This window comes from Dreissena polymorpha, chromosome 16 (genome assembly GCF_020536995.1).
Source record: "Dreissena polymorpha isolate Duluth1 chromosome 16, UMN_Dpol_1.0, whole genome shotgun sequence".
NCBI lineage: Eukaryota > Metazoa > Mollusca > Bivalvia > Myida > Dreissenidae > Dreissena > Dreissena polymorpha.
Window position 1 is genome coordinate 41,366,598 of NC_068370.1, and position 288,358 is coordinate 41,654,955.

Below are 288,358 nucleotides of genomic sequence, written 5' to 3' on the forward strand. Positions count from 1 at the left end.
AACATTGTGGACTTTAAATAGTGCTGACATACATGGGTGATCACAGCTATGCCAAGGGTACTGATACTGATTCAACACGGAAATTTGATTCCTTTCTTTTCCTGAGACGTACCTTGACCATCCCAGCACTAAGTTGATGCTACTATATTCATGTCTACTAGATAAAGCAGTGGCGACAACAAGCTTCACAAGCATTCAGACTTGCCTAAGACAAAAGAAAATTCAATCTGAATTAGTTTCAAATATTCAATGGATAAAATTTAACTGTTGCATTTTTTCATAAATGAACACATTCCAACAGTGAATATCTCTGCTAAACTCAAGCGTGACTGTTAGATCTTTGATCATGTTAATCAAAATTCTGTTTCCAGAACTCATTATAAATATAACTTGTTCAAACTTGTTAAAACAAGATAATTTGGTATTTAATTTTAATAAGCTTTTGTGTATTGCTGTAGGCTTTGAATAAATCTTCTGCATCACCATGTCAGGAGGAACTTCAGTCTTTTGTTGTTTAAATAATAAATAGAAAATTGTAAGCCTTATTATTAAGTTCTATTTCACATTGCAAATAGTTACTTGTGCAAAATCTTTTTCAAACATGTGATTTTTTCACATGCTATTTTAAAATATTTTCTCTAACTGAATGCTCATTACACTTAGTAACATGAATGTATTGTTACACATACTCTTAAAATGAAATAATACCAAGATTACCTTTCATGCATGTACTAATGTGTATGTTTCAGTGATAACTGATTTATACTGAGAAATAAAACATAAACGACTTTTATGAATTGCCTTGCCTTCAAATTCTGCTGATTTTTATTCAATACTTGAACACGAAATCACGAAAAGACTTTCAGTACTACTATGGATATCATGTTCAAAAGGAGTCCAACAGAATAATATAATGGCATGCGAACCTTCACTGTCTCGGATGATAAAGAACAAATATACATTTTAAATTGTACGCAATTGACAGGCGTTGATAATGTTGATATTTTTCACACAGCTGAGTAACATTTTTAATTAATTAAAAGACCGGTCTTAGCTATAAGCACATATGTGCGATATACAATGGCAATTGAAACCCTGAGAAACAATTGGTATTGTTACTCGTCAACGCATCCGGTAATTGGGTTCCGTGTGACATACTGCGTGTTAATATTACTATTTTTTATTTACAAGACACACAAGGCAAAATTGAACAAAAATGTATTTGTTTATTAAACAACATAAGTCAAATATTGCGAAACAACTATCACCGTACATGAGCGGATCGCTCGCAATCGAATGAATCGATCTGCTTTCCTTCAACTACATGAAGGTCAGTTTAGCTGCACAGGTTCTGAGCGACTCTGTTGATAAATATTAAAATGACATGCGAAACTTTCGGAGGTTAAAAGAACAATTAGAAATTTTGAGTTGTTTGCTCTTAACATGTCTTAATAATGTTGCTATTTTAAACAAAACATGGTCACATTTTAATTATATTAAAAGACCGGTCTTTTGTACATGCACAAATGTGCGATAAACAACGACAATTTTACCCTGGCGAAACAACCGGCAATTAATATTCATCAAAGGGTCCGATAATTGGGTCCCCGTTCGACATACTGCGTAATAATTAGACTAATTAATGATTGATTTTGAGATCAACAACGCAACACTTGAACGAATAGGTACTTGTTTATTTAACATAATATAATTTAAATCCGAAAAAAATCGTAACCCGCAATAAGGAAATCCCTCGCGATCGATATCGTGTAGCCGCATTATCGCTACATAGAGACCAATCGATCGAGATTATCAAATCTCGCGCACCGGTTTATTTCGCGTGCTGTAACGGGATATCGCGAGGTTGCTAATCCATTTGTTTGTATAGGTCCCTGAAATGGGTTAACGGAATATACATTTCGGATGATTATCATCCATAAACGAAGCGGTTTTTTTCAGTATTTTTTAGAATTGCTATTTCGATCCCTGATTTATTGTGGTCTTCTATGTTGTTGAATCCATAACAAAAATATGGAACAGTGACATTTTGACAATATGAGAGCAAGTACTTTTAAACCACATCAATGTTCCACGTGTTTAATATTATTTTGCCAAGGTCAGCTAATGTAAGGTTGCGAAACACGGTAAATTATCACTTAATTTTATTTGTTTTTCCCTTTGTGTGTGACCTAGTCTCGATTTCATCTTTGGCATGCTGACTGTTACCGAGAAGCTTGATTTGTCGTCGTCAAGATTGGCAGACCGCACATGAAGCGTTCGAAAAACATGGCTTTTGCCGATGTCTCGTCTGCTTTGCGAATCTCTCAACATGCAATTTTTACAGACATTCCAGCTAACGCCCGAAAATATCTGCAAGTGTGAAGTTTGTATTGGAGGATCTGCTTCCAGTTGTCTGCGGAGACTGACCAGGTCACGTTACGGTCACCATAGCAGCGGTCTTGATTGATCCTATTAAGAAATTACTCTAATATCGGCGCGTATCGTTGAAGCACATCAGCGGACGTTACAGACGCATTTTATAAACGTGACTCTGCATGATATTTCTGGTCTGCATGACAGATCAATTTCTGATACAGAACTCTCCTTTCATGTGACCCTTAAAGGTCACGTGATTAAATCTAAGGTCAATGCTTGTACTTTTATTTGTCATCAACTTTATTACACATGCATGTTGTACATTGTTCTTGATAAGCCAATGATTGGCTTATCAAGAACAATCTGCCAATGTCATTGTTTTCGATGTGCAAAGTTCGTCTTTAACTCTTTCAGTGCGGGAACCGAATTTTGAAGGCCTTTGCAAACAGTTTGGATCCAGATGAGACGCCACCAAACTGTTTGCTATTCTGATAGTATTCTTTGAAAAAAAATCGAAGAAAATGCTAATTTTAGAAATTCAGCAGACGACATTGTAGCAGACGACAAATTTCCCAGCATGCAAACTTTGGTTAACACATATCAATGTAACCAATGAGCAAGGTTAGTTGTCAGAAGAGCTTATTCTACAGTGTACATTGTTCGTGGTAAGCCAATATCATTGTCAACAATGCCCATATTTTATGGTAGGCCGATGTCATAGTCAACACTGTACATAGTTCGTGGTAAGCCGATGTTATTGTTAACAATTCACATAGTTTGTGGTAAGCCAATGGCACTGTCAACAATGCCCACAGTTTATGGTAAGCCGATATCATAGTCAACAATGTTCATAGTTCGTGGTAAGCCTATGTAAATGTCAACAATGTACATAGTTCGTGTTAAGCCTATGTCATTGTCAACAATGTACATAGTTCGTGTTAAGCCTATGTCATTGTCAACAATTTACATAGAACTTTCGTGGTAAGCGAATGTTATTGTCAAAAATGTTCATAAATTGTAGGTCGTGGTTAGTAGACATCATTGTCAACAATCTACATAGAAAGTCCAACGCTTATAATATACATAGTTTTCGAGATGGCGGTATCATTGTCAACAATTTATATAATTAGTTGTAAGCCAATTTGATTGTCAACAACGTCGTGGTTAGCCAACAATATTGTCAACACAGTCGATCCAAAGGATTCGGTGTTACTGACAAACCGAACATTGCGACACTTATATAAATCCTGAATTATATTTCTATCTGACTGAATAGAATGACTATGTAGAATATGACTTGGACGGCATACACCAACTGTGGTTCATATTTGAAAGGAAAGGCTTTTTTTATTAAAGATCTATTGGTGAAACATTGCCCGATATTAGTTCATATACGGTCAAAGGGGGTAATGTTATAAAGAATATTAACGTTCGTTAATACAAGTACATGTATCTGAAATATATAAATAAGCAAATAAGTCGGTCGTTTTATTTGTATGTTGTCGCTGATTTCATCTTCCCTTGATTTTAATAATTTCTACTCTATTTTCTTAGTTATAAATGACACTGGGGATAAGTTCATATGGCTAAAATTCCTTCCATTTCTGGCTTGTCACTTGACTCATTTTAAGAAGCACCATTCGTCAGTTTAAATAATCGTTTTGAACACATGCAGAAGACTCTTGCTTCCGGCTAAGTCGAGAATAAATCACGGACGATTATGAAAATAATTACAGTTCTTTTCTGTTCCAAATGTCTTTAAGGAATATAAGATCTTTAAACGGGAGAAGTCCTGTCGTTTTAAGCGGGTTTGGGAGAAGTTTGTATTCAGTATGGCTCATTAGTGTTTGTATTTTAAATCCCTGATCCCGCATAACGCGAAATGTGATACACGTGACGGCCGCCATTTTTATTGACGCTCATGGACGGCACGTGACCACAGCGCGTGCGAAGATGCAATTTTGACACGAGCTTTTTAAAATTTATGATTCTGACCCAAGCTATGCGAGCGAGGAAGCGTCTTTATTAAGGAAAATGATAAGGAAGCCTGCAGAGCGGAAGAGGTCGCCGTGCAGCCTCAATTAAGACTTATTGCCTGCCAGCTGCATCACCTCGGTATATTTGGTCATGCGTTCAATGGTAAAGTCATGGTTTGGGACATAAACATTTTAAACGTTAGTTCTTCTTGAATGCTCTGAGCTTTTATCAGGACATTTGTACAGCTCAGAGAGTTTTCCCTTATAAAACCAAATTCTATATAAAATGAATGAGTCTCAATTTTGTCTATATAATAGAATTCAATCAACCTAAAACATTGTATCTATCACAAAACCTATTCACAACGACATCAATGAGCGTGTTTTTTGTTGATAATTGCTCAAAACACAAAATTGAAAAAAAAAAAACGAAAACGGAAGTTTTGAATCGACGATTCAATCGTTCTTACAGAGGTTCCGGAGATAGTCGGTGCAGCACGATTTGTTGATTAGATATTATCTTGCCGAGGATTCCGGAGATTTATACATTAGCATGTGTTCAAATTCTGATATCTCGGCGTTTTCTTTTGCAAACACTTTTACAGTTTCGAGAACCGTTGACGGGTTTGAAATTGCATAAATATCATTATTCTGCGAGCACACAGCATCAAGTAAGTTGTTTTACTTTTAGCATTACGGATAAATTTGTTATCTGTTTGTGTTTATTGATGCCAGAAAATAGTTTATGTTGCTCATTTTACTAATTAAAGTTTCGCCTAGAATTCGGGTGGCAGCGTTTCCATGAAAACTCTTGTTACCAGTTTCAACTCCCAGCGACCCGGAGGATCAATAGCTGCGAGTTGGATTATTGCAACTACATGTACATATATTTTTAACGTATACATTTTGCAGATCGCAAGACATGACTGTACATAAAAGTCTGTCACAAAAATAAAACAAAAATACATGCAAAATACCTAATAAGCAAATCTGGCTATTTAGAGATATTATAGGTAATACAATACTAGTATTTAACGTAAAACATCAAACTTAAGTAAAATAAATATTAGGTAAACTGCGTACATAAAAGCATGGTCTGATAGCAGTCCACAAATAAGCGTCGCTCCCCTGATCTCTTTCATACAAAAACTTGACTTTAATCAATTGGGATGTACATGCAGTTTAATAATCGGGTTGTTATTTAATAATCATATTCATGTGGAAACTGCCTCATTCACACGCAATACGCAGCTGCTGTCTATATGTTTAATGCCACATTCCATAATGACTGAATATCTTTACTTTCAAAACATGAAAATGAATTAAATGAAATGAAAATAAACGAAATAATGTAATTAAATTTAGATGAAAAATATTTGATTATATTTTATTTAAATATGGTTTGGTAAATTATTTACTGGTAGAACAATTCTTGTTGATAACAGTAAATTCGTGATAATAAGTATGTTGTTTTTTATTTTTTGTCTCGCACATAAAGTGACAGGTACACTCATATATTTAGCGTTAAGCTTATGATGTGGGTCTCCATCATAAACCTAAATTTTTGCTACTAGTATTTTCTCCTTAGCACCAACCTAGTAATGTTCAATCTGTGTATGCCATAAGCGATAGTTTGTACCAACTGTTAATTCCTGAGGATTCAGAAAAATACAATAAGTTTACCACATTTCATGACATAAGCTCTAACAGTGCGGAAGATATGCAAAGAGTATTGTGTCCAAAGCCAAAGGTGATATCTCTGGTCTGTGTAATTTTGCGCAGTGAATGAGGACAATGCACTTCTTTCAAGATAGACGCAAACACTCCCGCAAGCATTGTGGCATTTATATATTTATTATCATTTATTAAGTACAAAAAGTTTTTCATTTACATATGCAGGGGATACATTTACGATGTCGATGATTTAGACATGGGACCAAAATAATGAAGTACGGCACCTTTCTTTTTTATGCTTAAGTTAAATAAAATTGTTTGAGAAATAATCTCACCCTGAAACATAAATGGCATCCCTGCATATGGAAAACATCAATAAAACACAGTTTCGCGAGATTTTTTTTTTAAATTCTAACATTGTTTTGAAAAATGGAAACAAAAAATGATATACATGTTTAAGAGTTTGAAAACAGTACAAGGGGTTACTATACAAAAAGCATAGCTTCATAAACTTGTTTAAGATTTAAACAAATTATATTTTATTGCTTTGCTAAATTACATATTGTTTTGTAAAGAAATTGAATGTTTTGTTGCATGATAATGTGCAGACATATATTACCCGTGTTATTTTTATCAAACATCAAATAAGCTTTTGCCCGTAAATAAGGTAGCACCTATTATCATATTAATGAAATACATTCTACATCGCAGGATTCCACCGTTTTAATAGAACGCGGTCAATCTCGTGGGATATATTCCCTGAAAGTCAGACAAGGCTATCGACAGGTATAGCAAGCAATTACAATCAAGAAACTATATCAGAGGAGAAAATCCTGTTGTTATCAACTTCTTTTATAAAAAAATAAAATATACGTAATGAGGTGTAAATATGTGCCTTAATTTTGTCCTTATGAGATAACTTACAAACCCTATATTTCAATCAAGAGTCAGAGCAATGTGTAATACATACTACTTCATGCGAGGAAACTTGGCATGATCTGATTTAGTATCATTCATATCTACCTACGACAGTATGAAGTTTTAACACACAATCATGTTCATGTATTAATGGATATTTCTTGTTCATTGGATATGTTATATTTACTGGGTAGTGATTTATTAAGTGTATAAACACGCAGTTGCAATTGTGTACACACATATGCAATACACTACATAAGGAATAATTAGTGTGTTGGATAAAGGAATATTCGTTTTCAATTTATTTATTAAGAAATGTATACTTTCAGCCTTTAATTCAAATTCAAGATGTGTGCCAAATTTCCTTTTTTAAAGATATTTCGTTTTTGTAGATAATAACATGCGTTCAGTGTGAATTTGTAATTTGCAACTCAGCATTGTTATACTTAACAAATCTCATCGTGCCATCGCAGGCAACGTACACGCTCGCGAGATCTCAGATTCGACCCCTAAGTTCTAACGTTTCTGATAAATGGTTTTCCGTGTTCAGGGGCTCATTAAACACGGATTAAAAGTCTGGAAAGAAATGGCAGCCATTAAACAGCGATGTCTCTGACAGACGGATTACTTCGGTCATTTTCGCTGGAACTTTGGTCGGGTTCAAATGTCACTCTGGCCAAAGGGTAGATTATTATGGTTCGGGAATCAAAGGCTGTGATAATGGTCAATAAATTATGGCCGTGCATGAATCTGACAAAATTAATCATCGTGTCTTGTGGATTGGCCGGCGTCTATTTACGGTTTTGCTCAAGGGTAAGATCTCGCGAGTTCCCGACGGGATTTAAGCGGGTCTGGAAAATGTTGCTGTACATGGATTCGAATGTTCGGGGTCACTTATCACACATTGATAATTGCATGACCATGAAGCAAGTCATCATGTTAAACTGTAAATGTTTTTTGAAGTCTGACAATTCATCGCCGAAGAAAATATTGATAAGCAATGTATTTTAATATGTTTTACTTCGTTAATCAATGTTACTAGTATTTCAAAAACACAATCGACGCAACTATCCGCCTTTGCGGATAAAAATGCCTATTTGATTACTTTGAATGGGTTGTGTCATAGAAATGCAACAATAAACAAAACACGACACGACACAAGAAACATAAACAAACCGAACAGAGTGGACGGCACAAGGGAACATAAAGAAAACGTGTCAATTCGTACGACATAACGTAGACCCTAGCGCACTTCTGAACAACCACAAATATTCACTTCTTGCTATATTGCACCCGCGTGCCATTTTAAGCCTCACTTCCGCTGTATTAGCGTGATATTGAATCAATATTGGATTAGCAAATTAAACTCTTTTTACCTTACGTACTTACAGACACCTGTGGCCGAAACGTTAAATAACCACGATTGATTTAATTCATTCATAAGTACGACTTCGTACTTAATTCAATTTTATTTCGCAAATGAAAAGGACCAAAGTGGCGCAATCCAATAAGCGTGTGGCAGTTAGATTAAATTTGAATATTAAATTATATTTCATAAGAGTTCACTGGGAGCAACGACAGTTATGGGTGGCCTGTTGGTTGCCTCTTGCATACAAATTATGCATGGCGGACATGGAGTGCGACTTGAGGTTTGCAACTTCTACGTATTTGCACGAATATTTATTTCTGTGCAATAACTTCAATATTTTTAATGAAAACTCTTTACATACTTGATTGTGTAGGTCAGGCCTCAGTTAGCAAATTTAAATTATAGACAAGAAAGGTTTCCGTCAGACGCAATGATGTGATTGCTTCCTACTTTTATCTGATTTCTTCCTTTTCAATTACAACATTGCTTAACACTTAGATCTGTAATTAATGTAAAAGTTTAAACGTGAAGAAAGGTGTTGTTGAACTTATTTAAGAGGATGGGGTAGGTTGTATTAATCCCCTGGGGTATTCTCAAAATCACATCACGGAAGAAGAGAGCGATCGGGAGGCTAGATCTTCTTATCTTTCTTTTAGTTCTGATAATAATAGTTATTTTAAATGGCATTGTTGTTAGTGATGGTGCTGTTGTTGTTGAAGATGATAATGATATTAAATTGATTGCGGAGAAAATTATAAAGTTTCTATAAATATTCATTTTTTTTCTGATGATTTCCGCGCTGCTGATAATGTTGTATTTGCTGATGGCGATACTGGAGTTTCACCACATGCATAACGAAGATGATCATTAGTGATTATAATGAATGTCGCATGACAATCATGAATACCGGAAATGTGAGTAATGGACTTTTAGTGATACGTGGAAAATCTGCAACATGGTTTACGTGGACACAGATTTTAAATAAATATTAAAAATCAATTTATAAGTGTCCATCGAATTTTTAAAACATGGCCCCAGTGCGCACGTGTCAGTAATGATGCAAGTCATCTGGCCTTAATGGTCAGCAATTTCTCTGACGTTAATTGCTGCTGGTTTCGCAGAAACATGTAGAGGGCGTGACCCCTGGTAATTAGGGATCAATACGTCGTCACGACATAATCTGGAAATGCTAGAGTCGTCATTAACAACTTTTAATTTGTAAAAGATACTTAGCGGTTGTCAAATCCAGACGAGAAAAAGCGTCCAATATTTATATTATTTTCAACGAGTTGAACTTAAGTTCATCAAATAATTTTACTTCTCTGACTGGATCGAAATCGATAAACTTTCAAAAATTGTAAGCTTATTGAAGTATAGAAAAATAATAGCAAATGTAGGATTCCATGATACATTCTTAACCCATGTATGCATAGCGTCTAGCAAAAAGGCTTTGGCAAACAACGTAGACCCAGATGAGACCACTCATGCGGCGTCTCATCAGGGTCTGCGCTGTTTGCTTAAAGGAATTTCTGTAAGAAATATTCTAAATATAGAAATAAATATTCTAGAAATCCCTAATTTTTGAAATAAATTGATCCAATTTAGAAGGATGGGAGATTCCACTAGGCTTAAATGGGTTAGGCCCATTGAAAGACGCCACGAGAACTCATAGCTATATATACACTATATGCAATAGGAGTTTAAAATGTCATATATTGCTGCTTCTATCAGGTGATCTGCCCTACTAAACAAAAGTACAATTATCGGTATCTCGCACATGTTTTGTTAGTTCGAATTTCAAGCACTGGAAACCGGTCTATTTTTCCACGTCGAGGGATCAGCTGCGTTCCACGATGATGAATAGAGCGTTCCGAAACTTGAGACTAGTTCTGAAGATGTCAGTTTCAGACGAACGCGTAAAATCATGGTCTTTCAAGTGTTTGCAGATCTCTTATACAATTATTCCTTTTGATTACTGTGACTGTAATTACTTTTGATTTAAACATGGGCGGAATGACGGACCCCGACTGTGCGCCGGAATCGTCAAAATCATTCGTGTTCCCGAAAACGAGTTATCAAACGCATGCCAGATATGCTTGGCTCTTCAAAACACAAGTTTTATGACATAACATGCAATAACATCTTGAATATATTCGAAGACATTAAAACTGAAGACAGGATGTTGTATATTGTTGGTTGCATTTTCAAACGCGAAGGAAAATAATTATTTATAACGCTTGTTTAACGTTTCATCTCTTGCCCAGTGCTTAGATCAGCGTGTTATATTTTGCACGTGCGGCGTAATCGTGTTCGGATTTGACAAGCCACGTAGATATGAATTAAGCACAAAAAGGGCCATTAAAACTAGCTTTGCTTACACCATTTAAAGGCGACGGAAATTGTCTAGCTTATTGAAAAGCGTCTGCTTGATTGATGTTCGCAGAGCTTTTACAACCAATGATAAATACAAATACTCATCAACAACAGCATCTACATTATAATATTACTATTCTTTGATCGTTAGCAGCCGACGCAACTGAAACATCATCATCATGATCCCAATTATCAAATGAAAACCTCATCGTCAACGCCATCGCCGCCGCGACCACCAGCACCACCAGCACCAGCACCACCACCACCACATCCACCACCACCACCACCATCACCATCACCAACACCACCACTACCACCACCACTTCCACCACCACCACCACTACCATCATCACCACCACCACCACTTCCACCACCATCACCACCATCACCACCACCACCACCACCACCACCACCACCACCACCACCACCACCACCACCACCACCACCACCACCACCACCACCACCACCACCACCACCACCACCACCACCACCACCACCACCACCACCACCACCACCACCACCACCACCACCACCACCACCACCACCACCACCACCATCACCACCGCCATAGTAATCGTCATTGTCAGCCTTATAACCATTAAATTCATCTTCGCTGTTAAAACTATGATCGATTATGACCGTCAGTTGTATTATGGTAAGCTATTTTAATAGTGGGAAGAGTATGCGAGTATTCTTTATCGTAACTCAGATCTCTTCCATGATCGGTTGCATGTTTCTGAAAACTCGTATCGCAGGCTCGTTGATACACAATATTATTTTTCTTTCAGGCAAGGTCAAGCCAGCTGTAAAAGCAAACCACAATAAAACATGTTCCTCTGCGTGCAGGCTATACTATAATATTTATCAACATCAAAGGAAACAGGAACAACTGGCGATATGTTTGGCTGAGCGTGTGCCCATGTTTTATTTTAGAACTCCGTTTTCATTTGCAGCGCGCTTTGCAAGAAACTGGTGGGTATTAAAAGTCCATTATGTATTAATTAAACTCCTGTATATTAATTATGCTATTTATGTTTGAACACACACTGTAAAAAATAAAGTATTGCAGAAACAAATGAAGTTTGTAAAACAACCATTTATTCTGCTGCTATAGACACATACTCACCATGAAATAATTCTATAAGAAACTTCCTTAGATCGTAAACTTGATGTCCTGAAACAAAGATGAGATGCTTTTTCAAAAGGTCATGGCCTTATCTGTCCAACCATGTATGATGAAATGTTAGAAAGTAGATTGGCTATGTTGCAAATTGTCATCAAACATAGAAAATTGTACATACATGTAGAGCAAAAAAGGATTTTACAGTCGAAACGCGATGGCTCGAACTCGCCGGGACCGACAACACGAGTTCGAGCCATCCGGAAATTGAGGCATCCGATGTATATTATAGATACTTATATTAACTAAAATTAAGTTGCATTATATTTACATTACATCTCCGGTTGAAGAGTATTCATACTGCACAAGCTCCGCAATGCTTTTTGCTATTGAATTAAGAAGAACCAAATATACTTAATATTTTCATTAAAAAATATGTTTTTAATGTTACATATACAATCAAGCAAATACCATATAATAAATGTATAATAATATATAAGAGCGTAGCACATTAACGGGTACATGTACGAAACAGCAATAAAAATTAAAACATGCATAAGTACTATCTACACATCGCTGACATATTAATCAGCATTACATGAATGTATGTGCTTGTTTGTTTTGTTTTCAACCCATTTATGCCTAGTTGACTCTGCCATCCTTCTAAATTGGATCAATTTATTTCCAAAATTAGGGATGTCAAGTATACTTATTTCTATATTTAGAATATTTCATAAAGAAATTCTTTTTAAGCAAACAGCGCAGACCCAGATGAGACGCCGCATTATGCGGCGTCTCATCTGGGTCTACGCTGTTTGCAATGTCCTTTTTTTCAGGACGCTAGGCATAAATGGGTAAAAGATTGTCATGATGCCAGTCTGTGTTTTGTTCGTGAGTTGTCGTATGGATACACAGTTACAAAATATTCTATTCCACCAAGTTGACATTATACATGTTGTGATGCAGCAGTTCGAGCCACAATATATTAATAATTCTAAATCTACAAAAACGCCAGATTTGCGCAGCAATCATACCATGTAAACTAAACACCTCTCCAGTGTCAGAAATTTGCTTTCATATATGCGTTCTCACGAAGGCCTCAGACGAAATGATAGTGATGTTCAATATATTGAAGAGGATTCTGTAAAAATATTAGCAAAAAAAGCATCGTGGGATCAAGATGGGTCTGGAATTAAGATAGTACTCGATAGCGAGCGCACAACTAACTGACGCTGATATAGATCGCTTAATGTGTGTCTGAAAACCGTACTCGGTCAAACACAGCACATATCACAATGTTTGCAGAGCAAGCCGTACTCGGTAAAACACAGCGCATATCACAATGTTTGCAGAGCACGCCGTACTTGGTTAAACACAGCACATATCACAATGTTTGCAGAGCACAGAGTGCAGAAATGGGCAGTGTCTAACATATAGCACACGCTTTAGCCGTACTTGGTCAAACACAGCTCATATCACAACGTTTGCAGAGCACAGAGTGCAGAAATGGACAGTGCCTTAAATATAGCACGCGCTTCAGCCGTACTTGGTCAAGCTCAGCTCATATCACAATGTTTGCAGAGCACAGAATGCAGAAATGGCCAGTGCCTAAAATATTGCACGCGCTTTAGCCGTACTTGGTCAAACACAGCTCATATAGAAATGTTTGCAGAGCACAGAATGTAGAAATGGGCAGTGCCAAAAATATCGCACGTGCTAGAAAACTACCACACTGTTCAATAAAAGCATAACACTCAGTGCAGAACTACATGTATATATATATAGCACATTTTCAAATTCCCTTCAGGCACCTTCATACATCTGCACATATAAATATAGTATCCCCAAAAACCAACACTACAATCCCCACCCTTCAAAGGAATAGATAATATCTAAAGTAAAGGTAGACATGAAAACAACCATACTATCTATATAAGATGGCACATGACACCTCTGTCACAATGGCGTAACCATTATAGTTATACAAAAAAGTTGGAAGCTCCAATATAATCACGAATTACTTTGCAGTTTAGAAATCAAACCAAAGGACGGAAATAATCAAAATCTTTCAAACTATGTCTAGTACAGCGTGTGCTTGCCAAATACAGTTCAAGTTGATCGTGCACGTAGTTCGGTAACATGACACACCTTGAGTGACCTTGACCCATTTATTTGCACTCCACCTTCTTGCGGTTTTCCAAGTGGATGTTAACCGCAGGATGAATCATCCGTGTCAGTTCACCGATTGTTGATGTAAGCAAATAACCATCAGAATGTCTGTATCGAAGCATTAGTCATGTTAAAGCCTGTGAAAAATGTACGGAAGTATGGTAGATTATGTTCAGTAAGTAAAATATTGCACTGAAAACACTTTGCATACAATAGCGACTTGTGCAAACCGCTTTCAGTACTGTTTGTTTTATATTTCAAGTCGAAACTTATCTGGCGCCCCATATGTGTCTAATATTTTGTATGTTATGTTATACACGAACAATTGCTCAAACAATACAACTTTCATAGGAAACTGCATTAAAACGCTGTTTTTTATTTCTTCAACTCTCGTGAAAGAGATACCGGTAAACGAAACTTACAGATGCAACACATTTTCTCATTTTCCTTTAGTTGTTGCTGCAAAGATATGATAATGTGCATCTCACATTTATCTCTAAAATAAGTAGCCCCTGTCTCATTTTAACATTATTAATGCAATGTCACAGTGTTGATAAGTGAAAATAAAAAAGCATTTGCCGAGAAAGCGCAGGCATTTCGTAGTTGGGCATATGCACATCTGTCGGACCGTATTTGGTACAAAAACGAATATGGTACATTTGTACCATATTCGGCCGAATATGGTACAAATGTACCATACTCGGACCGAAGATGGTACAATTTTCGACCGAATATGGTACAAACATTGTACCATATTCGGTTGGAATAAGTTTTTCTATGCTCGCCAAAACGTATTTGGTACATACCAAAAAAACTCATAAAAATGAAAATGGCCTATGTATATGGTACATAAATTATGTATTTCTTAATAAATGAAATAGTCTGCCGATGTGTAAACTTTTTTTCAAACTCAAATACATTGTATTAACCTAATATTGGAAGTGACAAAAGTATCATCATCATCATCATCATCATCATCGTCGTCGTCGTCGTCGTCGTCGTCGTCGTAACTAGCAGTAACAGAAACAGCTAACCTAACCACACTTTACATGGATTTTGCTGGTTGTATAACTGTTTCGCCGGCTAGCTCAGTCGGTTGCGCGTCAGATTGGCACGCAGGCGGCCTGGGTTCGATTCCCGGGCGGGCTAGATACTTTCGTGGAGATCATTAGTAGCAATTTTCAAATTTTTAAAACTTTTTTTTTCGAAAGTGTATTTTCACCAAAATCCGATTTAAGAGATTTTGAGCTCTTTTAAATGAATATATCTCTCCAAAAATAAGGATGTTTGACTGGCTGCTTTAGACAGGTGTGACTGTATTCCTAAACATTACTTTGTAAAGTTGATTTGTCGTTCCGACGTCATATTGCTGAGAAGCCGACAAAGCTTTGAAGTTTCCGATTTTTTCTTTGATAACGTGCCGCTTTAAAAAGGCGGGAATTTTGCACACGAGTCTTACTCAGAAGTCAGTAACCATATTTGACTTGGCGGTCGGCAAGAAAAGTTGTGATTTTCGACTAGAAAGAATTGAAATCCAAACTTTCTTCAAACTTCAAAAGAATTCTTGACAGTAAGTACTGTACATAATTTTAATTTTCAGTTGTCTTAATATGCATTGATGTTTTAACATGCATTGATTTTTATGTTTTATGCCCCCCCCCGTCAGAGTGCATTTGCAGTTGTCCGTCCGTCTATCCAATTGTCCGTGGCATTCCTTCCGGGTGCGTAACTCCTAAACTGCTAAAATATTTAAGCTACAGTCATTTTTTCGAAAGTGTATTTTCCACCAAAATCAGATCGAGCTCCTGTAATCTGTAGATTTGAACATTTAAAATTTTATGGAGTTTATAGGTCTTTGACCTTCGAACCCTGCCTAGTCGTGACTTCTGGTGAGCGACCTAGGCCCCCAGGGCCCCTTCTTTATATCCCTTCCATCCACGTAGCATTGGTTTCTACAGACCGTTTGTCCGTTGACCGCCATAAGTTTGCCCGCTATTTTTCCCCTGAATTTGAATTCGGTTGGATTTCAATGAAACTTTACATGAAGTACTTGCTACTTTCATTGCGCATATTGCCCGGAAGTTCGGATTGTAAATTTTAGCGGAGCTATCAGACGAGTGATTTTAGCTCAGCTCATGTCGTGAGACATTCGTTTTCGACACGCGGTGTTCAATACAAGCTCTATTAACTAATGAAGTATAAATGTATAATAACTTATTATATTATTTCAGATGAAGGAAGCAATTAGGAGAAAAAGGAAGCAATTAGGGTGCTTGCCCAGGTCGAAGTACGACATTATTGTCAGATGTTTAAACGGATCGTTCGATGTCCCTGTGAAGAAACGGACACCTGAAGAGAATAATTGTTTGGCCATGATTAGAAAACGTAAGGACTTCGAGCTTGGTGACCGGGGTTCTTTATTGTGTGGCGGAAAGCAAGTCCTTGTGAAAGAAGATCTTCCTAGATTTGTTGAGAAGATGTTCATGGAAAACAAAGGATGTGGAGCAAGGGTTATTTACAACAAACTGAAAGTAAATTACACGGGGTTCTCGGAACAAGCTATCCTTGAAATACTGTACAATAGCAAGTATTACCATGAGAAGTATCCGAGATTTACAAACAAGCCAAAGCCAAAGACAATTACAGAAGAGGAACCAGGCAAAAGATGGCAGATTGACATAATTAACATGAAAAATCAAAGTGTTAGCTACAAGGGGTCCACATACAGTTATATTCTACAAGTCGTGGACGTTTATTCTAGGTACGTTATGCCAAAACCCCTGAAAACGAAGAGTTCGCGTGAAGTTGCAAAGGCATTAGAGGACGTGTTGATGGTTAACCTTGCCCCTGACATCATCCAATGTGACAACGGACTGGAATTTAAAGGCCCTAGTATGAAACTTTTGTTGAACAAGTACAACATCAAAATGATCAATAGTAGGCCGTATCATCCTCAATCACAGGGCAAGTGTGAAAGGTCAAACAGTGTTATAAAGGCCAAGATTCTATTTGCAACAAAAAGTAAACGTGGATTTAACTGGGTCGAAGGGCTTTAAGATTTAGCCTATGCCATAAACACAAGTTTCAAACGAGTTCTTGGGGGTCTCACGCCCTTTGAAGCCTACTACGGAAGAAGTCATGTTTTTACCAAAGAACGTCATAGTTCTCGTGAAATAAAGAAAACCATACGGCGAGCAAATAAAAAGGCTTACAGGTCGCTGTTGAAAAACGCAACTTCCCCAAGCAAGTACAAAGTAGGAGAGACAGTATTAATTCGCTATCCCTTTCGAAAATCCAGGGTGCCAACCAAAAGATATGTTATCGAAGGCAAGGTAGAAAAAGTAAAACGAAATGGTGTTTATATCGTGTCATTTCAAGTACCGAACAAACCCGAACTTGGATTCGTAAGCAAATCGGTTGGGGTCGAAAACATGACTAGCCTAACTGTTGCGTTAGAGAAACAACGAAAAATTAAAAAACATTCATTAAAACAGAACCGCTCAGAGAAACAAAATCACAGAACTAAGTACTATCATGTTTTAACACACCATGAAAATCTGCAGTTGTTGGATGGGGTGAATATTGCCATGGACCCAAATCCGGATGGAAATTGTCAATTTGCTGCTATATCGCATCAACTTGGTAAAATTGGTATATACAAAGACGTAGATGCTTTACGTAAGGAAGCAGTCCATCACATTGTAGAAAACAGATATTTCTATGAAACTTTTGTCTATGATGAAACATTTGATGAATACGTTAAGAATATGTCTAAGAATGGGACATACGGCGACAACCTCACGCTCATTGCACTTATGAGAGAATATAATTTGCAGTGCCTGGTAGTTTCTACCCGAGGACTAGAACACTCATCAATTGTGTCAGCAGATGGAAAGTTCGATGGTGATGTTGGAACAATTGCATTGGGGTATTTCCCAGAAGGATTTGGCATGCATTACGTTAGTATCCGTATCAATCAACGCGTGTACAAGGACATAATATCACGCTTAGAACAGTCGTATGACAACGGTGACTCTGGCGACAGCGCTGCGTCTGGCGACAACGCTGCGTCAGGCGACAACGCTGCGTCTGGCGACAACGGTGACTCTGGCGACAACGGTGACTCCGGCGACACCGCTGCGTCTGGCGACAACACTGCATCTGGCGACAACGCTGCGTCTGGCGACAACGGTGACTCTTGCGACAACGGTGACTCCGGCGACAACGGTGACTCCAGCGACAACGGTGACTCCGGCGACAACGGTGACTCCGGCGACAACGCTGCGTCTGGCGACAACGGTGACTCCGGCGACAACGCTGCGTCTGGCGACAACACTGCATCTGGCGACAACGCTGCGTCTGGCGACAACGGTGACTTGCGACAACGGTGACTCCGGCGACAACGGTGACTCCAGCGACAACGGTGACTCCGGCGACAACGGTGACTCCGGCGACAACGCTGCGTCTGGCGACAACGGTGACTCCGGCGACAACGGTGACTCTGGCGACAACGGTGACGTCTCTGTGTGTTCAGCCCTGAAAGAGCTTCAAGATATGATAATCAATAGGAGGGCACAGAAGCGAACGACTTTTCCATTTCTGATGTTACCACTTCACATTCAAGTTGAAATTTTTAAGTTCTGCATACAATCAAACCCGTCAATCCAGTTTGTGTTGGCGAAGGTCGGCAAACCCTTTAGAGATTTAATAAGGTCAATGAGTTTGCAAACACCTAGAATTTACATTCGGCCGGATATTGGACTAGATACTAGTAACAGAAATCCTGTTAGCGTTCGTTTCCTATTAACAAGAGCGGGCAGAAACAGCGGTCTTATTTCGGCAATAAAAGAAATCATCAAGGGGCCAAAATGGGCAAACGCATGGCTGCGTTTGCGTGTTAGTGGAATCGGTTGGTATGATATCATAGATGTCATGTACAGACATTACAGGTGAAATATACATGTATATCGGTGTTTGGAAACCTGTTATGTTATTTTTGTGATTGATGATTATGTTCTTCTACCGGAAATTTGTTGTCATTTGCTCATTTACTGGTAACTTTTTACGAAGCACATTTGGGATATTTTGGCTGCTACTAAAATGAATGTATATATGTATATTATGTCTTGTCAAAATGCTACAGTTGGATTAAAATTTAAATGCTGTTCTATGTTCTTCAATATTACTTTGAAAAATCCTGTCAGTATACCAATAAATGAAAAAAGTACAAGTTTGTTGAATCTCTTGAATGAAACAAATTATAAAATACAAAATGTAAAATGAATATGTGATGATGATGATGACAAAACATTTGTGATGATGATGATGGTAAAAAAATTGTGATGATGATGGTGGTGGTGATGATGATGACAGTGGTTATGATGATTGGGGTTTGATGATTGTGGTGATGATGATGATGATGATGATAATGATGATGATGATGATGATAACAAACGTTTTGGGATGATGATGACAGCGATGTTTATCGGACGATGATGATGGTTATAATGATGATGATAAGTTTTTAGATGATGATGACGGCGATGTTTATCGGCCGACGATGATGATAATGATGATGATGATAACAAAATATTTGTGATGATGATGATGGCGATGTTTATTGGCCGATGATGATGATGATATTCTCATCGTCGTCATCATCATCACAACATCCTCATTATCGACCGAAAACATCGCTGTCATTATCATCACACAAAAAACTTTTGTGATCACCATTACGATCATGATAATGGATATGATGATGTTGGTTTTGATGGTGATGATGATGGTGGTGTTGGTAAAGATAACAACGATGATGATCATTGGGGTGTTGATAATTGATGTGATGATGATGATGATGATGATGATGATGATGATGATGATGATGATGATGAGATAACGATGATGATGATGATGATGATGAGATAACGATGATGATGATGATGATGATTACGATGATGAGTGTGTATCATATTCGGAACGAATGTGGTACATTTTTCATCCGAATATGGTACAAGTTTGTACCATATTCGGTCAGGCATTTTACCCCAAAACTGCAGATACGTATATGGTACAATTAGACAGTTGTACCATATTCGGCCGAATATGGTACAAACTTGTACCATATTCGTTTTTGTACCAAATACGGTCCGACACACGTCCGTAGGGAGCGTGCAATAAAAATGCTGATGTGAAATTCTATCAAATCAAGGGGACAATTTACAAAAGGCATCACTATTTCTCAAGAAAGTGGAAGAGGTGCTGCCTTAGGTCTCAATGGAACTCGAGTGCCGTTAATTTAAACGCAGCGGAGTGATTTTAATCACCCGAGAGCCATCCGTGACACGTAGAATCGAAACGCGGCGAGAAAAAATCAAGCGGGCCTATTTCCTTAATTCTTTGATATTTGGTCTGAGAAATGATAACTCATGAAGTGACAGACGACAATTTTGAGAATCATAAATTGGATCTCGGCAGGGAGAAAAACACTTTCTTCTACGGACCTCTCCTAATGTGTTTATCAATATAATTATTTCCTGGAATCTATCATTCCATTTGCTAATGAAAGGTTTTCGCTAGCGCATTAATTCAAAATAGACGTGACCAACGCCGAACTTTAAAATGAATCAACAATCGATATAAACATAAACCAGTGGCAAATGTTTACGACCTGAACTTCCAGATCAGCTATAACACCGGTAGTTTTGCAGATTCGTAGTTTTAATATTGCATTCCATATTACAACAGATAAACAGATTTCCTCACCGTCTGTTTGAAAAACCCAGGTGAAGCTCCGTACTATATTTTCAGGATTACAGCTTCCGGTGAGAAAACACGATCTACAATTATATTTTATCTCAGAAATATACTTTCTTTCCTCATGAAGTACGTTATTGCCGTCAGGCTGGATTTGCTTATCAGGGAAGTGGGTGTATGCCAAAAATACACATGTCAGCGAAGCCATTTTTTCGCGGTTTGTTTAGAAAGATGGGGGAGTCGGTCAGTCACGTTAGTCTATTTTTAGAAAACCGTGTAAATCTGTGTGCACCACAAACCCGAGGACATCATTAAAACGGTCATAAAGCCAGATAATAGGAAATCGCATAACAATAAAGTAAACAATGACGGTTCATACAAAATATCATAAGCATACATGATTTCATACAGTTATAAAAATCGGAATATAAAATCTCACGTAAAACGTATGATGTACAAACAGAACAGCCGGTGGACTGTTGTTGATTCATGCCATAAATGGATAATTGTATTGGCACATATAACTAAGGTTACCTTACTATAACTGCTATACCATTTATTTGTATTGAAACTCCGATTACAGCCATAAACATCCTCCACCACGAGCATAAAACAGTCACCATAGTAATCACTAGAAATGAGAGGCTAATTGCATTTATTGGTCGAGTTGGTAGTCTCATTTATAAAACGCGCAAAGTATTTAGATATACTTTTTATATGGGCTAAATTCGCTCCAAATTTTACAAATATAAAAAGTTGCTTAATATTTGAGAGCGTCAACAAGTTGGACTAGTCGAGTTGGGTGATCAAACCTGCAGCCTTTACGAATACTAGTATACGACTCGGAGCATATCGACGATGATTTTTTAAAAACAAAATGCGTTTAACAATATTTGACCATTTCGACAACCGTTTTTTTCTTTCTAAATTCCGCCAGATGTTATATACAGCTTACAAAAGGATAATACATATGCACCTTCATCTCACGACAGATAGTAAATTTTAATATTTTTGTGGCAAACAGTTCTTCTGACAGCAATAAACGGCTCAAGTGCATTGATCAAAATTTACCCATTTCTGGTCGCCAATGTCTCGCATTCAGTATATGTAAAAGGCAAATGACCACAATAGTACGTGATAAATCCTTAAAAGTTCATTTCTCGGCGCCAATTCATTAGTTGCTTAAAACTCCATATACATTGTAGAATGAAGAAAGCTTGATTTACATCGTTTTTTTCCAACACCGCAGGGTCGATGATCGAATGTATTTATTTGTGTTGTCATTCTATAACGCAAATACAGGCCTTTCACCGTCGAGAAATCGTAGAAATTGTAAGTAAAGCCAAATGAGCGAGTGCAATAAGATCGAGGAAGTATTAAGGTATCAATTAGTGTGGTAATGATTTTCAAGCTGAAATGAAGGGCTATGAACTGTATGAAGGAGGTCCGTTTATCTAGATAATACGGTCACGACAATTATAGTGACAAAAGTGGACTGCAAAGTAAACGGAAAACAGGTGAGGTATAAGAACCAGAAATCGTAATTATCACGAGTTAACACTCAAAGGTGCAAACTCTGTGCTTCATAATATTTATATATATATAATTATATTTCATGTATATTAAAAAATCTTTCACGCGGATTATTTAGTTGGGCGCTTAAAATAATGGTAACTTTCACTGATCCAAAGGTGTTAAAATTAATGTTTTCATTATTGTATATAGTAGGACGTTACACATGTAAATGCCATAAGAACTGAACGCTCCTACGTTGGAGGGCCTTTTGAATTTTCATATATCCTATCCCACATTAATATTACATATGGTATCAAGTGTTTACATAATAATTGAATGATATAATACAAAACCAAATTAATGTGTTTGCACAAAATGAGTTTTTCTCTTCCTTGCATGTCAAGATTATCTAAATTATATAATTTTGTCTAGGGCGATGTTTTACAGTTAAACGCGCCCGATATGGCCTAGATTGCGTTTGAATGCAATACGCATGAAGTGGGTGATCCATATACTTTTATTACATACGAAAATAAAACCTTTTTTGCTTTAATAGAATTGTTGAATAGCGAAAACATATCTTGTTCGTAACATACGCACATTACTCTTTATAGCACAAATTATGTAATGTGATTCCGTCTGGAAATAATTTAGCGGAATTAAATTTATTTCACACAAAAGGCGTCTATACAAATGTTCAAATGCAAACCTCGTGGATTCTCGTCGGGTCAGGGTTTTGGATTGCATTAACGAGGTGATTCGCGTGACTTTCGGGTAATACTATATCCCATCTTATTGAATGACGAACAAAGCCACCACCCAGATTCAATATAAAGGCCTTCTCAGTGAAAGTCGTGTGCGTGTATCGAAATATATATATCATTTTACCATGTTGTGTTATGTCATCGACCTTTGGATTGGATTTGCTAAAGTATTTTCATTATTAATTGTTTATCAAACGCCAAAAGCGGTTACCATGACGCTATCTGTTACCAATGTTACGAAACTAGGTCAGGTGTTATGACCTCTTGATAATAATAACTGGTGTTCACACCCAACAAGTGTGGGAATTAGACGTGAGACAATAGTCTGGGCCACTTTCATAAATTCCTCACTGAAACTGGAATACTCTGTAATAGTTTTGAATTTTACTTTCATCAGTATTATTTTTGTATGAAACTTGTAGATCACGATATGATATTCCCGCTATTATATTCGATACGCTTCGTCGTGACTGAAGTTGTTGAAAGTTGGTTATTTCATTTAAGCCTCGTTTTTTGGAAAACTTGGCTTAACCCATTTATGCCCAGTGGACTCTCCCATCCTTCTAAATTGGATCAATTTATTTCCAAAATTAGGTGTGTCAAGTATATTTATTTCTATATTTAGAATATTTCATAAAGAAATTCATTTAAGCAAACAGCGCAGACCCAGATGAGACGCCGCATTATGCGGCGTCTCATCTGGGTCTACGCTGTTTGTAATGTCCTTTTTTCAGGACGCTAGGCATAAATGGGTTAATGGATGAGCGTTAAGTGTCGTCCCAGAATGGCAGTTGGAGTCTTCACAGACTAATCAGAGACAAAACTTTCCGCTTTAATTGAATTTTTTGTTTTAATGACGTCTCTTCTAAACGAAAACAGTTTAGGCAGAAACTGTCGTCCCTGATAAGCCCGTGCGGACTTAACATGTTAATCTGTGATGAAACTTTACGAACATGCATAAAGCTAACTTTGGCCAGAACTAGGCTCACTTTCTCTGTCAATATCATAACCTTTTCATTGCATTTCTTCCGTGTATAACCGGCCTCACTTTTTTCGTTGTTCTCCTCGTCACTAGCATCATCATGACCAGTTTATCATTGCCGACATAACCCCATCATTTTCATCATAGAACTATAAGCAATGTAATATTTGCAGAATTATTGACTATTGTCATCTGTTGTATCATAACTGTTTGTATAATGGAAACAAAAAAAAACAATATTTGTAAAATGGTATCAATTGAGTCGCGTTCTGAGAAAACTGGACATAATGCACGTGCGTAAAGTGTCGTCCCAGATTAGCCTGTGCAGTCCGCACAGGCTAATCTGGGACGACACTTACCGCTTTTATTACATTTTTCGTTTAAATGAAGTATCTTTTTAGCAAAAATCTTATTTATGCGGAAAGTGTCGTCCCTGATAAGCACATGCATTATGCCCAGTTTTCTCAGAACGCGACTCAATTGTTCACTAGCAGTGTTCAACGTCATAGACAGCAGCAAACACGGCCACGTCAATTCCCTCATTATAAGTGTAAGCGTGCGTTAATGGTCATAACAATTGTCTATTAGTCCTATTCATTAGTTGAGTTCAAAAACCTTTATATTCCTTTTTACATTGTAATCATGAAAGTAATTTAATAAACGTCATGTGAAAAAAATCTACGACTGAGGAAAACACAGAATTATTATGAGCTGCATGTATAATAAACTAGATAAGATGTACTTGTAATAATTATGTCATGCACTATTAAACGCAATCGAATACGTATAAAGACACAACATCAGTATGAAAACATAAATAATTAATAAGTACATTATAGTCTAGATACATAGACAACAGCACGCTCTATTAACCTAACGACTGAATGAGTGACAGATGGCTACGACGTCACTGTCTGTGGCAGGGAAATGTTGGACGTAAAGGCTGCGGTCAATGACATTTTACGCATTTCCTCTATCCACTCCATCATTCTATTGCGTTCAAACGCGAGGAAAACGCCTCGTCTGATTAGATCTGTTTTACATAAACATATCACATCTTTCCTGACAATCTATATTTACGATTCTCGATAAGAATACATTCTTGCCACGATTTAATTCAGCATTGGAACGTAACAGCTTCGATTTCGCCTCTGCGGGCGTACGCAGTTGGTTTCCATTTCTACGTCACGCACTGAGCAGACGGCCTTCAGGATATAGGCCAATGTCCAGCGAAATCGAACAGATATATTCGGTCATCTATCATTCGAAGATGCGGATGTCATAAAGTACAAATGAGTCGCGTTCTGAGAAAACTGGGCATAATGCATGTGCGTAAAGTGTCGTTCAAGATTAGCCTGTGCAGTCCGCAAAAGCTAATCACCCGAACAGGTTAATCAGGGACGACACTTTCCGCTTGTATGGTGTTTTTCGTTTAAATGAAGTATTTTCTTAGCAAAAATCCAATTTAGCGGAAAGTGTAGTCCTTGATTAGCCTGTGCGGACTGCACAGGCTAATCTGGGATGACACTTTACTCACATGCATTACACCCAGTTTTCTCAGAACGCGACACATTTGTCCTAACGTGTTATACCATTTGTGTACTGACATGATTTATCCAGACGGCCAACAAAAACCGGTACATTGTTTTCATTCAGCCAGGAAAAAATGTCGACTGTAATAATCTTGCTAATAAAAAACTTAATCTAGAGAAACAGGAATAACCTTTATAGTATATAATTTTAAGAAATATCAGTAATAAATATATATTTGGATCTGAAATTATGTTGTGTACTTAAATTTTGATGTGTTTTTCCCACACCCAATAAGCACACATCAATGTCGCTTCAATCTCGGCAGAAGTGGTACTAACTTTTTTTTCAAAAGTGGCTGTTTTCATATGATTTTTTATTAATACACATTTTATTAACATAGTGAAATGGTATAATGTATGGCATTTAAAATTGCATCAGTTGACGCTATTAGCATATTCTCTTTAAAATTGGTGCTAGCATTTTTTTTCAAACCAGAAGAAAGGAGATGCATGTTTAACATACATTCAAATACAGTAAAAATGACCCGCGCCATGCGTTTTGATTTGCGCCATATTCGGCCAGCGTTGCTACAGACCGATCTGCGAAGGAGGTACTCTGTCCTGTAATGAGACAACGAAACACTGCGTTCTATAATGAGACAACGAAACACTGCGTTCTATAATGAGACAACGAAACAATGCGTTCTATAATGAGACAACGAAACACTGCGTGACTTTATAACGGTCTGGGCTCCCGACTAGACTACGCAAATACGCAGGCTGATGTGTATATAAGCTGACCGAATATGACAGAAGACCCATTTTCGCATGACGTGGTCAAATAATGTTATTAAATGTATTCTTCATTGTAGTAATCTTTATGATGAAACAAGAGGAGAGTAGAACTATTACTCTTGACAACACTCAGCGAGATTAAATGTCTTTTTGACAGGTATCTCTAAACTACGTATCAATTAATACCAATTATACAGCCGCTTTAAAACATTCCTCCCACTTTGTTTGCTGACGACACACGCTAAATTACTTATCTAAGCTGATATCACGCCTTTCCAATTGCACGTCTTTACATATCAACCTACATAAAGGTCAATGAAACGAGGCCAATACACTCTTCACGGCGAGGGATCGTCCGCACTTGATGGCGAGGAAATAGTCCGTCTCGTACTGTTCCGTCAGCTAATATTGGTAAAACTGTCAGCATGTATACGAAACATCGTCATGTCGAAAGGCTCGCTACTATATAACTTTTAAATCACTTTTAAAGTACAAGTAAATGGATTTGTACTAATTGTAGCAGTCCTTTATTGATAAACAATTTTATTAAATAACGTTTTCGTAAGTGCACATTCATATACATGTACGACGAATGTAACCATTTGATTTGGCAACCAGAGAACGGAGAGGATCACATTTTTTTATTGTTTTCCTGCACTGGGTATATATTGAAATTCTTACGTCATGTTTACAATTCATTACACATGCAATGCCTAGTTTAAATTTAAATTAATAATTATCATTGTACGGGATGTTAAGCCCATAAAATGCCTTATCACATTTTGCATTATTTTCAAGTAAATGCTTATGTCTAAGTAAGGTCAAACAGTAATGTAAGTGTTCACTTCTCAATATATGTAAATATCTCAGTTGATATGCATTTTCGCCATACGACCAAATCAAGGTGCCTCTAAAGTACGCTATACAAGAAACCCATGCCATTGAACGGGGTTGGTGTGGGTCAAATGCTGGAGGATAAAACCATATTAATGCATAGAAGTAATAATAGGCTTAGAACCCTGTCAGAAAACGCAGACATCCGAAAAAGCGCCACATTGTCCTCACTCGTCCTACGTTTAAATCCATTGAACTTTGACGTTTTTGTTTTTCTCGCAATTGTTGTGTGTATTTTTAATACCACAAGTCATGCATCATGATTTTTATAATTTCATCAGATTTATCGCGAAATTATTTGAGTTTGCAACTGCGACCATTAACTGTAAGAATGTTGTTTGTTAATCACCCCACGAGAGAACTAGTTAAAGTAGGCCAGCGACCCATTGACACATATTCCTTCTAAACAACGTTAAACCAATAACTTACCAATAACGTCATTTATACTAAAATAAGAACATCAATCATGTCATTATAGATAGCGACTGACATATTGATAAGAGATATTTTGCATGTAAAATATACAATCATTCCCCGCCTAGCAAACCAGGGTCGATGACCATCTCAATTGTTGGCCGTCATGACTGAGCGGCCGATCAACTCGCACGAGGTGTCAACGGGCATGTCAACTGAGTGAATCAGAGTGACATAGTAAGGAAAACTGATCACCAGTTTGTGTATTTAACGCAGTTCAATCATTTTCTTGCACGGCCTCATAATTATAGGGGTTGTTCACATAATGGTGATCACGGTATGGGGTGGAGATGATGTTGGTGGATTTATTGTGTTTTTTCCACGATATATTATTTTCTCGGATTGAAAATAACAGCCCTATTTCACCGGCATACGACCAAATGAATTGGTCGCTAAATCCACTTACTATATTCATGTATTTTGTATTACTATTTTGTTTTACACTAGAAACTGTATGATAAAATTATGTTCTGCTAACCAAACGGAGACCCTGTTTGTCACCTGTATATTTTCCCAATACGACTACCCTCCATCCATAAACGGATCTGAAGTAATATGACCAAAAATTCAAGCAAACGTATCAACAGTTCATTGCCGAAGGAAGTTGTCATGCCAAGGCAGTCATCTTACGATATGAAGTATAGAACTGTATTTAATGTTAATAATATTAATAATAATATGTCATAAAAGCGGAAAGTGTCGTCCCTGATTAGCCTGTGTGGACTGCACAGGCTAATCTTGGACGACACTTTACGCACGTGCATTATGCCCAGTTTTCTCAGAACTCGACTCATATTGTCACTACCATACACACTATATTGTAATGACTAGTTGACTCTCTACAATGTATACAGTTTAAAGACAGTATAGATTCATTGTTGCTTATCTAGTACCCGGTAACTCGTTTTTTGACGCTCGTGACCTTTCTACTAACAGCCGCCTTTCGATGTAATTCAATATCACCATTCGTTCTTGTTTTACAACCGGTTATAGTGTGACCTTAGATTACATGTTGACAAATATGACAGGTTTCATAAATATGTCCATGCTACTGACCTGCTATCAGTTACAAAACACATTTACAACGATAACACGTGTGTTTATGGACGCTTTTACTCTTTCAGTGCTGGAACCGAATTTTGAAGTCCCTTGCAAACAGTTTGGATCCATATGAGACGCCACAGAACCATAGGCGCTCGATGCCAATGCCAATGTTTGTTTGTTTTTTTTAATTTCGTTTTTAGTTACCCATTGTTTATTATAATGCATACACATACTAAATTAATAAAAATCTTCCGACAAAACGTCTTCTTAAAAAAAGATAGTTCGACTATGTACATAGATATTGACAAGGTAAATCACTCGCCATTTTCTAAAGCAACGGAAGTGCGTCAGTATGCATAATTAAATCGCTGTCACCCCGCTCGCTTATTGAAATGCGCGCGTATGATTATATACGAGTTGAAAGTCAAGCAAATATGAAAAGTGACACGTACAGGTTTGCTGACCCTTACCAATCAGCATTACAGTATACATTTCCTTAAAATTATTGATCGACCGCTACTGGACTCTCTCTCATTCGTCAATCGCCAACAGGGCACGTGTTAGTTTGGGAACGGGAGATGCGAAATACAGACCGCCCGTTTTTGAGACGTCCATGGATCTTATAGTGCCCGATTTGAAGCCCATTGCACATCGGTTTAACTTCTCTTGCTAGAGGCGATTAATGAGTTAGGTGTGACGGGTAGTCGACGTGTGATCCCTTGTGGAGCAAGTGCCTCTAGATCCCTGATACGCTAGGGTTCTGGTTTAGATGATCAATGCTAACTTCCATATTTTAAAAGAACCAACTACATGTCTTGTTTTGATGATGTTAAAAGTTGTATGGCTTGGATATTTATGGAAAATATATAATTTAACATGCCTTTAATAATTGTAAATAAAAATATTTATAAATATATTTACTTATCATACTAGTACTTTGAACTAGATACATATTCTACATACATTTTGGTATGTGCAATTGCAAAAGAAACCAATGCTTGGCCAGTTTAACTGATCGTATTGTTACTTATAACCTATCATTAAGTACTGGTTCTAGGCCAAGGAAAAGGAATCGAGAGCGTTTAAAATAAGTACTACGTTTTTTCAATGCAATCGAGCTAAACTAAATACGTTTAAAAGTACTTATAAATGACAGTTTGATATGTGAAATGTAAACATCCATAAACAAAACCTTTTCAAATCTCAATCTATCAAGAATGTATACGTACTATCGCAGAGGAACAGCAATATCAGGGCTAAATAACAATAATCTTTCCGTCACAAGAAGGGGTAATAATATTCAACATAATAACAACAGGCAAATTCGTTGAATTGATATCCCCCGCCAATATGCTTCTGGACACAATAGTGTTATATTTGACACCCAAAAAAACATTTTTTAAAGATACAAAGGGCCATAACTCCGTTATTACAAGATGGTATACAACGCCATTTGGCGTGCATCATCCTCTTATCCATATATATACTCATACCAAGTTTCAATGAAATCCGCCGAAGCACTTCCAAGATATGGCTCCGGACGGACGGACGGAAAGACGGACGGACAAAGCCAAAACAATATCCCTCCGCCGATGGCGGGGGATAATAACTGTTAAATTTCTACACAAGGACGCACGTTCCCGTTGCAAAAATGGCGTATGCTGTTCAATATAATACTTATAACTGTTAATGTTGTACAGTAGGACATCATACTGCAGATTTCAGATCCAGCGGCAGAGTTAAAATTATCACCTTGAATAATCTTGTTAAGGTGATAACTCTTGTGATATTGTTGTGGTACAAAGTCACTAAACAAACAAAACACCGCGCAGAGGGTCCAACCAAAGCCGACATGAACCAGTCTTGTCACCACCTCCTCGAAGTCATGGCGTTGTCAGGAAGGAGCAACAACGACGACCGGACACTTGTCCACACCACTACATTGTGGAAACCTTTTTTCTGTAATTAATGGCATAAATGTAGTATGTGAATGGATTAGGTGAAGTTTATTTTGTTTTACAAACCAAATATTTGTTTTGCACGGCTCAAAATAGTTTTACAAGGAAAATGAAAAACCATTCGGATAAGGCGGACACATCGTGGACCATACAGACCTGTCTGTGTGTACATTAGAGGGGGGGGGGGGGGGCATCTGCGCGTGGCTGGATGAAAATGGTGACAAAACTAACTAAATGTAAATCATCAATGTGTATTCCTTTAACATATGTTGTGTTGAAAATGAAATAAATTGTCTCGATTCTCACATGACTGCTTAGATCAGCTTAGGACACACATTGATTAAATAATGTTGTATATATAAAAATGTTGTGACAAACCCCGTATTCATACATAACCACCATCTTCACATACATACAAGAAACAATTAAACGGTCGTCATCCTTTTACTAACAATACCACAAAAGGATTCAGTATCCTTTTAATGACGATTGCAAATCAACAGAATGAAAGGAATATCTAGTTATTTCGCAGTACAAAAACGTCAAAACTAACGAATTCGTAATGGTTGCCAATAAATTACCAAAGCCATTTGCGACCAAGGGTCGTTCAACTTTTTCTCCTGATTTCTTATCGTAACAACTCGATCTTGCTTGTCTTTTGCCAATTACTTTCATTAAATTGTTTCGACCTATATTCTACACCAATTACCGCAGTATTGGCATCGAGTACATTTGTATCACAATAACAACCAGTTTATGTTTATAGACAAGACCTTCGTGTGCTATATAAATATAGATTCACATTTTTTTCTCCTTGAAATATTAATATTACTAATCACCTCGTTCTGTGCAGAAAGGCACGTATACATATACATCTAAAACCACAGATAATTCGTTCTATTGAAGGAAAACAATTTTGACGTAACAGTATTTAACCCATTTATGCCTATTGCACTCTCCCATCCTTCTTAATTGGATCAATTTATTTCCAAAATTAAGGATGTTTAGTATACTTATTTCTATATTTAAAATATTTCTTACAGTAACTCCTTTAAGCAAACAGCGCAGACCCTGATGAGACGCCGCATCTCGCCTAGATGCTGGGCATAAATGGGTGAAATATGTTAAATATTCTGAGCACACTGCATTTTCAAACATGCTTTTATCATTTAATACTTACATGTATTATCTTTATGCGTCATCATAACACTAACGTCATACGTAGAACATAATAAGCTAAGTTCTTATCAATGTCCTTACATACTTACATGGATTTAATCGTGATATTTGCTATAACTCAATTATTCATGAAAGCAAAAAAGCAATGGCTAAATTAAAATAACCATTCATATCAAACCGTTCGAAATGCATGACATACGCACGTACACATATTATATACCGGTTATACAATGGAACCTCTCATAAAAAGGCTACTGTTCAATCCAACGATGGCATAATAATTTCCTCTGTAAGCACAGTTTTTCAGGTAATATTAATCGAAACAAACGTACGAAATAAGACATGAAATACGATATCATCTCGCAAATATAGTTAAGAACAAACAGAACAGGTTAGTTTGGTAATAATAACACAAGAATCCCCTAAACAAACCCAAGATTTTGTAATTGTACTGTCCGCACAGCCTATCACGGGGCGACACTTTTCACCTAAACTGGCTTTTCAGAAGATACTTAGTTTAAAAGAAACATACCACACAAGCGGAAAGTGCAGTCCCTGGTTAGACCATTCGGGTTGCACAATTTACTAGGACTGCACTCCAAGCAAGTGCATTATGCCCACTTTCCCCAGAACGAACCACAAATAGAATAATAACCAAACTACAACCTTAGCAAATTTATAACCACTTCTTAATTTAGAATGAACAAACAATGGCTAAAGCAAATCAGAAAGTAACAATCAGGTGCGTATAATAACAACTCGTCTATTTTCAGGACTCTATCTATGCCGGTCCTTGCCAAATAGGCTATCAAGCGAATTATCTAATGACGGAGGTCGATAAAACCCAGCTCTAATTGGCAGGTACCTACCGCTTGAAGTAAATAGCCCAAAGATGTGAGGTTGTAACAGCTCATTTTCATTTCATTAATGGATAATAGTTGATGTAATTTGCCTATATTATTTAGAAATAAATGTATGCTGTTGGAATGCGTGGAGGTCATTGGCCCAATACTATGCAGGGGATGCCTCCTGTATAATTATTATGTAGAGTGTTACAAGTGTCCTGATTTGATGAAGAGCTGGGCTAACTAAATGAGCCGCGCTATGGGAAAACGGGGCTTAACTTATGTGTGTAGTGTCTTCCCAGTTTAGCCTGTGCAGGTTGACTGCAATAAGCCCCGTTTTCTCAGTTTAGCCTGTGCAGGTTGACTGCAATAAGCCCCGTTTTCTCAGAAAGATGTTCAAATGTGGTTGGGCAAAACTAACAATTTTCTTTTGTCCAATAATTTTACCTCTGTGATTCACAGAACCACTCGAGTTGTGGGTGCTGAGATCTTTTAGAACACCATCAGTGACGATCATGAAATGTTAGTCCGCACAGTACTGTACACAACCGTAAATAATGTAGAGTGTAGGTTAAATCGTCGCCAGAGGCACACAACATGAAATAATAACGCTCCACGTTAAATACAGAAATACAAGTTAGAACATTATCTCGCACGAGTACATTGACTTTACTTTCTAATCCCCAAACCGGATGACTCTTAGAGCGGTTATTACGCATTCCAATGAGATGACCGATATTGAGGTCCAATAATTGTTTTGGGAATATGAAAAAGAATAACATAATCGAAAACAACAAAAATATGTGGATCTTATTTACATTATTATTACTGTTTACTATATAACATCGACCGTATAAACAAACAAAAAACTTATTATAATGTTAGGTCTCGCATTCTGCATAATCGGACGAAGACATTTTAATTCCAGAATAACCATTACATAATTTAAGATGCGATCCATCACCGCATGAAACTAAGGCTAGAAGCGCTGATTAATCGGACAGTGACACGAGGAAACGCGCGAGAAACCTCCCGCGTGTATTGGTAGCATTTTTGTTCGACGTCTAAAATGCCACACAATCTGCGCATTTTTAATCCTTTCATTTTGAATAAAAAGCGTTTAGTCACATGAATTGTTACTCACATCATGTGCGTAATAACTTCTGATAGGAAATAACAATATTAACGAACACCCCGACACCGTAAAATATGGACGTCGTATTATTACTGTAATTTAGATTATGTTACAGAATTTCTCAGTTGAAACAAGATCTTAGTCACAGACAAACAGCAGTGTCTTACCGGGTAAATATTGCTGGATTTACAAAAGGATCTCAAAATGTTTCATCAGACAGGCTTAGTATTGTTTGATTATGGCAGGATCCATACTTAAATTTTTAACTTATTATTATTTCTGTAACGATAGAAAGCACAATTTCGGTCTAAACAAGATACTTTGATGACAAGTAAGCGCTCATGTTTCATCACATTTGACCAGGTGGCCAAGTGTTTCCACCCAAGTTACCTTGATTCGAACTTAATATTGTAAAGATAAACATTATGTCAACGTTTCATCTAAATTGGATAAAAAAGCTAGACATAGGGTGACCGTAAAATGAGCACATCTTGCACAGATGTGCTTTTCATCGACAGACCATGCTTGTATATTCTTCATATGGCCCTCTATGCACATTCTCGGTTTCATCAACCTTGCTTAGGTACCTTCTGAAGTAACGCAGGATCAAGATCTTAGTTTCCAATTATTTCTGTAGCCACTGCAAACGCATTTTTTTCGAAAGAAGAAAAATAGATTAACAAGCATATTGCTCATATGCCCTTCTACCCACATACCGAGTTATATCAACATAACATAAGTACTTTTTGAGTTATCGCAATATCAAGAGTTGTATTTATCTTACGTCTGTAACCATAGCAACCAGAATTTGAGCATGACGAAAAAGAAATAAAGTATAATGTACATATTGACCATGTGTCTCTCTATCCACATACTGATTTTCATTAACATAGCTTAAGTGCATTTGAGTTATCGCGGGATCAAGATATATCTAACAATGTTCACTTAGGTATGTAACCATTGCGACCACAATTTTTGTCTGACTAAAAAACTGAAATAATGTGCATGTTCTCTATATGTCCAAAAGGTACCCAAACCGAGTTGTATTAATCTCGTTTCAGTAAATGCTGAGTTATTGAAATATTCGTATAGACAGAAGGACGGGCGAATGGATCCGGAGCAAGCATTCCATATCCTACGAATCAACCGGGTTGAGACTTAACGCGTGCTAAACTTTCAAAAATACAACGTGTGTAATCATTCCAGGGGTGTCTGGCCATACACACGAATCAGTGTATTTAACTTTAATGGCCTGCTTTGCGCGTTGCTTCATAACGTCACTGGAACATGTTGTTAAAAGTCCAATGTTCGAGTCTCCAATGTCTCGTCCGCTCCATTTCTGCAAAACCCCGTGCCCCATTTTCGTTACATGTTGCTCAACTGATTTGGACATAAACACGAGCTGAAGAGGTATAAGGTCATTAAAGTCAGCTAGAGCTAATAGTCATACCTCAAGGTAAAAATTATACTACATGTACTCAAAAAATTTGCTAAGGATCACTTCTTATTTTCACATTATCTTCAATTAAATTTAAATTGTTTTTTTTGCAGGTTTTGATATTAGAATGTGTGTTTTTGATTTTATTTTTATGTATTGATTTATCATTGATGCGTGACGCTGCCTGAATCTAGCTAGGGGTGAACTTCAAATTACGCATACTATAAAAAGTTATCCTTAGCAAATTGTGAGTAGTTTAAGTGTGTCTGTGCTTTCGTGTCCACGTAAGATATCCTGTATTATTTGAAGAAGTTTCATCAAACTCGACCATTGCGTTTTGCTCAAGGGCATATTGAACACAGGCAAAAGACATAAGCCAGTCATGCCTTGTTTGAGTCTGCTCTTCATGTCCGTTCTATAACAACCGTGTCAATTAATGGATTCTCATATTTATCACATTGAGGAATTAACGGCATCTTAAAGTGATATTATGGGCATCTAACAGTTTATAGGTGTCTATCGCAACAGTTGTTTATTTTTGGTGTTTTCACTTCATTTACACTTATATTTGTTAATGCAGCATCAACATACTAAAACAATATCCCGGAAAAAGAAAAAATAGGCATTTGAATATCAACCGTACGTTCGTTAGACAACTGATCATGCATGTACGACGTGAACCTAAATTTAGTTTTAGTGCAAATTCGTTCATACGACACAAAGACACAATTTTGTTTTACGGATCAGTTCGGCTTAGAGGACTGGGTGAGTCACGTAAGAATATTGAATATAAAATATATTTTTTATAAACAACTGGTAGCAAGTTGAGTTGCAGATAATGGGTCAGTAACCACATTTTAATTAACTCTTTTGACCTGTTAATTCTTTTCAGCTCAATTCAAAAGTGAAAAATGGTCTCACTTTAAGTTCACGGTTACTAGTTAAAGTTCAAAATGACCACGGTTGATAATACATATGTTTACCAATCAGTTCGACTGCTGTATTTAGTTTACCTTACTGGCTTACTGATTTCGGGCCATTTTACCATTTCTCGAAATTGTGGAACTAAAAAGAAAATAATATCTGTGCAAAATTTGTTCCCTTGTGTGTTGTTTGTTGAGCACTGAAATTTGCACAAGTCGATTTTTTTTTATGTACAAAAATGTATTGATATTGCAAATGCATAAAGCATACATTATTTTAACGCCACATTGACTTTTCAAGACCATTACAGTAAGAATCGGATTGGCTGAAAGTTTGTTAAAATTTGACATTGCACTGGTTGTCCCTACACGGAATGCGTTACAAGTTCTTTGATTTTTTTTAAATTATATTAATATATTATTGCATTCAAATTGGTGTCGTTTCGTATTGTATGACATTATTGCAATCAAATTGGTGTCTCGTATTTTATAACATTATTGTAATTAAATTGGTGTTTAGTATTTAGGATATTATTGTTATAATGTCAGGACATGATCGCATTTAAATTTGTGTCTTTTCGCAATTAAAGAGCTCATTGAAATAACATTTATTTTTTATTTATTAAATAATTGCAGTCGATCGGTGTCTTTTCGTTTACATGAAGTTATTGTAATCAAATTGGTGTCTATTCGTATGATATAAAATTGTTGCTGTCAAATTGGTTCTTCTATTTAGGAAATTAGTTTAGTTAAATTGGTGTCTTGTCGTTTAGAAGGAAATAACTGCAATTAAAGATTTGTCTTTTGTATTTCGGGAAATTATTGCAATTTTACTGTATTGTAACTTAATTGATGTCTTTTTCGTTTTTAAGGATATTATTGCAATCATATTGGTGCGTATTGGTATTGAGCCGTTGAAAAATGTTTGATTAAACATTGTCACTCATAGCAGAAAAAATGGATTCATCTTAAGAATAACTCTCAATATTTCAGCACTCTATAACATACATAATATATAATAATTATTAATCAAAGGGTGTTCTTTTTCATTCCAAAGTTGCATCACACAATATAAATGACAAAGGATATAACAAGACTTAATTTAATAAAACGTTGACATCACTCATAAAAAGTTAAATGATAAAAGTATTTAAACATTAATACATTATTTACAAGTGTTAATTCATTCTCAATCAAAGACTTCAGCGACCATATGACTATAACAGGTGAAATTATCATCTAACACTTACAGTATTATAGGCGGCAGCCCTGTATAAGCATACACGCTTTGATAACGACTGTATGACAAGAAAGGATGGAGCTGTTTTAATCCAGACATAGATTTGAATGGCGTGTGATCAAACAAAACGTTAAGACAAGTTGCTTGTTGTTGTATGTTACCGTTATGTCTATTTTACGCTGACACTACAGAGGAAATACATGGTCATCATGCGGGCACCACTTCTAAGTGCAGAGTGGCATCTTGCTATTAGTTTTCCACGTGTACGACAGGGCAGGGCGTTTATAAGATGCTGCAAATCGTGCTCAAATGCTGCAGTTTATATGATGTAAACAATGAAGAAATTATAAACAAGCCCCGTGGCCTTGATGTTAAAAACGTAGTTATCAAGCGAAACATATGCTGTTAGTTTTGACCTTATTGCTGACATTATTATTTATAGAAACACGAACATAAATTTAATTCGTTTGCAAATACAACTTTAAACTATAAAAACATGCACATTCATTGGTTTGGGTCAAAAGATACTTTAGTCATGTCTAAAAGTGTAAATCTATTGACGAGGCCAAAGTGGATCAATCATTGCTATGCTACTACGATGGATGTTTATGTCATATACAAGGTTCGCGGTTTTATGTTGCTGACTAATTCACAAGGACAACTGGTATGTTTAAAACATAAAAATAATCATTTCACTCACTCCTCCCAATTGTTAATTAAAGCGACCCTTTTCACGTTTTGGTAAATTGACAAAATTAAAAAAAAATGTTTCAGATTCTCACATTTTTCTTGTAGTAAAGATATTTGTGAGAAAACAGTAATACTGAACATTTGCCATGTGTAAAACATCTGTTGTATGCATCTTTTGACGATTTAAAACCCAAAAAGTTGTAAGTTCATTCTCAATCAAAAACTTCAGCAACCATATGAATATAACAGGTGCAATTATCATCTTAAACTATTATTGGCGTCAGCCCTGCATAAGCATACACGCTTTGATAACGACTGTATGACAAGAAAGGATTGAGCTGTTTTAATCCAGACATTTGAATGGCGTGTGATCAAACAAAACGTTAAGACAAGTTGCTTGTTGTTTTATGTTGCTATAATATGTATTTTACGATGACACTACAGAGGAAATACATGGTCATCATGCGGGCACCACTTCTAAGTGCAGAGCGGCATCTTGCTATATGTTTTCCATGTGTACGATAGGGCGGTGCTTTTATAAGATGCTGCATATCGTGTTCAATTGCTGCAGTTTATATGATGTAAGCAATTATGAAATGATGAACCAAGCCCTATCAAGCGAAACATATGCTGTTATTTGTTGACCTCATTGCTGACATAATTGTTTAAGGAAACACGAACATAAATTTAATTCGTTTGCAAATAAAACAGCCACCTATAAAAACGTGCAATTTCATTGGCTTGGGTCAAAAGATGCTTAAGTCATGTCTTATAATTGTATTTATTGACGAGGCTTAAGTGAATGCTCAAGTGAATCAATAATTGCTATGGTACTAAAATCAGTTATTGCTATGGTACCACAACTGATACTTACGTCATATACAAGGTTTGTGGTTGTTTCATTGCTGTTGCTGATTAATTCACATTAGGAATACTGGTATTTTTAAAACATAAAAGTTATTACTTCACTCACTCCTTCCAATTGAGAATGAATCATTTCAATGTGCTTACCATTTGAAACATTTAAAGCGAACATATAATTAAAATAGATGAACACTATATATACATAAGTTATACTTTTAGTTTTTCAGGGCTTTTATGCAAGGATTCTTTCACTTCTGGTAGTGATTGATTATTTATTATCATTTAATCAAGCTGCAATTCATGGTCAAATGTTTGTAACATGTACAAAATATATAATGCCACCATTATTATATACCTTTCACACCAACACTACATAATTTCATATATATTATTGCAAGTATTTACATGTGCAACTATTCAACCACTTAAGCTTTCCAAAAGATGTTTAACATATACATAAACATATAAATATACTTTTAAGAGTAATAATACATTAAATTATGGTAAAAATCCCTTTCAAAATATGGATAAATCAATAAAACTCTTCAGAATTTCTATTCTGAGCACCTCTCAATATTGGAATAAACAATAAATCCTCTGAACTATAAGCAACATGTAAAGAAGGCACTTAAGTAATGTCACTCATGTCCTGTTAAGGTTCAATACTTTTATCAATTAAGTGAAACCCTACACCTTTCAGACATAAATCTCTTCAGATCTATAGATTTGCAATTTTGAAGACAGATTGTGTCTGGATGGGAAATTCTAGGTCAATAGACATGACACAGCAATAATATCTGCGTTAGTTCATTAACTACATGTACATAAATCTAATACATTTATGTATTTCAATTTGGAATTTTGCTAACTAGATGACCAATGTTGAATGCTTTTGACTATTAGCAAAACAGGCAAATGTAGATGACCAATAGTGTGCCATGCAAAATATACCACCTTATTATTGATACTCTGATGTAATAGACTCAATAAATACATAATTTTCATTACATTTGCTATCATCTAATGATTGAAACTTCAGACTAAGCCTTTATAATTAAAGAGTCTGCAAACACGCCTTTTTCAAGTAGGATACAACAAATCATGCAAGAGGGCATCGCCAGAAAAGCCAATAATCAAATTATGCCTACAATAAAAGACACATGCTCATGTTCAGGTCTGAACCTACTGAACTGGCCTCTTAAACTGCAATCAACAAAGCCTAATACTCTTAAAGGCTGTTGCATCACTTATCTTGACAACTATCCGTGCTTACATCACGCACCTCGCCTTTACTGTCTCCAGAAATTTGATAGTTATAAGTAGCACTTTGCTAGTCCTTGAGAGCCATAATTACTGTCCCTTACTAAAAAGATAGCAGAAAGTTTTACAGTGGCCTGTCAAAATCTGCAGAGTGCAGCTTTAGTAGTCCATTCAGCAGAAAATTAAAAAATTTATTTACCCATTAATTACAGAGAGACTTGTCTGAACAAGCTTTTGATCTGTTATCTCTTGAATTAGCTTGAAGAGCATGAAAACTGACACCAGTCTGTACATCTGTATAGCAGTTGCAGGCAGGAGGGCTGAGGAGGAGTATGTCTGTAATAGAATTGGGATTTAATGTAGGTCATATACTGCTTGCAGTGATTTAAGGAAAGTGCATGTACCAGTTTTATTTCACTTTCAAATGCAACATTTCCAATTCATTTAAATGTAACTATGAACATTAACATTGTTTTAACCTTGACCCATTTATGCCTTGTGGACTCTCCCATCCTTTTAAATTGGATCAATTTATTTCCAAAACAAGGGACAAAATCGTCACAAAACCAGGTTTTCAGTTGAAAAAAAGTCTGATAAAGTGAGACAATTCAAAATGTGTATTGTTAACCCCCTTGTGTAAAATTGACTTTGATTTCAATTAGAAAACAAGGGCTGTTTGTAAAACATGCATGCCCCCCATATGGGCTGTCAGTTGTAGGGAAATCCATTGTGTGAATACGTTTTTTGTCACTGTGACCTTGACCTTTGACCTAGTGACCTGAAAATCAATAGGGGTCATCTGCCAGTCATGATCAATGTACCTATGAAGTTTTATGATCCTAGGCCTAATTATTCTTTAGTTATCATCTGGCAACCATTTTACTGTTTCGAGTCACTGTGACCTTGACGTTTGACCTAGTGACCTGAAAATCAAAAGGGTCATCTGCCAGTCATGATCAATGTACCTATGAAGTTTCATGATCCTAGGCAAGGCAATCTTGAGTTATCATCCGGAAACCATTTTACTGTTTCGAGTCACTGTGACCTTGACCTTTGACCTAGTGACCTGAAAATCGATAGGGGTCATCTGCCAGTCATGATCAAAGTTCCTATGAAGTTTCATGATCCTAGGCGTAAGCATTCAAGAGTTATCATCCGGAAACTATTTCACTGTTTCGAGTCACTGTGACCTTGACCTTTGACCTAGTGACCTGAAAATCAAAAGGGTCATCTGCCAGTCATGATCAATGTTCCTATGAAGTTTCATGATCCTAGGTGTAAGCATTCTTGAGTTATCAACCGGAATCCATTTCACTGTTTCGAGTCACTGTGACCTTGACCTTTGACCTAGTGACCTGAAAATCAATAGGGGTCATCTGCCAGTCATGATCAATGTACCTATAAAGTTTCATGATCCTAGGCGTAATCATTCTTGAGTTATCATCTGGAAACCATTTTACTATTTCAAGTCACTGTGACCTTGACCTTTGACCTAGTGACCTGAAAATCAATAGGGCTCATCTGCCAGTCATGATCAATGCACCTATGAAGTTTCATGATCCTAAGCCTTAGCGTTCTTGAGTTATCATCCGGAAACCATTTTACTATTTCAAGTCACTATGACCTTGACCTTTGACCTAGTGACCTGAAAATCAATAAGGGTCATCTGCCAGTCATGATCAATGTACCTATGAAGTTTCATGATCCTAGGCCTAAGTGTCTTGAGTTATCATCCTTTCATAGTTACATAGTTGTTTCAAAATCAATCTATTTTAAGTTGTGGTGACCTTGACCTTGGAGATATTGACGTAATTCTTTCGCACGACACACCGTCCAATAATGGTGAACAAATGTGCCAAATGATTTTAAAATGTCACAATGAATGGCATAGTTATGGCCCAGACAAGCTCATTTATGGCCATTTTTGACCTTCAAACTCAAATTGTGACCTTGACCTTGGAGATATCGACGTAATTCTTTCGCGCAACACACCGTCTAATGATGGTGAACAAATTTGCCAAATGATTTTAAAATATGACGATGAACAACAAAGTTATGGCCCGGACAAGCTCATTTATGGCCATTTTTGACCTTCAAACTCAAATTGTGACCTTGACCTTGGAGATATTGACGTAATTCTTTCGCGCGACACACCGTCTTATGATGGTAAACAAATGTGCCAAATGATTTTAAAATCTGACAATGAACGACAGAGTTAAGGCCCGGACAAGCTTGTTCCACCCGCCCACCAGCCGACATTCGCCAATCTAATATCCAGTTTTTTTCTTGGAAAAACTGGTTAATTAGGGATGTCTACTATATTTATTTCTATATTTGAAATATTTCTTACAGAAATTCCTTTAAGCAAACAGCGCAGACCCTGATGAGATGCCGCATCATGCGGTGTCTCATCTGGGTCTACAATGTTTGCCAAGGCCTTTTTTCTAGACGCTCGGCATAAATGTGTTAACAAGACTTTGATGTTATGAAATTTTGAAGAAAATCTCTCTTAAAGCAAATTCAGTGTAGTTGTAAAGTGCTGTCATAGATTAGCAGACAGCACATGCATTGTTTTCCCATCAACCAGCTCATATATGACAAAGATGCTTGTCCTGCCTTAAAGCGAGATTATACGATTTTTTTATATGTGTCAAATTGTAATAAATTGATAAAATATGTTACAGTATTACAAAATTGGCAAAAAAAATTATACATTGAAGGCGAATTAAATAAAATGCAGCAAAGACAAATTGAAATAAGCGCCCTGAGCCGATTGTGACGAAGATATTTCGTACATATTTTCCTACAATAACCGAAGCATTCGTCTTTTCAGTTAGTGTTCTTGTGTCGTAGGAATAGAAATTGTTGCAGGACTTTAAAATGAACCGTTAAACTAAATTTAGATTCACATCGTACATGCATGATTTACATGCTGGCGAATTCGACTGTACAGACATTTTCGATTTCAGAATTAAATATCTGGCTTATTTCACAGTTTTCGACACATGTTCTTCTTAACTTTTATTTTAATTTATATTGAAATATATGTTTAATAAGTTTTAAACACATTTTATATAAATTAATAAATATTTGACAAAATCGTATAATCTCGCTTTAACGGCCAACTATAAATTGTCTTGATTATTTCATGCAATGCCAGTATTAACCAGAAAACTGTAACAAGCTCACAACAACATCAAAGTGCAAACAATACACAGATATGCAAAATTTAAAGCAAAATCACAATAGTTTAGTGTGAACTCAAGAACTTAAACCTGCAAAACGTTTTAGAACTGTTCTAAAAATTTCTAGAATTGTACTGGAACAAATGACTAGAAGTGTTCTAGAATCATCCTTAAAATAGTCTAGAACGATTCAAGAACAGTTGTTGAACGTTAAATGAGAATAATTTGTAGAACAAATAGTTCTTAAACAGTTCTGAAGGTTTGTTCTAGAACAATTCTTGAACCATTGTTCTAGAACCATTCCAGAATTGTTCTTGTATATATTTCCAGAACTGTTTTAGAACAATTGTTCTAGAAATTATTCTCATTTAACGTTCAACGACTGTTCTTGAATCGTTCTAGACCATTTTAAGGATGATTCCAGAACACTTCTAGTCATTTGTTCCAGTACAATTCTAGAAATTTTATAGAACTGTTCCTTAATAATTCTAGAACATTTTCAGTATGATTACAGAACAGTTCTAGTCGGTGTGTTCCAGTACAATTCTAGAAATGTTTTAGAACAGTTTCGAAGGGTTGCTTCAAATAAGTCTGGAACAAATGTTCTAAAACAGTTCTGAAAATGTCCTTGAACAGTTCTTTTCAATCTCTTTGGAGGCATCTGATGGGATCAGGCTCTTCTGTGTACAAGCAACTTGTCACGAGGCTCTGTAGGTGTTTGATCACTTTGCTCTGAAATCATTTAGATAACAAATGTAGTCACAACTTAAACTAAACAAGAAGTCTAAATGATCCAGCTGGACAGTATTACAAATATAGACATAGTGTTGGCTATTAATTTGGTCTGATACTGTCATAATCTTTTTTATTTAGTCAGTATTGAGTGAACTTATTATCAAAGTATTCAAACAAGTTAATACACATTTGATCACAACATTAGTATTTTCAAATTGAGAATGCTTCAATACAGCAAACCTTGTAAGTATACTGGTGGTGGATAACACAATTTGACATTTAGCACCAACTCAAATACGAACGCAATATATTCAAGACACTGTTGCAGTTTTTTATGATTTGAACGCATTAAACACTGGATTTTATAAGTTTCTCTGGGATTAAAAAAAATAATGTATTAGACAACCAACATACTATAGAGATTCTGCTTTGCAGCATTGTTCGTCAGGTCAATCTCTTCGGAGGCATCTGATGGGATCATGCTCCTCTTTACAGGCAACTTATCACGAGGCTCTGTTGGTGTTTGATCACTGAACTCTAAAATAATTTATAAAATGTGGTGAAAACTAAACTTGAGCATTGTGTCATGCGATCATAACCACTTTGGTTTAGTCCATCAAATTTCACATTTGGAAAGTCTGGCTAGTCTGAGTAGTTACTCATACAAACAATTAGCTAATGTTATCACACGTTTGTTCACCAGATTTTTTTTCAAATAAATTCACTCATCCCTGGCTAGTGAGTGAGTGTGAAATTGGATAACTGTGAACAATGTGTCCATGTTTCATTTATAATAGGGAAAAAAATGCATATATTTATAGGCAGTGTTGATACATCAAAAATGTGATTTTTTTCTAGGCAGCATCATTTTTGATTCACCTCTAAATTCTTGCAAATCCTCTGTTCAATTCCAACTGATAAAAAAATGCTAAAAATAACACTAATTCAATGGAGGCAAATGGAATTTCTTGATTTCATTCAAGTGTCCAACTCACATTCATTAATATTAAAGCTTGTAATTTTGGACTGCCTGCCTGTCACTGAACATGCCTTGAAAATAATACCTACCTTGAGATTTTTTGCTATCTTAAGTTGCCTCGAAAGCATGCTTAGGCGGTAACTTTGCTTGCTTTAAGAGAAACCTCCTGTCATCTGTAACCAACAGTATATAAAAAATTAAATATAATTATTATGATAATATATTTATTTACAAGATTTTTTTTCGTTATCCAAAAATATGATTGTCCGAACCTGTACTATTTACAACAGATTGTTTAACAATGATCAGGAAGACCCTTTAAGTTTAATATTGATTTATTTCAATAATTTGTGTTTTTTTATCAATACACAGCCGTCCATACAATCACCGAAAAGCACCGAATAGCACTGAAAAGCACTCAATTTCTCTCTCTATATATGCATTATATTGTTTCTAGTGTGTGTTAACGGGTTTAATTAGTTATTAATGGTTATATGATTGTATGTCTATACTACATTTTGCCCAAAATGGTAAATATCGGCAATATACCGACCGAAAAGCACTTCAGGTGAAAACCGAAAAGCACTCAATTTCTCGCTATATACATGAAAAATTGCGTTTCTATTGTGTGTAAACGGATTAAATTAGTTATAAATGGTTATATTTCATGCATATTTATACTACCTTTTGTTTATTATGAGGTATTAATGCCCAAAATTGGATAAATATCGGCAATATACCGACCAAAAAGCACTTCATGTGAAGACCGAAAAGCACTCAATGTCTCGCTATATATATGAAAAATTGAGTTTCTATTGTGTGTAAACGGATTAAATTAGATATAAATGGTTATATTTCATGCATATTTATACTACCTTTTGTTTATTATGAGGTATTAATGCCCAAAATTGAATAAATACCGGCAATATACCGACCGAAAAGCACTTCATGTGAAGACCGAAAAGCACTCAATTTCTCGCTATATATATGAAAAATTGAGCTTCTATTGTGTGTAAACGGATTAAATTAGTTATAAATGGTTATATTTCATGCATATTTATACTACCTTTTGTTTACTATGAGGTATTAATGTCCAAAATTGGATAAATACAGACAATATACTGACCGAAAAGCACTTCATGTGAAGACCGAAAAGCACTAAATTTCTCGCTATATATATATATATATATATATATATATATATATATATATATATATATATATATATATATATATATATATATATATATATGAAAAATTGCGTTTCTATTGTGTGTAAACGGATTAAATCAGTTATAAATGGTTATATTTCATGCATATTTATACTACCTTTTGTTTACTATGAGGTATTAATGCCCAAAACTGGATAAATATCGGCAATATACCTCCCTAAAAGCACTTCATGTGAAGACCGAAAAGCACTAAATTTCTCGCTATATATATGAAAAATTGAGTTTCTATTGTGTGTAAACGGATTAAATTAGTTATAAATGGTTATATTGCATGCATATTTATACTACCTTTTGTTTATTATGAGGTATTAATGCCCAAAATTGGATAAATATCGGCAATATACCGACCGAAAAGCACTTCATGTGAAGACCGAAAAGCACTCAATGTCTTGCTATATATATGAAAAATTGAGTTTCTATTGTGTGTAAACGGATTAAATTAGATATAAATGGTTATATTTCATGCATATTTATACTACCTTTTGTTTATTATGAGGTATTAATGCCCAAAATTGGATAAATACCGGCAATATACCGACCGAGAAGCACTTCATGTGAAGACCGAAAAGCACTCAATTTCTCGCTATATATATGAAAAATTGAGTTTCTATTGTGTGTAAACGGATTAAATTAGTTATAAATGGTTATATTTCATGCATATTTATACTACCTTTTGTTTACTATGAGGTATTAATGCCCAAAATTGGATAAATACAGACAATATACCGACCGAAAAGCACTTCATGTGAAGACCGAAAAGCACTTAATTTCTCGCTATATATATATATATATATATATATATATATATATATATATATATATATATATATATATATATATGAAAAATTGCGTTTCTATTGTGTGTAAACGGATTAAATTAGTTATAAATGGTTATATTTCATGCATATTTATACTACCTTTTGTTTACTATGAGGTATTAATGCCCAAAACTGGATAAATATCGGCAATATACCGACCTAAAAGCACTTCATGTGAAGACCGAAAAGCACTAAATTTCTCGCTATATATATGAAAAATTGAGTTTCTATTGTGTGCAAACGGATTAAATTAGTTATAAATGGTTATATTGCATGCATATTTATACTACCTTTTATTTATTATGAGGTATTAATGCCCAAAATTGGATAAATACCGGCAATATACCGACCGAAAAGCACTTCATGTGAAGACCAAAAAGCACTCAATTTCTCGCTATATATATGAAAAATTGAGTTTCGATTGTGTGTAAACGGATTAAATTAGTTATAAATGGTTATATTTCATGCATATTTATACTACCTTTTGTTTATAATGAGGTATTAATGCCCAAAATTGGATAAATATCGGCAATATACCGACCGAAAAGCACTTCACTTCTACAAATGTTCTAGAATTATTCTAGAAAACTGTTCTGGAACAATTCCAGAACATAAGGTCTAGAATGTGAATATGGGATGTTCTAGAACTGTTCTTGATGTTCTAGAACAGTTCCAGAACCGTTCTGATTTCTAGAACAAATTTTCGCAGGGGCCGAGACATACCCACACATGAAATCCAGAAAAACAGATACAGTAACAGGACTCTTAGGATTAAATTCATTGGGCAGTTTAAATACTGCACTGTGGAAAGTGAAATCAGAAATTAAATGCAGTTTAATTTCTGCAGATAATGAAAAAAGGAAAGCAATCTCCAACATTTGCTGAGTTTTAAAGACAAAACTGACGTTATCAGGGTCACTTTTAGCCATAACATCCCCCAAAAATCAATAAACAATCTGATGCACTGAAATAGATACCAACTAGGCATGTGTCAGCCTATCATGTGACCAATTACTTGAAATGCCACCCTGCAAAAAGCATGCGGCCATCGGGTGGTTTATGACAAGATACTCCTGGCATTGACATGCTTTGACATCACAATACTATACCTTTCAAGCCAATGATTTTGCCTCCTGTGGCCAGTGTCAAGGCAGGTTAAAAAAAATATGCACTCAATTATTGGACATGCACAACTACGACTATTGGACTTGATGGGTTTTGAGTGTTACTTATGAAAATGTATTGGGTGATGGCAATTTGGGAGAATATACCGTTGGACCTGATACTTATGTTCAACATGCAAACTTTTATTTTCATTTAAACAAAAATAACAAACATCAAATTTGATTTTTCCTGCTCAACACTGTACCTTCAGTCTGCATCTTACAACATTATTTACCCATTTATGCCTTGTCGACTCTCCCATCCTTATAAATTGGATCAATTTATTTCCAAAGTTAGGGATGTCTAGTATATTTATTTCTATATTTAGAATATTTCTTACAGAAATTCCTTTAAGCAAACAGCGCAGACCCTGATTAGACGCAGCATCATGCGGCGTCTCATCTGTGTCAAGGCTGTTTGCCAAGGCCTTTTTTCTAGACGCTTGGCATGAATGGGTTAAGAATGTAAAACTTCTAAGACAAAACTTCATATCATTAGTCGGCAATAATTTAACATACTTTGGTTCATTCTGAACAGTGGAAGTAACACAGGCTCTTAAATATAGTTTATCTTGATATGCGAATCTTCATGTTAACCAGTACATTGTAGTTACTTACATTTAAAGCTATTTTAACCATTTTGACAATTAACACATTTTATTGCTATTAAATCAGGATGAGCAACATAAATTTGCAAAATCTGCATTCATTATACTATCTTATTTCCATAGAGACATGCTCCCTAAATTGTGTGTCCCTGGCTTTCTTTATCTACCAAGCATTAAAGCAGTCAATTAATTGAAACTTGACAATAGCTAACCAAACTATTTACATCGCATTCATGGGGGTTTATCTCAAGTCTTTTGTTAAACGTAAATTATTCATAAATACCATTATCCATGGTATTCTAGAGAGCCACGTGCCATTGAGCAGGTGAAACCCGCCACTGTTATGACGATAATTAAATCCCAACTGCAGCTGCGAGCAGTCACAATACACGCGTCAGAGGTTATTACAAGTTGGGTTATCATTTTTAATAAAAGCTGCAAAACTGTGATATGTAAGTACTATAAACCATGCTAGACTTAATTCAGCCAAAGTGTTTGATGGCAATAATATGGTATCAAACATTAAATACTCCCATATAATCAGTATTCAGCCTCCTATAGCAGTAGATTAATCAAAGCAATTTATTTGATCGGTCAACATGACAATCAATTGTCATAAAGGTTTTGGTGTTTTTGGCTACAAATAATATAACAAAATAATTTCATATATGTTGGATATTAGTGTTTCCTCAATTTCTTAATCTTAAACAAATGTAAACAGTAGTATTAAAATGTTCGGACCAAAAGGAAAGGGACAAACATGATTTGAATTAAAAAGTCATTATAAAAGGCATCTGGTCATTTAGAAATATTACTGGTACATTACCATATGTCAATAAACATTTAACCATTAAAAATGAACTAATTTTCATTTGTAAATTACAACTACTGTTTTTAAACAAGTGAAACTATTTAATTTTATTAATTCAATTAAAACCATTAACGCATCAATCTTTTAGGTGCTTTTGTTGTTTATGATACAAAAATTAAACTCTTGAAAATAGTGAACAGTCATACAAAAAAAGATAACATAGCTTTACTTAGCTACCAGTACATAGATTGATGTATTAAAACTGTTAAACAGTTATGTAAAAGTTAACAAAATGCCAGAACAGTGCAAACAAGTGAGAATTAACAACATGGACATTATTATTACTAAGAAATCTTGTGAATTTGATATACTTATTTTAATTACCATAATTTGAAAATTTATCCAAGGGCAACAACTCAATACCAAAATAAAGTTATGCCATGCATGTACATGTACTCTGCATTTTCTTTCAACACACTTATTTTCAAAATCATTTGAGTCGTGTTCTGAGAAAACTGTGCACAATGCATGTGGGTAAAGTGTCTTGCTAGATTAGCATGTGCAATCCGCACAGGCTAATCAGGGAAGACACTTTCCGCTTTTATGACATTTTTCGTTTAAATGAAGTCTCTCTTAGCAAAAATCCAATTTAGGTGGAAAGTGTTGTCCCTGATTAGCCTGTGCGGACTGCAAAGCCAAATCTGGGACGATACTTTACCCACATGCATTATGCCCAGTTTTCTCAGACCACAGCTCATTTGAATTCCTTCAATACTTATTGAGTTCTACTCTGCCAGCAAGAAGCGGGTCAGCGGGTCTGCAGACAGTCCGAAGGATGAACAGACGGATGATGTGTCATTATCATGATTTTACCTGTGGACTTCATTATCTCTTTCAGTGCTGGAACCAAATTTTGAAGGCCTTTACAAACAGTTTGGATCCAGATGAGACGCCACAGAACATGGCGTCTCATCAGGATCAAAACTGTTTGGTATTCTGATAGTATTTTTTGAAAAAAAAAAAATCGAAAAAAATGCTAATTTTAGAAATTCAGCAGACAACATTTTAGCAGACAACAAATTTCCCAGCATGCAAAGGGTTATGGAGCATACAAATTGACTGGTAGTGCTTGACTTATTTCATGGAAAGACATACGTTCACAAAAATTGTGACAAGTAGATTTTCCTTTGATAGACACGTTTTTGTTCACTAGAATACGTTGACAATTGTATAATCATAACATATGAATCGCTTTAGCAATATATCACACTTCAAAAGATTTGTCAGTGACAGTTCTAATTGAAACAACAATAAAAACAACATTTTGTACTGGTAATATCATTTAGAGGAAGGTAAAATTTAATCGTCATGACCAATGCAAAAGCCACATGGTATTTTTTCCTATGTTAAGGTAATAAAAACTTATAGGGCATTTAATCGACCTATTCAGATGACAAATTATTTTCGTGTGGCTAAATAAGCAGACACATTTTTTTCTTGCAAAAAGAATGATACATAAAAATCAAATAACTTACACCTGTTCTTTTATGACAATGTTTTTACAATGACTCATCCCACAGAATTATCACATTAAGAATAGCTTATACAATTTGAACATCATTAAATTGATTTTCTATTGATGCTTGTTTCGCACTCAATTCTATAGCATGGATGAAAAATGTGCATGTTCTATTTCTGTTATTTCTGTTCAAATGTAATAGTCACAATACAACATCATAACTTATATACAGGTATGTAATATTTAAGTTAATTTATTTACAAACATTATCATTTAAAAAGAAAAATTATTAGATTGATCAGATTTTAATTTAATAATGTAGACATCTGAAAATAGTGACATAGTGATCGTTTAGATTTATGTTCTACTTTGTATTCTAACCATTTTTTGAACAGTAACATTATGTTCAATGCAATACACTTACATCAAGTGCATGCAAATAATGTTTTGAGTTTTGTTTGATATGTTTATAGATCAAAACATCTATTGAACAATCTCAATACAATATAAAACATTTAAGTCATTAATGTGTTTTTTATGAGAAAAAATCACATATATTAAATTTAAGTATTTGCTTTTGTAACTTGTTTAAGTACGTAAAATATGTTGAAATATAAACACAAGAAATACCATACACTGAAATGATAACATATATTATTTAAGTAAAAGATTTATTTCAAATCAAAAGTACATTTATTGTTCACAGCTACATGAACTTTACAAATATGACAGTAAACAAATTGAATTGTCACAGATATAGATGCCCTATTAATTAAACAAAGAGCACCTTGCCGGCACTTAATGGCCAAACACAAAATGTGGTTTCATAAATTACTTTCAAAGATGATAAATTGTATTGGTGACATATTTTATGCAAGTTGGTGAAATGATGAAATAATGATCATATATGTTTTTGCTGTTGTTATTTTTTTTATCATAATTATCTTTCTTTGCATTTGTAAAAGTAAATGACAAAATGCATGTAATTATTGGTTGTCTGTATATTTAATTTAAATAACATGTTACCACACTGTTTTTGATGAATTATTTTCGGAGCATGTGGTGACAGATTTCAGCAGATGTTCTTAAATTTATGTGATATGTGATTGTTTACTTTTCATCACTCAAACAATGCCAGGCTAAGATGTATAAATCATCTTACTTATGCAGAAAAATTGTAAATTACAATAAAATATAAAAGCAACATGATAAGTCATGTCTTGTTCTGATAAAACTGATCATAATGCAAATATGTGGCGTCCCAGGTAAGCCTAAGCAGTCTGCATAGGCTAATCAGGGACGGCACTTTCCACTTAAATGGTATTTTTCGTTTAAAGGAAGTCCATTTTTACCGAAAATCTACTTTAAGCGGAAATGTCGTCCCTGATTAGCCTGTGCAGACTGTCCTTGATTAGCCTGTGCAAACTTCACAGGCTAATCTGGGACGACACTTTACACACATGCATTATGCCCAGTTTTATCAGAACAAGACACAATAGTTTACATCTAGCACTCAGAACTCAAGTTTCATAAATAACCAATTCTATGTCGCTATCTGAGCAAGCAGTTCATAACAAGGTAGAAAGCTCTGTATGTTGTTCATGTTATGATGTGCAGAGTATCTCAATATGTTGCTCTTTCTTTCCTGCATATCCGATATCATACATCTAGTTTGATCTCTTTAAAAAAGTTTTCCAATTCTGATGTGAACAAGATGTGTTTGTGAAACACAATGTCCCCCTATATGACGTTTGACCTTGAAGGATGACCTTGACCTTGACCCTTCACCACTCAAAATGTGCAGCTCCATGAGATACACATGCATTTCAAATATAAAATTGCTAGCTTCAATATTGCAGAAGTGACATTACATGAGCAATTTTGACCCATATATTTGACCTTGAAGGATGACCTTGACCTTTCACCACTCAAAATGTGCAGCTCCATGAGATACACATGCATGCCAAATATCAAGTTGCTATCTTCAATATTGCAAAAGTATTCATAAAATAAGCGATTTGGGCCACATATATTTGACCTCTGACCTTGAAGGATGACCTCGACCTTGACCTTTCACCACTCAAAATGTGCAGCTTCATGAGATACACATGCATGCCAAATATCAAGTTGCTATCTTCAATATTGCAAAATTATTCATAACATAAGCGATTTGGGCCACATATATTTGACCTCTGACCTTGAAGGATGACCTTGACCTTGACCTTTCACCACTCAAAATGTGCAGCTCCATGAGATACACATGCATGCCAAATATCAAGTTGCTATCTTCAATATTGCAAAAGTTTTCATAAAATGAGCGATTTTGGCCACATATATTTGACCTCTGACCTTGAAGGATGACCTTGACCTTTCACCACTCAAAATGTGCAGCTCCATGAGATACACATGCATGCCAAATATGAAGTTGCTATCTTCAATATAGCAAAAGTTATTGCAAAATGTTAAAGTTGGCGCAAACCAACCAACAGACCAACCAACAGACAGGGCAAAAACAATATGTCCCCCACTACTATAGTGGGGGACATAAAAAAAGTGCAGAAAAGTGTCTACAGGCTAATCTGAGACAATATTTTCCGTGTATAGTGGATCTTGCGCAATGTGCAAACAGCATAAAATCAGAACAGACTGCGAGTAACTCGCAGTCTGTTCAGGTTTTATGTTGTTTGCTTCTCATCAGTATCTAAGGTTTGGAAATGAAGCCTTTAAAACTTGAATTTAGTAAGAAAGGCATTTATTTCAATGTAACTTTCTGAGGAACTACAAATGCGTAAAAATACGTATCTAAGTGGTAAAGGGTCAAAAGAGACTTCCTCTAAACGGAAAATTCCATAAAAGCGAATTGCACAAGCTAATCTGGCATGATAACGGTACTTTACCTACATGCATAAAGGCTGGTGCTGGTTTTCTTTGAGCACTGCTCGTACATGTTTTAACCAATATATCTGAACTAAGTTATGTTGAAAGCATCACATGAACATTTTGATAGTAAATGTCATGTCTGCTCCCATGGCAGAACCATTTCATGTTGCATCTATAAGAAATTTAACAGAAACAATGATTGAACTCAATATTAATGTACATCCCTGTTGCAATACTGTGAGACACCAAATTCATCATATTATTAGTTAATAAACTTAAAAAAAGATATTTTACAACCAGAAATTGTGTATGAATTGTGTTTCAAGAGTAATCCATACTTTTTGATTTCTATACACAAACCCTTGAAGTACTGCCAACGTTGCCAATGTGAGTCAATTTTTGACTTCTTTGGGGCTATTTGCATCTTTGTGTTCATTGATCACTAAGACATTTCTTAAATTGTCATGCACTTTTAGAAGTTTAACCATGAAAGTGCAAATCATAAAGAATGCAAATTAAATTATATGATACATATCAACTATCTTAACCCATTTATGCCTAGTGGACTCTCCCATCCTTCTAAATTGGATCAATTTATTTCTGAAATTAGGGATGTCTGGTATATTTGTTTCTAAATTTAGAATATTCCTTAAAGAAAGTCCTTTAAGCAAACAGCGCAGACCCAGATGAGACGCCGCATTATGCGGCGTCTCATCTGGGTCTACGCTGTTTGCAATGTCCTTTTATCAGGACGCTAGGCATGAATGGGTTAAAGGACAAAGATTTTTCCAGGAAGACATGACTGATTTCTAAGACTCTGATTTCCATTCACATCTTTATCATGCGCTCCAATCATTAACCGATATCGTATATTTTCAAACACTTTCATGTCAATGCCTGGAATTGACACATACTTGGTAAGTCAACAACCTCTGAACAACACAAACATCCAGAGGCTTCAATCAACGTAATTTCCTTAATATTCTTAGAGCATGATGAACGCTGAGCAATGCCAATGATAACGTCACAACTACGCCATGGTCAGTGAACTCCCAGCGCTTATCCGATGACAATTTCTTGTATCGATAATGCTTCAGATAAGATTTCTCCCACTACTCTCGTAAATATTTGGAGCATTATATCCAGATAATTGTGTCAGTTTCTTTCTTATGTTTTCTAGGAAAGTATAACAACGTACTTATTAATGTTGATTTATTTATATTTTTCCTGTAAGAAACTACACTGAAGTGAGATTAGATTAAATAAGTTTATTTACGTAGAAATCAACAACCAAACACACCAAAGATGTAAATAATTTGAACACCTGTGGCAAGAAAATAATACAAACTTCAGTATTAATTTTCTTTGTATCACTTTCGGTCATTTTCTTAATAATCATAAGGTGGATATTATTTAACATTTGAAAAATTATTTGCCCCAAAATTAAGTGTTCTGCCAAAGGGCAATAACTCTGGGGCAGAAGCTTTTGATTTGGACTTAAGGGCTGCATTTAATTGTTTACAAGTTATGTTCCTAAAACAGAACTTGTTGTCCTTTATATGGGCCTTTCACAGATTTTTTAATGTATTGAAGTTTGTCATTAAATGCTTTATCACGGTGCCTATACCATGTGACTTTTCGGATCGGTGTTGGGAGAATAAAGCGCGTTCCAGTTAACATTTTTAAAGATCTCTTTTGAAATATTTCACCATTTTTAATGGGATAAAGTGGAGAGCCCGCTCATTTGTAAGAGTTTTCTATAGGTATAATGATCTTTTTAAACAAATTAGTATTTTAATAGAAAAGTGCAACCGCACGTTTTAACGGTTAGAAAAATGTCGGATCAGTGTGTGGACTTCATATTACAAAGGCGGGGTTGCACTTTACTGATACTTATTTGTTTAAAAAGATCATGATACCTATAGCATTAAATGCGCATTTTACAAACTTTTTTGGGAAGGAATGGTTCTGTAATATCTGTTGTCCTGAAAACAATCAATGATAGTGAGCCAGTATGAAAATTCAGTGAAAATATTTTGACAAGAAGGTATTGAACTTGAGTGATAAGTGAGAAGCCAGTTCTAGCTTTCTCAAAGGGAAACCACTTTTACATTTATTAATTAATTTTTTATACATTTTGTAACAAAATGTGATAGAATGATGTTTATGATAGTCAATATCAAGATTCACTATGATACCAAAACTATCTGACAGTCTCTATATAATACTTATACCAAAATTTGATTTCTTGTTCACATTCCACAAATACTCTAAAAAAAATGTAAGATGAACAACCATAATCTGGTTTTTGCAATCACCATAACAGATGTTTACCATTCAGAATTCTTTATTTATTTGTGGAGCAGGGAAGCACATGAAATGTCTGTAGGTGACAAATTACATGCAGAGTTGAATCAAGTGTATATGTGTTTTTCCCAGATGGGATACATTTGCATTTCCTTGCAATTTTTCTGGATACTCGTTTGTGCTTAGTGCAGCAACATTTTTATCCAGTTTGGAGTTAATGACAGAATGATTCCAACAGATGAAGTAAATACATAAACCAATTGTGGACATTATTTGAGTCGCGTTCTGACAAAACTGGGCATAATGCATGTGCGTAAAGTGTCACCCGAGATTAGCCTGTGCAGTCAGCACAGGCTAATCAGGGAAGACACAAATTTCCCCTTTTATGACATTGTTCGTTTAAATGAAGTCTCTTCTTTAGTGCAGACTGCACAGGCTATTCTGGTACAACACTTTACACACATAATTATATTTAAGTCTCAGTTTTCCCAGAGCTAGGATCATTTTTATTAATAAATAAACCCATTTATGCCCAGTGGACTCTCCCATCCTTCTAAATTATATCAATGTATTTATAAAATTAGGGATGTCTAGTATACTTATTTCTATATTTAGAATATTTCTTACAGAAATTCCTTTAAGCAAACAGCGCAGACCCAGATGAGACGCCTCATTATGCGGCGTCTCATCTGGGTCTACGCTGTTTGCAATGTCCTTTTTTCAGGATGCTAGGCATAAATAGGTTAATAAAACACTATCAATTCTTGCAAAATGTGATACTATACTGACTGAACGATCAAATCAGAAACTTATCTTCAACACTCATGCATGTGTTATATTTTGTTTAATAATTAACAATGCATGCATTATAGGTTGTTCATTTATTATTGACAATGATGAACATTTACCAAGAAAATAGTACATACAAATAACCCCCACACAAAAATACACTTACAGGAGCGAAATGAAAAATGCATGTATTGCTAATTTGCATTATGTGGCATTGTTACAATTGCTGACACATCACTAATTAATTTTACAATTAGTGCCATAACCCTGCTTTGGTCAATGCAGAGCTATTACAACATACAGGTGGTCACTACACCAACTGTTTTGCAATTGACTCAAGTGACATGGGTCAAGACATACTCATATGACATAAATGCAGGGTTAAAAGTTAAAGAGGCTGGAAATAGGACATTCCAATAATTGCATTTTTTTCAAAACATAATAATGAATTTGTGCCATATCTTTATTACATTTAAAGTCCCAGTTCCCGGAGAAAATCGTTGTTTTGCATATAGATTGTATAGCAAGAAATAAACTTTACATAAATTCATTGAAATATATTTTTATTGAGGTTGACATCGAAAACCTGTTCACAATCCGTTTTAAATCAATAAAATAATATATAAATGATCATAAATACATGCAATAGGGGAAAATTATTGCAGCGTCGCGAGTTATGCAAATCATATCTATATTAAGTTTTCGCTAAACATTATTAGCATATAGAAGATAAATAAATAGATTTTGCAAAAATGTAGCGTTGCAACTCAGTATCCGTCTGTAACAGATGTATTTGCATTTGTTCTTACCTACTCTGCTTAACTCGCCCGTATCCGCAATTTTGTTTGTTTAGGTTTGAATTAACGTGTCGAATAAAAAAATCACTATATTGTTTGTTTTCAACCGGATTTTCAGTGATATCCTCAATAAAAACACTTTTCTTACGATTCTGTCATATATATAGCTATGACCAGGGACTTTAAGTTGAAATTAAAAATGGTCATGTAGCGAACTTTTTGCAACATCATAGAATACACATACAGAACTAAATGGTTGAAGATAATCATTGATAAGAAAGATTTTATTGTTATTTATTCCATAGATGGTTGTAGCATTCCTAAAACATCAGTTGTATAGTTGAGCTGTTACAATAGACTACTGGTTAAACCACACCACCAACTAATCTTTTTAAACACTATCACATTGTTCAAAATGTCTCTACATTAACACAGCTACCAACTGTCCATTGGGATCATCATATCAGAAGGGTTTGTGACCTTACAATGTGTCCACATTAACACAGCTGTCAATTTTCCACTGGGATCATCATATCAGAAGGGATGGTGACCAAACAATGTGTCTACATTAACAAAGCCATAAACTGTCAACTGGGATCATTTTATCAGATGGGATTGTGTCCTTGCAATGTGTCTACATTAACAAAGCCATAAACTGTCAACTGGGATCATTATATCAGATGGGATTGTGTCCTTGCAATGTGTCTACATTAACACAGCCATAAACTGTCAACTGGGATCATCATACCAAAAGGGATTGTGTCCTAACAAAGTGTCCACATTAACACAGCCATCAACTGTCCACTCGGATCATCATATCAAAAGGGATTGTGTCCTAACAATGTTCCGACATTAAAACAGCCATCAACTGTCAACTGGGATCATCACATCAAAAGGGATTGTGTCCTTACAATGTGACTACATTAACACAGCCATCAACTGTCAACTGGGATCATCATATCAAAAGGGATTGTGTCCTAACAATGTGTCCACATTAACACAGCCATCAACTGTCCACTGGGATCATCACATCAAAAGGGATTGTGTCCGAAAATGTGTCCACATTAACACAGCCATAAACATTCCACTGGGATCATCATATCAGAAGGGATTGTGTCCTAACAATGTGTCTACATTAACACAGCCATCAACTGTCAACTGGGATCATCATATCAAAAGGGATTGTGTCCTAACAATGTGTCTACATTAACACACCCATCAACTGTCAATTGGGATCATCATATCAGAAGGGATTGTGTCCTTACAAAGTGTGCACATTAATACAGCTATCAACTGTAAACTGGGATCATCATATCAGAAGGGATTTTGTACTAACAATTTTTTCAACATTAACAACGCCATCAACAGTCCACTGGGATCATCATATCAGAAGGGTTTGTGTCCTAACAAAGTGACCACATTAATACAGCCATCAACTGTCCACTGGGATCTTCATATCAGAAGGGTTTGTGCCCTAACAAAGGGTCCACATTAACACAGCCATCATGAGTCCATTGGCATCAAAATATCAGAAGGGATTGTGTCCTAACAAAGTGTCTACATTAAATCAGCTATCAATTGTTCATTGGGATCATCAAATCAGAAAGGAGTGTCCTAACAAAGTGTCCACATTATCCAAGCCATCAACTGTCCATCGGGATCATCATACCAGAAGGGCTTGTGTCCTAACAATGTGTCCACATTAACACAGCCATATTTAGCTGTCAACTGGGATCATCATATCAGAAGGGATTGTGTCAAAACAGGGCTAAGTGCATGTCAAATAAGATTAGCCTGTGCACACTGATTAGCCTGTGCAATGTGCACAAGCTAATCAAGACACTTTCTGATTTTATGGTGTTTTTCTTTTAAAGAGAGTCTCTGGTACTGGGATGACAATTAATGCATATGCATTAAGCCTTGTTTTCCCAAAATGAAGCTTAAATTATCTTTTTTATTAATGATTTGAAAAAAATAGAGATAAAAGTGATAATAACTTCAAAGTAACCTTGACTTGTGCTTTAAGACACACTCTTTATAAATTTGAATGGGTTGTGTTCATTTCAAACTAGCAATATGAAAAGCTATAACATAATTTTGAAAACTGAGTTGCGTCTAAGATTATGCAAAAGCAAACAACTTCAGTGCCTTCAGAGCTTTGATTACATTTGTGACTGTAGGACAGCATCAGATTCCACAAAATATCAACAGACTGAAAATATACAAATTGATTAAGCTAAACATGCTGAAGGATATCAATGAGTACACAGTAACTGTAATTGTGATGTCATAACAGTCTGTATCAATGAGTACACAGTAACTGTAATTGTGATGTCATAACAGTCTGTGTCAATGAGTACACAGTCACTGTAATTGTGATGTCATAACAGTCTGTATCAATGAGTACACAGTAACTGTAATTGTGATGTCATAACAGTCTGTATCAATGAGTACACAGTAACTGTAATTGTGATGTCATAACAGTCTGTATCAATGAGTACACAGTAACTGTAATTGTGATGTCATAACAGTCTGTATCAATGAGTACACAGTAACTGTAATTGTGATGTCAAAACAGTCTGTATCAATGAGTACACAGTCACTGTAATTGTGATGTCATAACAGTCTGTATCAATGAGTACACAGTAACTGTAATTGTGATGTCATAACAGTCTGTATCAATGAGTACACAGTAACTGTAATTGTGATGTCATAACAGTCTGTATCAATGAGTACACAGTAACTGTAATTGCGATGTCATAACAGTCTGTATCAATGAGTACACGGTAACTGTAATTGCGATGTCATAACAGTCTGTATCAATGAGTACACGGTAACTGTAATTGCGATGTCATAACAGTCTGTATCAATGAGTACACGGTAACTGTAATTGTGATGTCATAACAGTCTGTATCAATGAGTACACGGTAACTGTAATTGTGATGTCATAACAGTCTGTATCAATGAGTACACAGTAACTGTAATTGTGATGTCATAACAGTCTGTATCAATGAGTACACAGTAACTGTATTTGTGATGTCATAACAGTCTGTATCAATGAGTACACAGTAACTGTAATTGTGATGTCATAACAGTCTGTATCAATTAGTACACAGTAACTGTAATTGTGATGTCATAACAGTCTGTATCAATGAGTACACAGTAACTGTAATTGTGATGTCATAACAGTCTGTATCAATGAGTACACAGTAACTGTAATTGTGATGTCATAACAGTCTGTATCAATGAGTACACAGTAACTGTAATTGTGATGTCATAACAGTCTGTATCAATGAGTACACGGTAACTGTAATTGTGATGTCATAACAGTCTGTATCAATGAGTACACGGTAACTGTAATTGTGATGTCATAACAGTCTGTATCAATGAGTACACGGTAACTGTAATTGTGATGTCATAACAGTCTGTATCAATGAGTACACAGTAACTGTAATTGTGATGTCATAACAGTCTGTATCAATGAGTACACAGTAACTGTATTTGTGATGTCATAACAGTCTGTATCAATGAGTACACAGTAACTGTAATTGTGATGTCATAACAGTCTGTATCAATTAGTACACAGTAACTGTAATTGTGATGTCATAACAGTCTGTATCAATGAGTACACAGTAACTGTAATTGTGATGTCATAACAGTCTGTATCAATGAGTACACAGTAACTGTAATTGTGATGTCATAACAGTCTGTATCAATGAGTACACAGTAACTGTAATTGTGATGTCATAACAGTCTGTATCAATGAGTACACGGTAACTGTAATTGTGATGTCATAACAGTCTGTATCAATGAGTACACAGTAACTGTAATTGTGATGTCATAACAGTCTGTATCAATGAGTACACAGTCACTGTAATTGTGATGTCATAACAGTCTGTATCAATGAGTACACAGTCACTGTAATTGTGATGTCATAACAGTCTGTATCAATGAGTACACAGTCACTGTAATTGTGATGTCATAACAGTCTGTATCAATGAGTACACAGTCACTGTAATTGTGATGTCATAACAGTCTGTATCAATGAGTACACAGTCACTGTAATTGTGATGTCATAACAGTCTGTAACAATGAGTACACAGTAACTGTAATTGTGATGTCATAACAGTCTGTATCAATGAGTACACAGTAACTGTAATTGCGATGTCATAACAGTCTGTATCAATGAGTACACAGTAACTGTAATTGCGATGTCATAACAGTCTGTATCAATGAGTACACAGTAACTGTAATTGCGATGTCATAACAGTCTGTATCAATGAGTACACAGTAACTGTAATTGCGATGTCATAACAGTCTGTATCAATGAGTACACAGTAACTGTAATTGCGATGTCATAACAGTCTGTATCAATGAGTACACAGTAACTGTAATTGTGATGTCATAACAGTCTGTATCAATAAGTACACGGTAACTGTAATTGTGATGTCATAACAGTCTGTATCAATGAGTACACAGTAACTGTAATTGTGATGTCATAACAGTCTGTATCAATGAGTACACAGTAACTGTAATTGTGATGTCATAACAGTCTGTATCAATGAGTACACAGTAACTGTAATTGTGATGTCATAACAGTCTGTATCAATGAGTACACAGTAACTGTAATTGTGATGTCATAACAGTCTGTATCAATGAGTACACAGTAACTGTAATGGTGATGTCATAACAGTCTGTATCAATGAGTACACGGTAACTGTAATTGTGATGTCATAACAGTCTGTATCAATGAGTACACAGTAACTGTAATTGTGATGTCATAACAGTCTGTATCAATGAGTACACGGTAACTGTAAATGTGATGTCATAACAGTCTGTATCAATGAGTACACAGTAACTGTAATTGTGATGTCATAACAGTCTGTATCAATGAGTACACGGTAACTGTAATTGTGATGTCATAACAGTCTGTATCAATGAGTACACAGTAACTGTAATTGTGATGTCATAACAGTCTGTATCAATGAGTACACGGTAACTGTAATTGTGATGTCATAACAGTCTGTATCAATGAGTACACAGTAACTGTAATTGTGATGTCATAACAGTCTGTATCAATGAGTACACGGTAACTGTAATTGTGATGTCATAACAGTCTGTATCAATGAGTACACGGTTACTGTAATTGTGATGTCATAACAGTCTGTATCAATGAGTACACGGTAACTGTAATTGTGATGTCATAACAGTCTGTATCAATGAGTACACGGTAACTGTAATTGTGATGTCATAACAGTCTGTATCAATGAGTACACGGTAACTGTAATTGTGATGTCATAACAGTCTGTATCAATGAGTACACGGTAACTGTAATTGTGATGTCATAACAGTCTGTATCAATGAGTACACGGTAACTGTAATTGTGATGTCATAACAGTCTGTATCAATGAGTACACGGTAACTGTAATTGTGATGTCATAACAGTCTGTATCAATGAGTACACAGTAACTGTAATTGTGATGTCATAACAGTCTGTATCAATGAGTACACAGTAACTGTAATTGTGATGTCATAACAGTCTGTATCAATGAGTACACAGTAACTGTAATTGTGATGTCATAACAGTCTGTATCAATGAGTACACAGTAACTGTAATTGTGATGTCATAACAGTCTGTATCAATGAGTACACAGTAACTGTAATTGTGATGTCATAACAGTCTGTATCAATGAGTACACAGTAACTGTAATTGTGATGTCATAACAGTCTGTATCAATGAGTACACAGTAACTGTAATTGTGATGTCATAATAGTCTGTATTAATGAGTACACAGTAACTGTAATTGTGATGTCATAACAGTCTGTATCAATGAGTACACGGTAACTGTAATTGTGATGTCATAACAGTCTGTATCAATGAGTACACAATAACTGTAATTGTGATGTCATAACAGTCAGAAAGCTAATTATACCACACTGATGAGTATGTTGTATAATATTTTTCAAAGAATCAAAACTTGAAGTCCGAGCTAGAGTCAGATTTTAACTCTTTCAGTGCTGGAACCCAATTTTGAAGGTCTTTGCAAACAGTTTGGATCCAGATGAGACTCCACAGAACGTGGCGTCTCATCAGGATCCAAACTGTTTGCTCTTTGATAGTATTCTTTGAAGAAAAAAAAAGCGAAGAGAATGCTAATTTTAGAAATTTGGCAGATGACATTTTAGCAGACGACAATTTTCCCAGCATGCAAAGGGTTAACCTGTCAACATGCAAACACATCTGCATGCAATAAAGGAAGGACAGGTAGCCTGTAGATGAACTGGTGTCATGACGCGACCACTGTGTGACAAGGCAGCATGTACTAGTACATCACAAGACATTTCTTGTGTAGACAGCAAATTAAATGGCCATAATATATGTCCTTCAGTGTTGTCAACAGATATGTAGTATCAACAGACATATGTTAACAGACTTGTTCAATTGTCAGCTATATTCTTTTGCATGTAACAAGTTTCAAGCCATTTTCTCTATATGTTTATTGTAATCCAGTTGCATAAGGGATGCACAAAATGATGACCAAAAGATTGTAAAAATTAACAAAGATCTATGAGGCTAAAAGTTCTGTCCTGAACACAAAGTTCAATAAAACAAACCTGAGTCAGCATTATTATTAATCAGGCAATATGCCCTCTTTCGCAAATGGTAGACATAACCAGAAGCAACAGGGTCCTGAATAATTGTTAAGAAATTTTGAAGAGGGTCACTAAAAAAAACATATTTTTTTTTATTATTTAAAATCATAGCATCGCTTTCTCAAAAGACTTCCAAATTGTTGTATGAGGAAAACTTCCACCACCTGGCAGCCATGTTTAATGTAACCATCCTTGATTATCTTAAGGAAATTGATAGAGGGACACCCAAGAAAACATTTCTGTGAAATTGTTTTAAAATAGGATTATCTGTTTCTTACAAGATGATTTCCAAAATTTGCTAGATTTTTAAAGCTATTGGTTGCTACCTTATTTTCAAATACATTCCAATGAATTGAAAGTAGCTGGTTAACAGGCACCCAAGGTACATTCCTGCCATGTTTGGTCAAAAACCACCCGCAAATTTCGGAGATAATTTTCAAGAAAACTATTGTTGTGGAACACTCACAGTATTATAAACAGAAACACAGTAATTTTTCTTGAAGTGCTCAAGGGAGGCATAACAGAAAACAACTTCTGAGATTTTGTTTCAATAAGAATTGATAAATCTGAAATGGACAGGAATTGTCTATAATGTATGTGCATTGAACTTTTTCATGGAACTCTCTTAGACCAAAATAAATATAAATTATTGGCATCGCACTGAAGTGCGGCGACTCGTATGTAATACGTTTTTTTTCGCTTATGGGAGGAGAAGTTATTTTACGGATCAATGTTTATATTTTTGTTGTCAGAATATCTTGCATAGTGGTGATTTTTTGTGTAAATTAGTGTAAATAAGTACTCCATTTGTGCCTATTACATTTACTACAACATTTATTGCCAATAATGCAAAGCTAATTCTTTTAATTAATAACTGATCACAGGGACTGGGCAATAATAAACGATCACAGGGACTGGGCAAATACGCGAACCGGTGAAACTTTCTGGTTTTGTATTAAAACAAAACATAATCAAAATATATTAATTTTGTGTTTTTTCTAACAATAGCGCAGACTTGTGCTGTTCGAGTTTTGGTTAACGCGTATTTTCTTCAATTTTACAAGACGACAGCGATAACACGGTTTATTGCTTTATTAATAACCGTAACACTACAGTCACTTATTAATATCTTAGTTAGAGGGTCATTTTTTAAGCGGTTCCAAAGTGTAGTGGTTACACGATCGCTTCACATGTGAGAGGCCCAAGGTTCGAGCCCCAGTAGAATCAAATTATTTTATTTGTGTTCTTTTTTAACTTTTTGTTTTGATGTAGACATTTTAGTTTAAATAAATATGCTGTTTTATTGTAACCATTTTTTGTTTTTATTATGTCCATGAAATATATGTGTAAGAGGGTGGGGGGTTTGTAAACACATTAAAACTTTTACAGTGTTTTCATATCAATGAGTACTCAACCCCTATCGTAAATGAGCAACGTAAGAATAAGTTCAGAATCATCTCCCCTTGAAGTTGAGAAAAATATTAAATTACGCTTACAAGATGAAGCAGATTTTTTAAAACCTACACAGTTCTGTTCCATTAATGAAAACTGCACACGGATGCCAGTAAAAAAAAAGGAAACCAATGTAAATAAAATGAACTATGAAATATCTGGGGGTTACAACACAAAATCATAGATAATGGTTATTTGGGGGTTATAACAAAGCATCATAGATAATGGTTATTTGGGGGTTATAACACAAAATCATAGATAATGGTTATACAAGTATCTTTTTCTATTTTGTTTAAAATAATCGGCCAATATATTAATATTTACAGTAGAAAAAATATCGTTCCATGTAACTTCATTTAGTGCCTTTTACACTGAAATTCCCGATGCCCTTTGATGCTTTGCATCAATACTTACCTTGTTCTTGTCTGTTTTACATGATAAAGAGCCTTATCCACGGGCGTCCCAGGAATCATCCTAGGGGGGGTCAAGGCAAAGAAAAATATTGAGAATAAGGCCAGATCACGGTGCATCATGAAGTATATCTGGAAGGTACCGCATTAGGATTTGGAATGGATAAATTGACTGTATTAGAGTTGGTTATTCCTAGTTTTCTCTCCTTTGATCATTTCGAATCTAAATGCAGTTTCTGACGTACCTAATACAATAGGAACTGTGAAAGCAATCATTAAGTATTTCAGAGAGAGCCCTAAGAGAAGGCGGCTAGTTTCAAACACACCATTGTAAAGCGAAACAAGGTGGACTGCAAAGTAAAAAAGCATACGAATCTTCACTAACTATTTCATCGAAATACGCCGTCAGAATATTTAGCGCAAAACGAACAGAATACGAAAGGACGACAGACCACACATCAGCTCCACATAATAGCCAAAAATTCGTCCATTTTAGAGCCCATCACGCAAGCACTTAAGGCTGTTCAATTAGACATGATCAGTGTCAAAAAACACGTCCATAATCTGACATTGATGTCCACCGATCATCTAGAAAATGCGGATTCAATTTTCGTGGAGGGTATATTAGGTCCGGCATGAAAAACAGCGGAAGATATTGATGTTACAATGACAATACCTTGGCAATGTGGCTGTCAAGTACACCGAGCAAATGTTGATGGAACCATTGAAGAATACTATCGACGCAAGATTTATATTCCGTACATGGACTCACTGATCCAGTCTCTAGCAAGCCAATTTTCAGAATCTAATATGCCTGCGTTCATGTTATATCAACTCCATCCGAACCACATCAAAAATTTCTATGGATCAGACTATAAAGATACAGTCCAAACCATCGATGAATTTGATCAAATCCATAATTTAGAACAAGAGGCAATGTCATGGTACGACATGAACAAGAAGAAATTCATCAAACAGAAAGAGTAGGATTTTGTTGACTTGGTAATATACGGATTTGTTTCCGGCCGTGCGTGAGGCGATGATCATATTACTAACCCTGCCTGCCACCACTTGTACGGTGGAACGATCATTTAGAACGCTGAGACGAGTCAAGACAAGACATGGCTGAGATCCACAATGTCCGACAACAGACTCTCGGTATTATGCATGATGAGTGTTCACAGGGATCGGATCAACACCGACAAGAATATGTTTATTAAAAAAATAATCGAGAAATTCGGCCAACGTCGCCTTCACTCGCTATTCAGGAACTGAATAAATGTTGATTGATTGACTTCTTCCCTCGATTTCCCACGAATGAATCATGTTTAAAACAATGTTTCGAGAGTAAATAAATTGTGCAATAACCGCATCCATGACTTGTTTACATGTCAATGGGAGTTGATGTTCACGTGAAACTAACAAGGGGTCATTCTGACCCAAATTGTTCAATTCAGGAATCATAATTGTACACGTTTTAATTTTTCTATATTAAACTTTCTTTTTCGCTCACCGATTTTCCAGGGGGGTTGAGCTGACCCCATTTGCCCCTATGTGCGGACGCCCATGGCCTTATCTAAAAGGATTTATAACACATCAATAATTTACGCCACCACCAAAACATGTTCCACTTTAGCATGTCATCATTTTTATACAAGAAACATGATCTGCCAACCAAGATCACTAGATAAAAGATAACAGAAATTTGAATATATATATATATAAAACTCTGTAATCTTATGCCCAGTATACAATGTTAAAATAAACAACGCTCATCTATACGCACACCTGTATAATAGGGCAATGACCTAGAAAGTAACAGCTGATCAGCTGGCAGCCTGCATATCTGGGTCATTTATATAGGTACACAGGTCCGATAACAGGGGGGGGGGGGGGGGGGATAAACTTACCTGGGAAATCCCCCATGTGATACACTGATGTCTGTTGGTGACATGACTGTATACATTCATCACGTGAACATAAGGTTTAATGAACAGTGAAATTAATAGAAAGATGCACAGGTGTTGGGCGCGTGGCCATTGCACTGAAACAGTATCAATACGTCATAAAACAACTTTTTTGATCACTTGACTAAAAACAAATTTTCTGATATAATATACATGAATATAAATATTTTTTGGTCAAAGTGATGAAAAATGTTTGAAGGCGTGTTTAAAGTACCGATGTACCCGTTATTATGTTCTTTGTACACTAATATTTTTTTCTATTTGCATAAAAAATATATGACACAAACCTTTTTTACCAGGTTATTGGGGGGTGAAAAAAAGGCCATAACAAGGGCTGTTTGTAAAACATGCATGCATGCCCCCCATATGGGCTGTTAGTTGTAGTGGCAGCCATTGTGTGAATACGTTTTTTGTCACTGTGACCTTGACCTTTGACCTAGTGACCTGAAAATCAATAGGGGTCATCTGCCAGTCAAGATCAATGCACCTATGAAGTTTCATGATCCTAGGCGCAAGCATTCTTGAGTTATCATATGAAAACCATTTTACTATTTCGAGTCACTGTGACCTTTGACCTAGTAACCTGAAAATCAATAGGGGTCATCTGCCAGTCATGATCAATGTCCCTATGAAGTTATATGATCCTAGGCGTAAGCATTCTTGAGTTATCATCCGGAAACCATTTTAATATTTAGAGTCACTGTGACCTTGACCTTTGACCTAGTGACCCGAAAAACAATAGGGGTCATCTGCCAGTCATGATCAATGTACCTATGAAGTTTCATGAACCTAGGCGTAAGTATTCTTGAGTAATCATCCGGAAACCGTTTTACTGTTTCAAGTCACTGTGTCCTTGACCTTTGACCTAGTGACCTGAAAATCTGTAGGGGTCACCTGCCATTCATGATCAATGCACCTATGAAGTTTCATTATCCTAGGCCTAGGCGTTCTTGAGTTATCATCCGGAAACCATCTGGTGGAAGGACCGACCGACGGACCGACATGTGCAAAACAATATACCCCCTCTTCTTAGAAGGGGGGCATAACAGGTTTATAGTACATGTATATATAATTATTTCCAAACCAGTTTTCGCGCACCGAAAAAAACAAACTGGTTGGCTCAAAGAAATTTTGGGACAGCACTAGCCCTGGTAGATAGACCCCACGACACCAGTACATAATATAATCTGCAAATGTAGTCCTTTGAAAGCATAAACTGCATCCAAGAACAAGTCACGGTGACCTTGACCTTTGACCTAGTGACCTCAAAATCAATAGGGGTCATCTGCCAGTCATGATCAATGTACCTATGAAGTTTTATGATACTAGGCGTAAGCGTTCTTGAGTTATCAGGAAACCATTTGGCGGATGGACGGAAGGACCGACCTACCGACATGTGCAAACCTATATACCCCCTCTTGAAGGGGGGCATAAAAATCACCCGGAATATCGCGTAATCTATAGGCAATCTATAGGCAAAGCAGCCACTTTGATGTTAGCTTGTCTAGGTTTTCTAACTGCTAAGCCACGTGACTAAGTGGGCTGAGCAATCATTGTCCAGGCAAGATGTCAATTATTGTGATAGTTATAATGTTGCTCATGACCATGATAAGAGGTATAAACAAATAGAGGTGTGTTTGCTATGCTGCTGCTTCTGATGATGATCATGCCATTAACAGCACTGAAAATACTGAAAAATTAAATTATTATAATTCATGGGGCATTAATATTCTTGATTTTGTGGGTTGACCCATCAACTACTTTAAAGGGGCCTTTTCACAGATATGTATGTATTGAAGTTTGTCATTAAATGTTTTAAATTAATAAATGCAAACAATGGATCTGAAAAGCTCCAGTAAAATACAAGAATTAAATTAAAGAAAGAAAAAAAGTAACCCTCGAATGGGCTCGAACCACTTGGCCATCCATGCTCATGCAGTGAGTGATGTATTTTATACTTTATATACTTGTAAGCTATCCTCCTAGTTTCACAAAATATAACGACAACAACAGAACTCTCCAAATTATTCACTCGTTTGGCGTTGCAACGCTTTATAATTTTCATTTGATTAATCGTTAAAAAATGCATATAATGGATATTTTAGAGCATGGTAAATGTTCAGTATTTGACTGTCACCTCACAAATATCATAACTTAAACGAAAATTTGCGAATCTGAAACAATTTATTTATATTTTGTCAATGTACCAAAACGTGAAAAGGTCCCTTTAACACAAACACATCTGGAAATGGCCGACGCTTATTCCTTTCTTTTTTTGCAAAAATCAGAAATCCATGAATGTTCATGTCCCAAAAGACCCATTTTTGAAGCATCAAAATTTCAACTTAACAAATATAAATGGTTTCACAGTAATAAGGATGATTACACTAATACTAGGTCTTCTAGAAGATGACACTTTGATCTATTGTATTTGTATATATACTATAACGAATACATTGACCAATAACAGAATCTTACTATTATGATGGACACAATCTTAGAATTTAAAACCGTTATTTTTATTGCACAGCCAGAGAATGATGAAATCTGTGGAAAAAATTGTGAATTGTTTGACATCTTCTGTTCAAGCTTTTTAGTCCAGGTAACACTGATAACACTCTTTTTCATTTTTTTTTTAATAATGTAATAACAATCTTGACATGGCTGCCATTGAGACCTCACAGAGTACAGGTGTACATACATCATTTTGCTCTCACCGATTGCGCTATATAAACAACACTCATGGGGGGTATACTTGAGCTACTGTGAGAGAATTGGGCTGATTATTTTAAATATTTCCCGATAAAGGCCTATATGCAGGGTATGATGCCCCTCTTTCTATACGGAATTCTAATAATTTGATTCCTATTCTGAGGGCTACATCATGACATCAGCGTCAGTTTTTCATCCAAAATTATATAAGAAAATATTCCTTGTTTCATAGTCATTACAGCCAACAGAAAACTGGAGCGTTAACAAAAAACTGACACAAAATAACACTGCAACGCTTAGACACAGGATAAAAAGCCATACACATGGCTAACTCAAGGGCACAGAACTCGATGTTTTGACAAATTTGTGAAAGAGAATGTTGTTAAGTCTAAATGTGACAGTTACATATACTTTGCTCCACTAACTTAGAACAATTTACATGTCAATGGCACAAAACCATGCATAATGTAAGTACATGTGCATGAAAATTATGTCTTGAACATCAACACTAATTGGTGATGATCTATTACAAGTTTTAATTAAATTGCTTGAAAAATGTATAAGTAGTTTGACAAGTATAATTGGAGTGGTACATTCTTGAGATATACACAATCGTTGGATTGGAAAATTCTTGAGATATACACAATCACTGGAGTGGAACATTCTTGAGATATACAATTATTGGAGAGGAACAGTCTTGAGATATAGAGACAATTATTGGAGTGGAACATTCTTGAGATATACACAATTATTGGAGATGAACATTCTTGAGATATACACACTCAATGGAGTGGAACATTCTTAAGATATACAGAATCTTGGAGTGGAACATTCTTGAGATATACACAATTATTGGAGATGAACATTCTTGAGATATACACACTCATTGGAGTGGAACATTCTTAAGATATACAGAATCTTGGAGTGGAACATTCTTGAGATATACACAATTATTGGAAAGGATCATTCTAGAGATATACAGAATCATTGGAGTGGAACATTTTTTAGATAAACACAATCTTGGATTGAAATATTCTTGAGATATACACTATTATTGGAGTGGAAAATTCTTGAGAAATACACAATTATTGGAGTGAGACATTCTTGAGATATGCACAATTATTGTCACCTAGTTTTTGCCCTGCCATGACCCATGTTCGAACTTGGCCTACACATCATCTAGATACAACTTCTGACCAAGTTTGGTGAAGCTCTGATGAAAACTACTTGAATTAGAGAGCGGACACCATGCTCAATGTTTAAAACACACTGAGTGACCCCGTGACCTAGTTTTTGACCAGGCATGACCCATATTCGAACTTGACTTAGACATCATCTAGACACAACATCTGACCAAGTTTGGTGAAGATCGGATGAAAACAACTTGAATTAGTGAGCAGACACTTAATACGGACCAACAGACCGACAGACAGACAAGCTCACTCCTAAATACCCCCCTAAACTTTGTTTGTGGGGATATAACAATGGGCAGACAAAGCAGCTACATAAGATATGCTCCTGCAAAAAAATGTTCTCCAGATAAAACAAAATGGTCATAAAACGGATCTAGTCTGTTTCATTTACAAGTTTCATTTCTCAAGCAAGATTACAAGATTCATTTCTCAAGCTTTCAAATTGTTTCAACCTAAAAAATCTGAGTATAAAATATGATTGACATACAAATGTAGACATTAGTGAAAAAAAATGCACAATATAAATTTATACACACAATTACAGACAACATTGATGATATCTTTTAAGTCTCAGATTCTCAGCAAATTGTTTAACCTAAGTGATGAAGTTCAAATACAACTGAGCAAAAAACACACACAGGGAATTCTGAACCATGTCTAATTATCAAGCATGGAGGCATTTTTGTTTTCTCAAAGATCAAATGTGATGAAATTGAACAAAAACAGAGACTTTGTTAATCTCACTTCGGCCCATTTCCCAGAAAGACATGATCAAACATGCAGTTCTGACAGTACCAGACAGGTGTGCAAAAAAATAATTTGTTATAATATTCAGATACCAATAAACCTGTATAACAACTATGAGAATGCACATTTTCACATGAGATTGTGTTGTTGTTTTGCCATATTTTTTATGCATGTTCGGACTACAAGCTACACTAAACTATCTATTCTAAAAACTAAATCATAAAGCAGTGAAATATACAAATTGGTTTCAAAAATGAATCCAATAAGCCTTAGTTACATTTTTATGTTTTGCCATATCAATACGAATATGAATATTGTAGCAAGATAATGGTATTTTTGTTTTTTGTTGCAACAGACTTTATTTTGTTGTAATAAATTATTAAAATAGCTGATGACATAGATAACTTTTAAGCACTTAAAGCCAATTTTATTTCGATGTTATTACATAAAAAGGACCCCAACTGTTGCAGATATTTGAAAGCAGAAACAGTTTGAACAGCTTTCCCTGACAAAAAAATGAACACTAATGTGGTTTCGTCTTTTGATTCACCAGCTGTGAACATTTCTGAATGTTAAATGAAATTGTGTGCAATATTTGTGTAACTGCATTATAGAATAAATAATATTCCAAAAAAATTAATCTCAGCATATCATTTCTACTAATTAATGGTACATTACTTGTTTATTTTCATAACCAACAGTACTGGATTTTTTACTTTTATTTTGCATGGTAATGGTGGTAACAATTGTCTATCAGGGCTTGAATCAGTTGGTTACGAAGTCTACTTTGTTACCAAAAAAACATCTATTTAAACCTTCATGATCACAGGTGTGTTTGATGCAAACCCAGTCAACAACTATGTCTTCAATTGTCATAATCTGGTGAGAATCCATCATGGTTTGATGCTGTAGACGTGTAACTTTTTAAATGGCAACAAAATAGTTCCTTGTTAATGAAAATGCAAAAGGTTTTAAAAAATGACATCAATAGATGTGAAAGCCACATATTTCCCAGCAAGAGCATTGACTGAGAAAATTTCTAAGTCTATTAAGTAAGTCTTAAGTTTTGCAAGTATGTAAGGACGGAGCTTTTCTAAATCAGTAAGGCAAACAAGTTTTATTGTTTGTTTCATGGGGCCTTTATTTAAAAAAAATGAGTATGGAGGGTAAATACAAATAAAATTAACAATAATAAACAACAACAAGAGCAACGCATAACGCCAACGCTCGGCTGCAGGTGCAGTTTTGAATAAATGAAAGCTTGTTCGATTTTTAATTATTTTTTTTAGAGGTCACAGTGACCTTGACCTTTGATGACCTAGTGACCCCAAAATGGTTATGGCGTGTAGAACTCATCAAGGTTCATCTACATATGAAGTTTCAAAGTTGTAGGTGGAAGCACTTTGATTTTAGAGCCAATGTAAAGGTTAAAGCACGACGCGGACGGCATTCGTCAGACGGCGGACGACGAGCTGGCTATTACAATACCTCGGGTAAAACAGCCGAGCTAAAAATCATTGCATTTTAAAAGACACCATATTTTTCCAAAAAGATTATATTTTTAACAGTCAAGGCTATTAAATAAGCTCATTTAAAAGACAGACTATTTTTTATTTTATAATAACTTTGTTTGAAACTCTATATAAATATTCAAACAGATACATTTAATAATTATTTTATCAATTATATTATATTACAAGCCATTTTATGTCCTATTATATAATGAAGTTAGCCAGAATGTTATAAATCATATTTGTGATTTTTGTTTTGGAAAAAAAATTGGATAAGGATTCCCCATACATGCCAGACATCCCAAACTTGATGGGACAGTCCTGCTTTTGGGGTGTTTGTCCTAGCATCCCAATATGAGAAAATTTGTCCCGACGTTAAAAAAGACTGTAACATTCTATAAGTTAACAATAAAATAAGCTATTCAAACTCTGCATGGCTTAAATTTACCATCGCTTATCCCTTTATTCCCCCTTATTAAGAAACCATTTCTACTTTTCCAGTGAAGCACTGTTGTTTTTGACACCTTATCAGCGATTATATCTGCAAATTATTGAATTTATCCACATTCACAGCATGGTTTTTAGTTGTGAGCGTTTGCTCACAGATCAATTTACAGAGCATGTTATGCAAATCAGTATAGGCTTAAAAGCCTTAGCTACGCTAAGAACCGTAACTCACTATGCTAGGAACGATGACCGCTGCCTGTCTGCACTACAGATGACGAATGCTTAGGAGCGTCTGCATCTACTACTGCAGTGAGTGTATTTACCAGCTTGTAAGACGACATTGGCCAGTCTAGTGTTCATCATTGAAATCTGTACATATTGGCTGCTTTCAGAGAAAACGGGGCTTAATGCATGTCAAATAAGATGAGCCTGTGCACACTGATTAGCCTGTGCACACTGATTAGCCTGTGTTATGTGCACAAGCTAATTAAGGACGACAGCAGCGAACAACTTGAGTACCTTCAGCGCTTTGATTACGATAGCGATCACTACTTGCTCTTGATGGATGCTTTGAAGTGATTTAAAAGACAACTTCTTTTGCATTTCATGGCCCAATCAAGTCCAAAGATACTATTATGCGATACTTTTATACTATTATCTGTGTATTATACCACCTGAGGCTAAAAAAACTGTAAAAACACCAATTTTGTATATCTAACAAATGGAATGTTGACCCAAACACAATGCCATAAAGTTACTTTCGTTTTCGACTGATTTTCAGAAAATGGATTGTACTTCTTGCATTATATCATTATTTAGAATTAATTTATGATTGGTTGAATAAAAACAGTGCTCAATGTGCGCACATCATGTAGCACGATTTTAACATGTTCGATTGGATGTAAAGGCATGCCCCACATTTCACTTTATGGAGTCATCTGCATCATGCACATGTGTGTTTACTACCGGAATATGGAGAACACATTTTTCGTCAATATTTGCCTGTTTTTATAAGTTATATACAAATAACTGACTAAAGTAAAGTTGGTATGATTGATTGTTTTTGGTGTCCCGCTTTTTGGTCAAATGTCTTGACATGTTTTCTGGATTGCATCGCTTTGGACCTAAAATATTCTGGCATGTATCTGATTCCCTTAAAGAAACAGATAAGAAAATATGTTGGCCTAACTCATAAGTTGTTTACAAATAACATTCAAGTGTCTTACATGCTAATTTAGAAGTCTAAAGTTACTTTTTGGCTTGAAATGTGTTTAACTACTACTACTACTATTTTGTACTCTCTATCAGTCCAGACCAGGTTATCTCTGTGGTTGTTTATTGCAGACGTAATGTGATCTATTTAAGTGGGTCACTTGTTATACACTCATGTCCACTTGGACCAAAATTGTGACTTCTACACATGTTTGTACTTCAAGAGTGGCACATACCAAAATAGTAACTTCTACAAATGTTTGTACTACAACAGTGGCTTGGACCGAAATTGTGATTTCTACAAATGCTCGTACTAAAGTCAGCAACATACAACTCAGTATATTATTCTTTAAACAAGCAAATTCGTTGAATTGATATTCCACGCCAAAATGCTTCTGGACACAAAAGTGTTGTATTTGACACTCAAAAAAGTATTTTTCAAGATACAAAGGGCCATAACTCTGTTATTTACAGATGGTGTACAATGCCATTTGGCGTGCATCATCCTCTTATTCATATAATAATTATATACTCATACAAAGTTTAAATGAAATCCGCCAAAGCTCTTCCAAGATATGGCTCCGGACGGACGGAAAGACAGACGGAAAGATGGAAGGACGGATGGACGGACGGACAGACAGACAGACAACGCCAAAACAATATCCCTCCGCCTATGGCGGGGGATAATAATCACCACCAATATGATCATTATGCTTATCATCATCACATAAATCAAGAACCATTATCACTACCATGATGATAATTATTGTGATCAAGATAATCATTAAGATCATGATCATCATCATCACAATCAGCGTCTCACTTTTACATAGACAGTAACCTTAAATTAGCACCATTACATCTTTGTCCATCAATGTATCAATTTCTTCAATCAATAGGTTTGAATGGATGAAAATGCAGGAAGACAAATGCATGCAACGAAGTGATCAACAACAATTACTATTAGATACATATTTATCCCTACTGTTTTTCCAAAGCGTGATCACGCTAAAAACCCACTTACATTAGGATCAAGAGAGGTTAAAAGAACCCTTGATAGCACACAATTGCATCCCCATTGTCAACATGGGCAAAAAATGTATCCAAAAAACAACAATATTTTGACCACTAAGTTCCATCTTAAGTGCACTGTAGACAACGATTGTTATTAAAGTTCCTATTGTTGAAGTAGCAATTAACTTTAGTAAGACCCATGCGTCTTATTTATCGTTCTTTACATAATTGCTATTATGAAACAGTATACGAGCAATTGAATTATTCGCTTTAATTGCCCCTTTCTCGTAAGCGAATAAACAAGAGCGATGATGCACATGTTAAGGGTCCTCAAGAATGAGCTACAGTGTCAAAAAAGATTAGATATGATTAGAAGGTACTATCCAAACGGAATAATGAATCCGCACTTATAGACGCAGCTGCTATTAAAGCGTTTGTCTTTGTTTTTCGTTATCTGTACATCGCACACTTATGCAAAACAAATTGTTCATCTTGTATAGACAAATGTAGTCGTGTTTTTAAGGGCGTACGTTTATTTGTTATATAAGGACTTACTATAAGTGGCAAATTAAATTGTGAAAGTTCTTGAAAGGTTAACAATTAACAGGCTAACTACTTGACATAATAACTAGATAAAACGCTGTTGAACATGTCTATTTAAAATAAAGCAATTAATGGCCTTATATAATCTTTTAAACAGATCTTGGTTAGCAAAAAAATAAATTATTCTTTATCAATCAAACAAAATTCAAAGGTTATTTTTTGAACCTAGCTGTTTATTGAAACATTGGATATCATAATACGTAATAAAACACACAGGAGCTTTAACACTTGAGGTGATGAATGACCCCCCACCCATAGGATTTGGAATACATGTAGGGCTTCATTGTGAAACATGTAGTTAACCTTAGAAGAATACACTTGACCTTACATGTGCCCTTGACCATAAATTATACCTTCGACTTTAAAGCATGATATTTACTTTAGTTTGTGACCTTGACATTAAAGACAACTGTCGCTATAATAACTAAAGCTTTGCCACATAAGTGACTATGACACCCAAGCACCGTTTTGTTGGCTATGTTCAAGGGCAAACAACTGAGGAATGTGTGGATCACTTTACAAAATCTAAAATTTAATAATAGTTATCCTTCTATGTATACAACTATAGATAAAACGTAAGCAAGGATCCATTATTTCATGACGTTTTTATGGATACAAAGATTTCTGGGAAATCAAAGAGAGAGCATCAAAATGCAAAGTAACAAATTGTTTATTTCTTTCTCTAACACAAGTGAAGAAACTTTATCCACCATTTTCCATATTTTTTACGCATTGAAATAAATGTAAGTATCATTTTGTGATGCTTTCTATGTAATGTATCATTTGACATGAGTATTTTTGCAATCATGAATGAAGTAAGCATTAAACCAGTCATCATCAATGTACCTATGAAGTTTCATGATCCTAGGCGTAAGCATTCTTGACTTATCATCCGGAAACCATTTTACTATTTCGAGTCACTGTGACCTTGACCTTTGACCTAGTGACCTGAAAATCAATAGGGGTCATCTGCCAGTCATGATCAATGTACCTATGAAGTTTCATGATCCTAGGCCTGAGCATTCTTGAGTTATCATCCGGAAACCATTTAACTTTTTCGAGTCACTGTGACCTTGACCTTTGACCTAGTGACCTGAAAATCAATGGGGGTCATCTGCCAGTCATGATAAATGCACTTATGAAGTTTCATGATCCTAGGCCTAAGCGTTCTTGAGTCATCATCCGGAAACCATCTGGTGGACGGACGGACCGACCGACGGACCGACCGACATGTGCAAAACAATATACCCCCTCTTCTTTGAAGGGGGGCATAAAAATAAAAGTATTGTGCTTTTACTCCCTATAACCATAATGCAGTAAATAGAAATGAAGGAAAAAATGGAAAGTAAACAAGAAATGCTTCATTAATGGCATATCATTTATTACTCTTTAAGTCTATTATAAAACAGTTGCACCACTGTATTGAAATTTCTGTGATCTATTTACAATACAGCTTGTAGATTGACCCATAAGTGGGTGTGTTTGTGTGTATGTATTTCAAAGTTCATGAGATCCATTAGTGCCACATGGTGCATTATGTGAGGACATCAAGGGTGTCCCAACACCAATCCTTCCTAATATACTAACTAAACCCAAAAATTCATGGGCAAAATTTGAATAATAGCTGCAATTTCCAGCTATTTATTACTTAGTTAAATATATTCCCGTTAATGTGGTAATTGCTGCAGTGGGAAACTTGATAACAGAATGAACTCCACCTGTCTGGTATTGTGACCACCAACTTGAGTCACATGCGCCTGGAGCAGGGATTGAACCTGGCACGCCAAGGTTAGAATAAAAGTTTTAATCCATTTATGCCTAGTGGACTCTCCCATCCTTCTAAATTGGATAAATTTATTTCCAAAATAAGGATGTCCAGTATCTTTATTTCTATATTTAGAATATTTCGTACAGATATTCCTTTAAGCAAACGGCGCAGACCCTGATGAGAAGCCGCATCATGCGGCGTCTCATCTGGGTCTACGCTGTTTGCCAAGGCCTATTTTCTAGACGCTAGGCATAAATGAGTTAAATATTAGTGAGATAAAAAATATTATTTGCATGACAACTTTGAACACAACAGTTTTAATTTGTCACCAGTAACACACAGACCAATAATCCTTACTGCTGCATGGAGCTAATTCACATCAGTGTGTGGGCTACACTGCACTAATTTACTTCAGGATAGGTTGCCAATAACTGTTATGCACCAAATTATGGTGCATTAAAACCACAAACTTTCGGAGATTTGTAATTAAAGAACTTTACATCATTTTCTTATTTATATAACAGCAACAAACATATGCTTTTTCTCACTACTACTAAGAAGGACAGGATTACAGGGGTTGTTTAGGAAACAGAAGAAGACTTACAATTCCCACGCTTACTGCCTCTGGTATGAAATGTGTCTTCAAAAAAATACTTCACCAGTATAAAATCTATCAAGATGTGGAAGATTACATAAGCTGTCTGATCTGGTTTCGTTTCTACGGGTTCTGCAACCGATTCTTAATATTAATGTAAGATATGTCTAGGTAATAGAAACAGACTGATCTTGGCTGATGTTTCGACTTTCCTCTGATTAACATTAATCAGGACTATGTTCAATTTTGAAATGCAGCAATTTACCTTCACAAATTGTGCCAGGTTTATACCTAATTTATTGCCACGGGAGACGCCTAACTGTATATGAATGAGAAATAATAGAAATACTAGAGATTGTAAATACTCAATAATGCTCTGTCAGTTTAGGAGCTTGGAATGTGTGGTCATGAAAAGTAAATTTAATATACTTCATGGAAATTACATTGTTTACTTTTCAACATAATCAATTGCCGGATGATTAAGTATTTCATTCCATAAACTTTGGTAGATAGACCGAGCAGCAATGGACAGACTGACTTACATGGTGACTCCAATATACCCACTCCATGGTATGGGCAGATTAAAAATGAAAAACATTGTTTCCATCACTATGGTTACTATAATGCTGTTAGGTGTCTACACATCAACAGTACTGCTTTCTTCAGAAAAAAAATTCCCATAACAAAAAATATTGAAGTTAAATGATTATACAGTCAGTATCTTTGATAGGGTAATACATGATGTTAATGTTTGGGTTACAGTTAAATCTTGGGAATTTTGTAAAGCTCCCAAGAGGATCAAAGAATTATTGCTTCTGACGGCATTTTTGACACAATCAATTAGTTGTACTCCACTCAGGTTATTAGAAAAATATTAACTGAACAAATTAAATTATTATTTACACAAATGTTTGATGTAATTTTGACCCTAGCTGTTTTTATATAAATCTGCACTTAATGCTTGTTTGATTCTAATTTTTTATATTATTTTTTCTCATTTTCCAACTGTACTCCAGTCATCCAGGGGCGAAGCCAGCCCTCCAAGGATGTGCAGGCACATTTTAGGCCCCCCCCCCCTGGGTATAAAGGCCAGTAGTTGGGGCCAACGCGATTTTTCTAATTATGGATTTTAACAAGAGCATCGCATAACGGGTGCCATTATGCTCGGGTGGAGTTTTGAATAAATGAAAGCTTGTCAGAAGAATTTTTTTTTTAAGAGAACACAGTAACCTTGACCTTTGACAAAGTGACCCAAAAATGAGTGTGGCGTGTAGAAATCATCAAGGTGCAGCTACATATGAAGTTTCAAAGTTGTAGGTGGAAGCACTTTGATTTTTGAGCCAATGTTAAGGTTTTAGCACCACGCCTACGGCGGACAACACGACGAGCTGGCTATGATAATACCTTGGGTTTACTCTAAAAACAGCCGAGCTAAAAATAAACTATTCGTTTTGTTGAAAACATATTTATATTTTTGGCAACAGATGGCAATTCACTTTCATAGTTGAAGTTTGGTTAGAGGAACTGCATGTTCCCACTCTTGGTAGAGGCAAAAGCGTTGATAATTTTTTCAATGTCCACTACACTTTCCCCGTTTATATGGAGCATTGCAAGTGTGTAAGGCGATCCACTTCTATGGTAGAGCGAATGTAATATGCTTCGTAGAGCTGAAGGACCACTTGCAGGATGTTGCAGGCATGGTGAGCAATTCTTTATCAGCTGAAAAAGTGGGTAAGCGTTTCAAACTCTCCAAAAGCGTTCAGTGCATCAAGCAGGGTTTTGGGCCCTTTGCCTGCATCCATAAGACTCCATCGATTTTTATGTGCAAGAACGTGCCTACACTGCCTAAATACAGCTACGCGCATGTAATCATTACTTCAAGCAGAAGTATGCATTTGAGGGTTGGGATAGCAGTTGAATTAATTTCATGACCTACGAAGGTAGCTCGCTTGCCTTGCACAGTATGAAGACATGGTGAACTTGAAGGATTTTGGGGGAGGGGGGAGGGGGTTAAAGCTTGGTACCCATACTCCCCTTACCAAAGGCCAACAGCCACTTGGAACTTGGAACCCCAGCCTCAACCTCACCTGCTCTGGCCCTTTTACAGACAGTTATGCTTTAAAACAAGAGCTATGCATAACGGATGCCACGCTCGGCTGCGGGTGCATGTTTGAAGAAATGAAAGCTTCATGACAGAATTAAAAAAATTTTTTTAAAGGTCACAGTAACCTTGTACTTTGACCTTATGACCCAAATATGGGTGTGGCGTGTAGAACTCATCAAGGTGCAGCTACATATGAAGTTTCAAAGTTGTAGGTGGAAGCACTTTGATTTTAGAGCCAATGTTCAAAACCTTGACAGAATGTTAAGGTTTTAGCACGATGCGGACGGCGGACACGACGACGGACACAACACAACAAGCTGGCTATGACAATACCTAGGGTTTTCTCCAAAAACAGCCGAGCTAAAAACAACATGAAGGGACTGTCAAAGGAAGGACTTACTATAGCAGTACACAGGCACAACGATTTCCTTAAATTAGTGTAGTAATGACAATCCTTAGCCAAATGCTTCTTAAAAGGTGCTGGTTTGAACTTGAAGAATTAAATTCAAGTAAAACTGAGAATATTGGTCTGACTGTATGTGTGTACAAAATTTAATTTGGGATATATAATGCCCATGATATAACAGGAATCCATAAACAATATCATAGAAGCTTAATTTCTAGGTTACATCCCAGTAAAGAGTGTTATCTAAAGAACACTGATTTCCACAATCTTTGAATTCTTGCGAATTTACCACATTTCTGTTTCAATTCCTCAGACATTGTTTCTGGATGGAAGAAAATTGAGCCTCAGTCAACTGTTGTTTCTTGGGAATCAAAGACGCAGATATGCAGAAATCAATTGGAATAGGTGTTACCAGACAATGCTAGGGAAACAAAATGTTTAATTGGACATTATATTCAAATAAAAAAACAAAAATTTTATTACATTAAATAGTTTGATTCTGAGTTTGCTTGTTTGTTGTGCATAAAACATTGGCATTGGCAAAATAAGAACATGAGGAATAATTATTAAGGCCTCATTATTGAAATAACTCATTTATATGGCTGTGACACTAATGATTCATATATATTTAAATACATAAGTGCAAAAAAAAAATTAAAAAAATCTTAAACAACTTGCTTAAATAATTTTAGAATTTAACATCAGAATATTGGAAACATGAAAAAAGAAATCACCAGACTTATTATTATTGATGATTTGTTATGAATATATTAATATGACCAAGTATGTGCTTAACGTCCAAAGATTTAATAATTTTGACTTTTGAATAAGCACAAAATGTTTATTATTGACAAATACTGCCGCATAATTTGAAAATATAAAAACTCAACTATTTGCGTAAGTTTGTGTCACTAAAATAACTTGTGTCAGAAAGGAATCATGTTTGCTGATTATTAAATCAAAGCATATTTCCATTTCCTTTGATGCTACCACATTAAAAAGCCAGCTATCAAATAAATGTTTAATGTCATTGACTCCTGAGAATATAAAGCTTATCTTTTCCCAAACACAAAACAACTGTAACATAAATATACAAGTCATAAAGTGAACTTAATTAGAAAGCTGTGGGTTAACTGCCAATGAAGGTAGGGCACAATATTTACCAGGAGCACCACCCTACTGTGTGACACCTGTCCAGGTCTATTAGCTGGCTACCAGATACAAACACCAGGGCCTTCTGACATGCTCCAAAAAGCTGGCGAAATGGTGAGAAATTACCTGAAGAAGTCTCAAATTTTCACTACTGTTATCATGATATTCACATCAATGTAAATATGGGGAAACTCTCATCATGATTCTATATAATGATTCTGTTACACATGGGAAAAACATTTCCTTTTCACAAGTTCTTTTTTCTCCCTTTGCTTTAATATGCTTTCATCAGGCTAATTGTTTTCACCTGCTACAGCAATGCCAGGATTAGAGAGGGTTTCTAGGGCGTTAGGCTCAGTTTTACACTATAAAAGTGCAATTAATTAATTTGTTTATTTTACAGGGTTGATTGAAAATTCTTCAGCAAATACCAACTTTGAGTCCTGTGTATTACTCTTGAGTACAAACAAACCGGCATATGTTTAGAATTTTCTCAGTAACTTATTTCAATTGACTTTGCTGAGGGCAGTATCTTAGCAAAGAGAGAAGAAAGGCAGAAAAATGGCAAACAATTCCATAAAACCTTTTTGTTTGAAAAATTATTATCCCCACGCTTTTCGGAGAAAGCGTGGGGATTATGTGGTTATCTCAATAGTCTGTCCGTCCTGGCCACTAGCCCATCCTACACTATTAGCACTAGAATCTTGAAACTTACACACATGGTAGCTATGAGCATATTTGCAACAGTGCACTATTTGGAATTTTGCTCTGACCCCTGGGTCAAAAGTTATGGGGGTTGGGGAAGGGGCGGGTCAGAGATTTTCACTAATTTTTTTAGGTTATTTTACATTGACTTCATCATTTCTACACAGATTAACTTCAAATTGATACTGAACATCTCTTATGACAATACGGTCACTCTCAACTATGCATGGCCTCATTACAAACCCTGGGGCGCCCCTGGGTCAAACATGCGGCGTGGGGATATGCGTCGGCCTCTGCCGCCCCATTTCTAGTTTTAAATGTGACCTTGTTGGGGATTTTCTTACAGGGTTTTAACAAAATTATGGTACTTTATCATGTATAACACACAACCATGTATAGCATCCACCTGATTTTTGTATATAAAAATGGAGGTAATAAAGTTTCCTAATAATGAACTATTGTGCTATCCCTCGATCATGTAATTGAAACAATAATCAGAGTCACAATATGGATAACTGTTACTTTTATTCAAAATATTAAGCGCTTTTATGATCTGGGCACAGGTTAGATGGTAAAATAATTTTAACAAAGATTTGGGGGTAAAAAAATAAGTATTTTACATGGCACAAGTACATGGATTAACCCCTTCCCAGGTCAGGCCTGTAATGATTCTGTCTTTCTCTTTCAAGCTCACATAAAGGCTTTAGAGCAATTTATGTCTCAAACAGACACTTATTATTATGGCCCCATAAAAATGTTTTTAATATTTACATATTTTCCACATTTTTACATCAAAAGCAACATGCCTCTTCAGTAAGTTCTCCATTCATTAATATCATCCTTTTAATCAGTGACATTTTAATATCTTAGCAACCATTATGAAATTTGTCACCTGTTTATTGTTAATGGCCATACCATGTTGCCGACACCAAGGGTTTCAAATAACCAGTGCTCAATGTCATTAAAATGCACTTTTGTGTCATACGGAATACATTAGTAGCGCGTGCTGGTGATATATTTGTCAATATCACACCTTCTGAATTCTTATTCAGTCCCATTATCAATCGTCCTATAAGAGCATGTTTCCGATAGTTTCTTGTGGTGAAAAATGATAAATCAAAATATCAAATCAAGCAGGATAAATTAGTTACATTCAAAAGGTCTTCATCTCTTTACAAAGTTTTATATTACTGAACCATAATTCAAACTTTTGAAGAACTTTAAGCTGACGAGGATGCTCAGGTTAAAACTATCAATTTAAAACCTATTGCATCAAAAGCCAAAAGCTTAAAGGGGCCTTTTCACAGATTTTGGCATTTTTTAACTTATTCATTAAATGCTTTATATTGATAATTGTAAACATTGGATCGTAAAAGCTCCAGTAAAAAATCAAGAATAAAATTAAAAAAAGGAAAAGAACATTGCCCGGAGCAGGTTTCGAACCAGTGATCCGTGGAGTCCTGCCAGAGTCCTGAAGTAAAAACGCTTTAGCCTACTGAGCTATTCCGCCGAGTACACATACCTGACGTATTTTATACCTTATATAAGCAATCTTCTTAGTTTCACAAAATCTAACGACAAAAACAGAACTCACCAAATTATTCAATCGTTTCGCGTTGCAACGCTTTATAATTTTTAGGTTTTAAAATCGTCAAAAGATGCATATAATGGCTATATTAGACCATGGTAAATGTTCAGTATTACTGTTTCCTCACAAATATCATAACTAAAACGAAAATTTGCGAATCTGAAACAACTTTTTTCAATTTTGTCAATTTACTAAAGCGTGAAAAGATCCCTTTAATATAACAAGAGATGTGTTTGTCAGAAACACAATGCCCCCTAATGCGCCGCTTTTTGTTCTTGTTGACCTTCGACCTCGAAGGATGACCTTGACCTTTCACCACTTAAAATGTGCAGCTCCATGAGATACACATGCATGCCAAATATCAAGTTGCTATGTTCAATATTTCAAAAGTTATTGCAAAACTTTAATGTAAGGTTAAAGTTTTGGGACAGAATGACCAAATGACAGACAGAAAGAAAGACAGACAGACCAAAAACAATATACCCCCATTCATTCGATCCGGGGGCATAAAAAAAGAAATGTATATAGTTCTATTATTAAAGTAGTGGATAAGAACAATAATTTGTCACCTGAAGTAGTTTTGGAATTGAAGCATGTAAGAAATTTGTTTAATAATGTGTTCATACAAAAATAAAGACACTTCAATAGAATTTTTGTTTTCTGTTAACCCTTTCCCCCATAAGAAGCAATGCACCAACAGAACTGCTGCACAAATAGAATCATCAATTTGTCTTACTCTAGAAACTATGAAGTTCTGAGTTCTGAGCTCGAAAGTTTATATAGCTTCAATACAGGTTATGCATAAAGCAACACTTCTAAATTTTTTGCATAACATTAAACTTTGCTGATAATGTTTATATTTGACTTCTTACTATCTCAAAATTCAAACAAATACATTGATATATGTTAGATAATTCCCATCTGTTACTTATTAGTCTTATAGTTTCTGTCCACAAGTCAGCTGGTGATGCTGCTTGACTATAAATCAAGTCAGCATAGTCTTTTCGTATCACATGTTGTTGTGTATTTCCAGTCACACCAAGTATTTTTTGGCTTAGTTGTCTAACCCAGCTTTTCATCTTAGCTGACCTTTGTAAGCGACCAATCAATTTAAATATATTCAAATTCCAAGATACTTTTATGTAGTACTCAAGCCAACAATGACCAATCAAGGGCAAGTGCACACAGTCCACGTAGCAAATCTTTTTCTACCTTTTGTGAAATTATTCATACTGTTGATGTCTTTTTAGATTTTAAAATTATTTTATAGGAGGACTCACTAAGGAAATAACCAAAACCAACAACAACAAAAAACTATTAGGCTTTACTATATATAAGTACCAACTTCCCCTTAACCTTTTACCACTTAGTTACGCATTTTCACGCATTTGCAGTCCCTTACGTTATATTTAATCAAAAACCTTTTTTACTAGATATTTCAAGTTTTTAAGGCTTCTTATCCAACCCTTAAATACTGTTGAGCAGCAAACAGCATAAAACCTGAACAGACCGAGAGTTACTTGCAGGCTGTTCTGGTTTTATGCTGTTAATGCACATAGCCCTTTTCACTTTGCTTTTGAGTGGGAAAGGGTTAAGTACTTATAGCAATACCAAGAAGTAACATCTTGTATCTAAATCAGTTTCCTGAAAATAAGATAGCTGTGATCTATAGATAGCTTGTGAATGGGAGAGATGGGGAAATGAATAGTTATTATCTCATGAAGCCAATTAACAATAGCTTGTTATGAGCTAACAGGAGGATAAATTGGGTAATCACTTGGCAGAAATGGAATTGGGAGAATACCTCCAATTTGGAGAAATAGGCAAATTATCATTCTGTTAGAAATGGCTTATTATCATTCTGTTAATCAATAGGAGGTTCTCTGATTGATGTGTAACCTAATTAGACAACCCTGTTAGAGACCGGTTGGAGTGGTAATAATGCTATTAGTCAGGTGTAACTTGCATGTTTTCCTCAGAATCATTCATCACTCTTATCAAAGGTACAATTACCCAATTGTCACTCAGGTAATGGGTGTTGGTAGGGTACAATATGGTTTGCACAAAAAAACAACATAAAACTAACTAAAAATGTTCTATCTTGTTTCAACTTGATTTCCCTTTTAAAAGTATAATTTAAGTTGCTAGAACTATTAACCCTTTTATGCCTAGCGTCTAGAAAAAAGACCTTGGCAAACAGCGTAGACCCAGATGAGACGCCACATGATGCGGCGTCTCATCAGAGTCTGTGCTGTTTGCTTAAAGGAATTTCTCTAAGAAATATTCTAAATATAGAAAAAAATATATTAGACATCCCTAATTTTGGAAATAAATTGATCCAATTTAAAAGGATGGGCGAGTCCACTAGGCATAAATGGGTTAAACAAGCTTAATAATATCATGGTGGATACTGCTCAACAATCTGAAGGTCAAGGGTTAAATCCACACATTGGAAAGATCATCTCTATGTGAACCACCCTCAAAGAAAAAGGAAATTAAGGCATTTGCATAAGGTGTCATCCCAGATTAGCTTGTGCAGTCTGCAAAGGCTAATCAGGGACAACACTTTCCCCATAACTGGCTTATTGCAAAGAAGAGACTTACTGTGAAACCATTTATTTTCGTCAGCACGAAATTTCGTCCTTTTTCAAAAAATGACTATTTCGTCAGCACTTAAATTCGTCCATTTCTGGTTTTGAAAAAAAAGCGTCCGATTTGTTTGTAATGTTTGTAATAAATTTTACGGTTGCGAAAAAAACGTGCTGGGGAAAGAGGGGTGACACTTGGTAGTCACTTGCAGGAGGTGGGCCTTGTTTGGCATATGCCAATTTACAAGTCTGTTATTTCAGGTGATAGTAACTTTCCGGTATTATTTTATGTTATTGACACGTTCTTTGTTATGATTAGCGGATAAGTGGGACAGAATAACCGTTAACGAGTGTTTTAAACAATGAAGGCAATTGCCAATTAGTCTTTTTCCATTACAATCACGGACAACCAAACACAAATCAATATGTTCTTTATTAATTCGTAATAAAAGCGCAGAATATATTTCAGTCAGGTGTTGATCACACATCGTCATATTTTAATTGCGTTTAATAGTATTGTCTTTAATCCGGATTCGCCGCGTGTTGGCTGTATAATCTGCAACACCCCTGAAAAACACAATACACACAATGGGTAAAAAAGTTGTTAACAATTAGCGCTCATCAACACTATTAACACTATTAGCGCTAATCAACTACTAAACGAAGTTGACGCATTCGATACAGCCTTATTGCATTCGCGTTTTACAGGAAATGTCAGGTATCAGTACACTGTATAATGTACACCCCTTTGTGTCAAAACCGGATTTAACTTGAGAGTGTGAATAGTCGACTGTTTCATGTTCTTTGTATCAATACCATCCGGGTATCTATACTATAAGTATACCAGTCTACAAACAAGGTGCGCGCTTCCGCATATGGGTATTCGGACGTTCAAAAAATTGACCTACGGTTTAGCGTTCAGGCCATCGAACGCATTTAGCAATATAACTTTAACTATTTTTTTCACTATTTCTTTACTTGCAAAAAATACTAGTGGCTTATAACTTACCTTGCAATCTTTTTTTCTCGCATTTTGCGAGTATGCGAGTGTTAATTTCGAGCCCTGTGTATATGCGTGGATTATGCTGGATTTAAATGCCTCATGCCTACGGTAATTCAGTCTTATTTGTTTCAAATATGGGACATGATTGTTCGTTAGGATATTGAATTCGTATATCTGTCGAAGGACGAAAAAGACGAAAATTAATGTCTGACGAATGATAATGGTTTCACAGTACTTCAAATGAAAACAATATAAGGGTAAAGTGTTGTCCCTGATTAGCCTTTGTGGACTGTGCACAGGATAATCTTGGACAACACTTTACAAACATGAGTTAAGCCCAGATTTCATAGAATGTGTCTCATTTATACCACTTGCTAATCCTCTTATCCTACCAAGGATTAAGAATTCTTGAAAAATAAAGCAAACAATGAAACTCAAGAAACTGTCAATAGAGAAATTCGTGTTCTTATCCAATGCTTTACTAACAAAACACCAAATATAAATATTTTTTATTTCGTTTATGAGCTTTTGGCTTTCGATGCAATTGAGTTTAAATAAAGAATTATAAGCCAAGCTTCCTTATCAAGTTTCTTAATACCGTAAGTTACCGAGTATAGTGCGCCCCCACGTAAAACGCGCATGCAATTTTTAAAAGCCAAAATGGAGAAAAAAAGAATTCAAGACCAAAAAAACCTGAAAATTGGATCGAACATGGCTGCCATTTTTAATATTGCGCAATCCATTAATCGGGGTAATTGGAAAGTTTAATTATGCACTCTTCAACGAAGAAGCGTTTATATGATCAGGAGCATGGGTTGCATAGCACTATATTTGACAATTTTGAAAAGGGCCATTGTTGTCTTTATGGTTCTTTTGCCGTCGTCTAGAGTGGTCTTCTGTCAATGTCTGATGTGTTGATGCGTTGTTCAGACGATTGCAAACGAATGTTGAAAACATTACTGTTGAACGTTCAATATTTATACACGCAAAATGCAATTGCATATTTTCAAGTTCTCATGTGTCAATTAGTGTCTCAAATGTCAATTAGCGTCTCAACAAGTCGTGGCACAAATTACTCAATAAAAGCTGCTGATCAATTACGCAGTGCACAAAGACTCCCTTTTACATCTACTGTAACCTGCAAAAAGACATTGTTCACAACTTCACACCTACCTTTGCCTGCTATCCGCAATGTTGACAACAGTCCCCATCGGAATTCATCAATGCAGAAGTTTAAAATCACAAAGAAATGTCCGCAAATTTATTCAAACAAATGTATTTTTTACCAAAACCTTCTAACCTGTTCATATCTACTAGTACCGACTTCTTGTTGTTTCGACAATGTCCCCTCAGTCTGTCAAATTATTGGGTGGTAGTTTTTTGGAGAAAAAAAAGGCCGCCATTTTAATTATTTACGATAACAAAACACATTTTTTGCAATTTAGCAGCCAGTATAGCGTTGTATCATTTTAATTATTTACGATAACAAAACAAATTTTTGCAATTTAGCAGCCAGTATAGCAATGTATCAACGTATAACGCGCTCAAGCTTTTTAATTTGAATTTTGGAGGTAGAACACTGCGCTTACAGTACAGCCAAAGCGGCACAAACATAATCCGCGGCTACGCCACGGCCAGATTATTAGTCCGCGGCGGCCGAATCGTGTGTTCACGCGGCGTATCGCCGTGGCACTCGGCATCGATCCGCGCAACGACGCCGAGTCTGTATTAACCTCGCGTACTTTCGCGGAGTAAATCCGCCGCATACGTACGCGGCGGATCGAGTGAAAAGATATCCACCTACATGTACATACATGTATGTGTAGCGTAGAATTAATTACGCGCAACTGTTTATGTTTCGTTCGATTATCATTATTATATTTGTAAACCGAAACACACTTCAGAATTTTAATGCTAACGCGTCCTTTGGCAAATTCTAGCGTCAAATAAACAGTGCTAAAATATCCTTTGTTTCATAAAAAGCGCGCGAAAATTATGCAGACATGTAGAACGTCGTTTGGAAAGTTTGGGTGTATTTTGTGTTGTATAAATACATGAACATCACGTCAGGCGTAAATCGCGTGTTCAGTGGAGAAAAAAAAACGCCCCGATTAGACGTTATTTCATCATCTCTATAAATAGTAACAAATGCCCAAATGTATTTGATACTTAAGGAAATATCGAGAATGTTTGTGTATCGTAAATATTTACCAGCATTTGCTTTAAAACTTGAATATACAGGATTATCGGGTAATTAGTAGCGATATTAACTGTATAATATGAACAAAATAAAACGTGTTTATATACGCATATTCAAACAATAGTTGTAATAAGCTGATAATTAACAAAACTACAAATACGTCGTCACCGTCTTGATTATTGATGTGGCTTCAAACTGCTTATTTTCTCAGCTAAAATATAATAGCGGAATCAAAATGCAATTAATTTATAAATCCACCATATGCTGGAGCCTTGACCACTTGTATGTGCGAAAACATAATTACGTGACCTTGTTTATGTGTGAAATACATACGCTACGGGCGGGAAACAAACTTAATAATTGGCCAGACACATTAACTATGCTTACATGTATATGCTAATACAATCCGCGCACAATAAATTTATTATGATTTTAATTATTATTATAATTGTTCTTTCAAAATTTGTTAACTACATATAACTTATAATTAAAAAAAAAATATTTCATGATCGCATCGACTCGGAATCATGTCGCGGACCGCGGCATGCCTGGGCGGACAGATGTGAAGTTTCGCGGTGAAATGCGACTTGCCGCCGCATACTGACGCGGCTTCAACGACTGACGAGGCATCGACTCGTTTCGCCTTGCCGCCGCAGATCGCGAAATACGTTTGTTCCGCTTTGGCTGTACTGTATACGTGGTAACTTACAGTTATGAAAAAAAAAACCTGCTGAAACGCTGATCTTACACTGGGATTAGATTGAAGAAAAGTGTACTGAGAGTGAACATTTAGATAGCACATGTTTAAGACTTCCTACATAAGACAAATGTATTTAAAGTACAACTAGTGTATTATTTGAGTATCCCCATGTCCTAGGCTTCTCCTGCTGCTCTTATGTTTGTCGCAAAATCAATATACAATATAATTGACTAACATAAGCCCCATATACATCTCACATACACAAAATGTAGTTTTTTCATGGGCGTTTTGTTAGTAGGCATTTTTTTAAATTAATTTATGTACAGGTACACATAGTCAGGATCAATTAGTATTATATACTAACATATACAAATGCATCAAATCATGCTTATGACATAATGCTTATGTCAACCTAATAACAAGCTTTCTTTTTTATTTTATTAAAATAACTTTGTTTTTCAACATAATTTCAATACGCTATTATAACCATAGAATGGGGTTACAAATTCTAATAACCAATTTTAAGACTAGTGGTATACATTTAATTAATAAATATAAAGGTCTCTATGGAAAACCTGACTTCATGCATGTGGGTAAAATAATTGACATAGATCAGACTGTACAGTTTGCGCAGGTTAACCCTTTGCATGCTGGGAAATTTGTCGTCTGCTAAAATGTCGTCTGCTGAATTTCTCAAATTAGCATTTTCTTCGATTTTTTTTCAAAAAGTACTATCAGAATAGCAAACAGTTTGGATCCTGATGAGACGCCACGTTCTGTGGCGTCTCATCTGGATCCAAACTGTTTGCAAAGGCCTTAAAAATTCGGTTCCCGCATTGTAAGGGTTAATTTGGAACAACACTTTCGACCTATACAAAATGTTCATTTAGAAAAAACATCCTTTTGATGAAAAAATCCATAAAATCGGAAAGTGTCATCCTTGATTAATATAAGCAGACAGGACAGGCTAATGTGGAACAACAATTTACCACATGCATTTAGTCTGCTTATCAATTTAGTAACATTTGTTTCACATGTAATACAATACTCTTACTAAAGGCAGAAGGGTCAACCATAGACCCCTAACCCCTTAAATCCCTTGAAATTCCTTTGATGCCCACTTTTGTATCTATCTGTTCAATGACTGTTAATAAATTAATTACATCCATTTGTGATCAAGTAATCCTATACCACAATAATCTACAGAACTGTCAATACTACTGATATCTCTGTCAACAAAATAATCAGGCCCTGATTAGATGCAAGATACTGATGGTTTGAACCATGATAAGAAAATCATAAAATTATTTACAAATACATGTGTGAAGATATGATTCAGTGCATCCTATCAGATTGCAAGTAAGATTATGCATTGCATTCACTAAATGTTCACATCTTTTAATATTCATTTGAGCCTTGAACTGGGAAAATGGGGCTAAATGCACTTTCGTAAACTGTCGTCCCAGATTAGCCTGTGCAGTCAATGCAGGCAAAGCAGACACCACACATTCTGCCTCTGGAGTGGATTTTCCATAACAAGAGACTTCCTTTCAACACAAAATACCATATAAACCGGAAGTTATGTCTCTGATAAGCCTGTGCTGGCTAATTAATCCTTTGCATGCTGGGAAATTTGTCGTCTGCTAAAATGTCGTCTGTTGAATTTCTAAAATTAGCATTTTCTTCGAATTTTTTTCAAAGAATACTATCAGAATAGCAAACAGTTTGGATCCAGATGAGACGCCACGTTCTGTGGCGTCTCATCTGGATCCAAACTGTTTGCAAAGGCCTTCAAATTTCGGTTCCCGCACTGAAAGAGTTAACATGCTAATCTGAAGCAGCGCTTTACGCACATATATTAAGCCCTATTTTTCCAAAGCACAGCTTATTGATTTCTGACAAAAATATTTTTATTGGTGTACATAATATGTTCAAAATGACTATGAACATGAGATATTAATTTCTGTGTTCACAAATGCTAGGCACATGATTTTTTACCCTTTGCATGCTGGGAAATTTGTCGTCTGCTAAAATGTTGTCTGCTAAATTTCTAAAATAAGCATTTTCTTCGATTTTTTTCAAAGAATACTATCAGAATAGCAAACAGTTTGAATCCTGATGAGACACCACCTTCTGTGGCGTCTCATCTGGATCCAAACTGTTTGCACAGGCCTTCAAAATTCGGTTCCAGCACAGAAAGAGTTAATTCAACAAGAACTGCAACTCCATGTCTTGATGACATTTCACATGCTTGAAAAGGGCTACAGACAAACTGGCATTAACTCCATAAAACAATGCTGCTATTGCACAGCACTCTTCCTTAAAACAAGTTGAACATGATGATGTATGAAGTTTGAAGTTGGCACCTAAAATAATTTCTTAATTATGCCCCAGACTAAAGTAAACAAGACACACAAACGGACAGACAGAGAGACCAGTTGATTGAAGAATATCCATAATATGTGTGTTGCATGGTAACTGGTATTCACCCTTTGCATGCTGGGAAATTTGTCGTCTGCTAAAATGTCGTCAGCAGAATTTCTAAAATTAGCATTTTCTTCTATTTTTTTCAAAGAATACTTTCAGAATAGCAAACAGTTTGGATCCTGAACTCATGTGGATCCAAACTGTTTGCATAGGCCTTTAAAATTCCGTTCCCGCACTGAAAGGGTTAACATACAAAACTTGCATATTACATAAAACCATCCATGGCCTAATAAAGGTGGACAATTAACAATATGGCAAACAAACAGTTTTTTTTAACACATAATAACATTACTTTAAAATGAAAACCACAGCAATGCCAAATTTTCAGGCAGACGCATTTCCTTAGTTGAATTTTGTTTGGAAAATATCAAGCTACTGTACACAAGGTGCAAATTAAAACAATATGTATATCATTTTGAATAATTCAAAGACACACATAACTGCAACAGTTAACTAATAGATTCTTGTTGCAGTCAGTTCTGTTTGAAATGTTTTTACTAAACCTATTGAGTTTCCTGTAAGAAGCTCTCTGGTGTGCTTTATTAATTTTTCTCCTGCACTAATCACTGTAAAGAACTATTAAATAAAATGCAACTATCAAAAAGAACAAAAAAAAATTGAAGAAACAAACAAACATAATGCTTTTGATACAACAGTAAACCTTAAAAAAAAACAACAATATTAGTTCAGTCAGGAGAACAGTTACAAAAAACATCCATCATACTTATGCAAAACAACAAACCAACCATTCTAATAAAATTTGTGTTCTAATCTGAAGCCCTAGAATATTAGCGTCCCCATCTGTTGTTAATAATTCCTGTTCCATCATCAGTAACAGCACAGGGGCCATACAAGTCCTCATTTCAATTTGCTCCAAGCTGATTATCAGTGAATTTAATTTACCACAAGTGGGCCAGACAAAATGACATGCCTCTAGGCACAAGGAGCGAGAAGAAGCCATCAAAGGCACCCAGAACACATTATCTACAACCTTCTTGCACTGAGCTGGGTAAAAGCCCTAGTGCTGAGCCCTAATAATTGAAAATTTACATCTGACACAGGAAGTTTATGAAGAGGAAGATAATGCACTTTCCATGTCAAAAGATCCTACTGATAAGCCCATACTGGCTGGGTATCTCATTAATTCACCAGCTGTTTATTTAAACTTTGCATGGATATACATGGTTCTAGCTATTAAACCTGGCTCTGGGAAAACCGGGCTAAATGCTTGCCAATGAAGATGCGTCCCTAATTAGCCCGTGCAGTCCACATTAAAGCGGAAAAGATTCTCCCACATTAGCCTGTGCAGACTTCACAGGCTTATCTGGTACAATACTGTACCCAAATGCATTTAGCCCCTTTTTCCACAGAGCGCAGCTTAATTCTGTGCTACAAACTATGTCGGGCTTCATTGTGCACATGATTTTTTTTTGTTTTGCACAATTTTGCTGATTATTATATTATGTTACTTCTTAAAAAGTTCTTTTGGTTTTGATTTTTACATAAAGCTGTTATATGTTAAATATGGTCAATTAATGTAAAAGAATACTGTGATACTTATGTTCATAGATCTTTGTCATTAATTTATCTTTTTGATCATCAAATGAAGTTGAATTATGCTTGTATATGCAATGATTAAACAGAAAATGTTTATTGCACATACATTATAATCTTCTCAGTATGACCGTCTCCATTTTGGTTGTAGTTAACAATTGATCAGAGAGCATGACTTCCCTTGAAAACAATATCCAACTTTTTATATTTAACATGGTCTAGAGATGATACAAGATCATTTAGCATGAAAACTTAGCAATATTTCATTTTCAGAGAGAATTAACATCATTGATAAAGACTAAAGAGAAGCCAGCTTTTGTAGTCTGCTCTAATTCTTTAATGTGGTTGCTGGGTGATTTCACACTAATAAGATTTTAATTGCCATGGTGATAAGCAAATAGATAAAATATAGGTCACATGCTAAATAGTCATGCCTCAGTTTTCATAATGTCCGCACCCCTTTGATCTCTTGTTCTGTAAGATATATCTGTTGTAGGAGGGGTTTAATTTTCTTTCAAACTGTTCTATAATTTTTGAATTAAAAAGTAAAAAGACTAGCTTACCAGCCTTAATATGAATGAGTTAATAACATGTAATTATATTTTATCCAATTCCTTTTATAGTATGTGGTAAAAATGTCATTAAAGCTCAGCCTATGCTTAGGTTTGCATCCCCACATCTAGGGGATTAACAAGTTAATAAATAAATTATTACTTCAAACATGATGTGTTGGATATAAAAACTCTTTGATGTCAGTTTGAAAAAAGATAGAGGTTTTCATCTGTAACAATATATTTTGGCTACTTAAAAAATGGGTACAGATATAACAAGAGCTGTCACCATAGGATGACATATGCACCCTATAAACGCTTTGATAGAAGTTCTAGCATTTTTCGAAACCTAAATGCAGATTTCGAAACCTAATTGCGGACCCTTTTAGTTCAAGGTCAAGGGGGTCAATATATTTGTGCACATGGAAAGGCCTTGTCCATATACACATGCATACCAAATATGAAGGTTACCGGGTATATCTCAAGGGACATAGAAGTTATGAGCATTTTTCGAAACCTAAATGCAGATTTCGAAACCTAAATGCGGACCCTTTTAGTTCAAATTCAAGGGGGTCAAAATTTGTGTGCACATGGAAAGGCCTAGTCCATATACACATGCATACCAAATATGAAGGTTATATCTCAAGGGACATAGAAGTTATGAGCATTTTTCGAAACCTAAATGCAGATTTCCAAACCTAAATGCGGACCCTAAGTTCAATGTCAAGGTCACAGGGGTCAAAATTTGTGTGTGCATGGAAAGGCCTTGTCCATATACACATGCATACCTAATATGAAGGTTATATCTCAAGGGACATAGAAGTTATGAGCATTTTTCGAAACCTAAATGCAGATTTCCAAACCTAAATGCGGACCCTAAGTTGAAGGTCAAGGTCACAGGGGTCAAAATTTTTGTGTGTATGGAAAGGCCCTGTCCATAAACACATGCATACCAAATATGAAGGTAATATCTCAAGGGACATAGAAGTTATGAAAATTGTTCGAAACCTAAATGCAGATTTCAAAACCCAAATGCGGACCCTAAGTTCAAGGTCAAGGGGGTCAAAAATTGTGTGCGCATGGAAACGCCTTGTCCATATACACATGCATACCAAATATGAAGGTTATATCTCAAGGGACATAGAAGTTATGAGCATTTTTCGAAACCTAAATGCAGATTTCGAAACCTCAATGCGGACCCTAAGTTCAAGGTCAAGGTCAAAGGGGTCAAACTTGTTGTGCGCATGGAAAGGCCTTGTCCATATACACATGCATATCAAATATTAAGATTATAATCTCAAGGGATTTAGAAGCAATGAGCATTTTCGAAACCTAAATGCAAAGTGGGACGGAAAGACAGAAAGACGGACGGTCCGATCACTATATGCCCTCCTTCTGGGGCATACAAATGATTTCAGGTTGAACAATCCTTCCATATGAGCCTTGCTCTTAGGGGCTTAGTACATTAAAGTGTCTTCCCAGAAGCAAAGGCTAAACAGGCCCGACACTTTTCACCTGAACTGGATTTTCATTCAGAAGAGACTTCCTTCAAACAAAAATTTCAATAAAAGTGGAAAGTATTGTCCCTGAATATCCTGTGCATACTGGGACGTGGAAAGTATTGTCCCTGAATATCCTGTGCATACTGGGACGTGGAAAGTATTGTCCCTGAATATCCTGTGCATACTGGGACGTGGAAAGTATTGTCCCTGAATATCCTGTGCATACTGGGACGCATATTTTACCTATATGCGTACAAGCCCATTTTCTCAGAGTGAGGCACATAAAGTATTCCAGCTGCCATGCTTTGCTATTGTTCTAACAAACACATGAATAAATATTCGTTTCTTTTCTGCATCTTACTAAGACGTTACGATATCATGATCAAAGATAATAAAGATAATTATGGACTAACATAAGTTTTTTTAAATAAAAAACATACACATGTTACTTTTATGTTAATGAATAATTACACACAATGCATAACTTGACCAAACAACTCAAACAAGCAAAATAATTGTTTATATTTCATCATGACATTTATTTTCTCACATAACATTATTTGCAAAAACACGATCTTCAATAAAAACTAAAATAGATATACTGCCCTTAGAACTAAGTTTTGTGAGGAAAGTTTCATGTTGTGAGGTTTTTCTCATCAAGTTTCCAAATTTACCTTGTTGATCAGTACTTTTTGTATGGTCAATTAATCTTGTTTTAATCAGACAGAACAGTAATCTGATAGTGCAACCCACATGCATTCCATTTATGGTCAATTAAAACTGTAAACCTGGGCTAAATGATATAACGAGGGCACCTTGGCTAGGTGAGTACAGTTAACCTGCAAGCATGCTGTAGTTCTGCTAATAATAACACCCAGCAGTATTACCAAATCAAAGCGCTGTAGGCACTGAATTTGTTCGATGTTGTATAATCTTAGACGCAACTCAGTTTTCAAAATTATGTTATAGATTTTTATATCGCAAGTTTGAAATGACCACAACTCATTCAAATTTATAAAGAGTGTGTCTTAAAACACAGGTCGAGATGTGTTTTTTTTTTAAATCATTGATACAGCTAATCAGTTTGCACAGGCTAATCTTATTTGACATACATTAAGCCCTGTTTTCCCTAAAAGCAGCCAATATGTACAGATTTCAATGATAAACACTATATAATACTGGCCAACGCTGTCTTACAAGCTGTTAAATACACACTATATACTGTACCAGTGAGAACAGGCAGATGTGGTGGTTAGAGTAGACGCTTTTAGCATTCTGTCGTCTGCTAAATTTTACTGGAGTTATCCACACAGGCAGTCACGGGTAACGGTTCCTAGCGTAGCTAAGGCATACTGATTTGCAAAATTCGGTCTGCATTATTTGTGAGCTAACGCTCACAAATAAAAATCTATGAGCCTCACTCCAGGAAAGCAGGGCTTAATGCATTTGTGCAAAGAGTCGTCCCAGATTTTCAGAGCATTGGCTTAAGGGACGTCACTATCAACTTTTAGGGACTTTTTTGTTCAAAGGAAGTCTCTTCAAAACAAAAATCCAGTATAGGCAGAAAGTGTTGTCCCTGATTAGCCTGTGCTGACTGTACAGGCTAATCTGGAACATTACTTTACGCACATGCATTAGCCCTGTTTTTCCACAGCAAGCATTTGGGTCCTGTCCGTAGATATCATTAAAACAAATGTTCTGACCAAGTTTTATGAAGATTGGACAATAAATGTGACAATGAGAGTTTTTACAAATTTTTACTTTAGCCATATAAGGAAAAATGCCCTGCTCCCTGGAAGCCATGTTTTTTCAACCTAACCAAACCATTTTCGAACTCCTCCAAGATATCATTGGGACAAATCTTCTGAGCATTAGACTAAGTTTCATTAAGTAAGATCAGACAATAAATTAGGCCTCTAGAGTGTTAACAATAATTAACTGTAGTAATATATATAAGACTAAGTTTCATCAAGTAAGATCAGACAATAAATGTGGCCTCTAGAGTGTTAACAAGGTTTTACTGTAGTTATATACAGCCATATAAGGAAAAATGCCCCACCCCATTGCGGCAATGTTTCTCAAGCAACAGGAACCATTTTCCAAATCGTTCAAGATTTCATTAGAACAAATATTCTGACCAAGTTTCATGAAGATTAGACAATAAATGTGACTTTTAGAGGGTGTTAACAAGATTTTACTATGGCCATGTTTTTCAACCAACCGCAACCATTTTCGAACTTGTCCAAGATATCATTGGGATAAATTTTCTGGACAATAAATGTGGCCTCTAGAGTGTTAACAAGGTTTTAGTAAAGCCATTTAAAGGGATCTTTTCACGGTTTGGTAAATTGACAAAATTGAAAAAAGTTGTTTCAGATTCGCAAATTTTAGTTTTAGTTATGATATTTGTGAGGAAACAGTATTACTGAACATTTATCATAGTCCAATATAGCCCTTATATGCATCTTTTGACAATTAAAAATCCCGAAAATTATAAAGCGTTGCAACGCAAAACGAATTAATAATTTGGAGAGTTCTGTTGTTGTCTTTATGTTTTGGGAATCTACGAGGATAGCTTATATAAAGAATAAAATACACCTAGTATTCTATGCGGAAGGATGGTCGAGTGGTCTAAGTCGCAGGCTTTTTTACTCCATGACTCCAGGGGTCAGTGGTTCGAGTCCCGCTGAGGGTTACCGTGTGAATCCTAATAAATGCGCCTGGGTGCGATGCAAATCACAAAGGAGGCGCGTTTATTTCACCCCCTTTAGGTATAATATGAGCCAACACCTTAAATGTGCTTACCGGTATTTGCGAAAAGTTCCAAGTTCATTGAGCAATAGTAAACATATCACAATTAGTTTTACCCGAATACTACACCCAATTATCATGCGAGATGAAAGGGCCGTTGTTGATATGACCGTAGTGAGAACTGTAACAGTACGCATGGCCGAGATAGTATAAAATGTAAGCCCTATGCTTTGGCCCAGCGTACCGCATATTGAACAACCTGGGTAGATCAATATTTTAAAATCGCCTGCATGTTGGAGTTTAATCCTAACATCAATATGTTCCAAATATATATGTTATTATTATTATTATTAAAGTTTTATTTCTATAAGGTTCTTGCCAATAACCTTGTTGATAAAAAAAGAATTTTCCGTCAATAAAATGCAATAACTTTACCTCTTAGCAGCAGAGAAATGGGGGCGCTATTATTTTGTTCACTCCTTTATTTTATTATACCATAGGGGCGTGTTTATTAGGGCGGGAGCATTTATTAGGATAAAGACGGTACCTTTTCTTTCTTTTTTTTTAAATTTTATTCCTGATATTTTACTGGAGCTTTTTATATCCAATGTTTATATTTATCAATATAAAGTATTTAATGACAAACTTCAAAACATGCCAAAATCTGTGAAAAGACCTCTTTAACTATAGCTAAATATAGCCATATAAGGTAAAATGACCTGCCCTTTGGCACCCATGTTTTTCAAGCATCCTTGACCATTTTCGAACTCGTCCATTTAGACATCATTGAGACTAATCTTCTGAAGATCGGACAATAAATGTGGCCTCTAGATTGTTAACAAGGCAAATCAAGGGACAACAGACAACACACGACGGACAGTGGGCAATCACAAAAGCTAACCATGCAAATGTCGTGCTCAAGTCGGCAAAACAAAGTTTTATGACTATCTAATTTAGCATAACTGTTAAACTCATCTAAACAAGGGATGTGGTTGTCAGAAACAAAATGCCCCCTATTGCGCCCCTTTGAAGCCATAAGTTTGACCTTTGACCTTGACCTTTAGCCACTCTAAATGTGCAGCTCCATGAGATACACATGCATGCCAAATATCAAGTTGCTATTTTCAATATTCAAAAAGTAATGACCAAACTTTAAAGAAAGTTAAAGTTTTAGGAACAAATAATACAAGGATATTTGACCTTTGACCTTGAAGGATGACCTTGACCTTGACTTTTCACCACTCAAAATGTGGAACTCCATGAGATACACATGCATGCCAAATATGAAGTTGCTATCTTCAATATTGCAAAAGTTATAAAAGTTTAACAAAGGTTTAAGTTTTGTGACACACACATACAATGACTAACACAATGATAGACAGACAGACAGGCCAAAAACAATATACCCCCGATCTTTCAATCCGGGGGCATAAAAATTGAGAAACAAGAGCTGTGTTTGTGAAACACAATGCCCCCTACTGCGCCGCTTTGAAGCCATATATTTCACCTTGAAGGATGACCTTGACCTTTCACCACTCAAAATGTGCAGCTCCATGAGATACACATACATGCCAAATATAAAGTTGCTATCATCAATATTGCAAAAGTTATGACCAAGGTTAAAGTCTTGGGACAGACACACACATAATGACAGACACATACAATGAAAGACACATTCAATGACAGACAGACAGGCCAAAAACAATATACCTATGATCATTCGATTTGGGGGCATACAAATCAAAGTTGAGGCAAAATATTGACTACAGTCTATTCGTGATGCTAACCATGATGCTAACGCCAAATACCCAGTGCATACTTGAGCTTGACTTTCTTCCTGCTGCTTAATCTTTCAGAGGGAAGAAACTTGACCTTGCATGGAGTGTACTATTAGGGGATATACAGTAACATCAGGGTGCTATCAATTTTTTTTATTTGCCGAGGTCTAGTGCATTTTAATGGCTCATAAAACTTAAATATGCTCATGCAGAAGGCTTAAGCCAATCTAGTAACCAGACCCATTTTTTCGGCGTTAGCTGAATAAGCCAGCTTTTCACCCTGACTTGACCTTTGTAAGTGTCCAATAATACTCAAATAAAATTTCCCGCGGCTAGGTACGAATGAATACACTTCATTTATTCCATTGGCTGATTTGAGTATAACACCATAACATTGGAAACATATCCGCGTCTTTGTAACACTGTTTTACTGCATGAAACAATTTTATCTCTAATGAAAAGGCTCAATAGATAGAACAGTTTTACAATCAATTTTCGACATAAATACAGTTTGTGCGTTCACCTTTTATTTTCAGAGAATTACCAGCGCAAAAGCGTTTATACTAGTAGCTATGTTGTCATATTTAGTACTTACTTGCATTGCATTTCAACCCGCGAGGTTTCGGGTCAACTCCCGGCCATTTGTGAAAGTCAGAGTTTATATACAGTTCATCACCGGAGTTCGCAGAAGGGGTTGCGATCATTGTGTTACACCGGTCTTACTGACAATAACGTACTGACTGTAATGCATTGCATTCCAATCCGCAAGGTATCAAGGTCAGTTTGCGGTCAGTTGCAGAAATCTTTATATAAACGCCGTCTCGTAAACTTTGTGCACTTGAAGTCTGTTTTGATCAGAAAGATACTAAATAAAGATATTCGGCGATATTATTGTGGTATGTCAATCATCGATTTTTAATATGGTTTTAACATTTGCATGATAAGGACCAATTTTGATAAAAATAATTAGAAATATTTATCCATTTAGACCAGTTTATTAAGCATGAGCACAATAATTCACTATACTATAATTATGCAATTAAATAAGATTCGAGTATTGCCGGCTGACCTATATGCAATCGTTTATTTTCATGTTTCTTGTGTTTTTCTATTCTTTAAATATAGATATCTGAGTAATAATATCACTCATAAACATAAACATCGACCACAATCAACGCCGTATATCTTTTTAAAAGATATTTCTTGTTTATATTAATGACCTGTCATTAAAATTACACAACAAAACATGGTGCGTGTTTTCGTTTGCATTCATCTGCATGCAAAATAATACAGAGAGTAAATTTTTAGGAATAAGCATTTTTATAATGTAGCTTTAATGCCTTGAATTCTAAAATGTTAAGTTTATAATCAATTACAATCATGAGATAGAAAAAAGCTTGAAGACTTCATTTTAAGTAAAACAAGAAACCGTCGGGGAGGGGTGATGCTCCCCAAAGTTTTTTGGTCGCAATATTGCTCTCTATATTCAGATAAAAGGAAACGTCTTGAGGGGCATAACTTTGGACAAAATAATATGATGGATGGTTTAGCAACTCAAAAATTTCAAAGGGCCATAACTCTCTAAATAAATCATCTAACCAGAACCCACTAATAACATGCGCATCTCCTCAAGGTAGTTAAGCTTCCCATAAAGCTTCATTGTATTCCTGTCAGTAGTTGGGGAGAAATAGCCCGGACAAGAATTGCACTATATGTACTGTTTATAGAAAATTTCAAAGGGCCATAACTCTGTGAAAAATCATCCGACCATAACCAGCTGATAATATGCACATCTCCTGTTGGTAGTGAAGCTTCCCATAAAGTTTCATTGAATTCCCGTAATAAGTTGCTTAGAAATAGCTCGGACAAGAATTGCACTATATGTACAATGGAAAATTTCAAAGGGCCATAACTCTGTGCAAAATCATGCGACCAGAACCGGCTGATAATATGCATATCTCCTCTTGGTAGTGAAGCTTCCCATAAAGTTTCATTGAATTCCAGTCATTAGTTGCTGAGAAATAGCCCGGACAAGAATTGCACTATATGTACAGTTAATGGAAAATTTCAAACCGCCATAACTCTGTGAAAAATCATCCAACCAGAACCGGCTGATAATATGCATATCTCCTGTTGGTAGTGAAGCTTCCCATAAAGTTTAATTGAATTCCGTTCATTAACTGCTGAGAAATAGCCCGGACAATAATTGCACTATATGTACAGTTAATGGAAAATTTCAAAGGGCCATAACTCTGTGAAAAATCATCCGACCAGAACCCGCTGATGATATGCACATCTCCTCTTGGTAATGAAGCTACCCATAAAGTTTCATTGAATTCCGGTCAGTAGTTGCTGAGAAATAGCCCGGACAAAAATTGTCATGGACGGACACACGGACGGACGGACGAAGCGGCGACTATATGCTCCCCCAATTTTTTTTGGGGGGAGCAAAATAAAGCTCGATTGGTCATTGTCGGCTCGGGTACTACTTACATGTACCCCGGGTACTCTTAAGTATACTTACATGTACCCCGGGTACGGTAAATATACTTACACGTACCCGGGAAATTTTCATGCTAAATCGGTCGTTGTTGGCTATTTTTAAAAAATTAATTATGTTCTCAAATTTTTTTTAAAGGGAAGTTTGTTAAATATACAAAATATCGTTTTACAGTAATCAGTAGCGCGTTTTACGACATCGGATTTTGGGCGGGAATACAACTCTGGTACAATTAACTATCGACCGGGTACGTGTAAGTATATTTATCGTACCCGGGGTACATGTAAGTATACTTTAAAGCACCCGGGGTACATGTAAGTAGTACCCGAACCGACAATGACCAATCGAGCCAAAATAAACCAATACCAAATGCCAATACTTAATTCTGACCACTTAGTTTTGGAAACATGTGCATTGATTAGAACTTTACCTTCAACTAATACTAATTAAACTGTTTCTTGTGTGAGGTATTGTTTCTTGCCAACTTTGATAGCATTATGCTGCTCGAGTAACAAACAACAAAATAACATCAATCAGTTCTTACCTACAATGTCAGTTGTTTCGCTTTCATAACATTGTGGTGAACTTTAAAGGTGAGAGAAACATCAACATAATACCTGGTATTTTCATGGACAATTCATTTTCTGTCAGGAATTCTTACATACCATATGAATTACACTCTAACAATAATGGAACCAGGCTATTCAAAATGTTTCCTATGGTTTACAAGGAAAACATGGTATGGGTTTGCCAAAAATCTTAATGAGCTCTGTCAAATACTTAGGGTTCCACAATGTTTGTACATCTTTTATGCTTGAGTGTTCTTCATTCAAATTATCTGCTTTACAAGGGTAAAATGACAGATCAAAGTTTAAAACTATTTGTAATTTTGTTCTTAGGCCCTAATGCAATATTTTTCGGCGTAAGCTGCATAAGCCAGCTTTTCACCTTAGCCTGACCTTTGTAAGTGTCCAATAAAATTCCAATAAAATTTCCCGCGGCTAGGTACGAATGAATACACTTCATTTATTCCATTGGCTGATTTGAGTATACCACCAGAACATTGGAAACATATCCGCGTCTTTGTAACACTGTTTTACTGTATGAAACAATTTTATCTCGAATGAAAAGGCTTAATAGATAGAACAGTTTTACACTCAATTCTCGACATCAATACAGTTTGTGCGTACACCTTTTATTTTCAGAGTATTACCAGCGCAAGTGCGTTTATACTTAAAAGGCTATGTTCTCATATTTAGTACTTACTTCCTTATTCCTGTCAACATGTTAACATGTAAAAGTATAAAGAGCAATGGAAGCGAGGCCTCACTTTAAAGCATTGCATTTCAACCCGCGAGGTATATCGGGTCAATTCGCGGACATTCAGAGTTTATATACAGGTCATCACCGGAGTTGGCGGCCAGTAAAATAATCGTTATATAATAAAGACGCTATCCGTGAACTAGGTGACCTGGAATTTTCTTTAGATCAGAAATATGTTAAATGAAGATATTCAGCAATATAATTATGGTATGTAAATAATAGATTCTTAATGTGTTTTCAACAATACAATGATAAATATTATTGTTGATAAATTTAAAAATAATTATTCGTCCATATTGCCTAATGTACTAAAGTGATATTATGAGCATGTAACAGTTTATAGGTGTCTATCGCAACCGTTGATTATTTTTGATGTTTCTACTTCATATACACTTATATTAATTAATGCAGCATCATCATACTAAAACAATATACCAGAAAGAGAAAAATAATGCATTTGAATATCAACCGTACTTTCGTTTGACAACTGATCATGCGTTTACGAGTTGAACCTAAATTTAGTTTTAGTGCAGATTTGTTCATACGACACAAAGACACGAAATTGTTTTACGGATCATTTCAGCTTACAGGACTGGGTGGGTCACGTAAGAATATCGAATATAAAATATATTTTTATAAACAACTGGTAGCAAGGTGTGTTGCAGATAATTGATCAGTAACCACATTTTAACTAACTATTTTGACCTGTTAATTCTTTTCAGCTCAATTCAACAGTGCAAAATGCCCATAATATTACTTTAAGCATTAGCACGATGATAATTGATACTGTTAATAATCGAATCAAATAGCAATGCCCGACAAACCACTAAAACAGGTTTGTTCGAAGAACGCGCCTATAAATACGGATACTTCTCGTGTGGCCGGTTGACTCATATGTTTAAATTTCACTTCCATTCTTCTTTTGGTTTTCTGTTTTGTATCTATAGGTTTATGACCAGCAATATGTTATAATGTAAAATAAGCCGCGAAAACTCCCCGTAACATCCCGTACTGCGTGTGATGCAGCTAAGAACTGCACAGAAAAAGACATTCGCTATCCTTGATCTCATTCATTAAACTATTTACGCCGTATATCTTTGTTAAAGATATTTCTTGTTTAAAGTACTTTATGTGTTACGTACATGTTAATATACGAGTGCACATACAATACCAGTTTTTGGGCGTTACAAAATTTACAGCTCTGTATTTGTCAGTTTCAATTAACAATGTAATTATGTCCCATTATATTTGTTTTATTTATCACACAAAAATATGTATTTGAATATGCAACTGTCTATTTCCGACACTTGCAAATAAGCCTCACTTTACGAAATTTTTGTTTTATGCACATGCCTAAAGTGTTGTCCCAGATTAGCCTGTGCAGTCCGCATCTGCTAATCAGAGATGCAACTGGAATTACGCTTGAGATTTTCTTAAAACAAAAAATTCCTTTAAAGCAGAAAGAGTCATCCCAGATTATCCTTTGCAGATTGCACCAGCTCATCTGGGTTGAAACTTTAACTCTTTCAGTGCTGGAACTGAATTTTGAAGGCCTTTGCAAACAGTTTGGATCCAGATGAGACGTGGCGTCTCATCTGGATCCAAACTGTTTGCTATTCTTATAGTATTCTTTGACAAAAAATCGAAGAAAATGCTAATTTTAGAAATTCAGCAGACAACATTTTAGCAGACGACAAATTACCCGGCATGCAAAGGGTTAAACACATGCATTTTTCCAGAGCACGGCTCAAATGCTTTGGATTAACTCTTACTGCTTCCTGCGGAGATATTGCTGCTGGGAACATCTTAATTAGATTGCAAATTAATATCTCACGGCACATCATCGTAAACAAGATAAATGCAACCTGCAAAAAAAATATGACATTTGATAGAATGGTAAGTACAATAGCTCCGATTTCTCCAGGTGTAGTGAAAAAAGTCTAGTATTTGTGTTAATAGGGTGATTCATACCCCACCAGGTGATATTGCTTCACGAGATATGATATATCTTCAAGCTGCAGATATGATACAGATTGATGTAGGAACAAGGTCACATCTCTTGTACCAGATACCTAGGTTTGTTTTGATTCTGGATTTGTCATCATAATATGAGGTATTAATGTTTTGGGAGAAATGAATGCACGTAAATTGTTGTCCAAGATTAGCCTGTGCAGTCTGTTCAGGCTTATGAGGGACAACACTTTTCACTTTAAAGGACTTTTCTTTAACCCTTTGCATGCTGGGAAATTTGTCGTCTGCTAAAATGTTGTCTGCTGAATTTCTAAAATTAGCATTTTCTTCAAAGAAAACTATCAGAATAGCAAACAGTTTGGATCCTGATGAGACGCCATGTTGTTAGGCGTCTCATCTGGATCCAAACTGTTTGCAAAGGCCTACAAAATTCGGTTCCAGCACTGGAAGAGTTAAAGAAATCTTTTACGTTTTGCTAAATTGAAAATAAAATTAACAAATAGATTCTATTATTTCAAATTTGCAAATTTTCGTTTAGTTATGATATTTGTGAGGAAACAGTAAAACTGCACATTTACCTGATGCTCTTAAATATCCATCATATGCATCTTTTGACGATTTAAAAACCTGAAAATTATCAAGCGTTGCAACGCGAAACTATTAAATAATTTGGAGTTTTGTTGTTGTCGTTAAATTATGCGACACTACGAGGATTACTTATATTAAGTAAAAAATACAACAATCATAGTATGAGCACGGATGGCCTAGCGGTCAACCCAATAGACTTTTACTCCAGGGGTCAGTGGCTCGACCCAAGTTGATGGTTAATTTTGTTCTTTCATTAATTGTAATCTTGTTTTATACTAGAGCTTTTCAGATCCAATGTTTACATTTATCAATATAAAGAATTTAATGATAAACTTCAATACATGCCAAAATCTGGGAAAAGGCCCCTTTAAAGGTATAGTCTCTTCTTATTACAAATTAAGCAGAATCATCATCATCACCAACAGCATTTTATTTAAGTTATTAAACACTGATTAAGACCAAATATGGGATTTAGACATGTTGTATTTAACTGGTTTAGAGATTTACTATGACTCCCCCCCCCCACCCCCCCTGGCACACACACACACACACACACACACACACACACAATTTGCCGACTAAATTACTAATGTTTCAATAATGCACTAGGGCTCACACGGGTCAAAAATATTCTTCAGGTTGGGTCGGCGGGTAACAATTAAAATAACCGAGAAAATTCGGGTCGAGTTGGGTCAGACAATACATAAGTTAATTAAAATAAAACTACATTAATTGTCATAGCATGTTTAGCGTTCTTAAATATTCAACTGTGTGTCAAGTATATTGTTTAGAATATTATACTTTTTATTGTTTTGATTTATTTAATTATGAATTAAATACTGAGCTGCATAAAACTATTAATTAAGTTTACGCAACATTGTTGAACTTGATTAGCATATGTTAGTATTACTAGGAATAGCGATCAAAAGTGAATGTACAGCAAAAACAACCTGTCAAGCAAAAATAAAGTTTGTCTTATTTTGAGGAGAGAAGCCAAAATAACTTTCACTGTAAGCTCTAACTGCATTTTCTACGTTGAAGTCAATATATTTTATAATACAAGCTTCGTTTTTTAAAGTCACCATTTTGGGATCTGAATAACAAATTTAAGGAGCTGTTAACCAGATTGCCGAAGAAAAGAAAAGTTCTAAAATACCGTATTTTTTATAATTCTTAGTTAATATTGATTAAAATATCACGACTGATATATTACATTACTTGAAAAAGTTTTGAAGTTTTCATATGTTCAGTATATTCGGTAATAAAATGTAACTGCATGTGTATGTGCACCCGGTAACTACCAGTTGTTAACTATAAATAACGCAAGTAGATTGATCATCATCGTCACGTGGTAAACCCAGGAATGCAAATGGCGCATTCGTAGTGAATTGCATATATTTTATATATAAAATGATCAATCTACTTTCGTCATTTATAGCGTATATATCGTTATGTAACCTATTTTTGCGATGTACTTTCGATTTCACAACGTTAAATTGTATTACCGAATATACTGAAAATATGAAAACTTAACAACTTTTTTCAAGTAATGTAATATACGAGTCGTAATATTTTAATCAATATAAACTAATAATTGTAAAAAAATACGGTATTTTAGAACTTTTCTTTTCTTTGTCAATCTGGTTGACAGCTCCTTTAAACTCGACATTCATGCTTTTGGTGCCTCACTTCTATTCATTTATGACAATTTGTAATAACATCACTGCTTAACCTGATAAAGGATGTGATTTTACTTCACTCGTTTAAAAGAGATGAATTGACTTCACGTTTAACATATAATCTTGTACTTCGTAGCTTGCGACCCGAACCGGTATCGTTCGCAGAAACTTTGACCCGGATCCACGGGTATTTTTTTGACCCGCGGATCCGGGTTTTTTCGGCTACCCGTTTGAGCACTATAATGCACCATGTCCATATACAACAAAAACCTCAAATTATGTACTGCACATCCAATAGGGTGTTTGCAGTACATCCAATTTCTGCTGATAAGGTTTTTCAGTTTAAGAACTTCCCTCTATGATTTTCAACATAAAATTGCTGTACGCTTTATTATAACACAAAATTATTTTATTTATTAATAGTTTGTTAACATTGTATTAGGAAGCAACATTCTGCTAAAGATCTTGTTGGATGTGTTTTGGCATTTTTACTGATATTTATTACAAATTCCCAATAATCAAGTAGATATGCACCTGTAATGTGTATTTTCAATTTTATGATGTCCTGCGCTTGAGGTTGATTTATGCGAGGACCTGGAGTGCGTCCCAGAATGCCTACCTAATTTGCTTACTAGACTTACATAATTTGGGACGAAATTTGAATTATAGCTGAAATTTCAAGCTATTTAGTTGTTCCCAAAAGACATGCCCCTGTGATGTCTGATTCCAATATAATTTCAGCCCCTGCTGTGACCTGGCACAGGGCATGTCAGAACTTATCTGAGTTATGAAACCCAAGAGCATGTGCATTAAAGCACTTGGAATATAGGAGATAGGTGGGAGATAATGCAAGGCTATAAATTACTGAATATGTATAAAAAATATTTTAAAATGCAATTTTTCAATAATAACGCAGACAGGCTTATTAATAAATCATTCTAGATACATTTTTTAACAATTAATCTCATCCACTTCGCCTGTGGTCTCAAATGGCGTTTTTGTAGCTAGTGGGTTTATCACAGGGTGGCTTGCCCTATGCCCAACCCTCCCTCTTTTTTTAGATGGGGTAAGGGCCGTCATTGACTTTTTTATGACTGGGAAAACAAAATGAACGTGGCGTCTCATCAGGATCCAAACTGTTAGCTATTCTGATAGTATTCTTTGAAAAAAAATCAAAGAAAATGCTAATTTAAGAAATTTAGCAGACGACATTTTAGTAGACGACAAATTTCCCAGCATGCAACATGATTGTGTGTGTAGTGTCTTCAAGATTAGAATGTACATTCCGCGAAGGCTAATCAGGGACAACACTTTCGGCTTTAATGGATTTTTTTTTTAAAGGAACTCTAGTCTGAACAAAAGTCCAGTCTAGGCGGTACTTTACAATGCATTAAGCCTGGTTTTCCAAGAGAGTGGCTCAAACCAGTTATCAGAATATTAAGTCATGAGAGTAAGGCATGACTCAATGTCTGGAGAGTAACTGGCCATGTGGACACAGTCTCATGGCATATATCAGGGGTGGTGAATTTCTGAGGTAGCACATGTCCAACTGCAACAAAGATAAGCCAGCTGACATCCACTGAATCACATGCTGTTTTTTTTTTCTTTTTTTTTTTTGACAGATTACTCAAACTGCGCAGCTAGAAGCATCACTTTTGTGAAGACTTTGAAAGACAATAAACTATGAAAGATAACAAATGACCATTTACAACTTTCAGGCAGCCAGTAAAACAATGGAATAAAACATTTATCAACTTCCTATCTCTTGTGTTACTATATATATGATTTCTCCAACTCACTATCTTTTACCACAAGATATGTTGGCACTGTCAATTTCTATATAAAAACAGGACCACCACACCTGAGCACCAAACATCTGTTTGGCTGTCCCATGCATTTTTTTTAACATTTGAACCTCGCTCTGTGAAAACAAAGTTAAATGCAAGTGCCTAAAGAGTCATTCCAGATTAGCTTGTGCAGTCTACACAGGCTAATCAGGGACTCAACTTTCCACCCAAGCTGGATTTTCTTTTAGAGACTTCCTTTACGCTATTTTTCAAGAAAGCGAAAGTGTTGTCCCTGATAAGCCTGTGCAGACTACACAGGCTTATCCTGGACAACACTTTACCCTCATGCCTTAAGACCCATTTTCACAGAGGGAGGCTCACATAACAAGAGTTCCGCAGTCAGAGACATATGCCCCCCCCCCCACCCCCAAACAGGGCTTTAAACTAGTGACCCTAATTTCAATAGGGGTCATCTACTGTCCAAGGCGAATGCACATGTGAATCAGTCAATTTGTTGATGAGTTATTGATTGGAAACGATTTTCCCACTTATTGTGACAGTGACCTTGACCTTTGACCTAGTGACCCAAATTTAAAAGGGGTCATCTACTTTCCAAGGCCAATTGGCATGGGAAGACAAGTATCAAGCCAATCGATCAATTGGTTGACGAGTTATTGATCAGACACAATTTTGACACTTATTGTGACCTTTGACCTAGTGTCCCCAATTTCTGTAGGGGTCATATACAGTCCAAGGCCAATACACATGTGAAGTATCAAGCCAATCATTCAATTTGTTGACAAGTTATTGATCAGAAACCATTATACACATTGTGACAGCGACCTTGACCTTTAAGCTATTGACTCCAACTTCAATAGCGGTCATCTACTGTCCAATGCCAATGCTCATGGGAAGTATCAAGCCAATCGGTCAATCGGTTGACGAGTTATTGATCAGAAATGATTTTCATGCTTATTGAGACAAGGACCTTAACCTTTGACCAAGTGACCCCAAATTCTAAAGGGGCCATCTACTGTCCAAGCCTATGCACATGTGAAGTACCAAGCCAATCAGTCCATTTGTTGACGAGTTAATGATCGGAAATGATTTGCACTCTTATTGCGACAGTGACCTTGACCTTTGACCTAGTGACCCCAATTTGTGTAGGGGTCATCTACTGTCCAACGCCAATGCACATGTAAAGTATCAAGCCGATCGGTAAATTTGTTGACGAGTTATTGATCGGAAATGATTTTCACACTTATTGTGACAGTGAGCATGACCTTTGACCCCAATTTCGATAGAGGTCATTTACTGTCCAAGACCAATGCACATGTGAAGTTTCAAGCCAATCAGTCAACCAATTGACAGTTATTGATCGGAAACGAACTGGTCTACGGACAGACCAATGGACATCCAGCAAAACAATATACCCCCTCTTCTTCGAAGGGGGGCATAAAAACAAGCACCTGAGCACCAACCATCTGTTTGGCTGGCCCAGGCAGTTCACACCATTGCTTGCTGCACAAGCAAGCCACCAGTTGCATCCAGTGTGGTTCACACTGACACCATTTCCATGGGAGAATGACTCCAACAGGAACAGTTGCAGCCAGTGCCTATACCATTAGTTCACAGACCAACTGGCAACAGGTAGACTGCATGCTGGATTATCATAATCCTGGAAAACCAGAACACTTTGTTATTTATACCAGCAATTAGGCTGGGACAGAGAGGTGCAATGTTCAACTGTTACAGCACATTTATTTCTCCAGATAGTGCAAGCAATGCTTCCTGCTAACCTGTATTATGGTCTCTCTAGACAGAATAGACATGCTCCAAATACAACACACCTGGGCTACCTTTGAGCACTTCTTAAAAATCACAAGTATGATCCTAAAAATAATGGTTTAACTCATTTCAGCCTATTAGACTCTCCCATCCTTCTAAATTGGATCAATTTATTTCCAAACTTAGGGATGTTTATTATATTTATTTCTTTATTTAGAATATTTCTTACATAAATTCCTTTAAGCTAACAGCGCAGACCCAGATGAGATGCGGCATCATGCGTCGTCTCATCTGGGTTTACACTGTTTGCCAAGGCCTTTTTTCTAGACGCTAGGCATAAATATGGCAGATTAGAAAAAAATAGTGTGTACATATTTGTTCATTATTTTTATCCAACACCTTCAGCTTAGTTAATACTGCCATTTTGTACTATTAACATAAAGAGTCCAAGCTGTAAAATATGCAGGGTTAACCTAAAGGAATAGATACAAAAACTCGTTTCTTCTAAAGGGACTTCTTGACAGGTTTTGATGTGTTTTGAAGTTTGTCATAAAATGTTTTAAATTGATAAATGTAAAGATCGGAATCAAAGATCTCCAGTATAAAACAAGAAAAAAAATTAAAAGAAAAAAAGTTATCCTCACTAGGGCCCATTAACCTCTGACCCTTGGAGTAACAGGCTAGCACCCAAACCACTCAGCCATCCCTGCTTCTACTTCAAATTTAGTATTTTATACTTTATATAAGCAATCATTGTACTGTCACAAAATATAACAAATGCAACAGAACTTTATAAATTATTCAATGTTTTTGTGTTTTTATTGCTATAAAATAATTTTATCAATTTCTAACAATGATTATTTGTAAACAAAGATGAATTTTCAGTTTGAGTATCACTGTAGCCGTCATTAGTTAAAGTTTGCTCACAGGTGTAAATTCGTCTTTTACTTTTTGAATCTGTTAGAAAAAGTAAGAAAATTCTTATTTTAAAAAACTGCCAACAAGTCCATTTAAAATTAGATTGGGGTTTGGGTGGGAACGGACGATGCAGTGTTTTTTTCATATTTCATATTGTAGGAGAAGTAATATCGGACCATTAGCTTATCCATTTGGTGCTGCCTCATGTCATTCTTTTTTAGGTGACACAAAAAATCAAATAGCATTAGATAAGACAAATTCTAAAGCCACCCAAGGGAGCAAAATTAAATATTTTTCTATTTTGAAACACTGTTCCAGAATCAGAGACATCAAAGATTTATGAGGCATCATAAGTGTTATAGGGATCACAGTGCATCAGTTTCATTAATTTATATTGGGAGACAATGTCTGATCAGGCACTAGGAACCACTTGATACAGGCTAACCAAGATAGCTGACATTCCCAGACTAGACCCATTTCTTGAATTTATAAAATATGCCATCAGTGCCAAAAAATGCAGACTATCTCACAAAATTTATTCTCAAAACACTTGTTCAGCATAATTTTATACGAAAATGCCATTGGTTTTGATATTCCTCTAAAATACCTTGGACAAAAATTGCCTTTGCCAAAGTTTCATGTTTGGAACTCTACCTTGTGAATTTCATTTTATTGGCATCTTACAAGCAATGTTGGGCAATAAAATATCATAAGACTGCTGTTAAATGGTTGTCTGGTTTGAAGTAAATTGTAATTTAACAAGTTAACCCAGTGGAATTGATGTCCTTTATTTGAAATAATTAGAGTGTTTGTAAAACATATAAGCTAGGCTCTGGGAGAGTTGTGCTTAATGCCTGTGAGTAGTCATCCCAGGTTAGCCTGTGGTGGTCTGCGCAGGCTAATCATGGACTTCATTTAGAATGTTCATGTGAAGGAAGTCCCTTCCAAATAACAAGAGCATCGCATAGTGACCGTGCCGACGCTCGGCTGCAGGTGCAGTTTGAATAAATGAAAGCTCGTCAGAAGAATTTTTTTTAATATTAGAGGTCACAGTGACCTTGACCTTTGACCTAGTGACCAAAATGGGTGTGGCGTGTAGAACTCATCAAGGTGCAGCGACATATGAAGTTTCAAAGTTGTAGGTGAAAGCACTTGATTTTAGAGCCAATGTTAAGGTTTTAGCATGATGTGGACGGCGGAGTCCAAGCTGGCAATGACAATACCTAGGGTTTTCTCCGAAAACAGCCGAGTTAAAAATCAAGTCCTGAGCAGGAGCACTGATATAATTAAGCGCAAGTAAGTCATCAGCAGTATTCTAGTTAACCAATAATACTGCAATTGAAACATAACAAGATAATAGAGATATTTTATTTTTTTTTTTAACAAGTTAACATATAAAATCCTCACAATACAATATTACTGATTTCATTTTATACACATATAATTACATACTTACATGCATATTAAAATGTTAAATAAATATGTAATGCATAAATGTCCGTTTAGTAAATAGAATGCCATTTGTATCAATCCCAATGTATTACTACTAAGAGTTGATATAAATAGTGTACATTTGATGCCAACATTATGTGTGCACAGCGTGAGCAATTATTAACATTTAGTGCTCTCAATTTATTTATATTGAATACTTAAGGCATGTAATGAAATATCTTTTATGTCTGACCTTTGCAAACTTTACAAAACACCTATTATATAATAACACCCATGATTTTTAACTTCTGCTCACTTATGTATTAAGAGAATTACTGCATTAAATTTCAAACACCTGGCTTTGTTATGAAAAGAGAAGCAAACAAGCGTATTAATTTCATTTTAATATATCCTGTGGGATTTACCGGTATATATATATATAAAACTAAAACATTATCCTTTTTTTATATGCACATTGCATTCCTAAATCTTATTTCATTAATGTACCTAGCTGTATAGCAAGTGAAATATTGTTACATTGATTCAGACAAAATGCAGGCACTATGGATAGCAATAATATTTTTTTTTAGAGCTTAACATAAACAAAATATATCTTTATACAAGAGCACCGCCTTGCGGGTGCAGACCGCTCATCTATTTTCTTTTTAAAGGTGAAGGGACTCTCATTTTCAATCACAAAGGAGGGAGGGGTGGAGTGAAGAGCGGTGCATTGTGTGGGGGTGTGGACATTTATTACATTTTCTTCCAAAATGCGAAAAAAGGAAAAAAAAAATCGGGGGGGGGGGGGGGGGGGGGTGGGGGGGGGGGGGGGTTGGGGGGGGGGTGGGGGGGGGGGTTGGGGGGGGGGTGGGGGGGGGGGGATTCTTGGGTGCGATGGTTGGACGGTATTTCAAACATAAAATAATAAAAATAAATATTTGTGTTTTTTAACCGTTTCATAAAAAAAATGGGGGGGGGGGGGCGAGGTGGGGGGGGTATAGTGTGAGGGTGTGGTGGTAATTTGTGAGATGATCTTAAAAAAAAAAAAAAAAAAAATAGGGGGGGGGGGGGGGGGGGGGGATTCGGGTGGGGGGAGGGGGGGGTTGGGGGGGATTCTTGGGTGCGATGGTTGGACGGTATTTCAAACATAAAATAATCAAAATAAATAGTTTTGTTTTTTAACCGTTTAAAAAAAAAATTGGGGAGGGGGTGGGGTGGGGGGGGGGGTATAGTGTGAGGGTGTGGTGGTCATTTGTGAGATGATCTTAAAAAAAAAAAAAAAAAAAAAAAAAAAAAAATAGGGGGGGGGGGTTGTGGGGGGGGGGGGGCACGGGCGATGGTTTGGGTGGAGTCTATTGTGGTATGTCAGGTAAGAGTAGTTTTGTCAAAGTATCAATCAAATCTAATCATAAATAAAGAAGTTATGGCAATTTTAGAGAAATTTAATAATTTGACCTTGAGAGTCAAGGTCATTCAAAGGTCAAGGTAAAATTCAACTTGCCAGGTACAGTAACCTCATGATAGCATGAAAGTATTTGAAGTTTGAAAGCAATAGCCTTGATACTTAAGAAGTAAAGTGGATCGAAACACAAAATTTAACCATATATTCAAAGTTACTAAGTCAAAAAAGGGCCTTAATTCCGTAAAAATGACATCCAGAGTTATGCAACTTGTCCTTTTACTGTACCCTTATGATAGTTTGCGAGTGTTCCAAGAATGATATCAATATCTATGATACTTTAGGGGTAAAGTGGACCAAAACACAAAACTTAACCAAACTTTCAATTTTCTAAGTATAAAGGGCCCATAATTCCGTCCAAATGCCAGTCAGAGTTACATAACTTTGCCTGCACAGTCCCCTTACGGTAGTTAGTAAGTGTTGCAAGTATGAAAGCAATAGCTTTGATACTTAAGGAATAAAATGGACCTTAACACAAAACTTAACCAAAATTTTCAATTTTCTAAGTATAAAAAGGGCACATAATTCTGTCAAAATGAAAGCCAGAGTTATCTAACTTTGCGTGCCCAGTCCCCTCATGATAGTAAGTAAGTGTACCAAGTTTGAATGCAATAGCATTGATACTTTCTGAAAAAAGTGGACCTAAACGCAAAACTTAACCAAAATTTTCAATTTTCTAAGTATAAAAAGGGCACATAATTCAGTCAAAATGCACGCCAGAGTTATCTAACTTTGCCTGCCCAGTCCCCTCATGATAGTAAGTAAGTGTACCAAGTTTGAATGCAATAGCATTGATACTTTCTGAGAAAAGTGGACCTAAACGCAAAACTTAACCGGACGCCGACGCCGACGCCGACGCAGACGCCGACGCCGACGCCGACGCCAAGGTGATGACAATAGCTCATAATTTTTTTTCAAAAAATAGATGAGCTAACAAGAGTGTGAAATGTTCTGGAGAGCTCACCTTTTTTAAACAAATGTTTGCAATTTAAGTCTTCATCGGCCAGTGTCAATAAATACAATTTAATGAGTAGTTAGCATATAACGTCAATCTTGGAATAATCTTTTTTCAATGCTGTAAATGCCGTAAATGAAGTTTTACCAGTTGTATTAATTATATTTACAACAAGATGCGTTTGTGAAACACAATGTCCCCCTATATTACGTTTGACCTTGAAGGATGACCTTGACCTTGACCCTTCACCACTCAAAATGTGCAGCTCCATGAGATACACATGCATTTCAAATATAAAATTGCTAGCTTCAATATTGCAGAAGTGACATTACATGAGCAATTTTGACCCATATATTTGACCTTGAAGGATGACCTTGACCTTTCACCACTCAAAATTTGCAGCTCCACGAGATACACATGCATGCCAAATACCAAGTTGCTATCTTTAATATTGCAAAAGAATTCATAAAATAAGCGATTTGGGCCACATACATTTGACCTCTGACCTTGAAGGATGACCTTGACCTTTCACCACTCAAAATGTGCAGCTCCATGAGATACGCATGCATGCCAAATATCAAGTTTCTATCTTCAATATTGCAAAAGTATTCATAAAATGAGCGCTTTTGACCACATATATTTGACCTGTGACCTTGAAGGGTGACCTTGACCTTTCACCTATCAAAATGTGCAGCTCCATGAGATACACATGCATGCCAAATATCAAGTTGCTATATTCAACATAGCAAAAGTTATTGCAAAATGTTAAAGTTAAATGTTAAATGTTAAACCAACCAACCAACAGACAAACCAACAGACAGGGCAAAAACAATATGTCGCCCACTACTTTAGTGGGGGACATAAAAACTATGAAGTAAAATATATGGCTCCATATATAATTGCATCCTTTAAATTGATTTTACAAAAAACTGTATCAATCGATTTTAAGCAATATCTGCTGGAATAAAAATGTTTCCATACACGAACACAGTTTAAAAATAGTGTTAAGATAATTTAAATCACAACTAGAAATGGCGTGGCAGAGGCCGACACGTATCCTGTTTGACCCAGGAGCGCCCCAGGGTTGGTAATGGGGCCATGCATAGTTGAGATTGACTGTATTGTCATAAGAGATGTTCAGTATCAATTTGAAGTTAATCAGTGTAAAATTGAAGAAGTAAATGTAAAATAACATTAAAAAAATAAGCGAAAATCTCTGCCCCTGCCCCACCCCAACCCCCATAACTTTTGACCTAGAGGCAAGATCAAAATTCCAAATAGTGCACTGTCGCACATATGCTCATAGTTACCATGTGTGTAAGTTTCAAGGTTCTAGTGCTAATAGTGTAGGAGGAGATCGTGGCAAGGACAGACGGACAGACAGACGGCGGAGATAACCACATAATAGATTTCAAAATCTATACGCGGATCCTAAGTTCTAGTTAAAGGTCACAGGGGTAAAAAACTTATGCTCATGGAGAGGTCTTGTCCAGATACACATATGTACCAAATATGAAAGCAATATCTGAAGGGACACAGATGTTATGAGCTTTTAATTTTAATCGCGGTTGCAGATATCGAAACCTTAACGCGAACCCCAAGTTAAAAAATTTCATGTGCATGGAAAGGTGTTGTCCAGATACACATGCGTACTGAATATGAAAGCAATATCTGAAGGGACACAGTAGGTATGAGCCTTTTTTAGATTGTGGTCACAGTTTTCGAAACCTGAACACTGACCTCAAGTTCAAGGTCAAGGTCACAGGGGTCAAAATTTTATGCGCATGGAAAGGTGTTGTCCAGATACACATTGATACCAAATATGAAAGCATTATCTGAAGGGACACAGTAGTTATGAGCCTTTTTCAAATCGTGGTCGCAGATTTCGAAACCTGAACGCTGACCTCAAGTTCAAGGTCACAGGGGTACAAAATTGTAAGCGCATGGAAAGGTGTTGTTTAGATACACAAGCATACCAAATATGAAAGCAATATCTGAAGGGTAACAGTTGTTATAGGCCTTTTCCGAATCGCGGTCGCAGGTAAATCTTTCACCCAGCCCCACCCCAAACCCCATAACTTTGACCCAGGGGTAAAATCAAAATTCCAAATAGTGCACCGTCGCATATATGCCCATAGCTACCATGTGTGTAAGTTTCAAGATTCTAGTGCTAATAGTGTAGGAGGAGATAGTGGCCACCACAGACGGACAGACGGCGGAGATAACCACATAATTCTGCGAAAAGTCAGGGGATAATAACTATTAATGACAAAGTTATGTAAGGGCTTCTATTACTAAAAGTTCAATTGACAGACCAAATAAAGACCCTCTGATCTACCAACTGACATAACGACACCCACCCATCAATGGGCAGACCAAATAAAGACCCACTGATCTACAAACTGACATCATCCACCCATCAATGGACAGACCAAATAAAGACCCACTCATCTACCAACTGAAAGGCAACCTCCCATCAATGGACAGACCAAATAAAGACCCCCCATCAATGGACAGACCAAATAAAGACCCACTGATCTACCAATTGACAGGCAACCACCCATCAATGGGCAGACCAAATAAAGACCCACTGATCTACCAACTGACATCATCCACCCATCAATGGACAGACCAAATAAAGACCCACTAATCTACCAATTGACAGGCAACCACCCATCAATTGACAGACCAAATAAAGACCCAATTCTCTACCAACTGTCATCATCCATCCATCAATGGACAGACCATGTAAAGACCCACTGATCTACTAACTGACATCAACCACCCATCAATGGAGAGACCATGTAAAGACCCACTAATCAACAAACTGACATCAACCACCCATCAATGGACAGACCAAATAAAGACCAACTAATCTACAAACTGACATCTAAAACCCATCAATGGACAGACAAAATAAATACCCACTAATCTACAAACTGACATCAACCACCCATCAATGGACAGACCAAATAAAGACCCACTGATCTACCAACTAACAGGCAACCACCCATCAATGGACTCCCCAAATAATGACCCACTGATCTACCAACTGACATCATCCACCCATCAATGGACAGACCAAATAAAGACCCACTGATCTACCAATTGACAGGCAAACACCCATCAATGGAGGGCCAAAAAAAGACCCACTGATCTACCAATCGCTATAACCCACCTATCAATGGACAGACCAAATAAAGACCCACTGATCTACCAATTGACAGGCATCCACCCATCAATGAACAGACCAAATAAAGACCCACTGATCTACCAACTGACATCATCCACCCATCAATGGACAGACCAAATAAAGACCCACTGATCTACCAACTGACATCATCCACCATACCGATTAACAGGCAACCACCCATCAATGGACAGACCAAATAAAGACCCACTGATCTACCAACTGATATTATCCAACCCTAAATGGACGGACACAATAAAACCCCACTGATCTAGCTACTTTCACCCACCCATCAAAGGAAAGACTAAATAAAGACCCACTGATCTTTCTACGTTCATCCACCCATCAATGGACAAACCAAATAAAGACCCACTGATCTATCTACTTTCATCCACCCATCAATGGACAGACCAAATAAAGACCCAATGATCTATCTACTTTCATCCACCCATCAAAGGACAGACAAAATAAAGACCCACTGATCTATCTACTTTCACCCACCCATCAATGGACAGACCAAATAAAGACCCACTGATCTCCTAACTGACAGGCAACCACCCATCAATGGACAGATCAAATAAAGACCCTCTGATCTATCTACTTTTACCCACCCATGAATGGACAGACCAAATAAAGACCCACTGATCTATCTACTTTTACCCACCCATCAATGGACAGACCAAATAAAGGCCTACTTATCTACCAACTGACAGGCAACCACCCACCAATGGACAGACCAAATAAAGACCTACTGATCTATCTACTTTTACCCACCCATCAATGGACAGATCAAATAAAGACCCACTGATCTATCTCCTTTTACCCACCCATCAATGGACAGACCAAATAAAGACCCACTGATCTATCTACTTAAACCCACCCATCAATTGACAGATCAAATAAAGACCCACTGATCTACCAACTTGTATCACCCACCCATCAATGGACAGACCAAATAAAGACCCACTGATCTACCAACTGAAATCATCCACCCATCAATGGACAGATCAAATAAAGACCCACTGATCTACCAAATGACATCATCCGCCCATCAATGGACAGATCAAATAAAGACCCACTGATCTACCAACTGACATCAACGACCCATCAATGGACAGACCAAATAAAGACCCACTGATCTATCTACTTTTACCCACCCATCAATGGACAGATCAAATACAGTCCCACTGATCTATCTACTTTTACCCACCCATCAATGGACAGACCAAACAAAGACCCACTGATCTATCTACTTTTACCCACCCATCAATGGACAGATCAAATAAAGACCCACTTATCTACCAACTTGCATCACCCACCCATCACTGGACAGACCAAATAAAGACCCACTGATCTACCAACTGAGATCATCCACCCATCAATGGACAGATCAAATAAAGACCCACTGATCTACCAAATGACATCATCCACCCATCAATGGACAGACTAAATAAAACTCCACTGATCTACCAACTGACATCAACCACCCATCAATGGACAGATCAAATAAAGACCCACTGATCTACCAACTGACATCAACCACCCATCAATGGACAGATCAAATAAAGATCCACTGATCTACCAAATGACACCAATTACCCATCAATGGACAGACCAAATAAAGATCCACTGATCTACCAACTGACATCAACCACCCATCAATGGACAGATCAAATAAAGACCCACTGATCTACCAACTGACATCAACCACCCATCAATGGGCAGATCAAATAAAGATCCACTGATCTACCAAATGACAACATCCACCCATCAATGGACAGACCAAATAAAGACCTACTGGTCTACCAACTGACATCATCCACCCATCAATGGACAGACCAAATAAAGACCCACTGATCTACCAACTGACATCATCCACCCGTCAATGGACAGACCAAATAAAGACCCACTGATCTACCAACTGACATCATCCACCCACCAATGGACAGATCAAATAAAGACCCACTGATCTACCAACAGACAGGCATCCACCCATCAATGGACAGACCAAATAAAGACCCACTGATCCACCAACTGACAGGCAACCACCCATCAATGGACAGACCAAATAAAGACCCACTGATCTACCAACTGACATCATCCACCCACCAATGGACAGATCAAATAAAGACTCACTGATCTACCAACTGACAGGCATCCACCCATCAATGGACAGACCAAATAAAGATCCACTGTTCTATCTACTGACAGGCAATACTATGGGTCATGCCTAATAATCCAATCACCAAAGATTCTTAAGATAACACCTTGTGAAATATTTTTTAACCTCACTGGATCAATTTTTAACTTCGGGTAGATATTCTCATGATTCATCATTCTTACCACATTTCATACAGATTGAGCCATAAATGTGGCTCCAAGATGGGTTACATTAGGATGTTCCTATATTTTGTCAACATTAACCTATTTATGCCTAGTGGACTTTCCCATCCTTCTAAATTGGATCAATTTATTTCCAAATTAGGGATGTCAAGTATATTTATTTCTATATTTAGAATATTCAATAACGAAATTCCTTTTAAGCAAACAGCGCAGACCCAGATGAGACGCCACATTATGCGGCGTCTCATCTGGGTCTACGCTGTTTGCAATGTCCTTTTTTCAGGACGCTAGGCATAAATGGGTTAACATTCGGACCAAGTTTGGTCCTAAGAGTCCAAACTGCAACAATTCGAAATGAAAGACACATTAAACCAGACATACACTGCTTACAAGAGCTAGCATGCAGGGTGCTTGGTGGATTATCATAATCCTGGAAAACCAGACCACTTTGTTATTTATACCAGCAATTAAGTAGGGACAGAGAGGTGCAATGTTCAACTGTTACAGCACATTTATTTCTCCAGATAGTGCAACACACACACACCTGGGCAACCTCTGTGCACATCCTTAAAGTTTTAAAGTGTCTGAGAGAATTTGTAAGAGCAGTGCAGTTTTCTTTCTAGACAAATAAACATTTATTAGGTACTTATTGCAATATATTTTACTTGTTTCCAAGAGGGTTCTCTTTACAGACATTTAACAAATTATATATCATGTTAAACTGACATGGGAATTCTCCTTTTTCTTCCTCAGACATTATTTCCTGAATGGAACTATATTTATAGAAACATTTGCAGAACATTATAAATACAGGGACTTGCAGCTTAATTTAACTATCACACTGATGGAACACAATGATTTACAAGCTTTCTTAAGTTCCTTCTGCAGAGTTGTACACTGTTGCACATGTGCACAACACCTAATGGAGTCAAAGTGCAGATGACTGTTGGCAAGATACAGGAAAGTTTTTTGCGGAAGTAAATGTTAAAGGAATAGTTGACTGAATGAAAATCTTAACGTGTATCAACGTGTTTTCTTTTAAAGAATAAGTACTAATAAATGAAACAAGACTTTAATGATGCCATTGCAGAATTATCTTGATTGAGATTTTCAATTTATAGCTATCATGAATCTTAAATGGTTACCACTGCTTGAGAACCTCTTCAGTATCATTGGTAGGGGAACATGTGAAGTTCTGTGACTGCAGTCAGGGGAGCAATTTCAGATATCACAGTGAGGCCACGACTTTTATATTTGTTGGTTTACAAAACCGCCGACCCTAATTTTTGGAAAATGCGAAAAAAAATAAAATCGGAAAATCTTCTTTTTTTTTTAAATTAATTCCCGACCGCACTGAAAAAGTAGCGAAACTAGAAAAAAAAACGATCCGGTTTGAGTGCGGTTGCGAATAAAATCAGGTAAGTACAATCGACGACTGGTTCACATATATTGGACATCGTGCTCGCTTTTCAAAACGCATGTATTAACTTAAACCTGTCGGATATTGCAAATGGCCGCTATATAGGTACACACCTCGAAATATGGCTTTTTTCGAAGTAAATTTTTTTGGTCATAGCGTTTCTTCATATAAACATTTAGTAAGAGGCGAACTAGATGAAACAATTGGCCACACTTTATTTTCCAAAATACACGATGAAAGTTTTTCCATACGGGAAGTAAAGGCAGCACGGCAACTCGATGGAGAGAAAACGACAATAGATGTTACCTACCAATGCTCAGCAGTCAAAGAGTTTGGTTACAAATTCTTGTTTGTGGAGCTTTACAAACAAGGTAACAGTTTAAATTTTATTCCGTCGTTCAATGTCAACAGTGAAATATAAATTTCTTCTTACATTTGAGTTGAGTAATTAACTGATATAAGTACATATTAATAATATTATTATGGAGGAGTGAACTATTTAAAAGCGGTCAAGAGTGATTAATCTAATGTTCAAGTGTTATAACTTGTTGCATAATCGACCTAAAAGAAATTAGAGTAAATTAAAACTTGAAGTATAAACAAAGAGAGGAGTTTGTCGGACATTTACTAAAACCCAAGACCCCCAGTACACTAGTCCATAGCTCTGCCAACTGAGCTGGCCAGACACTGTCGAAGGAAAGTCCTCACAATCACAACGAATTAAACTGGAACGGATCTTTCCATTGTTAATATAATTGATGCCTCTGCAGGGCCCACCTTGGTTCTTACCATGTTATATATTTTCTTGGTGAAACAGGCCATTTTAAAGTAATACTAGTATTATTTCATTTAATATGTTTATAATATATTAAAGAGGAATCCAAGCAACAAGATGATGGCAAGGAAAAGGAAAACGTGTTCGACATACTGTTGGGTGCTAGAAAGTCGTACACAAAGCTGCCAAAGGAAAGGTATAAACAATATTTACTTTGTCTTTGTATTAATAAAGGAAATCTATTAATTTACAGGGAAGTTGGTTTTCTTTGGATTTTCAAATTATTAGTATGATTTCTTATGCCATGTGAAAAAGTGCTGTGAAGAAGCACGATTTAATAATATGTTGTAATTATTATAAACTAGCTATAAACTTATAAAAACATTTTATATATTTTAAAATTAACTTTGGTTCAGTATTTATTAAAAGGGACCGTCAACCACAAACGACGAAAAAAGAAAAATGATAAAATACAGTATTTTTTTACAATTATTAGTTTAACCCTTTGCATGCTGGGAAATTTGTCGTCTGCAAAAATGTCGTCTGCAGAATTTCTAAAATTAGCATTTTCTTCGATTTTTTTCAAAGAATACTATCAGAATAGCAAACAGTTTGGATCCTGATGAGACGCCACGTTCTGTGGCGTCTCATCTGGATCCAAACTGTTTGCAAAGGCCTTTAAAATTCAGCTCCAGCGCTTTTAGGGTTAATATATTGATTAAAATATCACAACTGGTATATTAATACATGTCTTGAAAAAAGTTCATATTTTCAGTATATTCGATTCGGTAATAAAATTTTGTGATGTGAAATAGAAAGTGCATCATGAAAATAGGTGACATAACGATATACACATAATAAATAATAAAAGTAGATTGATCATTTATATATAAAATATATACAAGTCACTACGCATGCACATTTGCATTCCTGGATTTACCACGTGACGATGATGATCAATCTACTTGCGTTATTTATTGTTAACAGGTAGTTTATAATACCTGGTACCTGTACCCAGTAAAATTGTTTTACCGAATATACTGAAAATATGAAAACTTATCAACCTTTTCAAGTAATGTATTAAATATACAAGTCATGATATTTTAATCAATATAAAACTTAATTTAAAATTGTAAAAAAATATTTTATAACTTTTTTCGTTGTTTGTGGTGACAGTCCCTCTAAAGTCAATACCGTTAAAAGTTATAAATGGGATTTTTAAATTTTTGCTTCAAATTTTATACATGTTTTCAAAAATCTTTTTTCAGGAAAGAATAGGTATGTTGTTCATGTCCAATTGAAAATCGATTTTGCTCGTCATTGAAAATGGATTTCCATTGAAATTGATTGGCAAAAATGAAAATCTGTCAGTTAAAATCGATTTTTATTTGCAAAATTGTTTTGTGAACACGCGGCCTGTCGTTATTAGTTTTATTTTATTTTTCTATTCATCGAATGGATTTTTTTTTTTTTTTTTTTTTCGACCGCCGGATGGACCATTTTCCAAAAAATTTTTGTAAACCAATAAAAAAAAAAGTCGTGGCCTGAATGACATGTAAACTTAATAAATGAATGCATGGGAAAAACACATGGCCAGTTGAACCAAAATGAAGGTATTCTGACATTCTGAACTCATAAACATGCTGAAATTTAAATGTATTCAAATTGTTTAATTTACCTCTAATAATCAGCATTCTTACTTAATTTTATTTTCTTCATCACATTTTGTTTGTTCAGGTTATGTATGATAACTTGAAAATGGTTTGCAATGTAATATTAAATGAAAGATATTTATATTGACTTGTTAAAATACAATGATTATGATATAATTTTATCTGCAACCTGTAATTTAAGCTGTGAAGGACAGTGAATCGCACCACACACAAAAAAATTTTAAAAACTTAAGAGCATGTCTTATTGCCATAATTATGAAACTGAATAGGCTAGTGTTGCCCGGTGGATCCAGATCTCTTTACTTACCAGCTGCACATGCTTCAAAGTATCAGTTTCCAAAGACCAGCAATTACTGATATTTCTGCCTGACCTCCCTGGGTAATGCCATGTCAGTGTCAAGCATAGCATGCACGTAACATAAATGTGTTTTCTGTATCAGTTTTCATGGCCTGGCAGTTAACGGCACGACCTGACAAATAATTGCAGGAAGAGTTATATTAAAGATATTTTAATAAAAATATTTTAAAATTATCCTGTGCAGCCAAATTTAAATTATCTTATAATTTAGATATTCGTTACACTGTAATCTGCAGAAGTCATAATTAACTTTCCTCTTTCCAAAAATATCACACAATTCACCTTTATGCTGCATGCATTTCCATGCGCTCATTGATTTGGGAATCATGAAACACATGATAAGACCACATGTAATAAAGGTTTCATTGTGGACTATGTACAAAACACATTCCAAGATAACTTATATTTAGTTTAAGGTCCAAAAATAATATGTTAAAATGTATCAACATTATTAATCAGGAAATCTTGAGTAGAATTTACTGATCAAAAGAATTCCTTGCGTAATAATTCTCACAATATCACTTTACTTTAAGGTATTGTATTATCACATTTGTGTGGACTAAATTACAAGACTGACTAATGCATTTCAAGGTTGAAGCCACCCTTACAATAATAAACACAGCAAATAATTATATCATGACTCAAAACGTGTATTTCCCACCAAAATATCAGTTAATTATATAACACTGATGAATGCGCTGTTGTTTAAACATTGATGAAAAGTATAAACTTTTGCTTCCTTGTCAGCAAAGGTTTAAGCACTGGGTCATTTTATTAACTATTAACATAATACTATTACACAGTATGGTTTTAAAAGAATATATTAAGCATTTTTTTTAATAAACATACTGGATATTTAAGTTTCTTTGTAAACTAAATCGGGTCAGCAATTAACTCAACAATTAATACAGGGCAACATAGAAATTACATGTAAATACATTTAATACGTAAACAATATAACAATCTAAATATTTTAAAGAAAGTGTTTGCAGACTTTGTAAATCAAATTGGTCTTTTTCTATAATTTTTCAATAATAATAGATACCTAAAAACCATCTTTTATTTCAGTCAGAAAAACATTCTAAACACAACCACTTGCACTATAAAATTCTTCCCAATATTGATGATTAATGAGCTTAAGAATGTCATGAACATAAGCATTCACCTTTTTGCACTTTACAGTAAATTGAATAGTGGGATAACCGACAGGGAGAAAGCCGAAGAGACTGTAACAATTTACATGCCAGACTGTCCTTAAGAAGAAAACAAATTTACAGACCAGTTCAAAATATAACCAGTCTAAATTATGCATTTGCTTAATATCATTGTTTACCACTGAACAACCAACAACATAATTATTATAGTTCTTTAATGACAAATATTCTTATTATGTAAAATCACACGATGAACAATTGATAAGGCAAAATCTCCAGCAACATGTAATCTGGCAAACTAAATAATTCCACAGGTACCAGTTCAGGCTTTTTCCGCCCAATGCCACGGGTCCGAAATTCGGCCCCATTCCCAATGCAAATCTGTTTGTTTTTTCCCAATTGAAAAAAAATTCCTGATTCCAAAAAAAAAAAAAAAAAAAAAAAATTTTTTTTTTTTTTTAACTTAAAATATATAAGTTAACCTGATCCGGTGTAGACAATAGAAAGTGTTGCATAATTAAATTATCTGTTGCCTTGAATTTGTTTTAAAAACTGTAAAATATATTAATGATTATTTAAGACTTTCCTTATTTTCCTCACGATTTTTTTCACCTCAAAAAAAGCCAGGCCTTTTCCCCAAATTCAGATTAAACTAGAAATGGCGCGGCAGAGGCCGACGCGTATCCCCACGCCGAATGTTTGACCTAGGTGTGCCCCAGGGTTGGTAATGGGGCCATGCATAGCTGAGATTGACCGTATTGTCATAAGAGAAGTTCAGTATCAATTAGAAGTGAATTGGTGTAGAAATGAAGAAGTTATAGTAAAAGGCAATTTTGGGTGGGTGTGGTCTATGTGGGCGGGGCCCAAGGGTTGGTAATGGGGCCATGCATAGTTGAGATTGACCGTATTGTCATAAGAGAAGTTCAGTATCAATTTGAAGTGAATCGGTGTAGAAATGAAGAAATTATAGTAAAAGGCAATTTTGGGTGGGTGTGGTCTATGTGGGCGGGGCGCCCCAGGGTTGGTAATGGGGCCATGCATAGTTGAGATTGACTGTATTGTCATAAGAGAAGTTCAATATCAATTTGAAGTGAATCGGTGTAGAAATGAAGAAATTATAGTAAAGGCAATTTTGGGTGGGTGTGGTCTATGTGGGCGGGGCCCCAGGGTTGGTTATGGGGCCATGCATAGTTGAGATTGACCCTAATGTCATAAGAGAAGTTCAGTATCAATTTGAAGTGAATCCGTGTAGAAATGAAAAAAATATAGTAAATGGAATTTTTTGGTGGGTGTGGCCTATGTGGGCGGGCGCCCCAGGGTTGGGATTGGGGCCATGCATAGTTGAGATTGACCCTAATGTCATAACAAAAGTTCAGTATCAATTTGAAGTGAATCCGTGTAGAAATGAAAAAATTATAGTAAATGGAAATTTTTGGTGGGTGTGGCCTATGTGGGCGGGGCGCCTCAGGGTTGGGAATGGGGCCATGCATGGTTGAGATTGACCGTATTGTCATAAGAGAGGTCCAGTATCAATTTGAAGTGAATCGGTGTAGAAATAAAGAAGTAAATGTTAAATAACCTAAAAAAATGAGTGATAATTTCTGACGCGGCCCCACCCCAACCGCTATAACTTTTGACCCAGGGGTCAGATCAAAATTCCAAATAGTGCAGGGTCGCACATATGCTCATAGCTACCATGTGTGTAAGTTTCAAGGTTCTAGTGCTTTTAGTGTAGGAGGAGATAGTGGCCAGGACGGACGGACAGACAGACAGACGGACGGACGGACGGCGGAGATAACCACAATATCCCCACCTTTTTTTCAAAAAGCGTGGGGATAAAAACCTGCCTTTATCTCACATGTTCATAATACTTTGTAAAATTTTAATAATAAGTTATCAAAATAGTTAGTTATTTACCAGTTAACGGCTTCTTTGAAATATAAGAAACACTATTTACATGCGATAATTTTTCCCAATTGAGCCAATTTTGCGAATATTTTTTTCCCAAAATGGGGGTTTTCCAACGCGAAATTCCCAAAATTCCAGTGTGGCGTATTCCCAAAATGGAGCGGAAAAAGCCTGCAGTTTAACTAAAGGTTTAATCATAGCTTTAAGAGAGCCGTGTTGATACAATTCAATTTTCTGTGATTGACAGATCCTGTAATTTATCATTCCGTTGACACATGCTGACCTCTTGGTTAGTCACATGACCATTGTATTAATCATGTGACCTCTGCGATGGTCATGAGATGACAGGGACAAAAGGTCACCCAATGCAGGCGCGATAGATTGACACCAATCATCAAATATTTGCTCAACATCACAGCTTTGTCATGAAATTGTGATTAACACTGTGAACAATTACTGATCAATCAACATGCCTCAGTTAAATGGTGATAATGACTCAAAGAAAATAACTCACATGCACCATGAAAACATGTACCCATGCTGCAAAGTGTACCGGTATGTGATTAATGGTTTGGAAAAATAGAGATATGAATCTTAATGTAAATCATTTATTCACGCTATTAAAGAGTGCAATATTATTAAATACGCAGTATTGCTAGCTTTTTTCTACCATCATAAATGTTTGAAATTCGACCACTTCATAGGAGTAGACCAATTGTAAAATAATTATTACTACACTGTTAATTTGACTTTATGAGACTGATAAACAACTTTATTCTGATGCTATTTAAATATCTAGCCATAAATTATTGTTAATAATCAATTAACTCATATTTTGATGTTAACATACCATGATATTAAGGGAAATATTTATTTATATGAAAAGGGAAATATTAAAAGATATTTTAATTTGGATGTATATTTCAATTACAACAAGGAATTGACAACATAGCATTGCTTGTGAAAACATCTAAAAACAGAAAATGTTTATAGCCGCATTTACCCATTATCAAGCAAAAGTCTCAGTTGAGCACACAGTTGACCATGATTAATGCCACAACACTTTAGTTATAACATATATTATAGGGTAGAAAATATATTAAAAGACCCTTTTAACCCCATGTTCTGAAAACCATTGCTTTTTAAAACCCAGCTTACTTTTTAAAACACCTTTTGGTATTTTTAGGTTGCTTTGGAGTCATTAAATCCAAATGTTTCGACTGTGCCTTTGATTTACTTTTATTGATTTTCCTTTTTTTATTATTTGAGCTTTATTTTTGCTTAAAAAAATAAATCTATTTACTAGGTACACTTAGATGACCATGCTTCTTTCTATGAAAAAGAAAAACTTGTTACACCGCAATCACTCTGTTACAAGGTCTGGATAAATTACCAGTGTTTCTCTAGGAATTGTTTCACTGATTGAGCCTAATTAAAGCTCCATTACCTGGCAGGCAGTGGCTTGTTTTAACAACAGAAAACAGGGGGATGTGTGCAATGAAGGCCATAAAATAGATTGATAGCTTATCCTAACAATCATTGGATTGTAAGAGCTACTAGCATGGATAGATATTTATGGAGCGCTGGTGATAATTTTAATCTCAGCAATTAACCCTTTGAATGCTGGGTAATTTGTCGTCTGCTAAAATGTCGTCTGCTGAATTTCTAAAATTAGCATTTTCTTCGATTTTTTTTCAAAGAATACTATCAGAATAGCAAACAGTTTGGATCCAGATGAGACGCCACTTTCTGTGGCGTCTCATCTGGATCCAAACTGTTTGCAAAGGCCTTCAAAATTTGGTTCCCGCACTGAAAGAGTTAAAAACGCTTCTGCAAATGGCTCAGTCATGACAATGTTCAGTATTTCACTGAAATTTAAGGTGAGTTTGCTTGAAATTCAGTACTTTCAAAAATAAAAATAATATGTATGTTTTATTACAAGACTTGAGCTAAGATTTACTACCCCGCCGAAATTACCATTGCCATATAATGAAATATCATGTCCCAACAATTGTCAGCATTGAAATGGAGATGTTTGACAATCAAAGAAATCAGAAGCCAAATTATTGAAATGACATTCTTGTACTAGTGTTTTGACCATGTCAACATCATTAATAATCATAGTCAAGCATGTGAACATTAACCCATTAATGCCTAGTGGACTCTCCCATCCTTCTAAATTGGATCAATTTATTTCAAAAATTAGGGATGTCTAGTATATTTATTTCTATATTTAGAATATTTCTTACAGAAATTCCTTCAAGCAAAAGCAAACAGCGTAGACCCTGATGAGACGCCGCATCATGCGGCGACTCATCTGGGTCAACGCTGTTTGCCAAGGCCTTTTTTCTAGAAGCTACGCATAAATGGGTTAAGTCATGTAAAAAACAAAGCAATGATAAGAACATTCTTTAAGTTGTTTTTCATTAAAGTTTCAGTGTGTGATTTGTGAATAATTAAATAAAGAGCTGCGCCATGAGCGCATGATACGCCCGTCGTTCGCCAATGAAGTAGTAAGGTAATAAATAACCCTTTGAATCATTTTTTTACTTCAGTTTATTTGTATTTGAATACATGGTTTATTTTATAAGTACATGAGCATGGAGCGCCGTCTCCTTGACATTCAACAAAGTCCCATAACTGTGGAACAACAATTCAGAATTCCGTCAAAAACGAAAGGGGATCAGGGTTTATCAATATTAAGATTGTGTTGAAATTTGAAAAAAATCCATCGAAGGATATTTGAGCTACGGTAGGACATTCAATGAAATAACGAAATTTTGACGAACAAAGTCCCATAACTCTGGAACGACAATTCAGAATTCCGTCAAAAACGAAAGGGGATCAGGGTTTATCAATATTAAGATTGTGTTGAAATTTGAAAAAAATCCATCGAAGGATATTTGAGCTACAGTAGGACATTCAGTGAAATCACGAAATTTTGACGAACAAAGTCCCATAACTCTGGAACAACAATTCAGAATTCCGTCAAAAACGAAAGGGGATCAGGGTTTATCAATATTAAGATTGTGTTGAAATTTGAAAAAAATCCATCGAAGGATATTTGAGCTACAGTAGGACATTCAATGAAATCACGAAATTTTGACGAACAAAGTCCCATAACTCTGGAACGACAATTCAGAATTCCGTCAAAAACGAAAGGGGATCAGGGTTTATCAATATTTAGATTGTGTTAAAATTTGAAGAAAATCTGTCAAAGGATATTTGACGTAGCGTACGACATTAACAGACGGACAGACGGACGCGGGGTATACCATAATACGTCCCGTCATAGACGGGCGTATAAAAAGCATTCATTAACAAGGGCCATGTTAACATGGTCATCCCCGGCGAAATGTGTTTGCTTGTATGAGAACATTTGTTTTAGAGAGTAGAATAATATTTGTATAAACATGGCACCTGTGTCATCTGTGACAAAACTGATACAAATTTACTATGAAATGAAATTAAGGGAGATAATTAAAAAACTATGACCGTTAGAGTTATGGTTTATGATCACTGCACTTCTCCTAGTTTCCATCTGTTTATATTTCTAGTTTCAAGTAAATCCCTTCCGTAGATTTAGAGTTATGCTCAGGACAAAAATTTACTTTGAAATTAAATAAAGGGAGATAATTAAAAAACTAAGGAAGATAGAGTTATGGTTCTTAGTCACTGCACTTCTCCTACTTGCAATCTCTGTTTATATTTAAAGTTTCAAGTAAATCCCTTCGGTAGATTTAGAGTTATTCTCCAGACAAAAATTTACTTTGAAATTATATAAAGGGAGATAATTAAAAAACTAAGGCAGATAGAGTTATGGTTCTTGGTCACTGCACTTGTTCTAGTTGCCATCTGTTTATATTCAAAGTTTAAAGTAAATCCATTGAATAAATTTGGAGTTATGCTCAGGACAAAAATTTACTTTGAAATTAAATAAAGGGAGATAATTCAAAAACTAAGGTAGATAGAGTTATGTCTCTTAGTCACTGCACTTCTCCTACTTGCCATCTGTTTATATTTCAAGTTTCAAGTAAATCCCTTAAGTAGATTTAGAGTTATGCTCCAGACAAAAATTTACTTTGAAATTATATAAAGGGAGATAATTAAACCAATCTTTGTAGAGGGCCACAGACAATGCTACACAGTAAATATTATGTAATTTAAACCCTTCTTCCTTGCGGTTTCAAATATTTTTTCTCAAGGTATTTACTTCATGAATCTAAATTATTATGTGACATCTTGGGCGTGGCCTGTTTTGACTCCAGAGGCATTATTTGAAGATTGTTCATAGAGAGCCCCTAGAGGATGTTATACATCAAATATTAAACCATTATGCCTAGTGGACTCTCCCATCTTTTTAAATTGGATCAATTTATTTCGGAAATTAGGGATGTCAAGTATATTTATTTCTATATTTAGAATAATTCTTACAGTTATACCTTTAAGCAAACAGCGCAGACATCATGCGGCGTCAAATCTGGGTCTACGCTGTTTGCCAAGGCCTTTTTTCTAGACACTAGGCATAAATGGGTTAAACCTTTAAGTCTTGCAGTTTCAGAGATTTTTTATGATTCCACTTTTAACATCTATTTTCAGCTGATGACCTGCATATGCAACGGCCCAGGACTATGGAAAACTTGACAGAGGTTTACTCAAGGATCATTCCTAAGACGTATAATGAAAATCTGCCTAGCAGTTTATGAGGAGATGTCGTTTGAAGCAAATTGTTTATGACAAACAACCTAAAACTTAAGGGCTACCTACCACAATAGCTCACCATGAGCAAATCATGCTCAGTTGAACTAAAAAAACACAACTTTTTAATTTATATAAATACTTATTTATTTTTATTTAACCCGTTACTTTCAATAACTATTGAATAAATTACCCAAGCTCAAACATGCATATGAAAACCAAATAGCTTAGAATACCCACCTCCAGCCAGGGCATTAACATGCAATTTTCACTTAGCTGTATGTAACCTTTATGATAGCGTAACCTAAACAATCATCAACCAATCAGCTGCAAGGAAATCAACTTGTCCCCATTTCTGAGCCCTGACCCAGTTTACCTTCTGCAAGACAGACATCAGCAGCTGACATGTAAACATCCTGGCATCAGCTGGAAAATGAATTACCATAGCAACAAAAATACTGAAAATTCCTGCTAAAATCCCTATCCGACCCCATGCTGATTTTGCAATGAAGAGGATAATTACCTTAACACTATCTGGGGCTATGAACTTACACTTCCTTGCTATCACCTTGAACTACCAGTGTAAATGAAAGCCAACCCATTAAGGCGCTAAGTGCAAGCAGTCATTAGTTTTTATAGTTTACCCATGCTGTGGGAAAACATGCACTAAAGTATCGGCACAGATTAGCCTGTGCAATCTTTTGTTAAGGTACTCAGAAACCAAAATCAAAGTTAATAAAAGTTTCATAGTCACACAAGGTCTGAATTTCAGTCAGGTTAGCTGACCTGACCAGACTTGGCAGATGCACAGGCTGGCCTGAAGGTACTCTTTAGCCACATATGGCATAAGATCCATTTTCGCATGACTCCAGTAACATAACGCTTTTTAATAAACAAGCCATTAAATCAGTCCAAAATTTAAGTCCCATTTAATAATATAAACCTAAATAGTCAAGTGAGCAGTAAATATGCGACACATATTTGCTCCAGTTTGTGCAACAAAAACAACATTGTGATCTGCTTTGCAAGTGCGCATTTTTACAGCAAGCAACCTCACATGTGGTCGTATTAAAGAAAATCCCGATATCAAAATCGAATTATGTCCATCATTACATCATAATTATGATGTCCGTGCTAATGCGTCAACCTATTGCACGCAACCCAGGTGCTTTCAGTTGCAGTCGTCACTTTTCAAAAGCGTCTTGATGTTTACACCCATATTTACAAATTTCATCACACTTGAACGCAGAAGTTCTAAAGAGGATTAAAGTTAAGGCATCAGCTTTTTGTCAAAACCCTTTAATATGTTCTTTCAACAGTTAACCTTGACAAATTTTGGCAACAGGTTTAAAGTTTGTAAAGGCTTACCTTTAAAAATTTGGCAACAGACTGTTTGTTGGTAACATATTTGAAGTCACATGAATTTTGTAATGTCACTTAGTCTGAAATAAAGATAATGACACTTCAAATGTAGAAGCAGTTTAAGAGAATTTCTCATTCTCTAGAAATTAACCCATTTATGCCAAGTGCCTAGAAAAAAAGCCATGGCAAACAGCGCAGACCCTGATGAGACGCCGCATGATGCGGCATCTCATCAGGGTCTGCGCTGTTTGCTTAAATGAATTTCTTTAAGTAATATTCTAAATATAGAAATAAATATACTAGACATCCCTAATTTTGGAAATAAATAAATTTTGGAAATAAATTGATCCAATTTAGATGGATGGGTCCAGAGTCCATTAGGCATAAATGGGTTTAACACAATCAGCAGACAAAACTATTGCTGTACACATTATTGGGTTACAAATTATTGGTTACAAATCATTACAAAATGTAAAGAAATGACTCAAATTATATGTTTAATTAAAAAATAACAAACAAGTATTTCTGAATTTTTTAGTATATCCCTTTACTTAGATACGTATTTTTACTGATTCGTTGTCCCTTATTAAGTTAAATTTAATTTTTGACCTTTTTTTACTAAATTCAAGTTTTAAAGGCTTCATTTCCAACCCTTAGATACTACTATGAGCAGCAAACAGCATAAACCTGAACAGACTGAGTTACTCGCAGGCTGTTCTGGTTTTATGCTGTTTGCATAGCCTTTACAACTTGAATCTAGTAACAAAGGTCTTTAATTATATTAAAAATTTTAAAGGACCACAAAAGCGTTAAAATACGTAGCTAAGTGGTATAAAAGGGTTAAGATATTCAGTGCTTACAGATAAAATCGTAGAGGTATTAACTGCTTTGAAATTGGTACAGCAAATGTCACCAAATGCAACAAAAAATACAGCAACAAAGACTGATCAACCCTAAACAGAAGCTATTTTGGGGGTACAACGGCAGATGTGTCTTCAAGCAATACACAAGGTCTTATTTTGATAAAGTTTGATAAACTATTTGTGAGTGCCAGTCTTCCATATGTTACCGACACATGCTGCAGAAAAACAAACTATTGGGAATAGAAGATGTTACCCACCATTCATTATTCAACAAAAACAAATTGTGATACTGACAAAACCCAGTTTTAATGACTCTACAAACTTAAAGGTTATGAAATGTCAAGCTGTTTTTAAGTTGTTTTTCTAAAAAGAATTCATATCAAATTTAATCAAATTGTACATGTTATCATTATCATTATATAGTTGTAGCAAAACATACAGAAATAAAACATGCATGCCCCCCATATGGGCTGTCCGTTGTAGTGGCAGCCATTGTGTGAATACGATTTTTGTCACTGTGACCTTGACCTTTAACCCAGTGACCTGAAAATCAATAGCGGTCATCTGCGAGTCACGATCAATGTACCTATGAAGTGTCATGATCCTAGGCAAAATCGTTCTTGAGTTATCATCCGAAAATCATTTTACTATTTCGGGTCACCGTGACCTTGACCTTTGACCTTGTGACCTCAAAATCAATAGGGGTCATCTGCAAGTCATGATCAATCTACCTATGAAGTTTCATGATCCTAGGCGTATGCGTTCTTGAGTTATCATCTTAAAACCATTTTACTATTTCGGGTCACCTTGACCTTGACCTTTGACCTAGTGACCTCAAAATCAATAGGGGTCATCTGCAAGTCATGATCAATCTACCCATGAAGTTTCATGATCCTAGGCGTATGCGTTCTTGAGTTATCATCCGGAAACCATTTTACTATTTCGGGTCACCGTGACCTTGACCTTTGACCTAGTGACCTCAAAATCAATAGGGGTCATCTGCAAGTCATGATCAATCTACCCATGAAGTTTAGTGATCCTTGGCGTATGCGTTCTTGAGTTATCATTCAAAAACCATTTTACTATTTCTGGTCACAGTGACCTTGACCTTTGATCTAGTGACCTCAAAATCAATAGGGGTCATCTGCGAGTCATGATCAATGTACCTATGAAGTTTCATGATCCTCGGCCCAAGCGTTCTTGAGTTATAGTCTGACAACCACCTGGTGGACGGACCGACAGACCGACCGACCGACTGACAGACCGACCGACAGACCGACATTTGCAAAGCAATATACCCCCTCTTCTTCGAAGGGGGGCATAAAAATCTATGTATCATAAGGCAACATGTAACTTTAATAAACTATTTGAAGTAATTAATACTTGTTATCATTGCTATAATCTGACTATCATCAAAATATAAACTGAAACCTATCAAAGTTATTTCCTTCTGATCCATTATTGATCCATTACTGATGACAGACTCAATTCAAATTGGTAAATAAGATTTACTATATAGAAATACAGTACAAATACATGATTTCGCTAAAAATCACAAAACAAAAAGACAGATTGGGTCTATATTCATTATTAATTAACAGGGCAGCAATAAAACTGCTTAAGTTACAAACATTAAACATCTTATTATGTTCCTTAGCAACATTCTAATGACTCTCCACCAATAAAACAAGGTCGTAAAATGTTCAATAAAAATAATTCCCATCGATTTGAAAATTAGGACAACAATAATGCATTATTTCGGCCGCCACATGTCAAGTTGTTCTAACATCCCCATATTAAATGATGGGTTTTCATGCGCCGCAAAATCTTTATGATGAGTGATTGCAGGATTGTATACCACCAACCTTCATCATGAACTGACCAATTAAGTTGTTAATATCTTATGCAATAAATGTCTTTCATCACACATTACATTTTATCTTGCCAAGGGTAGTTAAAAGTACATCAGCGGGCTTTAAGCAATTCCTCAATTGTTTGTTTAGATTGATTAGACCTGTTTGAAATAGATGAAATATGCAGAAAGACAAGTACTATTGTAACAATTATGATTCTATTTTATGTCTATAAACAAAACTTGATGTCATGTAAAAAGGACCACTCAAAGTAATACAATATCTATGTACAATCACAAGGTTTTACAACTGTATCGAACCTGAATATGAATACATGAATATCTACCAGTTATCAACAATATCTAGGAATGAAATGGACACAAATGTTGCATTTTCATAAACTTTTTTGGAAGTTCTGGATTAAACAAACTATAATAATATACACCTAAATACTCATTTTGAGGAATTTGTTTTACAAAATCTGTAAATTAAAACAAGTAACTTCATTGAATTGATATCCCCTGCCAAATATATTATGTTAATGGATGGGTTCAAATCCCTTGATATACAGTATGACCCTGAAAAAAAAATTAAATTTAGGGTATTTGTTTTTATGCATTACCATTCTCCTCATTGATATCTATACACCAATAAAGTTTCATGTTGAAATCTTGTATTGCATCTGAGATTTAGCCCTAAAAAGTTAAATCCTAATCAAAACATCAAAGGGCAATAACTCTCATCATAGAGAATATAGGGTTATGATTCATGGTACTTTTCATCATTGATATCAATACACCCATTAAGTTTCATGTTGAAATTGTGTATGGTATAATAGTTATAGCAAAAAACGAAAATGTAGGGTTATGGTTCTTGTGCAAGGCACTTCTCCTCTTTGATATTAATAAACAAATGAAGTTTCATGTTGATACCTTACATAGTTTCTGAGATAACGCCCTACAAAGTTTGTTACAGACAAGGTAAGGACTGACGGACAGCGCCAATTCTATATCCCTCTGCCTTTGGCAAAAGATAAAAAACTGTTGTTTAAAGAGAGGTGAAACAGTATACGTTTTACAGCACATTTCTCGGCAATTATAGTTTGCACTCGTTTCGTCTGGCACTGCCAATGTTATTAGGGACATTTGTACAATGTCATACAAGCACTATATTTGATGATGTAAATATTGCTATCCCCTTCAGACGGTTGCATGATATCGCAAACCACAGTTTACATAAGAAACATAAAAGAGACATAATATTTATTCAATTTTTTTCCACACTCTCTGCCCTGAACCGGGCTTTGTAATTCTATGACTGCATATGACCCAATTCTAGGGCAAAGATTTTCTTCATATCTGCTGAGTAGGCCATAATTCTGGGACTGTTTACAAAAATCTCTTTCGGCACCTTGGATGTTTCTTCTTGGTATATGCCTCCATTTTATCAACAGGAAAGCGAAATGATCAAATGGTGGTATCATGGCCAATTTGTTCAACAATAAATTATAGATCACACCTCAAGAGAAAGTGAAATGAAGCCCCACAAGTATCAGGGGGAAATGATTATGGTAAAACAGAGGATTTTTCTTCAGACTAAATGCATGTGAAGTGTGGTCCCAGATTAGCCTGCAGTACATTTTATTCTCTTCTTTTTCTTATTTGTTTTACCATGTTACCATTTTTACCATGCACATTTTATTCTCGTTTCACAAGGTATATAGAGCAACTTATCTATCACGCTGAGTGAACTATTTATACAAGTGTTAAATGTTTCTAACAAGACAGATGCACAGTTTTCTATAAGCAAATGAGGACTATAAACACTATCAAATAACTACTTTCTAATTTTCTAATAAGACTTCGTTTAAAAAAGTAGAAACATAACATGTACAGTATCGTATTAAGATTACCTTTACTATTTTAATTTATTTCAAGACAAATACTCCATGGTCATTATTGTTTTACTTTTTGTGTGCTAATAGAACTTTACAAAATCCCAACATCACAATGACATGGGTACATTTATACATGCTAACATTTCCTGGCAGCAGGAAGGTTCTCTTCATCATCACAAGTGGTAACAGGGAGACCACTCTTAAGAGTCTTGAGAATGCAGGAGTAACGTTTTCCTGGAAATCACAAGAACTTACGGACATTTAACATCTTATTTCTAAAGAATTAATATGTGGCTTAGATGTCTGACAAGGAAGCCCAAATAAGAAGAAAGCATGTGTGTTGAAAATGGTATATATCAATGACTAAATTACTGGATACTTAATATAGATGAGGCTTTAATTTGAAAAATTGACTGATTTCATCAACAGAATTACCTACTATACCCGTAAACATGATATAATTGTGAAAGACACCAAAACTAAACAGAACCAAGCTTATCTGATCTTGTTGAATGTTAATAAGTTAATTAATACACAAAAGTGAATATTATATCTCGCAAAATATTCAATCATTATCAGTCAAACAGCTCATAACTTTGATCACGACATCCAAGACTATTTGTTTTCTGTGTCTGCAGATGTATTATTTTCTATCAATTAACCCTTTGCATGCTGGGAAATTTGTCGTGTGCTAAAATGTCGTCTGCTGAATTTCTAAAATTAGCATTTTCTTCGATTTTTTTTCTAAGAATACTATCAGAATAGCAAACAGTTTGGATCCAGATGAGACACCACGTTTTGTGGCGTCTCATCTGGATCCAAACTGTTTGCAAAGGCCTTCAAAATTTGGTTCCCGGACTGAAAGAGTTAAGGGGCAAAGTTGGAATTATGACTCATAAAAGTCACACTCTGGGACAACAGGGTTTAATGCTTATGCACAGATTAATTTAGGATGACACTTTCTTTCTCAACTGGATTTTGCAAAGAGGAAACTTCCTTTAGCCAAAAACACTATAAAAGCAGAAAGTGTTGTCCCTTATTAGCCTGTGTGACCTTATCTTGGACAACACTATCCACTACATATCTATGCATAAGACCCCATTTTCTCAGAGGGAGTCTTGTATCCATGGGACAATTCACCTCACATTGTCATTTAATCTCCACCAAATCAGTCAATTTCCGATGACAGAGGGTCACAGCGAAGGCAGTTATTCATTTGATTGGCATAACTAAATAACCAAACTGTAACCGCAGGCAGGGCCTTTGCTTGATGACCAATTTAAGGGTCACCATCCATTACCTTTTCAAAGACATTTATCTCTTGGCCAAACAAGGATCTTTGAAATTACTACTTACAAAAAGAAGCCACTTTAGCTTACCCACAAAGTTACCTAGGGCTACTGATGGTCGACTTAATTCAACAAATAAATAATGTAAGTCGTTATTAAATGAACTGGTCATGTTGAGATACTACGGTCATCTGATACATGGAACACCAAAGTTGTCTGATTTAGATCATTTAAACACTTTAGTGTGAACTCAGACAGAAACTGGGGCTAAAATTGTTACAGAAGCGGTGAATAATCCACTACCCTTTACCTCTCACACTGCCTGGCGTAATATGTAACAAGGTTTTACAATAATGTTTTAGAAATTCCAAGTTGAAAAAAGGTATATCTTGTGAATTTTCAACATAAAGTTATATGAATGCGAATAATGGATGCAAGTTTTTATGTTCTACATTAAAAACTGTAACAGCACTACGCCGGACATTTGTGTCTGTGGTGAAGCCATGATTACCACTTCTTATATATTGACAAGGTTTAAGAAAGTGTAGGGTTATGGTTCATGGCACTTCTCCTTATTGATATCTAGTACTGGGGTATACACTCATGAAGTTTCATATTAAGTATCTTGTAAGGTTTCTAAGATATAGCCCTGCAACAATATTTACAGACAGAGGGACTGACTGCAAACTAACATATGGATTGACAGACGGACAATGCCAATTCTATATCTCTTTGCCTTTTACTGGTGATGAAAAGTGTTGTTTTTGGATTCAAACAACATCATTTCATGTTTCAACATTTAATATTCAAATATGAATAATCATGATGGCAAATGCGTTTCACAATGTTTTTCATGCAGAACACTGTGTTTTGGCAACAAAATTCTAACGTCGCTCTGCTTCTTATTTTGCCAATTACCATAAATCACTTCATCTCATTTAATGTACTGTGATACAAAAGTGCTCTGGAACAACTGTCCAGTGGGAAATTGTCCTTTACAGGAAGTATTTACCATCACAGAAATCTGCTTAGGGGTCCATAGTAACCCCTCGAGGCATCCGTGCATTATGCCGTTTAGTTAAATTAACCGTCAGTTGCATCAAAAAGTGGCAGACAGAGTGAGGTTAAAAATCACTCTAGAAGACTTAAGTGAAGACTGCCAGTCTTAATTGGAGAAATTGTTCATCTGATTATACGGTCTCCATAGTGTCTTTTGTTGACAATGTCATTGAATTTCCTTGCAAATGGTTCCTCCCTGATTGGATTTTCTTGCTACCCATCTGAGGACATCGGTCCCCAGCATGAGACAACTGATAACTCTGTGACTCATGTCATTGGAGCCCAACTCATTAAGGTATGGTGTATCATAGGGGTCATAATGTCTTCATGTGCATTTGATTCTCGCTTTAGAAAAACTGGCCTTCATTCATGTGTGTAAAGTTTCTTCCCAGAATAGCCTGAAGGTCTGCACAGGCTAATAAGGGATGCCACTTTCTGCTTAAACTTGATTTTTGTTTCAAAGACAATTGATTTCCTTCAAATGATAAATTGCAGAAAATTAGCCTATGGTGACTGCATAGGCCTATCTAGAATGACATTTAATGCACATGCATTAAGCCCAGTTTTCCCAAAGCGCTGCTCATTTATGATTGACGATGTCCAAAAAGGACAGAAATGGTGGGATCAGTACTCAAATAGCTCATGGAAACTTGATCAAAAAGGTTTTAAACAAGAGCTGTCAGAAGACAGCGTGCTAATAGACTATTCAAGTGCTTGAAATATAATGTAAGCCATCATTGGGAAATTGTTCATATTCAATAAGGTCAAGGTGATACAGTACAGCCAAAGCGGCACAAACATAATCCGCTGCTACGCCACGGCCAGATTATTAGTCCGCGGCGGCCGAATCGTGTGTTCACGCGGCGTATCGCCGTGGCACTCGGCATCGATCCGCACAACGACGCCGAGTCTGTATTAACCTCGCGTACGTTTGCGAAGTAAATCCGCCGCATACGTACGCGACGGATCGAGTGAAAAGATATCCACCTACATGTACATACATGTATGTGTAGCGTAGAATTAATTACGCGCAACTGTTTATGTTTCGTTCGATTATCATTATTAAATTTGTAATCCGAAACACACTTCCGAATTTTAATGCTAACACGTCCTTTGGCAAATTCTAGCGTCAAATAAACAATGCTATATCCTTTGTTTCATAAAAAGCGCGCGAAAATTATGCAGACATGTAGAACGTCGTTTGGAAAGTTTGGGTGTATTTTGTGTTGTATAAATACATGAACATCACGTCAGGCGTAAATCGCGTGTTCAGTGGAGACGTTATTTCATCATCTCTATAAATAGTAACAAATGCCAAAATGTATTTGATACTAAAGGAAATATCGAGAATGTTTGTGTATCGTAAATATTTACCAGCATTTGCTTTAAAACTGGAATATACAGGATTATCGGGTAATTAGTAGCGATATTAACTGTATAATATGAACAAAATAAAACGTGTTTATATACGCATATTCAAACAATAGTTATAATAAGCTGATAATTAACAAAACTACAAATACGTCGTCACCGTCTTGATTATTGATGTGGCTTCAAACTGCTAATTTTCTCAGCTAAAATATAATAGCGGAATCAACATGCAATTAATTTATAAATCCACCATATGCTGGAGCCTTGACCACTTGTATGTGCGAAAACATAATTACGAGACCTTGTTTATGTGTGAAATACATACGCTACGGGCGGGAAACAAACTTAATAATTGGCCAGACACATTAACTATGCTTACATGTATATGCTAATACAATCCGCGCACAATAAATTTATTATGATTTTAATTATTATTATAATTGTTCTTTCAAAATTTGTTAACTACATGTAACTAATAATTTTAAAAAGATTTTTTATTTCATGATGCGCATCGACTCGGCATCATGTCCCGGATCGCGGCATGCCTCAGCGGACAGATGCGAAGTTTCGCGGCGAAATGCGACTTGCCGCCGCATACTGACGCGGCTTCAACGACTGACGCGGCATCGACTCGTTTCGCCTTGCCGCCGCGGATCGCGAAATACGTTTGTTACGCTTTGGCTGTACTGTACTTTACAGAAGTTGTACTTTATAGATGATTCTGAGTTCAGGTATATTTTCCAAAATCTATTGAACATTTGTAAAGACTAATAAGATTTTATTTCAAGTTTGATAGCAATAGCTTGGGTGAGATAGTTGGGCGGTCCTTCAAAAATAAAGTAAATAAATATTTGTTTGTTTTTTTTACCATGTTTCAAAAAAAAAACTTTTTTGGGTGGGGGTGGGGGTAGGAGAGGGGTATAATGTAGGTGTGTGGTCATTTATTAGATGATCTGTCAAAAATAAGAAACAAAAAAATTGGGGGGAGGGGAGGGGGGATTCTGGGGTGGGGCGTTGGAGAAGGTTTGGGTGGAGTCCATTGTGGTATGTCAGGTACGTGTTGCTTTGTCAAAGTATAATGAATCAAATCTGATCATAAATAAAGCAGTTAATATTGGCAATTTAAGCAAAATTTATTAATTTGACCTTAAGAGTCAAGGTCATTGAAAGGTCAAGGTCAAATTCAACTTGCCAGGTACAGTACCCTCATGATAGTAAGCAAGTATTTGAAGTTTGAAAGCAATAGCCTTGATACTTTAGAAGTAAAGTTCATTTTAATATGGGTAATTGGGGAATACATACTTTAAGTTTAAATGAAATCCCTCAAGCCTTTCCTGAGAAACAAGTATACAATAAAACTTTAAATTATATCAGAACCCATGCTGATGCCAAGACAGGTAGTGAAATTTTCTTCAAAAAGTCCAATCAAAAACTGATGAGATAGTACATAGCTTCTTCATGTCCCCACTGGTACACCATACTGTTGACACACAGCCATTAAAGCCTTGCAGGTTTAGCCAGCTCAGAGCAATAATGTGCATTTCTAAGCATTCTTTATAGCATTCTAGGAAACAATTATTTTCGATAATGCCATCTTTGAGCCAGGCATTAGTGTTTTCGGACAGTTGACACCATGCATATAAATCAGAAATCCAATATTCAGCTTAATGAAATAAAATCCATAATTCGCCTTAATTGTGGCAAAGTATTATACAAAAAATTACTTTTGCAATATTAAACATTTCCCAAATGTCATAATAGGGACTTGTTCACACTTCAGCAAAATGACATTAAAACTGATAATGGTTATAGATTCAAAAAAGAATGTGTGAATTATATTCAAACAATTTAGCAAACACACACACTAGTGGTCCAGACAAAATGTTACCAGTAAATAAACAAACCAAAAAAAAATCATTATTTGATAATCGAAAGTGAAAAAATACTTAATTGGTAATAATGTTTTTCATCAATAATGAAGCAAAAACAAGTTGTTGAGATAGCAAATTAAAAACAATTTACATTCAAAAGCCTGAGCATTGTATTGGCAGCTTGTTAGCATTACCTTGTGGCGGTGCTGGTATCCAACCTTGGGTTAGGCGCATTATTAATTCTTTCTTTTTTCCTAATGCTATTATGATTTTTTAAAGCTTTTCCAAATATTGCAGCTCTGTTTGTTAATTCATTTAACCCATTTATGCCGAGCATCTAGAAAAAGGCCTTGGCAAACAGCATAGACCCAGATGAGACGCTGCATGATGCGGCGTCTCATCAGGGTCTGCGCTGTTTGCTAAAAAGAATTTCTGTAAGAAATATTCTATATATAGAAATAAATATACTAGACATCCCTAATTTTGGAAATAAATTGATCCAATCAAGAAGGATGGGAGAGTACACTAGGCATAAGCGGGTCAATGACATTTTTCGGCAGTATCAAATCTGTGAGCAAGTCTCTTTAATAAGTGATCATTTTTATATTAAAATTTGTAAGTGTATTCTAGTTTTCATAAACTATTTAACATGATTTGTTGTTCATATTTATTATTATGTCCCCCAGTCTATACTAGGTAACATATTGTTTTTGCCCTGTCTGTTTGTTGGTTTGTTTGTTTTGCGTCAAACTTTAACATTTGCCATAACTTTTGCAATACATTGTATTGAAGATAGCAACTTGATATTTGGCATGCATGTGTATCTCATGGAGCTGCACATTTTGAGTGGTGAAAGGTCAAGGTCATCCTTCAAGGTCAAAAGGCAAATATATGGGGGGGGGCATAGTGTTTCACAAACACATCTTGTTTTACAATTATATTTTACTCCTTTATCATTTTTTTAACAGTGTTAGTTGTTGGTTTATTTCAACTAAAATAAAAACAAATATCACCTTGCATGTTAAGAACTGAAAATCATATCTAGTAACTGTAAATTTAAACTTCTATCAAACTGAATATAACTGAAGCACGAAAGAACATGTTTCATACTTGCTCAGTTACATCAGACAGTGTGACACATTTACTGTATTGAAAGTCGTCAGTCAACTGCGTATTCAGCAGTTCTCAATTTTCACGAGTTTCAACACTTGAATACCCAGGGGCTGCTACAGATTTCGTGCAGAAGTGTCATAAAAATCGCAAAAACCATTGTATGATTAATTAGGCCCTATTTATACTTTTTTTTAATTTCCGGAGAAGGCTGCCCGTCTGTCTATCTTGAAATTACCCAGAACTCTTCCACATGATCATAAAACATTAGTCACATTTATGCAAATTGGCCTCATTTAGTCCCGAGGGACTCAATTCTATTAGCAAATGAAAACACTACAATAAGTGAAGTCCTTTGAACTGATAATAGCCTGATAAGACGTTCTGCAAGAATGACTCGCTCATTCATCGTCAACTTAAGGTAATGATTATACTTTAGTAAATATTGTTTCACAGACGGTGGGTCCTTGGATCAATCAATAAGTCTTGGATCATTACTCTCTGATGTCCTTTATTCTTCGATGCTTGGTGGTGTGTAGGCTCAAAGATTTTATTTGACATTTACAATGCTGCAGACCTTATCTCTTCAAATGTCTGAAAATTAACGCATCCAATCAGGATCATGTTAATGACGAAATCTGAGAAATATTGCCACTTGCACAATAAAAATATTCATTCCAGGTTCAATCAATATTAGCAATCACTTGTTTATTACATTTTACTGTTACATGGAACATTACTCTTAATGGCGATGAAGTTGAAAATCCACTTTTAAGTCACATTAATGTAAATTAAAACATCTCAGTTGAATTATGCCCTTTTAACATCATTATGTGAACAGTTTCAAAAGTAAGTGTCACATTGGATTTGCTTAATAAAAATAAATGGAGAAAGGCATAGAAATAGGTTTAAATGAAAAATACACAACAATTCATGACCCACGGCATGTGAAAAAAGGCTTTATACCATATTGAGCCAGTGTAGCTCCAACCCAACCTGCCCATCTGAAGGTTTTATGCCACATTCAGCCAGTGTAGTTCTAACCCAGCCTACCCATCTGAAGGTTTCATGCCATATTCAGCCAGTGTAGCTCCAACCCAGCCTGCCCATCTGAAGGTTTTATGCCACATTCAGCCAGTGTAGTTCTAACCCAGCCTACCCATCTGAAGGTTTCAAGCCATATTCAGCCAGTGTAGCTCCAACCCAGCCTACCCATCTGAAGGTTTTATGCCATATTCAGCCAGTGTAACTCCAACCCAGCCTGCCCATCTGAAGGTTTCATGCCACATTCAGCCAGTGTAACTCCAACCCAGCCTACCCATCTGAAGGTTTTATGCCATATTCAGCCAGTGTAGCTCCAACCCAGCCTACCCATCTGAAGGTTTCATGCCATATTCAGCCAGTGTAACTCCAACCCAGCCAGCCCATCTGAAGGTTTCATGCCATATTCAGCCAGTGTAACTCCAACCCAGCCAGCCGATCTGAAGGTTTCATGCCATATTCAGCCGGTGTAGCTCCAACCCAGCCTACCCATCTGAAGGTTTCATGCCACATTCAGCCAGTGTAACTCCAACCCAGCCAGCCCATCTGAAGGTTTTATGCCATATTCAGCCGGTGTAGCTCCAACCCAGCCTACCCATCTGAAGGTTTCAGGCCATATTCAGCCAGTGTAGCTCCAACCCAGCCTACCCATCTGAAGGTTTCAGGCCATATTCAGCCAGTGTAACTCCAACCCAGCCAGCGCATCTGAAGGTTTTATGCCATATTCAGCCAGTGTAACTCCAACCCAACCTTCCCATCTGAAGGTTTCATGCCACATTCAGCCAGTGTAGCCCTAATCCAGCCAGCCCATCTGAAGGTTTTATGCCATATTCAGCCAGTGTAACTCCAACCCAGCCTACCCATCTGAAGGTTTCATGCCATATTCAGCCGGTGTAGCTCCAACCCAGCCTGCCCATCTGAAGGTTTCATGCCACATTCAGCCAGTGTAACTCCAACCCAGCCAGCCCCTCTGAAGGTTTCATGCCATATTCAGCCAGTGTAGTTCTAACCCAGCCTACCCATCTGAAGGTTTTACGCCACATTCAGCCAGTGTAGCTCCTACCCAGCCTGCCCATCTGAAGGTTTTATGCCACATTCAGCCAGTTTAGTTCTAACCCAGCCTACCCATCTGAAGGTTTTATGCCATATTAAGCAAATGTAGCTCCAACCCAGCCTGCCCATCTGAAGGTTTTATGCCACATTCAGCCAGTGAAGTTCTAACCCAGCCTGCCCATCTGAAGGTTTTATGCCATATTCAGCCAGTGTAGCTCCAACCCAGCCTGCCCATCTGAAGGTTTGATGCCATATTCAGCCAGTGTAACTCCAACCCAGCCTGCCCATCTGAAGGTTTCATGCCACATTCAGCCAGTGTAACTCCAACCCAGCCAGCCCATCTGAAGGTTTCATGCCATATTCAGCCGGTGTAGCTCCAACCCAGCCTACCCATCTGAAGGTTTCATGCCACATTCAGCCAGTGTAACTCCAACCCAGCCTGCCCATCTGAAGGTTTTATGCCATATTCAGCCGGTGTAGTTCTAACCCAGCCTGCCCATCTGAAGGTTTTATGCCATATTCAGCCGGTGTAGCTCCAACCCAGCCTACCCATCTGAAGGTTTTATGCCACATTCAGCCAGTGTAGTTCTAACCCAGCCTGCCCATCTGAAGGTTTTATGCCATATTCAGCCGGTGTAGCTCCAACCCAGCCTACCCATCTGAAGGTTTTATGCCACATTCAGCCAGTGTAACTCCAACCCAGCCTGCCCATCTGAAGGTTTTATGCCATATTCAGCCGGTGTAGCTCCAACCCAGCCTACCCATCTGAAGGTTTCAGGCCATATTCAGCCAGTGTAACTCCAACCCAGCCAGCCCATCTGAAGGTTTTATGCCATATTCAGCCAGTGTAACTCCAACCCAACCTACCCATCTGAAGGTTTCATGCCACATTCAGCCAGTGTAGCCCTAATCCAGTAAGCCCATCTGAAGGTTTTATGCCATATTCAGCCAGTGTTACTCCAACCCAGCCTACCCATCAGAAGGTTTCATGCCATATTCAGCCGGTGTAGCTCCAACCCAGCCTGCCCATCTGAAGGTTTCATGCCACATACAGCCAGTGTAACTCCAACCCAGCCAGCCCCTCTGAAGGTTTCATGCCATATTCAGCCAGTGTAGTTCTAACCCAGCCTACCCATCTGAAGGTTTCATGCCATATTTAGCCAGTGTAGCTCCAACCCAGCCTACCCATCTGAAGGTTTCATGCCATATTCAGCCAGTGTAGCTCCAACCCAGCCTACCCATCTGAAGGTTTCATGCCATATTCAGCCAGTGTAGCTCCAACCCAGCCTACCCATCTGAAGGTTTCATGCCATATTCAGCCAGTGTAGCTCCAACCCAGCCTACCCATCTGAAGGTTTCATGCCATATTCAGCCAGTGTAACTCCAACCCAGCCTACCCATCTGAAGGTTTCATGCCATATTCAGCCAGTGTAGCTCCAACCCAGCCTACCCATCTGATGGTTTCATGCCATATTCAGCCAGTGTAACTCCAACCCAGCCTGCCCATCTGAAGGTTTCATGCCACATTAAGCCAGTGTAACTCCAACCCAGCCTACCCATCTGAAGGTTTCATGCCATATTCAGCCAGTGTAACTCCAACCCAGCCTGCCCATCTGAAGGTTTCATGCCACATTCAGCCAGTGTAACTCCAACCCAGCCAGCCCCTCTGAAGGTTTCATGCCATATTCAGCCGGTGTAGCTCCAACCCAGCCTACCCATCTGAAGGTTTCATGCCACATTCAGCCAGTGTAACTCCAACCCAGCCTACCCATCTGAAGGTTTCAGCCATATTCAGCCAGTGTAACTCTAACTCAGCCAGCCCATCTGAAGGTTTTATGCCATATTCAGCCAGTGTAACTCCAACCCAACCTACCCATCTGAAGGTTTCATGCCACATTCAGCCAGTGTAGCCCTAATCCAGCCAGCCCATCTGAAGGTTTTATGCCATATTCCGCCAGTGTAACTCCAACCCAGCCTACCCATCTGAAGGTTTCATGCCATATTCAGCCAGTGTAACTCCAACCCAGCCTGCCCATCTGAAGGTTTTATGCCACATTCAGCCAGTGTAACTCCAATCCAGCCAGCCCATCTGAAGGTTTTATGCCACATTCAGCCAGTGTAACTCCAACCCAGCCTGCCCATCTGAAGGTTTTATGCCACATTCAGCCAGTGTAACTCCAATCCAGCCTGCCCATCTGAAGGTTTTATGCCACATTCAGCCAGTGTAACTCCAACCCAGCCTGCCCATCTGAAGGTTTCATGCCATATTCAGCCAGTGTAACTCCAACCCAGCCTGCCCATCTGAAGGTTTCATGCCACATTCAGCCAGTGTAACTCCAACCCAGCCTACCCATCTGAAGGTTTCAGGCCATATTCAGCCAGTGTAACTCCAACCCAGCCAGCCCATCTGAAGGTTTCATGCCATATTCAGCCAGTGTAACTCCAACCCAGCCTGCCAATCTGAAGGTTTCATGCCACATTCAGCCAGTGTAACTCCAACCCAGCCTACCCATCTGAAGGTTTCAGGCCATATTCAGCCAGTGTAACTCCAACCCAGCCAGCCCATCTGAAGGTTTTAAGCCATATTCAGCCAGTGTAACTCCAACCCAGCCTGCCCATCTGAAGGTTTTATGCCATATTCTGCCAGTGTAGCTCCAACCCAGCCTGCCCATCTGAAGGTTTTATGTCACTTTCAGCCAGTGTAGTTCTAACCCTGCCTGCCCATCTGAAGGTTTTATGCCACATTCAGCCAGTGTAGCTCCTACCCAGCCTGCCCATCTGAAGGTTTTATGCCACATTCAGCCAGTGTAGTTCTAACCCAGCCTGCCCATCTGAAGGTTTTATGCCATATTCAGCCAGTGTAACTCCAACCCAGCCAGCCCCTCTGAAGGTTTTATGCCACATTCAGCCAGTGTAGTTCTAACCCAGCCTACCCATCTGAAGGTTTTATGCCATATTAAGCAAATGTAGCTCCAACCCAGCCTGCCCATCTGAAGGTTTTATGCCACATTCAGCCAGTGAAGTTCTAACCCAGCCTGCCCATCTGAAGGTTTTATGCCATATTCAGCCAGTGTAGCTCCAACCCAGCCTGCCCATCTGAAGGTTTTATGCCACATTCAGCCAGTGAAGTTCTAACCCAGCCTGCCCATCTGAAGGTTGTATGCCATATTCAGCCAGTGTAGCTCCAACCCAGCCTGCCCATCTGAAGGTTTTATGCCATATTCAGCCAGTGTAGACTAACCCAGCCTGCCCATCTGAAGGTTTTATGCCATATTCAGCCAGTGTAGCTCCAACCCAGCCTGCCCATCTGAAGGTTTTATGCCATATTCAGCCAGTGTAGCTCCAACCCAGCCTGCCCATCTGAAGGTTTTATGCCACATTCAGCCAGTGTAGTTCTAACCCAGCCTACCCATCTGAAGGTTTTATGCCACATTCAGCCAGTGTAGCTCCAACCCAGCCTGCCCATCTGAAGGTTTTATGCCATATTCAGCCAGTGTAGCTCCAACCCAGCCTGCCCATCTGAAGGTTTTATGCCACATTCAGCCAGTGTAGCTCTAACCCAGCCTGCCAATCTGAAGGTTTTATGCCACATTCAACCAGTGTAGCTCTAACCCAGCCTGCCAATCTGAAGGTTTTATGCCACATTCAGCCAGTGAAGCTCTAACCCAGCCTACCCATCTGAAGGTTTTATGCCACATTCAGTCAGTGTAGCCCTAATCCAGCCTGCCCATATGAAGGTTTTATGCCATATTCAGTCAGTGTAGCTCCAACCCATCAGCGCTTAAAAACTTTTTTTAATTTTGGCAGACTTGTAACGGTAATACATTACCTAGTTTTGAGATGTGGAGATTTTGCAAGCAAATCTGAACCATAATAATTATTATGATGACCATCAAAAATGGGCAAGTAGTTTAACTTAAATCAAATGAACAGTCCAGCTAAAAATCATGGATGAGATTAAAATTTCCTTAACTGGAGAGTAGGACACTAAAGGTCTTTAAGCTAATCTACTAAACAATTTATAAAATTACTGTGTTTGTATTTAACCGGGCAAAAAAACCCATTAACGTTTCCTATTTTTGCAAGATCATCACTGTAGATGTTACAGCAGGATCAAATTAGCATCTTCAAACACAAACAAAATGTTCAACATCTGCTGCCAAATTTGCATATAAAAGGCAATTTTTTTCAACACATATATCATTTGGAGAGACTTCTGTCTCGCTTAGCAAATTCAATCCTTTATGTAATTTTCAATAAGTATGCATTTTTTTATTTTAACTGTCAACAATAAAGAATTATCTATATAATGTACAACAGTTTATTCATTGAAATTAGGCAAATTCACCCAATTTACACCTACTTAAATTGGCTGATACCATCACCCCTGGAATGTCTATTAAAATGGCACGTTTTAACGCAATTCAAGATGGCACGAGCCATCTTTTGTGCAAACTCCTTTTATAACATATTAAATTAAATTGTTGTAATACAATATGGTGATCATTTGACAAACGGTTGCTTTAGAGACACAGATTGCTTTGGTAACACAGAATTTATGAAGGCAAAGATAATAAAGAGGTCTATTAAAATTGCCACCAAATGTTACTGAAAATTAGCATAAATACAGAAATAAAATACCTTGTAATAAGGCTGAAAATAAGTAAATTTAATTCCAATTCAATTTGTATTGAGATATTTCTTGTATTTTTGCATAATTATTTTGAGATCATTCAAGTGATACATAAAAATAAGTTCTATGTGACAATTACAATAAGCCTGTTGATAAACAAAATATTTTGTGTCCATAGGCCACGAATGCCCCTTCATTCCACTTTGATTAAAACTCCATCATCGTCATCATTTCATTGACCAATCTGGCTGTTGAGGGTAAATGAGAGACAACAGCACAGAGATCTTTTGCCATTCAGGTCTTTGGTTAGCTGCTATGAGAAGTTGATCCATGGGAAGGAACATCCACTCTTTCGCATTTTCCATCCAGCTTTTCTTCTGACTGCCTAGACAGCCCCCTCCCTCTAGAGTTCCCTGGAGCACAGTCTTGCACAGAAAGCCGTGTCTGGTGACATGTCAAAACCAAGTAAGCTTTCATCTTACGACAGTTCCTAGGAGGGGTTCTGTAGCCTGACAAGTGCAGATGTCATGTTCTGGATGTACTTGTTGGTCTTGTGCTCCAGGTAGGAGATGTGGAGCAGTTTTCCGAGACACTTGTGTTCAAAGGCCAGTATCCTGCATTCTGTGTCGGCGTAAAGTGTCCAGGTCTTGCAGCCACACAGTAGGATGGAGACTACAAGGTTCTTGTAGAGCCTGTACATGGTAGGGAAGCTAATGGAGCAGCTTGACCATAATCTGATCAGTCTAACCATGGCTGCAGTTGCCATTGCCATTCTAATATGGACCTCAGCGATGCTGGTACCATCCTTGGATAGGGTTGCTCCTAAGTACTTGTAGGGGTGGTCACTTCTTTCAGTTTCTTGCCGTTCATGCTGATGTCTGTGCTGGTGTTCTTCATGATATTCACCTTGATCTTCGACTTCTCCGCTCTTACCTCCATTCTGTATGCTTATGCACTTTCTATAAGTATGTTGTTGATGAGATCTTGGGAGTTCACTGATGGTACAACCCATGAGGTCCAAGTCATCTGCAAATCTCAAATTGGAGATGGGTCTCTCACTGATGGAGATGGAGGTGTGGTGGTCTTGGAGAGTCTCCTGCATTTTCCTTTCAAGGAAAAGGTTCAACAGGAAGGGGTTGAGCAGACAATCCTGATGGATGCCAACTAACATCCTGAAGAAGTCACCCATCTGTCCATTTAGAAGTACTGCGCTGCTGGCGTTTCAGTAGAGTTCTTAGATGACTTGCACAAGCCCTTTGTCAATGCTGAACTCTCTCAGAATCTGCCATAGGCCATCATGCCACAGGCGTTTGAAAGCATTCTTGAAGTCGATGAAATTGTGGAAGAGCTCATGTTGGTGATGCAGGTGTTTCTATATGATGACTCTGCAGTTGAAAATCTGATTTCCTGTGCTCTGCCCAGCTCTGAATCAGCCTGCTCTTCTGCCAGCAGTTTCTCTGTCTTTCTTTTCAATTGGTTGAGGATGATGAGGAGCAGTACTCTGCTGGGAATGCTGGTGAGGCTGATGGTGCGGTAATTCTTGCACAGCTTGAGTTTGCCCTTTTTAGTTTGGGTATCATGGCCAGAGACTGGGTCCACTATTTGGGCCACTCCTTCTACTCCCAGATCTTCTGGCAAAGTGGCATCATTGCTGCAGTGGTTGCCTAATCTCCATGTTTAATCACTTCAGAAGGGACATTGTCCACTCCAGGAGACTTTCCTGTCCATTGATTGCGCACTGTCTCTTCCACCTCTGCCTTTAGTATGTCAAAAGCCCAATTTTGAAAAATTCAAGTGCAGTTTACCAAAAGTGCACTATATTCGGCTAGTCATTAAAATTGGCATTTATTTTATGCTTCTATACATTTTCAGACAGTTTGGTAACAATAAGATGAAAGCTTGTTAAGTTAAGGAGCTCAAAGAATAAAAAAGCCCAATGGGTAGAAATTGAAAGGCCATAACTCCATAGTTTGTGAAGATATTAGGCTGGTTTTTGAACTTGGCCTCTATTTAATGCTTATAAACTTTTTAAGAAAATGTGGTGTCTGTTTGATCATGTTGGGTTAGAGAACTGAAACCAAAAATTACAGATGGACTGACCGACAGACAGACTGTGGTAACTATATGCCTCCCTTCGCAGGCATTACAAGAAATACTGTATAGGGCCTACATACAGATGTCCAACTTGCTGTTGCATGCTTTTATTAACATACAACAACATTTTGTACAACATGTAAGCCATTTGTATCTTTTTCAAGACAGTAACGACTATTTCGAGGAAATGAACCTTGCATGGACTCGGTACTATGAAAAGAGGTACAATTAAGAATTTCACGCCTAATACATTTCATACACAGTTACAGTTGTTGGTTTTCAAGAACTAACATTATTCTAAGATCAATGATGCAAAGAACACAAAACAAATCTGCAGATTATCACTATATTCAAAATAACTTATTACACCCCAAAAAGAAATTGTGTATGAAACCTCCAAAATTGTCTGTCTAAAGTTATTTCTGCTAACTAAAATTCCCAACGGGTGTCATACTACAGAATACTGGTTGGCCTAATATAGCGTAGCAACCCAACCAAAAATACAGCATCAGATTGTGTCAGCTTTTAAGCTAATAACCAGTCTCTTAATTTAGATACCACAAAATGTTGATGATACTGATATAGGTTTATTTTTCACATTGATAGGTGGTGTATTGCAACATGTTGAAGTAACAGCTGTGGATTGTAAAAAATACCAACAAAACAAAATAGAGGGTAAATGACTGATATTTTCAAGACAGAGTCAAGCTGTCTTCCCAATTGTATAACTTTGGGTATAAAAAGTTGACATGTTAAATTTAACATATGGTACGCACCGTATGCTGTGATGATATTTTGCATTATACAAATGTGATTTGTTTCATGGTCATTCAAATTAATGAAATTACATACATTCTACTATTAGGGGGGAGGGCTACAGTTTTTTCATCTTTTGGTTTACAACCCCGCTGATGGAAGGTTTTCAAAAAAACTATGTTCAGAAAATTAGATTTTTTTATTTCCATCTCTGCGAATTTACCAATAATAACAAATTAAATCATTGGAGACAATTTTCACAATTCAGATAGCAAAAGCCTAATTCAAAAAATGGTTTGACCATGTACCAGTTCTAACAAGGAAAACTTTTAAGTACTTAAGTACTTTTAAGTAGTACCCCAGCTGACAATGGCCAATTGAGCTCCATGTTTTAAATGTCATGCTATTTTGTTTATATTAATAATTTGAATGTAAGAACATAAAAAGACTTCCGATGAAAAAATAGTGTTTTTTTTTAATTACACCCCCCCCCATCCCTCCCTCCTAAAGGCTATTTCAAATTAAAATTTCTTAAAATAAAGGAATAAAAATTTCCTTTCTAGAAACCTAAAATTTCAAAATTGAATTTACTAATAGTTGTGATGAAATTGACATTTTGAAGGCTTCTCAAAGAGAAATGCTTAACAAAAGCACCGCATAGCGGGTGCCAATGCTCGGCTGTGGGTGCAGCATAAATGAAAGCTTGTCAGAAGTGACCTTGACCTTTGACCTAGTGACCAAAAAATGGGTGTGGCATGTAGAACTCATCAAGGTGCATCTACATATGAAGTTTCAAAGTTGTATATGGAAGCACTTTGATTTTAGAGCCTATGTTAAGGTTTTAGCACAACACGGACGGCGGACGACGAGCTGGCTATGACAATACCTCGAGGCTTTCTCCGAAAACGACCGAGCTTAAAATAGGTCATTTATTCATTCATAAAGAATAGAACTCCTTGGAATGGCAATCCTTTAATACAAATGGGCACACTCTGGCAGATAAAACCAAAGCAACAATTCAAAATTTAATGTCTAATGTTCTTGCTGATATTTGAACAATTTAAGGTAACAATCAAAAATAAAACTCAGCCCAATTTTGTACAGGTCAAAAAAAAATTGTTCAAAATGCTAACTAAGCAGTACAAATATCTCCTTAATGTCACATTAACCCATTTATGCCTGCAGTGTCTAGAAAAAAGGCCTTGGCTAACAGCGTAGACCCAGATGAGACGCATGATGCGGCGTCTCATCAGGGTCTGCACTGTTTGCTTAAAGGAATTTCTGTAAGAAATATTCTAAATATAGAAATAAATAAACTAGACATCTCTTATTTTGGAAATAAATTGATTCAATTTAGGAGGATGGGAGAGTCCACTAGGTATAAATGGGTTCAGTCCATACAGCAGTGTTCAAGTTGTATTAGGTTCGGGTCATATGGGGTTCACTTCCTGTTATAAAGTGAGTGGCCTGTCAATGCGAGCAGATGTCCCTTTAAGTCATCAATTCGGGGGGCCCTTTTAAAGGCACAGTTAGAGCTCAATACACTTCTGAACTCCTTATTCGGCTCCAGTTGACCTTAAAATATCTTGCCAAAGAAGGCATCAATTGTGATTATTTTAATGAGAGAACAAAATAGATTTGCTGAGGACATAATGAGGGTTTTGCCAAGAGCTGCTTGGCTATATAGGCAGGTGGACGACATGTCCAGTTGGCAATTTTCGTTTTGTATTGTCAGTAAACCTCATCTTTACTCCACTCAAGTTGTAAAATAGATTTGTACTATGCAAATGAATACCCAACATGGGAAATAAAAACCCGAGAGCTGGGGACAGGACCTGGTTTTCAGGAAAATGGGGGACAGGACCTGGTTTTCAGGAAAATGAAATTCATTGTCAGTTGTTAAATTCTCACAGTGTTGATATTGTCAGGCCATAGGATTCAAAATGAAGTCATACAAATATTGAAGTAGGCTATTTGAGTATGACAGGAACTCCTTTCTCATTACCAGTGTCATAATGTGCGAGAGCAATGTTAAAGGTGTCTTGAAAATCACAGCAGTTTAGCCTAGTTCTGGGAATACAGGGCTTAATGCATGTGTGTTAAAAGCCCATAAATTCTCAAAATCAACGAATACATGTATTTCTCAAAATATTTCGTTAAATAAAGTTAACCCATAAAAAATCATAACGTCATTTAACATTCCTGACCTATATGAACTTATATCACGTCATCTAGAAAATACTCTTCTCTCATTGGCTAATTGACGTCACATGCTGACCCCATATATTCGACCTTTCCAGGTCTCGTCCCGATATGGTTTTCTACAGAACCGTATATCCCGTATTGGGTCAGTAACTAAACCTGTAACTATAAATATGGAAAAATGTTAAGTTAGCATATTACCTGGCTTAGCCAATCAGAAATGAGTATCCTTACTCTAAGGTAAGATAAGTAAATTATATAGTGGTAGTTGTGTGGTCTTGTTGTGTAGGCTAAATTATACCCATGGGGTTACAAGCCACATGTCTAATGGGTAAGCCACAAGTTCAGTTTGGTCAAAATGGCAGGTCAGTATCAAACAGGGGAAAACCTATAATGAGAGGCTAGTGTATTGAGAATGCTGGTTTAAGACAGCCTGGTACAAAAGTCTCTTGAAGTGGAATAGTCAAAGGGAAACAACTGTTCTCAAAATAATGCCCAATTAACAAACCTTTCAACTTGTCATTCTACCACATGAAATGATGTGAGTCATCTATTCAAAGCCACTCCATCAGTCAGGGCAACGTAAATGATGACCACATTACTGAAAATACTACAATAAGGCCACAACTTTTTTTTTTATTGGTTTACAAAAATTATTTTGAAAATGGTCCATCGGGCGGTCGAAAAAAAAAAAAAAAAAAAAAAAAAACATCATTGGAAAAATAAGTTAATACTAATAACATCAGAACAAAGACATCATATCTTTTATAACCTTAACACAGAGGCGAAAAATCAAATTATGCAATGAAAGACATCTATATCTTCAAATGAAATGAGTCACCTAAAAGCACCTTTTGTAACATCAGGCAATTTTAAACACTCCATTAAATGACATGCGTTCTTCTCCCATTAAAACGAAAAACTGCGCTTCATTTCCGTAATTCGATGCGCACCATTACGCAATGCGATGCCCGTTGCATAAATCTTATATAAGATAAACTACTCATACACAAAGTATATGTTTGCTCTTATTCGACTTAAGACATCGTCCATGAAAAAAATCGAGGTAGATCGATCCCCGCGTTGTCGCGGTAATGTTTGTTAAAGTTGTTGTTGTCATGAAAACTCGTTGATTTACAACGCAAAACGTCTTATTTGAACTGACGCGAATTAATACAATCATATTTGTCAACTTGGCTTTTGCTTTATTTTGATAATTTAATCCAAAGTTTAATGTTAGCAAGTGTTTTTACTGGAATTGTAAACAAGGAGCCAGTTAAAGTCTTCCGAAAATGTGCAGTCTGTGTGAATTGACAGTTTGACGTCATCACAGGAAAGCCGCTTGCTGTCTGAAGCAATAAAGCGACAAATTTCGCGCCTACAAAATTGGCTTCCTTTGTGCCAACATGCCGAACCAATCGTGCGTTTGTTTCTCAATTGCAATCCTCCAATTTAATAATAGCACGTGCATAGCTCCGCCTTCGAATCTTTTGCAGAGAACGGAGGCGGAGTTTAATGGTTAATTGAGCTAGTATTTTTACGCACTTGAGTTCCGATTTGCCGAAATTACTCGGCCCTAAGCATTAAAACGACAAATACATTTATCAATGATTTTCCGAGATGTACCGATTTGTTCCGATTTCCAAACTTTCTGTACAGTTCCTATAAACTATGGCGGTCGTGTTAACAAAATTCCTAAACACATATATGGTAAATAATGGCAGTGTTTTATTGTATTATTTATACTAATTATCAAATTGCAAGGTAATACTTTTTTATCTACTATAATATCGGGTTTGTTTAATATAATAAACATGTTAAACAATATAGTTGTGTCACAGACTCGGAAATAAATTTTGATGCGGTCGACATTTTACTGACGCTGATTTTCCTATTGTCTGTATTTAAATAAATTTTGGGAAGTGCCCATAAAAGGACTGGTACATACTGTTTCACATTAAAAAATATCCCGATCTCTGCAATATCCCCGGCGAAATGTTGTTCATGATTTCATGAACACTTCAAGCCAATCAAGAACTGTTCATGAACGGTTCTGAAAAAGTTCCTGAGCTTGGTTCATGAACTTTTGGACATGAACTGTTCTTAAGACATGTTCATGAACTGTTTATGAATTATTGTTGAACATTTCAAAGTTCATGAACAGTTCTTCATCTAACCATAAATACTTAGTGATGAACATTTCATGCACAAGTATTTCTAATGACTTTTCTGAGACAGACTTTAAGGATCCATCATGAATAATTCATGAATTCCTTTGTGCTAGATTTTTCATACATATTTTTGAAAGTAATATTGAAAATCTAGCATAAAAATCTTGTAGATTTGTGAAACCTGTGAAGTTAGTATGAATATGCATAGTACTTTCACCACTGTAAGTTAGAGTTCTTGACCTGTTCTAGAGAATTTTAAGAACATTTGTACAAGAACTGTTCAAGAACTGCCTTCAGGAACTCTTCAATAACTTTTTAAGGACCTTTCCTGTTCTTGAATTATTCTTAAACTATTCTTGAACACTTTAAGAACTTTTTTGAACAACATGTTTCCTTCTGATGTTCTTTAAAACAGGTCTACACAATGTTTTTGAACGTATGATGGACTTTTTAAGAATCCAATATGTTCTTAAAAGGATCTGTCATTGTTTTTGGAAGACTTAAAAGACAAGTTTAAGAACGTTTTAAGGACATCTTATTTCAAGAACAGTTTAAGATGATATCAAGAACTCAATGTACATTGCATTGCTGTTTTTACAAAGAAAGAATATTGTGTGCACAGGAAGTTGAAACGGAAGGCACATGGTTTATGTTATATTTGAAAATGTAAGTATTTAATAAATTACCGGCTGAACTGATCAGCCATTGGTTCCATTTCAAGTTCTTTGGCACTGTAAGTGTAACCATTTCAGGGAAACCATTGATTAGTAAATGATTCTTGAACTGAAAATGAGACTATTCATAATCTTTTCAATACATGAATTATTCATGAACATATAGTGCAAAGTTGTATTATGAAATTTAAAGAGTATTATCAAACCACTTGTATCTCAGTTATTAGTGTTATATTTAAATTATTGTTATATGTTGCTATCAATATGTTAAGTGCTAATACAAGACTTGTTTCTTCTTATCCTGACCTGTTTGTTGAGCTTTAGTAACACTTATGATAACCTTTGCATAAATTGACAAATTCTTGTTCATGAATAGTTCATGAACACTTCATGCCACCTCAGTTCATGAACTCTTGAAGAACTATGGTTCATGAACTATTCACTTACAGTTCATGAACAGAAAATGAGCCATTGAAAAATAGAAGGAAAATGTTCATGAACTGTTCATGAACAGCAAAACCTGAAGAATTTTTCAAGAATTGTGTTGTTCATGAACTGTTCAAGAACACTTCATGCCATTGATGTTCATGAATAGTTCATGAACATTTCATGCCATAATGGTTCAAGAATAGTTCATGAACACTTCATGCCACACGGGTTCAAGAATAGTTCATGAACACTTCATGCCATAAGGGTTCAAGAATAGTTCATGAACACTTCATGCCATTAGGTTTCAAGAATATTTCATGAACACTTCATGCCATTAATGTTCATGAACAGTTCATGAACTAAAATTTCAAGAACTTTTCACAGACATGGCTCATTTTCTGTTCACGAACTATTCGTGAACAATTCATGAACTCAGTTCACGAACAGTTCATGAACTGTTCACGAATTATTCGTGAACTGCAGAACAATATTTCGCAGGGGATATGTGAACCAATCGTTGATTGTACTTACTTGATTTTATTCGCAACCGTACTCAAACCGGATCGTTTTTTTCTCGTTTCGCTCGTTTTTCAGTGCGGTCGGGAATAAAATATATAAAAAAAGACGATTTTCCGATTTTATTTTTTTTCCCATTTTCCAAAAATTAGGGTCGGCGGTTTTGTAAACCAAGAAATATAAAATTCGTGGCCTAACCAACAAAATTAACCGAAGTCACTGTAAAGATGGGTTAAAAACGGCGATAAAATAATACATGATACTCCATTACTTAACCCACTTGATTTTAAGGTTTCAATATCAGGCAGCTGGTGTCATCAATCTTAAGTTTATGATTTGCTGGAAAGACCTTAACCAATGCAAAAATATTTGACAAGATACATGCATAAATTAACCAAACATTATGTAAGTATTTAACTGATTAATGAGTTGACTACAGTATAATTTCAAATCGACCCATAGCCTAATATGTCAGCTCGTGACTTTTCTTAAACTTTGCTAAAGACAGCCATTTGTCAAAATTTTCTTTTACTAATAGTTGCCTTATTTAAAAAAAAGGTTGCTCCTAGATCCTGTATGTCTAATGGTGTTTGTCCAAGGATATAGAGTAAATTTGAAAGATTATGCAACAATGCACTATTAATTACCATTTAAATATATGAGCTCTGCTCTGGAAAAAGCAGACTAAATGCATGTGCATATAGTGTGGTCCCGAACTAGCGAACTGCACAAGAAAACACTATGGAATTTTTGTTTTAAAGAAGTCTCTTCTAAAGGAAAATCAAGTTAAGGTGGAAAGTGCCATCCTTGATTAGTTGTGGATGATCACAGGCTAATCTGGGACTCCACTTTCGGCACATCCATTAAGACCGAGTTTCCGTAACCAGTTGAATGATTTACTCGATTTTCAATACACATCTCTGATTTAAAGCCCACAGATATATGATACCTCGCACAATTATAAAACTACATAATGGGTAAGAAATACAAAACACTAATCTACATGACTCAGTAAGTCAACTAGGCTATCTGTTTTCTGATCACCGCCTGTCAATTAATGCTTAACAGTTTGTTTTTGTATGCATGGTAACCTAATACTGGGAATGATTGGTCATCAAAAACACCATGAAAACTTGAGACTGACATAACTGCCTGTCCACACGCAAACAGCTTTTCATGGGGATTTGTAATGATGAAGTCAGCAATGCACAGCGAAGGAGATTTAAGGTATTGATAATTGCAGATATTTTTTAAATACATGACATTTAATTTTGCTAACAATCAACATACAGGTGATATAGTCATGAAGATATCTTCTATAAATGAAGAGATCTACGATTATCTGCAATGAGCATCATTTCTATTCAATTTGTGTTTTTTTAAATGCTGAGTAATGATTTGTTTGGAATATTGGGGGATTACTTTTTTGGTTCAGTATCAGTTGACTTATTTGTAAATATACAAGGTAAAAGATATATAATTATTTTCACTGTGGGAAACATTCAAAACTGGTAGCTTACTGATATGCAATAACCACTGCATCAACATCCATGCCCAATTCTATGTTGCAAGTGAAACAATAACTACTTTTAATCAAAGGTTTGAAATGGACAACACATTATCAAATGACAAACTGCAAAACTGTTCATCATGGCTTGCATGGGATAATTGGAATCCAACTTCGTATTTGATTACTTCCAAGTAACAGACTTTACCTGTGGTTGAATCAAGTATATGGAAAGGGATAATAATTGTGGACAAACCTTTTAGAGACAGGTGGATGACAAACAGGGGCTTTGGAGTATTATATATCTCTCCAACAAAGAACTGATACAAGTATACAATATAAGCATAGGCTTGAAGTGTGTCCTATGCTCATACTCGATTTAGTTTCTGCACTTTTTTCATGAACTTTATATATTTTTATAAAATGTGATTCCGGTATGGAGACGTATGTATGTAAAGTAACTGTATATGAATATATTCACGCATAAAGGTCAGAGTAAGGTTCATGTTGGAAAGCTTTATTTGTTACCTAATACATACTTGCATGTACATTACACACAAAACACATTATGGCTGATTAAATCAAGAGTTATATTCAGATAAATATAATAATGTGTCAAATATCATAATTACAGCTAAAGTAACAGTCAAATTTACATGGCTGTAACCAAATCTATTAAAAAAACATACATAAAACTGCACAACAGGAAATGGATTTGTTTATAGTATACACAATTACATGACATTTTATCCACAATAAAAGTCCAATTACGATTCCTACATCTGATAAAAACTACAATTACATCTTCTGAGTGGCAGTCCAAAAATAATATGACAATAATAATTATGGTGCTGTGATGAAGTTGCTTTTAATTCTAAAGATGCTGCTGATTATGATGAAAGTGTCAGAAAAGTAGATTATAATGATGATGAGAATAAAGACGAAAACAAGAAAGAGGGTGAAGACAAAGAACCTTACATAGTTAAGTTATTTATTATTATTTCTTACAATGGGACAAAACAAGCTTTAACTAGAGCTTTGTAACAGACATTATGAATACCCCCACATGCCGCATTGACACAGAATATTTTGCATGTTGTCTTCACATAAAACAGAGGACACCATGCTCAATGTTTAAAACGCACTAAGTGACCCCATGATCTAGTTTTTGACCCGGCATGGCCCATGTTCGAACTTAACCTACACATCATCTACATACAACTTCTGACCAAGTGTGGTGAAGCTCGGATCAAACTACTAACTACTTAAATTAGATAGCGGACACCATGCTGAATGTTTAAAACGCACTAAGTGACCCTGTGACCTAGTGTTTTGCCCGGCATGACCCATATTCATACTTTACCTGGACATCATCTAGATACAACATCTGACCAAGTTTTGTGAAGATCCGATGAAAACAACTTGAATTAGAGAGCGGACACTTAATACGGACCGACAGACAGACCGACAGACAGACCGAATGACAAGCTCACTCCTATCTACCCCCCTAAACTTCGTTTGCGGGGGTATAACTAATGTGTAGAACAAGTATGAATTCTGGTTGCTATAGAGGATCAGGCTTACAACCTTCCATGCCCTAGGAACACTAGGCTTAATCCTTTGCATGCTGGGAAATTTGTCGTCTGCTAAAAATTGTTGTCTGTTAAATTTCTAAAATTAACATTTTCTTCGATTTTTTTTCAAAGAATACTATCAGAATAGCAAACAGTTTGGATCCAGATGAGATGCCACGTTCTGTTTGCAAAGGCCTTCAAAATTCGGTTCCAGCACTGAAAGGGTTAATGCAAGTGCTTATGGTGCCATCCCATATAAGCCTGTCAGCACCGGCTAAACAGGGTCAACACTTACCGCCAAAACTAGATTTTGGTTTAGAATAGACTTCCTTCAAAATGAAGAATTCCACAAATTTAGGAAAGTGTCGACTCTAATTAGCCTGTGCAGAAAGCATAGTCTAATATGGGACAACACTTTAAGCAAAAGCATTCAACCCGGTTTTCCCTGAGACAGACTAATTTACATAATACTGCACGTTTTAGGCCAGTGGTTTGTGTGATTAACAGTGGTAAACAAAATTAACAATTATGACAAATTATTGTTACAGATAGGCTGAGAGCAAAACTTACATATGCTTTTAAAATAACAGGTTAACAAATTAGACTAATAAAGAGACCATGATTACAGTGTCATTCCATTAGTTACTTGTACACTTGGAGGTTACAGACCACCAACAACTGACATGTCACACCTTCCAAAGTGGTATGGTTACAATAAAGACAACAAATAATTAGAATTGTCAATATTATAGTCCAGCCCATTAAAGTCAGGGTGGTCAGCGGCCAATTTAGTGGACAAATAATGACCATATACGCCTTCATGGCAGGGAAATTAATTACCGGACAGGAAGTAGACATAGATGACACTTAAGATTTATACATAGAAATGTGAAATAAAGCATACTCACAGGGAGTGTATAAGATATACTAATTTATAATTAAGTATTCTTCATAGACTTGATAAACGTTTCCTTAAATATTTAGAAAACATATCAGAGATTCAACACTGGACAGAATGATTGATTCAACAAGAAGTATTCAGAACTCTCTAATTGAAAGTAACTTCAGGGGACAAAAATTCCACTCGTCCGCTCGTATTGACGAGTGAAATCTTGAAAGGACGAGTGAATTTCCCTAAAGCTCTCGTCCTACAGGACGAGTGGAAAAAAAACTGATGTTAAAATATGTATTTTCTGACCAGTAAGACTCTTTTTCATTAAATAAAATAATTCCTTAAAGCATATCTATTCTGAAAGTAGAACGCGAATGAACCGGAAATCGTAATTGTAAATTTCATACAGCAGGTGCGCGTTGTTATGCGAGACTGTGTCCCGAGTAAATATTGGCTTTTTGGTTTAAACTTTGCGTGTCCATGTTGACAGGGAACCATCTGACTTCATTCACTGTAAGTATTGATTTTTTTTAAAGAATTATTTTTCTGCGAAGTACAGTTTTAAACCAGTCTGAATTTCATCTGAAAAATGTCTGACATACGAGCGTTCTTTAAAGGGGGCAGGAGCGATGTTCAACCATCCGAAATGGAAAGCACGCAAGCATTAGAAAAAGGAAAAAACAAATTTGTCTTCATTTATTTATTGTGTGTTCCTCATAAATAAAGTAAGTTAACATTTCTTCTGTGATCAGCTGGCATGAATAACTAAGTAAGCAGCATTTTAGCAGAGATATAGGAAACATTGTTTGTTTGTCATATCAGTCCTTTGCAATCTTTCTTTCACACATATTTGAAGGACAAGTGCATGTGTTTGCAGGACAAGTGAAAATTTTAATGCACTTGTCCTGCAGGACGAGTGCAATTTATAAATATTTTTGTCCCCTGAACTTTATATAAAATCTCTAGTTTGAAAAGCTGTAAACGATTTAAGACAAATGGCCACAATAAACTGATCAGGAATTGCAAGGGCCATGCTATATGTCTTATCCCTCACTTCCTTAAAAATCGGAGGTAAAAAAAACACTGTAAAATTGTTTTCGGCTTTCACTGTATGCCTTTTTGGAATCACAAAATGTGACCTATAGGCTGCACTTGCATTTCATACAGACTTTTGTTAAACATACGGTAGTTATTTAGTTGAACACCTTTGAAGGTTGCTGATTTACTTATGTTCCTATAAAAAGTAGAAGGACTTTGTTTTTGATTGTGCAAACACCAGTTATATCATCTTAGTCCTCAATAGAATATGTTTAAACAAATTCAAACAGAGATTTTATGTATGAACCCTAAAATTTGACCAACAAACCACCCATGAACCCTGCAAGCTATAATTAACCAATCAATTAACTTTTCAATACAGTTTTCTCAAGCAATTGTCAGATCTCCCAATAATGTCATCCCTTACTGTTTAACTAATCACTGTCCATTTTCATTGGTTAATGACCTGGTCACATGATTTACTGTCTGCCATCACAAGGGCTTCCAGCCAGCTTCAATCCCACCCAATTTTAAATGTACACGCTGATTATATAAACAACATGACAGTGGGCTTAAAAAGTGACCCCCTTAGACAAAGGTCGGGTGTCAAAGCAATTTCTCAAATTTCGCTTATTCATGGGTTTCTGTGACCCCATAGGGGAAATTGTTTTCAATGAATGCAAGGGCATGGGGCAGCAGTGGACAGATTGTTATCACACACACTATCAAACAGAAACCAGGGGTCACATTAGGGGCCCAAAGGAGTAGGGCTTGTTTGGTGAAGATGGTAATTAACCTCTCATGTGAAAATAAAGGGGTTAATTTGTCAGAACAGCAGATGCAGATGCAATGTTTCCCACACCATCGTCCCAACACAGACACAAACATATTGTCAATGCTTTTTTACTCTTTTAGTGCTGGAACCAAACTTTGAAGGCCTTTGCAAACAGTTTGGATCCAGATGAGATGCCACAGAACGTGACGTCTCATCAGGATCCAAATTGTTTGCTATTCTGATAGTATTCTTTGAAAAAAATCAAAGAAAATGCTTATTTTAGAAATTCAGCAGTTGACATTTTAGCAGACGACAAATTTCCCAGCATGCAAAGGATTAACTAAAAAGGAGGAAACTAATGATCCAATTAGCTTTCATAATAAAAATAATTTACTTTTATGGAACCCTTTTTTGCAAAAGCTTTAGTTGTTTTCTTAAGGACCAGGTTGTATTCAAATAAGTTCTAAGATAAACTCTGATTACCCCTGTAATACAGCCTTATCAGCGTAGATCCAGATGAGACGCTGCATCATGCATGATGCAACGTCTCATCAGGGCCTGTGCTGTTTGCTTAAATGAATTTCTGTAGGAAATATTCTAAATATAGAAATAAATATACTAGACATCCTTACTTTTGGAAATAAATTGATTCAATTTAGAAGGATGGGAAAGTCCACTAGGCATAAATGGGTTAATTTAATTTTGCTATGCATGGGATACCTGAACTAGGTCAGGAACAGTACTCAAACCCACATACTCAGAACACAGCACCACAACTCTGAGGGGTATTTCTAAAAAATATCAACAATTTTCAATAAAAACCCATGAGAATGATTCGAAAATCGGAGCTTTTGATTTAATATGGTTAGATTTTGAATATTTAACCTTGTGATTTTTACAGGAATATCAGGAAATGAAAAGGGATGGGAAAAGTCTTAAGTATGCAGTAATACAAAGCTTCAGTTTATACAGATTAGTATCAACTTCTACAAAGTATTAATTGAATAACATAGACTTAAGAGAGAATGGATAACTGCAGTTTTCATGTACCCATGCCACTTCATGGATACATAACCATTATAAATATCATCTAAATTATCACATTCAAACCTCCAGAAAACACATTGGGTTGTTTCAAGTGCAACACGAGATGCTCATAAAAGCATATATGGTAGTGCGTTCTGATGTATTTTTTTGCTATGTTGTTTGAAGTGTAAACTTACAGTAGAAGTTCAAAGAAACAGTGGAGTGTTAGTCAAAGAAGGGAGAAGCATGATTTTCATATCAGATCTACATCTTCAGGAAATGAGTTCAACTGCAATATTCTTTCAGTTACATCATTATGGCCAATAAAGACAATAAAGAGAATCAAACCATCAGTTATGGTACTCCTTATTCTAAAGCAAGAACAGCACTTCACACATTTGGGATAGCTTTATTAGCATCATTACATCTCATAGTCCTCTTTCAAATTGGCCTGTCCAAATAAAGCAGCAAATATTGCTGACTTTGATGTTAAACTGCACCTAAACTGTCCCAGGGTATATTACTTAATTTTAAGGGCATGACCCCAATAAGGGTTAAGCCAACTTGACCCTTGTCTAGGGATTATTTGCCCACAGTCTCATGGCTTTCTTAGCTGCCAAATTACTCTTAATCTCACAATCTAACAATATGTTTAATACATTAATGCACCTTCTTGGATGGCCTATCTCTTGTGGGGAGATAAATGGCCTTTGGTTTCATATACTTCTTTTCTTTAGACCCTAGGTTGTCCCAAATGAATTCCTTTTAACTGAGGTGTCAATAGCCTATTTCTTACTAATGTATTACTTCTTCAAAAGCTGAGTCGGTCACAAGAGTCAGTCAAAAGAAATTGAAAACTTGCCTGATGTGCAAATAGGTAGTAATTATAGGTAATGAAATGTTTTAATGTTACAAATGGGACCCATTGCCAAACTTTTCTGTATAGCAATTTGACAAGTGGAGCTATGTCACTGTTTGTTCATGTTTTGTTCACTTTAAAAAGGTAATTGTTCTGTTTACACGCCAATAAATAGTATCTCTATGAAATTATGGTTAATGAATGTTCTGGTTTAAGAAGATTTGACAAAGTATTGTTACATTTCAAAACCCGTGAATTGTGTCATGTTTTAGTGCAAAATGACATGACAATAAGTGGTATTATACTGAACATTTATGATTAACAAAACTACCCAAATTAACAAATAATTAATGTTTACAGGGCAAACACAGGTGACTAAGGCACACGAAAACCACAAATTTGGGCTTTTAAACTCTTTTCATCTTTACTGTTAAGTAATTGTAAGGAAATTTGCAAGTTTATGTGTATATCGGCATGTCAAATATGTATGGCGAAACTACAAATGTGACTTGTGTTGGTAATTATGGCGTCGCTTAATGACAGTTTAGAGGAAACACTTTAATCCAAACCATTCACCAGACATCCTGCGCTTCACAAATAATAATTGTACTTACATAATAGGATTGAATACACTTTATTGTGGTCTGTACCATGGTACTGCCAAATTTATTTGTCATTATTTCCTGCACAATGCTGGCATGTGGGAGTATGGGTTTGTTATTTATATTTACCGATGTGTATGTACACAATGATGTTGTAAAATTGGCCATAATAGAGGCAGCTGTTGCTGTTTGACTTAAGTAACAAAAATAACATACTTTTGTGGAAGTATTACATTTTAGTTTTCAATTTATACAAGGGAATATATTTACTTTTTCTATAACCTGCTTTTGCGTTGGTATTACATTTCAGTTTTCTATTTCAATCAGGGGATATATTTACTTTTTTATGCTTCATAATCAGGTGATTTAGTACAAAATATTGTTGTATTTCTTTGTCCAAAGAGTCCTATACATTGACAAATAATGTTTAAACCTTTCCCACTAAGAAGCAAAGTGAAAATGGGTATGTGCAAACAGCATAAAACCAGAACAGCCTGTGAGTAACTCACAGTCTGTTCAGCTTATATGCTGTTTGCTGCTCATTAGTATCTGAGGGTTGAAAATGAAGACTTTAAAACTTGAATCTAGTAATACAGGTCTTAAGTTCTGTTTAACTTTCTAAGGGACTACAACTGTGTAAAAAAAGGTATCTAAGTGGTAACGGGTTAAGATGATATGAATTACAAATATTTATCAATACAAGCAAATTGCAACTATCAAGGTACTTTTAGAGCAATGACAACAGCATCAATGGTAAGCATTATATACTTGCAAATGTCTGACAGGAAACTGTTAATAAGGGAAGACCATAATAATTCAATTGATTAAAATCCTTTTTTGTGTGTTACAGTCCCCTTCAGAATACTTAGCATTTCCTAATTTTGATCTTTTAAATTTCACTTTCAATAAGATATTTGCAAGATACGCAATGTATTTCTTTTCACTTTCAATAAGATATTTGCAAGATATGTAATGTATTTCTTAGGCACAGGCCATTACATAATTTTACTTGTAAGAAAAGTGATTTGGAACTATGAGTAAAAATTAATACGCAAGCATGGCGGGATTTGTTATTGTAGGCAACAAAGTAGTGGGTAGAATCGGCACTCCAAATATTGATTGGTTAATCAGGGACAAAAGTAAATGACAATCGCCTTTTAAATCTTTGCACTTAACACTTGCTCAATCCGGTCCACTTCACAAATTTTACTAATTTATTAATTAGTGGTAAAAAGGAAGGAATGTAAACATAATTTATTTTGTAATGTTAAAGCGAAAATGAAAAAACTCTGCAGCAACATTGTAAAGAACATAAAAAGTTAAGAAAAATAAACTTTCCCATAAGACGATGTGAAAACTTCAAAAACAAGTACCAGACATGTTAATCAGGAGAATAGAAAAGTTAATTAGCAATTCATTAATAGAATACAATTAACACACAAGCTTACAATTCTAACAAGTTTAAGGATCCTGGGGAAATATTGCCTCGAATTGTTAAACTCAAAAAAGATAAAACAAGAGTTAAAATATAATCAAATTCATTTGAGAGCATAACTTTTAAGTCATATCAACAACCCCATATATATATTTTCCTGGGAAAAAGCAAATTCTCCTTCTCCCAAAGATTTTACATGTTAGAATTTGTTACTTTGAGTTAATAGTTTAAGACAATGATTTAATTAAAAACACAATTTTAAACAATGATTAAGTGACTTTATTCTGGTTTATAGCTGAAGGGAGGCAACTCAACAACACAGTTTATACATTGTTACATGAAAAGACCTTCACAAAGATAACAGCAGATATTTGTAATACCCAAGTATCCAGCACAACAACTTACATGATCATGGGAGTTGCTATCTGAGAAAACTGGGCATAATGCATGTGCGTAAAGTGTTGTCCTAGATTAGCCTGTGCAGTCTGCACAGGCTAATCAGGGACAACACTTTCTGCCTAAATTAGATTTTTCTATAAAGGGACTTTGGAAAGAGTCATTCCAGATTAGCCTGTGTGCACTGCACAGGTTAATCTGGGACGACACTTTACGCACATGCATTAAGCCCAGTTTTCTCAGAAAGCGGCTTACATGATAATGGATTCAAGCATTCCCTAGATTGAAAGGATTTGGTCTATTGACAGACCAACCTACTGACCATCCAGCCTGACTGATCAATGACAGGTGAACAGCAAAGCACCCAACTAGGGTACAAGGGGGTAGCTTTAATTTTGCTTCTCATGCATACAACTATTAGAAATAACAATGTTTAAAATAATTCAACCCAACATAGAATTAAAAGCAGACAATTGTTTCCCTCAATATTATGTGTGATAATGTGTATATGACAATGGTCTTTGTAAAAAAAATGTGACCCACATCATGCCAAAAAGGGTTTTATGTCTTATGAATCTGCACAGTCTGGCTAGGAGCTACCCTCACCACTGATGAGACCACGAAACATTGCATGACCTTATAGCAGACAAGGTAGGGTGGTATTGTTTTCCAGATAGATACGACCCAGGCTACCCCTAACCCTACCCCTAACCCTTTGGGGGTGGAGTTAACACCGCATTTTTAATTGTGCAATTTCTCTTTGGGTATGAATCTATTTAGAATACAATGTTCTCGGACTGGGGAGCACCTGACCAGACTGCTTGATTGCACAGGCAGTTCTGGAACTACCCAGTCTGCATTTTTTTTTACCCATTTTGGCATGACACGATCAATATAATAAGCCCATCTTTAACAGACAAACTCATCATCAAAGTGACTGATACCCAGAAACTGAAAATTGCTTCAAATGGAAACAAATATTGTTGTAACTGTAAACAGAACCTCCTTTTTAAAAAAATATTAATTGTTATGTTTCTGTTTAACCATATGTAACTTTCACGTGATTTCTGCAGCGATAAAAGTTGCCCTAATCATTTCATAAATATCTGATATTTCTCCATCTCAAATCGATCTAGTATCAAATTTTCATAATGGGGGAAAAAAATACATTTAAAAGATACTGAATTTCATATAAATTCAACATCTGCAAAATTGCTTAATTCAATAAGCCTATCCTTAAAGCTAATAAAATGTTAAAGTTTTATTTGCACATACATAATAAAGCCTGAATTAAAGATTACAGATATAAAAGGTATACTTAAGCATTCAGTTGTCACCATTTAATGACAATAAAAGATGTTCAGCATTACTACACAGGTAAATAAACCATAATTGTAAAAGCCAGTAGCGACTACATAGACATCAAACAGCAGGTTATCAAAGTAAAGATGTCGCTTTGACAGGAAATTGAGTGTTATTGGGAACAATAAAAATCGGATATTATACAGGTAGATAATACAGACGGCAGACCGCAGATCAACAGTAAAAACACTTACTGTCTGCTGACACTTTTGTCGAAACGCTGTTTGTCTGCAGCGATAATTGTTTATCATCCTTGAAGGATGTCCCTGATTTTCTGACAAAACTGTTAAAACTGTATTATGTCACAATTTCTGTTGTGTCACCATACTTACATGTGTTTGAGGGATGGGTTAAATGACACTAATACTTTGATCTGATGACGATACAAAAATTAGACTACCCAGTTAGATGAACCATGCATACATTGACATAATAAGGTTTTAAACTTTGAAGCTTCAAAAGAATCTTTCTTTTCATCCTAACATTTATTTTATATATTTATATAACAAACAAAATGCAATCCTTTATACATTTATAATCAAGGTAACTAAACAATCCTTTAAAAATTCAAAATAATCTAAGTTTCCCCCTTTGAATTTCAAATAAAATAAGTTGTAAAAGTTAAGAAATACAATCAACTGCCACTGTTTGTTTTACACCTTTTGGTGAATGGTGGGGAATTTTTTACATTTTTATTTTCTACTTAAAAAAAAATAAAATAAAATGCTCTTATACAAATGCTTTATGATTTAACAGGGCTTGATGAACATATGTACCTTTTGAGCAGAAATTTTGGCCACAAAGAGGCCCTAAAATAATCGTGGATTACCATAGGCAATGTCTTCAATGTTATAAAGCGGATCAGCAACTATGTGCAAATTAACTGTCATCGTTAATTTTTCTTTATATAATATAATTTCAATCTGTAAAATTGTAGTGAAAAAAATGTGCGCCTTATTATGAAGTGAAATATTAGGATAATTCATCCCATGCTTTGTTTACATGAAGGACTTCTAAGACAGGTAAATTGGACAAATAAATAATTAATTCATTACCGGTACACATGAAGGATGACACATTTTAATGGGTCTTTTAATAACTAAATATTCAATAAAATACATATAAAATAACTAACTTTCCCACCAATTGATGCATTCAACAGTACAGATTTATAATGTTTTCACACAGTTAAAATGTACAAAGAAATTTTTTTGATTCTTGTTCCAACAACATTTCACAAACTTTAGTATACAATCTTAAAACCATCTGACAAACAGGAGAGTCATAATCAGAAACAAATCTAATCTGAACATGAACAACTTGTGATCATTCTTTTCAATTAATTATGAAAAAATCAATCCCACCCACTGGCTGTAAGGCAGACGGCAAATTTCATGATGGGAAATTATCGTGTATGCCTATGTAATATGAACATTAGACACAGATCAATGGGCATGCTGATAAACCAACAAATACTAAGTGGTGATAAAAAATCAAGGACAGATGGCAATTACTTCTAGGCAGCCACATTCTAATGTCAAAATGCATTGGCCATAAAAAGTGTGATAAATATCTGTTTCATATCACACGCTTTGATCACGGAAACCAAGTTTTAGTGAATTATTGATTTATTAGTGTTATTAAATTATATTCTGTCAAGTGCTCCATTATCGGCCACTATTTAACTTTAGTTCCTAGCTACTAGCAAGTTCATGGTTATTAAAAAAAATAAAAAGATGCTGTTTTAGTTAATTAAATTCTATTAAATCATTATATCTTAAGATAAAAGATAAGCTAATGGTGTGCCTTTTTATAGAGAGCTTATTTGTTTGTCGTATTCTGACAACAATTATATTCGTTATTCTCAATTAAACAATTACAAAAGCAGTGAACATGAACTTGTTTAATTAGATAATTGATGATCCTGTTGGTTTAGGTGAAAAAATACTACATAAATATTCAGCAAAATTTTTAAAACTTTTATACATAGTATTCAGTGATATTTTTACAAAGTTTCTCACCTAAGTCTTGGGACTCTATAACTTTCAAATCTACGAGTCCACGCATTGAAAGAATGAGCCCAAATATTAAACGATATTATTTTTGGAGAAATTTCAATGCATTATTGGGACTCACATAATTCGAAACTTTGCATCCCCACCTAGGTTTTTGTGAGTCCTGGACGCAGGACTTGCAGGTAAAAAAATCACTGAATATTCTGTACATAATTACATCTCAGCGATCATATACCAGAAATGTCGTCACGGGGTTCTTATTCCTGCCTTAATCGAGAAACATGGCTACCAGGTTTTGAATGCTTTACTAGTTTACTAACTTTTATTTTTACTATTGTGCAATATCAAACTAGGTCATCATGAAGCTACCTGCACGCAATTCACCCAACAAAACTTAAGTGACCTTGACCTTAATAGGAATGGCAATATAAGGAATCAGAAGCTAGGTCTGCATTAAAACTACCTATAAACTAAATTTCACTAATACATTCAAGTCATTGAGTAGATACTGTTGTTCTTTTAACAGTGACCTTGATTTTGTCTCCACTATCCTCAAATACATTCCCGGGATATAATGTCTCCATAAAAACTTGTTTAAAAAGCGTAACTGTTTCTCAGTGTCTTCCACCAAATGTGCATTATAATGTAAACAAAAAAGTTAATTATGGAGTTTTTGATAATTTTGCCTTACAGAAATGGAAACATCCCCTGCGAAATGTTGTTCTGCAGTTCACGAATAATTCGTGAACAGTTCATGAACTGTTCATGAACTGAGTTCTTGAACTGTTCACGAATAGTTTGTGAACAGAAAATGAGCCACGTCTGTGAAAAGTTTTTGAAATTTTAGTTCATGAACTGTTCATGAACACTAATGGCATTAAGTGTTCATGAAATATTCTTGAAACCTAATGGCATGAAGTGTTCATGAACTATTCTTGAACCCTTATGGCATGAAGTGTTCATGAACTATTCTTGAACCCGTGTGGCATGAAGTGTTCATGAACTATTCTTGAACCATTATGGCATGAAATGTTCATGAACTATTCATGAACATCAATGGCATGAAGTGTTCTTGAACAGTTCATGAACAACACAATTCTTGAAAAATTCTTCAGGGTTTTGCTGTTCACGAACAGTTCATGAACATTTTCCTTCTATTTTTCAATGGCTCATTTTCTGTTCACGAACTGTAAGTGAATAGTTCATGAACCATAGTTCTTCAAGAGTTCATGAACTGAGGTGGCATGAAGTGTTCATGAACTATTCATGAACAAGAATTTGTCAATTTATGCAAAGGTTATCATAAGTGTTACTAAAGCTCAACAAACAGGTCAGGGTAAGAAGAAACAAGTCTTGTATTAGCACTTAACATATTGATAGCAACATATAACAATAATTTAAATATAACACTAATAACTGAGATACAAGTGGTTTTATAATACTCTTTAAATTTCATAATACAACTTTGCATTATATGTTCATGAATAATTCATGTATTGAAAAGATTATGAATAGTCTCATTTTCAGTTCAAGAATCATTTACTAATCAATGGTTTCCCTGAAATGGTTATACACTTACAATGCCAAAGAACTTGAAATGGAACCAATGGCTTTTCAGTTCAGCCGGTAATTTATTAAAGACTTACATTTTCAAATATAACATAAACCATGTGCCTTCCGTTTCAACTTCCTGTGCACACAATATTCTTTCTTTGTAAAAACAGCAATGCATTGTACATTGAGTTCTTGATATCATCTTAAACTGTTCTTGAAATAAGATGTCCTTAAAACGTTCTTAAACTTGTCTTTTAAGTCTTCCAAGAACAATGACAGATCCTTTTAAGAACATATTGGATTCTTAAAAAGTCCATCATACGTTCAAAAACATTGTGTAGACCTGTTTAAGAACATCAGAAGGAAACATGTTGTTCAAAAAAGTTCTTAAAGTGTTCAAGAATAGTTTAAGAATAATTCAAGAACAGGAAAGGTCCTTAAAAAGTTATTGAAGTGTTCCTGAAGGCAGTTCTTGAACAGTTCTTGTACAAATGTTCTTAAAATTCTCTAGAACAGGTCAAGAACTCTAACTTACAGTGGTGAAAGTACTTTGCATATGCATACTAACTTCACAGGTTTCACAAATCTACAAGATTTATATGCTAGACATTTCAATATTACTTTCAAAAATATGTATGAAACATCTAGCACAAAGGAATTCATGAATTATTCATGATGGATCCTTAAAGTCTGTCTCAGAAAAGTCATTAGAAATACTTGTGCATGAAATGTTCATCACTAAGTATTTATGGTTAGATGAAGAACTGTTCATGAACTTTGAAATGTTCAACAATAATTCATAAACAGTTCATGAACATGTCTTAAGAACAGTTCATGTCCAAAAGTTCATGAACCAAGCTCAGGAACTTTTTCAGAACCGTTCATGAACAATTCTTGATTTGCTTGAAGTGTTCATGAAATCATGAACAACATTTCGCCGGGGATGCTTGAAAATTTTATAAGAGTTTCAGTTAAACCTTAGATGTTTGGTCCCAACTGTGAAGCCCAGTCCCCTAATACCCCCATGCCCTCTGTTCCCTGCATCATCAGCCCTTAAGCCAACCCCATAAATCACCACAATCCCCTGTCCAAATACAAAAATCTGAATAGCAAACAGAATGTCTTCAAAAATTACATTACAAAAAGGGGCATCTGGCAAGTGTATTATATCCCTAACTGAATTTGTGTTACTTGTCACAGGCGATCAATTCAGTTCACTATCCAAAATAAATCGCAGCTGATCAATTATTCAGTATGGGAAAAAGCCAACGTTTGCTGACTCCCATAAAAAACGGGCATAGAATAATCATTCTAAAGGGAACATGTGCGAAATCTAAGCCACTTATTGATTGTAGGGGGCTGCTAACTGTGGGACATGTGATCGTGTATCAATCAAAATAAAGTTTGTTTTTTAATCATGTTTGTCCGCATTTGGAGGTTTAATGACAGAAAATTAGAATACTCTCTTGGTCAGGAAAAGTGTCAGTTGTTTAGCTGACTGTCGTGACATTCTGTTGAAAATGGTTAAAAAACCCAAATAAATAAACAAAAACTAAATTTTATAGATTAAAAATGCATTAAGTTGTCAGTGTCACATATAACTTAATCCTTGAAAATATAAGGTGGAAAAAAGTGTTCATCTTAAAAATAAACTTATGCTTTTCTGTTTAATAGCTTATTTAATTCAATAAATATTCTTATTGCATTCATGTATTATTTATTATCATTATTAAACAGTCAATCATTCCTTAACTTTTGACTGCTTTTCATCAATATTTGTTAAGTAAGCTTATTACTTAAACAATGTTTTAAATTCAACTAACTATTAAAGTACAAATGGTCCAGTGGTACCGTAAATTTGCGGCCATAAGTCGACCTAAAAACGCTCCCAAAATTGACTTCAAAAGTCAACTCGACTTATGGATGAGGTACTAAATAAAAATAAAAAATAAACATATTTCTGTGCCTTTTTTTAAAGTAATAAATCTCCAAAGCGGAAGAATAATGACTGTTTACGGTAAGGCCGACTCGTCTTTTACTTAAATGTCCGCCGATAATAAAATACTCATGTTTACATTGGTTTTTAATGCAATAATCTTCGTAATAAGTCCAAATAAAAACATGTAAAAATAACTTCGAAAATATTAAACATTTGTGAAATACGGTAAAGTGGCGAAAAATAAAAATAGCAATTTGTCTATCGATACATCGTCCGTTGTCTTCTAAGAACAATAGAAAATGACTGCTGACACTTGTACCCATTTAAAGTTAATCCGTGTAAATACAAACTGTCAACAGGTGCAGATGTCTTTATGCCACCAATTATCGCTTCTCGGCCTTTTGACTAAGATCAAAGTGTAAAGTGTAGTGTTGGCATCCTTTCGATCATTTGTCTATAATTGCGTCACGCCTAAAATAGTTATCCGTTAATGATATGCACAACGGTTCTGCTGCAAACTACTTCTGACCAATCAAAAATAATTACTCGATTGTTGGATACGCCTTTAACCAATCGCTATTGTTCAACTTCACATTGTATATTTTTTGATTGGATGAAGGTGTGGTTTCGTTGATTTATTCACAACTGTCCCACAATTAATGCATAATCGTTTCGTAAATATATAGATCTTATCTGAGTGAAGATTTCATTCATTGTTTGATTATAATAATATTACGCACTCACCCTGGATTATTAAAAAGTGTAATTGGACATATAAAATACACAATTACTTTCGATTATCTGCTAAGTATTATTAGAAAAGACGTTTTTTCCAGTATGCAGAAAATATTCCTCGGGTATCTCGTGATTTACGAATATGTAACAGTCGAATAGCGAGCTATGCGAGTGTTGGTAAATTCACGTGTTTCACGCATAATGGCGAAAGCGTTGTTGATTATTTGAGAGCAAGTTACAATTATTTTGACCATATTATGAATTTCTGCGTTCAAGATTTTACCGAATTTTCACATCAATAGCACTAACATTTGAATACAAAAATATATGCTCATAATATAAACGCTGAAAGTTATTACGTTAAATGGGATAATAATTTTGATTTGTGAAGTATATATTAAGTTCGAAATAATGAATGATATGTTATTATGATTTTGAACAATAAAATATATTTTTCGTGATAATAAATAATTGAAACGTTGAATGTTTCATTTTAAATATTTTTTTATTATTAATATCCCAAAAAATGTCAACTGCCGGTACAAAAGCCCTCAGAACCATGACTAAAACGTCACTTAAACATGTCCGAGATATTGAAGAAACTTACCCCCCGACTTATGGCAGAGTCAAGGCAAAAAACCAAGTTTTTCTAGCCACATTATACCCCTCGACTTATGGCCGAGGTAGACTTATGGCCGCGAATGTACGGTAATGAGTTGGTTTTAGCTTCCAAAATAGCCAGGCACAAATCCCAGTCTTAACAAATTAAAAAAAAACTGATTTTCTATTGTTTTGATAATTATTTTATACCAAATATCATATTGTTTTCAGAGTAAAATCAATTTATGGCATTAAAAGAAATATGAACAGGCCCCTTTACACAAATGAATATTACTTTTCCAAATAAAAGCAGAATAGGACATGTAACTGTAATTTAACCCTTTGCATGCTGGGTAATTTGTCTTCTGCTAAAATGTCGTCTGCTGAATTTCTAAAATAAGCATTTTCTTCATTTTTTTGTAAGAATACTATCAGAATAGCAAACAGTTTGGATCCAGATGAGACGCCACGTTCTGTGGCGTCTCATCTGGATCCAAACTGTTTGCAAAGGCCTTTAAAATTCAGCTCCAGCGCTTTAAGGGTTAATCATGCATGTAAATAACCACTATTTAAATTCTTTTTTATTTGAAACATTGTTTTCTTTCTTTCTGAATTTTTTTTCCAACAAGATACAAATTGTATGCAAAATTCATTTAATAATATAAATTATAAAATTGCAAGTCTTAGAAGAAGTTACAAGAACTGGACATAAAATGCTCATATTAAGATTTATAATATGCAACAAATCATAGTTAAAGGGAGGCAATTCAATTTTAAATGCAAATATGTGTCTTAACATAAAAAGTTGTCTTGCTTTGATATCAATTTACATAGTGTTTATTTTGTGGGCTGTCTGGCTAATGAGTTTAATACACCTGTTTCTCTCTTGGGCCAGCAAGTGGTACAATAGGCACTACATGCCCATATTGTCACTGTCGTTTTCAAACCTCGTAGCTCCAAAATTTTCAAAATATTTTTTTTTGTCTTTTCCGAATATATTAAGTCTGGCTGGTTTTGTGCTATATCTCGTTGCTCTACGCCAATCAGAGCCCTTGAAAAAGCCACGTGACGAAATGTTGTTGAATGATTGTTGGCTTTTTTCCCTGCGAAAAGTCGTAGCGACGCCATTTCACCTATAGGTACGTCGTTTCGTTTGGACAAATTTGACAAAAACGTTTTTATAAAAAAAATTATTTGCAACTACGAGGTTTGCTATCAGGACGAATTGTTTACCTCTTAAAAATGACAAAACTGTGGTGACAAAATATCGTAGCTACCATGTCTGACTGTCAGTATGACTTATCAGTATTACTTACGCTTCTACGGCTTATACCGTATTTTGCAGCTTCATTTGTTTGGTATTTTTACAGAATTTCAATTTCTTAAACATCGTTATAAAAAAATGAGATGTTTTTTTCTCTCTCCTGAAAAGTTGGCATTTTGTAGCTACAAGGTTTGAGAACGACAGAGACGATATGATTTTTGTTTTTGGTTACCGCACACCAAATTGCAGCCTGCATGCAAAATTTGTCTCAACTTAAGTGAATATAAAATGATAATTAGTATTACAAACAACCTTAAGGACTCAAAAAAGTTGAGACCAAATTTTATCATTAGGTTGGAGTGATGGCATGGACACATTTTCAGGCCATACCATGCAGCCCCAGATCATTATGGAACAAAATGAACACGATCTTTTTGAAAATTCTGCAAAGCTCTGGACAACTTAGCTCAATGCAAGTTGGGACAGTAGAGTGTGCAGAGTGCACCAGCAAATCAGGGACCACAATATCCGTGGGTTTTTTTATGGAATGTTGCCATTATGGGAAGTCTCTTCTAAACAAAAATTTAGTCAAGGAACAAAGGGTTGTCTTCTGGACAGCACAGGCCAATAAGGGGATCATACTTTACACACATGCCTTACCGGTAATCCTGTTTGTTTGTTTTCAGAGACCAGCACCAAACACAAAACTCTGGTGTGAATGGCTGAAGCAGCATGTGTGTATTTGTCACATTTAATAAGCTCCTCAAAGCTACACTATATGAGGTCCTGGGATGAAAATTCTTCCTTATACAGGCCTTTTTCTGCCTATCTCATGGGTCCGATAGTCGGACCCATTCCCAATGACAAATATGGATGTTTTTTCCCAATTTAAAAAAATAATTCCCAATTTCCGACAGAAATAATCGAAGCCGAAAAATGCGTTTCCCGGTAGGTACCGTGTTTTAAATAATCGGGCGCCGTGTTTTCGCTTGCCAAATGGGAATTCCGCGTAGAAGTTCATCGTATTGAGTGTTCCATAATGCAATTTTTCGATCTTGCCACTTCAGAAAAAATGGGGGCTGCTTGTGTCTATGCATCTTTTAAGAAACATTTTTGGTCATTTTCGGTCAGAATTAGCTTTTAAATATTGAAGTGTTGGACTATTCAGAATTAACAGGTATGTATACAACAAGTGATGACCATGTCTACGTAAGAATTATTGTAAATCAGTTGAGAATCGATATTGATGGTCTGACGTAAATAAATGTGGTCTGGTTTCACTTTCAACGTTACTCGGGTTTGAAAGAATAAATTTGGGTAAAAAAAATACAGAAATCGAACCCAGTCTAAAAAATGTCGCATAATTCGAAGTACTCTCGAAGTAAAATACGAAAAAATTACTCAAAAGGCACACACAAACTGAATGTTTAACATTCCCAGTAGTCCAAGTCAGAATGCCAGTTTGTGTTCCCTAGAAGGGGTTTCTGAGCAAGCAAGTGATGAACATTTGCCACTGCCAGATTCACAGTCACTACCCTTTGTAGCTTCTTAACATTTCCATACTGTACATTTATGATGTTCAGCTTTACTGTTGTGTTTCAAAAAATGGTTGCCTTCAGACATTTGGCAACTTGAATATAAAAACATGTTGAATGCAGGTCCTTCGACTGTGAATATTCATAAAAAATCCTTAATGGCATATCAAGCTATATATTTTATTTGAACTTGTTTGTGTTTTTTTATCATACACATACTTACGTTAGCAGTAAACAATGACTGTTGCATGGTGAAAACAGTTTAATACTTTCTTAGCATTTTGGGGCAATACCTATATATAAAAACATTGATTAAATAATAAAAAAATCAGAAAAATCATTTTCCAAATAATGCTTTTGAAGATTTCAGACTCGAAAAATGCCAAGTACTTTTTCCCAAAATAGACAGAAAAAGGCCTGTTATATGACTATTATTTACTTTTAGAGTCACTGCAAGCTGTAAAATTTTTTTTATCAGAGGTACACCAACAACCACTGCTAGGGAGACATACTCAGAACGAGAGCGCCGATGGCGTTAAAAGCATAGGTGCAAGATACAGGGAAGAATGGCGTCACGTGGTATAATGTAGTTCGATATCGCCATCCGCGAATTTCTCAAATCAATAATTTCAAACAATTACCGACTATTTAAATAGATAATCTTTCCATTTACATCAGTGTTTGAAACGCTTATGAAAAATAATTACCCAAGCCTTTCAAAATTTAAGCACGGACAGATCTGTATCGAACTATTGTTTTCACAAATGAAAATAGACGCTACCCTATTCGTCTGCGTCAAGAATTTGTCGTAAAACTTGTGGTAAGCGTAAGATGCAGACGTGCACAACAGATTGAGTTCTGAATACAGATTTCTGAATGCAGATTTTTATAGAAACTCCTCACAGCAGTTACTTCCCTTGCTTCGCCCGGTCAGTAACTTCTAGTATAAGGGAGGCCACTGCGTAGGAGATTGAGATTTATAGTGCAGATAGAATTGTTTTACGAACGAAATTTGTTTTAGGTTATAAGAAGATTTTTTGACATAAAACGGTCTTAGAAACATTCACTAAAAACGGTGTCAGCAATATTATTGGAAGAAAACGTTAGAAAAACGTTTCCAAAATAAAAATTGTAAGAATGACCATATACTAAATTAAATAGATATTTCGTCTTATTTTTGATCAGGTTAGGCTTCATAAAGGGTAACCATTCGATGTGGATTTTTGAAATGTGGTATATACCATAAGCATAGGTGCGTAAACGCACCTATGCTAAAAACTACATGTATATCTAGGTGGATAAAAGAGGACTCTACAGCAAGCTTATACACAGTTTCTTCAAAGCCAATCTGTTGTGAGATACCAGCCTAGTTTCAATGGTCAGAAGCAATAAGGTAGCACTATACAGTTTTGAGCCTTAGTGTCGAATTGGCAGGGGAGAAATTTCTAATAAATAGGGATACAATAAAACTGAGCAGCAATAATAGTGTTAGAGTATCAGATTTGAGTGGTGGTGGTTTGAGATGCATGCTTAGTGAATTCGAAAATGTGTCCAGTGCCTAGCCAGTGTGTCTGCTGGGCAGTCAATGTCATGAAATACGTACATGCTGGTTTCTAGCTCCGAAGGCTAATTTTGCATGAAATTTAAAGGTGCCTCCACTCAACTGAATTTCTGCAAAAAACTGCATGGATGACCCTAGGATTCTTCGGTGTCGGTCAAATATCTGGTTAGTGATGCAGTAAAACAGAAAGTGTTTAATGAACTGGCATTTGCAGTTTAGTGGTAAATTTGTGTTGAAAATCACAGAAATGGCCTCGAAAACAGGTGACATTCAGACCCCTAAATTGGCCGATTTTCCATGATAAAAATATACAGCAAGTGGGTGCACCATGGCTATCCATGTATTTTTTGGAAGACGTACCCCCAACAATACTGAAGATATGTTTTGTATGATTTCAGGTGTAGACGTTGTGTTAGCTGCGAGGACGGACAGTTCCCCCACCCCGGCAGCCAGTATCCGATTTGTGAAAAACTGTAGTGTGCCCCCTTAAGGTAAAGTGTCAATTTTTCAAGTCCTGTCAAAAACATTTAATTGCATTTCAAAATGTTGCTGAACATGTCAGCATTTTATTTTCGACAATATTTCCAATGGGAAAACACTAACACCAGCATACTAAGGGCTCAAACAAAGGGAGGTAACTCAATGTCTGGTATTGGCAATTTTTTATCAATGCACAATAATGGATCTTTACAAATTTTATTGACCATATTTACCAATTTACAACTGCTTACAAAGATAATTGTGCTAAAGCGAGAGTCCAATAGTGAAATGTAAGGTTTTTCCGGGGGGAAAATGAACAAAAACAGCATTAATATCCATACATGTACTTGTTTGCATTTTCAGTCATAGCTTATGGCCAGTGCATTTTATGCAAGATCACTGTGGACATTGTTTTAAATCTCTGATTTCTTGTTTTTGTTTCTAGTTAAGATTGTTCTTTGTCAATCTGCACATTGCAAACAGATCTAATAACTTATTCCATAACTATGGTCCCCAGCTGAAGATGATGGCTGAGATGAATACAGTGAGTCTTTCAGTAGTGGAAGGTTTGAAACCCGTTTTCGCAAAAAGTATCTGGTTTGCTTATATTAAAAGGATTCCTTTCTTCGTGAATGATAAGTGCTCCGTTTGTCAATATGTTGTAAACTCCTGTACATCTGTGAATGCTGTTTTACTTTAATACCGACAGCCTTTTCCAAGCTGTCTTTTCCAGCTCTGCCTTTTCCAAGTGTTCGAGAATGGTTGCTGAATGGCATAGGCCTGAAAAATTCCTTTTCCAACATGTGAATTTTGGGGCATAGTTGAAAATTGTCGAGTGCAAACTCTCACATCTGTTTGTATTGTACAGATTGCTTACATATTGAAGTGTTTCGGTATCAAAAGTACTTGATATAGTGTCTTTGAGATGGCTGCTCTCCGTATTCGAAAGATGAAGGTGCTGTCCGTATGGCAAATGTTTTACGCTGTACTTTCCAATGCTTGACATGTGGTGCTGGCACACGGTAGACGCTTTTGAGCACTTTGAATGATCGTTGCTGAAACACGGAATTATGTTAGCAAGAGCCTGTGAACTTCTTGTTACAAAGTAATTGCTATCGTTTGATTTTATTGTCTTTAAATTTTGAAGTTCCATTCGCACACGTGTTCGAACACCACTGACAAGCATTTTTATGTAGTTTGTTTTGTCCTGTGTACCCAACATTTTTGAATCCATTTTAATGTTTCTTTTTTTTTCTCTAATGTTCTACGTCTGTGTATGAAGCAGTGGTAATGTTTTATATTTGATGCTTTTTACTGTTGAAATCCCTAAGCGCTTTGCCAATTTGAGCACTTGCGTTTGTGGTGATCGAACGTATCTTGAGAATTTTCTTCTTGTCCAAGTTGTTTAGATTTTCAAGGAGTAAATGCCGTTCGCTGGATGCTATAGATTGTTGACTAGGGAAATTCTTTGAGCAGTTGTTATGAGCGCACGTTTTGCTGGCACACTGTGTTTGTTTGCGATCGCTGTTGACAGCACAAGTTTCTGCTTGGTATTGTGCATTGATAACGGCTGCAAAGCTTTGTTTAGCCTTTTCAAACCCTCCCTGGGGTCTTGAAGCATATGATGTATCAAACTGTACGTCTGCTGCAGCCTCTTTCCCGGAAAGCTGCAGAACTCTGTGGACATATTGTTGGTTGTGCATCATTTAACCGAGAAACTGTGTTAGACATGTTGTTTAATTTCCTCTGTAGCAATGTTTGAGTTGGAGCCTTTATGTTTAAGCAGGAGAGAACAAGGGATACATCCATCAGGCCAAGTTTGGACTTGAGAGTACTGGCAGAACAAGCATGTCATTGAGGACACCAGCTGCTGGACCGCGCGACTTCTTCATTGTGTCAGTGACGTTAACAGGCGGCGCCTGATACTTGCAGCTGCTGCACTTCATCTGAACGGTTACACAAAGGCCTGCTCGTTTCGTGACTGCGACTTTAACACATGGTTTGCTGCATGATTGTTTGTGTACTTCTCGCACCAGGTTGTGTAAACAGTCGATGTTAACTATGATGTTTTCATCTAATTCTGCCATGTCTTCCCTTTCTTCATTTTGGGGTTGAGGTCGCAGTTGATACGGCAAAGTGGCTCCATTTATATCCTGGGTGGCGTGTCGTACGTCTTCTGCCTCACGTACAGATAGCCGTTTAGTTTGAGAATCTTTAGCGGCACTTGTCGACATATTTTGTATTTCTTGTGGGGTCTGTCTACTAAAGCCGACATGTCCCCGTTTGAACCATGACTGACTTTTCCCCCTTGATTTTTTGTAACTCCTTCGAACCTTATGGTTAGCCATTTTAATGTTTTTGCCGGTTTGTAAGTTTAGCGATGTATTCCGGTTTTGTATTTAATGTTTCGGACAATTAATTTATCACACTACATTGGAGTAAGCAATAATACACAGTTTGATGTAAAGTTTATTTTACATTTTAATTTAACTTTATATCACAAAAGATGTTATTTTGAATAACTCAACTGTAAATCCACAATAAATGATGTTTTGAGGTTACCGCCTTAAACCGGAATTCTAACAGACTAAACTCTTTCCAGACACATGTTATTAAGCTACAATTTTGTCCACTTTCACCAAACAGACCAACACTTATCAACATTCACAACATGAACAGCTGATAAGCACAGCCTAAAATGTCATCTCTCTAGCAAAAGAGCACATTTAATCTTAAACAAGCTCTTTCTTGAACAATAAGTCAGCGCTAGAACTTGGAAGTTCACAAATGACCACTGCAGGCACATAACCAGTTGTTGTATTAAGCCTTTGATTCTCACATGATATGAAAATACTTTCTTTGTATGTGCACAGGTTTGTTTAATCCCATAAGTGCCAAGGTTCTTGTTTTTCCCTGTGCTGTATCTATTTTTGTTAATTTTTAAGATTGGCCAGTGGTCATCTCTATAACTTTTGGATTACCTCCCTTTCATTGGGGATATTGTCATTTTAGTCCATTGTGGCAGCCAAAGCCATGTTTAATCAAATGTTTACATAACTCAAAGTACTGTGCTTGTTTGTAGAAGAAAATTCAGTGGTAGGTTTGCATAAGAAAAGGTAAATCATGTAATTAAATGGGCTTTTTTAAATGAAAATATGTAAAAACTTTCAAAAAATTAACCTTTTTGCTATGCTTTTTGAGGATTTTACAGCACCAATGCATTGATCAGAAGTGTTTGGCTGTTAATTATCATTTGAACATCATTTTTTACATGATTGGGTACAAAAATGCAGTGTTTGTTGAAATTTGCTTGCAAACATAATGCAATTCCTGGCTCAGTAGTACAGTCTGCAGATAGTGGGAAACAGTGCTGAAAATGACCAAGTTATCATGTGTAGAAAACAAGGCATAAAAATACACGAGTCGTCCCAGGATTTTTAAATTTATTGTACACACTCATATATGAGTAAACCTCATGAAAATAGTCAACTTTCCTGATTCTACCATAGTATGGTGTTTCTTAAGGTAGCACTATACAGTTTTGAGCCTTAGTGTCGAATTGGCAGGGGAGACATTTCTAATAAATAGGGATACAATAAAAATGAGCAGCAATAATAGTGTTTTACAAGTTTAGAGAATCAGATTTGAGTGGTGGTGGTTTGAAATGCATGCTTAGTGAATTCGAAAATGTGTCCAGTGCCTAGCCAGTGTGTCTGCTGGGCAGTCAATGTCATGAAATACGTACATGCTGGTTTCTAGCTCCGAAGTCTAATTTTGCATGAATTTTAAAGGTGCCTCCACTCAACTGAATTTCTGCAAAAAACTGCATGGATGACCCTAGGATTCTTCGGTGTTGGTCAAATATCTGGTTAGTGATGCAGTAAAACAGAAAGTGTTTAATGAACTGGCATTTGCAGTTTAGTGGTAAATTTGTGTTGAAAATCACAGAAATGGCCTCGAAAACAGGTGACATTCAGACCCCTAAATTGGCTGATTTTCCATGATAAAAATATACAGCAAGTGGGTGCACCATGGCTATCCATGTATTTTTTGGAAGACATACCCCCAACAATACTGAAGATATGTTTTGTATGATTTCAGGTGTAGACGTTGTGTTAGCTGCGAGGACGGACAGTTCCCCCACCCCGGCAGCCAGTAGCCGATTTGTGAAAAACTGTAGTGTGCCCCCTAAACATCAATGAGTCTTGCTCTGGGACAAAGGCATGTGGGTAAAGTGTCATCCTATAGTAGTATGCACAAGCTCATCAGAGACAACCTTTTTGGCTTTATTGGTATTTTGCTCATTTATAAGGAAGTTTCTTCTAAGGGGAAATCCAGTTAAAGCAGAAAGTGTCGCCCCTGGATAGCCTGTACAGACTGCACTAACAGGCTAACATTGGATGACACTTTATGCACATGCATTAAACCCTGTTTTCCCAGAGCAAGGCTTATATGGATTTTCATTACCATAAAATTATTGTACAAGAAGTGTGTTAACCCTTTGCATGCTGGGAAATTTGTCGTCTGCTAAAATGTCGTCTGCTGAATTTCTAAAATTAGCATTTTCTTCGATTTTTTTTCAAAGAATACTATCAGAATAGCAAACAGTTTGGATCCAGATGAGACGCCACGATCTGTGGCGTCTCATCTGGATCCAAACTGTTTGCAAAGGCCTTCAAAATTCGGTTCCCGCACTGAAAGAGTTAATCAAGAGGGCCTGAATCCCTAACCTGACTTCACACACTAGAGTGACCTGAGCTGAGTTATCAGCAGGACAGGATCAATTTTGAACATAAAGTCAGGATTTGAATCAATTTGGTAGGAGACCATTTTAGGATGTTACAAACCAAATACCAAAATACCAAAACCTCTGGGTCTTGTCATTTAATATATTTAACATTTATTTTTCAATTAAAGTCTCTGAAAACCATGTGAGACCCTACAGCAAAGGCCAGTTTTTATCCCAAGAGCAGTATTTAAAAACAAGAGGGCCAAGATGGCCCTAGTTCGCTCAACTGAGAGGAGTCGGTTCATTCAATCTTTACCTAATGTCAAACTTGACCTAGATATTGACCAGACAAACATCCTGGTCAAGTTTCATCCTTATTGAACCAAAACTCTGGCGTAGGGAGTGTTTTTGTTTTTGTAAGATTTGAAATGGTGACCTATATTTTGAGTTGACCCCCCTTACCAAACATAAAACTTTGCTTACAAGGATTTTGTATAATATAAAGAAAATTTGAACAATCTAAGGGCAATAATTATGGCATTAATTATGTGATTTTGCTCATCATCAAACTTGACTGAGATCTTTCAGCAACTTTGATAAAGAATGCTTGAGAAATGTGAATGCTAGAGTGTTTACAAACCAAATGTGGACGGACTGACAGCGAACTAAGACCAATCCTAAAACCGCACCTGAGCAATCAGATGAGCTAAAAAGTGTGTTTCACCGATCTGAGCCATTTTCCAACTTGTCCAAGAAATCAATAAAACCAATGTATTGACTAAGTTTCACGATGATTAGGTAAACTATGTGACTTCTATAGTGTTCGATCACAAGGCTTCTCTATATAGTCACATATTAAGGAAAACTGCCCCACCCCCCTGGCAGCCATGTTTATTGACCCATCAGGACAATTTGCAAACTCATCTGAGATATATATAAAACCAATCTGTTCACCAAGTTTCATGATGATTGGGCAAAAAATGTGACTTCTAGAGTGTTCACAAGCTTTTTTTTAAACAGTCAAAACTGACCTAACGGCCATTTACCGGTCACCTGCAGACAACGGTCAGTCTGGAATCCTCCCCAACGAAAAACACTATATTACACTAGAATATAACAGCCACCCGGCTGTAACGGCCAACGGCCACTATATTCCACTCAGAAATTCATGTTTGACCTGAAATCAACGGTCACACGTCTGTCGTCTCGAGTCGCGAAAATTAAAAACACACATTTGGCCTTCTATGTTGCGGTTAAAGCATCTGAAAGCGGTAATTGTCTTTGATATTATGAAACAGGCACGCTGCAAGTAAAAAAAAAAATAAGGTGTTGAGCAATTCGTTTTACGGGGATAATTGTGTGGGTATGTTCAAAAGAAAATATGTCAGAGTTTGAGACACGTTTAAAGTAATTATTGTTAATTAAATGACCGGTAATAAGTACATGGTACTTTCAACGGTACAATTACGCCGTACTATCGGTTTATGACAGCGAATCCGCTTTTTAGACTTGTACGGATGTGACGTCAACGGCACTTGACAAACTTTATTTACTGAATGAACGAGATGCATGAGTAAACAATTATACCAGCGTTGATAAAGTCATTGCTTTAGTTTAACAAGATAAAATTAAATCAATATATAAGATATTATTCTGTATTATTTAATGTACACACGTAAGTTATTTCTGTTATAATGCTTAGTTAACGGCAATGAGCCTTTGTTTTACACTGTATGCAAACGCCTGGGTTGGGTTACGACGTAGCAATACTACCAACTGACAAACCATCTTAAAATTGTGATCCGAATTCCATGGTCACCTGTGGATAACGGTCACTTTGGTAATTTCCCTTGACTGACCACTGTTCTCAGGTTTGACTGTATATAAATATAAGAAAACTGCCCCCCCCCCCGGCAGCCATGTTATTCAACTGACCAGAATCATTTTCAAACTCAACTCTCGTATCTAGGAAACATAAGTTCTGACACAATTTCATGATAATTGAGCCAAAAATGTGACTTCTAGAGTGTTCCCATGTTTTCACTATATTAATAATCAAAGGGGAGTAACTACTGTAAACTTAAATGCAATATTTAGAAGAGTTGTCTCGCATGTTACATGACCTTAATTCATGATTGTTTAAAATACTTTTTACTATATAAATATAAGTAAAACTGCCCCGTCCCCCTGGAAACCATGTTTTTCAACGGACCGGAACCATTTTCGACTTATAGAGTGTTCCCATGTTTTCACTATACATTTAGAGAAAAATGCCACGCCAACTGGCAGCCATGGTTTTTCACCGATCTGGACCATTTTCGAACTTGTCCGAGAAATCAATAAAAAACCAATGTTTTGACCAACTTTCATGATGATTGGGCAAAAATTGTGACTTCTGGAGTGTTTACATGGTTTCTCTATAGCCAAATAAGGAAAACTGCCCCGCCCACTGGCGGCCATGTTTTTCAATGGACCGGAACCACTTTTGAATTCAACCAACATATCATTAAGACAAACATTTTGACAAAGTTACATGAAGATTGGGCACGAAATGTGACTTATACAGTTTACAAGTTTTTTCTTTTTTTTGACCTAGTGACCTAGTTTTTGACCCGGCACGACCCAGTTTCCAACCGAGATTTCATTGGGACAAAGCTTCTGACCAAGTTTCATGAAGATCTGACAATAAATGTGGCCTCTAGAGTGTTTACGAACAAATGTGGACGTACAGACGATGGACAGACAGACGGATGACGTACAAAGACCGGTCACAAAAGCAATCAGGTGAGCTAAAAAACAGGGTTTTTTTTCTCCACTTTTTGGGAAGATAGCCCATGGCTTTGGATTTGGGAATTTTATCTGCATTTTCATGAAATTGGGAAAATAAATTCATTAGCCTTTTTTTCCACACGAAAAGTTCACAGATCATTGAAGTACAGTCCAACCTGCCCAAGCGACCGCCTGTTAATAGCGACCAACAGTCAATAATGACCACACCGATTTCCTCCCGAACGATTTCACTATATATTGAACCTGCGAATAAAGCCCACCTGTGAACAAAGACCAACGACCACCCTTTTACATTCCCAAATCTCCATTTTGATAGCTTATAACGACCACTGCAATTGTAAAAATCAACGATTTCGCAACTTTCAAAAAACAAAATGGCCGCCAGGACGCTGCGTAGTCACGTGATACACATCTTACCAGTGGACTCGTCGGTCGCTATGGAGATATTGGCAAGTGACAGTTTATTGCACTCGATAGCAGTTGTTTGTTTATTTAACATGCATTGCTAATTTGTAGTCGCCTGCTTCTTTTATGCATTTGACAGGTTGTCAAAAGTGTAAAAATTTGCCTTTGTATTTAAGTGACTCGCGATGAATGTACTAATTGCCTAAAATATCAAAGACAAATTTGGGGCTTTCATAAACTCATTAAGGAAATTAACGGTTTCATATCATTTACGATGCCTATTAAAGACAAACATTTTGATAGTCATTCTCTTCTTAAATTTCTCCGTAATAAGACGTTCATAGATTATAGAAAAGTAAATTATCAGTTCAAGTTAACCATCATGGCTTCCAAGCGTCTTGGAAGAACGCGCTAGGGTCATTAGTTTGTTAGGTAAAGGGCACAGTTATAGACGAGTGGCTAGTGATCTTGGTGTAGGAAAAACACAAATTCAGAGTATTTTAAAGCGTAAACATGAGATTATGGACGAATTCAAGGAGAACGTAAACAGTGAAAGTAAACGCCCTAAGCGTGAGTCGGAATTCGCGTCAGTGAATGACTTAGTGCATAAGTGGTTTGTTGACGCAAGTGCAAGGCTCTTGCCTGTGTCTGGACCTATGATCTTCATGTATGTCAATAGTTATTTATACAGTATATGATAAATTAAATAAATAATAAAAACATAAGGGAATAGAAATACAACATGTTATAAATATACAAATGTAAAACGAAACTGTGTTTTGAATCCTTTATTTCAGTATACATGCATAAGTATTCAAACATTTAAACAATAGAGCACATACATAAATAAGGTACCTGTTTAAAAACTACTAGCATATTTTGCAAAGTTTCGATCGACCCTGCCAATAAAGACCACCTGTGAACAAAGACCACAACGACCAAATCCCTTGAGTGGTCTTTATTGACAGGTTGCACTGTACTTAATTTGATATAACTCTTTATAATCATTCAAATTAAACAAAGTTTATCATATACTTTGTTTGAGGTTATTGAATTAAAATTGAGATAAAATACACATTAGACACTTCTTAAAAAAAAAAGTGTTTTTTTTTTTGTAAATTGGAAATTTTTTGCCACATTTTGGGAAAAAAGTAAACTTTTCGGGATTGGGAACATAGCCGAATTTCGGCTATAAAATCGGGCCAAAAAAAACCCTGAAAAACATGAGGGTAAAAGGCCTAAAGGCTCTCACCTGAGACCCAATAACAAAACTATTCTGAGCAGGTAGTGTTTAGGAAGTTTCCACAATAGACTTATTTTGAAAACTATCCCAATATCTGGTAGCCTTGTTTTTAAACAAACCACAATCATTTTCAAAATCAACCCAGACATCAAAACAACAAAATTGTTAAATTACTGAGCAGTTTTCCTGATTAATAGGTCAAACATGTGACTTTTATAGTTTTAAAACAGAAGTCATTTAAGAAAAACTGCCCCACCTTAGAGTGGTCATGTTTTTCAATGAACAGGAACAATATCTCTATTTACAAAGAAACAAATGGAAACAAATGTTCAGGGCAAGCATCATGAAAATTTGGCAATATATGTGGCCTCTATAAAGTGTTTACACACTTTCTATTTAATTACCCATGTGGTCTGGTTTTTGATCCCAAATGATCCAGTTTGGAATCCATCCTAGATATCGTTTGAAAATGTCTTAAAACAAAGTTTCACACAAAGCAATAAATGTTTCAACTAGGGTGTTCACAATCTTTTTATTAAATTTGACTTAAATATCTAGTTTTGGACCCCACATTAACCAAGTGGCTGATAAAAAATTGGAACTTAAATTCTGACCATAGTGTATAAAAAGTGGATATATATTTGGCCTCTAAAGTGCTTAGTTGTTGACCCAATACAACTCAATTTTGAAATTGGCCAATTTTCACTGTCTATTTATAACTGGAACTCTCACGGCAAGACCCATTTTGACCCAATACGATAAGGATTTAAACAAATTTGCTAAAGACCCACACAAAATTTCTACAGAAGATGACCATTTCAGCCTTTATTCAAGTCTCCACAAGTAGAAGAGACAGAGAAGACTCAAAAACCTGTCTACTCAAGCTTGTAATTCCGGATTTGACTTACCGGTATTGTTGCAGACTAGCACCATTGTTCAAAATAGCTGAATGATGATTAAACAATAACGGTGTTGTGGGACTGGGAGGGTCGACCACCCATATACTTTATTGTTATGTCACATCTAATACTAATCAATTCTTTGAAGTTTCGACACTCCGAATATGGTCATGGCATTTCTGGAACTCCAAATTTGGTTAAAGATATATTTTGACCGGTTGATATGGCTATATTCTATATTTTCATTGGTTTACCATTATGAATATTAATTAATGTATGTAAATTTTTGCTGAACGTTCTCTTAGAAATCGCCCAATGCATCAGTTTGGAAAAGGCTCTGAAACAAGTGGGTTGTATTGTTTGAATTTGTGTATGTTTTAGGGGAACTTGGCATTGTTCAGTAAGTTTTATTTGTATTTTTGTGTGTGTCTTGTTTTCAGTATTGTATTGAGCTTATTTAACAAATAAGTTACAATGTACTTTTTTATGGATTATTGGTCATTTTTTGAAGTCTCCTAGAAGTGTATTCATATTTATAAGTAAATCTTATTTTGTATGAATGGAAGTTAAGTTTATTTTCAGAATGCGTAATTGATATTAATTGTTCATTTACATGTGTCAAGATCAAGCGTGGTATGTGTTTCTTTTCCTTTTGTTAACTTTATAATATTGTTTATTTCAGATTATCGCAATCTTAATCGTAATCGTAAACGCAAACGTTCTTTGAATTGATGTTGAATGATGAAGAATGATTAAACAATGTATGAACTGTAATGCGCGTTATTGAGTCTTTTGACCCTTAAACGTATATCAGGCCGACTTGCATGTGGCAACTGTTTGAAAGCAAGTCGAGGCCGTGACTTTTCGCAGTTAGTGTGAAACAGGTATAGTAAATCTTGGATGAACTGAAATCACTCTCCCAAATGTTAAAAAGCGAAGAATGTGAACTGATTGAAGTATAAAATTAAACATATATTGTTCATGATCTTGTATCAGGACAAAGACTGAAAGACATTCTATGGAAATATCATTAGGAAAAAGCATGCAGTGGCTACAAGCATAGGGACCGTTAAGTAAAAATATTCTTTTATGTATATAGTATAATAGAGTATTTTTTACCTAACGATCCCTGTGGCTACAAGTTACAACTGCTGAAATGAATTAATCAATGATAGGCAGATCGTTCACTGTATCACAACAGGGCAACCCCCTAGTCCATTTAAACGGACTCCCAACGCCTTATATAAATTTTGCTATGGCGGCTCTGGCAACCATTTTGCAACTAGGCACGTACCCCTCCCTCGATCCCCGCCCCCACCGTCCCAACCGACTTGTGTCCCTGCAAGAGAGGGCCTGTATTTAATGGCATTTCAATTAGATACTTAACTACTATAAGTGTATGAGCTAATATAATTACCATGGTCGGTTGGCAGATTGAAGTTGGTTGTGCACGAAAACATGGTTTTAGTGTCCCGCCATTGTGTCAAACTTTTGATAGCCTCTAAACTGCATTATTCATAATTACAAGTTTTATGTGATAAATACAACTTATATAGTCTAAATTACAATGTGGTATTTTATCATGTTGATTTTCGAATAAATGTCACAAATAGCATGACGAGAGTCAGCTTTTGAGGTTGTGAATTTAATCCGAAGTTATCTCCCTTTGGTACGTAATGTGTTCGGTTAATGCGATTCTTTAACACATTTTAGAATAGCGTGTGGATTAAATTTTATTTGAACAAAATTTATGAATAAATTGTGCTGTATGGGTGTTGTGAAGTGACAATTTTTTATAAAAAATCTCGAAAATATACTTTCTTTGTAAATGCAATATATTTTCGCGACACAACATTTATTTCAAGGCAGTGGCTACTGGCTAGTCGTACGGCTAGAAACAGAGGCCTATTGTGTAGCCGTACGGCTAGCCTCTTGTCTAATCATACGGGGCTCTGTACGTATAGCCTTTCCTATGGAAATTGTCTAGCAGTACGGCTGATATAACACATAAATATATTAAAAAATATACTTTGAGACTATGACCAGACTCAGCAAATAATTTCTTTCGGCCACTTAATAATGTGCTTAAGTAAACTGAATAAAGGAAAATCAATAATGCGAACGCTATCCTATTTACTTCTGAATTGGCTTGCCTTCTGATTTTAAGTTCTTCCCTCCATGAATAGAACTGTATGTAATTTCTGACACTTTAAGATTTTTATTGAAAGTTTTCTTAGGTCATCTGCTTTTAGCAGCCTCAATTTTGCTTGAACTACGTTTGTAAAACTGTACACAATTTGAACGCTGGTACAGTTCAATTTTGCCTATAAATGCACCATAAGTGGAAAATTTTTCCCCAACAGTTTAAGTCATGGCCATTTTTAGTGAACTGATATATTGCTTGTATGAAACTATCTATTTATCAATTGTCTAAAAGATAATTAAATTATTTGTGTAACTCAATTTCTGAGAACTACTTTTGAAGGCTGCCGTAATTGAATTTCATAATATCTAATGCCCAACTAATTAAAACAGTTTTCACGCCTTACATAGGAACGTCGACTAATTAAAGAATCAAATTAGATACCCAATTAAATTATTTGTGTTACTCAATTTCTAGGACCTAACTATGACGGCTGCCTTCCTTGAATTTCATAATATCGATGCCGCAACTCATTAAAACAGTTTTTCACACCTTACTAAGGAACGTCAACTAATTAAAGAAATAAATAAGCAACCGTATTACATGAAAAGAAGCTGTAACAATGACGAATTTTAAAACTTTTATGAGCTTAAACAAACTTATTACTGAATACAAGCACTGAATGACAATTCTATACTTTATAAGCCGTACGGCTAGACAATCTCCATAGGAAAGGATATATGTGAAGAGCCGTATGGTTAGCCTATTGTCTAGCCGTACGGGGCCGTACGTCTAGCCTCTTATCTAGCCGTACTGGGCCGTACGGCTAGCCTCTTTTCTAGCCGTACGGGGCCGTAAGACTAGCCACTGTATTATTTCAAAGCTTCGGTCAATCGTAGTGTCTGTGTTCTTTTCTTTAAAACTCTGTCAAGTTTGTTTTTAAAATTGGAATTCTCAAGTTTTGTATTTATTTTTTTCAACGTTTAAAGTTGTCATTAAATACTAACCGAAATGTGAATATTTGATAAGACTTAACTATATGTTTATTTAAATTAAAGTGAGTGAATTATTATTTTGTTGATACTGCTTTCTTTAAGTGTATGATAATCAAACATAGATACAAAAAAGTAATACCTGTTGAATTTTATGTATGCTTTAGTTTGATCTTGTTAGTGGGTAAACAATTCTAGGTTGGGGCTTAGGAAAAAAACTGAGTAGCCAAATGTAGGGGGTCCGGGGTCCAAATTTTTTGGCGTCGTTAAAATGATACATTAACACCGTTAAACAGTTTTCAGTACGTGGTATTTAGGTTAGAAACCACTAAAACAGCCCGCCCGTCTCTGTAATAATTATACGACATTTTATGAAATCCAAACATTACTTTTTTCATTTTTTTTTTTTTTTTTAAGAAATGCGTGAGAAATTACTAAGTCAGCGTGAGACCGGCATTGCATTGCACGGCAAAATCGTGAGACTTGACAGGTATTATTTCATAACTGACTTGGGCTAGCATCCGATGTTGCTAATTGGGGATATGCAGGGTTGCAGCATCTAGAAAAACGTAGATAGGGGTTCTGGCCCCCCACTCTTTTTCAGGAAAAGGGGGCTTGATCCCCTCTTACACTTAAAAGAGGGGGACTCAAAGGAAAGATTAATTTAACCGGGCCACACAAATCTCTTTTAAGAACCAACATTGTATAACTAGGAATATGTTCAACGTATGTTCATGTTGAAACTATCCTGAACTTGTCAGTTCATAAAAATTGTAGAAATAAATTCAAAAATAGTTAACTGTAGAACTTTGAAACTGGCTGTTTTAAACTGTATACACTGGTTAGGTAAGACGTTTCCGATTCTACATTCCCGTCTGCACTTTTTGAGACAACCTCCGATCGCGAACCTAACATATCGTCATTTTCTGAGCTTACATTATTCTGTCCGCTTTCTTTTCTAAGAATTGTGTTAATTTCTTTTGCTTCGAATTTCTTTTTTCGTTTGAAGCATCCATTTTTCCCAGAATCTGCAACTCACATTCTAAATCTGTCTTTCAAGTCGCATAGCGACGTAAATGTAAGCTACCATATCTTCTTTTTTAGCCAATCAAAATCGCTGTTTCTTGGGAAATTAGTTTATAGTGGCTATGTCAATAATGCCATAACTTCTCCCATCTTATTAAATGACAATCCCACACTGGTCGCTTCGATAACATTGAATCGTTACATCTATAGGTAATTACACGGCACGCTTCAGTGATTCAGTTATCACGTAAATCGCCGAGTAACCCAAATGTTAAAAAATATCTGGACGCAGTGTAAAGCGTGACAAATTAAGACATTAGCCATGTGGATTATCGACCTAGGCGATCGTCAATATCCCTTGGGGCCTTTCCGGTAAGGGTGTTATGTGCGTAATCTTATCGATGTTTCTGGCGATTTATACGACCTGAAAACAGGCAGTTAGATTGTGCATTTGAAAAGCATAGGGTCTATTTTTTTTAATGGCCAATTTAATTAAAATCTTTTTTTTAATCGCCAGCTAGGAATTGTAATCGCCAATGGCGATTTCAGCGATTGGTAACGCTAACGTAAGAATTAAAGAGTGTTCTGTCTCTTAAAGAAGTGTCCATTAAACTAATCTTGCTAATCTTGTTCAGCCATTATTCTGCACTATTTCTTTTCAAAACATAACAATTCATCTTGCTTTAAGAGTATTTGTTGATATTTGACTCATGATGTTTGTTCAAGGTGCTGATGTAATGGATTTTGTGTCAACATTGAGCTCAGTAGTTACTGCCTTTGATCTTGGCTGTTTTTAGCCCCTTGTAACACCAATTACATGTTCTACCAAAAAAATGGACTCAGTTGTTGTTCAATTTCCCAACAGGCCTCTTAGTTTTGTAGCTAGAAATTGACCATATAAAATTTTTATTTGAAACAAATGACATCTCGAAAAATCATTTGATGCCTTTCTTTTTTTATTGTCCACTAATCTATGCTTTTGTTTCTCATACAGCAAGAGAAATGGCCAGTTCATCTGGATCAACGCAAAACATTTATGATGGGAATCCACAACAACGAAAAAATGAAAACAGTGAAAATACTGGGAATAAGCCATCAAACACTATAGTAAAAGATGAACCAGGTGACAATACACAGAAGATTGGAGCCAACAAAACAGACACTAGTCAAACTGGACTGAAAAATGTTGATGTTGCAAGGAATGAAACTATACCCGAGTCAAGCAGAGAGATGACTGATGAAGATCTTGATGTTCTTATTAATGCCATGGAAAACATGAAAAAGTCAGATGATGGAACATTAGAGGTAGTTCTCCATAACACATTCACACACACAAATAAATAATATATTCATCAACAAAACAAATTTTTTGTTATATATAGTTTTATTATACATGAAAAAATGTTTGTTTTACCAAAAAATACATGAATATTTCAGTGTCAATATGAGGAATAGGTTGCATTCTATTTTTGGGTTATAATTGGACTGAAGTGGTCCGTTAGGTATTCGTGTCATTGGGGTAAAGCACCTGATAGAGATATGGCCATGTAATTGACTGTTTTCTTATAAAGCTGCCCTGTGTGAGAGGGTTTAGAACAGTATTTGTGTTCACCAGTCTGGGAATGGGGCCCTTTGGATTTTGATAGATCACATTGTTATGACTAAACTTTAGAAAAAGGAGTTGTTGTTTTTTGCTAACAAATACTTTAAAATTGAGAGTGTTTTCAATATTATTATTTATTTTCTTCAGTTTAAGTACTAGTAATTCAGCTGGATAGGTTGTTTTACAGTGTAATATTTTCACAGTGCATATCTTAAACTCATGTAAGAGACTGGGGTTCATCCTGGCCCTTTTATTTTATTTTCATTATGAAGAGTCTTCTTATTTCAGGATTTTAGCAATCATCCAGCTTTCATGACAGAATTATTTCAGGATTTTAGCAATCATCCAGCTTTCATGACAGAATTATTTCAGGATTTTAGCAATCATCCAGCTTTCATGACAGAATTATTTCAGGATTTTAGCAATCATCCAGCTTTCATGACAGAATTATTTCAGGATTTTAGCAATCATCCAGCTTTCATGACAGAATTATTTCAGGATTTTAGCAATCATCCAGCTTTCATGACAGAATTATTTCAGGATTTTAGCAATCATCCAGCTTTCATGACAGAATTATTTCAGGATTTTAGCAATCATCCAGCTTTCATGACATAATTATTTCAGGATTTTAGCAATCATCCAGCTTTCATGACAGAATTATTTCAGGATTTTAGCAATCATCCAGCTTTCATGACAGAATTATTTCAGGATTTTAGCAATCATCCAGCTTTCATGACAGAATTATTTCAGGATTTTAGCAATCATCCAGCTTTCATGACATAATTATTTCAGGATTTTAGCAATCATCCAGCTTTCATGACAGAATTATTTCAGGATTTTAGCAATCATCCAGCTTTCATGACAGAATTATTTCAGGATTTTAGCAATCATCCAGCTTTCATGACAGAATTTGACCCAACAAAGCCAATGTCTGCTGAGATGGAAGGTCTGATGAGACTCAAATATGAGTCTGAAGATCCTATAGGTAATGAGTTTAAAACAGCTAGGTGTTGGACAATTGGTCAAATTTAAATCTTTGCCTTAAAATAATTTTCATACTTCTTTAAGTCCAAGGCCTGTTTTGCCAATCAGGTCAGAATGCAGGAGGGACTCGGCTATAAGCATGTGTCATAAAAGTATTTTCATTGCATATAATGGATATATATGAGTCGTGTTCTGGGAAAACTGGGCTTAATGCAGGGCTAATCAGGGATGACACTTTCTGCCTAAATTGGATTTTTGCTAAGAAGAGACTTTATTTAAACGAAAAATGTCATGAAAGCGGAAAGTGTTGTCCCTGATTAGCCTGTGCGAATTGCACAGGCTTATCTAGGACGACACTTTACGTACATGCATTATGCCCAGTTTTCTCAGGACACGACTTATATTAATTAAAATATTTCTATTAAACTGCTATGGTTTGTAGGATTTTATTGGTTGTTAAATTTTGAAATCGGAATGTCAGATATACTATTTCTATTAATGTTATCATTAATACTGAATGAACACTTAGTTACTTATTACTTATTTTTAGCCGTATTATATTTAAAGCCTTTGGCATAAACAGACCCTCAAGACAGTTTTCTGTAAAGAACCAGTTCTTTTTTTTAAAAAGTTCTTGAGAACACAGTAAGACTGGTGGTTAAACATAAAATCTCCCGAGTGTAAGATAAACACTATATCCGGAAAACCATTGTGGACTTTTTGCTTTAAACGTTTTGGTACTTAACACTTTAATGAGATTTTAGAATTGTATTAAGGCTGATTGATGGAGTTTTTTTGGCCCCCATCAAAGAAGATGGCATATAGCAGTCAAACTGTCCGTCCGTGCATCTGTCTGGCTGTCAGTCCAAAAAATCCTGTCTAAGCAATAACTTTGACATTTATTGATGGATTTTAAAATAAATTTGCAACAATGCAAACCATCATAAGCTGACTCGCTGCATGTAACACCTGTCTCCATACCTCAAATGTCAAGGTCACACTTAGTGGTCAGAGTACTAATTTAGCCGTAAAACAGCTTAAAAATTCCTGTCTAAGTCATAACTTTGCCAAAAATGGATGGATTTTAAAATAGCTTCAATCAAATGTAAACCAGCCTAAGATGCCATGTCGTCCGTAAAATGTCGTCCATAAAACCAATCTCCCTACTTTTGAGGTCAAGGTCAAGCTTAGAGTTCAAAGGTCATATTTGGCCATAGAACAGTTTGATAATTTCCATCACAGCCATAACTTTGCCATATATTGATGATTTTTAAAATAACTTATGTAAACCATCATAAATCAACAAGTCCTTTATATACCTGTCTTTTTTTTCAAAAGGTCAAGGCTGCACTTAGAGGTCTAGAAGTTAAATTTGACAATTCTGGTCTCGACCATAACATTGCTATATACCTGTGGATTTCAAAATAAATTCTTGTTTTTATTCTTGGTCGCTGCTTGATGTATTTCAGTTATGAGTTTAGGCAGTTTAATGGCTGTTCCTGCTTTCTATACTGACAAAGCATCTGTTAGGAAGAATGGAAGTGTTTGTCAACTTTACTGGAGATGATGATTCAATCTGTTACAGTTTGCAGCATGGATCAAGGCTGCCACCTCAGCTCTGTAGTTTGTGCAGTGTAGCACCTCCACAAGCTCCACCACCCTCTGCACTCTTCTTATGCCTCTGTGTTTCTTACCTGTTGTTTCTGTGGTAATCTCTTGTTTAATATGACCCCACAAGTTTGTCTTCCTACTTGATTGGAGCGTTTTCCATGGTCAGTTTGCCAGACTGAATTTGGTTGATAATGTAAAATTGGTGGTTGTGGTTTTGCTGAGGCCCCCCTTCCTGTCAAGATTCTTCTTCCTTCTTCCAAGGCAATCTCCTGATCCCTGTTGCTCTCACCATTTTAGGTGTTGGTCCGTATCCTTAGCTTGGTACGATCTGTGTATGTTAAGTTTTTATTTCTTTCAACTCTTTATTGTTCTCTCCAGCTTTCTTGGAGTTTGATGTTGTTCACAGACCCCCCTATGGATTGGATCTTATTGTGGTGCACATTTCTGTAATTCTTGGGTCCAGTATGGAGAGTTGATCTTACAGACCCCTCTAGTATTGTATTTTGCTGCCTTGATGATGCATGTGTGAAAGTGACATGCTATGCCATTGGTGTTTCTTGCAAGGCAGAGCTCCAGATAAGGTTTTGTGAAATTCTTAACGTTACTACCAGATTTTCAAAAATAATTCTTAACTCTGAAATTTTATTCTTAACGTTACTACTAAGTTTTGGAAAATAATTCTTAACTTTTCTAAATGACCAGTCACCTAAAAATAAATAATAATGTTTATTTTCATGCAAAAAATCTAAATAAACATACTAGCAACTTAATTTAAACGAGTTCAACAGTGTCTATTCAGTATTATACAATTTTATTTTCAAATACCTTCATATACCCAAACTATGCTTAGATTGCATGCCTGCGATGAATTTTTACATATTTCACAATTAAAACGGGTCTCCCCTTCAATCTTTTCAACAATTGGCCACGGGAATTGTCCCTTCCACTCATTCAATTTTTTTTTGTTTAAGTTTGGACCCGTCGTGTCGCGTTTTTTTGTAGCTTTTCCGACTGTTTCGGCAACTGAACATACAACATCGTATAAGATCTTTTCTATAATGTATTTCTTAACATTCAACTTCGGCTCACTTTGCGTACAATATGTTAAAAGCGTGTTTTTGAACGCTTTGCAGTTTTTTAGGACGCTCTCTGGGCGCCGCCATTGTTTATTGACAGATAGACTGTACACGCTGCTTTTATTGGAAAAAATGCGCTTTGTTAAACAAACCCGATAACCATTTAAGTTTAACACCGAAAAGATCTTTTATACGCGAAAAGAACTCAATAACAATCGATACGAACCGATGTAAAAAAATATTCGTAACTTGATTTTGTAATTCTTAATGGTACGACAAGATTTTAAAATAAATACGTAATGGACTTGAAAATAATTCGTAATTACGAAAATACGACCCTTATCTGGAGCTCTGTTGCAAGGTGTTGCATCAGTTTGTTGTTTAAGATGCTATTTGGCTTTCTGGTAATTCCATGCTTGGGGAGGGGGTGGGTGGAGGTGTCACCAAGAGCAAGTAGGACAGATTGATGGTCAATTCCTCTTAACTTATGCCGAATAGTCCTACTGATGCCGCAGGAGGAAATCCCGTAAAAAAAAAATTATATGCGATTGTGGCATATATATATAAAAATAATATACGGAATTTCCTCCTGTGACTGATACCGTACTCACTGTGGGCTTGCCAGTGGGGTCATTAACAATACTCATGTATTTCTCTTCTTGCCATGCTTCTATCTCTTCTCCCTTCAATAATGTCATTCCCCAACTACTTAGGAACTGGCTGTTGAACTCTTCATCAATGAATATGCCCCTATCTGGGACTTTGATGGTGTCTAGTGGTAGCATCTTGTCGTTGGACCAGTAGTAGATGACCAGCTCTAGTGCTACTCTAGTGGTTATCTATATGTGGATGTTCTCTGCTTTCTCCCTGTAGAAAGTCATTTCGATGTTATTAGGCTGTTTCTTACCAGGTCATCTCTACTCCCTTCTTCCTTCCATTACTTTTAAATGCCTGTTCCCTCTGGTCCACAAGGTCTCCCCCTCTTGCAGGGGTGTTACCTGATGAAGCAGATGTTGATGATGTGTACGAGCAGAAAAGTCTATATCTTTGTCTTCTTGTTTCTAACTCCTGCATTCCAGTTCATGATGTGGATACTTGAATTCTCTTTCTTGTTGGGTTGGGTCGGTTTTTGCATGGTGTTCCTTTGATACATGTAGAATATTTACATTGAGGATGAGTATGCCGAAATTCTGGTACAAAAAATGGTCTGAAGCTATTTATTTGTCCAGGGAGACCATTACTTACCTCACAGTTAGCAACCTTTATATGAGCTGTGCTCTGTGGAAAGGGGGTTTAATGTATGTGCATAAAGTGTCATCCCAGATTAGCTTGTGCAGGATTATCAGGGACAACACCTTCTGCTTTTATGCTATTATCTGTTTAAAGGAAGTCTCTTCTTAGTGAAAATACAGTTTAGGCTGAAAGTGTCATCCCTGATTTGCGGACTGCACAGGCTTATCTGGGACGATATGTTACGCATATGCATTAAACCACCTGTTCACAGAGCACGGCTCATATATATATACATGTATATAGGCCGTCCCCTTGATCGCCACTAGGGGATCGCTTGGTTGGGGATAGTAGCCCCACTACCTTATTGGGGATGCTTTGCATAAATGTAAAACATTATAAAGCTCTGTGTCACATTCAATACCTGTTTCCCTATATCACATGATATAATCACATATACAGGTAAAAGGTCAAATATGATCAAATAAGTGGAATGTGCTGATATATGAGGCTTATCAAATCATGTCTTGTATAAATCTATAGCTGTCACCTAGTTAAGGCTACATCCCACATTACATTCCTTTAAATTAATGAAGTTTTACCCCAAAATCCCATTTACCCCTAGAAACAATATTGCCCTCTATCAATTGCATTGCACGAATATTATCACAAACTGTTTTTTACAAGAAATACTATTACCATTCAGCTCAGGCTGAAGCCTACAAGGAAGATGGCAACCATGAGTTCCAGAAGAAGCAGTACTGTATCGCCATTGACAACTACACAGAGGGCATCAAGGGCAGGTGCTCTGACCGTCTGCTCAATGCTGTCTTGTACACAAATAGGGCCGCTGCCCAGTTCCATCTAGGTACAGTTTAGGCATATGCAGTAGACTTTCATGAAACTTCACAGGAATAATCTTTGAAAGATTGTTAAAAGTGTATCGTAAATTATGTCCCTGCTGTATAAGCCCTTTACCGTTGTGTTTGTCTATTCTTAGAAATCTGGATCCTGCTGTTTATTCAAAAGTTCCTAAGCTAGGTTGTTGAACCTTGGTACATTTATGTAGATAGATTGCTGGGGAATATGCACGTTATTTCAGTTCCTTCACGAGACAAAAATTGTTGTTGCTATGGATACTGAAATAATTGAAAAGTAAAATCTTGATCCTGGGGTAATTTAAAGTGGACTCAAGCTAGGATGATAAACATGGTATGTGGATAGAGGGCCAGATGAGAAATATGGAGGCTATTTCAGTCTGATTATAAACACAATTTTTGGTTGCAGGTGATATATGGTTGAAGGAAAAAAAAGACTTGTTCATCTATCCGTATGTCTGTCTGTACTAAAAATCTGACTCATGGGTTTACTCATAAAATACTTAAGCTAGGATAATGTAATTCGATGTTAGGATAATGGACCAATCGGGGTTTATGTAAGCTATTTCAGGTGGGTTTTTTTTCAGTAAAAACATGTGGTTGCTATGGTAACAGATATAAGTGATAATTTAAATCTGGATCCTGATAGAACTCAAACGTACTTCAGCTAGGTTGTTTTACTCATTTTGTGGATAGAGGGCTATATTTCAGTTTTTCAATCATACCAGCATTGTGATTGAGGAAGCCATGCTTACAGAAATACTTCAGCTAGATAAATGAAACTTATGGAGATCATGTTCTAATCCTACAACATTAACTGAGTAGGAAACGGTTGTTTTGACTGTGACAAAGCTCTTGTTAAATACAAAGTTTCCAATCTAAGGTCTAAATTACAGTAAGTTTCTTATTTTATGTAAAACGAATTGATTTGATGTGATATCTTTCAGGAAATCACAGATCTGCGTTGAATGACTGCATCTTCGCTTGCAAGTTTAAACCAGATCATATAAAGGCTTTACACAGAGGTATGCTGACACAATAGTTGGCTGTTTGATGTTTATTTGTTGCCAAATGTTACAGATCAGTACATTTAAAGACACCAGTTACGAATTAATATATTTTTGTTGTTGGTCTTTTCATCGTTGCGTTTTTCAGTGTTGCCATTGCCAAAGCCTCCATGAGTCTGTTTATCGGTAATCTGCCTCTTCTTTTGTTGTTGAAAGTTGATTAAATATTATCATTTAAAAATAGGTAAGACAGTATTAGAGATTTATAATAACCTATTTATATTTCATTTCAGTTCATTCATTTTTACCTGCCATTTGTTTGCACTCAGTGTAGATGGTTGTGTATGCTTCTTTCTGCAGGTGCCCTTTGTTGCCTGGAGATGAAGAAGTATGAAGACTGTGTCCACTGGTGTGACAGGGCTCTAGCTGTATCCTTTACTCTTGTCCTAAAGCACAGCTAAGTGCCCTTTGTGTGACAGGGCTGTAGCTGTAGCCTTTACTCTTGTCCTTGAACACAGCTAAGTGTCCACTGGTAAAATTTGGCTCTTGCTGTAGTCTTTACTCTTGTCCTTGAACACAGCTTAGTGTCCACTGGTGTAATAGGGCTTTAGCTGTAGCCTTTACTTTTGTCCTTGAACACAGCTTAGTGTCCAATTATGTGACAGGGCTGTATCCTTTACTCTTGTTCTTGAACATAGCTAAGTGCCCTTTGGGGTTACAGGGATCTAACTGTATCCTTTACTCTTGTCCTTGAACACAGCTAAGTGTCCAATTGTGTTACAGGGCTGTAACTGTATCCTTTAATCTTGTCATTGAACACAGCTAAGTGTCCAATTGTGTTACAGGGCTGTAGCTGTATCCTTTACTCTTGTCCTTGAACACAGCTTAGAGTCCTTTTGTGTGGCAGGGCTGTATCTGTATCCTTTAATCTTGTCGTTGAACACAGCTTAGTGTCTTTTGGGGTGACAGGGTTGTAGCTGTATCCTTTACTCTTGTCCTTAAACACAGCTAAGTTTGCACTTGTTTGACAGGGCTTTAGCTGTATCCTTTTATAACCCAGCCAGAAAATTCCCCGACCACCATGGGGATCGAACCCCGGACCTCCCAGTTCTAAATCAGGCAGACACTCTACCGTGTCGCTATAAAAGCTAGCTCACATAGCAAGGCAGTATAAGTGTCCCTTATACGTCACTCTACTACATACTCTCCCTCCATATTCGAAATTCTTCCACAAATTTCCTTCTGCCTTGACATCTTTGGGACGTCGTACAGAAAACTATGGTTTATTTATGTTGGGCGCCAATATAACCCAGCCAGAAAATTCCCTGACCACCATGGGGATCGAACCCTGGACCTCCCGGTTCTAAATCAGGCAGACACTCTACCGTGTCGCTATAAAAGCTAGCTCACATAGCAAGGCAGTATAAGTGTCCCTTATACGTCACTCTACTTCTCTTTTGTCCTACAGGGCGAGTAGTATTTTTGGGAATGTTTACACCCCCGCTACATTCAAGTGTACCCTCTGTTCTTGAAAACTACACCATTTTAGTCAACCCTTTTTTTACACTTTAATCCCCTACATTTTAGTCATCCCTCTGTTCTCAGTTAAATTCACCACATTTTAGTCATCACTCTGTTCTCATTTACTACAGTTTAGTCAACACTTCTCAGTTAAATCTGCAACATTTTGTCAATCATCTGTCTTAATTGATGCACTACAATTTAGGTTTTCTCGATAAATGACAGCTATCTTAGGATGTTTTGTACAAAACTCATAGTCATAGTATAACCAAACTGTGAATTACATGTACCACCAAATGTGAACATTCATGTGATTTAAAAACATTTCGTCATCAATTAAAAAATTCAAAATGTACATTTATCACTTTGATGCTTGAGGTAGGGTCAAAATTGTTTACTAGGCAGATGAAATACTTTTGGTTATCCCAACACCAATTCCAAAAAGTTTGATTGTTTGAAAGTTCCAACACACTTGTCATTTCCATAACGAAATGTTGACAAGTACAAAACAGCGTTTATATTGGCAATCTGCTGATAATTATATATGTTTCAACACACAGCAGCACTAGCAATGTGCTTCAAAAGAAAACTTACAATGCCACATGATTGTTGTTTTTTCTTGACTTTTATCAGATAGATGCGAAAAATTCAAAGATATTGGATGTGAGACAGAAAGCTACAAAGCTGCAGGTATGGTTATAATGCTCAATGTTTTCATAATTATTGCTAATTGTCATACCGCTAGAAAAAAGGTTTGAATTGGGGTTATCTGGAGTCCTTTTATTATGCCCTCCTTCGAAGAAGAGGGGGTATATTGTTTTGCACATTTCGGTCCGTCCGTATGTCCATCCAACAGATGGTTTCTGGATGATAACTCAAGAAAGCTTAGGCCTAGGATCATGAAACTTCATAGGTACATTGATCATGACTCGCAGATGACCCCTATTGATTTTCAGGTCACTAGGTCAAAGGTCAAGGTCACAGTGCCAAAAAACGTATTCACACAATGGCTGCCACTATAACTGAAAGCCCATATGGGGGGCATGCATGTTTTACAAACAGCCCTTGTTTCATTATGGTTTGATTTAGATGAAGGTACCTCAGCTTCATATAAAAAGAAGTCCAAGTGATTTTTTAGCTCGGCTGTTTTCGGAGAAAACCCGAGGTATTGTCATACTAGTAGCCAGCTCCTCATGTCGTGTGCCGTCCGCGTTGTGCTAAAACCATAACATTTTGTCAAGGTTTTGAACATTGGCTCTAAAATCAAAGTACTTCACCTACAACTTTGAAACTTCATATGCAGCTGCACCTTGATGAGTTCTACATGCCACACCCATTTTTGGGTCACTAGGTCAAAGGTCAAGGTCACTGTGACCTCTTAAAAAAAATTAAACAAAATTCTGACAAGCCTTCATCTATTCAAAACTGCACCCGCAGCCGAGCATGGCACCCGTTATGCGGTGCTCTTGTTTTGCTTTTTGTATGTCGTTCCAAATGACCTTCTGATGGCCATGTTGGATAAAAGAATTTGTCTTTACCCTGCATCTCCTTGATTTAATTGTATGAAACAACTGGTACTTCAAATTGTAACCTATTTGCTATACTCTTATTTTGAGATCCATGTCCAGAGGACAGCATGCTTGCAATGCAATTTAGCCACTGAGAAAACTGGGCTTAATGCATGTGCCTAAAGTGTCATCCTAGGATAGCCTGTGCAGTCCACACAACCTAATCAGGGACAATACTTTCTGCCCTAGGATAGCCTGTGCAGTCCACACAACCTTATCAGGGACAATACTTTCTGGTGTCATCCTAGGATAGCCTGTGCAGTCCACACAACCTTATCAGGGACAATACTTTCCCTAGGATAGCCTGTGCAGTCCACACAACCTTATCAGGGACAATACTTTCTGCCCTAGGATAGCCTGTGCAGTCCACACAACCTAATCAGGGACAATACTTTCTGGTGTCATCCTAGGATAGCCTGTGCAGTCCACACAACCTAATCAGGGACAATACTTACTAGTGTCATCCTAGGATAGCCTGTGCAGTCCACACAACCTAATCAGGGACAATACTTACTAGTGTCATCCTAGGATAGCCTGTGCAGTCCACACAACCTAATCAGGGACGACACTTTCTGCCCTAGGATAGCCTGTGCAGTCCACACAACCTAATCAGGGACAATACTTTCTGCCTAAAATTGATTTTTGTTCAGAAGAGACTTCCTATACATGAAAATTTTCGTAAACACAGAAAGTGAAAACCCTTATTTGTCCATACAGACTGCAAATGAATCTAGGATGACACCTTACGCACATGCATTAAGCCCATATTACCAAGAGGAAAGCTCAATTAAGGCAGATCTGTTTGGTACCTCAATGGAATTTTCATCACAAAAATATGTAAATATGTGTCTTAAGACAAATATAAAAAGTTTTCATTCGTCTGAAAAGATTGTCAGCTCATGATTCCTTTTTATCCCCGCTGAAAAAAAAATCGGTGGGGATATAGTAATTGGTCTCGTCCGTCTGTGCGTCCGTCCGAAAATTTGTCCAGAACATAACTCCAAATCTATTCAATGGATTTACTTTAAACTAAGAATATAAACAGATGGCAACTAGGAGAAGTGCAGTGACCAAAAACCATAACTATACCTTCATTAGTTTTTAAATTATCTCCCCTTTTATATAATTTCAAAGTAAATTTTTGTCCGGAGCATAACACTAAATCTACTGAAGGGATTAACTTGAAACTTACAATATAAACAGATGGAAAGTAGGAGAAGTGCAGTGACTAAGAACCATAACTCTATCTACCTTAGTTTTTAGCTCCACTGGCCAAAGGCCAGCGGGGCTTATGTCATGGTCCTGTTTTCGTCGTTTGTGCGTCCGTGCGTGCGTGAACTTTTTCTTTAAACATCTTCTTCTCCTAAACTACTGGTCCAATTCTGATGAAATTTCTCATGAATGTTCATGTGGTGAACCTCTTTCAAATTTGTTCAAATTGTGCCCCTGGGGTCAAATTTGACCCTGCCCCAGGGGGTCAAAAAATTGAAAATTTGCTTATATAAGGCCTATTTTGTGCAAACTTTAAAAATCTTCTTGTCCATAGCCATTGGGCCTAGGGCTACCAAATTTTGTATGTAGTGACATCTTATAGTCCTCTACCAAGTTTGTTCAAATTATGCCCCTGGGGTCAAATTTGACCCTGCCACGGGGGGTCAAAAAATTGAAAATTTGCTTATATAAGGCCTATTTTGTGCAAACTTTAAAAATCTTCTTTTCCATAACCATTGGGCCTAGGGCTACCAAATTTGCTATGTAGTGACATCTTATAGTCCTCTACCAAGTTTGTTCAAATTATGCCCCTGGGGTTAAATTTGACCCTGCCCCGAGGGGTAAAAAAATTAAAAATTTGCTTATATAAGGCCTATTTTGTGCAAACTTTAAAAATCTTCTTGTCCATAACCATTGGGCGTAGGGCTACCAAATTTAGTATGTAGTGACATCTTATAGTCCTCTACCAAGTTTGTTCAAATTATGCCCCTGGGGTCAAATTTGACCCTGCCCCGGGGGGTCAAAAATTGAAAATTTGCTTATATCAGGCCTATTTTGTGCAAACTTTAAAAATCTTCTTGTCCATAACCATTGGGCCTAGGGCTACCAAATTTGCTATGTAGTGACATCTTATAGTCCTCTACCAAGTTTGTTCAAATTATGCCCCTGGGGTTAAATTTGACTCTGCCCCGGGGGGTCAAAAAATTGAAAATTTGCTTATATAAGGCCTATTTTGTGCAAACTTTAAAAATCTTCTTGTCCATAACCATTTGGCCTAGGGCTACCAAATTTAGTATGTAGTAACATCTTATAGTCCTCTACCAAGTTTGTTCAAATTATGCCCCTGGGGTCAAATTTGACCCTGCCCCGGGGGGTCAAAAAATTGAACATTTGCTTATATAAGGCCTATTTTGTGCAAACTTTAAAAATCTTCTCGTCCATAACCATTGGGCCTAAGGCTACCAAATTTGCTATGTAGTGACATCTTATAGTCCTCTACCAAGTTTGTTCAAATTATACCCCTGGGGTTAAATTTGACCCTGCCCCAGGGGGTCAAAAAATTGAAAATTTGCTTATATAAGGCCTATTTTGTGCAAACTTTAAAAAATCTTCTTGTCCATAACCATTGGGCCTAGGGCTACCAAATTTGCTATGTAGTGACATCTTATAGTCCTCTACCAAGTTTGTTCAAATTATGCCCCTGGGGTCAAATTTGACCCTGCCCCGGGGGGTCAAAAAATTGAACATTTGCTTATATTAGGCCTATTTTGTGAAAACTTAAAAAATCTAACTGTCCATAACCATTGGGCCTAGGGCTACCAAATTTGGTATGTAGTGACATCTTATAGTCCTCTACCCGGCCCCGGGGCTCACAAAACTGAACATGTGACGTTTACCAGTGGAGATTACTGCGGCCGTTTGGCTGTGACCAACAACAACATCAACATCTTGAAAACATGAGATAAAACCCTGTCATTTAGTGCCATTTTAGGTCAGATGGTGACTGCTTACAAAGGCGTTGAAGTAAGAACATGTGTTATGAATGTTTTTCTTACAAATTGAAAAAAGTCGGGTTTTATTTAAATATGTCGAAAGTGATCATATATCCGGATGAAAATATTTTGTATGACATGTTAATTTTATGTCTTTTTTGTAGTGTTTAAACCAGTTTAATAATATATTATTGATTTTAAAAACACAACTTCCATGAACATAATTATTTCAAGAAAAGTCAATATATGATACTGCACGGTAAGCTCAAACTTTGTATCCAAGAGAAGGTTTTGAAATTAATGAAGTGCAATGTTCTTAACTATCGTATATGCTGCTTTTTAATAACTAATGATTCATTGTTCCATTTGTGAATCGTGACTCATGAATTGTGGATATGATTGTAAATTGCTCAACAATCCATATATATTTCTGACCATTTTATAATTTTCTTAATATAAGTTATGAATTGATCTTAGAAGTCAAATGTATTACTTAATTAAATACATTTATAAATATAAAGAAATAATTTTTAGATTATCATAATATTCTCAGGCCTTTTGGTCTTTGGGATGTATGGGTTGATGAGCAATTTCTCCTTTTATCACAATGATTTCTACCCTACCTGATCATTTCCTTCATATTCCATTTTAATTTAATTGACGTCTGCAACCTCTTTCAAATTGGGAAAGTCCAAAATGTGTCGTTAGGTAAAGGGTTAAGGCATTTTGATTCCTATGGGTCTTGTGAATCTGTTTCAAATCAAATGTGTAGATTTGATCTTCAGCATCTAAAAATATGTGACATAGAAAGAACGCCAATATCTTTTGGAGAGATAAATGTACCTACGTTATAAGCAAAGGACCTGTGCAACAATTCCCGGGCTTTTAAGTCTGTTTAGTTAACACGGTAGTAACTTTTTCCATATATAAAAATGCTCACCCTTCCAACTTTAAACCCCCAGTGGGACGAGGGATAGAAAGAGAAAGTCACATGCTTGAGTACATTTCAACCCATGCGCATTGCACGTTTTTTTGCAAAGAAAAAACAGTGGAGCGATACAGGGCCATCATGGCCCTCTTGTTTAATTATCTCCCCTTTTATATAATTTCAAAGTAAATTTTTGTCCGGAGCATAACTCTAAATCTAATGAAGGGATTTACCTGAAACTTTAAATATAAACAGATGGCACTTAGGAGAAGTGCAGTGACTAAGAACCATAACACTATCTACCTTAGTTTTTGAGTTGTCTCCCTTTATTTAATTTCAAAGTGAATTTTTGTCCAGAGCATAACTCTAAATCTACTGAAGGGATTTAGTTGAAACTTGAAATATAAACAGAAGGCAAGTAGGAAAAGTGCAGTGACTAAAAACCATAACTCTATCTACCTTAGTTTTTGAATTATCTCCCTTTATTTAATTTCAAAGTGAATGTTTGTCCAGAGTATAGCTCTAAATCTACTGAAGGTATTTACTTGAAACTAGAAATGTAAACAGATGGCAACTAGGAGAAGTGCAGTGAACATGAACCATAACTCTTTCAGCCGTAGTTTTTTTAATTATCTTCCTTTATCTTTTTAATTTATTTATATTTTTTATTTTTATTTATTTATAACTTTAAATTATATTTATTTTAATATCAACGTAAATATTTTAGCTTTTCAATTTTAATATCTCCCTTAATCTAATTTTACAGTAATATTTTAACTTGAACACTGAAGTAGTCACTGTAAAATAAATAGATGAGTTTAAAGAAAAAATACAGTGATCAAGAACAGTAACTGTTTATAGTCTTCTTTTTTATTTACTTCCCTTTCTTTCATTTCCATATATTTAATTCTCTATAGCATAACTCCAACACTATATAATTAATTGATCCTTGAAATATAAATAGATGACACAGGTGCCATGTTTTATAAATATTATTCTACTCTCTAAAACAAATGTTGTCATACAAGCAAACACATTTCGGCGGGGATTTGGCACTACTGTGACAAGCTCTTGTGTTTCAAGAGTCTTTGTACAAAATTACTGATTTTGAAGTCTAGTAAAAGAGTTCACACATGTTGACGATGATTGTTTGACCTGAAGTTACAAGAAAATGAAGAGAATGTTACATGTATGTTATAGAAAGCAGTAGAGAAAGACAAGAGGAAGGAGCAGCTACAAGACAAGAAAGCTCTGACAGCAGATGAGAAACTTCTAGAAGCTATTCAGGTTCCAAGGCATTACTGATTAAAGCTAGTGATTTCATGCATATGAAGTTTGAAGTGGTTCAATTGGATTGACCGTGTCTGTTGGTTTGTTTGTGATAAATCAGGGCTTGACACTAACTTCTACAGATTGGTGTTCACAGGACACCCTGACTATTAAAATTAGAGCAAAATCCTGAGAAAAACTGGTGTCCCTCACCAAAATTTAGGGGTCTCGGGTTCCCGGGAAACTGTTAGTGTCGAGGCCTGTAAATATTATTAATTTGTGGAGCAGACTGCTGCCACATTTCCCAAGAGGTTTAATATGTCATCATTATGATTTCTAAATGTGCAAAGCAATTAGTCTCATCCCCTTTGATGCAGTCAATACTGAGTTATCTGTCCTTAAACAAAGCTGACCAATTGTTATGGTGGTATAACTCAACTTTGTGACATAGATATAGTTTCTCTTTGGACCTGGTGTCTTGATCTCAAATCTCTCTTAAAACCATGAAAATAATTATTTATATGACCCTGGTAATGTGAATATGGGGTAATTGTCATATGTGGCCCGAATAGCCTGTGCATTCGCACCATTTATGTTCATAAGAATTAATTGAAAAGACATTGGATTCTTTAAAAAAAATCACATTTTGGTAGAGAAATACAATATTTTTCAATTAAAGTTTCATGTGTTCAGTAATTTAAATGAAGCTTAACTTTTATATATCAGAAAAGAGGCATTAAGCTAGCGGGAATGAAAACTGACGAGAATGGCAAGTTGCACCCTGGCCTTCTGTCCAGCATTGAGACTCACAATCCGCGTGAAGTCAAGGTTACCATGGATACCAATGGCATTCTTTACTGGCCTGTGATGTTCCTGTACCCAGAGCACACTGAGACGGACTTCATTCAGACTTTCTGTGAAAACCACAGGTGAATGGTCTGCAGGGAGGAATGGGATCAACTGGATTTTCATATGGGCTGTGCTCTGTCAAAAGGGGGTTCAATCCATGTGGGTAAAGTGTTGTCCCAGATTAGCCTAAACTTGATTTTTGCTAAGAAGAGACTTTCTTGAAACAAAAACTATCATAAAAACAGATAGTGTCATCCCTGATTAGCCTGTGCAGACTGCACAGGCTTATCTGGGACGACACTTTACACATTAAACCCTCTTTTTTACAGAGCACAGCTCATATTTATTGTAGAATGCTCAGAAACATCATGCTTGCAAATTACAAAAACTTGAGGGTTTGTCTTTCTGCCTAAATGCTGATCAGGTTGCCTACGCGCCAGTCGAAAGACAAAGCAAGCTTGTCTGCTGATGTTTTTCTACTCTATTTGTCCCCTACCTGTGAAACCGGAGCAGACTTATGTTTTGCACTCTGTGCGTCAGTCTGTCAGTCACACTTTTCTGAATCCTGCGGTAACTTAGAAATTTCTTCATATTGTTTCAAGAAACTTGAAACATGGACAGATGGCAATATGGAGAATATGCACGTCATTTCATTGTGTTCCTACGTCAAGAATTCTGGTTGCTATGGCAACATATAGACTTGACATATTGCTGAAATGGTGGATCCTGCAATAACTTTAAAAGTTCTTCATACTTTTTCATGAGACTTGAAACATGGATAGATGCCAATATGGAGATTATGCATTTTATTTTTGTTCCTACGTCAAGAATTATGGTTGCTATGGCAACAAATAGACCAGAAATATTGCTAAAAATGGTGGAGTTTCATCCGTAGGGGACTTATATTGCTCGGTAATAGTCTTGTTAACACATAATATTCTAATTACCATGCATTGTTTGATATGAAATGAAAGCATGCATGACCAATGACTCACTATGTCAGTCTGTGTCCATTTAGAGTTCCAAAGTATTACACATAACATTGTGTGGATGTATATGCACATACAACAGTGTTAACAAGACTATTGCCAAGAAATATATGGCCCCTACGGGCTTCACCATTGTCAGAAATTCCACCATTGTCAGATTTTTTTATGCCCCCGGTAGGGTGGCATATAGTCGGTCTGTCCGCCCCTCCGTCCGAAAACTTTAACATTGGCCATAACTTTTGCAATATTGAAGATAGGAACTTGATATTTGGCACGCACGTGTATCTCATGAAGCTGCACATTTTGAGTGGTGAAAGGTCAAGGTCATCCTTCGAGGACAAAAGTCAAAAAATACAATCCAAGGGAAGTAATAAGCTTTAAAATGGAGATAATTTCTAAACCTGCCAAATGATATATTGAAATTTTATTTCAAAGCAGCGCAATAGGGGGCATTGTGTTTCTGACAAACACATCTCTTGTTTTATTATATTTTTATATTTGTTGCCATAGCAACCACAATTTTTGACGTAGGAACAAAATGAAATGACATGCAGGATGTCCATATTGCCATATATCCATGTTTCAAGTTTCATGAAGAAATATGAAGAACTTTTAAAGTTATCACAGGATCCAGAAAACCATTATTTTCAGCAGTATTTCTAGTCTATTTGTTGCCATAGCAACCAGAATTTTAAACATAGGAACAAAATGAAATGACATGCATTATGTCCATAACCTATCCATGTTTCAACTTTCATGAAAAAATATTAAGAACTTTTAAAGTTATCGCAGGATCCAGAAAAGTGTGACTGACAGACAGACAGACGCACAGAGCGAAAACCATAAGTCCCCTCCGGTGAAAGGCATTTTATCATGACAAAGTTTAATGAGCTGAATTAACCCAATAATTCTGGAATTATATACCTTGAATTATTATGCCCCCCTTTGAAGAAGAGGGGGTATATTGTTTTGCACATGTCGGTCGGTCCGTCGGTTGGTCCGTCCACTAGATGGTCTCCGGATGATAACTCAAGAACGCTTAGGCCTACGATCATGAAATTTCATAGGTACATTGGCAGATGACCTCTATTGATTTTCAGGTCACTAGGTCAAAGGTCAAGGTCACAGTGACTCAAAATAGTAAAATGGTTTCCAGATGATAACTCAAGAATGCTTAGGCCGAGGATCATGAAACTTCATAGGTACATTGATCATGACTGGCAGATGACCCCTATTGATTTTCAGGTCACTAGGTCAAAGGTCAAGGTCACGGTGACTCGAAATAGTAAAATGGTTTCCGGATGATAACTCAAGAATGCTTAGGCCTAGGATCATCAAACTTCATAGGTACATTGATCATGACTGGCAGATGACCCCTATTGATTTTCAGGTCACTAGGTCAAAGGTCAAGGTCACAGTGACTTGAAATAGTAAAATAGTTTCCGGATGATAACTCAAGAATGCTTACGCCTAGGATCATGAAATTTCATAGGTAGATTGATCATGACTGGCAGATGACCCCTATTAATTTTCAGGTCACTAGGCCAAAGGTCAAGGTCACAGTGACTCGAAACAGTAAAATGGTTTCCTGATGATAACTCAAAAATAATTTGGCCTAGGATCATGAAACTTCATAGGTACATTGATCATTACTGGCAGATGACCCCTATTGATTTTCAGGTCACTAGGTCAAAGGTAAAGGTCACAGTGATAAAAAACGTATTCACACAATGGCTGCCACTACAACTGACAGCCCATATGGGGGGCATGCATGCTTTACAAACAGCCCTTGTTTTCAACAAGCTTTGATATAGTATTTCAGGATTGGTATGTTGGAACCTAGAGGTGGCTGTGCCACATGCCTATTTGTAATAACTTATTTTATTATGCCCCCCTTTGAAGAAGAGGGGGTATATTGCTTTGCACATGTCGGTCGGTCCACCAGGTGGTTTCCGGATGATAACTCAAGAACGCTTGGGCCTAGGATCATGAAACTTCATAGGTACATTGATCATGACTTGCAGATGACCCCTATTGATTTTGAGGTCAAAGGTCAAGGTCTCGGTGACCCGAAATAGTAAAATGGTTTCCGGATTTTCCGGTCACTAGGTCAAAGGTCAAGGTCACAGTGATTCGAAATAGTAAAATGGTTTCCGGATGATAACTCAAGAATGCTTAGGCCTAGGATCATGAAACTTGATAGGTAGATTGATCATGACTCACAGATGACCCCTATTAATTTTCAGGTCACTAGGTCAAAGGTCAAGGTCATGGTGACCCGAAATAATAAAATGGTTTCCGGATGATAACTCAAGAACGCTTATGCCTAGGATCATGAATTTTCATAGGTACATTGATCATGACTAGCAGATGACCCCTATTGATTTTCAGGTCACTAGGTCAAGGTCATGGTGACCCGAAATGGTAAAATGGTTTCCGGATGATAACTCAAGAACGCTTATGCCTAGGATCATGAAACTTGATAGGTAGATTGATCATGACCCGCAGTTGACCCCTATTGATTTTCAGGTCACTATATCAAAGGTCAAGGTCACGGTAACCCGAAATAGTAAATGATTTCCGGATGGTATCTCAAGAATGCTAATGGCTACGATCATGAAACTTCATAGGTACATTGATCATGACTCGCAGATGACCCCTATTGATTTTCTAGGTCAAAGGTCTAGGTCACAGTGACAAAAAACATATTTATAAAATGGCTGTCACTACAACTGAGAGCCCATATGGGGGGCATGCATGTTTTACAAACAGCCCTTGTTACTTTTAAAACTTATTTTCCCCTACTGGTTTCACCGGAGGGGACTTATGGTTTGCGCTCTATGTGTCCGTCAGTCCGTCATACTTTTCTGGATCCTGCGATAACTTGAAAAGTTCTTCATATTTTTAACCAGGTTTTCCGAAGGAAAAAACTGGTTATTAGATTGGCGAATGTCTGGGGGCGGGCTGGTGGGCTGGCGGGCGGAACAAGCTTGTCCGGGCCATAACTTTGTTGTTCATTGTGAGATTTTAAGATCGTTTGGCACATTTGTTCAACATCATTAGACGGTGTGTGGTGCGAAAGAATTGCGTCGATATGTCCAAGGTCAAGGTCACACTTTGAGTTCAAAGGTCAAAAATGGCCATAAATGAGCTTGTCCGTGCCATAACTTTGTCATTCATTGTGAGATTTTACAATCATATGGCACATTTGTTCACCATTATGGGATGGTGTGTCGCACGAAAGAATCACGTCAATATCTCCAATGTCAAGGTCGCCACAACTAAAAATAGATTTATTTTGAAACAAACTTACAAAGGGGGTTAATTTTGTTTGTTCATTTCAAACGTTCAGTTTGAGTTGTTTCCCTTTATCAGATTTTTTTTCACAATGAAAACCTGGTTCTGTGACAATTTTGTCCCTTGTTTTTATGAAACTTGAAACATGGATAGATGGCAATATGGACATTATGCACGTCATTTCATTTTTTTCCAACGTCAAAAAATCTGGTGGCTATGGCAACAAATATTTAAAAAAATAAAAAATAATAATCTGACAATAGTGGAGTCGGTAGGGGACATATATTGCTTGGCAATAGTCTTGTTCAAACTATGTGTTTTGTTTCAGATTGATAGATCACCTGATGCACATGTTTGGGGCAGAGTCAGACCTGCCACCGTGGGACAAGAAACAAAGATACAAACCTCACACCATTAATGTTAGTGGAGCCTCAAGTGATTTTTAACCCTAAACAACTTAGAAACGTAGTTTCACATATTTTTAGTCCCTTAGAAAGTTACATTTAATAAAGGACCTTTGGTGCTAGATTCACGTTTTAATGCTTCTTTGTCAAATCTTAGATACTGATGAGCAGCAAACAGCATAAAACCTGAGCAGACTGTGAGTTACTCGCAGGCTGTTCTGGTTTTATGCTGTTTTCACATAGCCATTTTCATTCTTTGTTGAACAATAATAGACATCTTAATCAAGAATTTCCAGATTTGAATTCATTTCTTTTTTTTAGTTAAAAAAAAATCAGTCCCAACAATTTTTTTTAAACTTATAATGAATAATTATTTTAAAGTCGCACCTAAGCTGAAGCTGTCTTTTAAGGTATTAAGGCAGTCATTGCCTGAAATGTGTTTGCACTTTTTATTGCTGTATGTTGCTTTCCAAATCATTGCTGATTAAAACACAGGTTAATAATAAGCATCAATTGGATGTATACTATTATGCATTGTAATGTGCTGTGCTTGTCATTTTAGTGCCAAATTATATGAGGTGTTTTTAGCTCTACTGGCCGAAGGCCTGAAGAGCTTATGTCATGGGGTGGTTTCCGTCGTCCGTCCATGCATGGGTGCGTGCGTTATACTTTTTCTTGTTTACGCAATAAAGTCCACAGTTTTCATCCGATTCTTTTCAAACTTGTTCAGTGTCTTAATATAAATGAGGACTCGAACCCTAATGAAAATGGGTTACATCAGAGTAAAAAGTCCAGAATTATCTCCCCTTGAATTGGAGAAAATTGTGAAATAAGGCTTGTTTACGCAATAAAGTCCACAGTTTTCATCCGATTCTTTTTAAATCTGTTCAGTGTCTTTATATTAATGAGGACTCAAACCCTATTGAAAATGGGTTACATCAGAGTAAAAAGTCCAGAATTATCTCCCCTTGAACTTGAGAAAATTGTGAAATAAGGCTTGTTTACGCAATTAAGTCCACAGTTTTCATCCGATTCTTTTCAAATTTGTTCAGTGTCTTTATATTAATGAGGACTCGAACCCTATCGAAAATGGATTACATCAGAGTAAAAAGTCCAGAATTATCTCCCCTTGAATTTGAGAAAATTGTGAAGTAAGGCTTGTTTACGCAATAAAGTCCACAGTTTTCATCCAATCATTTCCCAACTTGCGCAGTGTCTTTATCTGAATGATGGTTCAAACCCTTTTGAAAATGAGCAATATCAGAGTTATAAGTCCAGAATAATCTCCGCTTGAATTTGAGAAAAAACTTTTGCAATATTGAAGATAGCAACTTCATATTTGGCATGCATGTGTTTCTCATAGAGCTGCACAATTTGAGTGGTGAAATATCAAGGTCAAAGTTATCCTTCAGGGTCAAAGGTCAAAACAAAAAATTCAAAGCGGCGCAGAAGGGGACATAGTCTTTCCGACACACATTTCTTGTTTGTTTACATATAAAAGTCTATCCTTTTGAAACTTCAACGGATGTTTTATATCATCAAGGGCCAGAATCCCATTGAGAGTGAAGAAAATTTGTACAACTAATTGTTGAAAAGGAAACATTTGAAGTTTAAATTTTATTATGCGATAATTTTCCCATTTTGGGTCTGTTTATTTAAAACTTACTCAGATTGTTCATACTATCAAGGGCTTGAGCCCTATTGATTCCAGCCAGTAGAGCGATTCAGGCCCTCATGGGCCTCTTGTTACTTTCATGTTTTATTACATTGTTCTATTAAATGTTTCATACATGTGTATGTATATCTTTCATTCTGTTTCCTGCTTTCAGATTTATTTTGAAGATAAAGAAAAGGAGAAGCTGATTAAAATAAACAAAGAATCAACTCTATTGAAAGTGCTAAAACATGAAAGGTAGAAGCCGTTATTAAATGTGCCTCGTTTTGGGAAAACTGGGCTTAGTACATGTGCATAGTGTCATCCTTTATAAGAATTTGCATTCTGTACAAGCTAATCAGGGACGACTCTTTCCTTTTTTTTTCTTCTTTTTTTCAAAGGAAGTCTCTTTTGAATGGAAATCCATTCAAGGTGGAAAGCTTCGTCCCTGATCAGCCTGCGCAGACTGAACTTTCTAGTGTTGGACGATACTAAAGCACTTGCATTTAGCCCAGTTTTACCAGAACAAGGCTCAAATGCCAATTCTTTATATGAGTCGTGTTCTGAGAAAACAGGGCTTAATGCATGTATCAAGCATTTTGACAGAATTATTGCCCCTTTTATTCTTAGAATATGCATATTATTGATAAATCTATGTTAAACTTTATGTACTACCCCAAATATTTCCTATATCCTTTGACAAATTGCTTTTATATTTTGCATACTTGTTTACCAACATGACTCCAACCTATAAACAAGAGCAGACCACAGTATCAAGCATTTTGACACACTTATGGCCCCATTTACACTTAGATTATTGAACATTTTGCTTAAATTGCCATAACTTCTTTATTAATGATCACATTTTATTATTACTTTGACAAAACAACACTTACCTGAATGCCACAATTGATTCCACCCAAACAATACCGCAAGCCCCTACCCAGAATCCTCCCCTCCCCCAAAAAAATTTGTTTTTTTAAGCATCATCTAATAAATTACCACACCCCACATTATACCCCCCTCTCACCCCCCTTCCCCTCCCCAACCTCCCCCCCCCTCCAAAACAATATTTTTTTTGTAACATCATCTAATAAATTACCCCACCCCACATTATAACCCCCCCCCCCTCCAAAAAAAACTTTTTTTCCTTTTTTTATTTTTGAAAGATGGTCTAATAAATGACCACACCCCACATTATACCTCCTCTAAACCCCCCCCCCCCCCCCCCCCAAAAAAAATTATAAAAAATTCCTTTTTTTATTTTTGAAAGATCGTCTGATAAATTATTTCATATGAACAATTTCCCCATGATGGCTTACATTATACTGTCAAGCACTCGAATAGTCGAGCGCGCTGTCCTCTGACAGCTCTTGTTAAGTGATTACAAACATGTCGAAGTAGGTACTTTAGTGTTAAAGGTTTCAGAATATATATAACCGACTTCTGTTATGGGAGAGATCTTCAGAGTTTATAGGGTTGTGATTTCTCCTTCTATAAGATGAATTCCTCCTGTTAGAGTGTTAAGATTGCTTCACTAACCGGCTATTACTTTAGTAAACTGGATCAGCGTCCCTAAATCACACCCTTGAGAAAATTTACAGGATGCTTCACCATTCACAGCTTGTACATTTTCTGTCCCTAGATTTTCCCCCTCATGATGTATACAGACACCTTTTTCAATAACATTCTTCACGCTTTCCCCTGTCCCACTAATTATACACTCAGTACTTTGATTACTATGATGTTTGTTTTCATTTCAGGTTTGTGATACATGGTGGTATGCCAGCATTTATCTTGACAGTAGCAGGTTCCAAGTTCGAACAGACATTTCTTACCAAATATCAATGATATTCATGGTAACAATGTACAAAAACAGCATCATGCCAGTCAATGCCTTGGAGTGTTCTAGGTGGTCATAGTGAAAACCCTTGGTGCCTCATGTATACTGTCTTAACCCATTTATGCCTAGTGGACTCTCCCATCTTTCTAAATTGGATCAATTTATTTCCAAAATTAGGGATGTCTAGTATATTTATTATGCTCCCCCAAAATTTATTTTTGGGGGAGCATATAGTCGCCGCTTCGTCTGTCCGTCTGTGTGTCCGTCTGTGCACAATTTTTGTCCGGGCTATTTCTCAGCAACTAATGACCGGAATTCAATGAAACTTTATGGGAAGCTTCACTACCAAGAGGAGATGTGCATATTATCAGCGGGTTCTGGTCGGATGATTTTTCACAGAGTTATGGCCCTTTGAAATTTTCCATTAACTGTACATAAAGTGCAATTCTTGTCCGGGCTATTTCTCAGCAACTAATGACCGGAATTCAATGAAACTTAATGGGAAGCTTCACTACTAAGAGGAGATGTGCATATTATCAGCAGGTTGTGGTTGGATGATTTTTCACAGAGTTATGGCCCTTTGAAATTTTCTATAAAAAAATTATTGTCCCCCCCCCAACTACTGTGCCCTCAAGGCGTTTCCTTTTATCTGAATAAATAGTGCAATATTGTGACAAAAAAAACTTTGGGGAGCATCACCCGTCTCCGACGGTTTTTTGTTTCTATATTTAGAATATTTCTTACAGAAATTCCTTTAAGCAAACAACGCAGACCCTGATGAGACGCCGCATCATGCGGTGTCTCATCTGGGTCTACGCTGTTTGCCAAGGCCTTTTTTTCTAGACACTAGGCATAAATGGGTTAACATGCCCACTTTTGGAACAGATACTTGTATCAGAGACAAGTGTTTAATACGAGCAAATACCTGTGTTATCTGTACTTGTTTTGATAAAATATGCAAGGCCAATGGTGTCTCCATGTATTCAGTTAATACCATAGAATTTTTTACCGCCAACATGCATACTTGTAGATATGAGGTAAGGCAGATGTAATAAAAGTATTTCATGTGCGCTGTCATTGATGTTTGGATGCCGTGTCATTGTTTTGGTGCTATGCTAAGAAACAGGGTCAGTAAATTTGAATGATACTGATAGAGCTTAATACAATTGAATACTGAATAAACAATCTTTATACTATGTCATATGAATCTGACAACTTAGTTTGCATGCTTTGAATCGTATCACATATTGCCTGATACAAACAATAGAGTAATCCTATCATTGACATTTCAATTAAGTTTTTTCGCTCACCACTGTGCTCATAGTATTCTGTGCTATTTGTCGCTCGTCATTTCATGTGTGCATTTACTTTTCTTCCAACAACTTCTAAACCACTAGGCATTTTGTATTGACACTTCACAGGAATATTCCGTGGGTGACCCTCCTTTAAGGTTTTTGTTCCGCATTATTGCATTGCATATCTAGGTTACCAGAGCTAAAATGATTTAAAACATTAAAGTTTCACAAATCTTTGGTGGAACCACAAAGGTCATAGGCTTAATATTTGGTGTGCAACATCTTGTAGCGGTCCTCTACTAATTTTGTTCAAGTCATGCCCCTGGAGTAACATATTTCCTCACACCTTCCTGTTTCCCTTATAAGTGTTAAGTGAACTCTTTTTTTAGCTTGGCTGTTTTCGGAGAAAACCCAAGGTATTGTCATAGCCAGCTCGCCGTCCGCCAGCGTCATGCAAAAACCTTGACATTTTGCTCTAAAATCAAAGTGCTTCCACCTACAACTTTGAAACGTCATATGTAGATGCACCTTGATGACTTCTACACGCCACACCCATTTTTGGGTCACTAGGTCAAAGGTCAAGGTCACTGTGACCTCTAAAAAAATAGAAATTCTTTCAAGCTTTCATTTATTAAAAAATGCACCTGCAGCCGAGCGTTGGCACCTGTTATGTGGTGCTCTTGTTCTCCAGACATTGCAAGGCCCACCGGTTTTGGTATTTGGCGTGTAACATCATAGGTAGATCTCCACCAAGTTTGTTCAAATTATGCCACAGGTTTCAAATTGCTTCCCTTGTTTGTAAGAAAAAAATCCTTTACAACTACAAGGCATTGATGCTTGTTATTATGTATATAGTCTGAAGCCACAAGACCCATAGGTTCATGCATATGGGGTGAACATTGGCTACAATCAGGGGATCGCTTGTTAAAGTCTCTATAACACTCAAAATCAAGTAAAATTTCGTAAAGTATTTCGTAAAATAAAGTAAACACCTAAACAATCAGTGTTCCTTATAGCAATAGCCACAATTTCAACGCTATATGTGGTATGATTACATAGATTTTTGTAGATACAAAATGCTCGTTTTTATTTACTTGCGACACAATTCCATTTTAATTGCCCGCGAATATACCTATTTATACGACACACGAACACCATGTTAGTGTTCATGTGTCGTATGAATAGATATCGCTGCGGGAAATTAAAATGGATTTAAATATGCAAAACAATAATGAAAACGAGCATTTTGTATCTACAAACATCTTTTTTACCAGTCCACATCTGGCGTTGAAATTTCGGCAATTGCCATAAGGAACACTGATTTTTAATTGGTTAAGTTTATTTTACTCAAACTTGTACCAAAATTTCGTTGATTTTGAGTAGAAATGTTACTTTAAATGATATCAGTGAGTTTGAAAACGGTTTCAATTGGTTGGAAAATTTGGCCACCAAGGGGATGCAAGTATTTTATAATATTTAATTAGCTGTACCGGAACTTTCTAAATGCGCACATTTTTGGTCAATTGTCATGAAACTCGCTAAGAACATTTCTTATTATGATCTCCTGTCCAAGTTTAAAATAGTTTCAGAAACATCACAAAAGCTGCTCAGAACAGTTCAGTTATCTTGAAATATCAGGAGAGCCTCCCAGGGATTATTGCCCTTTTGCCATATACACTCTAATACCATTGAATCTCTTTGGTGGAGTCAAAAAATGCTTTGGAGAAATTGTGTGTCAAAAGTGAATACTGCGAAATACTTTAAAAATCAAATGCAGTTATTAAAATTGTATTGGCATTGAATTGAACAGTTTATTGAAGATTGTTATATTATTTATAAATCAGTAGAGTTCATTAATTTCTATTAATGTCTTTGCATGTATGACTTGAATATAATGCAAAAAACATTTGTATTTGTAATCATCATCCATATTTTGTGTTTAAAGTACATTCTCATTGATGTGTTCAAATGGAGAAAAAAATCTTTCACTTTGGGGAAATAAATTGTAGCACTAGCTGGCAGACAGTTGTATTGTGCATAAAAAGAAACATCTGTATGGTGAATTAAAAATATCAAGCTTGGTAACGAATTAAGTTAATGTGTTAAGTTTGAGTGGTATGCACTATTGTGCTGAACTGCATTAGCCAGAAACAACCCAACGGTTTTACAATTGTATTTTGTAACAAGTAATGTAATATTGCAAGTGTTATTGGTATGCGATATTGTACTGAACGGCATTAGCCAGACACAATCCAGCGGTTTTACAATTGTATTTTGTTGTTACCATAGACTGAATGGAGTTTTCATATAATTGTAAAAGGTGGATTGACAGAAGTATCTTTAATTGGTGAACAAATCGGGGTTGTTTGGTTTCTTGGGAGTATTACTGTCTGTTAGATCGCAATTACCAGCCTTGGGAATTGTTAAACTACAAATTAGGCCATATGAACTGCGTCACGCGGAATACAGTGATACAGGCATTGTGCAATACTCACATTCATGCAGTCTGTCACGAGCAGCGACTCTGTCTGCAAATGAAACCACAAAGTCTTGTTGACTTTGAAGCAGACATAAACATATTGCACAAGACCCATTTTCGCATGACGTGGGTCATATTTGCACTTAGTGACTTAGTTTTGCTACTAGCATATTGATTACCTTCACCTTTTGTCCGTATTTCTAGAATCATGAGTAGAATGAACATTTATGTTTAGGTTGTATAAAGTTTACACCTGTTAATATACGTACTTCAACATCTGTTCCTGACATATACATGTATATCACCGTTTTCATTCATTGTGTAAAAAGAAATATTGTAATGTAAAATAAATCCACGACTGTCCATGTCGGTGACAGTACCAATAATACTTGAAAACACAGTATATACATGTGATATCAAACTTTGCACGTTAGTGAAGTAACCAGTTTTTCCCTCATAGTCACATCTGAAGCATAAAGGCACTAAGAAACGCCATGTTTAACGTTAATTACGTTTGGAACGAACCACATTTATAGTGGTATATACAACATACTTCATGGCGTCCATGCTAAACAAGCTTAATTAATGTTACATGTATAACTAGATTACGCATTAATACATGTGTCCTATTGTTTGTAAGAACTATATTTTAGTTATATCGCTTGCCAAATTTTGCGTTGCATGGGAACTGATTTCTCATGCATGTTTATAATAATGATGCACTAACAGACTGGCTTAAATTAACCAATACTTCTATATTTGCAATGATTGCAGTGATCTTGTAACATAATATCGTTTGACGAATGCACTGTGCTTTTCCAATCGCTATGGGAACGTGCACCACTGCCGAGAGTATTGCCCCTAACACAAAGGTGACAGTCCTGATCATGTATATTGCCAAAGTGTGCTTTTGTGAAAACCAGTTTTTGCTGATGTAATTCACCGGTGCTTATTGAAACCTTATTTGAGTCGCGTTCTGAGGAAACTGGGCTTAATGCATGTGCGTAAAGTGTCATCCCAGATTAGCCTGTGCAGTCCGCTCAGGCTAATCAGGGACGACACTTTCCGCTTGTATGGTATTTTTCGTTTCAAGGAAGTACCTCTTTACGAAAATCAAGTTTAGGCGGAAAGTGTCGTCCCTGATTAGCCTGTGCTAATCTGGGATGACACTACGCAAATGCATTAAGCCCAGTTTTCTCAGAACGCGACTCATTTATTTGTAATGTCATACACTTTCTACGAGTGTGTGTACATTGTAAAGGGGCATCCTTTATGTGAATACTTATTGTTTGTCTTTTGAAGTAGAACGTGTACATGGTTATATAAATGAATGGCGCACACACCGATGACTGTATGTCACTACCGGTAGTTTGTTATTTGTGAGGACTCGTGTATCTTTGGAAGAATCGCTTGTTTCATATTCAACCCTCGGTATGATGTGTTTCTTCATTCATGCATTGTATTGTTTTGATAGAGACAGTCAACAACAATCCAATAATGATCACGATAGTCGACCGTATCCACGAATTTACCGTACATGTATATAAGTAGCACGATTCATTAATCGATGATATTTTAAACAAACAAATGCATCTAATTTTGAACAACAGACTTTTGACTTTGCAAGTCTCACGCTTTCAGTGTCTGACAAAAACCGCCATTTAAAACGCAGACGTATATGTATGTATATAGTTATATATATTATGTAACAAAGTACACGGGATACGGAGTAAATCGTACTAAATACTAAAAAAGTACACCGGAGACTGGCAGGATGCCTTAAAGCATATTTTGCGTACCCGGGGTACATTGTAGCATACTTTAAAGTACTTCGGGTACTTTTGAGTTGTACCCGAGCCGACCATGAACAATCGAGTCCCACTCTCACTCTGAACCGAAGTCTTGACAGTTATGATGAAGCAGAGTTTGTAACATGTTAATTATGTATTTCCTGTGAGTACCTCGTTACAGTTCGTGCATGCATGTGGTGCAGTAAAGTATGTCCTGGCGGTTAATACAATACATAACATATACCAGTATGATAATTAAATAATACATATGAGCCTTGTTCTGTGAAAACTCGGCTTAATGCATTTGTGTAAAGTGTCGTCCCAGATTAGCCTGTGCAGTCCGCACAGGCTAATCAGGGACGACCTTTCCGTTTTTTTGGTATTTTTCGTTTAAAGGAAGTCTTCTACACGAAAATCCAGTTAAGGCGAAAAGTGTCGTCACTGATTAGCCTGTGCGGACTGCACAGGCTAATCTGGGACGAAAATTTACGCACATGCATTATACCCCGTTTTCTCAGAACGCGTCTCATATTAAAAAGTAGACATGCTTGGCACATTGTTATCAAACTAACGTCTGATCCATGTCTCTGGTGTTCCCATCTGAGCATTTCCGCGCAAGCGTTAAGTTTTTAAAACTCATCCTTTTTTCTTGACACGACATCGTTTCCGACTTCCGTCTCTCGTCTGCCACTTTTGTGCCTAGTGGCAGCATATTCAACTTTTCCACCACTCGAGCCTCCGTTAACACTAAACATGCGCAGTCTTTATTGAACGGCGCCAGTGGGTCAAACGTGGTTTTACACTTCCTGCATGTGGTGTATGTCCGTCGTGAACTTCCTAAAATCGTGCCCGTACGCGGGTCTTTATTGTCCTGGGGTTCAACCATCAGAAGCTGTCCCTCAAATGACGTCTGCCCGTCGGTGACGCTTGGCACGCGTTCTTCGTTAACCTGAGAAAACGATATCGGAAGAAACGCCAGGCTGTTTACTGACGGAAGGACGGGCCCGTGGACTTGCAGACTCGGGCTGTCTCCCGGCTGACTGTGCAGCGAGTGGAGTAACTGACAGACGACCCCGACGCGGGACCTCTGCTCCCACACTCGACGGACCTCGTCGTAGTTCTTAAGAAATTCGTCCGTCTCGTTGTCACCGTTCCGACGGCGTTTCTGGCGCGAATAATGACTCAAACCGAAAACTCCCAACACCGCAACGCCGTACACAAATACCACGGCGATGGTATACTGCATAGCACCAAACGCGTCCTCTGTAATACGCGACGTCATATTCGAAGTATTTACATTTCCAATCGGCTGTATCAAATGTGTACAATCCGAAATATTGAAAACTAGCTTGAAATTTAAGCCGACGCCGAGAGTAGCGTTGCACAAAAAACTGCCGCGAATATTGTCCGAAACAGGCCGCTTTAATTTGGTCATCTCTAGTACTATTCCGCGCGTCTGTGAGTGAGTCCTGGTAAATAACGGGTCAACATGTGCGGATAAGTATTGATCCACGCCTAATTACGGCTCACAGAAAATTAAATATTTCATGAAGTTTTAAATGTCATGGTAAAAAGAAGCGTAAAGGATTAACCAACCCGATATTGATTAAACACATGCAGTGAAATGATGTTTGCACAGAGACGGAAATTTCGTTAAAATCTGCTTAAATGCCATGGTTAGTATACCGATACGCACAAAACAACTTTGCTGCATGGAATCATCGACAAATGATACTGTTTATTGCATGAATAATACATGAAATTATTCTATATCCAATAAATTCATCCAATTGGCATTCTTCATATGTACCACGAGACCGTCCAATATATTCCGGTATTGGATCCAAAAAGTCTGTATTTTTTTCCATATTGGACAGTTGAGTACAAGTGTACAAAGCAATTGTTTTATAACGATAAAAACCGTTACCGAGGAAAAAGTATCCGAATGTACAATAATCGATTTACACAGGCGCTTGTCTTGAAAAACAAAAATAAAACAAAAACAAAAACTTGAAAATAGCACATATGCAATTAAAGCATTTTAAAGGGATCTTTTCACGCTTTGGTAAATTGACAAAATTGAAAAAAGTTGTTTCAAATTCGTAAGTTTTCGTTTTAGTTATGATATTTGTGAGGAAACAGTAATACTGAACATTAACCATGCTCTAATATAGCCATTATATGCATCTTTTGACGATTTTAAAGCGGGTATATACGATTTTTTATATGTGTTTAATTGTAATGTATTGATAAAATATGTTACAATAACATAAAATAGGCAAGAAAAATTATACATTAAAGCCGAATTTCATAAAATGCAGCAAAGACAAATTAGCGCCCCGAGCCGATTGTGACGTACATATTTTCCTACGATAACCGAAGCATTCGTCTTTGTATTAAGATCGGAGTTAGTGTTCGTGTGTCGTATGAATAGATATCGTTGCAGGAATTCAAATAAACCGTTACACTAAGTTTAGATTCACATCGTACATGTATGGTATACATGCTGGCGCATTCGGCTGTACAGCCGTTTTCAATTTCAGAATTAAATATCTGGCTTATTTCACATTTTTCGACACATGTTCTTCTTAACTTTTATTTTAATTTATATTGAAATATATATATAATAAGTTTTTTACACATTTTATATAAATTCATAAATATTTGACAAAATCGTATATACCCGCTTTAAAACCTAAAAATTATAAAGCGTTGCAACGCGAAACGATTGAATAATTTGGAGAGTTCTGTTTTTGTCGTTAAATTTTGTGAAACTACGAAGATTGCTTATATAAGGTATAAAATACGGTACGAATGTGTACTCGGCGGAATAGCTCAGTAGGCTATAGCGATTTACTTCAGGACTCCAGGGGTCACTGGTTCGAAACCTGCTCCGGGCAATGTTCTTTTCCTTTTTTTATTTTTTTTTCTTGATTTTTTTACTGGAGCTTTTACGATCCAATGTTTACATTTATCAATATAAAGCATTTAATGAATAAGTTAAAAAAATGCCAAAATCTGTGAAAAGGCCCCTTTAAAATCAAAATTATAATGAAAATGACACAAAAACGTGAAGAAAGGGATATATAATAAAAAGCTTATTAGACGTTTAAACTGTACAATACGTGATATATTTGGACTCGCACACAGTTTGAAGTCATATTGGACTCGCCTAATGTGACGTCAAACTGTGTGCTAGTCCAAATATATCTTCGTATTGTACAGTGAAACGTCTATTAAAGGGGCCTTTTCACAGATTTTGGCATTTTTTAACTTATTCATTTAATGCTTTATATCGATAAATGTAAACATTGGATCGTAAAAGCTCCAGTAAAAAATCAAGAATAAAATTAAAAAAAGGAAAAGAACATTGCCCGAACCAGGTTTCGAACCAGTGACCCCTGGAGTCCTGCCAGAGTCCTGAAGTAAAAACGCTTTAGCCTACTGAGCTATTCCGCCGAGTACACATGATGAACGTATTTTATACCTTATATAAGCAATCTTCGTAGTTTCACAAAATTTAACGACAAAAACAGAACTCTCCAAATTATTCATTCGTTTCGCGTTGCAACGCTTAATAATTTTAAGGTTTGAAAATCGTCAAAAGATGCATATAATGGCTCTATTAGACCATGGTAAATGTTCAGTATTACTGTTTCCTCACAAATATCATAACTAAAACGAAAATTTGCGAATCTGAAACAACTTTTTTCAATTTTGTCAATTTACCAAAGCGTGAAAAGATCCCTTTAACCTATAATTATTTGAGATTTTTTTAGTTATGATTGAAAAGTATAATTTGTTATGAATATAACATGAGCCTCATTTTAGTCGGCTAAACGTGGATTCTGTCATTGTTGCCTTTTAATACAATTTTCATCAATAGGTGCAAAATAACAAAACATTATTTTAAATGGTATACGTATACGCGCAAATCCAGTGTGACGCAGTTAGTATGCAAAAATCCTTATCCTTTGTAACGCGTGAGTGACCTCGAAGAAAAGCACTTGCTTCACGACCCAGACGTCTCGGGTTCGAGCCCCTCTGCACCTTAATACGTATAAGATGTTCAACCAAGCTGCAGTGTGATAGGTTATTCACACAGGGACGTGAAAGACTAAGGGATCACTCAGAAATAGGGACATCTATCCGATTCCCTCGAAACCCAACTAATTCGGTCGATGAAGAGACTACCGGTGCGCTTAATGAAAATCCACTACTTACACTTAAAGTCTTTTCCGACAGCGTGCACTTGCGTGCTGTATACCAGTATATAATAAAGAGATTAATTGGTCTCTGATTACGACCGTGGCCCTATATGCCAGTATATAATAAAGAGAATAATTGGACCCCGATTACGACCATAGTCCTGTATACAAGTATATAATAATGAGATTCAATCGTCTCCGATTACGACCATGGCCCAATATACCAGTATATAATAAAGAGATTCATTGGTCTCCGATTACGACCATGGCCCTGTATACCAGTATATTATACAGAGATTCATTGGGCTCCGATTACAACCATGGCCCTATATACCAGTATAAACTAAAGAGATTCAATGGTCTCCGATAACGACCATGGCCCCGTATACCAGTATAAAATAAAGAGATTCATTTGTCTCCGAATACGACCATGGTCCTGTATAGCAGTATATAATAAAGATATTAATTAGTCTCTGACTACGACCATGGCCCTGTATACCAGTATTTAATAAAGACATTAATTAGTCTCCGACTACGACCATGGCCCTGTATACCAGTATTTAATAAAGAGATCAATTAGTCTCCGACTACGACCATGGCCCTGTATACCAGTATTTAATAAGTAGATTAATTAATCTCCGACTACGACCGTGGCCCTGTATACCAGTATATTAAAGATATTAATTAGTCTCCGACTACGACCGTGGCCCTGTATACCAGTATATAATAAAGAGATTCATATTGGTCTCCGACTACGACCGTGGCCCAGTATACCAGTATATAATAAAGAGATTCATTAGTCTCCAACTACGACCGTGGCCCTGTATACCAGTATATAATAAAGATATTAATTAGTCGCCGACTACGACCATGGCGCTGTATACCAGTATTTAATAAAGAGATTAATTAGTCTCCGACTACGACCGTGGCCCTGTATACCAGTATTTTATAAAGATATTAATTTGTCTCCAATTACGACCGTGGCCCTATATACCAGTATATAATCAAGATATTAACTGTTCTCCGATTAAGACCGTGGCCCTGTATGCCAGTATATAATAAAGATATTAATTAGTCTCCGACTACGACCATGGCCCTGTATACCAATATATGATAAAGAGATTAATTAGTCTCTGACTACGACCGTGGTCTTGTATACCAGTATATAATAAAGATATTAATTAGTCTCCGACTACGACCATGGCCCTTTATCCCAGTACATAATAAAGAGATTCATTGGTTTCCGATTACGACCATGGTCCTATATGCCAGTATATAATAAAGAGATTCATTAGTCTCCGACTACGACCATGGCCCTGTATACCAGTAAATAATAAAGAGATTCATTGGTTTCCAATTACGAACCATGGCCCTATATGCCAGTATATAATAAAGAGATTCATTAGTCTCCGACTACGACCATGGCCCTGTATACCAGTAAATAATAAAGAGATTCATTGGTTTCCAATTACGAACCATGGCCCTATATGCCAGTATATAATAAAAAGATTAGTTATTCTCCGACTACGACCATGGCCCTGTATACCAGTATATAATAAAGAGATTCATAGGTCTCCGATTACGACTATGGCCCTATTTGCCAGTATATAATAAAGAGATTCATTAGTCTCCGATTACAACCATGGCCGTGAATACAAGTATATAATTAAGAAATTTATTAGTCTCCGATTACGACCGTGGCCCTGTATACCAGTATTAAATAAAGAGATTCAACGGTCTCCGATTACGACCATGGCCCTGTATATCAGTATATAATAAAGAGATTAATTGGTCTCCGATTACAGCCATGGCCCTGTATACCAGTATATAATAAAGAGATTAATATTGGTCTCCGAGTACGACCATGGCCATGTATACCAGTATATAATAAAAAGATTCATATTGGTCTCCGATTACGACCGTGGCCCTGTATACCAGTATATAATACAGTGATTTATTGCTCCGATTACGACCGTGGCCCTGTATACCAGTATATAAAACAGTTATTCATTGCTCCGCTTACGACCGTGGCCCTGTATATCAGTATATAATACAGAGATTTATTGATCTCCGAGTACGACCATGGCCCTGAATACCAGTATATTATACAGAGATTCATTGGTCTCCGATTACGACCATGGCCCTGTATACTAGTATATAATACAGAGATTCGTTGGTCTCCGATTACGACCATGGACTTGTATACCAGTATATAATACAGTGATTCATTGCTCCGATTACAACGGTGGCTCCGATTACGACCGTGGCCCTGTATACCAGTATATAATAAAGAGATTTATTGGTCTCCGAGTACAACCATGGCCCTGACTACCAGTATATTATACAGAGATTCATTGGTCTCCGATTACGACCACGGCCCTGTATACTAGTATATAATACAGTGATTCATTGGTCTCCGATTACGACCGTGGTCCTGTATACCAGTAAATAATAAAGAGATTCATTGGGCTCCGATTACGACCGTGGCCCTGTATACCAGTATATAATACAGAGATTCATTGGGCTCCGATTACGACCCTGGCCCTGTATACCAGTATATAATAAAGAGATTCATTGCGCTCCGATTACGACCGTGGCCCTGTATACCAGTATATAATAAAGATATTCATTGGGCTCCGATTACGACCGTGGCCCTGTATACCAGTATATAATAAAGAGATTCATTGGTCTCCGACTACGACCATGGCCCTGTGTGCCAGTATATAATAAAGAGATTCATTGGTCTCCGATAACGACCGTGGCCCTGTATACCAGTATATAATAAAGAGATTCATTGGGCTCCGATTACGACCGTGGCCCTGAATACCAGTATATTATACAGAGATTCATTGGTCTCCGATTACGACCGTGGCCCTGAATACCAGTATATTATACAGAGATTCATTGGTCTCCGAGTACGACCATGGCCCTGAATACCAGTATATTATACAGAGATTCATTGGTCTCCGATTACGACCATGGCCCTGTATACTAGTATATAATACAGTGATTCATTGGTCTCCGATTTCGACCGTGGCCCTGTATACCAGTATATAATAAAGAGATTCATTGGGCTCCGATTACGACCGTGGCCCTGTATACCAGTATATAATAAAGAGATTCATTGGGCTCCTATTACGACCGTGGCCCTGTTTCCCAGTTTATAATAAAGAGATTCATTGGGCTCCGATTACGACCGTGGCCCTGTATACCAGTATATAATAAAGAGATTCATTGGGCTCCTATTACGACCGTGGCCCTGTATACCAGTATATAATAAAGAGATTCATTGGTCTCCGATTACGACCCTGGACCTGTATACCAGTATATAATAAAGAGATCCATTGGTCTCCGGTAACGACCGTCGCCCTGAATACCAGTATATAATAAAGAGATTCATTGGTCTCCGATTACGACCGTCGCCCTGTATACCAGTATATAATAAAGAGATTCATTGGGCTCCGATTACGACCGTTGCCCGGTATACCAGTATATAATAAAGAGATTCATCGGGCTCCGATTACGACCGTGGCCCTGTATACCAGTATATAATAAAGAGATGCATTGGGCTCCGATTACAAGCATGGCCCTGTATACCAGTATATAATAAAGAGATTCATATTGGTCTCCGAGTACGACCATGGCCATGTATACTAGTATATAATAAAGAGATTCATATTGGTCTCCGATTACGACCGTGGCCCTGTATACCAGTATATAATACAGTGATTTATTGCTCCGATTACGACCATGGCCCTGTATACCAGTATATAAAACAGTTATTTATTGCTCCGATTACGACCATGGCCCTGTATATCAGTATATAATACAGAGATTTATTGGTCTCCGAGTACGACCATGGCCCTGAATACCAGTCTATTATACAGAGATTCATTGGTCTCCGATTACGACCATGGCCCTGTATACTAGTATATAATACAGAGATTCGTTGGTCTCCGATTACGACCATGGCCCTGTATACTAGTATATAATACAGTGATTCATTGGTCTCCGATTACGACCATGGACTTGTATACCAGTATATAATACAGTGATTCATTGCTCCGATTACGACCATGGACTTGTATACCAGTATATAAAACAGTTATTTATTGCTCCGATTACGACCATGGCCCTGTATATCAGTATATAATACAGAGATTTATTGGTCTCCGAGTACGACCATGGCCCTGAATACCAGTCTATTATACAGAGATTCATTGGTCTCCGATTACGACCATGGCCCTGTATACTAGTATATAATACAGAGATTCGTTGGTCTCCGATTACGACTAATGACTTGTATACCAGTATATAATACAGTGATTCATTGCTCCGATTACAACGGTGGCTCCGATTACGACCGTGGCCCTGTATACCAGTATATAATAAAGAGATTTATTGGTCTCCGAGTACAACCATGGCCCTGACTACCAGTATATTATACAGAGATTCATTGGTCTCCGATTACGACCACGGCCCTGTATACTAGTATATAATACAGTGATTCATTGGTCTCCGATTACGACCGTGGTCCTGTATACCAGTAAATAATAAAGAGATTCATTGGGCTCCGATTACGACCGTGGCCCTGTATACCAGTATATAATAAAGAGATTCATTGGGCTCCGATTACGACCCTGGCCCTGTATACCAGTATATAATAAAGAGATTCATTGCGCTCCGATTACGACCGTGGCCCTGTATACCAGTATATAATAAAGATATTCATTGGGCTCCGATTACGACCGTGGCCCTGTATACCAGTATATAACAACGATGGCTCCGATTACGACCGTGGCCCTGTATACCAGTATATAATAAAGAGATTCAACGGTCTCCGATTACGACCATGGCCCTGTATACACGTATATAATACAGAGATTCGTTGGTCTCCGATTACGACCATGGACTTGTATACCAGTATATAATACAGTGATTCATTGCTCCGATTACAACGGTGGCTCCGATTACGACCGTGGCCCTGTATACCAGTATATAATAAAGAGATTTATTGGTCTCCGAGTACAACCATGGCCCTGAATACCAGTATATTATACAGAGATTCATTGGTCTCCGATTACGTCCACGGCCCTGTATACTAGTATATAATACAGTGATTCATTGGTCTCCGATTACGACCATGGACTTGTATACCAGTATATAATACAGTGATTCATTGCTCCGATTACAACGGTGGCTCCGATTACGACCGTGGCCCTGTATACCAGTATATAATAAAGAGATTTATTGGTCTCCGAGTACAACCATGGCCCTGAATACCAGTATATTATACAGAGATTCATTGGTCTCCGATTACGACCACGGCCCTGTATACTAGTATATAATACAGTGATTCATTGCTCCGATTACGACCATGGACTTGTATACCAGTATATAAAACAGTTATTTATTGCTCCGATTACGACCATGGCCCTGTATATCAGTATATAATACAGAGATTTATTGGTCTCCGAGTACAACCATGGCCCTGACTACCAGTATATTATACAGAGATTCATTGGTCTCCGATTACGACCATGGCCCTGTATACTAGTATATAATACAGTGATTCATTCGTCTCCGATTACGACCGTGGTCCTGTATACCAGTAAATAATAAAGAGATTCATTGGTCTCCGAGTACGACCATGGCCCTGAATACCAGTATATTATACAGAGATTCATTTGTCTCCGATTACGACCATGGCCCTGTATACCAGTATATAATAAAGAGATTCATTGGTCTCCGATTACGACCATGGCCCTGTATACACGTATATAATAAAGAGATTCATTGGTCTCCGAGTACGACCATGGCCCTGTATACCAGTATATAATAAAGAGATTCATTGGTCTCCGATTACGACCATGGCCCTGTATACACGTATATAATAAAGAGATTCATTGGTCTCCGATTACGACCATGGCCCTGTATACACGTATATAATACAGAGATTCGTTGGTCTCCGATTACGACCATGGACTTGTATACCAGTATATAATACAGTGATTCATTGCTCCGATTACAACGGTGGCTCCGATTACGACCGTGGCCCTGTATACCAGTATATAATAAAGAGATTTATTGGTCTCCGAGTACAACCATGGCCCTGAATACCAGTATATTATACAGAGATTCATTGGTCTCCGATTACGACCATGGCCGTGTATACTAGTATATAATACAGTGATTCATTGGTCTCCGATTACGACCGTGGTCCTGTATACCAGTAAATAATAAAGAGATTCATTGGGCTCCGATTACGACCGTGGCCCTGTATACCAGTATATAATAAAGAGATTCATTGGGCTCCGATTACGACCATGGCCCTGTATACCAGTATATAATAAAGAGATTCATTGGGCTCCGATTACGACCGTGGCCCTGTATACCAGTATATAATAAAGATATTAATTGGGCTCCGATTACGACCGTGGCCATGTATACCAGTATATAATAAAGAGATTCATTGGTCTCCGACTACGACCATGGCCCTGTGTGCCAGTATATAATAAAGAGATTCATTGGTCTCCGATAACGACCGTGGCCCTGTATACCAGTATATAATAAAGAGATTTATTGGTCTCCGATTACGACCACGGCCCTGTATACTAGTATATAATACAGTGATTCATTGGTCTCCGATTACGACCGTGGCCCTGTATACCAGTATATAATAAAGAGATTCATTGGGCTCCGATTACGACCGTGGCCCTGTATACCAGTATATAATAAAGAGATTCATTGGGCTCTTATTACGACCGTGGCCCTGTTTCCCAGTTTATAATAAAGAGATTCATTGGGCTCCGATTACGACCGTGGCCCTGTATACCAGTATATAATAAAGAGATTCATTGGGCTCCTATTACGACCGTGGCCCTGTATACCAGTATATAATAAAGAGATTCATTGGTCTCCGATTACGACCCTGGACCTGTATACCAGTATATAATAAAGAGATTCATTGGTCTCCGGTTACGACCGTCGCCCTGAATACCAGTATATAATAAAGAGATTCATTGGTCTCCGATTACGACCGTCGCCCTGTATACCAGTATATAATAAAGAGATTCATTGGGCTCCGATTACGACCGTTGCCCGGTATACCAGTATATAATAAAGAGATTCATCGGGCTCCGATTACGACCGTGGCCCTTTATACCAGTATATAAGATAAGATAAGATAAGATAATCTTTTATTATAGTGACATGTGTTTACGTACAGGAGATTAACCGACATATATTCAATGCATACAAGAACACCCGGCCTAATAGGCCTATAAGTCACCTTAACAACAGTGTAAAATATAACGTGATCATTATTATACAAATAGACAATGAAATATTTGAGCAACATACTTAGTTCAATGAATAAGTTAGCATCTTCTATATAATATATGTATAAGAACATAGCAAGAGTTCAATGATAATATGATATGTACAATTTTATCATAAGTAAGAAGACATATGCCTGAAAAATGTGTAATTCGTAGTTGATACTTAGAAGCCCATTTACATAATTATATTATTTTAAAGTTTTAACTGACACAACCATGAACAATCGAGTCCCACTCTCACTCTGAACCGAAGTCTTGACAGTTATGATGAAGCAGAGTTTGTAACATGTTAATTATGTATTTCCTGTGAGTACCTCGTTACAGTTCGTGCATGCATGTGGTGCAGTAACGTATGTCCTGGCGGTTAATACAATACATAACATATACCAGTATGATAATTAAATAATACATATGAGCCTTGTTCTGTGAAAACTCGGCTTAATGCATTTGTGTAAAGTGTCGTCCCAGATTAGCCTGTGCAGTCCGCACAGGCTAATCAGGGACGACCTTTCCGTTTTTTTGGTATTTTTCGTTTAAAGGAAGTCTTCTACACGAAAATCCAGTTAAGGCGAAAAGTGTCGTCACTGATTAGCCTGTGCGGACTGCACAGGCTAATCTGGGACGAAAATTTACGCACATGCATTATACCCCGTTTTCTCAGAACGCGTCTCATATTAAAAAGTAGACATGCTTGGCACATTGTTATCAAACTAACGTCTGATCCATGTCTCTGGTGTTCCCATCTGAGCATTTCCGCGCAAGCGTTAAGTTTTTAAAACTCATCCTTTTTTCTTGACACGACATCGTTTCCGACTTCCGTCTCTCGTCTGCCACTTTTGTGCCTAGTGGCAGCATATTCAACTTTTCCACCACTCGAGCCTCCGTTAGCACTAAACATGCGCAGTCTTTATTGAACGGCGCCAGTGGGTCAAACGTGGTTTTACACTTCCTGCATGTGGTGTATGTCCGTCGTGAACTTCCTAAAATCGTGCCCGTACGCGGGTCTTTATTGTCCTGGGGTTCAACCATCAGAAGCTGTCCCTCAAATGACGTCTGCCCGTCGGTGACGCTTGGCACGCGTTCTTCGTTAACCTGAGAAAACGATATCGGAAGAAACGCCAGGCTGTTTACTGACGGAAGGACGGGCCTGTGGACTTGCAGACTCGGGCTGTCTCCCGGCTGACTGTGCAGCGAGTGGAGTAACTGACAGACGACCCCGACGCGAGACCTCTGCTCCCACACTCGACGGACCTCGTCGTAGTTCTTAAGAAATTCGTCCGTCTCGTTGTCACCGTTCCGACGGCGTTTCTGGCGCGAATAATGACTCAAACCGAAAACTCCCAACACCGCAACGCCGTACACAAATACCACGGCGATGGTATACTGCATAGCACCAAACGCGTCCTCTGTAATACGCGACGTCATATTCGAAGTATTTACATTTCCAATCGGCTGTATCAAATGTGTACAATCCGAAATATTGAAAACTAGCTTGAAATTTAAGCCGACGCCGAGAGTAGCGTTGCACAAAAAACTGCCGCGAATATTGTCCGAAACAGGCCGCTTTAATTTGGTCATCTCTAGTACTATTCCGCGCGTCTGTGAGTGAGTCCTGGTAAATAACGGGTCAACATGTGCGGATAAGTATTGATCCACGCCTAATTACGGCTCACAGAAAATTAAATATTTCATGAAGTTTTAAATGTCATGGTAAAAAGAAGCGTAAAGGATTAACCAACCCGATATTGATTAAACACATGCAGTGAAATGATGTTTGCACAGAGACGGAAATTTCGTTAAAATCTGCTTAAATGCCATGGTTAGTATACCGATACGCACAAAACAACTTTGCTGCATGGAATCACAGGTGGTTAGCGTGTGGCTATGATATTAATTAGTGAAAACATCATTTTGAATGATAAATAATCATATTATAACGAAAAATTAACTTTTCTGAAAAAAAAAATATTTCACTATCAAATATATATATAACAAGGTATGCAACTCAAAATCAGCCCAAAACGGGGTGCATCGCTTTGAACAGCCATATCTTCATAAATTTTGCAGCGATTTTCACGATCTCGGTCTTATTCAACGCAGAAATGAATTTCCTTTCTGGAAATGTATATGTCTTGCAATATTTTTACAAATGCTGGGTCAACTTTTAAGAAATAACACGATACACAACACGCATGACCCAGTTGACAGTGATCATGCTGTCTTTAAGACTGAAATCTTCACGGAGTAAAGGGCAACTTCCCTACAAAGTTCATATAGTTCGATACCATAATTCAATAAAACGTATGAAAAAACATTATTACCGTTCTTGTCGTTACATTCTGCATCAAGACTAACTGTCCAGCGCCGTTTGAAACCTTTGTTTACATACATTTCAACTAACTGACATTTTAAACATACGAGTGATTTCATTGGTCCAATGCGGAGGTGTGTCTTTACAACTGGAGATTTCATTCATAAAGAATACATGATCACTGTCAACTGGGTCATGCGTGTTGTGTTTCGTGTTATTTCTTAAAAGTTGACCCAGCATTTGTAAAAATATTGCAAGACATATACATTTCCAGAAAGGAAATTCATTTCTGCGTTGAATAAGACCGAGATCGTGAAAATCGCTGCACAATTGATGAAGATATGGCTGTTCAAAGCGATGCACCCCGTTTTGGGGTGATTTTGAGTTGCATACCTTGTTATATATATATTTGATAGTGAAATTTTTTTTTTCAGAAAAGTTAATTTTTCGTTATAATATGATTATTTATCATTCAAAATGATGTTTTCACTAATTAATATCATAGCCACACGCTAACCACCTGTGCATGGAATCATCGACAAATGATACTGTTTATTGCATGAATAATACATGAAATTATTCTATATCCAATAAATTCATCCAATTGGCATTCTTCATATGTACCACGAGACCGTCCAATATATTCCGGTATTGGATCCAAAAAGTCTGTATTTTTTTCCATATTGGACAGTTGAGTACAAGTGTACAAAGCAATTGTTTTATAACGATAAAAACCGTTACCGAGGAAAAAGTATCCGAATGTACAATAATCGATTTACACAGGCGCTTGTCTTGAAAAACAAAAATAAAACAAAAACAAAAACTTGAAAATAGCACATATGCAATTAAAGCATTTTAAAGGGATCTTTTCACGCTTTGGTAAATTGACAAAATTGAAAAAAGTTGTTTCAAATTCGTAAGTTTTCGTTTTAGTTATGATATTTGTGAGGAAACAGTAATACTGAACATTAACCATGCTCTAATATAGCCATTATATGCATCTTTTGACGATTTTAAAGCGGGTATATACGATTTTTTATATGTGTTTAATTGTAATGTATTGATAAAATATGTTACAATAACATAAAATAGGCAAGAAAAATTATACATTAAAGCCGAATTTCATAAAATGCAGCAAAGACAAATTAGCGCCCCGAGCCGATTGTGACGTACATATTTTCCTACGATAACCGAAGCATTCGTCTTTGTATTAAGATCGGAGTTAGTGTTCGTGTGTCGTATGAATAGATATCGTTGCAGGAATTCAAATAAACCGTTACACTAAGTTTAGATTCACATCGTACATGTATGGTATACATGCTGGCGCATTCGGCTGTACAGCCGTTTTCAATTTCAGAATTAAATATCTGGCTTATTTCACATTTTTCGACACATGTTCTTCTTAACTTTTATTTTAATTTATATTGAAATATATATATAATAAGTTTTTTACACATTTTATATAAATTCATAAATATTTGACAAAATCGTATATACCCGCTTTAAAACCTAAAAATTATAAAGCGTTGCAACGCGAAACGATTGAATAATTTGGAGAGTTCTGTTTTTGTCGTTAAATTTTGTGAAACTACGAAGATTGCTTATATAAGGTATAAAATACGGTACGAATGTGTACTCGGCGGAATAGCTCAGTAGGCTATAGCGATTTACTTCAGGACTCCAGGGGTCACTGGTTCGAAACCTGCTCCGGGCAATGTTCTTTTCCTTTTTTTATTTTTTTTTCTTGATTTTTTTACTGGAGCTTTTACGATCCAATGTTTACATTTATCAATATAAAGCATTTAATGAATAAGTTAAAAAAAAATGCCAAAATCTGTGAAAAGGCCCCTTTAAAATCAAAATTATAATGAAAATGACACAAAAACGTGAAGAAAGGGATATATAATAAAAAGCTTATTAGACGTTTAAACTGTACAATACGTGATATATTTGGACTCGCACACAGTTTGAAGTCATATTGGACTCGCCTAATGTGACGTCAAACTGTGTGCTAGTCCAAATATATCTTCGTATTGTACAGTGAAACGTCTATTAAAGGGGCCTTTTCACAGATTTTGGCATTTTTTAACTTATTCATTTAATGCTTTATATCGATAAATGTAAACATTGGATCGTAAAAGCTCCAGTAAAAAATCAAGAATAAAATTAAAAAAAGGAAAAGAACATTGCCCGAACCAGGTTTCGAACCAGTGACCCCTGGAGTCCTGCCAGAGTCCTGAAGTAAAAACGCTTTAGCCTACTGAGCTATTCCGCCGAGTACACATGATGAACGTATTTTATACCTTATATAAGCAATCTTCGTAGTTTCACAAAATTTAACGACAAAAACAGAACTCTCCAAATTATTCATTCGTTTCGCGTTGCAACGCTTAATAATTTTAAGGTTTGAAAATCGTCAAAAGATGCATATAATGGCTCTATTAGACCATGGTAAATGTTCAGTATTACTGTTTCCTCACAAATATCATAACTAAAACGAAAATTTGCGAATCTGAAACAACTTTTTTCAATTTTGTCAATTTACCAAAGCGTGAAAAGATCCCTTTAACCTATAATTATTTGAGATTTTTTTAGTTATGATTGAAAAGTATAATTTGTTATGAATATAACATGAGCCTCATTTTAGTCGGCTAAACGTGGATTCTGTCATTGTTGCCTTTTAATACAATTTTCATCAATAGGTGCAAAATAACAAAACATTATTTTAAATGGTATACGTATACGCGCAAATCCAGTGTGACGCAGTTAGTATGCAAAAATCCTTATCCTTTGTAACGCGTGAGTGACCTCGAAGAAAAGCACTTGCTTCACGACCCAGACGTCTCGGGTTCGAGCCCCTCTGCACCTTAATACGTATAAGATGTTCAACCAAGCTGCAGTGTGATAGGTTATTCACACAGGGACGTGAAAGACTAAGGGATCACTCAGAAATAGGGACATCTATCCGATTCCCTCGAAACCCAACTAATTCGGTCGATGAAGAGACTACCGGTGCGCTTAATGAAAATCCACTACTTACACTTAAAGTCTTTTCCGACAGCGTGCACTTGCGTGCTGTATACCAGTATATAATAAAGAGATTAATTGGTCTCTGATTACGACCGTGGCCCTATATGCCAGTATATAATAAAGAGAATAATTGGACCCCGATTACGACCATAGTCCTGTATACAAGTATATAATAATGAGATTCAATCGTCTCCGATTACGACCATGGCCCAATATACCAGTATATAATAAAGAGATTCATTGGTCTCCGATTACGACCATGGCCCTGTATACCAGTATATTATACAGAGATTCATTGGGCTCCGATTACAACCATGGCCCTATATACCAGTATAAACTAAAGAGATTCAATGGTCTCCGATAACGACCATGGCCCCGTATACCAGTATAAAATAAAGAGATTCATTTGTCTCCGAATACGACCATGGTCCTGTATAGCAGTATATAATAAAGATATTAATTAGTCTCTGACTACGACCATGGCCCTGTATACCAGTATTTAATAAAGACATTAATTAGTCTCCGACTACGACCATGGCCCTGTATACCAGTATTTAATAAAGAGATCAATTAGTCTCCGACTACGACCATGGCCCTGTATACCAGTATTTAATAAGTAGATTAATTAATCTCCGACTACGACCGTGGCCCTGTATACCAGTATATTAAAGATATTAATTAGTCTCCGACTACGACCGTGGCCCTGTATACCAGTATATAATAAAGAGATTCATATTGGTCTCCGACTACGACCGTGGCCCAGTATACCAGTATATAATAAAGAGATTCATTAGTCTCCAACTACGACCGTGGCCCTGTATACCAGTATATAATAAAGATATTAATTAGTCGCCGACTACGACCATGGCGCTGTATACCAGTATTTAATAAAGAGATTAATTAGTCTCCGACTACGACCGTGGCCCTGTATACCAGTATTTTATAAAGAGATTAATTTGTCTCCGATTACGACCGTGGCCCTATATACCAGTATATAATCAAGATATTAACTGTTCTCCGATTAAGACCGTGGCCCTGTATGCCAGTATATAATAAAGATATTAATTAGTCTCCGACTACGACCATGGCCCTGTATACCAATATATGATAAAGAGATTAATTAGTCTCTGACTACGACCGTGGTCTTGTATACCAGTATATAATAAAGATATTAATTAGTCTCCGACTACGACCATGGCCCTTTATCCCAGTACATAATAAAGAGATTCATTGGTTTCCGATTACGACCATGGTCCTATATACCAGTATATAATAAAGAGATTCATTAGTCTCCGACTACGACCATGGCCCTGTATACCAGTAAATAATAAAGAGATTCATTGGTTTCCAATTACGAACCATGGCCCTATATGCCAGTATATAATAAAGAGATTCATTAGTCTCCGACTACGACCATGGCCCTGTATACCAGTAAATAATAAAGAGATTCATTGGTTTCCAATTACGAACCATGGCCCTATATGCCAGTATATAATAAAAAGATTAGTTATTCTCCGACTACGACCATGGCCCTGTATACCAGTATATAATAAAGAGATTCATAGGTCTCCGATTACGACTATGGCCCTATTTGCCAGTATATAATAAAGAGATTCATTAGTCTCCGATTACAACCATGGCCGTGAATACAAGTATATAATTAAGAAATTTATTAGTCTCCGATTACGACCGTGGCCCTGTATACCAGTATTAAATAAAGAGATTCAACGGTCTCCGATTACGACCATGGCCCTGTATATCAGTATATAATAAAGAGATTAATTGGTCTCCGATTACAGCCATGGCCCTGTATACCAGTATATAATAAAGAGATTCATATTGGTCTCCGAGTACGACCATGGCCATGTATACCAGTATATAATAAAAAGATTAATATTGGTCTCCGATTACGACCGTGGCCCTGTATACCAGTATATAATACAGTGATTTATTGCTCCGATTACGACCGTGGCCCTGTATACCAGTATATAAAACAGTTATTCATTGCTCCGCTTACGACCGTGGCCCTGTATATCAGTATATAATACAGAGATTTATTGGTCTCCGAGTACGACCATGGCCCCGAATACCAGTATATTATACAGAGATTCATTGGTCTCCGATTACGACCATGGCCCTGTATACTAGTATATAATACAGAGATTCGTTGGTCTCCGATTACGACCATGGACTTGTATACCAGTATATAATACAGTGATTCATTGCTCCGATTACAACGGTGGCTCCGATTACGACCGTGGCCCTGAATACCAGTATATAATAAAGAGATTTATTGGTCTCCGAGTACAACCATGGCCCTGACTACCAGTATATTATACAGAGATTCATTGGTCTCCGATTACGACCACGGCCCTGTATACTAGTATATAATACAGTGATTCATTGGTCTCCGATTACGACCGATGGTCCTGTATACCAGTAAATAATAAAGAGATTCATTGGGCTCCAGATTACGACCGTGGCCCTGTATACCAGTATATAATACAGAGATTCATTGGGCTCCGATTACGACCCTGCCCTGTATACCAGTATATAATAAAGAGATTCATTGCGCTGCCGATTCGACCGTGGCCCTGTATACCAGTAGTATAATAAAGATATTCATTGGGCTTCCGATTACGACCGTGTGCCCTGTATACCAGTATATAATAAAGAGATTCATTGGTCTGCCGTGACTACGACCATGGCCGCTGTGTGCCAGTGTATGATAAAATAAAGAGATTCATTGGTCTGCCGATAACGACCGTGGCCACTGTATACCAGTAGATAATAAAGAGATTCATTGGCGGTCCGAGGACGGAACCGGTGGCCCTGAGATACCAGTATATGAGAGCAGAGATTCATTGGTCTCCGGATTACGACCGGGTGGCCCGGAATACCAGTATATTATACAGAGATTGCATTGGTCTCCGAGTAGCGGACCATGGCCCTGTAATACCAGGTATATTAGACAGGAAGATTCATTGGTCTCCGATTACGGACCGATGGCCCGTTGCCCGGTATACCAGTATATAATAAAGAGATTCATCGGGCTCCGATTACGACCGTGGCCCTGTATACCAGTATATAATAAAGAGATGCATTGGGCTCCGATTACAGCCATGGCCCTGTATACCAGTATATAATAAAGAGATTCATATTGGTCTCCGAGTACGACCATGGCCATGTATACTAGTTTATAATAAAGAGATTCATATTGGTCTCCGATTACGACCGTGGCCCTGTATACCAGTATATAATACAGTGATTTATTGCTCCGATTACGACCATGGCCCTGTATACCAGTATATAAAACAGTTATTTATTGCTCCGATTACGACCATGGCCCTGTATATCAGTATATAATACAGAGATTTATTGGTCTCCGAGTACGACCATGGCCCTGAATACCAGTCTATTATACAGAGATTCATTGGTCTCCGATTACGACCATGGCCCTGTATACTAGTATATAATACAGAGATTCGTTGGTCTCCGATTACGACCATGGCCCTGTATACTAGTATATAATACAGTGATTCATTGGTCTCCGATTACGACCATGGACTTGTATACCAGTATATAATACAGTGATTCATTGCTCCGATTACGACCATGGACTTGTATACCAGTATATAAAACAGTTACTTATTGCTCCGATTACGACCATGGCCCTGTATATCAGTATATAATACAGAGATTTATTGGTCTCCGAGTACGACCATGGCCCTGAATACCAGTCTATTATACAGAGATTCATTGGTCTCCGATTACGACCATGGCCCTGTATACTAGTATATAATACAGAGATTCGTTGGTCTCCGATTACGACTATGGACTTGTATACCAGTATATAATACAGTGATTCATTGCTCCGATTACAACGGTGGCTCCGATTACGACCGTGGCCCTGTATACCAGTATATAATAAAGAGATTTATTGGTCTCCGAGTACAACCATGGCCCTGACTACCAGTATATTATACAGAGATTCATTGGTCTCCGATTACGACCACGGCCCTGTATACTAGTATATAATACAGTGATTCATTGGTCTCCGATTACGACCGTGGTCCTGTATACCAGTAAATAATAAAGAGATTCATTGGGCTCCGATTACGACCGTGGCCCTGTATACCAGTATATAATAAAGAGATTCATTGGGCTCCGATTACGACCCTGGCCCTGTATACCAGTATATAATAAAGAGATTCATTGCGCTCCGATTACGACCGTGGCCCTGTATACCAGTATATAATAAAGATATTCATTGGGCTCCGATTACGACCGTGGCCCTGTATACCAGTATATAATACAGTGATTCATTGCTCCGATTACAACGGTGGCTCCGATTACGACCGTGGCCCTGTATACCAGTATATAATAAAGAGATTCAACGGTCTCCGATTACGACCATGGCCCTGTATACACGTATATAATACAGAGATTCGTTGGTCTCCGATTACGACCATGGACTTGTATACCAGTATATAATACAGTGATTCATTGCTCCGATTACAACGGTGGCTCCGATTACGACCGTGGCCCTGTATACCAGTATATAATAAAGAGATTTATTGGTCTCCGAGTACAGCCATGGCCCTGAATACCAGTATATTATACAGAGATTCATTGGTCTCCGATTACGTCCACGGCCCTGTATACTAGTATATAATACAGTGATTCATTGGTCTCCGATTACGACCATGGACTTGTATACCAGTATATAATACAGTGATTCATTGCTCCGATTACAACGGTGGCTCCGATTACGACCGTGACCCTGTATACCAGTATATAATAAAGAGATGTATTGGTCTCCGAGTACAACCATGGCCCTGAATACCAGTATATTATACAGAGATTCATTGGTCTCCGATTACGACCACGGCCCTGTATACTAGTATATAATACAGTGATTCATTGCTCCGATTACGACCATGGACTTGTATACCAGTATATAAAACAGTTATTTATTGCTCCGATTACGACCATGGCCCTGTATATCAGTATATAATACAGAGATTTATTGGTCTCCGAGTACAACCATGGCCCTGACTACCAGTATATTATACAGAGATTCATTGGTCTCCGATTACGACCATGGCCCTGTATACTAGTATATAATACAGTGATTCATTGGTCTCCGATTACGACCGTGGTCCTGTATACCAGTAAATAATAAAGAGATTTATTGGTCTCCGAGTACAACCATGGCCCTGACTACCAGTATATTATACAGAGATTCATTGGTCTCCGATTACGACCATGGCCCTGTATACTAGTATATAATACAGTGATTCATTGGTCTCCGATTACGACCGTGGTCCTGTATACCAGTAAATAATAAAGAGATTCATTGGTCTCCGATTACGACCATGGCCCTGTATACACGTATATAATAAAGAGATTCATTGGTCTCCGAGTACGACCATGGCCCTGTATACCAGTATATAATAAAGAGATTCATTGGTCTCCGATTACGACCATGGCCCTGTATACACGTATATAATAAAGAGATTCATTGGTCTCCGATTACGACCATGGCCCTGTATACACGTATATAATACAGAGATTCGTTGGTCTCCGATTACGACCATGGACTTGTATACCAGTATATAATACAGTGATTCATTGCTCCGATTACAACGGTGGCTCCGATTACGACCGTGGCCCTGTATACCAGTATATTATACAGAGATTTATTGGTCTCCGAGTACAACCATGGCCCTGAATACCAGTATATTATACAGAGATTCATTGGTCTCCGATTACGACCATGGCCCTGTATACTAGTATATAATACAGTGATTCATTGGTCTCCGATTACGACCGTGGTCCTGTATACCAGTAAATAATAAAGAGATTCATTGGGCTCCGATTACGACCGTGGCCCTGTATACCAGTATATAATAAAGAGATTCATTGGGCTCCGATTACGACCATGGCCCTGTATACCAGTATATAATAAAGAGATTCATTGGGCTCCGATTACGACCGTGGCCCTGTATACCAGTATATAATAAAGATATTCATTGGGCTCCGATTACGACCGTGGCCATGTATACCAGTATATAATAAAGAGATTCATTGGTCTCCGACTACGACCATGGCCCTGTGTGCCAGTATATAATAAAGAGATTCATTGGTCTCCGTTAACGACCGTGGCCCTGTATACCAGTATATAATAAAGAGATTTATTGGTCTCCGATTACGACCACGGCCCTGTATACTAGTATATAATACAGTGATTCATTGGTCTCCGATTACGACCGTGGCCCTGTATACCAGTATATAATAAAGAGATTCATTGGGCTCCGATTACGACCGTGGCCCTGTATACCAGTATATAATAAAGAGATTCATTGGGCTCTTATAACGACCGTGGCCCTGTTTCCCAGTTTATAATAAAGAGATTCATTGGGCTCCGATTACGACCGTGGCCCTGTATACCAGTATATAATAAAGAGATTCATTGGGCTCCTATTACGACCGTGGCCCTGTATACCAGTATATAATAAAGAGATTCATTGGTCTCCGATTACGACCCTGGACCTGTATACCAGTATATAATAAAGAGATTCATTGGTCTCCGGTTACGACCGTCGCCCTGAATACCAGTATATAATAAAGAGATTCATTGGTCTCCGATTACGACCGTCGCCCTGTATACCAGTATATAATAAAGAGATTCATTGGGCTCCGATTACGACCGTTGCCCGGTATACCAGTATATAATAAAGAGATTCATCGGGCTCCGATTACGACCGTGGCCCTTTATACCAGTATATAAGATAAGATAAGATAAGATAATCTTTTATTATAGTGACATGTGTTTACGTACATGAGATTAACAGACATATATACAATGCATACAAGAACACCCGGCCTAATAGGCCTATAAGTCACCTTAACAACAGTGTAAAATATAACGTGATCATTATTATACAAATAGACAATGAAATATTTGAGCAACATACTTAGTTCAATGAATAAGTTAGCATCTTCTATATAATATATGTATAAGAACATAGCAAGAGTTCAATGATAATATGATATGTACAATTTTATCATAAGTAAGAAGACATATGCCTGAAAAATGTGTAATTCGTAGTTGATACTTAGAAGCCCATTTACATAATTATATTATTTTAAAGTTTTAACTGACACAACATCATACAACAGATATTGTTACTTATATAAAATACTGCTTCTGATATAAAAAGCATTTACAACAAATTTCGCACACTTTCTTGGATGACATTTAACCAGGAGAACTAATTTATCTTTATTTGATTGACAGGTAGCATATTCTTCAGAGTTCAAAATGTTCCCAAATATAACTGATCTTGTGTTTTCATAAAGAGCACATTCAACAAGAAAATGAGTTTCATCTTCGACCAGTCCACTGTGACACAGCTTACACCGTCTTTGCTCGGGGGCTTCACCCACATACCTTCCGGTTTCGACCCTAAGTGGTAGAATTCCGGTTCTGAATTGCGCAATAAGGCGCGTTCATTTCTTTTTAAGTTCAGTGTCAGATATTCTTCACAAACAAATTCAGTTTTGAAGGTTCTATATGTTCTTAACTTTGAAACACGTTCATAGTCTCTAGACCAAATTATTGAATAAAACTGAGTCATGCTTTCTTTAGCTAAATCCATTGGAATGGGGCGTTTACGGTTATAATAATCCGTAAGGTTAAGACTAGACATGACCGTTTTAAATTCACTACACAAGTTATTGTTATTTGATGAACTGTAATCCCTTTCAAATGCTCGTTTGGTTAATCTATATTCGTCAAGTTTTACAAGTCTATTCCAAAACCTGATCATTGCAAGCCATCTACGGTAAATGCTCGGTAACCACCCAATTTCACCTAGTAACGCTAATATAGGCGTAAATCTATGTACACCTAAAAAGTACCTGTATACCAGTATATAATAAAGAGATTCATTGGGCTCCGATTACGACCGTTGCCCGGTATACCAGTATATAATAAAGAGATTCATCGGGCTCCGATTACGACCGTGGCCCTTTATGAGAATGATGGGCCTACGATAGCAGGCGGTGGCGGACCTACGATAGCAGGCGGTGAGTGATGGGCCTACGATAGCAGGCGGTGAGTGACGGGCCTACGATAGCAGGCTGTGAGTGATGGGCCTACGATAGCAGGCGGCGAGTGGTGGGCCTACGATAGCAGGCGGTGAGTGATGAGCCTACGATAGCAGGCGATGAGTGATGAGCCTACGATAGCAGGCTTGGTACAAAGTACATATACAAATATAATTCAACAATATCAAGTAGGCTTACAAAAACATTTGAAACAAACAATTGAGAAATAATCATAATAAAAAAAAATAAAAAAATAAATAAATAAAAAAAATAAAAAGAAACAAAGTAAATATTTACATAGTGTAGGGGAAAACATCAGTCTATATACGAGTACAGTATTTGAAATTAACACATATGGGAAACAAAGCTGGTTCACTGTACATATTTACAAGAAAATGCAAATGCAGCTAATGCAACACGCGTTTCTACAAGTGTGTCAATGACATTCGAGAAGGTAAATTCAACTTCGAAACGTGAAGTACGCAAGCAAACTATGTTATGCTTTAATATACCTAATATAAATTTGACATGGCCTTTTGTGCGTGTTGAATAGTAGTTTTATCGGTGTGAATGTAAGTTGTGTAACAATCTGATGACCAACGACCGAGTGTTTTGATTAAATGATCTTCGATCCTCAATTTTGCGCAAGTTGTAGCCGCACCAATTCTAAAGCTATGACCATTATACTTAGAATCGTCCATACCAATACTTCTGAGAACATGTTTTAAGTTACTTATGAATTTTGTTCTGGTCAATGGTGATCCATTTTGCATGATGAAGAGGGCATCTGAGTTAGAATGTCCCCTGTACTTCAGATATTTTTTGAGTGCTGCTATAGGGCAGACATGGTTGTGTGTGGCATATACAAAAATTTCTATACCTTTTCTAAAAGGATCAGATTTTGACTGGTTTAGATGTAAAATGATAAATTCTTCGTTAACCTTAATGTCTTCTAATCTGAGTGTGCTGTAATTGATTGGCGCTTTCTCATTCACTGTAAATTCTCCGCATCTTAAAAAGGCAAAAAATGCAACACTACAACAACATGACATTAAAATGTCTTCATACAATCCGAAACAACCTTCTTTCAATTTTTGAACTATCTTTTTTAATAAAACAATATCTATCGGGAGCCTTTCCCGTTTTTTTTTATTTTGCAATCTTTTTACTGAATTAAGGAATGTGTATACCTTAGCGTTTGTTAATTTTGACTCTAAAGGTGAATCTTTTCCATGTCTAATATAAAAGAAACGAATGCCACATAGATATAACTTGATAGTTTGATACTTAAGTTTTAAAACATGATAACAGTAAGCAATAAAATTGATAAGTAAATCATTTGTCACTGGTGGTGGACTGCCACCAACATACACAACAGCTTGGCTGCGTAAAAATTGTTTGTAGCAGTCCATTCCCGTGCTGTACACTTTCAGAGTGTTTCCACTAACTGAAGATTCCCACATGTTTTCCACCAACGACTTCAACCCCACATCACCTGCGACATTCCCGGGCATTCCTCTGGGTTCTGTTTGGCTTGTGGCGCCGCGGCTCGAAAGCGGGCCATCTGAAAGCGAGAAAGAGAATCGGCTATTATATTTCGCTTGCCGGGAATGTGCAAGGACCTGAAGGTGAAGTTATTGGTGGCAGCTACCCATGTTAACTTTCTCATTAACTTCATAATGTCCATACATTTTGATCTTCCTTTATTGAGGATGTTAACAGTCGCTTCATTGTCACAATGAAAGAGCAGCCTTTTGCATTTCCAGTATTTACCCCATAACACTGCTGCGGCAACTATCGGATAGAGTTCGCGGAAAGCCATTGAGGCATCACTTGGAATTTTGACAGGCCAAGAACTACAGAACCAGCTATTCTGAAAGAAAGCTGCAAATCCTAGCGTAGAGCTTGCATCCGTGTACAATTGTAAATCGTCTGCTGATGTTGTTTTTTCGTCATAGAACATGGATACACCGTTCCAGTTCTCGAGAAATTTTAACCACATGAGAAGGTCTTCTCTGCAGCTCTTGTTCAAGTGGACAAAGTGGTGTAGTTCCTTAACTGTTGTTGACAGTTTAATCAAATATGACACGAAACTACGTCCCGGCATAATCACTCGTGATGCAAACTGAAAGTGACCTAATAGCTGAAGTAGTTGTCTTTTTGTGCACGATTTTTTATTTAACATGAATTGTATGAATTCTATAATTCTTTCTACTTTATCGCGCGGTAATCTAGCCTCCATACTCAACGAGTCCAAAATGACACCTAGATACTCCAAGCAGGTGGTGGGACCTACTGTTTTAGAAGGAGATATTGGTACCTTAAGTCTATTAAATATATGTGTCAGTAGAGCCATCGTTCTATCGCCATCGGAATCTGCATGTTGCACCGTCAGAAAGTCATCAAGCAGATGGAAAATCAAGTCAATTTTGTAATTGTTCTTTGCGATCCAACAAATTGCCAACGATAGGTTGTCAAATATTTTTGGCGATGGATCGACTCCCGAATACTAAGCGCGTGAACACATAAAATTTGTCTTTCCATCGCACCATGAAGTATGGCATCTGTTCAGGTTTAATAGGTAGTAACTTAAAAGCATTTGATATGTCTGTTTTGCAAAGGATAGCGCCTTTTCCGGTTTCTCTAATAGCGGCTATAGCATCGTCTATTTTAACGTATGAAAGGCTGCACAGATCTTTATCTATTAAATCGTTAATGCTCGAATGATTCGTATCATTACGGGGCGAAGACAAGTCCACAATTAAACGTTTTTTACCGGAATATTTTCTCTCCGCTATACCTAAAGGTGAAACCCTATAGTGTTCGAAAGGAGGAGTCTCAAACGGGCCTTGTAAAAACCCATTATCAAGTTCTAGCCTCAACAATTTGTCCACTTCATCAGGTTGTTTTAAGGCAGATTGTAAATTTTTACACACTTTTTGGTCGTTTGGATAAGGCCATATCAGAGTATCGAAACCTTTTTGCAGGCCGTCGCACAAGTAACTAACAAAAAGGCGATCGGGGTGTTCTACTAATTCTGCTCTTAAATTGTCTATATTAATTGGCGTAGACGCGTTGAAAGATAGTCACTCTGATTTTTGAGAACGTGTTGATGGTGTTGTGTGTTTTCTTGTGTTGTCTGTTTGAGATTGTCCACAGGAGATCTTCTTGTGACTTTCTGACTTGCAGTTTAGACAAATATGAAGTCTAGGACAACCTCTTCTGGAACAGCCTTTTTCGTTGTTGAAATTGTTACAAATTTCGGTCCCTTTATGCATGATAATTTTTCGACCAAATTTGTCCGAAGAATCTCCACTGGTTTTTGCATACCGATTTGAGCGGACTGCTTGGGTTAAAGCGTTTGCACAGAATTCAGATTCATGTAATACCGAGTGGCAGTGTTGGCACTGCCTGGCTCTAGTACCGCCTAGTATCAGTTGAAAGTTTTCCGTGTCGCGCATAGCCCAGTTGACCGGTATACCATTTCTCACAGCTTCCGCAGCCTTGCTTGAAAAGGCGAGGTGGTAGTCATAGAACTTTTCTCCGTAAAAGGCGTGAATACGGCCTATGTCAATCTCGTATTCATCGAGCTCGTTTTTCCTATGCGGCCACTTTCTGCACATGACTCGCTTGTATTTACCGAAAGCAGACCTAAATTGTTCAATGGTCAGCCTTTTCTTTAGCCTAAAGTCATTTTTGAAGGCATCATTGTTCATATCAAAACCTGCGATCAAGAGAGCTGCCAAATTTACGTCTCTACCAGCTTCGATCTGTTTGCGCAGCGAGTCTGACACGATATCGAGGTGTCCTAGCTGACTGGCAGGGATGCCATTTCGGTTCTCTGAGGCGCGAAGCCTTAAACTGTCAATATCACACGAATTGAATACAGAAGAAAAATCAGGGCTAATACCTCGGCTAAAGATGTTTGGACTAATGTTGAAAGCTGGAGTATAGATTCAATAGGTAACCAGCGATCTCCGGACCAATTTTTTAAAATTGTCAGCCGCCGAACTGTTCTGTTCGTGCCGGAACCCGGGATTGAACCGGGGGCCTTTAGATGACTGTTGCGTAAACAATTTCAGTCTAACGCTCTCCCAACTGAGCTATATCGGCTGACATAATGTTGTCAATCGATCAGTGATCTTGTTTGTAAACAGAAGGCGCATGAATATTAATTAGCTGCTGATGCGGTACGGGTTCGACTTTTCGGAATCGGGATGCTGATTTGGTCACGTGATAAAGAAAATACCGGAAGTGCTGAATGTAAATACTAAAGCGAAAGTAGAATGGGATTTCTAATTTTGCATAAACTGCGTTTACTACGTAAACTTCAAATAATAAAGAGATTCATTGGGCTCCGATTACGACCGTGGCCCTGTATACCAGTATATAACAAAGAGATTCATTGGTCTCCGATTACGACCGTGGCCCTGTATACCAGTATATAACAAAGAGATTCATTGGGCCCCGATTACGACCGTGGCCCTGTATACCAGTATAAAATAAAGATATTAATTGGGCTCCGATTACGACCGTGGCCCTGTATACCAGTACATATATAATAATGAGATTCACTGGGCTCCGATTACGACCATGGCCCTGTCTGCCAGTATATAATACAGAGATTCATTGGTCTCCGATTACAACCATGGCCTTCACACAACAGAAGCTTTTTCCAGTAAAGATGGTGTGTCTCAATAATTAACCATTACAATTTCATAAAAAGGAAGATGCAGAGTTTATTTGTAGATATATACAATAATTGCAGATAAATAATCTTCTTTATCATTTTTGGGTTGTTTTTTATTCTTAATTTAGAAAAAAAAAACAAGCATTAAACGCATGTATTTTTATATATGATAGTCAGAACATGGTTGATAATATTTCGGACAAATACATGGCTATTTTCGGACAAATACATGGCTATTTTCTGAATCGAAACTTGTCTATAAAATCTATATCGACTTCAAACTTGAAACTGCGAAATAAAGCTTTATCTAAGTAAAAATATTTGGTTTTACGTGCTTTTTATCGTTTCTGCAAGTAAATGATGTTACAGAATGACCTAAGTGTCATAAAATACTAAGATGTTCTTTCAACAACGTGTTGCATCCTAAAAAATAGTAGCATGCTTCAGTAATTATATGATTAATTATACTACCCGGTACTTCTCCTTATACATTTACTATATCATATATTATATTTTTTACAAATTAATGCGCTTAAGAAAACGCGTTAAATTAAATGCAGTTAAATAGTAGTACTAATAGAAGTATGTTGTTATATCAGAGTCTTGCTTTTGGGACATTTTCATTGGCTGATTAATTTGAGGGAACAAGATAGTATTTGATTGGCTGACTAACTCGTGGTCACTAGTTAGCTAAGTCGGGATCTCGAGATCTCGAAATTCTCTCCTCTTTTGTTTAATGCACCCTTCCTTTAATTACTGCACCGCTCTTTTTTAATTGCACTCCTTTTTATTTAGTTTTGCACTTCTCTTTTTTCTATCTCGTTGCCAGGACATAGCTAACTCGTGGCCACGAGTTACTAAGTCGTGGCCACGAGATCCAAAAAATAGGAGTTCAATTTAAAAAAAGAGGAGCGAATGTCACCTCTATGCCAGCGTAATATATTTTGTCATCTTGCATATGTTTAAATATCTTCTATATTACATGGGTGTCGGTTCTATATTTCATATTTGAACCGCTGTCGAAATTACTGCGTCGCTCTAATTTAGAATCAGGGACGGAAGTAAAACTAGTTTAAAAACATATATCGTCTCATAGTTGTGTTTGCCGCATTTTCTAATATTTGTAACCGCCGAAAATGTGCCATCAATCAAAGCGCTGAAGGCACTGATTTGTTCGCTGTTGTATAATCTTAGACGCAACTCTATTTTCAAAATTATGTTATAGCTTTTTATATCGCAAGTTTAAAATGATGACAACCAATTCAAATTTATAAAGAGTGTATCTTAAAGCACAGGTCGAGATTTGTTGTTGTTTTTTTTTCAAATCATTGATACAGCTAATCAGTGTGCACAGGCTAATCTCATTTGACATGCATTAAGCCCCGTTTTCCCTGAAAGCAGCCAATATGTACAGATTTCAATGATAAACACTAGACTGGCCAACGTTGTCTTACAAGCTGTTAAATACTGTTGAATACATACACATATACACACTTTGTAGTGTACCAGTGGGAACTATAAACAGACAAATGCGGTGGTTAGAGCAGACGCTTTTAGCATTCGTCGTCTGCTTAATTTTACTACAGTTATCCACACAGGCAGTCACGGGCTACGGTTCCTAGCGTAGTTAAGCCCATACTGATTTGCAAAATTGCCTCTACATTATTTGTGAACTAACGCTTACAAATCAAAAAGCACTATCAGTTCAGGCTCGGCAAGTTTTTTTTTAAATTAACCAAATGAATAAAGCGTCGAACGGTATTACAGTGTGTTCTCTGCAAATGCTATTGCGAACGTTGGTAATAAATTCTGCCGATACCGTGTACAATGTCAAATATAATTACGAAGTCAGATTCCCGTCATTGTTAGCATTATTAATTCATTATGAATAATGCTTTATTATGTGACACATTCAATAACCATATTTTACTACATGGCTGTCATTTTGCTTTTAGCGCATGTGATCACGTATTGCTCATTTGTGTCAATCTCCCAGCAGCGTTGTTCATGCATGCTTTCCCATTAATGTAATGTTACCGTCGATAGTTAGCATTTGTGTGCGATTGTCGCTTTAAAAATTTCCGTCCATCGTCGCCAGTAAGGCGTCAACATGTACCAATACATTCAAATGAAATCTTTCATAAAACTGCTTCTTAAAGGGGCCTTTTGACAGATTTTGGCATGTATTGAAGTTTGTCATTAAATGCTTTATATTGATAAATGTAAACATGAGATTTAAAAAACTCCATTGAAAAAAAACAACAAGAATACAAGAAAGAAAAAAGTAACCCTCAACTGGGCTCGAACCACTTACATCTGGAGTAAAAGTATATCGCTTAGACAACTCGGCCATCCGATCAATCCTCGTAGTATCTAAAAATATAACGATCACAACAGAACTCTCCAAATTATTCAATCGTCTCGCGTTGCAACGCTTTATAATTCTCAGGTTTTTAAATCGTCAAAAGAAGCATATAATGGATATTTAAGGGCATGATAAATGTTCAGTATTACTGTTTCCTCACACATATCATAACTACAAAGAAAATTTGCGAATTTGAAACATTTATTTTTAAATTTTGTCAATATACCAAAACGCGATAAGGCCCCTTGAAATGTTAACCAAAGTTCAAAGATTTCTTGGAGGACCTCTCTTCAATATTGCTCACATCGTACCGGTCGCTGACTGCAATATTGCTCACATCGTACCGGTCGCTGACTGCAATATTGCTCACATCGTACCGGTCGCTGACTGCAATATTGCTCACATCGTACCGGTCGCTGACTGCATTTATGTCATTTCTCAGAAGTGGTAACAAGAAATATCTTAAAAGAAGATATTCGGCTTTTCCTGACTTAGAAATAAAGGTAGAACATTAACGTATTTTAATTTAATAAATAAAATATAAAAAAAAGGTATTTTTGTGTTGTTGTTTTTTCATTTAATAGTCGCATATCCACTGCACAAAATGCGTGTTATGAAATGCACGTATATTAAACTACATTATAGTGTTCGTAGATACAAATTGTACTTCGTTAGATCACATCAAGTAGATTATGTTTCGGTCAGATTAGGCAAATAGGTCACATCAGGCAATATCTTACACCAAATGCCACAAAATCATTGGTCAATTCACTTGTCACGTCTCGGCTAGACTATTGCAATGCACTGCTGTATGGAACACAAACATCAGCTATCAAGGAACTACAAAATGTTCAAAACACTGCGGCGCGTGTTATCACAAGAACATCCCGCTATAGTCACATAACACCGATCCTAAAAGAATTACACTGGCTCCCAGTAGAAAAAAGAATCCACTTCAAAATACTTACCAATGCGTTCAAAGCCTTAAATGGACAATCGCCTGTATATCTGAAAAACCTACTTGAAGTCTACGAACCAAGGCGAAACTTAAGATCAAAGAACGAAGCGACTTCATTAGTGATTCCAACGAAGATTAAATCCTTATCATACGGAGAGCGAAGTTTCATGTACGCTGCTCCCAAACTCTGGAACTCACTTCCACCAAACATTCGAGGTTCTTCAACACTGAATTCATTCAAAAAGGCACTGAAAACTCACCTCTTCCTCAAATCTTATGCAATATAAGCAGTGGTTTATTCAATTCATTTTATAAAATCTCAATCATCATGAACTTGAATTAACCCTTTTAAAGGAAGCATAATTATTTTTTGTTGTTTCACGTAGTACTTATTGTTTAAGTTTTAAATTTTTGTTGTTTCATTAATTGTCTTATAGCTATACACAAAGGGTAGTTTTATAGTGTCTTGTTGATCTTTCTAATCTATGGTTACCGTGCATGTTTTTACGTAGTACTTATAGTATAATAGAGTAGTTTTATAGTATAATTGAGTAGTTTTGATCGATTTCTTTTGAAACAGTGTTGCAAAATGTATTCGTATCTGCGATACGTCAAATGTTCTTATGTAAAGCGCCTTTGAACGTGCACTCTTGAATGAAAAGGGCCCTATATAAATCCGGTATAATAATAATAATAATAATAATAATAATAATAATAATAATAATAATAATAATAATAATAATAATAATAACATCATATGTGTCCTCACATGAATTATAAGGAACTTATTTCTTCGTCATCGAAGCAAATGGTAATTTGATATTTTATTGAGACGCATTTTGCTTTTCACACATTCAAATAACACTGTTACATTCGCGTCATGCGAAAATTGTGCGTATGACATATTCGACCAGCGTAGCTCATGTCCAGCGTGCGCACTTGTGCAGTCTTGTAATGGGCTACGCTTTCCTCTTTTAATCAAAGCGCTGAAGGCACTTGGATTCTTCTCTCTTTGAACGTATTTAATATTACTTACAGTCACAGGACATGAAGTTCGACTTTTTAACGTAGGCCAATCGAACGGCCACGAAAAAAAACCCATCAACTTACTTAAATTGTCTAAAGTGGTGAGATTTTGAAAGAAAAATATCAAGGAAGAAAATGACATTGATTTACAGCCGCACTGTCCGCTATAAATCACGCAAGGTTTCGTGATCTCATTAGGTATCTCCAGACCTTCTGGAAGATGCGCAGGCTGGACCATAGCTACGCTAGCCGCATGTTGCATCAGACCCATTTTCGCATAACGCGGGTCTATAAAATATCTTTGTTACTTATACATGGAACATCTTAGCACAATACTTTTCGATAGAAAATTGAAGTCAAACTGTGTCATTTATAGCAAACTGGCAATTCCGGTAGCCTTTTCAGTCTTTCAAGAACGATTTTCCTACCGACTGAACGAGTACGACTTACATTTGTGGTTGGATAATAACACGAGTTCCGTCTTATCATGACACTATATTATTTCGGTAGTTTTTGTTTCCTCATTTTGAAAGCAACAGTGTGTTATCAACGTTTATCAATAGTCCATAATGTCTTTCCCGTACGATTGAGTGACCGAGTACCGAGTAAAATGCGAAGTATTATTTTAACATATATCACACACAATAATATCGAAAATGATCAAAACTGTCTTGTCTTGTCTTGTCTTGTGTTTGAGCTAATATGGATAAATTAGTTCCAATTGTCACGAATTGTCCCAATTAACTGCGTTTTACTTATCATTATGAAACAATAATGAAATGTATTTTATATGAATATCAAAACAAAATATTTTTCTTTTAATATTTTTTTATTTAAACAATGAAAAAATGGTTGTATGGTTCTTTTCGTAAAATAGTATTGGAGTTTTCCGTTTTTGGCCTGGGGCGTAGGCCCAATGCCATAGTAATGATACACATTTTCTGAGCCTATCCGAATTGGCGGGCTGCCAAATCCAAATTCCCAAAAGTCTGATTTACCACTTAATTCATGCGCAATAAAATTAGTTCTTCGCAAATCTCAATAACCCGCCTTGTAAATACAGAACATCACTATTTAACATAACAGTATTGCTAAGCATTGGCTACGACATAGTTTTTATTGTTTACATATTCATGCGAGAATAAGTTCCTCACTTGATGGTGTAGGCCGAAAAGATACGAGTGTTTACGGAGACAGTAGGAGTAAATTTTTTCTGAGACATTTTTTGAAGACATAATATTTGGTATTTATAAACATATTTTAAAATATTGTTATTTTATTTTGCGTTAACAAGACATTCCACAAAAAAAGAAAATGAAAATAAACAACAAATATTTACGATCATTCTCGGAAATAGACGAAGTAACCGGATATGGTATTTCACTGCGCAGATCGAGCGCGCAAATCGAGCGCGAAAAGTTGTACGTTTTACAAATTACACAATCTGTACACCGTTCTTTATCAGAGTAAGTGGATTTTCTTTTGTATACACATTACATAGGAAGTATGAGTGTTTTCATGATCTGTTAATTATGTAATAAAACGCTATTTTAGGCTATTGAAAGTGATTTATTTGACGCCAACAATAACAGCTTTTTTGCGGCCATGTTGTTGTTGTTATTGTATATCTTCACCGCTACTTGATCTTTAGAGTTGAACAAAAGGTTATCGTTCCCACCACCAGTATCGTGTAGTCATCCACCGTCTTTGTACACTGTAGAATATTCACAAATATTGTCTTTTCTTACCGTCTCTGAGCTTCTGCACTCAAATGCTAGGGTCAATCCGTATAAATTCGGACAAAGGGAGAAATTCGGAAATACTTCTTCCCAAGCACACTTAATCTAGCAAAGGCCTTCAGCGCCTACAGCGCTTTGATTCTCCCTTTGGTCTGATACACGGTGTAGATGCATATCGGTTGCCTTTCTGTCAAAATGCTGCCTCTCAGTTCATTCTTGGCTGCCTCTCTGTCATAAACAATAAAATGGATGATCGTAATTCACGAAACAGGTAAACTTATCATAACGTATAAACTATATCAAGCGGTTTAATTCGGCGACTAGGCTACCCGTGCCATAAAACTTAAAAATGCATACTTTCGCTTTCGTTGTGGCACGGAAAGCTTGTCGATCGGTTAAAATGCATACTTTCGCTTTCGTTGTGGCACGGAAAGCTTGTCGATCGGTTAAGTTAACTTGATGAAAATTACTATATAGCGAACATTGAATATAAAGATCTGATCATAAATATGATATCAATTACACTAGATATTTGACATATTACGGAAAAGCTATGTTAAAAAGTCATCAAAGTGGCTTTGATCCATCACCCTCGTCATCATTCCATCTTCGATAGAGTTTGTGATGCGGAATACTGTGAACCTGTAGCTGGATATATGCTTTAACTCATGGACCAGCTCTTTTTATGAACAAACGTGTTTACGGCTTTTAATTTTAGATTTTCTTACCTGTTTTGTGAATGTCGATCATCCATTTTCTTGTTTATGACAGAGAGGCAGCCAAGAATGAACAGAGAGGCAGCATTTTGACAGAAAGGCCACCGATATGCATCAACACCGTGTGATAATGAATTGGCTGTTATTAAGGTTGGTAACTAAAAGCCTCATTTGCGAACATGTATGTGTGTATTTCAGAGTTCATTTAGAAGTCCTGCTGCGCCTTCGCGAATGCATCTATTTGTTGACCTGTCCATGTGGCCTTTAATGAGAGCTGTGTTAAGCGATTATAGCGTCACACGCAGTGGACTATTTTTATTAGGCAAACATGTTGAGTAAAGTATTCTATCCCGCCCGCGAAATCGTTCTCCACGTAACCAGCATAATGCACTACTTTTAATTACGCAAAGTATAAATCTGCGAACTATTTCTCGGCGCGCATTGCCTTCAATCCTCGATTTTTGAGTGATTTGGTAAATGGTTGTGGCCTGCATACCGATTTTCAAAACACCACTATAAACTTTAGTTGTTCTTTTGAACAACTAAAATCGTCACAAATTTCGAGAGTCTAGTAAGCTAAATAGGTAGGCGTGCGTATCGACTTCAATCTTGAAACGGAATTTAAAGCGAATATTAATGAGGTATTTCCGTGCATTCACATTACAGTAAGAGAATCTTCATTTTATTTTGAAAAATATGTAGTTGTTCTGTGCTTTTTATCATTTCAACCAGCGACTGATGTTAAAGGGGCCTTTTCACAGATTTTGGCATGTTTTGAAGTTTGTCATTAAATGCTTTATATTTATAAATGCTAACATTGGATATAAAAAGCTCCAGTAAAAATCAAGAATACAATTTAAAAAAGACAAAAAGGTAACCCTCAGCAGGGCTCGAACCACTGCCTCCTGGAGTCCTGAAAGAAAAGGCCCTAGGACTAAGACCACTCGGCCATCCTTCCAGATACGATGCTGAATGTATTTTATACTTTATATAAGCAATCCTCGTAGTTTCACAAAATATAACGACAACAACAAAACTCTCCAAATTATTAATTCGTTTCGCGTTGCAACGCTTTATAATTTTTGGGTTTTTAAATCGTCAAAAGATGCATATAATGGCTATTTTAGAGCATGGTAAATGTTCAGTTTTATTATATCCTCACAAATGTCATAACTAAAACGAAAATTTGCGAATCTGAAACAACTTTTTTATCTATTTTGTCAATTTACCCAAATGTGAAAAGGCCCCTTTAAAAGAATGACCTAAGTGTCATACAATACTAAGATTTACTTTCAACATTGTGATGTTAACTAAATAAATAGTAGCATACTTGATTCTTTATATACAACCCAATACTTCTCCTATAACAGTAACAGTCTATAATTCTAACATATTAATGCGCATAAGTAAACGCGTTACTAACTGCAGTTTTACCGGTATTTGTTGTGGAAATTTATCTGAATCCTTACCCAAACCAACCCAATATTTAAAGTGTTTTTTATTTTGACAAGCCGGCGCCAAAGAGAGATTTTTGCCCTATTGAACACTGCTTAAAGGGGCCTTTTTATGGAATCTGTATAGTGCCATCTATAATCTCACCCTCTTTCATCAAGGGCGAGAAACGACACACGAAGCGATACACGATATTTTGCGCGACAGTCGCGGCGACGAACGATATTTTGCGCGATACACGAAGAATGTACCACTTAATATCGCCCATGTGTAGGGAGCGCAAAAGGCGACATATCGTGTAAAATATCGCGTGTCGCTTCGTGTATCGCGCAAAATATCGTGCGTCGCCGCGACTGTCGCGCATAATATCGTGTGTCGCCGCGACTGTCGCCCAAAATATTGTCGCGTTTAAAGGGCGACGCACGAAACACGAAGCGACGCACGATATTTTGTGCGACAGCGACACACGAAACGATACACGATATTTTATTATTCAAATATCGCCCATATTATCCGAATCTCGAGTATCGCGGTCTAATTTCAGACCGCGACACACGAAGCGATACTCAATATTTTGCGACACGCGATATTTGTAATGCTCACATATCGCTGTAATAATATCACCTGTCGACTGTCGCATTTTCAAAAAATCAGGGGAGACAAAAAGGGGATATTATTACGTCATCAAGCATGTGCATCAAGCATTGACACAGCCATTTTGATAATAATTGGTTAAAAACTACTGTAACACCGTTTAAAAAACGCGACAGTCGCGGCGGCGCACGATATTTTGCGCGACAGTCGCGGCGACGCACGATATTTTGCGCGATAAACGAAGCGACATGCGATATTTAAAACGATATATCGCCTTTTGGGCTACCTACACAAGGGCGATATTTCGTGGTACATTCTCGCGCTTCGCTTCGTTTATCGTGCAAAATATCGTGCGTCGACGCGACTGTCGCGCAAAATATCGTGTGTCGTGTGTAGTTCTTGATAAAAGAATGGCGAGATTATAGATGACACTATCCGGAGTCCGTACCTTTTCACGATTTGGGTCATTGACAAAATTTAAAAAAATTGTTTCAGATTCGAACATGTTCGTTGTAGTTATGATATTTGAGAGGACACGGTTATTCTTAATATTTACCATGCTCTAAGATATCTATTAGATGCATCTTTTGACGATTTAAAATCCTGCAAATTATAAAGCGTTGTAACGCGAAACGATTGAATAATTTGGAGAGTTCTGTTGTTTTCGTTATATTGTTTGATACTACGAGGATTGCTATATTAAAGTCACTATCACGCTCAAAATCAACGAACATTTCGTTAAGTATTTCGTAAAATAAAGTTAACACCTTAACAATCAGTGTTCCTTATAGCAATAGCCAAAATTTCAACGCTAGATGTGGTATGATTACATAGATTTGTGTAGATACGAGATGCTCGTTTTTATTTATTTGTGGCCACAATTAATTCCCACGAATATATCTATTCATACGACACACGAAGACCGTGTAAGTGTTCATGTGTCGTATGAATATATATGAAAAACAATAATAAAAACGAGCATTTTGTATCTACAAACATCTATTTTATCAGACCATATCTGGCGTTGAAATTTCGACAATTGCCATAAGGAACACTGAGTTTTAATTGGTTAAGTTTATTTTACAAACAATTGTACGAAATTGTCGTTGATTTTGAATAGTAATGTTACTTTAAGTATAAAATACACCAATGATTGTACCTGCTCGGATGGCCGAGTGGTCTAAGCGATAGACTTTTGCTCCAGGGGTCAGTTGTTCGAGCCCAGTTGAGGTTACTTTTTTTCTTTCTTAAATTTTATTCTTGTTTTTACTGGAGCCTTTTAGATCCAATGTTTACATTTATCAATATAAAGCATTTAATGACAATTTTCAATACATGCTAAAAGGGTGAAAAGTTCCCTTTAATTTTTAAATCCTGGTGTAAGCATCATTAATTTATTATGAATAATCGTTTATTATGTGACACATTCAATAACCATATTTTACTACATGGCTGTCATATTGCTTTCAGATTACGTGATCACGTATTGCTCATTTGTTACAATCTCCCAGAAGAATTGTCATGCTTTTGCATGAATTTATCGTAACCGTCGTTTAAGAGTTTGCATTTGTGTGCGATTGTCAATTTAACATTTTTCGCCAATGGTCGTCAGTCACGCGTCATCATTTACCTATACAGTGAAACGGAATATTTCATAAAACTTCTGTTTATTTATTTTTATAAAAGTTCAAAGAATTCTCGGAGGACCCATTTTCAATATTGTGTACATCTTACCTGTCGCTGACTGCATTGATGTCATTACTCTGCAGTGGTAAAATAGATTTAATCACTGGAAATCGTCCTTTTTGATTCCGCATTGCCGATGTGTTTCGCACGTGTGATGGAACACGATAAAGTGGTCCTACTAAAAAAAAAAACATCAAATTATTTCCATTGTATAAAATATGCACATGTACACAATTGGTGTTACATGCGTGGTAACTACAAAACTTCAATAAATCTGAAGCCGGAAAGCTCCAGGCATAGATAAATGACTGTTATATGTTGGATCAAGATTACAATTGCTGACTTGAATGTTAAGTAGGTATACCCATATTTAGTGATTGTTAACCTTATGATATCGTAGCCTCTCGGTCGTGCATGTACATGTTATTTTAGAAAAAGAGAAAACACGTCAAGTAACTGTTTTACTAGTCAGTGTTCATGTATATTGACGAGCAGTTAATTCATAGAAAAAAGCTTTTTGAAAAATAACAACGGAGAGTCGTTACCTAGAATGATTAAATGCTTACATCTTACATAATACTAGCTAAATGCTTACATCTTACAAAATACTAGTACGCTTCCTAAGTTGAGACTTTCTTGATGTGATACCCCGTTTGAAACAGTGTATTTTGTTCAATGGACGATTCTGATGGTTCGAACCAGGAGAATAACCAATGTGGCAATGTGCACATCCTTGAAGGCCTGGTATGAATCCTTCGTAAAATATGTACACACGGAGATAACCATGGAAACCCGCAATCTGAACTGCATCAACTCCTTTGTCAACTCTGGAATGCCGTAAATCGAGCTTCTGTCAGGTAAAAGTCTTCAAGACGGTTGAAACACCATGATAAGAAATCATAAGTATGGGAAACAATGTCATGAACAGATGTCCTCATACCGCTGTGTACGGTTTGTTGCTGCCACTAGCAGTCGTCCTTGAAACAAATGGGAACCTTACCGAAGATTAATAGTAAACATTTATTGGCGACACAGTCAAGAAACTCTCTAACGAAGTCTCACTGGACCTTCAATAAAACAATCCAATTGTCACCAATTAGTCGGTCTGAATCGATAACATCTCCTCGGAGGAATACACCACACACGTGGTGCAAGGACAACATTACTTACCCTAACACACTAGTCATATTCGTGTGAAAGCACGGAAAGATTTTATTTCACACATAATGTTAAAATAATGTGTGAATTACTATCCGGTTTATCAAATTATCGCCTATGTTGCGTTTCAAGAAAGAGTACTATGGAAGCGTATATGGTAAACCCTGATGCTGTGATGATGTCAACATTCTATGACGGCATGATATGAAAAAGGTGTCATGGCGTAAAATAACTTATCGTGTCGACTAAAACTATGCTGGCAAGTCATTTTCACAAGAGCATGACGCCAAAAATTATGTTGATTTGTCGACTTACATCATGTCGACCAAATATTGTTTTGGGAAAAGCCGGAAACATTTACGTCGAGACTTTTACTTAATGTTGTTATGGCGAGTAAAATTAAGATGGAAAAACCTACAAAACTATGTCGACATACCATGTTATTTCACAGTAAGTCGATATAAATTACTCCGGCATGACCATATTATTGGGGTGTAACATATACGCTTCCGTAGAGTACACCTTTTACCGTCATGAAATCAACTAAGTTTTGTATACATTATTTTTCATCAAGTCAGACAAGGAAAACTGCATCCCATCCAATCAGCCATGTATTTTATCCAATCAGCCATGTATTTTATCCGACGATTTTAAAACTCTCCAGAAATTATAATTATGACACCAATTTTCTTGATGATTGAATTAACCCATTTATACCTAGTGTCTAGAAAAAAGGCCTTGGCAAACAGCAAAGACCCAGATGAGACGCCGCATGATGCGGCGTCTCATCAGGTTCTGCGCTGTTTGCTTAAAGGAATTAAAGGAATTCTGTAAGAAATATTCTAAATATAGAAATATTTATAATAGACATCCCTAATTTTGGAAATAAATTGATCCAATTTAGAAGGACGGGAGAGTCCACTAGGCATAAATGGGTTAAATCGTCCTTGCATACTTGTCCACAATGTTTCAAGAAACAGAGGGGGTAATCACGTGAAAGTCAAGATGGCAACGCCCATGCCAAGACAGTTATTTTTCGCCATTTTAAACCCTTCATTACTTTTGTTTAATTTTTAAATGACGCTCACTTTCCAGCCATATCAGTAAACATGTGATTTGCATTTATTTCGTAATAAAATTCGCTTAATATATCTCGATTTTACTCCCCGCAAATTTTCGTAGTGGAGCTTTAATAAGGTCATTTCGCTAAGAAATTTCGCAACGAATTTCGAGAAAAAGATCAATATCAACAGGAAATAAACTTTGAGTTTTTGCATTTAAAACTCATAGATATCCGAGAAAGTAAAATAAGCTGTATTTGTTACTGTTGTCGTATTATATCACGGTAAGCTTGTTTTACTTTTTCCGAAGCAATTATTGTAATCGATTGAAAAATATGTACATTCATTAATTTTGAAACTATTGATAGGTGTCAGTTAATAATAAAAATGTTATATGATTACATTAATAAATGTACATGTATATGAGAAGTATGTTCTGTTGAAATGGACACCGAAAATGTTAATGGATTATAATTGTTAACTAAACATTTATATATACTCAATTAAATGGAACAAGTACCGGTACTTCACAGAACATAACAGAAGAAATAATTGATAGGTAATTTAATAATCACTTTACTGCGAAACTATTACCAATTAAACTTTTCACTGATTCCAGAGTAGCTTACCGCTAGCAATCAAGCCCGAATATCGACGCTTTAATTGAGTGTCAACATTTCACACATACGCAATCAACGGTAAATGTTGGTACAAATAACCAAATATTATCCGTAAATTCATCATTTTATCGAATTTGAAACGCTTCAATAAACACATGCGAATTCCACAAACAGTTTATGAGCGAAAATAATAACCACCGTAACAACAAATAAAGAAATGGTTAGCTTATCAATATGAACATTTAAATCTGTTTATAAAATATCTTCATGCACAAACTGCTTAAATTAAGAATATATATGTTTCGGCAAAGTTCATAACAGTAGATGTTTTTACATTGATATGTATTCTAAATAAGTTTCACATTTTGTTTATAGATGCATAGTTCACAATTACCAACCACAAAGACATCTTCAGTAAGAGTCGGTGGCTATGAAAGCGACTGTAACACATCCGGATATCTGTCTACGTCTACAATGGACTCCGCAGGAGAAGTAAGGCGACTTACAGCAAAACGAAGACAATATTATGAGCGCATGGAACTGTTGGAACCAGCACATAGATTCTTTTTCCGGTCCGAAATGCTCCACGCCTAAACGCACCTCTGCGAGCGGAGTTCTTAAGATCCGCATTTCCTTCAAAACCGGAAGTGGACGATTGGAGAAGAAGAGCCGATCCGAAGGTGATGTGCGCACACCCAAGAAACCTTTGGATAAAAATCATGCAGTGTCGCAGGACAGTGGTTTTAACACTCTCAGCAGTATTAAGTCTCAAGCCTTTGTCAGACCCGACCGGAAGCGTCGGCCATACATGACCCAGTCTACGTCGGAAAATGATCTCCAAGTAGCTGGGAACCAGAGACTTCCGAGATACCGCGTGACGATGAATGACGTCACCAATGTACGTCACTGCCCTATTTCCGGTTACTCACTGGATGATTCCATGAGACATTTTTTGTCACACGTGCACCAAGAAAACCTTGTAAGTTACCTGTAGTTTTATGACAGCGTAACTGGGAAGGCGAACCTTGAACGAAACGGTAGCTATGGATCTTTCTATGTGTAAGCCATACCCTTCGATATCTGCTTTATTCATGACAACTGAGATTGTTATATGGGAGTGCTAATTGTTTATATATTATACCATATTATTATTTGTTTTATGTTATGGACTTGTTAAATAAACATTATATATACATATTCGCATACGTTGTTTTCTTACGTCAATTTGAACTATAACTTTGAACAAATATTTATGCATCCAACAAGAAAAAATGCTTTTGACGAAGAATTATGATGAAAACGTTGGACTAACCTTGTACTCACATGGGAATAGTATGGAATAAATGGTGACGAACAGATGTCCTCATACCGCTTTGTAGGGTTTTGTTGTTGGGTTTTGTTGTTGCCAGTAGCTGTCGTCATTGACCTTAATGAGAGCCTTGTCGAAGATTGGTGGAACATAATTATTGGCAACACAGTAAACAAATTCTAACGAAGTCTAACTGGATCTTTAATAAAACAATTCAAGTGTCACCAATTAGTCGATTTGAATCGATAACATCTTCTCGAAGGAATACACCACACACGCGGTACCAAGACAACAATACTAGCCTTAACACACGAGACATATTCGTGAACAGAAACCACGGAAAGATTTTATTTTACACATATTGTTAACATATTTTGTTTCCTACTACCCGGTTTATCAATTTCCCGCCTATGTTGCGTTTCAAGATGAGTACACATTTTACCGTTATGAAATCATCAAAGTTTCATTTTCCTTATTTTTTATCCAGTCAGACCAGGAAAGCTGCATCCCATCCAAGCTTTCATGTATGTAATCCGACGATTTTAAAACTCGCCAAAGAAATTAGAATTATAACAACAAATTTTCTTGATGATTGGATTACAACTTCAAATGTTGCATACTTTTCCTCAATGCTCCACGAAAGCAACACGAGAACAACTGTCCCATTCCCGGTTGGCTGGTTTTAATCGGACTGAAACCATCTTCAAACTTAACAAATATACATGTATCAACAAAACAAACTAACCTCCTGAGCAAGGTTCATGATGATTGGACAAAATGACTTCAAACGCGTTCTCAAACTATTTCAAGCATTACAAATATTGCTTTATATCCAGTTTCCAAATTAAAGCGAGATTATACGATTTTTTTTATATGTGTTAAATTGTAATATATTGATTTTTTATATGTGTTAAATTGTAATATATTGATAAAATATGTAACAATAACACAATATAGGCAAGACAAATAATACATAGAAGAAAAATTTCATAGAATGCAGCAAAGACAAATTAGCGCCCGAGCCGATTGTGACGAAGATATTTCGAACATATTTTCCTACAATAACCGAAGCATTCGTCTTTTTAGTTAGTGTTCGTGTGTCGTATGAATAGATATCGTTGCAGGAATTTAAAGAACCGTAAATCTAAATTTAGATTCACATCGTGCATGCATGATTTACATGCTGGCGAATTCGAATGTACAGACATTTTCGATATCAGAATATGAAATTAAATAAAGAGAGATAATTCAAAAACAACGGCCGATAGAGTTATGGTTCATGTTCATTGCACTTCTCCTAGTATCCATCTGTTTATATTTTTAGTTTTAAGTAAATCCCTTCAGTAGATTTAGAGTTTTGCTCCGTACAACAATTTACTTGTAAATTAAATAAAGGTAGATAATTTAAAAACTAAGGTAGATATAGTTATGGTTCTTGGTCATTGAACTTCTCCTAGTGGCCATCTGTTTATATTTTAAGCTTAAAGTAAATCCATTGAATACATTTGGAGTTTTGCTCCGGACAAAAATTTACGTTGAAATTAAATAAAGGGGAATAATTAAAAAAACTACGGTAGATAGAGTTATGGTTCTTAGTCACTGCACTTTTTCTACTTGCCATCTGTTTATTTTTCAAGTTTCAAGTAAATTCCTCCAGTAGATTTAGAGTTATGCTCCGGACGAAAATTAGCTTTGAAATTATATAAAGGGAGATAATTGAAAAATTAAGGTAGATAGAGTTATGGTTCTTAATCACTGCACTTCTCCTACTTGCCATCTATTTAAATTTCAAGTTTCAAGTAAGTCTCTTCAGTAGATTTAGAGTTAGGCTCCGGACAAAAATTGACTTTGAAATTATATAAAGGTTGATAATTCAAAAAGTAAGGTAGATACAGTTATGGTTCTTGGTAACTGCACTTCTCCTAGTTGTCATCTGTTTATATTCATAGTTTAAAGTAAATTCACTGCACTTCTCCTAGTTGTCATCTGTTTATTTTCTAAGTTTAAAGTAAATCCATATAATAGATTTGAAGTTATGCTCTGGACAAAGTTTCGTACGGAAGGACAGACGGACGGACGGGCAGACGGAGACTATTACTATATCCCCTTTCCGATTTTTTTCGGAGGGGATAATTATAAGCCACCTAATTATATTACTGGTATGCGCTTTTTGCGTGGGTAGATCTGTCAGTTGACATTATCTGCTGAATGTTCTCCCATATACAGTGGCCGATTTGTGTCGTTTTGCACCCTTCAAATCAGCTGACACGTCAACAAAAAAGATCGACAAATGTCAGAATCGGCGTATCGGACCGCAAATAAGTCGTTATGTCGTGTTGTAGTTTTGTTACACATCTAGGATACACATCTGTTTATGGCTACTAGCTATACATGTATGGGAAATATATATATTATCAAAATAACAAACAATACAACATGAAATAATGTGTGGAAAATTAACACCGATAACTCCAATAGGTATCCATTGCCAATACAATTTGTCGCCAATTGCAGTATCGTTTGTACGTTCCATATGGATAACATAATATCGCTTCTATTGTAGGGAAAACTATGGAAACGTATATGGTACACCCTGATACTGTGATGATGTCAACATTCTTTGACGGCATGATATGAAAAAGGTGCCATGTCGTCAAAAATAACTCATCATGTCGACTAAAACAACGATGGCAAGTCATTTTCAAAAGAGCATGACGCCTAAAATTATGTTGATTTGTCGACATAAGATATGTTTCCAAGACGTAAACAATCCGCATGTTGGAATAAGAGCCTACATTTCTGACAATATTTTATCCTTTAGCTACGGAAACGTATATGGTACACCCCAATAATGTGGTCATGCCGGAATAATTTATATCGACTTACTGTGAAATAACATGGTATGTCGACATAGTTTTGTAGCTTTTCCCACCTTAATTTTACTCGTCATAACGACATTAAGTTGAAGTCTCGACGTAAATGTGTCAGGCTTTTCTCAAAAATATGTTTGGTCGACATGATCTAAGTCGACAAATCTACATAATATTTGGCGTCATGCTCTTGTGAAAATGACTTGCCATCATAGTTTTAGTCGACAAGATGAGTTTTATTTTTGCGCCATGACACCTTTTTCATATCATGTCGTCATAAAATTTTGACATCATCACATTATTGCAACATTGGTTCATGACTTCCGGGCGTCAAACAGAATTTTAGTTTCTGGTATATTCTTTCGAAACACGCAAGACCTCAGACAGTCCATTTTAACAGTAGGAATGCTTGGTATAAACGTAAAAATAACATACACTGTTTGCAAACAATACATATTTATGTGTTCGTTGGGTTTTATGAGCATTGAGAGAGCTTAAATCTCGATTGATTCATTTAGATATTTCTCCTTAACTAATACTTGCAAAACGTGTGTTTAACGACTCACAACTTTTTTATATTGCAGAGTTGTGTCTTAGTGGTACTGATATATGTTGACTCATCGTTAGCTGTACTTTCAAATCAAGAAAGGGATGCTTGGATTTCGCGTTATCACAAACAGGGCTATACGCGTCTGGATTTATGTGGATTCTTGCTTTCCTACACAACACTGCTCTCAGTTTGAGTAACCTGAAACGTATACTGCGAAGGTTAGGGCTAAAAAGACGCAACGCGTCGTCTCCTCTTCCAGACGTTATACGAGCAATTCGTTTAGTATATAAAAGAGGGATGGCTGAATGTGGTTATAAAACTATATGGAAACTGGTCAACTCAATCACAAATGTGAAAGTTACCCAAGAATCAACAAGGTGTTATTGAAGGTAATTGATCCTGAGGGTTTTGCTCTTAGGTCTGCACATCGCCTGCGACGCATAGTCTATACCAATAAAGGCCCTAATTTTACTAAACAAATTGATGGGTATGTTACGCTAACCACTTTTGAAATTGTTATACACGGGGCGGTTGATGAATTTTCCAGATGCATGTTATGGCTGGATGCATGTTATTCGAATAATGACCATCGAATTATTGCGGGCATCTTTGTTAACTTTGTGAAACGGATTGGTCGCGTTCCACGTCTGGTTCGTGACGATGCAGGGACAGAACTCGTTTAGGTACGGGCTATGCAAATAGCGTTTAGGTTTAATGACAGAGATAACATGTCTGGAATGAACAATTACATGACTGGGAGATCCACTGGTAATCAAAGAATTGAACGTTTTTGGGTAAATTTAAGATGCAGTTTTACTGTGTTTTGGAGGAACTATTTTAAGGACATGGTACACAGCGGCTTGCTACGGATTGATGATCCTGTGTATTTAGAATGCTTGAGATTCTGTTTCATACCATTAATACAACATGATCTGAACTATTTTACCCATCTATGGAATTCTCATCGGATTCGGCAGCAAAGACACATGGAAGCACCAAATGGGATACCGACGGTAATGTACTAGCAGCCTGAGGCGTATGGAACCAGAGAATTTTTAATTCGGCTTTCTTGCGAATTGGAAACCATTGATCGTATTCAAGAGAGATACTTTGTAAAGAAACCGCAGTTTGGGTGTAAAGATGACTTCATACCCGTCCTAGAACATGTGTGTGAAATGCAGCGGGAGCAACTGCCAACTCCTGAATCGATTGAAAGTGCGACTTCTTTGTTCTTGGCCTTGACTGAAATATTGGATGGTTACTAATTACATATGCAAAAATATATGCTTATAAAAGAAAAGTGGTTATATTTTGCAAATTTAATCTTTAAGTTAGTTCAAGTGAGTTTCGTTTCGAATTTTATTTATAATGTGTCGATGATCAACAAAAAATTCACATTCTTGTTATTGAAATTGATCATGAAGTAGTTAAACGTTGTTTTTTTTCTTTGCTAAAATAAATTCACTAGTATTGTTGTACACATTTAAAGACATTGCAAACTTGGCAAAAACAGATTAATCATGTTCTTCATTTCATTGTTAGATTGCAAAAGAATGAATAAAACGTCACTTATTGTTTGAAAACATGGCGGTCATTTAGTTATGAAATCCTCGTAAATTGTGGTATGTTCCTTTCAAAATATGGTTCTTTCAAAAGATTTATTAACATATCATTTCAAACGTCAATATTTTAAACGAAATGACTGTTGTAAATCTTATATTTAATATTTACACGGGCACAAATATATGATATGTTTATTTTGTATTTTCTTACTTGATTTTTTGTTCCTGAAACTCTAGTGTACATGTATATATTACATGTTTGAAATAAATGTTCATTCTGCAGTTCGATCTTAATTTTTTTTTTTGAATGGTCAAATGATTCGTTTATGAGGAAATGGAAAATTATTAAAATGTGACACAAAATTGGGCTATTTGTAGATCAATTTCAGGGCTAGTTAATGTGATCGGTCTTTCTTCGTCGTCCGTCAAAATTTTTACTAAAGCGAAATCACCTACTCAGCTGTGTCAATGGCTTCAAACCGGCAAAGTAGGGGCATTGTGTTCGTGAAACACAATGCCCCCTACTTTGCCGGGTTGAAGCCATATATTGTCTTTGACCTTGAAGGATGACCTTGACATTTCACCACTCAAAATGTGCATCTCCATGAGATACGCATGCATGCCAAATATCGAGTTGCTATCTTTAATATTGCAAAATTCGACCCTTTACCTTGAAAGATGACCTTGACCTGTCACCACTCAAAATGTGCAGCTCCATGAGATACACATGCATACAAAATATCTTCAATATTGCAAAAGTTATGGGCAATGTTAAAGTTTTCGGACAGACGGACGAACGTACGGACGGACTGACGGACAAACAGACAGACTGACAGTTCAAAAACTATATGCCACCCTTCAGGGGGCATAAAAAGTTTAAGTTTTCTGACGGACTGACAGACGCCATATATTTGACATTTGACCTTGAAGGATGATCTTGACCTTCACCTTTCACTACTCAAAATGTGCAGCTGCATGAGATACACATGCATGCAAAATATCAAGTTGCTATCTTCAATATTGAAATAGTTATGGCCAATGTTAAAGTTTTCTGACGGACGGACAGACGCCATATATTTGACGTTTGATCTTGAAGGATGACCTTGACCTTCACCGTTTGCCACTCAAAATGTTCAGCTTCTTAAGATACACATGCAAGCCAGATATCATGTTGCTATCTTGAATATTGAAAAAGTTATGGCGAATGTTAAAGTTTTCGGACGGACAGACGCCATATATTTGACATTTGACCTTGAAGGATGACATTGACCTTCACTTTTCACCACTAAAATGTGCAGCTCCACGAGATGCACATGTATGACACATATCAAGTTGCTATGTTCAATATTGAAAAAGTAATGGCCATTTTAGTTTTCGGACGGACGGACGCACACACTGACTGACGGACAGTTCAACTGCTATATGCCACCCTACCGGGGGCATAAAAATTTGAATATTTGTTTACGAGCCGGTATAGTTTTATATGAGTTGTGTCTACTTGTGATACACGCACCTAGATTGGTCTATGGTCTGACCCTTTATATATTGTTATTGAAAGCGAATTATGCATTTGATTGCCAATTATACGTTCAGTCATCATTGTAAAACGATTAAAATGCACGGCGAATATAAAAAGTAACGCTTGACTTTAATGGCATTTTATTTTTCTTGCAGTTGATAACATAATAACAATTGCCCTATGTTTCACTAGTGTACATTAGTCTGATTGGCTATAGTATATCATTTGACTGGGCGAGCTGCCTCCACGAAGCGCACGATGAAATCGAGCATCAAGCGTGGGACTACTTGGATTAATTATGCCACTCGCGACATGTACATAGTCGAAAAGGCTCTTACTAAATTCATGCACGAATAAATCCAAAATTATATTGTCTCTTTGCCAAACCATTGAAAACATATGCACATGCAGACTGATAATTGTAATTACATGTATAAGGATTGAAACGCTCGTTTCTTCGCGTCATCGATGTAAGTAGGTTAGTTTTGGTATTTAATTCAGCTTAATGCAAATTAGTTCCTCACAAAAAATGCACATTGTAAACTAGAGACAACTAAACATCTTACATTTAAAGGACCGGAAAGCGCGTCCAAGATAACACTTTAATAGCTGCAGTGATGCATCAAGCAGATACTATAATAGTGAGCATTAAAATACGATTCAATTTCAGATTTAACAAAAGTTGAGCTTCAAATCTTCGCATATAAGCTGATAATTTAAATTATAAATCTCTAATTCTAAATATCAAATATAAAAAGATGATTTATAAAACAACATACCAGCTTATGAGTTTCAGTCTGTTCTTCAGTATTTATTCAGAAAAAGTAAGACAAATGAACTAAAGTTTATGACATGTCCTTAAACAACAAAAACAAGTAACACAAACAAGAGGGCTAAGAGGCCCTGGATCGCTCACCTGAGGGAATGATATAAAAAGAAAGACGAGTTAAACTCGTGTGCAAAGAATTTAAAACATTTATATGACAAAGCTGACTTCAAGTCAAGGTTAAGGTCTTCCAAAGTATTTAATATAAGCATATATAGACAATAACCCGACCCCCTTGTAGACAGTGCCCGACCCCCTGGTAGACATGGCCCGACCCCCTGGTAGACATGGCCCGACCCCCTGGTAGACATAGTCCGACCCCCTGGTAGACATGGTCCGACCCCCTGGTAGACATGGTCCGACCCCCCTGGTAGACATTGCCCGACCCCCTGGTAGACATGGTCCGACCCCCTGGTAGACATGGCCCGACCCCCTGGTAGACATGGCCCGAGCCCCTGGTAGAAATGGTTACCCGATCCCCTGGTAGACATGGTCCGACCCCCTGGTAGACATTGTTTACCCGACCCCAAGGTAGACATGGCCCGACCCCCTGGTAGACATGGTTTACCCGACCCCCTTGTAGACATGGCCCGACCCCCTGGTAGACATGGTTTACCCGACCCCCTGGTAGACATGGCCCGACCCCCTGGTAGACATGGTTTACCCGACCCCCTGGTAGACATGGCCCGACCCCCTGGAAGTCATGGTTTACCCGACATCCTGGTAGACATGGCCCGACCCCCTGGTAGACATGGTTTACCCGACCCCCTTGTAGACATGGCCACACACCCTGGTAGACATGGTTTACCCGTTCCCCTGGTAGACATGGCCCGACCCCCTGGTAGACATGGTTTACCCGACCCCCTGGTAGACATGGCCCGACCCCTGGTAGACGTGGTTTACCCGACCCCCTGGTAGACATGGCCCGACCCCCTGGTAGACATGGTTTACCCGACCCCCTGGTAGACATGGCCCGACCCCCTGGTAGACATGGTTTACCCGACCCCCTGGTAGACATGGCCCGACCCCCTGGTAGACATGGTTTACCCGACCCCCTGGTAGACATGGCCCGACCCCCTGGTAGACATGGTTTACCCGACCCCCAGGTAGACATGGCCTGACCCCCTGGTAGACATGGTTTACCCGACCCCCTGGTAGACGTGGCCCGACCCCCTGGTAGACATGGTTTACCCGACCCTCTGGTAGACATGGCCCGACCCCCTTGTAGACATGGCCCGACCCCCTGGTAGACATGGCCCGACCCCCTGGTAGACATGGTTTTTAATACTGATTGACCAGAACCATTTTACAACTCAAAAGTGTCAAGGAAACAAAAGTTTTGACCAAAGTTCATGAAGATTGGGCTAAAATTGAAACTTCTAGAGTTTTCACATGTCTGCATTATAAACAAAAAGAGAAACTGCCCCATCCCCTGGCGGCCAATTACCCCCCCCCCCCCCCCCCCCGTATCAGTACCAATACCAATATCGAACTTGTCTGAAAAATTAATAATACCAGTTTTCTGACTAAGATTCATAATGATTGGCAAAAAAGTAATTTTAAGGGTGTTCACAAGCTTCTTTTACTACATACAATATATATGGAAAATAACCCCACGGTGGCCATGTTTTTGACGGACCAGAACCAGTTTCAAACAAACTATACATATAGAGAAAACTGCCCCTGCCCCTGAAAGCCATATTTCCCCACCGATCTTGACAATTTTCGTACTCGTCCATGATTTAAATAAAACCATCACAAGGTCTTTATTCGTTGACCAAGTGACCAGTTTAGAACTCAGTTGAGGTATGATTTGGACCAATGTCCTGACAAAATTTCATGAAGATCGGACAAGAAATGCGGTCTCTAGTGCTCACACGGCAAAGGTTCACAACGGACACAGGTCGATCGAATATCACCATGAGTACTAAAGAGCTTATGTGAGCTAAACACTGGGCAGCCAATTTATTGACATAGGCATTGAAAGGACCAATATGTATGTATGCATGTATGTATGTATGTATGCATGTATGCATGTATGCATGTATGCATGTATGTATGTATGTATGTATGTATGTATGTATGTATGCATGTATGCATGTATGCATGCATGTATGTAAGTATGTATGTATGTATGTATGTATGTATGTATGTATGTATGTATGTATGTATGTATGTATGTATGTATGTATGTATGTATGTATGTATGTATGTATGTATGTATGTATGTATGTATGTATGTATGTATGTATGTATGTATGTATGTATGTATGTATGTATGTATGTATGTATGTATGTATGTATTTATGCATGTATGTATGTATGTATGTATATATGTGACCATATGCGCATCTTGGCACTTCTATATTTTTAATACAAATTCAATTAGTGGCTGCTGAGTGCAGAAACCTTAAAG

The 288,358-nt window shown here is 36.6% G+C and overlaps 1 protein-coding gene and 2 long non-coding RNA genes across 3 annotated transcripts; 1 reads left to right on the forward strand and 2 right to left on the reverse strand.

Annotated features, from left to right (window-relative positions):
• Window positions 1–29,835: 29,835 nt before the first annotated feature.
• Window positions 29,836–32,598, reverse strand: LOC127862355 (uncharacterized). The gene is made up of 3 exons (XR_008040557.1): window positions 32,401–32,598; window positions 30,846–30,919; window positions 29,836–30,690 (listed from the first exon to the last, which is right to left on the reverse strand). It is a non-coding gene; the product is annotated as an uncharacterized LOC127862355 (long non-coding RNA).
• Window positions 32,599–81,858: 49,260 nt separating this feature from the next.
• LOC127862354 (uncharacterized) lies at window positions 81,859–200,451 on the reverse strand. The gene is made up of 3 exons (XR_008040556.1): window positions 200,235–200,451; window positions 138,727–138,800; window positions 81,859–82,090 (listed from the first exon to the last, which is right to left on the reverse strand). It is a non-coding gene; the product is annotated as an uncharacterized LOC127862354 (long non-coding RNA).
• Window positions 200,452–200,697: 246 nt separating this feature from the next.
• LOC127862345 (tetratricopeptide repeat protein 4-like) lies at window positions 200,698–232,048 on the forward strand. The gene is made up of 12 exons (XM_052401430.1): window positions 200,698–200,771; window positions 203,973–204,283; window positions 205,458–205,566; window positions 210,189–210,350; window positions 211,308–211,385; window positions 211,728–211,795; window positions 213,522–213,578; window positions 219,569–219,655; window positions 220,364–220,566; window positions 225,101–225,191; window positions 227,006–227,088; window positions 228,594–232,048. Exons 2-12 carry the CDS (start codon window positions 203,981–203,983, stop codon window positions 228,679–228,681), a joined length of 1,329 nt encoding a protein of 442 aa, XP_052257390.1. The 5' UTR covers window positions 200,698–200,771; window positions 203,973–203,980; the 3' UTR covers window positions 228,682–232,048.
• Window positions 232,049–288,358: the final 56,310 nt, after the last annotated feature.

Bases quoted from the DNA above. Each gene is read 5' to 3' on its own strand.
- LOC127862345 (XM_052401430.1), top strand. From the start codon at position 203,981: ATGGCCAGTTCATCTGGATCAACGCAAAACATTTATGATGGGAATCCA. The intron at 205,567-210,188 runs GTAATGAGTTTA...ATTACCATTCAG, and splicing joins TGAGTCTGAAGATCCTATAG to CTCAGGCTGAAGCCTACAAG. The intron at 227,089-228,593 runs GTAGAAGCCGTT...TTTTCATTTCAG, and splicing joins AAAGTGCTAAAACATGAAAG to GTTTGTGATACATGGTGGTA.